At 42.9% G+C, this 240,407-nt stretch overlaps 13 protein-coding genes and 1 long non-coding RNA gene across 33 annotated transcripts; 7 read left to right on the top strand and 7 right to left on the bottom strand.

The window, feature by feature from the left end:
• Window positions 1-4,475: 4,475 nt before the first annotated feature.
• Window positions 4,476-11,882, bottom strand: mau2 (MAU2 sister chromatid cohesion factor). 2 transcript variants are annotated; one of them, XM_047590698.1, is made up of 19 exons: window positions 11,543-11,882; window positions 11,382-11,399; window positions 11,180-11,245; window positions 10,870-10,965; window positions 10,677-10,771; window positions 10,548-10,575; window positions 10,288-10,443; window positions 9,891-10,037; window positions 9,306-9,396; window positions 9,125-9,228; window positions 8,909-8,986; window positions 8,688-8,753; window positions 8,182-8,265; window positions 8,033-8,082; window positions 7,859-7,936; window positions 7,666-7,777; window positions 7,462-7,552; window positions 6,251-6,378; window positions 4,476-6,154 (listed from the first exon to the last, which is right to left on the bottom strand). In XM_047590698.1, the coding sequence occupies exons 1-19, from the start codon at window positions 11,774-11,776 to the stop codon at window positions 6,080-6,082; spliced, it is 1,797 nt and encodes a 598-aa protein (XP_047446654.1). In that variant the 5' UTR covers window positions 11,777-11,882; the 3' UTR covers window positions 4,476-6,079. The 2 variants fall into 2 exon arrangements, 1 of the variants encoding a protein (XP_047446654.1); XR_007113186.1 differs by having other exon boundaries at window positions 6,128-6,154; window positions 6,251-6,644.
• Window positions 11,883-12,364: 482 nt separating this feature from the next.
• On the top strand, window positions 12,365-15,695 carry armc6 (armadillo repeat containing 6). Its single transcript, XM_047589460.1, has 8 exons — window positions 12,365-12,471; window positions 12,729-12,873; window positions 13,458-13,543; window positions 13,636-14,206; window positions 14,317-14,462; window positions 14,564-14,695; window positions 14,849-14,986; window positions 15,085-15,695. Exons 2-8 carry the CDS (start codon window positions 12,753-12,755, stop codon window positions 15,295-15,297), a joined length of 1,407 nt encoding a protein of 468 aa, XP_047445416.1. The 5' UTR covers window positions 12,365-12,471; window positions 12,729-12,752; the 3' UTR covers window positions 15,298-15,695.
• Window positions 15,696-16,474: 779 nt separating this feature from the next.
• Window positions 16,475-26,867, top strand: LOC125010866 (mitochondrial coenzyme A transporter SLC25A42). Of its 2 annotated transcripts, none has more exons than XM_047589745.1 (8): window positions 16,475-16,846; window positions 19,362-19,527; window positions 21,113-21,224; window positions 21,354-21,379; window positions 21,472-21,638; window positions 21,733-21,849; window positions 22,523-22,674; window positions 22,775-26,867. In XM_047589745.1, the coding sequence occupies exons 2-8, from the start codon at window positions 19,435-19,437 to the stop codon at window positions 23,098-23,100; spliced, it is 993 nt and encodes a 330-aa protein (XP_047445701.1). In that variant the 5' UTR covers window positions 16,475-16,846; window positions 19,362-19,434; the 3' UTR covers window positions 23,101-26,867. The 2 variants fall into 2 exon arrangements, with proteins under 2 accessions (XP_047445701.1, XP_047445702.1); XM_047589746.1 differs by having other exon boundaries at window positions 16,477-16,846; window positions 19,362-19,515.
• Window positions 26,868-37,403: 10,536 nt separating this feature from the next.
• Window positions 37,404-55,275, bottom strand: LOC125011254. Of its 2 annotated transcripts, XR_007113150.1 has the most exons (4): window positions 55,085-55,275; window positions 51,528-51,682; window positions 45,282-45,370; window positions 37,404-38,219 (listed from the first exon to the last, which is right to left on the bottom strand). It is a non-coding gene; the product is annotated as an uncharacterized LOC125011254 (long non-coding RNA). The 2 variants fall into 2 exon arrangements; XR_007113151.1 differs by lacking the exons at window positions 51,528-51,682; window positions 55,085-55,275 and adding an exon at window positions 48,191-48,409.
• A 19,092-nt stretch (window positions 55,276-74,367) lies between these two features.
• On the top strand, window positions 74,368-117,659 carry LOC125010832 (neurocan core protein-like). The gene is made up of 20 exons (XM_047589686.1): window positions 74,368-74,726; window positions 86,533-86,612; window positions 89,749-89,952; window positions 90,935-91,117; window positions 91,352-91,526; window positions 93,023-93,150; window positions 93,768-94,052; window positions 94,528-94,662; window positions 94,797-94,886; window positions 94,968-95,125; window positions 95,205-95,367; window positions 99,017-100,225; window positions 104,396-104,512; window positions 108,069-108,182; window positions 111,373-111,424; window positions 111,647-111,753; window positions 112,710-112,792; window positions 113,224-113,368; window positions 114,472-114,654; window positions 116,401-117,659. Exons 2-20 carry the CDS (start codon window positions 86,540-86,542, stop codon window positions 116,517-116,519), a joined length of 3,723 nt encoding a protein of 1,240 aa, XP_047445642.1. The 5' UTR covers window positions 74,368-74,726; window positions 86,533-86,539; the 3' UTR covers window positions 116,520-117,659.
• Window positions 117,660-118,841: 1,182 nt separating this feature from the next.
• tm6sf2a (transmembrane 6 superfamily member 2a) lies at window positions 118,842-122,985 on the bottom strand. Its single transcript, XM_047590516.1, has 10 exons — window positions 122,536-122,985; window positions 121,664-121,767; window positions 121,480-121,577; window positions 121,298-121,401; window positions 121,132-121,214; window positions 120,918-121,042; window positions 120,157-120,258; window positions 119,989-120,081; window positions 119,786-119,905; window positions 118,842-119,707 (listed from the first exon to the last, which is right to left on the bottom strand). Exons 1-10 carry the CDS (start codon window positions 122,625-122,627, stop codon window positions 119,498-119,500), a joined length of 1,131 nt encoding a protein of 376 aa, XP_047446472.1. The 5' UTR covers window positions 122,628-122,985; the 3' UTR covers window positions 118,842-119,497.
• Window positions 122,986-123,628: 643 nt separating this feature from the next.
• On the top strand, window positions 123,629-128,080 carry LOC125011349 (small integral membrane protein 44-like). Of its 8 annotated transcripts, none has more exons than XR_007113169.1 (4): window positions 123,629-124,219; window positions 124,917-125,002; window positions 126,462-126,501; window positions 127,347-127,493. XR_007113169.1 is itself a non-coding variant. In XM_047590517.1 (4 exons), the coding sequence occupies exons 3-4, from the start codon at window positions 125,995-125,997 to the stop codon at window positions 127,643-127,645; spliced, it is 570 nt and encodes a 189-aa protein (XP_047446473.1). In that variant the 5' UTR covers window positions 123,649-124,219; window positions 124,917-125,002; window positions 125,859-125,994; the 3' UTR covers window positions 127,646-128,080. The 8 variants fall into 8 exon arrangements, 3 of the variants coding, with proteins under 3 accessions (XP_047446473.1, XP_047446475.1, XP_047446474.1); XM_047590517.1 differs by lacking the exon at window positions 126,462-126,501 and adding an exon at window positions 125,859-126,265 and having other exon boundaries at window positions 123,649-124,219; window positions 127,347-128,080; XR_007113170.1 differs by lacking the exon at window positions 123,629-124,219 and adding an exon at window positions 124,322-124,810.
• Window positions 128,081-135,163: 7,083 nt separating this feature from the next.
• Window positions 135,164-175,222, top strand: LOC125010557 (myomegalin-like). 10 transcript variants are annotated; one of them, XM_047589286.1, is made up of 49 exons: window positions 135,164-135,322; window positions 136,785-136,831; window positions 136,926-136,993; window positions 140,623-140,733; window positions 145,545-145,621; window positions 148,199-148,322; window positions 148,407-148,564; window positions 148,648-148,804; window positions 149,336-149,389; window positions 155,698-155,835; window positions 155,936-156,055; window positions 156,164-156,256; window positions 156,360-156,584; window positions 156,683-156,841; window positions 156,938-157,039; window positions 157,481-157,618; window positions 157,785-157,964; window positions 158,122-158,316; window positions 158,420-158,602; window positions 158,688-158,798; window positions 158,896-158,976; window positions 159,072-159,175; window positions 159,270-159,412; window positions 161,774-161,922; window positions 162,005-162,168; window positions 162,271-162,580; window positions 162,981-163,188; window positions 163,270-163,386; window positions 163,487-163,752; window positions 163,862-164,076; window positions 164,293-164,410; window positions 164,549-164,666; window positions 164,758-164,812; window positions 166,479-166,726; window positions 166,801-166,911; window positions 167,007-167,171; window positions 167,287-167,529; window positions 167,676-167,807; window positions 167,884-168,000; window positions 168,085-168,274; window positions 168,396-168,517; window positions 168,795-169,031; window positions 169,145-169,246; window positions 169,427-169,662; window positions 169,749-169,892; window positions 169,976-170,114; window positions 170,297-170,343; window positions 170,592-170,646; window positions 172,434-175,222. In XM_047589286.1, exons 1-49 carry the CDS (start codon window positions 135,273-135,275, stop codon window positions 172,559-172,561), a joined length of 6,954 nt encoding a protein of 2,317 aa, XP_047445242.1. In that variant the 5' UTR covers window positions 135,164-135,272; the 3' UTR covers window positions 172,562-175,222. The 10 variants fall into 10 exon arrangements, with proteins under 10 accessions (XP_047445242.1, XP_047445233.1, XP_047445234.1 ...); XM_047589277.1 differs by lacking the exons at window positions 135,164-135,322; window positions 136,785-136,831; window positions 136,926-136,993; ... (4 more) ...; window positions 148,648-148,804; window positions 149,336-149,389 and adding an exon at window positions 152,349-154,326 and having other exon boundaries at window positions 163,273-163,386; XM_047589278.1 differs by lacking the exons at window positions 135,164-135,322; window positions 136,785-136,831; window positions 136,926-136,993; ... (4 more) ...; window positions 148,648-148,804; window positions 149,336-149,389 and adding an exon at window positions 152,350-154,326 and having other exon boundaries at window positions 169,442-169,662.
• A 1,540-nt stretch (window positions 175,223-176,762) lies between these two features.
• prkab2 (protein kinase, AMP-activated, beta 2 non-catalytic subunit) lies at window positions 176,763-183,454 on the bottom strand. Its single transcript, XM_047589287.1, has 8 exons — window positions 183,304-183,454; window positions 181,621-181,803; window positions 181,385-181,542; window positions 181,116-181,209; window positions 180,213-180,327; window positions 179,892-180,025; window positions 179,718-179,786; window positions 176,763-178,431 (listed from the first exon to the last, which is right to left on the bottom strand). The coding sequence occupies exons 2-8, from the start codon at window positions 181,777-181,779 to the stop codon at window positions 178,354-178,356; spliced, it is 807 nt and encodes a 268-aa protein (XP_047445243.1). The 5' UTR covers window positions 181,780-181,803; window positions 183,304-183,454; the 3' UTR covers window positions 176,763-178,353.
• A 567-nt stretch (window positions 183,455-184,021) lies between these two features.
• On the bottom strand, window positions 184,022-189,264 carry LOC125011134 (calcium-binding mitochondrial carrier protein SCaMC-1-like). Its single transcript, XM_047590175.1, has 10 exons — window positions 188,482-189,264; window positions 188,209-188,335; window positions 188,012-188,099; window positions 187,784-187,895; window positions 186,675-186,833; window positions 186,435-186,587; window positions 186,254-186,361; window positions 185,970-186,137; window positions 185,655-185,802; window positions 184,022-185,500 (listed from the first exon to the last, which is right to left on the bottom strand). Exons 1-10 carry the CDS (start codon window positions 188,659-188,661, stop codon window positions 185,322-185,324), a joined length of 1,422 nt encoding a protein of 473 aa, XP_047446131.1. The 5' UTR covers window positions 188,662-189,264; the 3' UTR covers window positions 184,022-185,321.
• Window positions 189,265-190,097: 833 nt separating this feature from the next.
• Window positions 190,098-198,875, top strand: LOC125011135 (protein FAM102B-like). The gene is made up of 13 exons (XM_047590176.1): window positions 190,098-190,491; window positions 191,836-191,956; window positions 192,238-192,267; window positions 192,745-192,861; window positions 193,137-193,183; window positions 194,595-194,698; window positions 194,798-194,893; window positions 194,998-195,217; window positions 195,463-195,599; window positions 196,168-196,231; window positions 196,520-197,475; window positions 197,744-197,747; window positions 197,872-198,875. Exons 1-11 carry the CDS (start codon window positions 190,196-190,198, stop codon window positions 196,560-196,562), a joined length of 1,275 nt encoding a protein of 424 aa, XP_047446132.1. The 5' UTR covers window positions 190,098-190,195; the 3' UTR covers window positions 196,563-197,475; window positions 197,744-197,747; window positions 197,872-198,875.
• A 390-nt stretch (window positions 198,876-199,265) lies between these two features.
• Window positions 199,266-204,795, top strand: prpf38b (pre-mRNA processing factor 38B). Its single transcript, XM_047589321.1, has 6 exons — window positions 199,266-199,701; window positions 200,238-200,306; window positions 200,557-200,708; window positions 200,947-201,007; window positions 202,263-202,498; window positions 203,406-204,795. The coding sequence occupies exons 1-6, from the start codon at window positions 199,492-199,494 to the stop codon at window positions 204,097-204,099; spliced, it is 1,422 nt and encodes a 473-aa protein (XP_047445277.1). The 5' UTR covers window positions 199,266-199,491; the 3' UTR covers window positions 204,100-204,795.
• A 65-nt stretch (window positions 204,796-204,860) lies between these two features.
• On the bottom strand, window positions 204,861-224,177 carry LOC125010571 (mucin-4-like). Its single transcript, XM_047589320.1, has 46 exons — window positions 224,059-224,177; window positions 223,934-223,955; window positions 223,461-223,721; window positions 223,100-223,366; window positions 222,708-222,977; window positions 221,963-222,223; window positions 221,139-221,399; window positions 220,712-220,972; window positions 220,344-220,604; window positions 219,984-220,244; window positions 219,546-219,806; window positions 219,198-219,458; window positions 218,848-219,105; window positions 218,120-218,386; window positions 217,763-218,020; window positions 217,414-217,677; window positions 217,044-217,304; window positions 216,699-216,956; window positions 216,294-216,554; window positions 215,956-216,213; window positions 215,603-215,866; window positions 215,226-215,483; window positions 214,265-214,525; window positions 213,919-214,179; window positions 213,530-213,790; window positions 213,187-213,441; window positions 212,834-213,100; window positions 212,414-212,674; window positions 212,069-212,326; window positions 211,714-211,980; window positions 211,302-211,565; window positions 210,884-211,147; window positions 210,112-210,369; window positions 209,756-210,016; window positions 209,365-209,622; window positions 209,017-209,277; window positions 208,572-208,829; window positions 208,205-208,468; window positions 207,855-208,118; window positions 207,503-207,772; window positions 207,095-207,358; window positions 206,742-207,002; window positions 206,372-206,662; window positions 205,944-206,180; window positions 205,802-205,855; window positions 204,861-205,593 (listed from the first exon to the last, which is right to left on the bottom strand). Exons 1-46 carry the CDS (start codon window positions 224,101-224,103, stop codon window positions 205,307-205,309), a joined length of 11,406 nt encoding a protein of 3,801 aa, XP_047445276.1. The 5' UTR covers window positions 224,104-224,177; the 3' UTR covers window positions 204,861-205,306.
• Window positions 224,178-227,860: 3,683 nt separating this feature from the next.
• On the bottom strand, window positions 227,861-236,801 carry fndc7a (fibronectin type III domain containing 7a). The gene is made up of 14 exons (XM_047589038.1): window positions 236,639-236,801; window positions 236,135-236,153; window positions 235,722-235,979; window positions 234,680-234,946; window positions 233,940-234,197; window positions 233,601-233,852; window positions 233,255-233,509; window positions 231,777-232,034; window positions 231,014-231,271; window positions 230,307-230,561; window positions 229,818-230,081; window positions 229,685-229,714; window positions 229,113-229,149; window positions 227,861-228,550 (listed from the first exon to the last, which is right to left on the bottom strand). The coding sequence occupies exons 1-13, from the start codon at window positions 236,693-236,695 to the stop codon at window positions 229,118-229,120; spliced, it is 2,463 nt and encodes an 820-aa protein (XP_047444994.1). The 5' UTR covers window positions 236,696-236,801; the 3' UTR covers window positions 227,861-228,550; window positions 229,113-229,117.
• Between the last annotated feature and the right edge of the window lie 3,606 nt (window positions 236,802-240,407).

Raw genomic sequence — 240,407 nt, 5'->3', positions numbered from 1 at the left:
CTAAATCTAGTTTTCAGACCTTAAACCGTGCTGGTGCATATAGCACATGAGAGCTTTATATGTTTAATCAAAGCAGTGGTTCATATCGTGCTCACACACACACACACAGTAAACATGGAGGCAATGTGTGTAATTGTACTATAATGGAAACTTTGAAGGGACGGATGCAGTGGGAGTTGGAGGTGCAGAGGTTAATAGGGGTCAAATTTATGCCCCCTGAAAGGTTAATGCTTAAAGCTATGACAGGAAGTACCAGTGGAAAACAACTCCTGTATTCATATGCTATTGTCCTTTGTGTAGCAAAATTTACAGTTATCACCGTTCACATATAGTGTGGCAAGTTGAGCTTCATATATTCACACTGAACTCAGACTGTGATCTTATAAGTGCATCACTATCACATGCTCAGGATCCTGTTATTATCTCCTGTCTGTTAAATCCCAGAATGACCCCAAATTAAAACATAAACAATGTCACACCATAGTTACTGTATAAAGAACGAAAAGAAAGGTGATATTCTGGCTGACATCTCCAATTTTCTCCTAATTCAGAATCGCGGTTGTTATTTATACACTTTATTTATGTCTCCATCTACAGTGGGAATCAGTTGCTCTGATGAGTCAGGCTTTCATTTACAGTCAGATCCAAATGTTTCCGGTCCAGAACACTCCGGGTTAATACGTCAGCGGCAGAGTCGCCCCTGTAAAGGCTCCAGCTGGCTTCCTCTTTCATGACAAGACCTGCATCCCTTCAAAGCATCCCTGTGAACTGAACTAATCCTCACCCATCTCACAGATGCACACGCAAACCGGCACATGTGTTCGAAATACTGTGAGCTCAGGAAAAGACGCCGTTGTCCGTGAAGTCTGGAGTGTGCAGGAGTGTCTATTCTCCAACAGGTGGGGGGATGGAGTGCTCTGTCACCCACGCCCTGCTGTTTTTAAATGACAAAAAAGGCTCTCTCTAGATGTTGCTGTGTCATCAGGTCTAATTGTTTCTGTCCTCTCGTCCTACCACTCCAACTCCTGAGGCGACAGATTGTCTCGTAGCCTGAAAGCAATCAAATCTGCAGCAAGGGGCCATCCTCACATAATCACAAGTTGGAATTTAGCGGTGATGACTGTGAGAATCTTTCTGTAAATATTGTTTCTGGTTATATGTGCCACAACAGGCTAATAGATGTAGAAAACAATCAGGGCCTCATCTACTCTGGGGACTAAGGTCATGTCCTTCTAAATTGGATTCTCGTAGTTTTAAACAACCCGGGGGAGTTTTCATTCTTCTACACATTAAATGAAAATATGAAATCACATAGGATTACGACCATTAATGACCACAGCAACACAGGTTGAGGTGTTGTTGCCAACCTTGTGGTGGCACTAGGGGAAAGGTCAGGGTCTCACCACAGACATCAGAGTACACAAACGGAGGATATAGACAAAACATGTTGTATAAGAGACTTAACTGCTGCTGTGAGTCGTCCTCAGGGGACCACGAATGACTGACCAAGATGTGGACTGACGAGCAGGGACAGACTGAGGTACACAGCAAAGAATCAGAAAAACCAAAATAATAAATAAAACTTAATAATAGTTAATTGATATATTTTAATATAAATTCAATGTCATGTTCATTTTAAAATTCAATCAATTAAACAGTCACTAAGGATTATTACATCTTATCACATTCCTTCATGAGACTGAACGTGTGTGTGGTGGGACATTCAGTTCTGACTGCAAATAGAAGGATGATTCTCATATTAATAGATATTCAGACGTAAACACCGGCACAGGAAGCACTTTCATACAATACAACTAGCCTGCAGTGATTTCTCTCTATAGCGTGTGGAGCCTGTTATGAACGTCTCAGGGTGGGGTCTTTATCTTCATCGCAATCATTTGTGATGCCACGCTTTGTGATTGTGATGATTTTGAATTTCAGTTTCTTTGTTCATGGCATCTGTTTAGTTTTGCCTTATAATGGTTCATATTTATACAACACATATATTTTTGATGTCTTATAGCTATATTAGTGTTATCATTTTTCATCTCAGATGTGCTGGCACAATGAAGAGGGAATTCAGGTTATATGTTATTACAGGTTTAAAAATACACGTGTAAACACTTTGACAGGACAGAACCAGTCAGCAGGGCCAGTCCAGGTGAAGGGATCCGCTCCTCAAATCAAACTGAGGCAAGGTCGGCCTCCAGCCCCCTCTCTGCTCCCTGCCTCCTCCTCCGTCTGGAGAAGGCCTAATGGCCGCCCGGTACAACATGACAGCTTCAACTTAATCCTCATTAAGCACTGTAACAATGCAGGAAGTAGCTGCTGCAGTCACGATTAGGCGGGCGCACTATTTGGCAGGAAATGGCTCCTTTTTAGCAGCTACGTCCAAGACACCTAGAGCGTCCCAAAAAGTTTTCACTTCTCACTAAAGCCTCGTCCTCTCGCGACAGATTTATGACGGAGCGACTATATGAGGGCGGAGAGACGAAATGCGTTAATTTGACAGAATGTTTTTATTCATGTAGTCATTAAAAAAAAAAAAAAAAAATGTTTGTATTCATTGAGGGAAAAGATGAGCCCTCGGAGGGGTCTGCAATAAATACCGATGGATGTGACAAGCTGCATCACACTTGAAAAACAAAAACGATAATGTCTGGAAAGAAAAACAACGCTAAATACCTGTTCATCTGTAAGTTGTTTTTATAGAGGATCAGTTATTTTATATTTTTTAAAAAGTCGCGTCTATTACGGTAGATATTTTATAAGACGGTGTTGAAATATAACACATTGATTTGTTTTAGTTTGGATAATTTCGCGTCTTATCCTCATTTCTCCAGCTGGATGACATATTAAAAAAATAGAATGAATGTCGCCCTGCGACTTTTAGCACGGCTTATTATTGGCAGCATTTCCAGAAAACCTGTCCAAGGCGAATGTAAATAACCGACCTGACCCTCAGGTCCAGATTATATCAGTTCCTTATTGTGCGATGAGTTCCACCAGTGCAACAAACCTCTTTAGATCTCTGACATTTAAACCGTAAAAACGCCCCCAGACCTCTTGTAAAGCGTGTGCTATGATGCAGCAGCTACCATTTTATAATGAGATTATGCAGCCGCAGTAATCAGCGTAATAAAAAAAATGTAATGGAGTCACCATCACGTGTGTCCCTCTGTCTCCCTCTGTGGCAGGACTCTGTATGCTGACTGCTCTGTGGAGACTCAAAACCTTGTTACCCTGTGCCCCTGGTGTGCCTCCATTTACCTCACATGCCTTTCTCTGGAGAAGAGGGCTCTTCAAAGTAACTTCTCCACTAACACAGTGTCACAGGCGGGTAAATTTATCATCCTGAATGAGCTGTTGTTGTTCTGCGTTCCAGCAGCAAACATCTGGTTTTCCATGAAGGGTACTGAGGTTTCAATGTGTTGTAACATACACCAAATTCCTTTTTCACCCAACATCGTCTGCAACTCATTCAACATTAGCGGTTTTGACTTGCGTTTACAAACACGGAGTAACTCAGAAAAATTGATTTCACCACTTACTACTTGAAACAGGAGGAGGGGCCGTTGATGGCTTTTGTGTATAGAAGCTGAGGATCACCTCTCCCCTGTGGTCCTGATACCTCAGCATTAGACAGGTTCAGTCATGCCCTTCACACTTTTCATTTGTATTTAGAGCATCACTATCGGACCAATCACCTCGCCGAGCGTGTCGAGCAGCAGCAGACCCATGACGCGTGCGTTCTTTAGTCAACAATATATTGTTGGGCCGTCATTTGTCTTGAGGAAACAACCTTTGCTCAAGCATAAATGGCACAGACACTGCCGTTCAGATACATTACCCAACAACAACATCCAGGAGTTTCATAACACTTCAAACAGAAAACTTTTAAGGAGAATGCAGGCTGTAATTAAAACCTCGGCTCTTGTGGTTGACAGTGGCGCTCGACCTAAACTTGTATATGTGGCAACTTCTAGCTCTTTGACTTCACAGTGTGGATTCTTCATCGCTTTGTGGTAACGCAGCACACTGTATGTGCCTGTCGTCCTAAAACAGGAAAGTCTTCTTCTCAATTCACAGCGACAACTCAGGAGCCCCAGAGTGGATTTAACAACATACAGAAGTTAATGGAAACCAAGGGATACATGGACAATGTGCGAAATAATATGTCCTAATCAAAAGAGCAGTGTGGTTTGCAAAAAGGTCATTTTCCAAATCATAAACTATGCTAAAGCAGCACTTTTATTTTAGTCAGGACAGTGCCGACACAATAAAACACTGTCACCATTATCCACTCCAGCAATTTTACTTCCTCCACTGTCTGTAATTTGTTCTGATTTATTTTATATGCAGTGCAGACGACAAAGCATCCACATTTCTCCGTATTTACTGCCAACCTCCTGTTTTCACGCTGCATGTGCAGTAGATCAGACTTCACATGCATAATCAGTGAATAATCAAATCACTCAATCTTTTCAGTTTTATTTATAAAAAAAAAAAAAGTCACACAAGTGTTAAAGCAGTTAAAGTGACAGTGGGAGGAAACACACATCAAACGCTGTGTTTTATAACACGCTGTAAAACGCCAGTAAATTAAATGGCATCCTTACCGTCTTTTATTGCAGTAATCGCCATCTCAAATGACCAAACTCAGCAGTTTATTTTGAAAGCCACTATCAGTACATAAAGCTGTGTAACTGTGTCTACTTGTGTCTAAAACTGTAACGTTCCTCCTCAGGTGTCGTCAAATTCACATTCCTACCAGTTATTTGATAACATATCAAATCACCAATGAACAGTACCGGCAGGGAACAAAACATACCAGGTAAAACGGACAGCAACGGTAAATAAATAAGTCATTTAAATACAAAATTTATGCCGCCATCGTCTGGAAGAAATTAGTAGAGCAGGAAGTGAGAGGAACCGGAGTGAAAAAATATTACATGGAAAAGGTAAAAATGTGAGTTTCATCATGAAACAACGTATGTACAAAGAGGTCAGAGTCACCCTTATTTTGTAGAAATACTACTGTTATTACCAGCTTCCTCTTGACCTCAGGCAAAATGTGCACGGCATATAAACATACACCACAGTGAGAGTGAACAGTCTTAAAGGAAGCACGGTCGGGCAGAACGTGGTCTCAGCTGTAGTGTCCCAATACTTCACAGGACACGCTTTAAATGCTGTTTTAATATTGGCCCATGTAATTTATGAAAACACCAGTTTGGTCGCAGCTCAACATGAACTGTCAGTTGTGAATAAATTACACATTAAACGGCCAACTACAATACAGAGATATACTGTATATATACACACTGTATACCCAAGTGAATCCTAACGAATGCTGCATCAGAACGGGCAAAACAGTGATTTGAACAGATATTGGGTTCATGTGACTGCGCCTGTTCAGCCAGTGGACGGTTCTAATTGGGCGGTAATTCAATCTTAAAAGACAAAAGCTTCATTTTACTTCATCCAAAATGATGATAATAAAAAAAAATACCCTGTGGCCTTCTAAAAGAGAGGGAGCTAAATGCGAAGGGCAAATCAGTTCAGTTTGAAGGGAAAGCTCAACATCCGAGAACGCGACAAACATATTTTTGTGTAGCGTATTAATAGGTGGGCTTCACAGGTGCTGCTAGATGGATTTAGGTGCATTTGAAAAGAGCCAAACTAGCGTTTTTTTAGATTTTCTGCAAAGCTGAGTAAGCCAACTCCCGGGTATAACTCAGAGGTATCTTACAGATATAAAGTGGTAGCAGTCTTAAAACTCAGCAATAATATTTTCCTTCATTAATTTTGTGGTGGTGAAACACCTTATGCTTTCCAAAAAAAAAAAAAAAAGTCCTAATATTTAGTCCTAAAACCCCAGTGCTCCAAATAGGTGAAGGAATGCACCAAATGGACGTCTGCCAAATGACACAGTGCCTTCTTTTTCTAACTTCATTACTCTCCCTTCACTCTTACCCTTTTATCAATCGCTTCTCTTTTTTCTTTTGTAGTCAGTTTTTTTAATGTCATTTTCCCTGCAGCATCTTATTTTCCCCCGCGAGCGTCGCAATCTTGGGTCTCAGAGCAGGCCGGCCAGGCTGGTCGTCGGTCCGTTCTGAGGCTGAAACTGCACAGGAGGGAGGCCGTCTGTCCACTGCACCGCAACACATCACACAAGCGTTTCTTTGAAAATCCAGGCAGGCTTGAATGACTCACTGTTTATGGTATGACTGATTGATGTTGTGCTTACACTGATGAGGTTGTGTTCGGGGAGGCTGCAGGCCGCGATGTGGTCCTGCAGGAGCTGCTGAGAAAAGTTCTGGTGCATCTGCGTCGCTTCGTGTGCGTCCATGGTGTTTCCGCACGCCTTGCTCAGATCTGTGGGAGAAGAATCGCAGCGAGTGCCGGTGATTGTCTAACGATTTTTTCGGATCCAAACATCAGATCCGGCCCTGATTGTGCTCAGATGTATCAAGTTATTGCGGCATGATGAAGTGTTTCTTCTCCCACTCGTTGTTTTTCCTGAGCCTCGTCCACCTCTAACTGAGTTGTGGCTTCATTACTCCGTGATGCATTGACGCTATGACTGGATGAAAATAAAGTACGAGTGTCTCCTCTGCAAGGGATCTCTCCCTGCATGAATACTGGTAAAAAAAAAAAATGTTTAGTTAGAAAAACTGCCTCTGTTATCGTAAGGTACCGACAGCAAATTATTCTGCGTAACTAGAAATACATCCAGAGGATGTCGTGGTGTGTTCATGTGGACAGTGATCAGTGGGACGGAAAATAGAATAATACAGTTTAACACATGCCTCCAAAGAAACCAAATTAAATCACCAACAACTTATTTTTTCTGGTGGAGTCTAAATATCACCACGTTTAACTACATCCACCCTACGTGCAGCTATGAACATTAATAATTCAGTGACTGAACATCACATAAAAACAGAGTCACTGTGACGTCTGAATTGGCCCCAATTAGAAGACGACGACCTTTTTGTCCAAATGAGTGTCAATTTATTAGGTGTACAAAAGCTTTGTGCTAGATAACACTGCATAACGTGTTCATAAATGGGATTAAAACCTGTGAAAGGTAATTTTAGCAAAAACTGAACAATATAAAGATCATGGTGGTGACATTTTATTCATTGACTGGATCGTCCCACATTAGAATTAGTTAAGGCACCTGATAAACTGGAAAACTGTATTTTAAATTGAAGCCATTCCATTTCGGGACACTCCATGTGCTCGGGTCTAGCGCCCCCTTCAGGACAAAATATAAAACTATCTTCTAATAAAAATGGTTCATTTGCTCTTTGAGGATAAAATAAATGTCACCTTATTTTTAACGGGATGTGATTTCAATTAGCATTTTAGCTTCCCATAAGCAAAGAAAAAGATTTTAGACATTCTTACATATTTTCTATTTCACAGTAACTTGAGGCTGAGTGACATCTCTACCTTTGAGAAGAGCTGAGGACCAGAGCTGCACAGACATGTCTGGGATCTTGCTGGCCAACTGCATGGCAGGAACCACCATATTGTTACTTTCCTGGAGAATACGCAGAGGCAGACGCAGGGTCAAGATCACATCTGCAGTGCAAAGATAAGTGCACCGCTGCGCCTGTGTTCTAATGGATACGACGTGTTACGTTGTCGTCTCACCCTATGGTTTCCCAGAACAAAGAAGATGTGGCCGAGCAGGACTAGTGAGCAGGCGGTCAGCCTGTTTAAATCCTCTGCGTTAGACATCTTCAGAGTCTCCCTTAGAAATCGTCTGTTGATACAAACTTACATGTCAAAGAAAGAAAAATATTTTTACAGCGCTCACGTTAATACGATCAGCGGCTGCTCTTACTTGGCCTCGTTGTAACGTCCCTGGAAGAAAGACAGGAGGCCTCTGATGTAAAATGCCGCAGCTCGTAGACAGTGAGAGCTGCAGGAGTCAAAGTGATTTTAAAATAGCGCAAAATATGTCAAAGCCAATGAACACAGTGTGTTCTTGTTACAACAGTAAAGCGACGACACGTACCTGACAGGAAAGTTGTGGTCAGGGTTTATCCTCCCTAAAAGGCTGTACAGCTGTCGATTTAAAAGGGAAGTTACATCCAAAGAAGAGAAAAGCCAATACACGTTCGCTTCTAAAGGATGAAATGCTTTAGGAAGCTACAGCTTTCTGACCTCTTGATGTCTGTTCCCTTCACGGATGTAAACGCTGGCCAGGTTTGTCACGATGAATGTCCACAGCTCCTGGTGCGTTGTCATCTAACAGGAGAAAGAGACAGATACTTGGTATATCTGTCACAGTCAAAGAGGCTTCTAGGTCACCTCCTATGGAGGCAAAGCAAGGCTGCTTCAGAAAACACACAGTGGAACAGTTTGCAAGCAGGTGTACGCACTGAAAAGTCCCACACATGTATGTGTGGATAGGAAAGAGGGTGGTTTGAGGACACAGGTGTGCTTGTAAATTCTGTGATCAAAGGACTTCCTGGAAATACATTCTGGAAATGCAGCCATTAAAGATCCTTCCAAACCTTTGTTATGATATGTTACATTCATTGTGTCCTCCACAATGTTAGCGTTTCAGGAACCAACACAAACATGTAACACAGCATTTATATTCTGCTGATTATCAGGATGACTGGATGAAGAGTTCAGAGAGAGTTCAGCAACAACAGGAAACTTACCTGCAGAGCAGCAGTGAACTGTGCCTCAGCGTTATCCATGCAGTTCACCGAGATACAGTACAGACCCTGAAACAGAGGAGGGAGAAACAGATGTGAATGAATCACATTATGTGAGCCACATGAAACTATACCGGGCAGCTCTGCAGCTATTTCAGTCTGTCAACATAACAGAAAAAAAAAAAACATCCAATTGGCCGTGTTTTCTTTGCTTGGAGACTTACCAATAGTGTGTGAAGCTGGGCAGCGTGATTTGTAAACAGCCTGGGCGACTGTTGGCAGAGCTGACAAACCTGAGAAATCTGAACACAAACCATCACGACAATCAACGAAGTTCAGTGACATTCTCCAGAGGAGGACGGAGATCGTAACAATCCGTGCTTTCATTAAAACCTCCAGGACCATCCAGGGCGGATGAACCTCCAGGGACGATGACTCACCTCTTGTAAAGCTGTGGCCTTGTGTCCTGTGACCAGCCGGCACATGATGATGTGCTCCAGCAGGATGACTTGGAAGGTGGACAGGATGGGACTGCTGTCCAGCACTTAGAGCACATTACAGATGGATCAGAGTTGACACCGCTGCCGTCAAGCAGGGGGAAATGATCAGGGACAAACTTACTCTTCAGCTTCTCCAACTGCATGAGAGCTTTGTCCGTGTACTTCTGTGCCTTCTCCAAGTAGCCGGCCTGCATGGAGTGCATCACCGTCACCTTCGGCGCACACACAAAAAAAGTGTAACTGCCTCGTAAGTTGACACTCATGCAAAAGACATTATAAAACGGTCGTACATTAATCAGAGACCATTTAACAGAGGAGTGCACATTAAAAGACTGATGAATCGGAATATCAAAATATCCAGTGAGGTCATGGTGGACTACCAGAGGAACAGTAGGCCTCCTGTCCTGGTCACATTTGCGTGGCATTTTGGTAATGATTAGCATATGAATTCTTGACTTATGGCCAAACACATGTTCTGTGCAGACGCACCGACACGTGACCACCACATTCATCTGACTTCAAGTGACCATTTGTGCCAAACATGAAGGAATTCCCTCTTGGCGCAGATATCGCGTTACCAAGTAGAAGACGCACAATCCGAACGCATAATGCCTCTTTATGCACACGCGTGATAATGAAATAAAATAACAGGGCACGTTTTGTGTCGCAGTTTGACATATTTAGGTCTTTCAGAAGCTGATCTCACCAAGTACACAAGCACACACATGTGCTCCTTGGGCAGCCAGTGGAAGAGGGCTGCCGGGTTAGTAGGGAGGATCTCGTCATCGTGGAGGGTGGAGATGGTCTGGATGCACTGCTGAAGCTGCTTCAGACACGGCTTCACACTCTTCACCTGAACCAAACAAATATAAAGACTCTTTGAGAATGAGACCTTATTAACGATGATAGTCTTACATACGATAAACTAACTACAAACCAAGAACATGAAGAATTAATGCAGCCTATTATATATTCTTCTCTTCCAACACTGAATATTACAGATACTACAAATACAAAAAAAAATGCAGTTATAGAAATAGTGCACCTGAGTCTTTTTGTATGATATTTAGGGGAAATATTTAAACACTGGTCGACAGTAGCACCTGGCCAGCATCCAGGTAGTGTGTGACTTGCAGCACCAGGAAGAAAACTCTCAGAGACTCCTTCTGGATGGGGTTCCCCTGCCAGTTTTCCACAATGGTCCCACACAGCGTCAGCAGTGGGTGCACCTCGCTCAGCTTCCTCTCCATCAGCAGCAACTGCAGACCCACAGACGCAGACAGAGTTTACAGAGCTGCACAGTAACATACGTGGATAACATGCGCGGTGGCTTTAACTGGCAGAGAAAAGTTTTTAAGCTTACCATTCCTTTGCTTAACAAGAACAGAGCTCTGCAGGAAAATAAAAACAAAAAAAAATTTCATGTGAGATGATACACAGTCACAGGTCAATATGCAACCAACCGCTGAGTGCGTAAATCCCATTTGTTCACCTTGTGTATTCTGATCCCATGACTCTTGCGTACTCCGCGCCGACTCCTAGGAGGTCGCACGCCGATACCAAATCTTTCTCCAGTGCGTGCAGTTGCTGAGGGAGAAAGGAACCTCGCACATATTATAATTAAACACGCTTCAAATCAATTTAGCAAACAAAAAAACCTCTGTGTGATGCATGACACTGCTTACTGCCAGCTGAAACAGAAGTCTACAGTGCCAGTAGGGAGTTTGCTGAGAAATCTGAATGGCCTTCCGCAGCACTGGCTTTGCAGAGTCCACCAAGTTCTTAAATAAAGAATCCAATAAGTGAGTTACTAAGACCAAGCAACACAACCGAGCAACATCTGCAACAGAAAGTGCATCATTTTACTCTTGCATTTAGGTTATAACTGTATGTGCATTTTAATGAATTTGAACACTTTTACTAAACTTACACAAATACATAATTATTGCATTATTATTATTACTATTATAACAGGAAGGCATGTGGTGCACCTACCTGTTGACAGTAGAACTCAGAGAGAATACTTGCAGCTTCAAACTTAACATCTTCAAACTGAGATATCTGACACACACTGTTAAAGATATACAACACACAACTTTGATTTCTTCACAGAAACGTGTATATGTTGTGGTTTTACTTGGATGGAGTGATTCCAAAGTTTGAATGCCTTTTTAAATTGCACATAAAAAAGGGATACTTGTTGTGATATGAACCACTGAGAAGGGAAAGACAGCAAAAATATTAGCATCAGCATCACAGTGAAGAACACAGGTAACACATGCAGGTAACGTAAGAGCATCACACACTGGTGTCTAGTATCTATGTCCAGTCCGGGTATCAAACACGGCTTCTGCTCACCGCTTTCTCCAGGTGAGTCTGGGCCAGCTCGCTGTTCTTTGTGTGGCGGTACAGCACCGAGCCCAGCTGGAGGTGAGTCCGGGCCTCGACCCTCGGAGGCGGCTTGAACTGAAACACCGCCTGCAGACAGTGGACGCAGAGCCGGATCTTCGGGGGACCAGACGTGCGAAAGTGTTCGGCAAAGCCCAGCAGGGCCAGGTACCAGGGCTCCGGAGCCTCTGTGGTCGCTGCCATCACAAGTCGACGAAACGAAAACTAAATGAATCAGTTCACCGCTGGGACCACGTCCTCTGATTCAGCCCCTGTCTGCTGTGTTTTCAACATTTGCATGAACCCGCGCGCCAAGCTAGCCAGAGGAAAAACACCTTCCGGTTCTTCTTCTTTTTCTAAAAAATAAGACGAGCCGAGTGAGACAAATGTGACCGGTGAGCATATGCATTTTAGGTTGTAGCACTGGCTCAAAACAATAAAATATTCACTTCGAAAATAGAATTTCGTGTGATATGATCCATTACACACGTCATCTCATACATATAAGTTACAAAAACAGGTTATTTTATTTTGAAGAAAACTAAATCTTAAAGTTAAAGGGGCCCTGCTACTTTCTATTGTACGTTTCATGTTTGTTTGTTCATAATGGAGAATCCCTTCTCTTGCTTTGTTAACATACTGTCTTTTAAATGTATAATTTGACAAAACAATTGACCACCGGGGGTATTAAAAACGGTCTGTACTAGGAACTGATGTTTTCCGCCCATGTTGCAACGGAGCAAATGTGTGTGCGGGACATTTGGCGTAACTTGCTATTCACTGACATCACTGCGCAGTCGCCGCTGTCGTTGTTGTCCAAGACACACAGGCGACTACGAAAATAGCGTAACTGATGTCAGTTCATTCATAACAGAGGAGCAGACTGTCACTGGGCGGAGGTAGGGGATACGAGGTTTCCCTGAATATTTTATAAGTGACATTTATTAAGTTAAAAATAATTATGTATACGTTTATTTCATTACGCGCGTTATTTAACGGTAGTTTGGAAACTTTAACCGCCATGGCAACAAGAGCAGACACATCCTATCCATTAGCTAACAATAGCTGCCTTTATCACTAGCTGTCTTTGCTAATATTTAATCAGCACAACGCAATTGATGTTTTCAGACACGACCTTTGTCTTATTTGATTTCAGAGTGCAGAACAACTGCGAGGTAAAATGTCGAAAAAGAGGATCACACAGGAAACCTTTGATGCTGCTGTCAAGGAAAACATGGAGGAATTTGAGATGGATCCCGACGAGGCTTTGAGGGAGGCTGTGGAGCAGTTTGAATCTCAAGGTAGATGCCGCAGAAATAAGAGACTGTACACATTGGTGGTTGACTGTTATCAATCAATCAATACACTCTACAACAGCGACGCCAAATTTGTTAGGATGTATATCAGCTTTCAGTGAGAATCAGAATGACACAGGTAAAACATGCACATAGCCAATACCATATCTGTTTTACTTCCATTGTCTAAATAAATAAATAATTTATGACCAAAGTGCAGATGCATTGGTCAGTGAAACCTGCTAAATTATTTATCGCTGATAATCTTACATCGTCATCCAGTCGGATGATTAATATCCATGCTGGAGAACCGTTGGTAACTTCTGTGTAGACAGATATATCTGTGTCTTTTATGAGAGATTATAACGTGGCCTCTGTTTCAAACAATGCACCTGTAACCCACGCACTGATTTGAAGGAAAAGATTAACATTGGATAGGAAATATTCTAACAATTCTGTCAGCTCCCTAGAAGTGTCCAGATATGGAGAAGATGATCCTCTAGTACGGGCCTGCTGCTTATTACATTCCCTTTATATTGTAAGTTTACGAACACAATTATGCAGACCTTAACTCTGATCTTTGAACGCAGGTGTGGACCTTAGTTGTATAGTAAAAGCTGTTCCCAATGGACCGTCTGGTGACAGTCAAGAGGACAAAATACATGAAGTCTTACAGGTCAGTCTTGAGCAGTTTGTTGAAAAGGCCCTGCAAAATGATCTGTTTCCAAAATCTCACTCTGTTCATCTCTCTTTTTCTTTCACGTGCAGGTTTTGGGTGCCCTCCAAATCAAAAAAGACTCAGCCAGCGTGATGGAGGTGAAAGCAGACATTAATTGCTTCACTGAGCAGTGCTTGCTTGGATTTGCCCAGAGATACCTAGCTGCCCAGAAAGAGGCCTACCCCGTCATCCTCTCCTACTGCAAAAAGAGTGTGGAGGAGCAGGAAGCGGTGTTGTCTGTACTGTCTGCTCTGGCTGCACTGACAGATGGACAGCCGGACCTGTTGGATGCAGATGGCCAGCAGTTCCTTTTAGAAGTCCTTAAGAAGTACCAGGCAGACTCCTCCGTGACATGCGTTGCCATCTGCGCCGTACGTCACTGCTGTGTAAAGCATGAACAGAACAGGCAAGATCTGGTTAAAGGTGGCGTCCTGCCTCTGCTCACTGGTGCCATTTCACAGCACAGTGGATGTGCTGAGCTGGTCAAGGAGGCAGCGTTGACTCTCAGGGTCATGACCTTTGATGACGATGTCCGCGTTACTTTTGGGCATGCTCATGAACATGCCAAGATTATTGTTCTTGAGCACAATGGACTCAAGGTTTTAATTCAGGCTGCAAAAGGTGAGACCAGCTGATGTACATGTGTTTTTTTTGCCACAATACATACTGGCTATACAGGTATAGCAATTCATTAATGTAATACTTTCTTTTCTTGTGGACCTTCCTTACAGCTCACCTGGCCAATACATCTGTTCTCAGCGAGCTCTGTGCCACTTTGTCCAGGCTGGCTGTGAGGAACGAGTTCTGTCAAGACATCTGTGATCTGGGCGGATTAAAACTCATGATGACATTGCTTGCAGACAGCTATGAGTCAGCGGTAGTGCTCAAAAAACAATGACCAAAACTTGTTTTCAGATAGATAAAAGATTCAGCTCACATGTTTGGCCTTCTCACGAAGCTGTTATTTTTGTCTTGCAGGACTTGGTACGGCAGGTTCTCAGCGCATTGCGAGCCGTAGCAGGAAACGATGATGTGAAAGACGCAGTTGTTACTGCTGGCGGAGTTCAGCTCATTGTCATTGCCATGAACAAACACATGGGCAACTCTTCTGTAAGTTATACCTACACACAGAATGACTTGGAATGAGCTTTTCTAGTATTAACTACAAATGTCATTTATTTAATGCTATTTTAGATATAACGCCGTAAGATAAATAAACGAGCAATGCAACATTTATTCTCAAATGTTCATTTCCTGCTGCAGGTGTGTGAGCAGGGCTGTGCATGTCTCTCCGTCCTTGCTTTACGTAAACCCAACAACTGCAAAGTCATCATGGAGAATGGAGGAGCCTTGGCTGCTGTTCAGGCTATGAAGTCTCATACTGATACTGTTAACGTACAGGTAAAATTAAGTAATTAATATGTAACATGAACACTTGGAGGGAAAAGCCTGCGTCTCAGCTCTTCATGTTTCTTGTTTTCTTCTCCCTTTATTAACAGAAACAAGCATGCATGCTGTTGAGAAACCTGGTTTCACGTACGCGTAACTTCAGCCAAGCCATCCTGGACATGGGAGCGGAGGCCCTGATAATCGAGGCAATACGCACCCATCGAGACTGTGCCGATACGGGTAAAGCAGCCCTCAGAGACCTGGGCTGTCAGGTGGAGCTTAAAGAGCTGTGGACTGGCAAACATGGAAGCCTTACCAACTGAACGATGAGGAGAGCATCACTGAAGATCGTACACCCTTTCCGTTACAAAATGAAATGCAGTGATGCTGGTATATCCTGTTTATTGCCAATAACTGAAGCAGATGCACCTAGCTAGCTACACATTTGTATATTGTAGTTTTGTAGCCTTGCAGACATTGTGAACATATAAACAGTCACATATGATACCTTCATAAGACCAAATACACGTCCTGTAAAAACTACCTTAATAATTCTGTTGTATGTGTTTTTTTTTACTGTTGGATGTTTTGCCACTGAATATTAAATTGTGGTGTAATGCGCAGATTTCTTTTCCAGAGTCAGATTTTAACATGTTTTGAATGCCTTACAGTTTACTATGTGTTGTGCATGATTATCATAAAACTCACTTGTGTTGCTCCACATTTATCTTGATGTGCGTTTGTGTGTGTGTCTGTATATATACCTCATCTCATCTTCTACTACCGCTTAACCTCACTAGGGTTGCTAGAGCCTATCCCAGGTGAGAGGCAGGGTACACCCCGGACTGATCTCCAGTCTATGTCAGGGCCAACATAGACACAAACAACCATTAACCCTCACTCCTAATGTCAGTTTAGAGTCACCAATCAACCTATCGAGCATGTCTTTGGAGGTGGGAGGAAATGAGAGTACCTGGAGAAAACCCACGCAGACACAAGAAGGACATGCAAACCCCACCCAGAAAGGCCCTCTAACACAGTGCCACCCTGTGTGTGTGTGTGTGTGTGTGTGTGTGTGTATATATAATAAAATATTATTATATCCAACAAAGATCATTTAACTTGGGAAACTACACTTCCTTCATTAGACACTCAAGTGGGAAAGATGTATACAGTCCTGCACTAAATCTTATCTTCATGAAGGTTATGGTGTTCAGCATTTGCTTACAATAACAGCGAACTGTTGATTCTCTTGTTTTTTTCCATTTTGGACCTTGTGGTGTGAAGTACTGTTGAATTGTGTTATGTGTTGAACCGATACATGTTTCTATTATTCTAACAGCCTGATTTTATTTTATTTTTTATTTTTTATTTTTTTTAGAGAGAGCGTCTAGAAAGACCCCTCCTTGCCAAGTGTGTCTTCAGCTCACGCCCCTCTAACCGACCTATCCACGCGCGCCCCACCTCTTTCAGACTCCATTTCCCACGGTGCCCCGGTGCTCGTCCTTGTCAAACCCTCACTGTGGTCAAGCTGTCGCGCCTCTGACAGGAGCAGTGACGGCAGAAGCACAGCAGCACGGAGGATGCCTGTCACTTAAAGTACCCGCAGGGCTGATGAATTTCAAAACAGCATTGAAGACAGTCCCTCCAGTGCCACCTCGACATATTTTAAGTCAAGTCTCAAGTTTTTCTTTTTTGTATTTGCGTCTACGTTGTTTACACTGACGTTGGTGTAGCATCAAGCTAACAGCTAGCTGCCGTCACTTCACCTGCTATTTGGTTAACTTCTAACAAACCCTCAAACGAGTCGAAATAAAGTGAGCGTGGGATCTGAATCTACACAAATCTCCGCCTCGGTGTCCGATTTATCAGGTAAGAAATGTAATGGTTGTAGTCAGTGACAGCTAGCTGCTGGCAGCAGTGGGTGGCTGTATTTTGTTGGTGGACAAGTTTCGACTAGCAGACAGTGGGGAAGGCACAGGTCTTATTTCATGAATGAATGTCTAGTTATGCTGAAACAGTGCTGAATTATGTTTGTGGCTATGCTGTGTCTGTTGTGTATTAACACAAATACTGGCAATAATATTATACGCCAAACAAAACGGTGGCATGTGGGGATACAGGGCTGTTATCAAGCTAATGTTATGAAACAGTATAAAATTGGTGTAAAATTAGGGGTAAAATATCACCTCATAATTCATGTGTAATTATTAATAACAGAGCAATAACCCATTTGTGTAGCATGTTCAATTTACAGCTGAGCATGAAATGAAAATATACTTAGATTAATCGGATAATCCACTCGATTAATAGCCAGTGATCTTTATTGTCGATTAATCACCTGATTTTGTGATTGTTGATCGTTTGCACGCATTTTGTGCTGAATGATTCAGACACAACACTGGGCAGATATTTGTTCAAGACAAGGCTAAACAGTCTAGTTTGTGAAAGGCACTGTTGTTTATTTAGCTCTGTTATTCCACATGGCAGCTCTGTCTCTTAACCACCCTGTAAAACATAACATAGCTATGATGTAGTGGCTTATAGGCGAAGCCTAAAGCACGGAAAGCAAAACACTCAGCTAGCAGTCAGGAACAAGTGAAGAACAAGGGACTGTAAACTGATATGCATGGGTAAGGAGGCTGTAGGGAGGGGTGAGGGAAGGCTTCACCGTAAGGACAGGGGGGTGAGGTGAAATGGGCCTCACCATGGCTCTAAGTGAGCCTTTGAGGGTCTGGATTCAATCCCCGCTGTACCGGTGCCAATATTAGTTGCCCATGACTACCCAGCTTTTCAGCAGACCCTCTGTTTGCACTCTTGTCTCATGGCTTTCTCTCTCTCCGTGTTTCTTAGCCCGGTTGTCCTCACTGTTGCTGCTCTCTGCTTAACAGAGCCTTTCAGCGAGTTTCAGCCCCTTTTGTTTAGTCATCCGACCCAGGACATATTGTTTTGCTTCCCTTTCACCAACATATTAGTGTCTTTTTTAGGCAGCAGGAGGAAGGTGTTTTTGGAGAAGTGGCTCTAAATGGGACCTGTAACAGCGCAGCACCAAGCAGCAGGCAGACGCAGACCAGTTCAGAAGTTAGCCATGAAAGATATTTGCCCCAGAAATGTGCGGCGGCCAAGAACAACTCAATTCTCATATGTTATGAACTGAATTTTATCCCTTCTTTTTTTATCTACTGCAAGTAATGTAATAAATGAATCATATGATTGATGTATTAAACATGTCAAATATTGTGTTTAGACTAGGAACGCCCCTGTTTACAGAAAACAGAAAAATTCCCATACACACTCAATGATATATGCTGGTGATAAATCTGAACCATAAATAACGTAAATAATGTTTACAGAAAAATAGTTATAGGCGCACTCTGTGTTAAAAGACGAGAGACTTGTCCAGACTGGGCCCCTTGCTCCTTAATTTCATTCACTGTGTTCTTCACTGGTTTACAAACTGTTCATGTGTAAACTGAATGTAGGTGGGAAAATGATTCGCTAGTAAGGTTTACTTAGTTCCTTTGCTGTGATTTAGTGTCAGTATAAGAGCACTTTATTAATCCTTAAAGGAAATTGAAGGACGAAGGTCTTATTTTTGAGGAACAGTTGGTTTAAGCAACACCTGTGAAACCGGTGCAGTAGTAACCAATTAAACAGTGAGCCTGCTGGGGTTAAAGGTTCCATGAGTGAGTGATATCTACCTGGTGGAATGATTAGCTCATAGAGGAACATGTACACAGCTTTGTTTAGTTGATCCTCCAAATTCCTTCTCATCTTTATAACTAGATGGACGAGATAGTCCAGTCGGCGCAAACAGTGAGGCATTGCTGCCATCTGGTATGCCAGCACAGGAGGAGCTTCAGTAGTGCTTGTTCATACTGACACCTTTCACCCACTAACCCTCACCCCTATCCTTCAATCCTTCAAGGGATTTGTTGTTTGTGTTTCAGTTAAGGCATTTTTTTTTTTTTTTCTGTACAGCCGTCATAGGCGTGCCGGTCATTTAAAAGCAGCTGAATGGGAACTATTCACTACAAGTCTGTATAGTTTGTTGTTTTAAAATAAACACTGCTTATCACAGGTTGACAGGACACTGCTAAACTAAAACGCCTTTATTGAAGGCTACAGTAGTCATTTACCACATGATGACACCACTGACTGTAAAATCTGTCATTATGCGTCGCACTGAGCTCGCATTGTTTATAGAGACACGGTCACACTTGTCACTGGATTCAGAATAACGGGAGCAGAAGATCAGCCACGCAAATAACTCACTAACGCTATCTGTTTTATATTTAGACAAACTTAAAACTGGCCTCCCTTTCTGTGTGTGTGTTTTTTTTTTTTTTTTAATTTTTCCTCCCTGACCTCTCTCTATCCATTGTAGCTGTCATCTGCTGTTGCTGACCACCTCGCTGGTGGTTGAATTCATGATCGTGCTCAGTGCATAGTCCTCTGGGATGGGGAGTGGAGTCCAGGAACAACGGGCATCACTCACGCAGGGAGAAGTGCTGCCACTGGCTTCCACCAGTCAGTCAGAAGTGAGTTATGAGGTACAATCTTTTGCCATCTCTGGCGGTACATCATCCAGAATGGCTCCTGTGTGTTTTCTTTTCAGGGGATGGCTCAGTGTAAAAAATAAAAACAAAAACATCTGTTGTGTGATACGTTGAGTACTCCCATAGAATTCAAAGCAAGTTGAGAAACTGTCAAATGACTGAGGAAAAACTGAGTCGGTTGTGTAGAGAGGTGACACAGGATGTGGTGTGAGGCCTTGTTCACACTTAGCATTAGAATTTCTTGGGTGATCTGATCACTAAAAGACAGCTCCAAGTACAGATGTGAACGCATCTAAGATGCACCGAGGACACATTTCAGATCGGATCATTCAGACTCTGCTCAGACGTTAACATGCGTTCTGTGTAACCCGATCAGAAGCTGAGGAACCTGTGGTCACACCTGATGTTAAAATGTATCCATACGTCTTGAGGCAGCACTAAGATCTGATCTCAGCTTCACACTCCGTATGCAAATAAACCCCAAACAATCATTTTGGGTAGAATATGTAACAGCTGCCTTCTCTGCTGGTTCTCTACCTGTAAAGTCTCTCTCACAAACTAAAAGCATGGACGTGTGTTAGGTAAAGATTTATTCATTTATCTTCTCCCTGGTGTTGGTTATTTCAGAGACCCACGTAAAGCTCAGATTATAGCTGAAACAGCGGAAGTCTCCTCACACCGCTGTGTGCAGGAGCGAACATTAAATCTCCAGCAATAAAGTCAAATAAATCCATGACGTTGATTTTAACTGAAGATATTGCTGAGAAGATACGCAACTTAATTCCACAGGGCTCCTTTGCCTACATCAACGTGATCGCTAATTAACCACGTGCTCATGCATTTTATGTCACAGAATCATATTCAGTGTTCATTTGATAATTCTTATTTAGATGTATTAATTAGTTAGTTAACAGCTGCAAGGACAAAATATTTAAAGGCTGAATGATTCAAAGTCACGTACGGGAGGTTTTTTCCTTTTCAGACAAACCTTTGTAACAACAAGAGCCTGTGTGTGTGTTTTCTTTCTTTTTTTTTTTTCCAGAGTGAATGAGCCAAACTGTGCTTATGTAAGAGCTCCCCTGTAGAGTAGCCTTTCCATCAGTGTGACCCAGGACATATTGTGTGTCCACACTTCAGAGAGAAAGCCCAGACCAGCTCCAAATGTGGTCTGAGAGATGCGATCCCAAATGTGCCTCATTCACCTGTTACACTAGAGACATGCTTTGTTTTTTCCCCGTCACATTTTTTTCAACTTCATTGGCAGAGTGTAAATGTACACATACAAGGAGTTTGTTCTCTGAATTTAACCCATCCAAGCCATGCAGGGTGCGTGGCAAACTGCTCGGAGAGTTTAGCTGAACGGGACCCTTTAGTTGTACTTTATGTGGAGCTTAGCAGCTTCACAGCCACTTAGGTTCATTAAGCGACATCTGCTACCGTGCGTGAGGCTAATGGCGGCTTAATGATCGACAGCATCTCAAACACAACTTTGCTCATGTCTCTGAGGCCGTTGGAAATTTCCAGGATTCAGTCTGTTGCCGCTGGTGACGCTAAATGTGATTCCTCTGCTGCTGTGCAGGGCCTGAAGCACACGCGGACTGTCCTCAACTCACTGTTCTCGGGGGCTTTAGCCGGAGCTGTGGCCAAGACAGCTGTCGCCCCACTGGACAGAACTAAAATCATCTTCCAAGGCAAGTCTGACCTTAAAGTGATTTCAGATGTGACCTAAATGAAGGATATAGAATCGTCTAGGTGTTAAAAAGAGAATAACGTGATAGAAACACTGTTCCGTTATTTATGTGATGTGGTTTGTTTTTCAGTGTCTTCAGCGAGATTTTCCGCCAAGGTATGTTTGAGCATTGGAAAGAAGCAGAGAGGCGAAAAACACTTCACCGTTCTTCTTCTACTGTGCGTGTTCACGTCTGTGTGTGATTACAGGAAGCTTACCGGTTGATCTACCGCACCTACCTGAAGGATGGCTTCCTCAGTTTGTGGAGGGGGAACTCTGCCACCATGGTGCGGGTCATCCCCTACGCTGCCATCCAGTTCTGTGCACATGAGCAATACAAGGCGCTGCTGGGAGGCTACTACGGCTTTCAGGGGAAGTAAGTTTTTAGCTCTTTCACTTTGTTTTTAACTTCTGTCTAAAGCAACAGATATAATAAGATGCTGACACACGCTTGTCTCACTCTGCTGCAGAGCTCTACCTCCAGTCCCCAGGTTACTGGCCGGGTCTATGGCTGGCACCACGGCGGCCATATTGACCTATCCTCTGGACATGGTGCGAGCCAGGATGGCCGTAACGCCAAAGGAAATGTGAGGCCCTGAATAGTCACCAGTGTGCGACTGCAAATTTAATTGTGACCATTGTGTTATAGTTTATTTATAGTTTTTCTTACTACACACAGACTTTCTACTGTCAAATTGTGTGCAGGGGTTAAATTGTGGAGGTAAAAGTTCAGGAAAATACAATAAAATAACAAAAATAACAATATTCTGACTCACCCTGACTGTCACACTCCTGCTTGTCACCTGCACTCTCCCTGCTAATCTGTTGCTGACTGTCGCAAAACACAAGACAAATGTTACTGAAATAGTGGAGAGATTACGTTTATCCTGTTGTGGGGCTAACTAAAATAAAACACACCTGCAGTGTTGTTTAACAGTTTTCCAAATCTGGCCCAAATGGATCAGAAGATGGCAAAAAAAAGTCTGTGACTGTTGAAGTTACCCGTAAGATAATGTCTATGGTTCATTCTTAAGATGAAATATGAGACGCTGGTCACATATTTATCTGTTATTGATTCAGCTCAGGTCTCAGATCAGCTCCTAGTGATGCTCTGAATGCACTGATTATTAGACAATATCCAAAAGTAAAGATGCAGCCAGAATACTGTAAATCTCACCGTGTGACTCGGTGGATTTTCTGTCTGAACGAGACAAACCAGAAGCCAAAATCTATTTGATTTGTTTCATTTCTCTGTTTCAGGTACAGCAACATTCTGCACGTGTTTGTGCGGATCTCTCGAGAAGAGGGCCTGAAAACGCTCTATCGAGGCTTCACCCCCACCATACTGGGGGTCGTCCCGTACGCCGGACTCAGCTTCTTTACTTATGAGACACTGAAGAAGCTACATGCAGGTACTGTGCTGCGACACACTTATGTATGTCTCTCCTTTTACACTCTTACATGTAGTGTGTACGTATACACATCTAAAATAAGTCGTCCTCTTCCGTGCAGAGCAGAGCGGCCGCCCGCAGCCCTACTCGTACGAGCGTCTGGCCTTCGGAGCCTGCGCCGGCCTCATCGGCCAGTCGGCGTCGTACCCTCTGGACGTGGTGCGGCGGCGCATGCAGACCGCGGGGGTCACGGGTCACACGTACGGCACCATCCTGGGCACCATGAAGGAGATCGTGGCTGAGGAGGGCGTCGTCCGAGGACTCTACAAAGGGCTCAGCATGAACTGGGTCAAAGGACCCATCGCGGTGGGGATCAGCTTCACCACCTTCGACCTCACTCAGATTCTCCTGAGGAAGCTGCATCAGATGGGCTACACGGGTCGATAATGAGGATTCGGAAAGAGGAAACCAGGGATAGAGGGATGACGTGCTCCACCCTCTGAAGTGACACAAAGAGGAGACGTGTGAGAGAGTGAAATATTTTGTACCGCTGGAGAAACGCACAGTGGCTCAGGATGTGTGTGTGTGCAACAGAGGTTTGTGTGATGGGACAGAGAAACCCCCCTGTTGTCATCGACATCTAAGTGCAATATGATCAATGATTTAATGAGTGTTCACATACGTTGTAAAGCTCCTACCCTCATGAACCAGTCTGTGAATTTGGAGGTTCACGTATTGAGGTCCTCCAGCTGCCATTCGTGTCTGCTTTTAACAGACGCTTCCAATGCAACACACGTCTCCACTCGTTTGCTCTCGAATTTTAAGATGATTTAATGAAAAAAAAAACACGGCCCCCTGAGATTTTCGTTTTGTCGTGAGTGAAGTTGTTTTAAGGAATCATACCAAAGGTTGTGATCTGAGCTGACGGACTGACGGATTATATGATATTAGATGTGTTAACGCGTTGAAGGGTGACGTTTCCCAGCTCAGAGGCTCGTAGCAGCGTTGAGACTTTATCAAATAGTTTGTTTGTTTTTTTGTTTGAGTAGAAGTTATTAAAATTTACAAGACTTGATTTGTAGGTTAGATGCAGCAGTGACAGCAGACCTGTTTCTTTTTATGCCAGTGCCAATGGATATGAAGGAGTGCCCCACACGTTGTTCACGCCCGTCAGCCACAACAATAAAACCACCTGTGCAGGTCTTTTCTGACCGTTGGTGAGGAGCCTGTGGGGAGACCGGCAGAGGAAACTTTGAGTCTCGTGAGTTATGAGATGTGGTGGATCCAGTTCCACGGATGCTCACTGGTCACATGTCAGAGCAAACACCTTAAACACTCACCCTACTGTTTTAGGTGCAGCGCAACGCTTTGTCCTGAGAAGCTTGACCGGACTTCACGAAGTGTCCGTGCCAGTGTTTAGGTGGGCGGCGCCAGTCAGACTAATGCCCCCAGGACAACGGCAGGGTACAAGGGATCCCAGCAGAAGGTTGCACGCATTGTGACAGGATTAGGTTTTAATGTTGTGGCCGACGTGCGTGCATCACGGTAGACTGATTGTGAACACGCTCCCGTGGCGACTGTGCACGATGCAGTGACAAATCGTTAGAGGCGTGTAGCTGAGATCGAGGTGAAGGCAGAGTTTGAAGAGGGGTGTGGTTCACTGAGTCCTCAACCACTGGAATGTCAACACATTGACAGAGATAGTGTCTGGGTTGGTCCCGCTTCAACACGATGTCCAGTTTTATTCTCATTCTATTTCCACTGTAATATTATCATGGGCTTTTTTTTGACAGAGTTTATTGGATTAAATTTGATTGCAGTCCAGATTTGACCCCTCCCGTTGACGTGCACTCCAGACGTTCAATGCATATCGAGCAGTTTCACCTGTAACCCTCCGAACGTGAGGCCTTACAGTTCCGTTCAACACCTTTGTAAAGTTTACAACGTCCCTCTGCTGCTGACACTGTGCGAGAGCTGCTTTAAATAGATACTAATATCAGTTTTGTTTGTGTGTTTTTTGATTTTTTTTTTTTTTTAATATATATTCACTCACTCGTTTGCGTTGGACACACGGTGCTCGCACAGAACACAAACGTCGTCTTCCATTTGGCGTCGGCGTCACAGCTGCGTGGTCTGTCACTTTACTGCCACTCACGCCTGCTTTTGTTTAAAAGACCCGGCAAAACACTAGTTCAGACCGACAGGTCGCTGAAATGAAACTCCTGGTTAGGGAGGACTCACTGTGCAGAGCAGCAGCAGCAGCAGCAGCAGCAGCGCCGAACGACTAACTTGACTGGAAATATGCAAACACGTAGTGAAGAGATCTCCGTTACAGTCGCGAGTTAGCATCCTCTTGTGTTTTTACTTTACCTCAGTGCGTAATCAAATGTTAGCCTTTGTTGTTCTCTGTGTCAGTGGCGTAAAAGTGAGTCATGTGGCCGCATGTGACGTCGGACAGTATTGATGCAGGCTCGCACGGGGCTGAGGAGTGTCGATTGTGTCTATAGTTAGAGCGCACATACCGAGGCACGAGGGCTGAGATGAGGGAGCAGCTGAGTGCGGAGCTAAGTGGAGCAGAGGCCACGGTGTCGTCTGCCCCCAGAATAAGTAGGAGAGGCTATTGAACGTTTTGACTAATCACCACTAACAGACCCCAGAGAAATCTCTTAAACTCCTACAGGGTTTGAGTGATATGATGTGGTAAATATGTGATGCAGTAGAATCAGTAGAAAGATTTCTGTTTTCACTGTGTAAAAAGTGCATTTTATAAGAAGAGTAGAATGAAGTTTGGCCTTTTTAATCAAGGATTAAGGCTGGTCATGTTTCTAGTGCTGTTAGAGTGGGGTTTTTTTAGGGAAGGGGGGGCTATAAGTTAAATTTCAGAAATGAACTCAAAATCTTTAATCGAAGAGTTATTGGAAAAGAAGACAAATCTTCTTGATGATTTTCTGTTGGGCACAGATTCTGGTCTTTACCAAAAACTACGATACGCAGCCTTAATCCTGTGATTTCCTTTCCATTTGATAAACTTCCCCCCTAACCTGTCTCCGTCTGCCGTGTCCTTCTCATAAATGCTTGTGTTTTCAGTGCAGATCAGAGAGGCTGGCAGGCGGAGCCGTTAGGTGAGGGTGATTTTTTTTTTTCTTTTTTTTTCTTTCCAGTCCACACATCTGCGTTATCAGCTGCGAGCAGATGCACGTTTAGCCTTGTACTGATATCAGTTAGCTCTCTTTAACCCCGGCCTTAGGCAGCAGGTGGGGAGTTAAGATCAATGGCGGCTCGGTCTGTAACCAACACAAGTTCTGAGCTAAAGGGCTGAAAGTAACTGAAAGCTGAACGAAGGTTACCGACTCTCAAGTGCCTAGCGATGAATAGTAAAGTCTGTACTATGTCTGAGCTACTTTCTGCTAACCTTTCTGAAGGTTGCTTCCGTTCTCCAGCCTTGCTTCAGTCTTGGTGTTCGTGGATTGTCAGACCTCAGTGACTGAATGTATTTCTTCAGGTCCAGTTTTTGTATGTGAATTTTGTAAAACTCAAACTGCCTTGCCAAATTTCTGTCTCTGGTGACATAAGTGATTATTGACCCCCACCCCCCCAGTTCATTCCAACAAGTTTGGACAAATGTAAAGGAATGTATGAACAAATGGAAAGCACATTTAAAGTTTGTATCCCAGTGTCAATCGGAAAAGTAGCTCTCCTATAGCTCGGATGAAGCTATGGCTCAAAAGTAAATTAACCAAGTTTAACGTGACTATGAGTGTAGTGTGATAGTACGACTTGGGAAAACTCCAAGACAATCATTAAATGCCAAAAAGAAAAAGTTGCTTCGTTTTTGTTCCAAACCTCCAATGAAAACGCGACGGTGACTTAACGAGATGAAACGCTGAAGCAGCTTCTACATCTAACTCTGGTATGATTTGTGGTTTTTGTTTGTAAACTCAAGTGTTTTAAGACTCTTTGTGGGTTTCATCTGCGCCGACGTGCAGACTCTTCAGATTCTACTGTATTTGTGCGTTGCAGCCTGCCATCTTGTGTGTTTTTGTTTCAGTGCGACGGTGGTTGTAAAGCTGTTTTGTAAATCCTAGTTATTTGTGCCAACTGAATGTAAACACACCCACTAATAACTTCACCCTGTGTCCAGTCTAGTGACGATGGTGTATCTGTAGGAGAAATACTGAAATATCAGACTCTAATAAAACTGGATGTTGACAACAGCTTGTGTTTGTTTCCCTGAATTAAATGTTTGGGTTTGGATTTAAACGTTTATTCTAATTACGCGCTGATGTCAGAATGATGGGAATTTAATATTTAGGATGGAGTTGAGGGTGTAGGACATATCTTGTACAAATTTTACTAGGCATTTTACCTTGTTTCTTTCAAATAAAAAATAATTTTCACAACTGTATCACATCACAACACAGAAATGTTTCACAGAAGTGTGGAAAAATATTGAACTGAAGCGTAGAACTATGAAATAAATGCTCAAAATAATAAAGATGGTAGAAATAAATGTTGAAAAAGGCTAAATAATGAACAGACTTTATGAAAAAACTTAGAAGAAAAAATGATAATAATACAGTTGAATCATACAGTTTTTGGTATTTATTGACGTACCTAAGCTTTTCTTGTAGTTTGTTACTTTTTTTTATCAGTTTTTTTGGTTCTCCATGCAAACTTCATGTTCACGTTGGTGTGTAACGAGAACAAATCAACACTGGAGGGCGCTCCATCCCCATGAACAGTTAAAACTCTTCCGGCTGCAGTTCCGGACGCTGGCCGGTAGGTGTCGCTGTCGCCCGGCTCCCGGGGCTGGAGGTGGGAGGTGAGCTGGGTCAGATGGAGCTGCTGCTCCGCCCGAGGCCTTGATGGCGCTTTGAACTTGACCGTGAACACAGCGCGGCAACAAATGAGCCCAACGAAGAAAGAGAGGCAGCTGAAAACAGGCCTGACTAATTATTATTATTAATAATGATAATATTAAAAAATAAAATAAATAAAAAATACGGAGAATGTCCGAAATTAAATGCATTTACAGTTTGTAGAAATAAAATTAATCCCTGTTTTAAATTTTAAGGCGTAAGACCCTCGGTTCATTGAGCTGCTTCCTTAAGGAGATGACATATTTGGTTTAGTCCGGTTTTTTTCCTCTGGAAGCGGTCAAGCTCTTTATGCGGAGATTTTAGGGAAGGAGGGGAAAAAAGGCACCAGAAGAAAGGAGCTATAGGGAAGATAGAGGACTAATTAGAGAGCGAAGAAGGGAGGGAGGGATGCAGGCCGTCAGAGGATGTGGTTGCTATAGATACTTGGCATGATGCCGGATGGAGGCAGAGCCAATTTGCATTCATTCAGATTATGGCTGCTCCCACTGCCTCTCTCTGTCTCTCCCTCTTTCTCTCTCTCTCTGTCTGTCTCTTTAAAAAGCAGCTAGAGAAGCCTTTCTCTCATTTTTATTTAAGCCTTCTTAGTAAGCAATTTCAAGGTTATTTCTGGCTTAAACCACGTAAAAAAAGGATAAAATAATAGTAATAATACTAACCTGTTTATGATTAATGCTGAATGTGTATGCAGTTCTGGTGAATATTATTGGCACAATTCTGTTAATATTTCATGGCATCAGAAATCTAAACTTTGTTCGTGTTTATTGTTTTGGTCACAAATGATTTAATTCAGTTTTCTAAAAATGTTGTGGTTAAAATAAAATTCTCTTTTATTGAAACACATAATATAATCTTGTTAAACTACTGCACACCAGGCCTGTGGACAGTTTTGTGAAGGCCTGCATCCCTAAACTTAAGCTTCAGGTATAAAATTCTTCTGTCCTCTGTGTTTTAAAATAAATAAATACATTTATAAAATAAAGTTGTCTCTTTTATTGTAGTTTTTCCTTAATGGGTGCTTCAGTATTAAGTCTTGGATTAGTCTCAACAAACAACATATTAATTAATTCTTAAAGGAGTCTTACACCTACACCGTAGCTTAGCTAGCTGGCCTTTACAATAATAGATCATTAATTTTATGGTATTTGGTAATACCCCTAATTTATTTAAAATGATTATTTCTCTACACTGAAACTGAAGAAATAAGACAAACGATAAAAACTAGAAGTTTTCACTGAAATTGGCAACAGACGACTGAATTTTTCCAACTGGGAAAACTAATAAAATCCTTAACTATTATGATGAAAAGTACCGATGTTGAGTTTCAAGTTAATTTAATTTAATGGGGTTGAAAACGTGTCCTCAATTATATGTCAGAACACGTTTTTTTTTTTTTTTTTTTCATCTGCCGTAAATGCACAAAACGAAAAGCTTATCAGATATCCCACAGAAACATGCATTCAGTAGGAATACTGAAAATAAATAACTGGAGAAAAATGTCAGAATTATCATTCACTTTATTGACAATATATTTATCTTTACAAATCAGTAAGACACAATTCATTTCACTGCAAATTCAAATTAACGACGTTCTTAGTGCAAAAACATCTCGCTGTTGTTTTCAGCTTGACTTCCAGATTCTAGATCGACACATCTCTGTGTGTCTTTAACAACCAGCATCAAAAATACACATATCATATATTTATTTAGAAAATAAAACACAACACTCACTTATATAATTATATAATTGATTTGAACAGTCAAACACATCTCAAGGCGCGGGCGGTAAAATAAAATAAAATAAATCTTTTTCTCTGTCAGTGTCTTTGAATGTTGAACGGTTACAAAATCTTCATGTCAGGGTTTCAATTGTGCAACAGAAATGGTTAAATTGGTCCAATCTTCTAGTCAGGCGCAGCCAGTCGGAGCTCTCCCAGCCTGCCATCAATCTGCAGGAGGACGGGAAGACATGAGAAATTAGTGACAGCACCGAGACACTAAACGAAAAGCCAGACTGAAATTGTCATATTTTTTGTACAGTCAGGATGACCAGTGAGATTTCCTAAGAAGTGACCGTCACAGGACTGACACAGCAGATCTGCGCTACATTTAAAACAGAGGGGAGGGGCATGGGAGGAGGAAATATGGAGGGGACTCCCTCCTCATGACTACAAATATCCGTCTGTGTTTCAGTCTACGCTCCTCCACCTCTGACCCCTGAAGTCTGGAGCATCTAGAGGCCACGCAGTCAGCGGGGAACACCGCAATCATGCCAAAGGGAAACCACACACACACACACACACAGACACACACACACACACACACACACACACACACTTGGTTCTGCTGTCTGGTTTTGCCTCGTCATGGATGAACAAGATAACAAACTGACCGGCTGTGAAAGAGGAGGTAATCCTAATTTGCCCACATTTAATCAGTGACCACAAATGAAAAGCAGTGATGAGTGGAAGACAAATCCGCCACTTTTATACATTTGAATCATTCAGCGAAACCTCCTGTAAAACCTTCTTTCACTTCAGGCTGATGGATTTGAGATGCCATTGTCTTGTTCCTGTTAGTGCTGCAACTGTGCCGACCGACAGGCAGGACAAATCAAGGTGTGTGTGGGCTGTGAGGAGGAGGAGGAAGAGGGTAGTTATGATTGAAGAGATCAGAGCCAGACCACAGTCCCCGGGTAGATACAAGGTTTCAGACATAGGGCAATTATGAGGGGCCTTCCCGAGCCTGTAGGGCTCTCCAGGGCTCTTGTCCTGCCCACGCTGTCCCAACAACCAGTTAATGTATGCAGAGGAGAGCCTACAGTCCTGTTTCTGTCCTGTGTAATACTGATAAAATATAGCTTGATTCCAATGAAGGGAATAAAAACTGGAGCCTGACTGAGATTATTGTGAACCTTAAAAGGATATAATATTAAGACAGGAGCTCAAATATGAATATGAGTGAACTAGTTAGTGGACCACGTCCAACCTTGATATATTTTAAAGTTTCTCTGTCTCTGTCACCTTTTCATAACCCGAACTCATCTCTAGCAGTTCACGTCTTTGTGAGATATTTGTGTGAGTATCTCTGGTGACATTAGGACATATAAACTGAGCCATAAACTGAACAAAGGATTTGTGCTGCTAATTTAATTATTTCAATCAGCGACTTGAGACTTCGATTAGACTGTTGGGTGACTTGATTCGTCAAAATAAAAGCATCATGTCTTAAAGTTCCAACCAATGAAACGTTAGGAACAGAGGAAAACATACAGCTTATCAGACACAAATCCTCTGCAGGTTAAATGCTAAATGTGAATTTTGAAACTCTGCTTCAAGGTCTAACTATTACTATCGACACTGATATTTCCAATGTTGAACGCACACTACAATCTTCTTCTCTTAGGACGGCTGCAGTCTAGAGGCTGTGATCTGGCTATGGGGGGCGTGTGTGTGAAAAGAGTCTTAAACAGACAGAAAAATCCTGAATTTGTACCCATGAGGAGAGTGTTTGTGTGGAGGCGTCCACTGAACTTTCTCCCTCCAGTCTCCTTCTTTCTGTATTTAACCCCACCTCCCCCAACACACACACACACACACACACACCCTCACACCCTTATGCTGACATTGTGTCCGTCCAACAAAGACGTCCCCGCAGCCCCCTCATTATAAATACATGTCATTGGATCACAGCTCGTCTGAATCCCCGAGTCTGCTGCGCTCTAAGTGGCCGTGACTGAGCCCTGAATGGGTGGCCGAGCGACAGCTATACCAATAGAGCCAACAGTGTGTGAGGGTGTGTGTGCTTGTGTGTGTGTGTGTGTGTGTGTGTGTGTGTGTGTGTAGCCCCGTCCCGGCCTATGGGAATGAAAGCTTCGCAGCAGCACGAGGTCAGAGGTCAAGTCTGTAAGTCCGCGAGTACACACATATGCACACATTCATTTCTAAGAAGTGGTGGAGAAGAAGGAAAAAAAAAAGGTTGAAATTGTGATTAAAATAGTGAAATTTGTGTGTTAACAGTGAGGTGCTGCATGTGTGAAGGAGGTTTGCTTTAAATCTGGGGCAATAAGTTTCCTGCTGCCTCAACAACAAAGCTGCATGAATCTCGTCCTGGTTCACTGAGAAGGAAGGAACAAGGTGTGTGTGCACGCGCGTTTGTGTGTGTGTGTGTGCGCGCGTGAATATATATTTGTATGTGCATTAAAAGAGCTCATCCTATCTCGTTTTGCAGGGGAAATGCGAACGTGTCTCTATCCCCCTGGAACCACAAACCAGGCCACAGCGTTGTACTCTCATTCCTCCTTCTCTGTCAGCTCCTCTCTCTTCTATTTCTGAGGCGAAGTTTGCATTTCTCTCCTCTTGCAACTAAGTTTTCTCGTGAATCCCGTGCCCTCAAGTCAACCGCTAATCGAAAATTAAAAATGAGCTGATGACCAGAGAGTTTGATAATCCTCAGTTCTCTTACACTTCCTCTTACAGCCAGAGTTTACTCAAATACTCTGTCAAACAAATACGTTTGTTCCTTAATTTCAAGGAACTGATGAATGTCGTTCTCTTTGGTGATCTGAATAGAAGGGTGTATCCTCTGAGTGTGTTTTATTCTACTCTATTTGTTGGATATATCTGTGTGTGTGTGTGTGTGTGTGTGTGTGTGTGTGTGTGTGTGTGTCACAGATGCTCTGAGGCACACTGGCCTCATTAATGCAGCATTGCAGATATGATGAGACGAGGCGATGGCGGCTGCCCATGCTAATCATTTCTTCTGTCCCACCAGCAGCACGTTTGCCTATATACGCGTCTCCTCCCTCTCGCTAGACGAGGACCCCAAATAGCTGCCCGCGTACGCTGCCTGATGAGAATCAGACGTGCCGTCGTCATAACTGCACCATAGCGTTTCTAGACTTTTATTCAACTGATGATTCGCCCGGCTAGTCTTTTTCTTGAGACAATTTAACCAATAAATTAGAATAGCAGTTGGTTTCTATAGTTTTTTTTTTTTTTTTTAAATCGTCTTCTTGGCGTTTTGCTCTAGTAACGAAAGCAGGAATGAGAGTAAAGGTTCAGAGTCAAACCATGAACCAAGCTGCTGAGGGTGTTTTAGCCTGTGCGGTATGCGCACCCTAATCAGTCGGGCATCAGTTTGCCCCCAGAGATATCAGTTTTAGTGAGTCCTTTGGTACAACGTGCAGGCTTATAGAAAAATAAAATCTCTGTGGGAATCTGACCATTGTAAATAACAGTACTGAATCTTTCTCCTCAGTTATCAGCACAACTACATGAGCTTTGCATTTTGTGAGCTCTGCTCGTCGTGCATAAAGATGAAGATCAAACGCTGGACTGAGTTCATAGGTGCAGGTTCTGTGGGAAGTAATCTGTAAAGCCTTTTATTCTGTCCATATGGATTACGAGAGGAACTAGTTTCACTAATATGCAAATGTTACAGTTAACTAGCTCAAGCCTGAGACTTCTACAAATAAACTCCTGTGCAGCATGATGTCAGCTCCTGAGTGTCCAGTTTTGTCAAAGATCTGAGGCAGAGAGGAGTAAAGCGACTTCAAGAAGAAAAATTGCAAAATGAAGAATAATGGAAAGCATTTGAGAGAAAACAAGAGAACGAGGGACAAAGAGAGTACGAGAGAGATGCGAGTCCTAAAAAAAAAAAAGTGTCAATGCCAGGCTTCCTTTAGGCATGAGTGAGAAACTATGAGGCCTGGTGGTGTATCAATGGTTCAGGGACACACATGCAAACACATGCCGAAGGCACAGACACACACACACACTCTCACACACTCTCACACACCCTCCCCACTGAGCCGGAGCCTGTGCCAGAGACAGGTCTATGGGTCTATTGAGGGGATTGGGAGGAGGCTGTCCCTTTCTGTAGAGCTAATGAAGCCTGGACCCACCAGTATAAAGGAGTGGAGAGAGTTAGCCCTGCACTCCTTCACCCATTCACTCACTTCCTTCCTTTGCACAGCTCCTGATGAGGTAATGCTGTCTCCCTTAAAGGGATACCATACGTAATGCGCCTTTAAGCATGCATCGCTGTAAAACTGGAAGTAACGAAAGTCTTTGTGCACATCAGGAACGTGCACCCTGAGCCTGGAACCTTTGACGGGGAAGGATATATTTATTTATTTTTATATAAAATTTAGATGATTAGAAATAAATTTAGAAAATTACTTCACAGCCTTCTCGAGATGTAAATCTTCAAAATAATTCATGTATATTTTTTGTGCTCTGTGGTGCAGATCTTATGGGTTTTGCATATACAGAAAACACTTGGATCAGTTTAGGCAAAAATCTCAGATAGTGTGAGAAAATAAAACACTGTCATAAATCAAATGAATAAGTCGGCAATGACCCTGAATGCTGTGAAGAGATTCCACATGCTTTTAAGTATTTCTTACAGGAAAATTTAGGAATGGAAGAAGTATAGTGTTAATCTGAGGTCCACTTTTTAAATTCATTTTTCAAACTTAAATAAAAAAAAATGTGTCAGCACTTCTTTTCAGGTCAAAAACGTCCAGTATAACCTGAACAGGAATAACAAGAGCTTTCTGTGTTATATTGACTTTATGTTGACATTAATATAAAGTATCACAAGCCTCGTTCTCTATGATGAAAGACTAGTAACAAAGCGGTCAAAATGTGAACGCTTGGTTTAAACTGGTGCGCTCACGACGATTTCCTGCATCATGGAAATGTGGATTCTTTGTACAAAGCTGCCGTCAGTCAGCGAGAAACAAAGACAGGCGCCACACTGGAGAGCCTGAGACCAGCGTGTCACTCAGAGAAGAAATGTCACAGAAAGCAGAGATGTGGGGAGAAAAGGCTTCAAGACAACACAATCACACTTTCAGCAGGGGAGGTTTGACTTTAGGCTGCCTGTCTATCTGCCTGTCTGCTATTCTGCTGCGACTGCAAGATGATGAAGGAGCTCTTGTCCAAGTCTACACCCAGTCTAGTCTTCTCTGAGGAACCAGACTGAGCTAATAATAGACAGCAGTGCTTATCAAACACCGTGGCAACTTCATTTGCATCCTACAAGACCCAGACGACATCCAAAGAGGCCCTACACACACACACAAACCAGACAACCCCTTCACTGGCCTTGACCTATGAACTCTAGGGTCCTCTTTCACCTGCTACAACAGCATTCATGCTAGCAGCGCTGTCTCGCCAGCACCCAGCTCCTCTGCATATGTTCTCTGAAGATTCCCACGCTCCAGCACTGCAGACGGTGACACTTTCAACGCGGCAGTATTCATACGACACATTATGGAGATCTGCATTGTATGTGTGTCTGGATGTCTGACTTTTTAGGCCCCCACAAAGACCATGACACCGTCCTTACATTCAGTAGCAGGGGAGATTTCCCCCCCCCCCTTTTTTTTGCCATAAAATTGATTCGTAAACCATCTATAATCCCACGTCTGACTGAAACACAAAGAACACTGATAGTGCTCGTTTGTTTTTTCATAATGTGTGCCGTCCAACTGGGCTGCGTTAGCAAAGCCGTCGTGTCCACCGCCTCTCATTTTCCTCTCTTTGATTCCGTTTCGCTGAAGCTGTTTTGTTGATTCTCTTTTCTCCGGCACACCAAGGGTAAACGTATGACTCCCCTCGCCTTTCCTTCCTCTTCCTGATTTTCCACCATTTGTCATTGGCTGAGAGCATCTCCGCGGATCCTCATTGGCTGGTGTAACGGACAGAAACAGTGATGCGACACACATGAGGCTTTTGTATAGTAGGAGTGTTTAAGTGTTATTGTGAGAAGGGATCCTGCTCTCCTACAGATAATGTGACTGTCAGACATGGAAGGGCGCCGCACTCTGCAGGTTTTTCAGGGGAGACTTCCAGAGGCGTGCAAAACCCTGTGACTGAATTTGTGTTAGCGCGCAGCATATGGACGTCCCGGTTCGCGCTATGCAAATGGCCCGAGATGCAGACACATGTTCATAAATGCAGACAAACTACCCCCCCCCCCCCCCCCCCCCCCCAAACCCTACAGCCCCTCATTAATGGTTCTTCCTAAAACCAGACGCCCCCTCCTCAAATAATAACCTCTTCACACCCCCCACTCTATCTTCCCCTCCTGAGCGACCCCCCTCGCCCCCTCCCCACCCCCCCCCCCCCCCCCCCACCCCCAGTCTAGACCCCGCAACCCTCTCTCTTTCAAACCAGACACCCCAAAATCCAACCGCACCCCCTCCCCTCCTCTCTCCTCTCCTCTCTCAGCTCCCACGACCAGCAGACAGACCCCATGATTCGCGTGACCGCCATTTTGCTGCCCACAGTAGCCCTAACTGTACAGAACAGCAGCTGCCTTCATGGGCAAATGCAAATACGATCGCTGCATTGTTCCTCTCATCGCATGAATTAGCGCCCCCCCCCCCCAACAAAAAAAAAACAAAAAAAACAAGACCTGCTCAATCAAATGCGGCTCCAAAACGACGCACTGCTGTAATTCAGAAACGTGACGTATTAATTTATACAACTCTTCAATCCTTTGACACGAAAACAATTTCAACGGCGCCGTTCCAAAGCCTCAATAGAATAGATGTAAAGCGTTTGAGTCGTCTCTCATTTCCCTGGAACTGGAGTGTTCTCTGGGAAACGGCGTTGATATGATACTTCAAAGCAACAATCCAGCGGTATTAAGGCAGCAATTTTTTGTGCTGTCGGCTATTTATATGTTTCATGTGCGGCTCTTTTCTGGCAAAATCATTCACTCCATGATTTGTTCACTGCCATGGTAACCAGACACCCATGTGCATGAAAATTAGTCTATTATGGTCTGTCTGTCTGGAGTTTTTTGGGCCTATGTATCCCTTCTTAATTAGAGAATGTGTGCGTGTCTGAGCGTCTCTGTTTGCTTAATGCTTTCATCTGTGCATGTGTCATGTGTCTTGGAGTAAAAAACAAAAAAAAATAAAAAACAGTGAGTGTGCATGCGTGACAGAGCGCTATCTGATTAAACAAAGCCTCGGCTTAATCTTTTGTACAGTGTCGCATTTGCATGCGAGGGAATCACGCGCAAACATGAGCACCATATGGCACAGTGCGTCTAGACACTTGATCTCCCATGCACTGAACACCTATCAAACACATTTCAGGGTGCGAATACTTGCACCCCGAGAGAAAAAACAAACAGCGCAGAATTACGCCTTAAAACGTCGCTTCCCTCCGTCCTCGCTCGCTCCCGCCACGTCGCCTTCGTCGGCTCAATTATCAGCGCATGGCAAAGACGCGACGTTTGGAGGTTATGCAAATGCAATTAGCCTCGATTTGCATTCGACAACAGCTAACGGATGCACAGATGGCAGACAGCAGAGATGCACTCGCCATCTTTGGCAAAGGAAAAGACTGGCGGCCATTTTGTCTGAAGCTGTGCCCATCTGGATGGAAACAACCACTCTGCATTACTGTGACGACGACAGCAGTTTGGGAGCTGTGGGTGCACGCTGCTGCTGCTCGCGCTCAGACACTTTCAAGGCCAGGCATATGCAGCCCATTCATACACAAACGGAGCTCTCTGGTGTAGATAATAAGACGAAGATACACGGAGTAGCGGCAGCGTGATTCAAAATCTGACAGCTCCGATTTGAAAATAACTTGTTAACTTCCAAACATTTCTTAGAGTTCAGAGACATCTTTTACGTCTGTAATCATCATCCACACACACACACACACACACACACACACACACACTCCGGCTGTTTTAAGTGTGTGAGTAAATGAGAGCACATTCAGAGTTGGTAGAGCGGTAATGTGAAGTGCGAAAAAGAGATACTTGCCATTTTACCATCTCCACTACAAGGTCACTTTACTTGTGATCTTCAGCCCTCTTTGACGCTCAGTCGGTTTTTTAAACAGTCTGAAACTGAATAACATCATGGAGAAAAAAAAAAAAAGATGTTCACACTCTTCACATGCCAGTATTTGTGGTTTGGACAGACACGTGTCTGGCTCACCATAGTAACGGTAAGCCGAGATTGGAGGAGAAAATAAAGATCGCACTGTCTCTTTGTCAAATGTAAAAACTAGTTGGGGAATAAAACAACAGGCGAATTGAAGATGGAGGAGTGAGTAAAAAGCAGAACTCCCAAACTGGTTTTTAAACAGCCAGAGGCAGAAGGTGGGGGGATATGTCAATCTTATGATGGAAAAAAAAAATAAATCAAGAGAAAGGAATATCCCTCTTGGCTGTCTTCAACATTCTGGGTATTGGGTATTATTTGGGGAGAAATCCCCTTCAGCCGAACCACACGCAGCCAGTGGAAAGTCGGGACTGGGGTCCGGTCTACGCAGCCAGGGCTGCAGCTGAGAGAGCCACGCAGGGCCTGTCCTTCGGAGGTCTGCGGGCCCCTAGGCCACACACTTAAAACACAGGAAACCCCACTCAGAGCTGTGAAGGTTCTGTGTTTTGTATTGATTTCTCCTGCTTTCCGGTAGCTCCAGAGGTGGTTCTAGCCTTTAGGGACCTTCGCCATCCTTCCCAGCCCACTCACTCGCTCCCCGCCTGGGCTTCACTGGCTCTGCTGGACCCCTGGATGGAGGTATGAGCCAAGGGAGGACAGGAAGAAGACGAGAGCCCATGGCAATGATGATGAGCTGCGCCGGGTCTCTGAGTTCAGTCATCTACCAGCCTTTATCCAGCCTTCCAACCACCCACCCTTGTTTCCATCTGAAAAAGGGAAAATAGAGAGTGTTTTTCAAAATCTCACCTTTGGCATTCAGCATCCCCTTGCTCAATGCAAATGCAAATGTAAACGCTAACACTTTGATTAAAAATATGTGGGAAGAAAACGCCAACTTGCTCTTTTCTAACCTGCCCCCAAGGCTCTCACTAAAATACAGAAACAAATAAAAATGCTCAACATAGCATATGAAACACGGACAAATCCATTTCTGTTCACATTTTAAATGTAAATCTTTCCACTTAAAACCATTACACCTCCATTGTCGAAGCATTTCACCAACATTAATAATCTTACGTAAACAAATTCCTTTACTGGCGTGCATCTCAAAGCATCCTGTTATCATGCTAATCTAGTTCTTTATGTGTTTCTTTGTTCTTTTCTATATAAAAAAAAAATGAATTGCAGGGGCCTCCTTCAGTAACCATAAACCCAGTGGCCTCAATTTCTGTCAAACCCAGCTACAGATGTGTGGAGCTCAGTGTGCTCTTCTGGAAAATTAATAAGACACAGAAAGTAGCGGGTTAAAACGGCCAAGGTCAGTTATGGGATGGTTGGTTGGTGAATTTGAGTTTGTGCATGTGCGTGTTTTCATCATATAATGGGGGAGCAGCCAGAGTAGCCCCTCGCTCGCCCTGTGCTGTGTGTGTGTGTGTGGGGGGGGTGACGTGGGGTGAGATTGGGTGAGCTGGAGGAAGGTTCAGACACAATGCCCCCATTGAGAGGGTTCAGACATGGGTGTTAACTCGCCATTCCTTCACACACAATAGGGCCCCCCACTAGAGCCGGCGTAGGGGACAATGTTGGTTCAGGGCAGCCCTCCACCCAGTGAGAAAGAAAAGAGCTGGGGAAGGAGAGGGAAGGCTGGAGGGGTGGGGGGGTGGATAGAAGGATATGTTTGTGTATGAGGAGGGAAGGAGTTGGGGAGAGAGGAGCCCTGTGACCCATGGCTTTGGACTTGAGGAACAAAACAGGGAGAGGTCACCAACGCGAGAGCAGCATCAGCAAATTAAACATCTACAGCTTTCAAACCAAAAGCATTCACGAAAATGTGTCGATTTCTAGGAATAATCACCTCATCAATTGATTTCGACTGTTATATTCTTATTATCAAATGGCAAATGTTGATTATTGAGCACAAATAAAATCAAATAAATTTAAATAAAACATAAAACATAACCATCATTAGAGCTAACGCAACAGCAGAGAAATCATTATTTTGGAGTGCTCCATGTGCTACGGACAAGTGGCTCTGTCGCTTTATGCTAGAATAACTAATGAGGGCAAATAACGGCTGAATTCAGCTGCTGCTTCTGATTGGTTAATATTTAGAGCAAGATGAAGGAGCCTGGAGATTAGTTTATGACCGCACTCAGGACGCTCATGAGCTTTGTATTCTATTCTTTGCCATAAAGTAAATTTATAAAGGAGAAAGTAATTCAGTAAACACTAAGTTTTATTGAAGTTCCTGGCAGAAATCTAAAGTGGGCATTTTCAAGAAGGAGATGGAGCCCTAACATGCCCAATAAAAGATATTAAATCATGTCAAACTATACTCAGTAAGAAACTTGGAAATGCCAAGTACAATTTAAAATGCTCATTCCACATATTATGGCATTGTTCCTTATTTTATTTTGAGCCGTGACCTTCTTTTTTTTTAAGCATGCTATTCTATTTCCTTGTTTTATGGTCGTGTCACTTGAAATAATAAATGCATAGATAGAAAAGGTGACACATTAGCCACAGTTAATAAAAGCAGCCTCATTTTCCTGTTGTAGTTGCCCTATAATGACACAAGAATTTTCCCCTTAAGGATAAAGGACTAGAGGAGTAATACCAAATTGTACATCTACTTTTGTTTGTATTATTTTACACACAATGTGTGCATGAAATGAAGGATATGGGAGTTTATCTGCAGAGTTTAATGTTCATGCATCATGTTTGCAGCAGAGAGCAGGAATCAGAACCGCCAGTGTCTCCAGCATTTTTAAAACATCTTTAGCGTTTCCCCCCAAAGACAATATAACAAGCATTTGCTCGTTCGCAGCCGCTTGTTATGTGCGCCGCAGTTCTAAAGGAACAATGTTTTGGGAGTCAGTTTGGGAGTGAAGCTGACAGCGTTAACAAGCCGTCGGTAATGTAAGTGTAAAAGCTCTTATTCTCGCTTCTTTTTTTTTTTTCCCCGACAGGTAAAATCTCCTCCAGAAAAACGAAGGTGAGGTTTTAAAATGTATAAAGGAAGCTATCAGTTTGGCTGCGTGTGTTTGAGGACACAAGGTGGTATAGGTGGTGAGAGGAGGGGAGGTAGAAAATGTTTATGGAGATCTCGTGTCTCTCTGGGAGTCTAATAGAATCCCGTGGCTGGAGTGAGCGCTCATTGTGCCAGTGTAAAGGATTACACTGGTAAACTGGTAAAACAGGGGAAAGAGCCCAAACACTCTCTACCTCCTATGGAGAGGCAACGAACCATCGAACAATGAGAGGGGAGAGTATGCTGCAAGCGGACTCATTCTATCAACAGAAAGGGGAAAGTGTTGGAGGGACTGTGACTGGAGGAAGATAGAGAAAATAGATTAGGGAGTTCATACACATGCATGTGCACGGGCAGAAGAAAAAAAAAATGAAAGAGGAGTGAGGGATAAAAAAAGAAGGGGAGCGGACGGGGGGGCTGCATGGAGGACAGTTTCAGCATTAGAGGGTAATATGGGCAAATGATGTCTGTTTTGCTTGTCTGTCTGCATCCTGAGTGACAGTTTACAATCTCTGAGGCAGCAGGCAGGCCCAGCAGGTCGGCTCTTCGGCTCCATACAATCCCTCATTTCCCAACCTATTTTTCTCTCTCTCGGTCTATCCTCCACCTTCGGCTCTCATCTGTTTCCAGCCATCTCCAATCTCCCTCGTTCCTCCACCGCGACAGCAGCACCTTCTCTCTGCATTTGCATTATTATTTATATCATTTATTTCCTCATTGTTCACAGGTAATTTAATCATCAACACCGTCCTTACGCTGAACGTCTGAGTCTAAAAGTTTGACTGTATAAAAATGCTTTTCTGACACAATTCCTCTTCTTTACTGATTATCTGGCTTTTTTTTTTTTTACCCCTTTACGCAAACGATTAACTGATTCAGTCTCTTTCTTGCACCTGGCGCCCCATTTATCAACAACAACAACAAAAAAAAAGCAGAGTTTCTTGGAGCTGTGATCACCGTCCACCAATCCACGGAGGGGATACTGGAGTCGCCACACATTTCAGGGATTTGGAAAATCCCCCAAATGCCTCGTGAGCGCGATAAATATTTCCCACAGTTTTTACGGACAACACGCAAGTGAGGCCTTATTCTCCTCTCATTTGCTGTTCAAATGGAAACCACGCTGGGCATAATGCATCATCTGCATTCTGCAACCTGCCACGCTGAAAGACTCCTCTCTCCTCCTTCGCTCTCTTCATCTCTGTTCCTTCAAAGGCAGCCGAGGGTGTATTCAAACAGCAGGATACACACTCAGCTAACAAACCTCATTAAGGGCCCATACACACTGTCTCAATGCTAACACTAGCTGTCACACATCGTCTCTCAATGCACACACTGGTGGCCACACTGACCGCAACAAAGCATCTTTACAGAGCTAATTAGAAGGGTCCCCCTCTCTATTTGAAACTCATCTGAATAGGAGGGAGCATGATAATGAGGACAGTGGAACGAGATGGAGAAAGAGGGAAGAAGGGAGAAGGAGTTGGTGGCAGAGAGCGCGAGAGGAGAGGAGACGCTCGCTAATGTATTCACAGAGATAGCAGGCGTGTTTCTCGTAGTGTGGAATTAAAGCGAGGAGCTCGAGCGGGCAGGGGGAACTGAATCAGTGTGACACCGCTCTGTGTCGCTGTGATGCGGTGATGGAGGCGAGCGGGGAGGGAAGAGAGTGCTGCACCATTTTGATTGGTGTGCCAGTATCTAGAGGGAGATAGAGGGAAGGGATGGGTGGGACCCCGGCCTCATGTGGTAGGCGGCAAAAGAGCAGCTGCTGACATGGACGGCATTTCAGGAGCTTCACACGGATTCAACATGAACACGCGATTAAACCAACCGTAATGACACAGATCAAAATATGGAGCCGTGAGACGCAGCTGATCTCAGTTTAAAAGTGCCCTGTTTTTCTGGTTAAATAACAGATGGTGTATCATTTCAAACGTTATTCTCTTCTACTTTTTTTTTTTTACTTTTACTAATTTTGTATTTATGAAATGACAGAAGGTCAGACTGAGAGTTCAGCTCATAGTTATTCCTCTATAGCTGCCATATCTTTAACCAACCTCACTCTATTTCATCTTTACAAATTTTCTTTTGTGTCTCCCTGAAGCACGCTGTGTGAGTGTGTGAGAATGTGTGTGTGTGTGTGTGTGTGTGTGTGTGTGTGTGTGTGTGTGTGCAGACAATGCCAGGTTGACAGTTGGGGTCTCGGATCAAGCACAAGGCCAAGTTTGTCTCTGCAGACCGAGTGAGTGGACACACCAAAAACCATCGATTCTAGGTTTTGCACTATTTCTCTGATTTCTTGAAATTTAATTTAAATAATATAATCAGCAAGGTTGGAAATTTTAAATTATTTTTATAATGACCATTTTTAAATATAACACACCGAGAACCAAGTATTTCAAAATGTGTGGAAAGCTGGAAAGAAAAAAAAAAATCCCAATCCAAGCTCTTTTCAATCCTCAACAGAATTTTAAGTTCAAGTTGAAGTTATGACCTAATTGTTGTCTCATCAAGCTCAATGGCCCCTGATGGGAGTGCAAAGCATTCTGGGAGAATAGCAGGTGTCCCCATGTCACAGAGCTTCCCAGACAGCTTGTTAATTTGCACAACTTTTACACACGATCCCTGCGTCTATGTGTGCGTGCATGCGTGTGTACGTACGTGTGTATATATTAGCGATGGGACTTGACCCTAGCGAGCTGCGGCAGTGTTTCGCGTCTTGCTGGGCGTGGGAAAAAGACGGGACCCCTTTTCACAGCTGCCTGGCCGAGGCCTGGACTGCTGGGGGCCCCTGTACCCCTCCACACACACCCCCGTTCCCCCTTGTACAGCCCCCCTCTCTCTCCTTCTATCCCATTCAGACTCCAGCCTACTGGCTTTCAAAAGCGGGACCCCCTTCCCAGCCCTTCATAAATACATCTCATTATTCAAGCCCTAGTTTGCATAGGGATTCCAAAGAGATCTCTCCTCTGCTCGTGAGGCCTGAAGCCCCTTAGCCTTTTGGACCGCACAAGTGCAAATTTCGACTTAGTAATCTCCCTGTGTTAATATTTGTTTTAAAACGATGTGTGCACACTTTCAAAACTGTTTCACAAATATGGCAACTGTCCACGCTTTTATATTTTTATGCATGTACCTCTTCATTTTTTATTTTTTTCCCCCCTGAAATAAGGCAGAAAAATTGGAGAAACTAAAGCCAGCGAGAGGAGACTTTAGCATGACTATTAGCAAGTGCCTTGCTAGTCTGTATTCCATCTGCCACAGGCTATTGTACAGTACCTCACACACACACACACACACACACACACACACACACACACACACACACACACACACACACTTCAAACCCTCTACAACACCCCCACCCCATCCACCATTCGCTGCAAAGCATTACTGCAGAGATTTATCTCCTATCAGCCTGTATAATACTGAGGTTATAATTTACATCCACTTTAGAAAACAGCAGCACAGGACGGTCCTTGCATATGCTAATATAAAGCTTGGGAAAATCTGGGTGACTCAAAGAACTCCATACTAAATTTGAATAACTGAGCTTTCTATTGAGCTTCAAGGTTGTGGAACCACGAAGATTTGACCTTGCTAAACAATATGTACTTACTGTTTAAATTCGTAATTCTCCACTATTTAAGGGGGAAATGGAGGGACCATTCTGACAGCCTTAAAGCCAGGAATGTTTCTGTTCCCGTCTTGGAGAAATAACTGAAATAATATCGTCGTATTGTGTTTTTATTTCTGGGCTGTTGTGAATTCATAATTTTCATTGTAGTTTAAAGACAAAACCACACTAATAATCCAACAAAAGACTTACATTTATTTTATGTTCAACCAACGTAACGACGCCGTTGCAGAATTATGCATGTGCTATACATTTATGTAAATCGAGGGGAGGCCGGTTTTATCAACCACGGTATTAGGGACAGAAAGGACAGAGCCACCCAAACACTCTTTCCACATGAGCAGGTCCAAACCTTGGGTGAGCCTTACGCCTCCGCTGTCCTAACGGGATAAAGAACCGCAGCAAAGATTACACGGCAACCTCCCCTGCACCTACCACACACTCTACCTGACAAATAGGATCATAGTGTTTAAAGGGATAAAACGCTGAATGTATGAGAATGAAAAAGAGGGCTGCGTGTGTCTGAGTGCGAGGAGGATGGGGGGGGCGATGTTCAAAAAAATGTTAATACGTCAAAGGAGAAAGGGATGATGGAATTCAACATGGAGGCTATTTCACTCACTAAAATCAGACTGTTTACTCTCTCTGTGTTGCTACAGGCTAAAATCTATTGCTTTTAGACGCTGTATGTATATTCTGAGATATACATGAATGGTCTAAAACTGACATTTTTACCGTGTGCAAATAAAAATGCTAGTAAATGTCTCTGTTAATATCCTTTCCCGTTTGAATAACATTGTAAGGTTTATAGCAGAGCTATGCGCTTAAACAATCGCTCCCAACGCAAAATAAAAACTAACAATATTTCAAATTTCAGTGTGTCTCTCTTTCTCCTTTTGACACCCACATACAACCAACTGGCCACACAGCTCACGGACAACAATCAACAACCAGCAAAGCTTCATTTCTGGCTGTTGATACAAAACTATCTGAAAGCCTCCATCCTTTTCAAACTTGACTCCTTAAATCAATCTCCTATTTTTATACACAAAATATATCGGGCATAAGATGCACATCGCTTCAGTCACTTGACAGCATGTGTTGTTGTTCACATGGAAACAACCTGCTCATCATACACGTCTTATTGTATTGAATATTTACCTGCGGGCTGGATGTTGCTCCTCATCCTGCCTTGTGGCAATTTGTCTTCGTTGTGAGTAAATCTTATGGCTGTTGTTGGCGACATTTTCCTTTAAAGACAAAAGAAAGGAGAGGATCAATGTATGTGCATACCACAACTGTAGCTGTCGTTTTTAGCAATGAATTAGTGGCTTTTAGGGCAGCAGAGGAAAACATGAGACAGGGGAGGGAAATGAATGCATTTGTGTTGACCTTGCAGCTAATAGCCGTCTCCTAAACTTGTTTTACTTTCTTCACAAGTGCTGTTTTCTTCACGCACTTCTCATTATTTTGCCTCGTCGCAAGGTTAAATATATTTTGTGGTGCGCATACAGTAAATAATGCTTGGTTTATGGAAAGTTCAAAATGTAAGGTGTCATGAAATAGGTAGTGGGAAAGAAAAAAAATGTAGAACAAAGCAATGGCATACATAATGCTTTATCTGGAAAGCATCACAGTTACTGAGCAACTAAAATGTAGGGTAAGGCATAAGAGATGCTGCATACAACAGAAAACCAGAGTGTAAATTATATATATATTTATATATATACAAAAAGCATCACTGTGATCTGTGAAATTGAAAAGATGACATGATCCCGCTATATTTTAAACCTGGCTTTCTACCCATTCAATATATAGGATGCGCAGGTCAAAACGCATGTAGTGACTGTACACAGATATCAGCAAGACACACACACACACACACTAACACACACACACTCACCATCTGAGCTCTCTTTTTTAACTGCGCACATCAAATGTTGTCAGTCATGGTCTAAATAGAGCATTCTGGGACTTCAGGGATATTCACTCATCTCTAAGGCTTGCTGATTCTGCTCCAAGAATAGATCAAACTCTGAGCCCATGTCCTATTTTGTTCTTATCCAGCAGGCGAACACAAAAATAATCCACCGGGCGAAGCACATATTTGAACATATCTGCCATGTCACTCGGATTCAGCTTGAAAGCCTGCTCAAAATGGGCTCAAGATGGCCAGGTACAGCCCGGCCTCTTTTACTCCGAGTGGCTGATGCAGTATAATGTGGATGTGTTGCGAAGAACCAAACAACCCACAATATGTGACATCTGGATGATGGAAAAACACTGATAGCAGGTATGCTGGCACACTGCAAGGCTTTCCATCCAGCTCCTCTGAGTTTTCATCTTGCACCAAGTGATGTATATCCAATTATACATCACGCTCCTAATGTCAAGTTAATTACAGCCAGGGGACATCACTTAGACTACAGCACTCATGAAGGAAATACACTTAGAGTATTAGAGTAGTTAGTGAGTCTGCACATGCAGCGAACGACACTGCGTGATTCATTCACGCTGTGTTTCAACGAAGGCTGTACCAACTTCTAGGCCTCCAAAAAATAACCAACATGTGAGACGTTAGAGAGCGATCTGATGCTGCTGCCACTGCCAACGTCATCACGTGAGCTCCGGATTGACCAATCGCACGAATCCCTTAACTATTTCTGTCTCAACCCTCAAGATATTACTGTTAAAACACCCACACAGTTATGGCAAACAGCAGCCACGTGCGATGTGGGATTTTAACACGGGTTTTCTACAGATACCCCTCCCTTGTGCCCCTGAAGAGGAACAAAACGCTGATTTATTGGTCATCAACAGGCCCCAACATGCCCGCGATGCCAAAATCACGCACCCTTAAAAGCACACACACACACACGCGCGCGCGCGAGTGGCTCTTCATAACGTGCTAACATCTTTCCAAGAGAGGTGGACGGGAACCGCAAAAAATCGGTGCCCTTCCAGCCTCAGCGGACCAACCCCCCCTGTCCACCACTCCTCCTGAACGGCGGCAGCGGCGGCGCTCAGCCTCCTTCAGCATCCGTCCCTCCCGCTTCTTCCTCCAGCTGCTGCTGCTGCTGCCCGCCCCGGCATCATCTCCTCCTCTTCCTCCTCCATGCCGAGCGAGAGGACCCCCGGCTCGACTCCGAAGTGCTCGGCGTCAGTTCGTACTTTCGGTTCTCTAGCTTTATGAAATTAAAACTCATACAGCTAGATAACCAAAGACACAAACTAACCCGTTGTCTCTTAAAGGGGCCGTCTCTCCAGTATACACAGAGGGAAAACACACACACACACACACACACACATATAGAGACCCTGCCTGTGGTCACATTGCACTGAGATCCCCTCACACAGACACATACACACACACACACATTTGCAGATACACACACACATGCAGAGTCAGAGAGAGATAGAGCGAGTGTACATTCATATTTATCTGTTTATCACGGGCTATAAAGGTCTTTCAACGACACAAATCTACACTCACACACACTTTTGCTTGACACTTGGCCCAATGGCTCCTTGAATAGGCACAGTCTGCCACTATCCAGTTCAACTTTGCTCCACTGGCCATCATTCGCTATAAATAAACACACTATTGCCAAAGCAGTAAAATAAAAAATAAAAAAAAAATCCCGCTTTACAAGTACAAGCTCCACGACATAAAGCAGCATTTTGTTTCGCACGGCATCACATGTGCACGTAGCTGTAGGCTGGGTACCAAAGGCCATTTGCAGTCCAGCCAAAAACAGTAATATATTTAAAGCCGCTTGTTGTCAACATTGTGGTTTGCACTGCCAGATCTGAACTTGTATTTTTTTCCAGCATCAAACCAACACACAAGCAAAACTGCAATTACAAAGGCCTTCAGCTGTACGTCTGTGGCTTTGGGAGCATATCTGGGGTGGAAAGAAAAAAAACAATGCTCTAAAACTCCTGCCATAATCCATAAGGTGAGGTCACAGAATGAGATTTTAAATACACAACAGCACATTGGTAGAACTGAGGATATATTTAGGCTATGGAGTTATACAGAAGTCACATACAGCCTGCATCCCACTTACTTGCACATGAGCCTAACTCCACTCCACCACAGTCAGTATGCTCCAGTAAATTCAATCCCTCGTTCTGATGAGTCTGATTTGAGCGCATCCGATGAGATGAAATCTCATGTATGTAAAAGAGTTGTGTGGCTACAAAGTAGTGCCCCTCTCTCTCTATGTGTGTGTGGACTAAAAGCTACACCGCGGCGTCCTCTCCCTCACACGAAGGCTGCGACTGACAAGTGCGGAGAGTCCACACGGTGAGGAGAGGGATAAACTCCGCCTCAGAGAGAGAGAGAGGGAGAGAGAGAGAGAGAGACGGAGAGAGAGAGAGAGAGAGAGAGAGAGAGAGGCGGGAATATGAAGATGAAATTATCAAAGCCAATTTGAAAATGAATGCAGGTGTGTGTCAATCAGGAGCTGATTCCTCCAATTATCCTCATTAGTCGAGCCGTAAAATGGAGAGATGAGTGCGTAAATTAATTCTAAAAGCAAATTAGGACTGATGCAGATGGAGCTGGGTTAAACCTCCCGTTATGAGAAAAATAGCTGTATTTCCGAGGAAGGAATTACACATTTATAAAAACTCACCCTAATTATTATTTTTAGACGGCTCCTTTAGTGTCGACTACGGGCTTTCTCTCTTTAAAATAAGCTTTGTAATCCTGTTCAGAGGGCGTAATGGGAGCACAAACTTCACAAATTCCTGTTAATCCCCGATAATATTCTACAAGGTTTTAAAGATACACTAAAGGAACAAGTAATCTCCAAACCTCGTTTTTGGACTAGCTTTTCCTCAAGTCAAAGAGAAGAATAAAAAGCAAAGCAACCCTTTCTTCATCATTATCAAAGAGTTAAAGCTATTACGACGCTAGCTTTCTTCTGGTGTGTAGCTATGTCGTGAAATGCTCCATATATTTAATGGGAACAACTGAGAAAAAGGTCAAATAGCTGGCCTACATTCTCATTGCTATATCAAGTGACCCGATTATGGATCCTACGTGCACTTTTTTACATCGCTGCTACATTGTTGTGACCAAAGTCACGGTGCTCATTCTTTGAAGAAGTTAAAGATGTCTTTTTCAATATCCACACATTTCTCGGGGAAAGGAAATGCTGCAACAACATCTGGTTTTAAATTAAATACTATAAAAGATCGTCGTTCGGAAACGCAGCAGAGAAATTCAGGGTTTCTGTCCTTGGTGCATAAAAGGCCCACGCCTATTCACGTCCTGATAGCATTCGGGCTGTATGCAGCCTTATCGAGAACGATATTATGATGTGAATGATACCTGGGCTGAGGAGATGAGATAGTGAGCACGATAACAATCATGCCCTTTGATAGAAGAAGCCAATGGCAGAGACAAAACCCAGAGAGCAACTTGCAATATCGCCCAAAGTTTGAAAGGATATTTAGAAAGATGCTGGAATCAGTGTGTGTGTGTGTGTGTGTGTGTGTGTGTGTGTGTGTGTGTGTGCGCGCGTGTGTGTGTGTGCGTGCGTGTGTATGCGTGCGTAAACCAATAAAAAAGCAGGGAGCTACAGTCCTGGTTTTCAAACGAAGCTTGCATCAGATAGCAGTTACATATCTGATTATTGCGCATGGGCAATCTGTTAGTACCACGGAGGTGCATCTCTCTTGTCAGGCTGCAGCACAGGTCGGACTTTGCAGTATGAATCCTGTTCTACTCTGCATCATTTATAAATAGATTTAATCAGCCGGGGCCTCTGCTGCTCTCATCCTGTAATTGAACTCAAACCACACAGTGCTGGCACGGCTTCAGGACAAAAAAAAAAAAAAAAAAACGAGAAGAAGGTCTGCACGTTTAGCATCAGAGAGGTGTTTCATAGCACGGTCATGATTGCCCCCGAGCATGCGCAATCAAGCTCTGGGAGCACACGTGTATATATTGCACCTGTTTGCAAACTACTGGTTTCTATTGATAGGTAATATGAAAAAAGTAAATGTTAGTAAGTAAATAGCCCTTTAAAACCTTTGGTTAAAATACAACATAGAACCTGATGCTTGTTATCTCCTGTAACTGATGCATTGAGGGTTTTATCAATATATTTAACGCTTTGCACAAGGGGAAGCTCTACTACAAAAGTTGCTAAAAATTAAAACTATATCAGACATTATTTACGGACTAGGTTCAAATTTACCACACAGAATATTGCTTAGTTCCTGGAGATAAATTGCTTTTGTATGCAGTGTTTTGTACTGAAGGTTTAAACAATATGCTGAAAGGTGTGTGTGTGTGTCCTCAGATGGATTTTCCCACAAACAAGTGACAAGAGAGAATTTACCCCCCTCTCCCTCAACTGCCCCCTCAACTACCCCCTCCTCAAAAAAAAAAAAAAAAAAAAAAAAAAAAAAAGAAGTCAACATCAAGTTCAACAACGTGCCGGAGAGAAATTTACATGACAATCAGGTCTGGGATTCTCGACCCCCCCGCCTCCACCCCGGACAACAGAGTCTGGCGTCAGCCCCGCTACACTTTCCCAGGCTCACAACAATATCTCCCTGCTGAACTCTGCACTGCAGCGCTGCCTGGGGCCTCCTCCTCCTCCTCCTCCTCCTCCTCTACTACTACATGAATACTTCTTACATGAGCACATGGCAGCAAAGACTCTCATCTAATATTCCATAGTTTGCATTAACTTTAAAGGAGGCTAATTGGCATTCTCCACGCATCATGAGAAAAAAATGGCTGAAGACTGAAGACTGTGTGACGATCAAAGGCTACATTGCATATAATTTATATTGTTTTTATAATATTCACGTATATTTTACAGCTACAGTTTTCCTACAGATGTTTTTTTAAAAAAATTATAAATCAGCAAAAGTAAATTGAACCAGAATTGATGTTTTTGAAGAATGATATTTACATTTGTCACTTTAGTGAAATTGTTATTTTGTCTATTTAAGTAACACGCTAAATATATACCCCTCTCTTATTGCGTGCATGCTGTTAAATTAAAGCATGTTTAAAGGCCAAAATTAACATACATCATGTTTCACTACTGTAAAAATATTATTATATTATATTATGAGACTACTTATAAATTACTCCAGCACAGTCCAAAATTGATACAGGCATACTCACGGATCACCTGAATTTTAAAAATGCATAAAATGCATCATTTACTGAATTATAATTTGCCCCAGAAATGCCCCAGGTTCATTCAGCACTTGATCCGAATACTCCATATTTACACAGTGAGATCTACAGTATCTGTCCTACGTGTCAAAACTGCACCGAAACCGCCCTTATTTTCAGACCAATCCTTAATCTCTTTTACACGCATTAAGAGAAAATTGTCTAAAATATTATGCAGAAAGAAAATCGTCTCTTACCGGAATAAAGCGGGTCAGACCGGAGTGTGGGAGCTGCGGCTGCAGACAGCGAGGGAGGCGACAGGGAGGGAGGGTGATGATGATGATGATGATGAGAAGGAGGAGGAGGAGGTAATACAGCCGACCCGGGGCCTATCACATTTGTCAAACAGGGCCTATAATATTTGGGGGGGAATAAAAAGGGAATATATAACAGCCCGATAGAAGGTTGCTGCTAACGCTGTATTTTGAAAACCTACGCGTGGAAATGATTAGATCCAAAAAAATATATGTTGATGTGGTGGTGAGTGTAAAACCTTCAGATCGGTATTACACAAATTACCACCAGTTTAAAGGCTGATTGTATTTTCTACATGAAACATCTGCAGCACACGTGTTACTTCATACGAATCAACTGCCTGATTAACGTAATGTCCTGTACGACCCTTTAGCTAATATTTAAGGAGCATAAACGCCCGAAAAAGAGATCCATACTCTTAACGAGGGGCTGCATAAAGCCTGTATATTTCTGAATCAGTTGCTTTATTCACTCTTTCATATTCCTGGTTCGCATATCCATATATTCGAAGTGTGTCACATGATGCAAAACAGCTGGAAAAGCAGTTTTGTCTCGTTTTATTATATTTTCAGGTGTTTACAGCCCGTTTAATCGACCTGTAGACACATAAGAATGTCATTTACAGTAGAATAATTAATTATTATCGGCTGCTTCTTGCCTGCCCATTTACAGACTGTGGCAGGATAAATTATTTTTAAATTTTAGATCTTAAATCCTAACGATTTGCACACAGTTCATTTACTGAATGTGTAAGGCTGGAGAAATCCTGCATACAGTAAAGATGCATGTGGTACAGGACGAAACAGCGACACACTTTGGTGAGAAGTAGGCGGATCGCTTTGCAATTACTGTTTACAGTAGCTACAGTGTTTCTTCTTTGTTTTATACCAGTACGTATTAACAGTGCTAGCCTTGTTTTTGTTTTGTCATTGATTAAGAAAAGGAAAACAAAAGAAAGTGATAAACCTAAAACGTATTCTGCTGAAGTCTCTGTATTATTATATTTGTATATAAATACTGTAAATGACTCAGGTGTAGAATTTAATTTAGAATTTATAAAATAAAATCTAAAGGCCTTAATTGTTAAATGTTACCTACTGGAAGATCCAGGAAAACTGTGGTGTCATGAGATAGTCTTTATGAGACAAGTAGGAACTAGTTATCCTTTATTTGTACAATTCTGAGAAGGGTGTTAGTTAAATAAGTGACATTAAAGCCATGCAACGTTCACTCCATGTTTAACTACATAATTTAACATGTTGAAAAAAAAAAACCCTGAATCATTTGTTTCTAATGTTAACAAGTTGAATAAAATAAAGATTAAAGTACTTTCAACTTCTTCATCATCATCTTCTTTTTATTATTATGTTCATTTTCATTATGTTATGTTGTTATTCATAGCAGCCCCACCTGTTTAAGTCATACGTCCACACATGTAAAAATGTGCAGGTTATTATTCATTCTTTGTTTTTAGACCATTGTCATTATTATGAAAAGTCTTATTATATGACATGACATATAATGCAAACCAAGGTTCTTTCCAAACCTTGAGGCTTTTATACTGTTATATTTGCAACCTTTTATTTGTAACCTTCATGACATTTATCATTATTTTAAAATGGAATTAGAGAATACTGTAAATCTCTGTATCTTTGCAATTTTAACAGTATTTTGACATTAGACAATTAAATACATGCTACAGTAACTGAAAATCCCACATGTGGAAAATTCCAATGCAACTATATTGGCCAAATACCTGAAGAATAAATTAAACACACACACAAAAAAAGGCTGCATGTGGACAAACATTTTAAATATTGGATGAAAATAAACGTTTTGACGTGAACTTGGTTGCATAATGTTTTCTAACGCCTGCCTTGAAATGAACTGATTTATTTTGCTTTTATACACTCTAATTGTGACAAAGGAATCCGAAACAGACTGTGTTATAAAAGATTATTTCATTTAGTGCACATTACCGGAGAAATGGACAAAAGAGTAATTAACAATGTGTGTGTGAGTGTGTGTGTGTGTTTTACAGTACAGTACTGTAAAAAAAAAAAAAAATAGCATATGGGTTTAGAATAATTTCTGAACTCAATGAAAAATAATTTTGAATATTTGTTTCAGGATTGTGTAGAGCTGAGCAGTAAGAGAAATGTCCTCTTTTAGATATTGTAACTTTGTCTTTTAAACGGAAATGAGGCAGAGAGAAAACAGTTTTGCTAACTGTCCAACTTTTAATGACTATATTTGTTTTAAACAGTGTTGTTGATAGTGTGAGCTTAAATTAGACAGTTTAATTAAACTAATATTGAGTACATTTTTAATGTTCCCTAATTTTCTGTGGTTTCTTCCCATTTGTTTACAAAGTTTGAATCAAATGTCAGAAGTCAAAAGTCTGGTCAGTGGTACAAACATATAACCCTGTGTTTCACATCTTTATATCTGTGTGAACTTTGTACAGCACTTGTGTTAATGTTGTATGTTAAAGCTCACAGGCCTCACATTAAAAAGAATAAACTTCCCATCAACACTTCACTCAGTGCACAACATCAGGCTCAACTTTGGCCTGTTTGAGAATAATTTTGATGTGGCACAAAAAGAAGTATTATGAATACACTGGAAATTATTTGGAGCTACTTTTATTCATTTTGACAATAAGTTATTTCCATGATCTTATTTTTTTATATATAGTTTCTTTCTTTCTGCTTTATTGAAAGTGCAACTTTAGTTTACAAATGACACAAAACATGTGTAATTTTAAACCAATATGTGCATTCAAAGATAGTAGATCGCGAAATGCTGATTAAAACACACAAAAAATAGTAATTTGTACAATAGACACTATTGTCACTATTGATAGTAAAATGCATTTATAAACGTTTACACGTACAGTTTTGTGCTATGAAATTACTGAAAAATACAATATACATAAAAATATCTGAAATATATATATATATAAAATAAAAAATAAAAGACTTAAAAGATAAAGTCAGTATTGTCAAAGTTTGCACTACTTTCCAAAGAGGCTAAAAAAATGAAAGATTTCTCAATTCTCAATAAGATTGTAGATTTAAAACGGCTACGTTATGGACTTAACAGTAAACACAGTAATCGGTGTTTTTAGTCTCATAAACTAAAATGAACTAGAGTTTTTTTTTAACGTTCAGTTTGTTCTCATTTACAGTGTCGCTTTAGGCTAGTTATTTACAAACAAATTATGTATTTTTTTTTACACACGTCTCTGCATACTTTATGTCATTATAATTATATTAAGGGTTGTCATGGTTACAAAAACGGTACCGCATAATAGCAAATAGCAGACGTGCTGGATTTACAGTAATTTAGCGAAAAAACTATAAAAGAAAATAACGTTTTCAGTGTTAAGGAAGACTATGAAAATAAGCAGTTTTCGCAATGAAACGCTGAAGTTGCTGTAGAGGCTTAGACCGAAGTTGTGCCTGTGTTTGTATAAATTGAGCAATAAAGTTCTTACCACAGCAGGCTCGCGCGGAGACCTGTTCATTCCTCCCCTGCCTGGTGTGAAAGAAAGACCGCCAGCCCGAGCCCTCGTGCCTTAATTTGAAGCCGGCTGGGTTTTATGATAATCAGAGCTGACACCGACCTGTGCGCCGTCAATAGAGGAGGGCACCCTCGAGCCTGCGTTCCCACGAGCCGCATTCCTGCGCTCAAGTTCAAGCTCAAAGCGCGAGCCACCATTACTATGCGAGGCGTGCCGCGTGGCTAATTCCAAAAAGGCGCGCACTCTCCGCCGTGGGAGAGTTCGTCACCTTGCCTTCAAATGAGGCAGCAACAACAGACACCGAGATAGATGCACAGATAGACGGATAAATAGATATTTAGATAGATATAGATGGGCCCTCTGAGAGGCTGTCAGCAGCACCCTGAAACAAACTGCAGAGGCTTCTGTGCTGCCTTCACTCTCACTTCAAGACCACATAAATAAACAGTTTAAATGCAATGCTCTTTAAATAACTACAAGAGCCAAAGTATCTTTAACACTCTAAATTTAAAGATTTTACTCATAGTAAATAATGTAACGTTTTCCTATGAGATTTTATTCTCTTCTCTGACCACAGTGGGTCCAAAAAATGGACAAAAACTGTAAGATTCAACCCACGCAGAGGCCTATATCAGAAAACCTAATTGTTGTGACTCAACTTCCACTTGATGTGTTTTTTTAACCTCAGACAGTGCAAAACAATTAGCATCTGCAGGTGCATTTATTTAAATTCATAGGTTTCAAAAATCACAGAGACATTTAAATGGAAAAAGGATTTGATTAATTTTGTACACTAGGCTCAGTTCGACTGATCGACATTGTGTTTGTTTGTTTCCTCGAGGAATCCAACTCTTCTTTAAAGACTGCAGTTGAGAGAGCACTTCGAGCTTTCTGGGAGGACTGAAGATACTAATAATATCAAGCAAAATAATTTGTGTTCTGTAGAAAATATATGTGTAATGGTGCTTTATCATAATTTTGATTTTTTTTTAAAAGTGCGTTTTGTAGTTAAAATGTGTATTTTATATGAATAGGCTTTAGATTATGTTATATGTGTGTTGGTCATGTGGATGTTTTAGCATACATTATATTTTACATTCTTTTTATTATTATGTTATTGTCAGTCAGTGACAGTGTATCACCAATAAGATAACGTGAAACTAAAATAGATTTATTTGCTACTGTAAAAGACAGAAACAATAAGTGAAGACATCTGTAATAAAATTGTTTGTCACTATCTGAAACTTGAGGTCAAACGTTTTATGTTCACAGTGGTTGTGATACAGATGTTTTTCTTAACTGGACAATGTCATTGATTTTCTAAAATATTGTGGCTGACGTTGCATCGTTTCTACAATCTTCTGCTTGACTGAATGAGTCTCGTAACAGAGTAAATAATAATAATAAAAAAACTTGACACGTCACAGTTTCCTGCTCCTTCGTCAAATTGTACCAAAGAAAGACATTTACCACTTACCATTTAAAATCCTACTCTCATATAAACACAGTATAAAGGCTTGTCAGTTCACATTTCTCAGAATTTGCTAAATAGTCATTTACAGGAGTTATATTACTCACAATTATTATTATTTTTGAGTCCTTTTAATCTGATGTCTAAGGACACGAGCAGGGCCTCACTATGAGTTTGGTTTCAGATGCAGAAGATTCCCACACTTATGGCATGTAAGTGTGATGTGTCTAGCCAGAGTATAATTGGCTGGCTCAGTATCAGACAGGCCTGTCCCACCTCCCCATGTTCCTGCATTTGAGGTCCCATAAAACAGTGTCTGGCTCCCTGATCCCACGACCCCTGAGGGAATAAATCCCTGACTCATAATTTTTGGATTCTCTGGCTCTGTCTGTGATCCTGAAGCAAAGAGTTTCACAAATTGAGAAGTTATTTCTCCATATTGTTTTTATCATATAATCTGTTTTCAATGCAATATCCTTTGTGTTATACATTTTCTGGTCTTCTGTTGTGATTTCATATATAAAAGCAGCGGTCAAAACAGCATAGAAAAAAAAAACTAAAAGAAACAAATCAATGAACCATTGAAGCTGTGCTATTGTTCTGTGTTTACAAGCCCATATATACTTTTACTAGCCGTGCTGTTACACAACTCTTCAGCTGGAGCTTAAAAGCTCAACATCCTCATAAAGGCATTTTACATCCAACTCTCTGTGGTCCCCTGAAAAGAAACAAATTGGTCAGCGGGGAGGGAAACATCTTGTTATGTAATGACAACAAAGAGGGCTGGCCAGGTCAGAGGTGAGATGAACCTCTGACCCCCCGCCCCCTGAGCCGCGGAGTGTGCCGGTGACCACAGGGCCATTGATGAACTCGTGGACCCGCGGACAGTGCATTTGGTGACCTTTGGTGTCACTTGCCGGACAGCGGTCGGATGTGTCTTTAACTCAATCAGCTCTGATCAGTTGACCTGTGGTGGCAGGAAGTCACAGTGATGATGCTGTCATCAGGGACCGTTGCACCTGAAAGATTAAAAGCGGCTCATGAGGAAGAAAATGTAGACAGTGCATTTTCTTTTCTATTATCACAGTGGGAAAATAAGCAAACTACAGGATGGCAACAACCTCATTATGAACCACTTAATGAATAGTATACCGAAAGAAAATAGAATTCATAACTAATAAACATTTAATAAGCCATTGAAAACACGGGTAGCTTGTATAATGACACATGGTTACAAACTGAACCTTTAAAGTACAATACAAATAATAAAAAAAAATGCATAAACTATCCCTGACACTGTGACTAAGTGTTGATATAAAACAGCTGTGCTCCAGTTGACAATTCAATAAGAATTACAGATACTTCACAGGTGAAGTTATTGTTGTTGACAAGTACATTCACACAAAAATCCTTATATCCACTTACAAATATATTGTAGGGTGTTAGAATCTTTTTAATAGTTGTTGGCGTACTGTTAAATAATGCCGTTTTCTCTGAAACAAAATGAATACAGGCCTTTTTGAACATTAGCCCCTCTGAGTCACACGATTAATGTGCAAAGGTCTGCTGTGCATTTTCCAAGGTCTGCCTGCTCCAGTACTTATGGAGGTTTCTGATCTGGTCCTTGTGTGTATTTTGGTTGGAGACAGTGAAACACAACATCATTCTCAGTCGGCCACGTACAGCCGCTGCACCTGCAGCGCGTCACAGACAAAATTAGCTTACTTACAAAAGTACATAATATCATATATTTTTCCGAGGCGCGATGGTCAGTCTTGAGTAGAAATGGGCAGGCACTGGCGGGCAGACGATTCCCAGCCTCAGCCCACCACACACACACACACACACATGCACAGACACACATACAGACCGCAGGGCAGTCATTTTTCACTCAGCACTGTGGGCCTCTGACAGGTCTGGGAGAGGGTCTGCCTCCATGTAAGGCAGACTGGCAGGACTGACACCTCCGTATAGCAACGTTAATTATGGGCATCTGTTTGGACGCCCCAGTCTGGGGGCTTCCAGGGCCCTTGGCTGTTGCCATAGGGACGGTGGAGAACCGTTGGTGGTTTGGGGGGTAGACAGAGACCCCGTTATTCTCCTGAGGGGTGGCCAGACATGACCCCCCACGACTCACCCCTTTTGATTTGGGTGGGAAACGGCGAGCAGCAGCCAGGAGAGGGACAGATCATTTCAGGTTCATTTTATGGACTGTGGGTGCAGATCTTGTGAGAGTGACAAAAATGAGACAGAGACGGACAGAGGGAGGGCGAAAACAGTTTGAGCGTCAGTGCAGGAATACTCATCGCTGCATTAGAGGGATGGTCCTTGTTTCTCAAAATGTTTCGCAAATTTAAAATTCAGCTTTGTACATTTTGATAGATGAATATTATTACACAAATGCAGAGGAGCAAGTAATAAGGCAAACAATGTGAAAATACGAAACACACACACACACACACTCACACACACACACTGCATGGACGTCCTTTATTCCCACTTTGCATATATTAGCCAGTGTCTGTGTTCAGAAATGCATTGTTGTGTTTTCCCACACCTCCCTATTTGATGTCTCTTTTGTCACTGTGAATAAAAGCAGACTGATGAATGGGACGTGGACTGCAGCTCCATCAGAGGGGGAGAGACCCACACTGAGAGGTGGCTGAAGAGGCAGCGCCTGACCCCTCCTGGACAAGGTGTGAACAGCAGAGGAACTCAGATCCTCATGACAAACTCCAATCTAAGGCTAATTTTGTATTTAAGATATGAACACGGGCTTTTCTCAAAAGTTAAGAATATCAGTTTCATTATCACATTGAATTATATGAAACAACAACCTCTAGTTGTGCTCTAATGTAAGAAATGTCATTGAAAAAAGAAGAGTGTCATTATACAAAGAAATACCGTATTATTGATGTAATAAATTGTGTTACCTTATTGACACACCAACAAAGCTATATTCTTGTTGTAGATCATCCTGCTGAAAAGTTAAACCTGCTACTTTATATAACTGTGATTAGCAGCTGAGGATAAAAGTTCTTCACTTTGGTAAAAATAGGAATGCCACAGTTTAAAAATATTGTACATGCATATAATTCTCTTAAAGTATCAATAAATAAGCACAAGCACAAATAATACAGGAAACATATTTGCCATGTTACTATTTTGGCATCAGTGCTGATAATTTTATTATTTTTGCTGTGGCATTAATGTATAAAAAGAATAGTACTGGTGTAGTTAAAGGTGGATGTGAATCTGACTTTTATACTGTCAGTTTATCATGTACTGTAACCATAAACCATCATGTTTAGGTTTTTATTATGGTGTGAAAGTTCTATTGCGAAATACAGTGTAAAGTGTTTACATGATGCATTAGAGTAAAGCTCCTCCTAACTGAACTTATGCAAACTGAACTGAAATGATTGTCATCATTAATAAATAAATATTGCCATTAAATATCTAATCAATATTTTTAGCTTGTTGCTGATTTAATACTCCTGTAGGTATAGGGTGTGTTGTTTTCTTCTGTTTTTAAATTTAAATTATTTTTTTTTTGTCATTTTATTTATCTCTTATTTTTCTGTTATGTTCATTTTTTTTCTTCATTCTGTCCAACGTTTCTGTTTTGACGAGTGCCTCATAAGATGCATTTACTTCTCGTGTGACACATACGCTCGTCACTAGATGGCGCTAAAGCACAACAATGAAAACACTTTCTCGGTTCTTATGTGGAGTCATGTTGAGCCTTATGTAAAGGATGAGTCAGATTAAAACAATTTTTCTCTGTCAGTGTTTTCAAACCACAGTCTTCTCTTTAATCTTTATCCAACCTAATTAATTAAACTTTGATGAGAGAGTCAAACTGAACACAACGTGTGATTTACTAGAGCAACAACAAGGTGTCCTTCAACAAAGTTCCTCCAGATGTTTATTAGTAGAGAAGTGGCAGCAGGGAGCAAGAAAGACACGCCGTCTACGCTGCCACTGATGAGACCATTAGCAGCACAGCGCTGTGAAAAGGAGGAGACAGAGGGCAAAAGGAGGCGACCTGGTATCAGGGCGCGGAGAATGTCACAGTTCAGCTCTCCTGTGGCTGCTGAGGTTTCAATTAGTCTGCCCTTTTTTTACCCAAGAGGCTAAAGACCATAACGCTGCAGTGACCAATGGCATTGTTAGTCTGCTGGCCAGATGTGTGTCTACGACTGTGTGTGTGTTTCAGTGTAGAAACCTTAAACCTAAAAAATGGGAAACAATAAACGTTTACGGTTGTTTTAAGGAGGCACATTCTGTCGAGGACGATACAGCGCTGATGCGATTTGCAGCAGTGTGAAGCATGAATGTTTCTGCTGCTGAAGGATTTACAGGACTGTTTGCATAATCCTCACACACAACACGACCCACTCACCGCAGCACAGACAGGCTGAGGAGAAAGATGTTCGGAGTCTAGTGGCCGAATGAAGGGCAAACAGGTTGTTTAATGTAACAATTAGCTGCAAATTAAAAAGTATTGACCTTCAGAGTACACTTTACAGAATGGTTGGTTGCTCTTATTCGTGTTCTCGTCAAGAAAATTCCCTGTAAATGTGGAAATTTTAACTAGAGTACCTGCTAGCTAGCCAATCTCTGATTCATCATTTCTTTCACTCGTCTTTGAATTATGAAGTGTTCTCCTGCGGCTTATCTTCCCATTTGAAATACAATTCAGAATCCACCAGAAATGGAAAGCTATGTGATCGTCAGAGTTAGTTAGTCACAATTACTTTATGGTTGAGAACAAATACAGCTCAAATAATTAGAGCAGTAATGAGCAGTAATTTCATTTCATTCATGTCCATGTTACTCACAACAGTACACTTTCCTCTGAAGCAAACTATTTGTATATTCATGTATCAGATAAGGACACCTAGACCCACTCCTGGATGTGTCTCTTCTTTAAGTTATGTGGAGAAGCCTGTGAATATCTCTAAGGCTGATGGGAAATGGTGTCTTTGAGGCCACTACAACACAACCGTAAATGCAGTTTACCAGCTTCCCCTGGTAGATGAAGTCCCAGTCTCACTCTAGATGTCTATAAACTACAACTGATGACTAACTTATTACCTCACAACTGAATGAAATGTTAAATGTGTTTCCTTTTTGCCGTTGTTTCAGCAGATGCGCTTTAAAAGAGCCTGTATCCAACGTGCTCAACACCAAGCTGCAGGCAGACAGACACTGTTAACGGTTAACTGGTGAATATAACGGAGTATATATCAGTTTTAGATGCAAGTAATTCCCTCTGAAATGGGTGGAGAGCGATACAGAGCGAAAAGACAGTGATAATTATATTGGCATTCATCAGGTGTCTCGAGACAAAACATTAAATGAGCGCCTGCGTTGCTCTGGATCAGTCTGATGCATAAAAGAACAGCTGTTAACTGACAAGTTCTCCACATCAACCATGAGTAGGTGATGACATGTCATTGTTCACAACATGTTTTCACAACTTCCTCTGCCAACTGAAACTGGACCAAAGCACCAACATGTGGCAGGTTTAATAATATTAAACGTCCCATTAGAGTCTGTATGAAACTGCACTATAGTGTTAATTGGCTTTCTTTTAATTCTCAGACACCATCAGCACACGCAATATTTCCACAGGAGTTATGGGCTTTAAAGAAATATGTTGGATTCACGCTGTGCTAATGTTATGATGAGCCAAATGTGTTGTAATTAGGAAAAACAAACAGATGGCCATTTTCAATAGAGGCGTTAAATGTGGGCGCGTGAGAGAGAGAGAGAGAGAGAAAGAGGGCGGGCTAATGTAAGTTTTGGTTAATTTGCAGGTTAGGTGATAAAAAAAATCAAGGTAACAAAGGAGTTACATCAATTACTTTTGGAATTTAATGGATTTTTATGAAAGCTGTCCAGAAATGTTGTCTCTAAAGGCAATCTCTTGTTTAATGCAAATTTCAATGTTATCTGGGCATCTGCTTTATCTGCTCTAGTGTTTCTTTTATTTCACTTACTCCGATTGTTCTTTCAGTAGTCACATATTGTATGCTTGTGAGAAAGACAAGTTTCCCCTCCCTGGAACACTTGAACTGAGGTCCTTTGTTTTGTTAATCAGCCTGAGGCTATGAGATACAAAAAGGACATGTGTTTGTGGTTGTAGTGCATTTTGGGGAAACTGACTAGTTTCAGTAATTTCACCCTGAAAAAGTGATAAATCAATAAATGCTTTGATCATCGTTGCTTTTTTGTCTGTGCAGATCCCGATCATCCTCTATTGTTTCCGTGCAGACAGCAGGGACTTCCATGCATATGCTAATATTGAGATAAATCTTCCCTGAGAATTTAATTTCAGAATTTCCTCACAGTGGTTTGTTTGTGTGCTAAGCAAAAAAAAAAAAAAAGAAAAAAGAAAGAAAGAAAGAAGAAAGAAAGAAAGAAAGAAAGAAAACGACTATGGGCCGTGCTTTCCATTTCAATAGGCAGCAGTAGAAAGAGAGCTGAAAAGACAGTGACATGACATTATGAAAGGCTTCACATGAGGTGTTTACTCCGTTATGAAATATCGTCCTTGAACATGGTGAGGCATGATTGGTGGGGGCGCGCGGAGAAACTGGAGCATGTTTTTAAACAGAAACAGAATGAGGCTGAACAAAAGCAGATAGAAGACCTGGGTGATGAAACAGGGTTAAAACTGGAGCAAAGTAGGTTAAGGAGTGAGTCTGTAGATCTAGTTGATCATTCAGTCAGATTTCCCCCAGCCATGAAGGCAGTCTGAGGCAATGAGATTGAAACATGGGCTGTTGACAGACCAACTCAGGTAAGACTCAGATGAGTCTTACCTGCAGCGATGAGGAAATAAAGACAGACTCATAGGGAAGATAAGGGAGCAGCAAAGAAGTGTTAATCATATATATATATATACACACACAGTATATAAAAAAAAATGGGACAGATGGACAATCACACTCCTGACTGCCCATAAACATAACGTCTAAAATGCTGCCAATGCGGAGGCATAAAAATACTGCCAGCATGGGAAAAGGACTGTGTGGTCAAGGTTTTTCTAGATCAGCCAGGATTTTAATTGTAGGAGAAGGGGGAGGACATCAGCCGTAAGCTGTGATGTAAGTAAGATTTTCTCTGAATTTAGGCTCATTTTGGATAACTGTACACTTTTCCCATAAAAAACATATTTGACTAATTTGAGTGCTAACAGCCCGTGTGATCATCCAAGCACTAAACCTATTTTTGGTGTTGATGTAGGATCTCATTAGACACATGGTTAAACAATGTTATTGTAACTGGTGAAAATGAGGAGGCTCTGGATATGAAACCCCAAGCTGTTATATCCCATTGTTTCTTTCTTTTAGGCAGTGCAGTAGATTATAGTATGCAAGTAGTAGGGAGAAGAACTGCATAGAGAGAAGGGGAGAGCAGAGATAATTGGGCCTGAAACAAAGTCAGAAGATTGTTCTCAGAGTAGGACAGAGAAAAGTTGTTGGAGTTTGCTCTGCCAATTTAGTTATATTTTATGTATTTATATTCTAAATGTTCATTCACGTTCTTTCACGACCTGTATATGTGTTACTGTCCCTTTAATTGAGGTGTCAATTATTGGCGCTGTTTTCGGAGGGCACAAGCTGAAAGGAGTGGGCATCTTACTCTGATCTTACCTTGGTACCAGTCTCTGCAGGAGTTCACCTCGGCCTATGCATGGTTTGTCTAGAGCTGATAAGTTTAACGCAAATGCAGAAGAGACGAGCTGCGACTCCGAGTATCGGTCACTATGTTACATTAGCATGCTCACTCGCTAGCAAAGTGCTAGCAACATGAGCATTGTACTCTCACTTAAACCAGTCGGGACTAACTCGAAGCAGGTTGGAGTAATTCATTCATGCCTGAAGCGTCTGTTTGTGTTTGTGTGCTTTAAGGATCTTGGAAACTAATGTGGTGTTGAACTGGTGTTTTGCAGAAAATTCACGTAGCTAAGCTTCATCTGAGTGTGTTGAGTTCTTGGAGTGGGGTTTTACACTGTGTTGAACAGTGAAGTGAATGTGAATAGGTTGCATTTAGAGCTGTATGCTAAGACACCTAGGTTGATTTTAAAATGTTTCATGTTCTGTGTACTGTGAGTTACAATGGCTGTTAAGAATTAATGGATCCAAATGGATCTTTATTAGTAATTATCTTGCGTGGCTGTGTTGGGTGTTTTTTTTTTTTTTTAGGGTTCTTCGATTGCTCCTTAATCCTGTGTTCCTGTACCATCTTCTACTGTCATCCATCCGCATCTTCATCCTGATTGCCATGACCCTTCGAAAACTGAGTCATCCACGTCCACATCTCCATCTTGCTGATGGTATAGGTACTTTTATAGGTATAGGTATTTTTATGTAGTATTCTCTTTAATTTACTTACCTTTTTGAGATAATATACAGTGAATGATCTTTATTGGGTCTATATATCTCCTTTAAATTGTCGCTCTGTTGTTGTGTGGGTTATTTTGGGTAGATACTGCAGGTCAAATTCACCAATTAGACAGGTAAATATCAGCAGTCTCCTCGTCGATTCTAGGATCAAAGTCCATCCTCATTTCCTATTAGATATTTGATACTGTCTGGAACTGACCAGTGCAGGTAGTGGTCCACAGGAAACAGTCTTGCTCCTGTGGACCACACAACAACGTCAGGGTGAAGAGATGTGATGGTAATCTCAGTGGTGTACCGAAGCTGACTGTTGTGGTGTGGTTGTGTGTGGCTGTGTGTGCTCCTGGTCAGTGGGAAAAAAAGGCCATGATGTCTCTCTTGGCCTGGTATATCTTTGACCTCCCCCCTTCCATTTCAAAGTTGTGGTGTGATTCACTGGTGATTGTGGTTGTTTGCCGCCTTAGTCGACACCCTTTGTGACCACCTGGTCATGGCAGCATCTATAGGCTTCCTGAGATAGTGCAGTCTTACAGCCTTACGTTGGGAGCATTGCAGAGTGAGCAAAACTCCTCATTCCTGAACTATTTGTAGAGGTTACAAGGGCAAGGAAGTGTGTCATAGGTCGAGTGAATGAGGAAGCAAAATCTTGCCTGTGGGGTCTTCCACACGTCTGACTGATGTTCCATTTGACAACTCCCTCTCAGGTCGTCCAGTTTCCTTACCAGCCCTGCTACATGACCTTGTTCTTAGACCTTGTAGCGCACTTCCTTCATTTTCGTCACCTCCACCCTCCACCTTCCTTTATTATTTCTGGCCAATTTGCAGTACATAAAAAATTGCATGGCGCTTCTCTCCATCCTAGTCCTGCTCTTAGTCCTGCCTGGACTCTGCCAACGATTTATTGGTTTTGCAGTCTACTGACGGCTTGACCCCAGTTTGAGGGTTCCACTTTCGATCAGAGGGAACCTTGGCGTTAGCCTTCCTTACTGACTGGTCGGTGGACTCTCTTAGCTCGAGAACCGATCTGGACTTCCCTTGCATGTTACCCACACGGTATACTGCAGTGGCAGTTGCAGTGTATCCTTCCCAAAGAGGTCTATTTCAGAGAGGTCTGTTTCAGAGAGGCACCGTGGCAGCCCCAACCACTTTCTGATGAATTAGTAAAGAGGAGAAGAGTGGAGCTGTTATAGCTGAGAACGGCAAAGTTCTAGTAGATTATATATGATCATATTTTTATAATATAATCTATTTTGGATTAATGTACCTCAAACATGTGCCACGTGTTTCTCTCAGTTTTGTGTGTGTTAAGGGTGGTGTAATAGCCAAAAGCTTTGACAGCCGAGCTTCCTGTTTTCAAAGCTGCGTGTGTTTTTTCATCTGCTGCTGTAAAGACAGCGACTGCCACAGAAACGGGATGAAAGCAGGAGAAGGACGATGGCTGAGTGCGACACAGACCACAGATGCTGCGCAGGAGAGCTCATTAGAGACACACACGCTCGCACACACATGTTTCAGACATACCTACACACCCCGACCATGCATGAGACCGTACAGAGTTACACAAGCATTAACACACTCACACACCCACAGCTGCGTCTCCACACATGACCTGAATTTTAACTGCCAAGGTAGATCAGTGCTTAATTGACCGTGTAAAAGGGTTCTCTCTCTCTTAGTTTTTTATTTTTTTTTATTTTTGAATGCTTGTGCGTGTGTCTGTGTGCGGGCCCGTGCGACGCTGGGGGTGTTGAAGCTGTCGGCCTTTTTCACTTAAAAGCCCTGCCACATCAGCTAAACTGTTAGGCAGGCACCAATGCACGCACAAACATGCACACTTAAAAGATCAAAAAATATCCAAAGGAAGCCAAAAATACTCGCGCTCTGTCTCAGAAGCGCAGCGCTCAAACATTTGTATTATGAGTGAAAAACTACTTTTGATTTGGGAATTTGTTGCTCCTTTTGTTCTCTCCTCCTCCAAGGTCTCTGTTCTCTTGTTTGCTTACAGTCCCTCCTCTGCTGTTTATGATTTTTCCTCGCGTTGCCAGGCTGCCGAGACCTCATTTCTCTTTGATTTCTGACTAATATTTCTCTTCTTGAACTTAATATTAAAATACATGTAGACTTGGAGGCTTGTGCTCTAATGCATCTTAGACAATATGACCAGAAAATCGGATCTTGTCTGCTTTCAGTCACAGTTTAGGTTATTGATTATTAGATGGAGGTCCATGCATCTCCAGAGATGGTAGTGGATTGTAACCCATTTTTGATCAAAGCCAGTTCCTGGCATTAGATGTGAATCTTTCAGAATCTTTCCCAAGCTGGCCCCCCCAACTCAGGACAGTATTTAGATCGTGTGATGATAGATCTCCATGACAAGTGAGCAAACCACATCTACTGAAGGAGATTGCGAGAGACCCTGACGAAATCTGAAAAATGGCATCTAGAGCATGTGCAAGAAGATAAAAGCCAAAGAGATACATGAGGATTTGACCCATTATATGTAATTTCAGACCAGTAACCATGAGACATAGCTACATAGTACGTCCCTGGTGGCAATGAAAGAGTGAAGATCAGACATAACGCTGAAGCTCTGTGTTGGTACGATGACGTGAGCTCACTGGACAGCTGAAAACTCCTGACACTGGAGGTGGAAAAAGGTGGAGGTTGACTGTGTCCATCGGAAATGACAGCTGAGAGCAGCAGATGAAAAGCAGATCAAGGAACACATTTTGGAAGCTGACAACAAGGCTCAAAGAGGTTTTACTGAGTTCTGTGAAAGGTGTGAAGATGAAGGCCGAGCAGGGACACGAGTCTGAAACCACACTGACTGCTTTATCAGGCTGAAGATGGACATTTCTCTATGCTCACTACAGTGATCCCACCATCCTGATGTGAAGAAGGGGTAATAGTTTCAATGTTTAATGAATTAGTTGCAGGTAAGTCGCACTAAACACTATGTGTTCCAAAATGTATCTCACTGTAATGTTTCCAAATGAAGAAAGAAGAAGTTTAACTTTACATTGTAAATATTATCTGATGATACACTGAAAAGTTACCCAAGAAGCCAGACCACCTTTTGTAGCTGATAGTTGTTCTAGAAAAAGATTCTACTCTGGCAAAGATTGCCTGCAGTTGCAGGTAGAGTTTTTTTTTTCTCTGTATTGGGTGAAACATACCCATGAGGAAATCCAAATTGCGACAACAGACTCAAACAGTAAGCAATCTGGCAAACTACTGAAAAGTCAGAGAATCATCAAACCATCTTGAAGCCATGCATATACATCGATCAGACATAACATCATGACCACCTTACTAATACTGTGTAGGTCTCTCTTGTGCCTCCTGGGTCTTCTGAGGGAGTCCTGTGGTGTCTGGAAACACAATGTTGTTAGCGGGGGTCTTTTTGGTCCTATTGATTGAGGAGAGGGTTCCTCTGTGGATCATCCTACAGATATTTGATCAGTTTGGGCTCTAGTGAATTTGGAGGCTGGGTCAACAACTTGTGCTGTTCTTCATGTTCTTTAACTGTTGTGTGTGTGTGTGTGTGTGTGTGTGTGTGTGTGTGTGTGTGTGTGTGTGTGTCTTGGTCAGGCTGCATCCTGCTGCCATCAAAGAGTGTCGTTGCTATGAGGTGGGGGTGTCTGGTCTGGTCTAGGTGGGTGGTACATGTCTAAGTAGCCACATGAATGCCAGGTCTAAAAGTTTCCCACCAGAACATTGAATTATTACAATATGGTCAGTGTTATTTAATTCTCCTAATAATAGTCATAATGTTGTGGCTGTATCGTCTGTAATAATCCATTCAGTAGCTGTCGTGATATTTCCATTAGAACCAAAGTCATCAACCAGCCGGCAGAAAGACTAACATTACTAGCACGGTCAAAAAGACGAACAAAAGGATGAATGTAGTTTCCCTGATTGAACTTTCATCATTGAGTGGATGTTCAAGTAAGATTTACCTTTTGAATTCCAAGGTCAAGAATGAACTTTCAGGTTGCAAAGCATGTGTCACATAACAGTGAAATCCAGAGCAGGAGTGTTCCATTATTCAGTGTTGAAGGCCTGAGCATCATATTGTAACAGGAGAAGTTCTCCTCCTGTGAAACCGCCTCAAACTATGATAATAATGTAAACAGATGCCAGTGGTGACATCTACTGTACGTGGTGTCTTGCATCAAAAGACCTCAGGAATTACAGACATGGAGAAGTGGAAATTAGGCTAAAGCAAACATCAACCAGCGGGCCTGTGGTTAGACAGTATGGAAGTTTTAAATGTGGTTCACATCAGTGCCAACCACGTCTCCTTGACTTCCTCTGCGACCGCCCTGCTGCCTCTCAGATGGGGCCGTTTGGCTGGGAAACATTTAAACCCAGCGTGGTCTGCAGTCTGAACAACCGCCCCATCAGCGCAAAGGCTGGGGTTTAGTTCAGACTTCTCTCCACTGGGAGATATCCTGTTTCCCCTCTATTTATGAGCCTTAGTTACGGGCTTGTTTGATCTCTTCGCGCACAGCAAATAATAAACTAACACAGGAATCTAAACACACCGTGTGAACCAGCGTGGAGAAATCATGACGCTGCTGAAAGCCTCATTATGCTCTCACTTTTCTACTGAGGGCTGCGTGCGTTTTCTTGGAAGTGCTATTTTGCTTTCGTTAAGACGTTATAATAGCTTTCAAGAAGTCTTTTTGTGTGTGTGTGTGTGTGTGTGTGTGCCTTCGTCTTCATCCTTCCTCCCTTGAGTGTTGTGAGTTCTCCATTGCTGCTGGAGAGTGACTGACATTGTTTGTCTGTTTGGCGATGCGCCTGACATTTCTAAAAGTCACAGCTCACATTAAGGCCGAGCCAAACCTCTTTTCACGACTGTGTGTGTGTGTGTGTGTGTGTGTGTGTGTGTGTGTCCGTCCCTGGTCGTGAATTAGTGCCTATGTGCGCTACATTACGGGTGTGCTCTAAATCTGCGTAATCCAGAATTTAAATCTGATAAAAACAAACTTGTCCGTTTTAACTTGCTGCAGTGTGCGTTGAGTAAATATAATTTAGGGTGTTTTGTCTTCACATTATCTCCTCCGCCGCAGCGGTTCAGCTACCGAGCAAATAAAATCGGCTTAGAACAAACATTTTCACCCTGCAGCGTTAGTTCGCGTGTGCTGATGATCCCAGGAGCACTTCCTCCAGGCCTTTGTGGTAAAACTCTCAGAGCGAGTGTTTTCTGCATCTCTTTCCGCTCCTCCTCCTGTCGTGTTGTGAGGGAATGCGGGATGAAGTAGGAGCCTGATGAATCCCCCACTGCTCGGTTTGTCTCTGTTTTTTCGCGGTCGCCCTCGCAGCCGCTGATGAGGGCCCCATCAACAAACACGTCTGCAAACGTGTTACTTGGAAAATAAACCAACTACTGGTTCACGGGAATCAGAGAAAGAAGTGCTGCTTGTATTTTGTGTGCGGGTGTGCGCGTGTGTGTCTGTTACTGCAATTTGCATATATTTTCTCCTTCTGTCTCATGTATATAAGTATTACAAAACGCACTATTGTGGTTGGATGCCAACTGAATCGAGCTAAGACCTGACGTGTGCAACAGGATTAGAGGAGAACACAAATGATTCAAGTCATCAAACTGCTTTAGATTTTGCATTTGAAAGGGAGCTTCTCAAACAACATTTTCTTCTTTTTTTCAAAAAACAAAGAAAAATATAAACACAAACAGACCATGATGAGGTATTTAGATGGTTATGAACTAACCTCAGTTTATTCTGTTGTGTGACTACCCGCTGAGAACAAACAGGAAAAGCTTTTATGTTGATCAGATGTGCATTTATTCCACATTTGCTTTGGCTTTGGATACTAGGTTACAACAAAAAAAGCATTTTTAATTCCCTTTACATCAGAATGCCACAAACTGTAAGACTACACTGTTCAGTCGGACTAATCGGTAGTTGTTATCTGAAACTCCCATGCCTCACTGGATTGGAAACAGATCAGTGGCACTGCCGACAGAAGATCCATCCAGTTTCTAGCAGATCAATTTACGCTTGAATTACAACAAGTTTTTCCCCCGTGCATTCGACCCCCAGTCCTGCAAAAGTGAAATGCAAAAGGGAACAGTACGAAGATTGTCACATTCATGCAGGTGTCATCACTTTCCCTGACGTGTCAGCATTTCCCAACGGTGAATTCACAACAGAAGCTCGTATACGTCAAGCAGCCGCGCTGTGTTTCGACTTTCAGCTGTCTGAAAACACCACAGGCTTCACGAATCATTGCCTCCAACACGTTCTATGAATGATACATCCTGTGACCTCCAGTTCAACCCCAGATTTGGTTTCCCCCAAAGCTACTTTAATTAAACATTTATATCAAAAACAGACAAAAACTGTAACGTGAAGTCAACTCACCCCTTGTATCAAACGCAAATAAAAGTGAAAATATGGCATGATTTTAGGACTTTGTATAGCTAGGTTTCTCCATTTAGTTTTTTCCTTCAGTTTTCCACATCACTTATTCCATAATAACTCTGTCCTATCCAGATGTTGAATTATCTACCACATACGATGGTGTTATTGTAACTTATGGTTCAAGAACAGGACCAGATCTGATGTCATTCTATTTCTTACACTTACCTTAAAGTGTTTCTAACTGCTCTCTGTTGTTGACCCTCTGTCTCCGCATCCTTTTCTCTTCTTTGCTTCCTCTTTAATTATAGAAACCAAGAAACATCTTCCATCTCCACATTCAACCTCACTCATACTGACATTCGACCCATTTCATCTCCCCCGTATCCCTTCCATTTCCCAGCATCAAAGCCATGTCTTTGCTAGTAAATTAGCTTTTGTGTCAAGGTCGCAGATGAGTTTTTCTCTGACGACTCTTCCTGTTTTTATTTGGTAGGGTGCACCATTACTAATGTCAGCTATATGTCAGCTATTCCTTCCTGCTGCTTCTTTGGAGTGTTTTTTTGTTGTTGTTTTGTTTAGTTTTTTATGCACAGCAGATGTGTAATTTTATCTCAAAATATTCTTCCAGATCTTCCATTGTCCCTTTTACCCCATATTACTTTACCCAATTTGGGTAATACAAATTACCCAATATGACACACACACACATATATATATATATATATGTATGTATATATATATATATGTATGTATATATATGTATGTATATGTGTATGTGTATGTATATGTATGTATATATATGTATGTATATGTGTATGTGTATGTATATGTGTATGTATATGTATGTATATGTGTATGTGTATGTATATGTATATGTATATGTATGTATATGTGTATGTGTATGTATATATATATATATATATGTATGTATATGTGTATGTGTATGTATATATATATATGTATGTATATGTGTATGTATATATATATATATATGTATATATATATATATGTATGTATATGTGTATGTATATATATACATATATATACATACATATATATACATATATATATATATATATATATATATGTATAATTTTGGAGGAGACCATGGATGTTTACTTTTATCACAAGTGCATAAAGTGTGGAATTTCTAGTCTAAGACTTGCATTACAGCCTTAACATTTGCATCTACAACAATTAGTGCCAAATCGTTCTAATGTTTCTGACTTTGTTCAAATAAAAATTTGGAAGAAGGCTCAAGAAACATTCAGTTTGCACGATTATTTTTTATTCTTACCATATGCCTACAACTTTAAAATACAACCTTACTGTTGTGTCTCCCTGCTGGACAAAAAAAAATCAGTTGGTGCAACTTTACATGACAAGGCAGCTGGATTGTCAGTGTTTCAGACCTTACTCTTAAGTGACTAGAGTGACTACTCTGTGCAAATCTTCTTTATGAAGACTGCGAGAATCACCCATCCACACACTATCTACAAACAGAGCTATGACTCCTCGCTAGCTGTCAGAGATTGTCAGAACGCAAGTTGTTTTGTTTAGCGATAGAGAGTGACGAACAGATGGTTCTTCAAATCACCAATTCTTTAACAGGACTGCTCTTTTCTCAACTGTTTGCAAACATAGCTGTTCAGGTGGATCTGTATAACGAACAAACTGACACGTCATCTTAAATTTAATTAACTTTAAAGGATAAATTCTCTTCTCTCACAGTGCTTTAAAGTACATACAACATATACACTATACCCTGTGCTAGCCTTGTGTACCGATGCTGCATATTAGTGAAATATTTCAGTCTAAGACTTGATTGTTAATGCTTTTTAAAGTTTCCAGAAATGTCAGTTTGGTCTCTTAGGAAACTTTGACATCTCCACTGGAATTTTAATAAAGTCAGAAAGTCTGGAATAAAAATGTCTTGAATGTCTAATGACTGATGCACAGGTGAGGTCAGTCAGCTGGGATACAACACTACACTGACTGATCTGAGGTTCTAGAGAACGCCCTACTACCTCACCCCAACTCATTAAAAAGCCTCAGCTCTAAAACACTCAGTGTTTGAATGAGTGAAATTAGCTGATAGGGTAAATAAAGATTTTAGATTAGAGTCACTGTGATTATCATGATTAGTGGCTCTAATAAGATTCCAGAACCAACTCCTGTCTCCATTACACCAGCGAAGATGCATAATTCAAATCCATCTTGAGCACAGAGCGTCAGACAGCAGACCTACAGAATGATGAATAACAAAGAGGAGTCTGCTGCTCTCCTTGTCACTTTATCAGCGGCACAAATCAGTGTCTGAGCCCAACCTCTGATCAGACAGCCAGGATACATAGCCGCTATCAGCAACACTTTTTTTTTTTTTTTTTTTTTTTTTTAATAAAGCAATGGAGACTGATGCAGTTTGGGTTGTTGACCCCTCTGCATCTGTTCTGTGCTGCCAGGTTTGAAGATGCCCCTGAGGCAACTTTCACTGAGTGGTCGCTTCCATTAATTCTGCCCGGCATTAATGAAATGTTACACCTGCACGCGTCAATTGGATAGATACCAAATGATCTTTAAGTTGGTCTCGCAGAAGAGCAGAAGGCCTGAGGGCTGTGTGCGATTGCACGAGTTGTAACATTTCTAGGATGCGTGCGTGTGTGTGTATGTGTGGAAATCGAGGATGTGGGGTCGTGACACGGGGGGAGTCTGACTGATGATCAGACTGTAAGAATGTAAGCTCATGTGCAAATTTAATGCGCAGACACCGGATCAACCTTTGAGGTTTATGCGGGGATCGGATTATGGCAACATAAAGTACTCCCTCCCTCTCTCCTCTTTCACCCCCACTCTCCCCTCCCGTCCACCCTCGTACCCCCCCCTCTTTGAATGGGGGGCGCTGGAGCCGTCTGCCTGTCACCGCTTTGCTGCCCCTTTGTTCAAACCGATTTTGCTTCTCTCCTTCATCGTTGCTGCTGGTGAGGAGGGGGAGCATCTCTCTCTCTCTCTCTTCTCTCTCTCTTCTCTCCCTCTCTGTGTGCGCATCTATTCCGATCTGCCAGATATCAGTGTCTGACCGGCGCATTGGCTGCTACTCAGTGGGGAGAGGATGGTGTTGAGGAAGGAGTGAAAAGTCCAAGACCCGGAGCGCTGGCGCAGACCTTCACCCCGGTCTCCTCAGCCTCTGCAAAGTGCTGTTTCACCCTTGTTCCGTCGTTTGCCGTGTCTGCGCCCCGTGTTGGGAGCTTTGGAGAGCACCTGCACTGAGGCGCAAAGCTTTCGCTCACATTCCTCAGGATTGCACCACCGAGACGCGTCTTGGTTTGTCAGATACGGTAAGAGGAAAAAAGCGAGAACGCATCAGCATTCTTCGCACGCATGCTTCATGAAATCAGTCATTTGGTCAGTGTGTCATTTCTCAAGTCACCGGAGGCGCCTGAGACCGCTCAGCTGCCGAAAAAGCGATTTCACGTGTTTTCGTTCTTTGGTTACTATAAAACGCACTTTCAGGGCAATCGGAACAACGCATGCGGTAGCCAGTTTTAACAATGCTACTGTGGTTCGTATGAAATAAGTGTAAGTAATAAGTGTTTCCCCCCTGGATCATTCAGCCCCTTTCTTCGCACCGTCACAGCGTCATCTTACGAGACGCGCATAAATCGCACCCGTTCGGGATATCTTAAATTATTTACAGGTCAAGGCTTTTAATATCCGTCTATATTTACGGCCCGTGTAGGTTCATGCATAAATCATCAACTCACCAAGTAGCCCCTGTTAGTGCGTCATTTACATGGTTTCATCTCAGGAGACCTTGTCTTCAAATCACCAGAACTCGGGCTCTGGTTCGCCTCCTCCAAGCCTTCCTCCGCAGATGACAACATTAAAAGAAATCAAAGGTGAGGGCGCCTTCTGTTGGGGGTGATGCAATCCTGGAAGCGGATCTGAACACTTGAACAGGTGTTTGTGAGATCCATTATGTAAATCAGAACCTTTTGGTGGACAAACAACATGTGTTGAGCAGCTGCCAAAATCAGCTCTGATATTGGTGCATTTCCAGAAGCCGGGGTCACCTGGCCACGACATTAAAGATGCTCTATAGAAACCGGGCTTCTAATGATCTATGGACGCTTTGCTGTGTTTTATCTCCTTTCTTCCTTATAAACCAACTTTGGTTTGCTGCAACTATCAAATGAAAAGATGTGAGGAAATGGAGGTAAAAAAGACTGATTTCCTGCTGCCAAGCAGGCGACCAGATTTTTGGAGAGCCCCACATTGATGAGTGTCTGCTCTGTAAACAAACACTAGCATATACAAATCACAGTGAAGGGAGAGAACAGTTTGGGTCACCTTGACAAATGAGCTGTATTGTCTGAGAATATGAGAGCTCCTGCAGCCCAATAAAGCCCATTCAGTTTCTATTCAGCGCTCGAGTCTGGAGGAGTCCAAGTCTTTTCTTCTCTGGCCTTGTTAGTGCGCCCACCACCAGCTGCGTGTCAGTGCCATAAAGCAGGACGAGGTTAACTAGGCAACGCCACATTAGAGGGGAGCTCGAGCTCAGGAGATGCCTGTTTGTGAGAGGTAACACAAAAGCAGCGGCGGATGTGGGATGAGAAGAGAGGAGAGCAGTGAGGAACAAGGCGAAGAGACACCGCTGAAAGTTTACAGCATGCATTTTTCATTCTGTCCGACTCGGTGTGTGTGTGTGTGTGTGTGTGTGTGTGTGTGTGTGTTTGAAAGGGTGTGTGGCCATCCATGAGGCCCGGCTCGCATACAGCACAGCAGCTGCTCTCGTGGTCATGTATGCGTGTAGATGAGTGCACTCGTACGAGCGGAGGGATCAGAGAGCGGTGTTGTGGGGAAGAAAAGGGTTTGATTCTAAAATAGAGTAGGAGCTCGGTTCAGCTGCCTCGCAGTCTGTTGCTGCACACTTTGCACTCATTCAGCCTCAGTATTGTTTATCATGTCTGGCTCTGAGCCGTCTGCAAGTGGAGGAGTCACTCTGTATCAGTGGAAGATGAAAAAAGAGGTCATGAGAGATGCTCTTAGATAGAGCCAACACTGTGGAGACAGTAGATGAGAATGAATCATTCCACTCACGAATAGTAACTATTTTTGATCATTATTTAACCATAAATGCCCCAAAAAAATAGGTCTAGCTTCTTAGGTGTGATTTTTTTTCTGCCTTTTTATTTGTCTTTTATGAACATAAAAGGAATATAGAGCATTGTTTTCATCATGCTGTCTTAATTATTGGAGAAAACATCAACTGAAATAGCTAAATGTATTAGCTGACTGGAAAATCTGTCTCTTTTTTCGAATACCTTTGAGTTTGAAGGTACATTGTGGGCTTAACCAAACATCCATGGCCATTTTTCATTATTTTTGGATGAAAATAATCATTAGAAAATTAATTAACATTTTTTTCCCCCCACCAACTTTTAAGAATACATTTTAAGAGTCTTTGTGGTGGCACATTTTCAGTGGAAGCCAATGGGAATATTCTCTGTCAGAGTTTACCATTATCCTCCGTGGTAAGAAAGTGCCCACTCTGATATGTCACTTAGGTGATTATGGGTTTCATTCCTCCTTAATATAGTGTTAATAGCCTACAGAATGGGGCTATATAAATGCAAATGAGTACCAGCGCTCGTTTATAGCGGTCCAGGTATGATCAAAATTAGCTTCACCTCTGAGGGAGCCACAGGCTTGTTGTTTTACGATTATGCCCTTAAACGGTTCAGGTTGTATCAGATGCTTCTTTTTTTTTTTCTTTTCGGCTGTATGGGCAGAAGATGCGAACTTGACTATGAACTGAGGTGTGAATTTTCTGATTTCTTTGAGCTTTGTGGTTCGTTTACGGAGAGGGAGGGAATAGGTTTCGGACTAATAATGACTTCACAGTGACTGGAGTGAAAACTGAAAACATGTTTTCAGCACTGGACAGCTCCCAAATCCCTGAGTCCAGTGAGCCAACTGTAAACACGTGTCAAATAGAAGAAAAAAGAAAAAGAAAATCGGTGCCTAGTTTCCATTTAGAGCTTTTGGATGGGGACTCAACGTCAAAGTCTGCGTACCTCTTGCAAAGGATATCGAAACCCTTTTGCAGAGGGAGTCCCCTGCTGCCGAAACCCAGAGGAGATTGGACAAACCAATCCATCAATCAACTTCAGTCTTTAGCCTGGGAGGGACTAAAGCGGCCCACCGGGCCAATCATTACAAGCGTAGATGAGACCACAGCTGAACAGCTCACCCACACAAAGAGAAGGGTCCCTCTCTTTGTGCTTGGCCAGGGGGCTCTCCTCGAAGGTCTGGCAGAAGACAAACATTAGTCTTTACAGCTGGATAAGAACACGCTCTTCAAGGCAGCATCAAAGTTTCATCAGCTTCTGCCGCAGATTATAATAATTTGTCACATTCTACATATTCGCAAGTTGTTTGGTGGTTTCTAACGTGTGATGTCACCCTGTTTGAAATATCTATATTCAGCAATTCTTTCCTGTTTTTTTTTTTTTTTTATGAAGTGCTGATGTGAGAATAGGCTGTAAGCTCCTGCCTCTCTGGGCGTTTGGTGCTGCTGATAAACAGTTGAAGGACACAGCTCTTTTTTGCTTCTTTCCTCACCTAGTTGGTATTCCACAGAGTCAGCACATCATTAAAAATGGGGAATTCTTGGATAAAGTCCCGCCAGCGTATCCGCATTTGTGTCCGTTTCATTTCTCAGCCAAACTTCTCTGACCGCCTTACGCCGGGGATGAAAACGTCGTCTTGCTGTGGACGTGCTGCAACTGTGTCTGAGATTGAATCTGCTCAACGTGATATCTGTGTCTCGTGCACCTGATCCGTTATTGGCTTTGTTCCCAAGAGCTAACGCCAGAACCTTCACCTTTGACCTCTGCAGTCTTTCGGCCACAGCTGGTGTAGTGGCCACTCAGACATCACGCTATTGGCCGCTAGCTGCTTAAATTTGACCTCTGACCCTTAAACCATTACTTAAACATTTAACCCAGAAAGACTTTCACCTCATAGTTCCTCATAATGATGTAATGTAATTAGGATAACACTGGGCCAGATTTCTGTAGAAAGAGCTTTTGAGCCCTTTTCAGTTCATTGTTTTAGTTTTGTGACTGCAGTTTTAGTGCTTTGGTTCACTCACGTTGCACTTATCGGGTCATTTTCCCAAACGCTGAGCTCATACCAGAGGAGTTTCACGTGCCACTATCCACCGATTCCCCCCCTCCAGTCAGTCATTGAACCTTACTCGCCACCACGGTTTGGCCAAATTAATCTGGTGATGTGAGGGGTTTATAGATCCAGCCTTAAACCTCCTGAACTCCTAACCTATCCATCTGGGCCACCCTGATTAATGTCATGATCGTGATATTTGGATTTTTGGGATAATGTCTGGGTGGTCACAAGCACTTTCACAGCGACCACAGAGAGACGCGGGTCTACTGTAGAAGCAACTGACCGGTATCGTTCTTATGCTGCACACGACTGCTGACGGATAGTAAGGCTGACAGTTAAAATCTCACTTCTTGTTCTCCCTGAAGAACAGATACCACATGTTGGCCCTAGTTTCACCTTCAGCCTTCATTGCAAAGTTGTGTCAAGTTGTTGCACTGCAGTGTTTATTTCATATGCATCTCTTATATGAGATCACGCGGGGTGGTGCATTAAGTGCTCCCTGATCGGTTTTAATAATCAAAGAAATATCCTATAGGGTGGGTTGAGTTGTTGATTTCAAGATTAAAGAGAAGAATATGCATGAAGCTTCTGCTTGAGTGTGTGACGCAACCTGACTTCACAGTCCTGTCGTGTGAGTCCAGATCAAAACATCCAGCAACAGACGGCAATGTTAGCGAGTAGTTTGACAACGTAATTAAGAATTCAGTAAAAGAGAGAGAAAAAATTAGTGACTTGCGGAGGTTTATTGATGAGGCGATCGGACACACACAACTCAATGGCAATTTTAAAAGAGTAACGAAAAGTAAAGTAACGAGGGCCGCATTCTGTGTTTTTGTAAAGCACAGCATTCACTAAAGCATATTTAGTAACTTTACTAACTCATAAAATAACTGTGAGTGGAAGAAAAGATAATTTAAAAATGAAATGAACTGTCAATGTCATTTTAAAACTAAAGTGCATTTAAATGCTGACAAAAGAGCCGCACAACAGGGTCGACCAAAGCATACAGAAAAGTTTTAATTAGTCAAAAACGTTTTTCCTCTTAGTCTTTGTAAAAAACCTTCTTGCATTTTTATGCTGATATAAAAACAAAGCGAACAAAAAACACTTCTAGCATTGTAACAACTGGAAAATCTCTTTGGTAAATTGAGAACTTTTGTCCAATTCCAGTAAAAGGTTCTACTTCTTAGAAATCAATTGATGCCGCAGTAATTTGATTCTTTTTGATGCAAAATAAGAAATGATTGATTCCACTGAGGTCACTGTATGGAGCTCCCTGGTGTCTATTTCTTTCGGAAAGCTGTGTTAGAAAAACTCGCCTCTCGCACATTTGCGGGGCGAAACTAAATAATACATCTCCCTCCCTCGTATGTTAATCAAATGTATTTAAATTGATTTGTTTATTTTTATCCACTCACACCATCTCCAGGTTTACAATTTACACCTTCGGGGCGTGCACACACAGCAGAAACACACGTGCGTCGGTGCCAGAAAGAGGCTGAGAATGAAGAGGTGGGGGGGGGGGAGAAAATGAGCATATCTGAGATCATCTGCTGCTGGTGTGTTGAGTGTAGCTCCACAGCAGCTTAACAGCGCTACAGGAAGTTAGGAAACAGATGGATGTTAGAAGAGCTGCCAGTCTCCCAGGTACGCACAAATCACTGGCAATGCAGAGGTGCAATTAAACATCACACCGGTACCTTTCGTTATTAGCAGCCACTTTGTGTTTTCTTACTGAATAATTAACACAAAGAAGAGGTTTTATTGCTTCCAACCTACTTAATATGGGTGCGACATAGCCATAAAATGTATAGCAGGAGGCCGTGCGGTTCACAACAAGTTGAAAAGAAGAAAAGGTCAACCCGAGTTTTTCCCAACCCAAGGCGTTAATTGGCAAGCCATGCACAAGACCAGTAAAATTAGCATGGTGATATTTCTGACTGTTAAAAGGAAGAAGTGGTCACATCTGCTACTAACTGGAATTTTGGTTGTTAAATCTGAGCCTGTTAAGCTACTTTTCTTTTTTTCTTGCAGAATATAAAAAGAGTCAGCAAAGATTATCTGATATTTAGCAGACACGCCAGCTACGGCTTACTGGCTAATTAAAGATTTTACTACTTACAACCTACTTACAGTTCCCACAAACCAAAGTCGCGAGCCAGATCTTTTACTCTCTGCACCTTTCTGACTGGTTTTTCTTCAGACCCATAAACTAAATTGTCTCCTCTCCAGCTTAGCTCCAAATCTCTTGCCTTGTCTTGCCAAATTTTAACTTGGCCCCTCTTAAGCGTGTTATCGAGCCAGTTTAAATAACCCCTGTCCCCATGCCCGCTGAGATCAATGGCCTCAGTGTGAGAGGATGGAGTGTGTAATCTCGAATTGGAGGGACCAGCAGCTTTCCAGAGCCCTCTTGCCGTCTGAATCCCCAGCCAGAACCGCATGAGTCATTAGCTGCTTTGAGTGTGATTAGTCACCACACAGGCACGCCGAACACAAAGGGTATTTGTATGTTTTCTGTGCAGGAAGTGAGTACCTGTTTCACTTCGGCTCTCTTTCCTTTTCCTGGTCTCAGTTTGGTGAAGAACTAATTTTCACAAGCTCTGCTTTAATGTCTCTTTAATGGCCCTAAATCGCTACTGTAACCTACTGTCAGAGAACGTTTGCCCCGCGTTTACAATTAATTAACGGATAAATGGATGTTTCTTCGGTCCAAGCACAGAGAAGGTCACGTGTCGGCCTTGCTTCCGTTGAAGACAGGCAGCCTATTTCTAGGGGAGGCAGCGTTTCTGAAGAGCTCTCACATTGTTGATGAAATGACTTTCCTTTCCTTCATCTTTCTTCATCCTCTTCCACTCACCACTTTGTCTGCTGCTTATCAGGAGCTGTTTTCCTGCTGTCCCTGCTATGGCTCTCTGGAGTTAATAGTTTTGTGACATATGATTAAAGAAGAAGGACAGGGGAAGAATCAAATTTTCCTGTCAGATCCCAGTGGAGGAAACAAGACAGAGTGTTCGACTCTTTACTGCGAAACTAGTTCTTTCTATAAATATTAAGCTACGTTATAGAGTTAGGGCTGAAAGTTCCTTTAAAAACATCGTATAATTCTTGAAATGCATTTCTGCAAGTGTCATATAATGTTTTATTTCCCGTGTTAAGGAAACTCGGGAAATATTACCATCGCCCTTAGACAAAATTACAAAGAAACTGTAAGAGTTTATTCACCAAAAAATGGATTTCAGTGGTTTTCAATGGTTTGGAAAAAGACAACGGAGATGCTCTTTCAGGAAGTGCCCACTTTTGAGGCGTTTATTGTTCGATTTGAAAATGAGTGGTCAGGACTGACACTTCTACTGTGCTGAAATCAAGATGTTGGCAGAGTTGAATCTAACATCAGCAGCTGTTATTCTGCTCTATTTTAAATTACCAACACTAAAGCTAAAAATGGAATCAATTAGTCTGTGTTTCAATGTAAAGACAAACATTCAGATGGGGTTATTTTATATGAAAAAAAGGCAATACAGAGGTACATATAACCTAGTTTTTTATGCTAAATGAAGGTTTTAACCACATTATTTGTGTAATGCAACAATTTGAAGCTTATTCGGTACAGAGTCATCTGGGGAAAGAGCTTCACCCAACTCCTAGTTAACTGTTAGCACAACATTACCATGTGGTTAATTCTGCCAGATAAATAGCTGCCTGTCTTCATATCTGTACTTCTGTCTGAAATGCAAGACCCACTGCTTAACAAAGTGGAATTCTGAAAGTCAAATCTGAAGCTATGAAACTACTGTGGTGTGGTTTTTGCATGGCCGACAGAGCACCAGTCACTTAAACATAAACAGTATCATTTTGTCTTGCAGAATCTAAAACAGTCAGCAGATTCGCTCTGATATTTGACGGGTGTGTCAGCTTCAGCCTGGTGTGTCGAGCCTGAATTTGTGAACTTCACTTTTGCATTTGTTTGCACAAAAGTGGTAAGGAGTGAGTCCATGGTTTAGCGTACCTTGCGTAATGGCCGGGGGCTCGATGCGGCGCTCTGCAGCAGCTGTAGAGGTTTAAAATGTTACGTTGAGATAACATTTTCAGCCCATGGCTTCGTGTTTTTCCTCAAGCACTTTTCTCACTGACTGCGGACCTGAAGGAGATTTGGGTCGAGGGGCCCCGACTTGCCTGCGTCGCGATGATTGCGAAGCCGGTCGGTCTCCCTTCAGCAGGCTGACAGCTTAGCGCTGAGCCGTAGTGTGGGTCTGCCAGCCTTGTCTGTTAGCTCTCTTTGCATCTCTGCCACTCTCGCGTTGGCTCTCACAAAGGGCTAAGAATGTGTCCTATTCAAACAACATCGTGAAAATGTGTCAGATGGACATCCACATTGAAGTCCACTGAAGCATTTCAGAGACTTCTGGCTCTTTTCTCCCTCATGACACAACTGTGCCTGGGCTAGTGAAGAGGGCCGATCTAGAGGGAGGCGTTCACAACATCTGATGTCTCATCCTTAACAAAAGGTGGCACTGGTTAGTATGCAGTTGGTGCGACTGGATGACCAGTGTACTGTATGTCGTAAATCCCCTCTGGTAAAAGTTTGAATGGCCTCTGTCTATAGGCGCACAGAGTTGTTTGTTGTATAGCATCCATAGAGACGTCCATACGTTGATCTCTGTTTTCTGCTTGTGAGGATATAATACCGGTTGGACCGCTGTCAGTCCCAGGCCCTCAGATGCAGCGCTCTTTAAGGGTCTCTGTTCGCAAGACTGGGCAAACTCCTCGGTGTCACGACCCTCTCCAAGGCTTTAGAAATATCCTGTCACCCACCAAGCTAGCCCAGCCAATGGTTCAAGGCTTCAACACGCAAACAGTCCAATGGCCCGACCCCAATCTGTCACAGACTATCAAAAGATCCGAGCCCACCTTAAGAGATGAGATGCCTCAAAGTGGGTGGCACAGTCTCACCCACGCCAGAATCCCCCCTTCAAAGTCGCCCACTATCAGAAATTGTGCGACAAATTGTTGTTTTATCACTGAGCATTTTACTATGCGAGTGATTGTTTTTCCGTGACTCACACACTCGGTTTTGTACGGTTGAAGGTTTTACTGAGCTTTCACATGGCCAGGGAAAGAGAGTGACTATTATTCCTGTAATTTATAAAGGGTCCAACCGGTGTTACATAATTTTCTTTCTAAGCTTCAGGGATGCTGTTGGCATGAGTTACCGCTACCTTGGTGAATGCAAATCGAGCGTTTTGTTCTTCCTTAGATAAATTATTTACTTTTTGTAACTAAAATTTTGACTCCTGCTCAAATTAATTTCAAAGTCTACGAGCAAGCCTCCGTTGGTGTCGCCCGGGAAGTCGAGACGGTATGAAGAACCAGTTTACCCACACGCACATTAATAATTTATAGATACTTGTCTTGCTTAACTCCTCCTAAAATAAGCATTAGAAAGCACAGCTGTGTTATCTTGAAACACACTCTCTTCCTCATCTCTCTTTCATACCGGGTATGAAGCATTAAAAGTTGGTCTCAGGCATCTCTCCATTGAGCCGAGAAGCTTCGGGCCCCCGGCCAAATCCTCTGGCAAAGTCAGAGGCTCATTTCTCATGTGTGGTAGGATTTCCTCAGCGTTGTGCAGTAAGAATGTACCAGAGTCGTCTCAGCGCTGCAGCACCGCAGACGTTAACCCAATCTCACAGGTACTCTAGTTTGTTCTTTCTGTTTATCTTTCAACTGGAATTAGATAAGATCAAACTGTCCAGGGGCCGACTTGTATCAGGTAACACCCGGAGGACACAAGTATGTTTACTGGTAATTCAGACACTGTAGCTCAGGTGGCAGTGTGAGCCCTGAGTGGAAATATGAATTGCTGTGGACAAAATGAATGTAATTTATCTAATACGGCACCCACCCATTTCCAGGAATGGATGGGGTCAAAGGTCACATAGTTTTATTGATTGCCAATGGCCGGTAGATCCCTGTCTGCCCAGTGCTCAAAGATAGAATTTTTATATTGTGGTTGCTAATGTCGGTGGTGAGCTGGCGTTAATTGGGAGGGTGCAACAATAAGCTGACAGATTTATTTATTTATTTAATTTAGTGAAGGTCAGCAGTAGTTTTGATGTTGTTCCTGTAGCAACTTCACAGATGCTCCCTGCGAGAACTTGTGAAAGCCGCGTTCACAAACAGCTCATCAGGAAGCGTGCCATGTGTGAATGGGACATTTGGAGTCAGAAAAGGGCAGAAATAACAATACGTTCTCCTTTTTATGGCGTGAAAACCTCACGGCAGCCGTTTTGAGCTTTGCTTTTGTCACAGTCACCTTTGATTTGAGGTGGCCTAATTGGCTTCGAAAAGGTTTGATAAACCAGACGGCTATGGGGATGTTGTAACAGGCGCGCAGAGGAACTAGCACCCCTTCATCAGTTCAGACATGAAAATCACCCAACACTTTCACCTGACAGAAAAAAAAATGGATTGTATTGATACAAGGCTTTTATCCGAGGCTCTTTGTAATTCCCCTCGCATTTACCCCTTTATGCATACACTCACAACGCTAGTATTTCATGTACACAATTATACAGCAATGGCAGTGAGCAATCTTGCAAGGGCACCTCACCATTAGAAGTAATTTAGGCTTGAGTGCGACTGTAAATTTAAATCCTAGGAATTTCTGATTAGTGGACATCATTAGGGCCTTTGTGGGTGGAGTTTACATGTTCTCCCCGTGTCTGTGTGGGTGCTCCTCCCGCCGTCCAAAGACATGTTCGTTAGGTTAATTGGTGATTCTGAATTGGTAGATTTGAGCGTTGGAACTGAGACTGGAGACCTGTCAGGGGTGTAGGGATTAGCTCCAGACCCCTTAGAGGACGGGCGGTTATAGAAGATGAGAATAAGATTGAGAGACATCAGTACCTACTATGTTGTACCCGTGGTATGAAGCTTGACTGCAGGTTTTACAATTAGTGGTACAAGCAACCGCGGTTAGAACCTTATTGTTTTTGTTCAGGTTTTTTTGGGAATAGTAATTTTTTTAGTACATTTACAGTTTAACAAATACTTTATATAACAATAAAGGTGTTGAATAGTTATAAATTCTTCTTCAGTTTTGTCCACGAGCTAAATGTTTGTCTTCGAGGGACGGACGTGGCCATGATACACCCGGCTGATGTGTGGTCGCTTCCATGCGTCTGAGCCATGGGTGAGAGTCTGTGGTCCAAGTTCAGTTGGAGTTTTCTGCGTCGTTGCCGCCTGTCGGATCCCATTCGACACCTTTTCAGCTGAGTTATCACGTTGAATCGGCAGCAGAGCCAGTGGATCAGAGAGATCTCTCATAGTGGCTGTTCATCTTAAGTAATCAGTGCACGGACGGAAGGAGGTACAAACAGGACACGCTAATCTTCATCTAATCTAAACATTGAAATATTTTCTCAACCACGTGAAGGGTAAACTGTAGACCAACCGAAAAGCATGATCAAGGGGAGGCCGTCTCGTAGCTCTTCCCAACTCCCAAGCCTCTCAGTTAAAAGTAGCTCTGCTTGTTTCACCCTTTGAATGACAAAAGCTAATTTCTGCCACCTGCCAGTATGAAGAGTTATTTTCTTTCCCTGAACGTATGTGCCAGCTGGCTGTTGGCCATTGTCTTTGCGGTGTGCTCAAGTGCGACTTTTTTGTCCAGACGCAGGCAATGTCACAGTCGGCCTTTGTCGTCGGTGGTTCTTTGATGACGTTCAGTGCGCCTGTTAGTTAAATATCTGTAACTAAATGTGTACATTCATTTACAGCACACAAAATGACATTTTTTGTCCGTATATTTGTTGATTCTGAGCATGAAACCAGCTTATAACTTTAATTTTATACAAGTAAATAAAACTTTTCCAGTCTTTTGTCTCCATGCTCGCCTCAGATTCAATCTTCATTTTAAACCCTGCCTCACCGCTCTCTTTTGTTATCTTCTCCCTGCAGGTCCAGGATGGGGACAGCTCTGTGTGCAGGTGGTCGGCGCATCCCCATTACTCTGATGCTGCTCCTCTCTTTAGGCTGGGGTGAGTTCTTTGTCTCCTGAAAGTGCCGCCGCTTTTTCTTTTCTTTTTTTTTTTTTACTTTGCCTCCAGGTACTGCAGAAATTGCTCAGCAGTTTTAGATGTAAAGAAACAATAGGTAATAGTAAGAGGTGATGCCGGTCCACAAGTGACAGTCAAACAAGAGGATGGACAAATATGTGCACGGTAGATGGTGCGACTCGAGCAACGGGACCACGACACAAAGCAACAAGTTCACTCATTCGCTTCTCCACAGGCATGAATACGCAAGACAGGTTTGAACTAATGTGAGTGTTGTAAGTGAGAGCTGACATGCTGAGGATGTTTGCAGACATGCTCGGTGGGACTAAACTGGAACACCTCCAAACCAATTTATGCAAGTTTAGACGACCATCTGTTCCATTAGCAGCTATGCAAAACATTCACATTTACAAAACAAAAGATAAAATGTCTCAGAGCTGCAGGTCTCCATATGGATAGTATAGCAGGTTTGAGCTTCTCCATGCGGCCTGCTGACTGCCTGCAGATAAGTACCTGTCCTTAATTACTTTAACTGCAGTTGGCATGCCTTCTTTTTTTTATTAAAATAAGAAACTGCGTTTCCCTTTTACAAAATTAAACATTCCTTTACTACTCTTTATGCTCTGACAGCATAAAATATTACCCTGCATTCAAGCATGTTTTTGTTGCTCAAGCCAGGATGCCAAAGTAAATCAAGGAATCTCTCCAGCGCCAGAATTAAAAAGACCGAAGCCCCTGATTTCTCCCAGAATGAGACGAACGAGATGTTATCTTCTTATTCTGTTAATTGAAAGTGCATCGCTACATGCACACAGCAAAGCGCCACAAGATACATGTGTGGCATGTGTGTACGTGTTGGGTTGACAGACAGGTGGCAAAACATTGATCAGTTTAACAGGGAGCACTGCGCATCCACAAAAACCTGTCTGTGACGTCCCGTGTCTTATAGCAGGTTCAGTCTTCTAATAGCTGTAAGTGCAGCTCAAAGTCGAGGGTCTGAAAAATGTGACTTTGCGGCTGACGTACATGGTCTGCTGATTTCTCCTGACTTTTTGACAAGATAAAAATCAGAACATACTGACTCACAATGGATTATCGGAAACACAATCACAAAGTAGTCGTAGCGGTTGCGTTGTTTGCTGAAAGGGGATTGTCTTATGAACACGTGTTTGTTTTTGAAGTAATTGTTCCACGTGGTGGGAAACGTTCTCCTCCCAGAGGCAAACCCCCAGACGTGGGTTAGCTTAGCTTTGCTTTGCTTAGCCTGAAGCCTAGAAACAGGACACCTCCCAGTGGAAGAGCTTAGGAAATGCTGATAGACTTTGTTACCCAAAGAAATTGTTGTTTCCTCCTGTTTCTATTTTTAAATTATTTTTTTATTGTTATTTTTTGCTATGCTCAGCTACGTGACTGCAGATATTTGGACGTGGTGCCAATCTTTTTACATGAATCCATCTTTCAGTCCAACTTATACTCAACTAAAATATACAATTCATTATAATTTATGGCAATTAAATATTTATGTAATATATATATGGGTATATAAATATAATATAGTCAACCTGAACCAACCTGAACAGGAAAAGTAGTAGATGTAGAAGTAACTGCAATATATGTAAATGTACGTAAATATGCTTTAATAAGTGACGTCACGTTGATTATTTTACCACTAGAAAGAAATATTGCTTAGTTTGTCTAGATTTTAAATGAACTACATTTTCCAAGGTCTGGTTGCATTCAGTCCTTTATTTGTGGCATGAAAACATCAGATGCAATCAACCAGCACAATTTTAGTTTAAGACAGACAGTGACATTGGCCTTGAAAGCCTCCTTGCAGTTTATCTATAATCCGCTCAGCACCGTGGACTCTGGAGGAGGACTGACAAGAATAAGCGATGGGTCTGTTAGTGACAGAGAGCATCCTTTCATGTCACTTCCAGCTCTCCGTTTGTCTTTAGTTGCTTTTCCTTTGTTCCATCTGTCTCCAGCACACTATAGCGTACACTTGTCATCCAAACTCTCTCAATTTCCACCATCCAGTTTCTTAGATTGACTAATTTCCCGCATCCCTCACTCCTTCCCCACCCTCGGCCTTTTTTCTGCCTCTCGTGCCTTTCCCTCGTATTTGTGATTCCGTGATTACATCTGATTTGGGGGAAGGCAGCGGGGGCGTCTTCAGCGCGCACACTTGCTCTCAGGGGGTTCAGCTTGTGAAAGCCGTCCAATCTAAATGCAGATGGAAATATCTTTCTGGGATTCAATTCCACAGTGCGCAAAATTTCAAATTAGGCTTTGTTGATTTTTGTCTAACATTGTTCAATTTGAATAGAAAGGCAGCAGATTTCAGCTGCATCTTCAGTACTAGATGGAACATTTATTATATGACAGGATCCATAATCATTACACTTATGTAAATAAGTTATATTTTAATTACAGGAGACTGGTATGTTACTATACCGTGCGCAGATGATGGTGCTACAAAGATGAAGGAACTTGTTGGTTAGAGGGTACTCTCTGCACAGGTGATGGTTGTCATGGTTACACTGAACCTGTATGTCATGGCAACTAGACTAGAAATGAATTGCTGATACAAATCTGCAGGATTTTGTACAGTGACAGTACCGGTGATACTTGTGTGGCATGTAAATTCCTTTTAAACGAACGAGCCTGAGTGACGGATGGAGCCATTTGTGGGAACAGAAAGAAAACAGAGATAAGAACCCAGAGGAATAAATAGAAACCTAAATAATTAAGTTGGTGACTGGGAGCCACCTTGGTTTGTTGGAGCATTGTTTCAACTCCAATGTATATGTCAGCGCAAGTGTGAAACCGCTAATGAGTCCCAGAGGTCTCGTTGGTGAGAAGCTGCAGTTTAGCCTACACTTTTTGTGTACTATATCGTTTTTTTCCCACTGCTTAATGCAGATTACCGAGCTACAATACAACCCTATTCATGTCTTTCCATTTCTTGTCCAAGGTGTACATTTGCAATACATTTGCTGAATCATCATTACGGCAAACTGCTTTACATTTATTTCCTTTCTATTGTTTTCTTCTCTTTCAGGCTCATTGCCCACAAACCGCTTAATTGCATCTAATTATTGTCTCTTTTCTCCAGGTTCTGCCTCATCCATTGTGAACATGCGTAGAGTCACCCATCCTACGGTTCAACAAACGCTGGCAGACAAAGCAGTCCTCCCCTGTGTCTTCACCCTCCACACCACCTCCTCCAGCCAATCTCCCCACATCCTGTGGACTCACTCACGGCCACCAGCAGGAGGGCACGGTTCTCCTCTGGAGCACGTTGTGCTTTCTGCTAAAGGTAGAACGTCTTTATCACGGCTGCAGATTTATATTTATGTTAGTCAGACTTTTCCAGTCTTTCGAGCGTGGACCTAAATCTGCACCAATCAATAAATTTATATTAATATCTCGCAAAATGTGTATGTGAAAGGGCTCAGTTAGAGACAGTTTATCGCCCAATTATGCAATTAATTTAAAAAATGACTCTGAAGAAAAACTATTAAAACGTTTTAATAAGCTGCCACTGGGAGCTCTTAGAATTAAAATCAGAAAAGTCCTTCTTAGCTGAGTTTTTACACTGTACTTATAAATGTCCAATTCTGAATGAAAGAAGGGATTTCAGCCAAGTCGAGACACAGTGCTCATTACATTCATCCACAGGGCACCTTTAAAGTTTTAGTGTCTTTCAGTTGGTTTTAAAGCCTGCAGCTTTACAGTTCTGGTTCAGTCTCACAGCTCTCAGGAGCATCATTACCAGGCACAGCTGTTTCTCAGTGAGACGGCTCTCAAACCTCACTGTAGTAAATGGCAAACTTGAGGTTAGTGGCTAGCTGGAGATCTCAGAGCACTAAGCAGCTGAAGGGACATATTTCGCTCAGAAATCAGTGTGGATCGGAAATGGGGCTAAAAAGAAAAATTAATATTGGACTTCTGTTAGTCACATGGAAAGTATCGAGACATACGAGTGTTGCTCTTTGCTGCTTGACGTCTAGGTGGGTGACAACGGATATGGATAAGTGGGCTTTCCTGTGGTTCCTGACCCAAAAGAGTTTTTAAAACAATTTCTTAACATGTCAGACTAACTGAAATCATACATTTTAAAGCTTCTAATAAAATATTTTTTATTGGGAATTTAATTAAAGAGTTTCAGAGGTGAGAGAAGTCAGAAAAAACACAAATGCCAGTATAATCAAAATTATAAAGCGACAAACTAATTCTAAAATCTTCGAGATGCCAGTAGACCAATAACAATGAAGCAACTTCTCTTTCTGTGCCAAAAGGTGATGTAATCAAGGTGAATAAGGCTTTCAGTGGCCGCGTCATGCTGCCAGGATACGCTGCCAATCCCCTGAATGCTACCATGGAGATCTCCAGCCTCCGTACCAACGACTCGGGCACTTACCACTGTGAGGTTGTCATGGGTAACGACTATGAGAGAGACACTGTGCCCCTGGTGGTCTCCGGTAAGTGCAACAGCCTCTTTGTGAGGAAAGTTTGGTGCCACATTTCCCCAAAGGAAACATTTAAACTAAGCAGAAAAATGCTCTTGACAGATTGTTTTGAAATAATTCCAACAAACATCAACAATTATTATCATACTGGTTGACTTAATTAAAGAAGTTTTGAGTTGTCTGTGCTTGCATTGTTTGTATTATCTAGTTTTCTCCTAGTTTTTAGTGATGGGTCTCTCTGTGTAGGTGTGGTGTTTCACTACCAGGCTGCCAGCGCCCGTTACGCCCTCTCTTTTTCCGATGCCCAGCGAGCCTGCCAGGAAAACTCAGCTCAGATCGCCACCCCGGCCCAGCTGTGGGCCACGTTCCATGATGGCTTTGCAAGCTGTGCAGCCGGCTGGTTGGATGATCAGACGGTCCGGTGAGGAGACCACCAATAACCTCCTCTCTTTTGCAACACTCTTGTCGAGTGGCTTGCTAATTCCAAATAATTGTTTATTAGTGATTATTTTACAAATATTTTTTTATATTAATGCAGATTTCCACAGGGCACCTATAAAGTTTTTGTGTCTTTCAGTTGGATTCAATGAATTAGAGTCCAGGATATTTAAATAAACACTAACTGAAGTTGTATCACATACCAGCCACTGCCAGTCGTAGACAACTTTGGTTTGGCTTTGGCGATTAAAAGAAGGATTGGAGTGAGAGAGTCAACAACGGGTCAGATTAATATGTAATGCATCATCAGTTTCGGACTGAAAAATGTTATGGGTTAGAATAAATTGTGGCTGATAGTATGTTAAGTTAATCGTTATTTGGGGGATTCTTTTTACACATTAATGCTAATGCTAACCGCTAGTTAACGCAACATTAGTTATGTGTTTCAGGGGTGTCCAAGCTTAAGTTGCTTTGCTACATTACCCTCCACCGTGGTTCCACTTACTTCTTGTAATATCTTTGTTGGAGACGCTTCACTTGATAAAGACAGACCAGACTTCATCCCCTCTGTGTCCTCCTCTGGTCAAACTGTCCATCCAGTGAGTGAGAGTGTAGTGGTCGGTGAACGTAGTCCCATCAATCAGAGTCAGCTTTTTAAAATAACACTCACGGTCTCAGAGAGTGAGTGTATTAGTATATTCTCTAACTTATGTGTTTTCCTCATCCATTCTTGCCAAAACAGTCCGTTGAAATATGCTAACCGGCTTTTACAAGCTTTAGTGTTTCAGATGTTTTGCCTCCAGTTAAGCCCCGCCCCTCGAAATACATCACACTGTTTACAAACTGTGAAGGGGTCTACAGGAAGTTTACCTTTTGGAAAGAATAGAAACATGAACATAAAACATAAACATGATAGAATAGAAAGAAGTCTGAATGTTCTCATCAAGCTCTTGGCAAGGAAGAAAAGTGCATATCCCAAACACTGAATTCATTCTAAAAAAAAAAAATTATTAATAAATTATGCACGTAAATTCAATTTCTTTTTAAAAATATGAGTTAATCACTGTCAGCTTATTCTCCATCATCAGGATATTTTTTTCCGTTCAGATACAATTTTCCTCCCTTAACAGTTATTCCCACTCTTCTCGGATCATCTGCTATCTCAATTAATATTCGTCTGTAATGCCACTCCATCGTCTTCAGAATCATGTTTGTCTTTTCAGCGTTGTTGTTTCTTGGCTGTTAATTGTATTTTAATTTATTCAAATGCCCTTTACAAGCGAATGCAAACAAGACCTTATTCTTTACTGACATTTAAAGTCTTAATGAAAGGAAACATGTCAATATGCGAGCTGGGGTATTCTCACAGTAAAATGTCCACAACGCACATTTGCGCTCCCCATCTCGTGTTATTGGTTTTTGTTTTTTTCTTACAGAGGTTAATTCCCATCGATGACTCTCACATGGTTGTCTCCACAGTTATTCTGTCCAGTTGCCAGAGCTTGGTTGCTATGGACACAAGGAGTACTCTGCCGGAGTGAGGAATTATGGGAAGAGAGACCCGAAAGAGCTGTTTGATGTGTACTGCTTTGCAAAAGAACTGGATGGTACACACGTACACACACACATCTCGCACACATCAAAATCTGTCAAAGCTTTTGGCTTTCACACTGATGTTTGCATCATATTCTGCTGCAATATCAAAGGATAATTCTTAAGAGGGATACTGCTTGATTCGATCCTCTTTAAAATGTGCTGTCTGTGTAGCCAAAAGATTGATGGCCTCCTGTCTCTTGGAGCAAAGCCTTGTAGAGCAAAATCTCAAAAAACAAACATACATCAGTGAGTCAGAGTGTTGCACTAGTCTCCGTGGTATTCTTAGAAATGGACACGTACTTGTATCTGTATCGAGACTCATGTTAAAGAAGTCAACATAAACTCTGTGTGCACCTGTTTGAGTAATGTTGGCTCAAACTAAATGTCTCAGTCGTTAGTGGAAACTATTTAGCATGTCTGAAAGACAAAACTATTCATACATATATTACTATATTAATATATTACATATATTAGCTGAATGAATGGGCTTGGTGCTGACCTTTCGTTCTTACCATTAAATAATATTATGTGCAGTTTCATACCCATCTAATCAAGGTGTCTGACTTCTAGAAATCCACATCGTCTGCTTGATGACGAGCCTCGGTCTGGTCTGTGCTTCCTCCTCCAGGTGAAGTGTTTCATTCCTCAGTCCCAGGCAGACTATCACTGTCTTCGGCCTCAGACCGCTGTGTGTCTCTTGGGGGTCAGCTGGCCACAGTGGGACAGGTTTATCTGGCCTGGAAGGCCGGCCTGGACAGCTGCGCCCCGGGCTGGTTGTCTGATGGCAGCGTCCGCTACCCAGTGACCTGGCCTCGCCCAGACTGTGGGGGAAGCCAGCCCGGGGTCCGCTCTGTCACGCCCAACAGCACTGCTGACAACACCACAGAACTATATGACGCTTACTGCTACAGAGGTTTGTGCTATATGGAGGAGAACCACTGACAGATTGCTGTGTCTGTTTTCATCATGTATATCATTTCACTGTAAATGTAGCACTGAGCCATGTTGATGGTTAGGACAGAAATGAAAATGTTTCACATATAAGTTTGTGCTGTAGATGAAACATGACTATCTTTGTAGCACTCCAGATCTAAGCCTTGACTGATATTATTGCAGTAACAATGACAATAAATGACATTGCCAGTGTTGTAGCTATGGCAACAGTGATTTGTGATCCACATTAAACATCTTACTGTCATAAGTCTTAGAAACCATTAGATTGACAGAAGCCGCGGGGGTGTGAGGAAAGAGGACAAAATATGTTGAAGTTAAATATCTGTCAGTTGCTGATATTGCCGTTTTTGTGAAAATCTAAGTGTGATAATGCTTTTCGACACCAATCCTCCGGTGCCATTTGAACAGCAGATCTCTCTCAACTTGTTTGGTAGGTAATGTGAAGACTACGGGCTCCATCTCCCAGATCTACAGCTCCCTGTGGAAGCCCTGGAGCTATCTTACAGGCTCCACTGAAGCAGGGACAGACAGTCCCAACCCGACTACACAGCAAGCCACCACAATCAGAGGTTTTACATTTTTCTACAATAGACACATGTGTTGCAGCACAAGCCCGCTGATTAATAAGGAAATCACCCAATCAGTCGACATAGACAGTGTAAGAATACAGATAATTGAGTGACTGTCTTGCATATTGTTGCAGGCCTTTCAGATGCCAGCGATGTTTCGCCGTCCAACTGGACAGGATTGGTTGACCTGGAAGAGGAAACCTCCCTTCACAGTGGCGATGCCTGTAAGTCCAATGACATGCTATAAGATGGTTGTTTGTGCCGATACCCACAGATGAAGTAATCATTTGCCCGTATTTCTTAAGCCTCAGACGCCTGGTCCTCAGATTCCTCAGGGTCCTTTGTGACTATCCAGTTAATCCCAGGACAGAGTTCCTTTGACTGGGGGGAGCCACTGGATCCTGGTCCTGACTCTGAGGAATTCCTCCAACCTCCTGTCCACCCAACTCCTGTTGAGAAGAAGGTTAGTTTTAATATTATTATTAGTTTTATTGCATTTTTAACTTAGCATCACTAACTTATTGTCTGTTCACGTATGTTAGGCAATCTCAAAGATTGTCAAGTCCATCTGGAAGCCTTGGAACTACCTGGTAGGAGCTGGAGACAAGGAGGGGACTCAAGAACCAAGTGTACACACAGCGGAAGAGGAGGTCGACACAAAAAAAGCTGACGAGGGGTCTAATCCAACCAGTACAGCTACTCCAGGTGAATGGATTTGTACAGGCCAATTAAGTGGGATTTACTGCATGACAATGCAGATGTTCATTGAGGTCTTCTTTATTTTGTAACATTTTCAGCGTTTCCATACATAGTACTATACAGTTAATGTAACCTCTACAGAAATATATCTGCATGTACCACCTGTGGGCAAGGAACAAGATTCTGGTGCCAGAAGTTTCTGGTTTGTCAATTTTAAGCCAGAGTAGTTTCAACCAGTCAGATTTGAACAGGCATAAAAACATTACATTCCCTGAGCTGTGTTACCCGCCAGCACACAAGCTAAAACATCACAAAACTATTAGCAAGGACACAGCTTGAGCAAAACCTGTTAAGACACTGTCTTTCAGCTCCAGCTCCTGTCCAGTGGACTGTAGCTGCCTTCAAATTGAACTCCAGAGCTTGTGGATAGAACATGGGGAGCAGTGTATAACTGTTTGGTGTTCAAGTTGTAACACCAGAGAACGCGGCTGTCCGCTAGCCATTGGTGTCCAGAAGCTAAGTGGCTAACAGCTTAGCATGAGATGCAAAGGCTGTTGAGAATATCAACTTTTTCCTCGGCGAGATTATAAAATTACAAAGAAACCTTTACACAATAAAATAACATCATCAAACATGTCACCGCAAATAGTAAACTCAGACTTATTAACATTTTACATTTACAAGGCTGTGTATACCGCAGGAGGAGGACGTTTATATAGACACAGGTTTCTGAAAATATTGTGTCTGTTGTCTGGACATCTGCTGGTGCATTGGAAGTCCCAAAATACTTGCCATTGCCCTCAGAGAGAAAGCCATCAAACAATAGCTAACGGCTGATGAGTGTGGTGTGAAGTAGCACACAGCCACAGCAATTGAGCCTTGACAGCAGTCTATGTTTATTGGTTTGGCTTTTGAAAAGCTTTACTGCCGGTTCACTAATTTACACAATGGAGGACAATATAATACAGTAGCTCATTTACTATACCGCAATCAAGCTCTTAGAAAAAAATTCTCATACATCAGTGATGGAACAAGTGGTGGATCAGAGGATTTTTGGGGGAGAGCAGAGGAGATGTGTTCAGCAAAAAAAAGTGGAGTCACGCTGACCTTTTTCTGTAGTCGAGGCTGCCTCTCCTGCAGGGCTGCTAACAAGATGTTATTGATAGCAGGTGTGGCAGCTGTCGAGCTCTTGCTGTAAGCAGCTGCTTTCCTCTCGCTGAGAGATAATCTCAAGGATTAAAGATGTGTTCCTTTAACGTTCACCTCAGCTTGTCCTCAAAAGAAACTGTTGCGGTGTCAAGAAATACGGCTCTACAGGTGTACTAATGAAAACCAAAAAGAAAAGAGAGCTAATTTTCTTCTGATTTCACTGATGAAACAACATTACAGGATTTAATCAACACAGCTGACACAATCAACACATTTTTTTCAGAAAAATTCAGGCGAATCCAACAATTTCTTCTTTTTAAACTGTGTGCCAACTTTGATTACTCAAGAACAATATCACTTAGAGTTTTGTGATAGAAAGTTCTTGGCTTTCAAAAGACACAGAGAACATGCATGAGCTCCAAAATATTCGGCTATGTCGTAAATACCGTGTTTCCTCTAATAGTGGCTGGTATTCAATTAATGATCGGGTCACTTGTAATGGCAGGGGGCGTGGTTTACACGAACCCGGATGCGATAATCGTCAGTCAATTACAGATGTAGTAACACACAGGTACCACGGATGGCAGTACATGTGCAGTGCGGCATGAACCCAGGTTTTCAACGAAACGTTATCAAAACAACTTTGAGCTTTAGCATCATGGGGCAACCTGCTAAAGTGAAAAAAAAAAAAAGGAAATGGTAAGAAAACTTTAAACAAATACACCGGTATGAAACGAAGGGAATTAGAAATAAAGGCCTGCCTCCGATAATGACGGGTGTTCTGGCCGGCTGAGTAAATAAAGGCCTCGGCCACTATTAGAGGAAATACGGTAGGCGTGTTTTTGCAAAAAGGCAGGAATAATAATAGGCTGGAGTAATGTCTTGTTAGAGTATCACTTCTTCAAGACTTAAGACACTGACAAAGACACACTTTAGACACTAAAAAGTCGCAAAACAAGTGATGTGTTCTGTTGATAAAGTTTTCCCATCGTACACCTTGTGAAGAGGCAAAACAAACTTCAAACTACAGCAGCGTTGGTGTGTTAAGATTTCAATGAGAACTCTAATAAATCGTCTGCATAACTTTTAACTTTGACAACGGTGCCAAACTGAAAAGACGTTTATCTCTGAAGGAGGCAGAACATGAAGGAGGTAGAGTACTAAGTGAAGAAAATAATGAGAATGAATAATAACACTAAATAGCCAACTGAATACTAGCCTACCCTTAGCTATGGTAAAGCCACATTTGAATAAAGTAACTAATACTACAGTCACTTTATTTCACTTCATTATTAATCTTAGGTAACTTAACTGACCAATGTGCCCAGTCCTGTTGTCTGTGACTAAGTCTAGTGTGTGCGGCGCCAGCGGGAGTCAAGGTGAGAAGAGAGAGTTTAATAAGCTAGAAAGGCCCCAGGAGATGCTAGGATCACCAGCAGGCAGTAGAATTTGAGTTCAAATGAACACAGACAGATGATGGAAAGAGAGAGAAATCCTGCTCCTCTACCCATTTTGCCTACTCCCCGTATGTCAGGTGTCCAGCACATTTACAGGGTTTTATGTGTTAGCACTGGATGAATCAGGTTTCCAAAAGGCAAGCATGTCCTGTCAGTTTTGAAACTGTGTTACAGGCGCGTTGATTTAATTCTGAGGCAGCTTGTGAGGCTGTGGCGGCTTTTAGTTTCATTCGGTTTGACCTGACTCGGTGTGTGCCCTCGTATTTGTGTCTAATATCTGTCACCGAGCTTCAGGTTGCAGCTTCGAAAATGTCTTTTAGCCACATTAGAGAGTTAGTTTTCAACTCGAGTTCTGTCTACTTGGAATACGATTGGTCGCCTGATGCTGCATTCAGGCTGCATTGTAGTGTTGCTAGAGCTGTAAAGGAATTACAAGCATTCATGTCACGTATGAGGAATGTATGATAACGCAGTACTCGTGTGAGAATTAAACATGCAATGCATTAATAATATGGCGCCATACTAATTATTTTGGGTTGATTATTGACAGATGTTTTTCAGACACATCTGTATTGTTAAACGTTACATCAGAGTTAATAGGAAAAGGTTAGTAGCTAGTAACTCTGACCTATCTATCCTCCTGTAATATGTTTTTATTATTAAACATGTTCTCTGGCCATATTAATTGTACTAATTAATATTAGTTTATATTATTAGTTATTGTAGAGTGAATTGTTTGGCAGTATAGAGACTTTTTAATTGAATGTTTTTCTTCGCCGTGACCACAGAGCTTTCCTAGCTGGTGTTGATAACGTTGAATAGTAGACACTGCTGCTAGAGCAATAAAGAAAAAAAGAACGCTGGCATAAATCTCAGACTGTTTAGAAGTGTTTGTTTTGCTGCCTCTGGCAAAGCAGTGAGAATCCATAAGATGATTTTCACTTTGTCTCTCGCTCGTAGCTTTGTTTTTCGGACCTTTCATCCCTGTCCACAGTAATTGCGCTGCTGACTCCCCTCTTTTCTTTTTGTTTGTATTGCGGCCCGTGCAGGTTTGTTCTCCTGGGGAACTTCGTGGTTCAGCAGACCCTCGGTGGAGAACACCACTCCAGCCAATGAAGAATCAACCACTCTTCTGGCGTCTACTTCAGCTGCCTCCAGTAACCCCACGACTGTCGAGAGCACCAAGAGTGAAGAGACGTCAGAGTCTCACATGTCCACAGCCTCCAGCCCTGAGCCTGAAACCACCTCCTCCAGCGTGGAAGCCTGGGTCCGCGTTGAAGCGGAGACCACCACCCACGCGGGGGACAAGAGGGAGGAGACGGTGACCTCCAGAGCCAGTGGTAGAGGAGGACGAGGAAGGGGGAAGAAGAACAGAGGGGAGGACAGGAACAGAGGAGAAGAGAGGGGGAGAGGAGAGGAGAAGGGTAAAGCAGAGGAGGAAGGAAGTGGAGAAATCACGGGTGCAGAAGCGAAAGGGGAGATCCAAGTCTCACGGCGACTGGTCGGAACAAGTAAACCGAGAGAGAGATCCAGAGAAAGATCTAGAGAGAGGGGTCACAGGAGAGGACAGTCCACCACCACCACCACGACTACTACCACCATGACAACCACTATGACTACCGATCCTCTGGAGCCCACAGTGATGACTGTCACAGGGACTGACAGCGACTTTACACCATCTAAAACCCTCCCCTCTGTAACAGCAACAGAAAACTCATCCCTTTCAATCTCACAAGACCCGTATCCAACAATATCCTCATCTTCATCCTCATCACCATCAACCACGCAATCTGTATCTTTTTCCCCATCATCCCAATCAGAATCTTTTTCTGAATCTGATTCCTACTCTTCCTCCTCTCCGTCTCTTCCTTCTTCCTCTGCCTCTTCCTCATCTCCAACCACTTACTCATCTCCATCCGATCCCCAAACTCCGCCCCTCTCACCCTCGCCGTCATCACCCACTTCTCACTCTCCCTCAGAGCCTCAAACTGTTGGACTGGTAGACCCGTCTCCATCTCCTCTCTCAGACAACCAGGACACCTTCACTGACTCTTTAAAGTCACTTCAGTTGGTCCCGGTGGAGAAGGTGGTTGTGAACAGCTCTCTGGATTACTCTCCGTCGGTGCTGGTGCCCGTAGACGAGGAGGAACCTGCTTGGTCCCACACTGTGGGCTCAGGGGCCCTCTTATCTGGCAACGTGGAGGAGGAGACCAACAGAGGAGAGCTCAACATCTCTGCCACAACTGTCAGCCCAACACGTAAGCTGCTTTCAGATATTTTTCCACATATTTACCTTTACTTCATGCATCCCTATTATCAGTATCGTCAATTCATTATTATTTATTAAAGCATTCAAAAATGTGTCATTTGGGCAGTAAAATACAACATTTGAAACAAACCTCTTTGTTCTTAAAATCTCATTCAAAACAAAGGAAAACTGTACAAGAACCTTCTGCATTTTTATTCCATTGTGTTTGACATATTGAACTCACCATAGCTGTTCATGCAGACAATTGAGCTCAGTCAGATTTTACTATGGACATATTGTAATTTTACGCTTTAGTTTTGACCCTGAGTGAAGGAGTTGAAATATTCTGGCTAAAATATGCTCTTGTCGGTCTCTTTAGTGTTTTGTGGGAGTTATTTTCCGACTTTTCTCTGTCTCGGTGCATTCAGTGGTCAGACTTGTCTCTTATCTGCTGATTTGATGCATGATTGTAGAGCAAAACTGGAGAAATGTTGCCCCAGATGTGTCTTCACTTTTATTGTCCTCCGTCCTGGCTTGCTAGCCATGTTGAGAAATAACCTTCTTAGAAGACACGACTGTCAGAGTAGAGCTTGATGACTGGACTTTAAAGTTATTCCAGTCTCTAATAACTGATTTGATATTCTAATAACAGCTTGAGAGCAGCAGAACTCAGGTGGGACCACATTAGCATATCGACACCTGTAATTACCCTCTAATCTGATGGAAATCTGTTGCCTATTTACACATCAGCAAGTACACAGAGCAACATTAGCATTCATTTGGAGAGGTGACAGGTATTCATTTGTTTTTAATAATGCTTTTGACCTCCACCACTCTGTGACGATAATACCCTTTAAGCTGCCACAACATTCGTCATGTTCACCAGTTAGTTGCTAGCTAAACAAAAAAGTAGATATCGTGAGAATTACGCTTTGGCAGTTGAAAGAGTAAGCTAGCAGGCAGCTAAACAATGAGCTGAAAGTCACTGTGCAGTAAGTAAAGCGTGAGTGTACATTGGACACAGTCATCATAGTCATCAGAAATGCCAAGAAGACGAAGCTGCTTGTAAAAAAAAAAATGAAACATGGTTTAAGACTGCCTTTTCCTTTTCCTCTGACCTTGCCACTGGCTTATTTATTCAAAAGACTCAGCGTGTTTTCCACAGCTATGTACCTTTTATTCCCACCAGAAGCCGAGACCCCATCCCCGCCGCCCTGTGCAATCTGATGATTAAGTCGGCAGCACAGTGCATATCAGTGAAGCTCCTGGCTGGCCACCTGGTTTACTACTTATTTTTGTGCTCGATAATGAGAGCATATACAGGAAACATCCTATCACGGAGCGTTTGAAGGCCCTCTGGGCATCGTGCTCTCACACATTTCTATGGTGATTTATTTTTGCTTCCTTTGAAAGCAGCTCATGTCTGTGGCAGACTTGGTGAGCTGCCTGCTCGGGCTGCGAGGAGTCTGCCGATGGAGAACAGCTGTAAACTGTATCGACAAGGAGCCGAGGGCAACCATCTGGTTCTGGTGGTGCGCGGTATGGGGGCTGATTGATTGATTGAGAGACCCTGGAGTCATGCGGTCAGAGGGCCATAAACACACAAACACACGCTTGATATCTTTGCTACACAAATAGACGAGGCGGATGGATGCGCTCGCAGGGGATTGGACCAGACTAATGGCTTTCAGCTCATGTGCTATGTACACTCCTCGGCTCCCGTTCAGTCCCTCGTGGTTGGGGTTTCGTGGCAGTGATCGGTATTTGCTTTCCTGACTGGATCACAGAGCACTTCTTCAGTCCGGTTAATCAATGAGAGGGAACGGGGAACAGAAGCCTCAGGTTGGATTCAAGGACAAGGAAACGCACGTTGTTCTCGGAAACACTGCAAAAAAAGGGGGGGGGGTCTAAAAACAAGATAAAAATACTAAATCTGAGGGTAAAGGTACCAAAAACAAGTGCAATTATCTTGCTGCATGGACACATAATTTCACTTGACAAGATTTCTGAAATTAAGATTGTTAAATCTAGAATTAAGCAAGTTAAACACTTGAAATAAGAAATTAAATCTTAAAACAAGACAAATTAAGTTCTTTTGTCTTGGTAAGAACCAAATAATTTGCAGGGAATGAACACACATGTGAATTTACACACAGCACCATCAAAACCCTCTCCATCAGACCGATTTAAATAATACTACATAACAACGGCTTCTTCAGAACTGCTTGAAAATGCTTTTCCATAAATCTTATTTTCAGGACTACCTACATTGTGACTGTTCATGATTACTGAGTGATGTGTATTACTACTTCTAAGTACCCCAGCATTGCTGCAGCAATGTGTTATCCCCTAGCCGCTCCGTCTCTTTAAACTTATTAACTGAATTTTGCTGTAGCCAGCTTATTTCTGTTGTTGCTGTTTGTACCGGTGGTGTTGGCCCCTTGCGCAGAGCGAAGGACAGTCCACTCTGTCAGCTCCTTCCACAGACTATTGATTTTCCTGCACCACTCGCTTTAATGAACGGCCAATCGCATGAGCTTTATCTTTCACACACACGCGCGCGGACACATACACACACTAAATCTGCTTGTCATAACAGTTGATATTTGTCAAGACGTTGCCCTGACCTTGACTGATGCAGAGGGTGCGAGCGCGCGCTGGCCCAGTCCGCTGTACATTAAATGAAACGCATGGCCGGTTTTAGCACCTGACATCAGCAGAATTCAAAGCATGGGCAGAGGGGAGCAGCTCACAAAATCTACCACAGACCCAGAGCTGTTGAGAAACCGTGCTCTGTGCTGTTGTGCCGTAGGAGTCTTTGTGTAGGAGTCCTTGTGATTGAAAACCTTCAATCTGGTTTTACTTTTTCTCGGTCCCTGAAACCTTTATTTTTCCCCCGTGCAGCAGCATGATGAGATGTCTGCATCTGGTTAGTTACTGGACAGGCTCGGGGCTAATCATAGCCGAGGTATTGATTTTCACTCATCGTCCCATGTAAACACAAACACACAAATCCAAACACACACGCTGTCAACCTCGCACGGCAAACCCCCCTCCTAAGCAGCCCTCGGTGTCAGAGTGAGAGCCGCCCGAACAAAGACTCGCACGGCCGAGCTTCTGCGGCCGGCGTGAACGACGAGTGGTGGTGTTCAAAAGACCTTAAGTTGTTATAATGAGCGGCACAGGGGAGAAACACGTGGTAGTGCGTCGATTGATATGGAAATTCGTAATTGTGGATGGGGACCACACACACGCACGCATTTAGGGGGTGAATGGCGGGGCCGAGGCCCTCACCGGGAGGTCTGCTCGTTTCTGTTGAGGGTAGCTAATGTCTGAAGTTCTCACGCTGCCCACTACGCTCGGTGGAGTGAGCTGGAGCTCGCCTGCCATATGGTAACCATGACGACCGCGGCTGTGAGTGGATGGCGAGGTTGAGGCTCTCTGGCTTCTGATCCTTTTGAAAAGACACCGAGTGTGAAATGGATATGCATGTGTTGTTCTGGCTGAGCTGCACTAATGGGTAATTAGGGTGGTGTGTGTGTGTGTGTGTGTGTGTGTGTTTTTCTGATTTAATTTTTATTCAAAATCTAAGCAAATTGGTGAAGAAATTTGTCGCTCAGTTGTGAATATTTTCATTTTTTTCAGCATGTGGGAAAAGACACATATGCTTTCTTCTTGCCAAAACAAATTACATTTATAATTGTAATACAATAATAAAATTAAAAATGTTGTTATTTTCTGGGGGTGGTAAAAAATAATGACGTGGCAATATATCCCGATATTTTTTCGTTCGATTCAATGTCGATTTTACTTCATATTGATTTTAAAAGAAACAGAAAAAGTCATGTTTTCCACCACCACTACTGTAGAAGTGCAATAAATTAGAAATGGATTAATATTGTTTGTCCAATGAACTATCACTGTCATCTGATGTATATATACAATATTTATTTTAAGCTGTATGTAAAATTTTTCAGTGAACTATGTAGAATATCACAATATATCGCAATATCATAATATTGCAATAATGTATCGTATGGCGACTCAAGTATCGTGAATCGTATCATATCGTGAAGTTCTTGCCAATTTCCCCCCTGACTATTTACAACTCTTTGTTTTCCCAAATGCACCTTCCACCCCCATTCATTCATCCATTCATTCATTCATTCATCTCTTTTAGTTGAGGTGGAGCCTTGCGTGACGGACCCTTGTCTGCATGGAGGAAAGTGCCTTCCTCAGGGAACGGGCTACAGCTGCTACTGCCCACAAGGATACACAGGAGAGAACTGCGAGATAGGTGGGTGACGCTCACACATCCCACATGAACAAACACCACATAATGAAGTCAGCTCTGCGTCAGTGTGCGCATGCTGACGTACGGCTCTTTAACGGCCCGCTGGCAGGTCAAAGGCCGAGCTGTCCGTCACAGCGTGAAAGGAGTTTGAATGGAGGCTGAGGTCAAAGGTTATGTTCAGAATGTCAGAGACAGGCGACGGTTGTGATCCCTCAAGGTCAAACCGTGGCAGCTTTCACTTGCAATCTATTTTTCATTTTTATTTTTTGCGCACACACACACACATATAAAAATCCTGCCTAAAGCAGTGTCGTGTAGCAAAGAAAAAGATCTATTTCTGCTCCGGGATGCATGACCTAAGTGGTAGTCGAATACAAATCTCTGCCAGTGCTCAGTGATTCTCTAACTTACTGTTTCACCCAAAGCCATCCTTACAGTCTCTTGAATTTTTAAACTTATTTGATTTTGTGTTATTTATAAAAAAAGATAAACAAAGGTTCTGGAGTCGAGTCACGGCCTTTCTTTGTTTTACCCAGATTTGAATCATCACCAAAAATAAATCAGTTGTTCCATACCTGAGGGTTTTCTGGGCCGCGCAGTTGAAATGCATTCACGGGATTGATTTGATGTGCTGCCGACAGACACAATCAAAAAGTGGAGACTGCACAGTCTTTTCTACAGAGACACTATATGAGTATAATTGAAAGGTACTTAACTCTTTTTTTTTTTTTTTTTTTTTTGTAACTGCAATCAGATTTTTGATGGACTTTAGATCCGTGACCAACAGGGTGCCATGTTGCACAAATCCAACCGATAGCGACCTGAATAAACTGTAAGACAAAGCAGAGCTGACACTATCTGCATTGAAAATGTTCCCGACCCATCTTCCCTCTACGGGTAATTTCCTCTGTCACTCCGAACCTCTTATTGTTTCGAGGTCAGACCTGAACAGTGCTATCAGGAAGTTGGATTCTGTTCCTTTAATAACACATAAAATGTCCCAAATGGCTATTATACACTAACTCCACTTGTGTTTCCAGTATTAGTGTGTCCACGCTGGAAAAGTTTAAACAGTTGTTTTTTGAGGGTGCAGTTGATTGAAGTTGTTGTTCCACAGTGCAACGCACAAAGCAATTAGCAATTAGCGTGGAGGTGAAACAGTTAATTGGCTGTAACGTCTAAGTTGCAGTTTGTTTTGCTTTTAGTTTTACGCTGTATAAAAGGCAAAACTGTAATGTTGTCAGTGCACTAATAGACTCCAGTCGCAGCAGGAAAATCACACATGTAAAGTGTGACATTAAGCCGCTGCAGTGAGCAAACACGCACAATGACTGAGCCACAAATAACGTCACTTACTACAACTGTGCTTGTCGTACCAGCATTCGTCTAATGAAGCTAAACTGGATCCCTCATGTAGTTACATTTTCGTTTAGTTCCACCGTGTCCCTCTACATCTTCAAGCAGGCACCTTTGCACAGGTGCTGTGACACTTCAATGCTGTAAATCCGCCTTAAGAGTCTGAATGTCTTCCTCAACACGTGTTCAGTCCGTTCAGCTGACTTTCCCCCAAGACAGCGAGCGAACCCAGCGCTAAGACCCTTTGCGTGTTCGGAGTCAAAGAAAGACGGACAGACAAAGTATCAAACTGACAGCCAGCAGCTGATGCGTGGGTACGCTGGAGGGCTTTGTCATGGTTTTGCAGAATTTGCAGTATTATCTCTCTGAGGAGCAGCTTCCCTTCTGCATAATGGATGAGAAGGACAATGGAGGCAGACTTTTTTACACCGAACAACAAAGAGCTGAACTGATTTTAATGGGGGGTGAGAGCTTGTGGGTTTGTTAAACTGTGTGTTTAACTGTCAAGTCTCACATCCTAAAGTCATTCAAGGTCACGCCACTCACATTCAGGCCAGGAGTGTTTGCTATTTGTGTTTTTTTTTTTTAATGTTGTATGTTACATTTCTGTATTGTTTTAAACATTTAACATTTATTTTTTAAGAAGAGACTTAGATCTGAGTCAGTGCTTGTTTCTGGAAAGTTTTCAGTTCTCACAGGTACTCGTGACATTTGAATTGTTTTTGGCACAAGCTTAATTTCATCTCTATTAAACGACAATCTGAGTTTGGCACAAACAGGTTTAAGAGAGCTATTTCCTAATCCCACGTGTACCGTCATAGCTTTACGTGATTTAAACCTACAAACCACGTTTCAATAGGACACGTGAAAACAACTCAAAAAAAAAAAAGCAGCTGATGCTCTGGTACTGATATTTCTTCTCGCCGAAAAACAACAGTGTGTGATAGATCTAAACGTTTAGCTGGACGGAGGAATGAAGAAACACATCTCTGGCTTCTGTCTTTGTATCTGTTCCGCGCAGACATTTCCGCCCCATTTTCCTCCTTTTATCTTAGAAGAGCTGCCATTTTCATGAACAGATAAAAGCACATTAGGTATTTTTATCTGCTGCCAGGTTAAAGTTGGAACCAACTTTTTGAAGTAACAGAACAAAACTGAAGTTGGAAAACCAGGTTTGAACAAAAATCCAACCCCGAGTTAGTCTTCTGCTACTGCACTGCAACAAATTTATTAAAAATGAACTCCTTTTTCAGCCTGTAGTCGGTTTGTCTGGCTGTGACGGTGTCAATGTGAAAGTCTTAGACAAGACTAAAGGTCGTTTTTGATCCGTCTGACACGTTTAGCTCCGGTGACCTTTTTCACTCTTCACCTTTTTCGCTTGAAGCATCGAGAAGTGAGGAAATACCCTGAAGTTGGTCTGAACTTGTAAGTAGCTTTCTTAGTTCGCTCTCGCTGTGAGTTTTAATAGATTTCTGCCGTCCTGGGGTGTATCTGTTATTCTGGGTACCAAACAGCCCCACAGTGCTGAAAGAAGATTACATGCCCTCCATTTACAATGATAAAGCGATGCTTTATTGATCCCTGTTGAAAAATAGTCCTTTACCCTGCACGTTGTTGTTGTTGTTTTTTTTTCACCGAGGGGTTAGAGAGCAGAGATAGCCGCAGAGCAGAAGAAGTTTCTCTCTTTGGGAGAACTCTGCCAAAATAGGGGATTGAACCCTGCTCCGTGGGTCAGGTTCAGTCTCTCTGCTGGCTCCAGATTTCTGTCTGGTCTCCAGCCGCATCCAAGGAAAACCATTACAATGTTGAGGCTGGTATTTCTTCCACGTGAAGTTGTTGAAATTGAGACAATGGACGGAAACAAAAGGAGATTTTAGACATAAAGTCGACCGTGAGCTCTGCAAATGCATAAAAATGAATGTAATAACGCTGAAAGGCTTTTAGAGTGTCTTCTCCTGTGAGAGATGTAAATGGGATTAAGGCGTCTGTATTCTCCTTGCGCCCTGTTTGACTCACGATAATGTTCTCACCAACATGGGCACGCTTCAATGTTTAAAGCAGGACCTTAAAGCATGCCCGAACTGCCTTTTCCTTTTCCTTTTTCTTTTTTTTTTTTTTATGGACAACATCACTTCTGCAGAACATGTCCTTTTAATTTGAACCCTAATGAGATTTGCAACCCTTCTGTTCTCGCTGTTCACAGACGTTGATGACTGCCAGTCCGAGCCGTGTGAAAATGGAGGCACTTGCATCGACAAGATTGATTCATTCCTCTGCCTTTGCCTGCCCAGCTACGGGGGAGACACGTGTGAGAAAGGTGAGCGGCGCGCACGTGCACACGCACAGATAACAGAGAGCCGCGCGAGTGGAGTCGCCGTTGTTTGTATGAAATGTTTCCTGGACTGTGCAGCACAAACAAAATCACTGCGCTATTGTTTTGCGCAGCCACATTGGTGAACGTATTAAGATTTACAGACGTCTGTTAAAGGTCCGTGTGATGGAAATAGTGCTGATCAGCATGTAGCATCTGTGACTGCTCCATGTCATAACACATTATCACAGAGCTACATCTCTCAGCCGCTATCATATTATGTGTGTGTGTGTGTGTGTGTCACAGGGCTGCAGGGTGACTGACTGAATCTTCTGCACGCAGCAAAAACATACGTGTCGTTTTCTAAGCAGCAGTTACTATTGCACATTTATAGTCAGCATCCAACAGGCATGCACTCCCATGGGTCTGTGTAGGTGAAGATATGAATCACAAGCATTATTGTGTTTGGTGTGATAGTAATACTGTTTACTATTGGAGATCATTGCTGCAAATGTATTTTTTATGTGTTCGGTCTAAAGGCGAAACACACCAATATGACATCAGTGAATACAGACGGCGAAGGCTGCTGTGGAATCGCCTCGCGTCGTCAGTTTGGACCGAAATTTGAATACGAGCGCGTCACGCGTCAAGTTCACAACCAAGTAGTCAAGTAGCATGTTTAGTCCGTGTCTGTGCGAGAGGAACCGACTCGTACCAGTAGCTTGTGTTTCTCATTCCAAAGAGTTAAAACACACGAAGCCAGGACCTGCATCGGAAGCAGAGCCCGTGACAGAAATCACTCTGATTGACGTGGAGTGATGACATGGCTGTCTGACAAAAAGAAAAATGAGGATCAACCGCTCACTGTGACTCAGGAAAGGCCAGCTCTGCACCACGGTTTATACATTCACAGACCTAGTGTTTCTGGTCCCTCTTTTTGAATAATTAATACAGACTACCTGGTGGTATGGAGAGCTATTTTGTCTCATGGAGGTGCAGAAGATACAGTGGGTACAGTCTTTTTTGTCCAAGACATGGGTGAATAGCTCAGAGTTAGTCTGGTGGGCCTGGTGGTGTAAGATGCTTGTTACCTTTCAAGAGGCACAAAGTATAGTTTTTATGTGTATTTTACCGAAATCCATTATTTTTTCATTCATCAGTGGAGCACCTGAAAACAAGAAGCAGCATTATATATTGCATCTTATATGGTTTCATGCATAAAAAATGGGCAAAAGAAAGAGTTGTTGTTATCAAAAACCAATACGGGTCTAAATTAAGCATGCAAGACAAGTTTATTTATAAAGCAGCTTTCAAAACAAAGTACAAAAGGCTTCACAAGGAGAAGAAAATGGGAGGAGAATATAAAAGAGACTGAAGACAATATGCTGCGTCCAGCAGGCACAATATTTAGGAAATAAATTGGTAGCTCTGTCCTGAGCTTCTTCCTGTTTCTAGCCTTTGTGCTAAGCAGCAGCAGTCGCGGCTGGTGGTGAAATTTGGTGGGTGGGCTAACAAACAAGTAATGCCAATTAAATATTTAACACAGCAGCAAAAGGAACATCACCTACAATAAACACAGTTACATCAATTACAGCTACACTACTACTACTTTTCACTGCTCTGCATCAGTGGTTCTCAACTGGTCTGGCTTCAGGACCCCTTATTCACTCCTTAATGAGAAGCTGCGAAACACATAAAAAATAAAAATAAAAATCGACTTCTCAAATTTATTATTATTATTGAAAGGTTCAAATTGTGCAGTTTGAGTCTGAGACAGTAGAATATAATATCACCATATTAAAACACAAAATGTAATGATAAACCAAAACAACCAGCAAGTGGCGATGCTAGAGAGAGAACTATTCCCTTTTATCCTCAGTTAGCTGCCAAGTGCCTATTGTGTCTCTAAGTGTCACTTCTTCAAGCTTTAATCACAAGGCTGACATGACAATCACAATAAAAAAGTGCAACTTCTGGGAAATATGAACAAAAAATAAAATAATTTGTTATTTATTATGTAGTGCTAGCTGAGAATCTTCACTTTTACGGAAAACAGAAACGTGAATTCTTGGCTACACTTTCCGTTATTGAAGAAAATGGATTAGAACTCAAGTAATCCACCTGGTTCATGCTGACTCCACCATAGCTGAACTTCTTCTCCCTCCTCCCACTCAGAATTAAATTAATGGTAAAAAAAACACCCCATTTAGGTGGTCTATGTTTTTCTTTTGACTATTTGGTGGCGTTGCTGCCCTTGGTTTCACCAAAATTTAAAACAATCTGTTGTAAGTTATTTAAAATATAATTTTCTCAACTTATTTGTGTGTTAGCTTGGGAGGGCTTAGCCCTGTTAGCCCGTTTATACCAGCCGTCCCTGCGGAGCAGTAAAGAAAGTTAGTGGGATGCAGCGAAACAAACCACAGATATACACAGCTGTGAAGCTTTGTTTCCAAATATAAAGTTCACTCTGGCCAAACTGTGAGAAAAAGAGTTTAGAGATAGAAATTAAAAATCTGGGATCCATGTGAGGTGATCGAAGAGGCCGTCGGGCGGCAAATTAACACACAAATGTGAGATTAGAAGTCCATAATTTAGCAAAAAAGAAGGTGATGGAGTTTTCTATGCATATGCTGTGTGAATAATAAACACAAACCTGAGGCAAGAACCGCTTGAATGTCTGTGTGGTACATGGCACCAGTGACCCACTCATGCAACTCACTGAAACCCACGATCACACACTCGCTCACATAAGAGCTGATTCATCACCACACTAGTTTGTGCCACCTCCACCTCCAGCTCCAGCTCCAGCTCCAGGTCTCTCCTTCTGTTCGTGTGCGAGCGGGTTTGTGTGTGTGTGTGTCGTGCACTAGTAGTAATGAGGATTAATGAATATCTAACCTTTGCAGTTATAAATGCTTCCACGGGCTGTGGTGTTATTAATGAATACCAATAGTGCAGAGAGAGGGCCACGTGTGCTGTGAATTGAAAACGAGCCTGTATAATTACCATTCACATTTTTAGCTTCTCAAGATGCCAGAGTCATATATTTAAGTCGTTAAATGCTAAATGAGATAGAACTCTTCTGCTTCCCCTCATCTTCTCCATCAAACTATTTTACCTAACTCTGGCCTCCTTAATTTAACTATTATATTAGGAAGAAATAAGTTTAACCTCTCGTTTCGCCTCCTCTCCACAGATGTCGAAGGTTGTGAGCACGGCTGGAGGAAGTTCCACGGCCACTGCTACAGGTAGGCGTGATTAAAAGCCGCGGCCGCGCTCTCGAATATAAGTGAAGTCACAACATACGAGGCCTCAACCACAGGGGCCTCATCTGTCTGCATTACCCTCTTACACCCTCGAGGTGCCCAGTATGTGGTTGCCGCGCTGCTCTCTATCATTTGAACCTGTCAAGCTGCACAGTACATGAAATATGTATTTTCATAATCCACTTTCACCGCGTTGTCCCACAGGTACTTCACCCACAGGCACACCTGGGAGGATGCAGAGAAAGACTGCAGAGAGCACAGCGCCCACCTCAGCAGTGTCATTTCTGCCACTGAGCAGGAGTTCATCAATGGTATGTGTGTGTTTGCCTGGCTTTGGTTTTGGTTTAACTGTCATGTCAAACACAGGAAAAGAAAGAATATTTCCATAAATGTCCTGATTTATTCATAGTAAAAGGGTAGGGATAAAAAAAAGACATAAAACCAAGGACCCCAAACTGATGTAGAGATTAAATAGGGACCCCCTACCTACTATATATGTTCTATATTAAACTCAGCCTAGTGCTATTTATAAATACACATTATTATTATCATTTTGCATTTAATATTAAGCTATTCGAACAATACAGGTTCGAATTTCAAACGTGAAACAGTAGGGTGTCCATAAACATACATAGCTTTACCTTTAGCTAAATGTAGCAGGGTCAGTGAATCACCAAAACATTTCGGCCTCAGTTGGCTGATATGAGCTAGCTCCACTGTTAGCTTCTCTTTAGCAGCATGCGTCTAGATTTCACCTGGGGACTGAATAGGCTCTCGGCCAATTGTGGGAACCTGACAGTCAGTGTGTAATATGCGGCCTCGTGATTGGCTCAGCCGCAACAGGGGCGGGGCCAACTGTGTACAGGAGGCTTAGATTGACAGGTCTAGTGTGACGCTCTGTTTACTCTTGATTTATCCCTTCACTAAAATATGTTGGATTCATGTTAATGTGAATTTAAACTAATTTAGATTTGAATATATATGAAAAATTACTTGTCACCCAAAGATTTTGCGACCCCCCTGCAGTAGTCCCGCGGTCTCTCTAGGGGTCACGGTCCCCCTGTTGTGCACCTACAGTATCATACTGTAGGTCTTCAACAGGGGGACCGTTCGTCCTCCTCTTCTTCTATATTATAGAAGAAGAGGAGGACGAATGGATAAACACAAGTCTAACACATTTTTGTCAGTTGGTGCCAAATAATTAGAGATTTAAAAAATAAATAAATTAATAAATAAAGGGAATTTTTCATGGTGTTGTTTATTCCAGGTCTTGGTCATGACAATGCCTGGATTGGACTTAATGATCGCACAGTGGAGGAGGACTTTCAGTGGACTGACTCAAACGATCTGGTTAGTGATCACTTTATCATCGGTGTGTAGTCGTGAAAAAAAGTGAAAATGTGTGTCATCATTCAACCAAAGCCAAACAACATGTATCACCAGCACCGTGTGGCAGTAACTCCAGCGATCAATAGAGAGTTTTCCATAAATGTTGCCGGTGCATTGAAGTAGCGTGTCAGTAACAAGAAGAGCACAAATACCGAAATCCCTCGTGGAATACTTTGGCAGACAAGCCTTTCATTTTAAATTTAAATCGTGTCCTCGTTTATGCGCCGAGTCTCATGTGTAATCTTCCAAATAGCATTAATGCGAAAATACCACAGTTAATCTTTCCCTTTGATTAAAAAATGGATAAAGAGGGAAAGAAGAAGAAAAGAGTGTCCGGTCCCACGGTGCTGTCAAATGAAACCAGGTGAATTCCTTCTTTCGCTTCTGTGCAGGTGTATGAGAACTGGAGGGAGAGCCAGCCGGATAACTTCTTTGCAGGCGGCGAGGACTGTGTGGTGACCATTGCCCATGAGGACGGCAAGTGGAACGACGTGCCCTGCAACTACAACCTGCCCTACATCTGCAAGAAAGGCACAGGTACTGTACCACCGCTGAGCTGAATGTGAGCGTTTACTGCACCAGCAAAGAGAAAACCTTCACTGTTTGTGTTCTTTATAGTTTAGAATAGCTTGTTGTCGTTCCCTGTTTGACAAGCTCAAGTCTAGCGAGGTGTTTACTCTGTCATCAGTTAATGTGGTGATTTTTCCTTGGATGCTTGTGTGTTGTGTGACCAGCTGGCCCCTTGTTAGTCATCAGTGTTCATCATCATCATTTCTGACTTCTTTCTCCTCACAAACTCCAGACTTCAGTAGCTGTTGCGTAGCTCTTTTTCTCCGTTAAAGGTCAAAGCAGCAGCAGATGCTCCAACAGCTGATGACAAACACGAGTGAACATCGTGATTCGGTCTAAAGCCCGTTATCGATTTTCCTAGAGCGGGATCAATCACATTCTTCCTCTTATTGGCGTCTCCTTCTCCCCTGGCGTTGCTTGCACATGTGCGGACCGCAGAACTGAAGTTGTCATTTGTTGCCTTGTCTGCAAATATCGGCCGAAATTCCCCGGAGCCGCTTGCCAGGTTTTCGTTGATGCTCACCCACACCTTTTTTCACTGGGATCCAGCCAATCTGAATGCAGTGAGATGTTGTAGGACGCTGGGAGAGAGCACACTGGAGACACGGAGGATGGTCAGGAGGCGTTGGAAAATGGAGGGAGAAAGATAAAAGAGGACAGAGAGAGGGAGATTAAGTAGTTTAAGAGTGTTTGTTTGTCTGGCTGTGGTCTCATGGCTCTGTGGTTTGGCTGCAGGCCCTGTCTTCTGCAGAGACGTATTACCTCCCTCTGGCCTCGCCACAGCTCTTTGTCATCAGATGCAACAACTAGGCTGCCATCTAGAGGCAGCTTACATCCGCAATAATGTGCTTTGGTAATAGATTTTTTTTTATGGCAAGCAATGCCTCTAAAGGTCTCTTTCACTGTACATTAGCACTGTACGGGGAGACGGGTATAATGGATATTTCATCACTGTGTCTCCTAAGGTGTCTCCAGATTTATTTGATATAAATACAGTACATCTCCAGAGCGAAACGAAACAGCCTTTACCAGAATCAGTCATGCGGTTTACTGGGACTTTCTTTTGGCAGTGTTGTGCGGGACCCCACCTGCAGTGGAGAACGCCCATTTGATAGGTCGGCGGAGATCCCACTACGACATCCACTCAGTGGTGCGCTACCAGTGCTCTGAAGGCTTCTACCAGCGCCACATCCCCACAGCTCGCTGCCGGGCCGACGGGAGCTGGGAGCGACCAAGGATCATCTGCACGAAGTGTGAGTGTTTGGTTTAAACCCACAGCAGCACGTGTCATGCATCATTTATGAGAGCAAAAAGAAGGAAAGTGTTTTTTATACCTCGCGACTAGAGGATGAGGAATGAAGTTTTTTCTGTACTTTCCAATTGAATTATTTATTATTATTATGATTAATGAATGTGATTATTTGGACTGATATTATAGGCATTTACTCCTTAAGTAGAATTATATATTGTTTTTTATAACCTGACACTTGTGTACTACACTTTTTACACAGATTTTACCAGGTTAGTTGCATATAATTTATTGTTCAGATGAACTGACAGCAAAGTTAGTTTATTGGAATTTGTTATTCATTTATAATCACTGACATGAGTGCAGTCTGGAGAGTTTGGACTTAGAGCTTTATCAACTAACAGCTGCCAACCAGCAGGCTTTGGTAAATGCAATTTGACTAAATATTATATAAAATATAATATTATATAGTTTAATTAGTCTCACCTAATTTCCTTTCATCTTTCTAAGTGTTCAAATGAGCAGAGACAACCCTAACCCAAAACATCAGCTCATATTTGATTATTGAAGACAGGTTGTTTATGGTATAAACGATGAGAAATAGCAAAAATAATAAATGAATTTAGAAAAACGTGTTGGCAATACATGGTCATTACTAAAAGACTTTAATTATCTTAAACCTGGGCCTCAAGATGACTGTTTGGTATAAAAATATCTGCAAGATATCTGCAAGTCTGAAGTCACACCAGTCACTGTGGCCACTGGTGCAGTGGGCCGTGTTTTATCCACCTAAGCTTTATTCAGAATGCCTCTTAATACGATCGTTATGAAGCCGCTATAGAAACTACCTACATCATACGGATACACAATAAAACAGGACGTTGCGTCATAGCCAGGTGTCTCATACAGTGAGATGAATGTCATCACTAATGCAAGAAACTCAGAACAAAACACAGACATCAAGTCTCCTCTGCCTGGCTGCAGCCACAGCTGCACTGACGCTTCGCACCAGAGTCACATACGTCAAATCCAGCAGAGGCATCAGTGTCGACCCAATAAAATGGCATGAAGATACATAAAAGATGTAAATATAGAGTCGGTATAGAGTCGGAGTGTTCCTCGGAGCCTGTGAGCCAGTGCCGCTCCTAGTCAGTGGACTGAAAGTGGCTGACAAATCCTTAAATCATGGCTGAAATGTGATTGGATAAGAGCTTTTATATGAAGGTACGCATTTAAAAACCGTGCAGCCAGGGAGCTATGAAAGGACGCGAACAGAACATTTGGAATTATTTAATAGGTATTCATGGAAAATATAATTAAGTCTGTCATTCAGATATTTTTTCAGGCCAGCAGAGAAGGCCTTGCAGGCGTTTACCGCCCACCACTGCTCTATAAACAATGGCCTATTGGACTGTTGTCCTCCATTCATAGTGACCTGTCCTTGTCCCCCTAAGGCAGACTGTCATAGGTTTGCAGAGTGTTGTTATGTATCAGTCATCTATGATTTAAAATCATAGGAAGACAAGGTTCAGGCACAAAGATCCTAAAGTTATGCTTCTTCTATCTACTATTGCAAACTTAAGGTGTGTTAAAATATAAAAAAATATAAAGTCATGTGCACTGAAAGAATCGTGGTAAGAAAAAATATATTTTTTTTAAGAAAAGGTAACAACTGGAAGTTCAGACTGTAATCTTCGACGGTGAGATTTGTGGTGTGATGAACATATTTGTCCCGTCCCTTCGCTTCCAGCTCGGCGATCGCACCGTTACCGACGCCACCACCACAACCAGCACCACGAACGCCGCAGCCGCAGGAGACACGGCGGAGAGGGACACAAGGCCAGGGAGGACGCACACGGCTACTACTGAACCAAATAATACCACATCTGCAATGCCTAGGTGCTAACCATGGCCCATAAGAAAGACAGTAGATCGCCTCGCCTCTGTTTCCCCTCCTGCTTCTAACCACGCTCTCTGCTTAGCTTTATGATGTAAGGTTTTCCTCCTCTGACATGACCCCGTCCCCGAGTTTGGGTGTCTGAAGCTTCCTTATCTTTCCACTCTGCTTTCTTTAACCGAGGTCCATGCGAACACTAACTTTAACATCTCTTAACACCCCCCTCCCTCTCCGCTGTAACCACTTCACCTGTCCGCAAACTATAACCCTCTCCTCTGTCTCCATCTGTCCGTCCGACAGCAGTGTGTGAGTGTATGTGAGCGTATGCATGAAACTAAGACAGAAACTTAGAAAAGTGCTAAATCACTTTTTTTGTTTGTTTTTTTTTTAGTAAAGATTTGCTCGTTCTACATGGAAAAGAACTCATCTTAGTATTCTGTTTACAAAGCACAGACGTAATTGATGCAAGATAGCGTTCAGTCCCTGGTAACCCCGAGCTTTTTGTATGTGTACCGTAGCTGTTCCTTTTTCTCCATAGAGCACCAGAGTAGCTGGTCCGTCTTATTCTGCTGACATGCTTTTTTCTAATACTTGCTATGTTTGTGTGATCTTACTATTTATTATGAATCATTTGCTAGTGAACATGCTTTCATTTTTTACTTAACACTCCAGAGAGCCAATGTAATTTCATTTTTCTATGATCCAACAATCAATCAGTAACAAAAATTAATCATTTGATTGCCTCTAATATCTTGTTTTGTAAATATTGTGTTTGTTATTGGCTGATCCCTGATCAATACCTGGACCTTGTCCAAACAAATAAACTTTCCATACTTACTCTCAGCTAATGGCTATGTCCCATCCGCTTGGACGGTGCGGATGGGATTATAAAATACATTCCTGAGATAACCACTTGATTGTATCTGAATTGCTAAATACTTTTAATCTTTGCACGGCTGTATTTACACGATGGGTAGAATGTCACTATTTTTTTTTTTTTCTTTTTGTCTTTGGTCCCTTTGATATTTGATCGGTCATCCACTTTTTTGGTGTTCTTATGACTTTTTGTCCTGCTGTTGTATTCCATTCTTAATAAAGTGAACAAAAATGAATAATCAAACTGCTTTTCATTCAAGCCAACAAACAGTTTTTCATGTCTGCTATGTGAGCGGTAAAGCTTTAAGGCAATAGATAATAGCTAGAGGCCAGCTCTGTTCAGATGGACTGTTGTTTTCATGACCCCCACAGGATGAAGTGTATATATGATGCAATAAAAGAACTTTCCCCAGGGACCATGAACCTTTAGAGGAACTCAGTGCAGTATCTAAATTAGGGGGGGTCAAACTCATTTTAGTTCAGGGGCCATTTTCACTTTCAATTTGATCTCAAGTCGACCGGACCAGTAGCATAACAGCATAATAATCTACAAATAACGACAACCCCAGATTTTTCCCGTCATTTTAGTGCCACCTCTCGTGGAAAATGTTCAAATAAATGCCAGTTTTCTTAAAAAAAAAATTGCTCTTAATGTCTTCTACTTTTCACACTTTGCAGATTCACCCCTGATAGAAATTAATGGAACATTATTCACTTCACAACCCGCACAGTTTGCTTAATATTGCAGCCATTTCATATGCAATTTTTGCATATTATTCTGAATTACTGCCACCTACTGGACTGGAGCTGTGAAACCTTTGTGACTCCTTTGACTACAGAGGAAACTTTCATATAAAAAAGGTCTCAATGAAGGAAGGTCTCATGTTAAAAAAAAGTTCCAGGTACTCTTAGTGTAAAGGTAGCATTTCATACACACAGTGACTAATGTGTCAGCCATGGTAGCTAGGGTGCTGTACACAATTCATGTGAGGAAAGGAAATGAAATACACTCCAGCAGCCAAGACAATAGCGTGCGCAAACCAGGGTGTCACGTGACCATTTGTGCGCCTGTTGAATGTGACAGCTCACCTAAATCCAGGGTTCACCTCTTATCAGCCTGACAGTTGCAGCAGAGCTAACTGGGCCACCAGTACACTGCACTGCACATAGGGCACAATGACATCACCAGCTGGCAAATGTATTGACATCCTAGTAGACGACAGCGTAACCAGTAAAACACTTGGGGTCGTGGTTCAATGCGTATTTGTTTACGTCACATGTGTTTACATGAAAAAGACTATTTTGGTAATTGAAAATAAAAATAAAAACTGCTGTCATCCATTCTATTCTGCGTCCTATCCTGTCCCTGTCTTTTATAGAACAAAATTAAGCAAAAATGCAAAAAAACTCCACTTTAGGCTTTATAGGATGCACATCTTTATTTTGTGACATTAGAAAACCTAGTGACATGAAGACTCACCAAATATGTTACACAGTATCCGTCTTCAAGGTGACAAATCGTCAGCTTGAGTAAATCGCACCCCTCTTCAACAACTCTAAAGCTACTACGTGGATCCCCTTAATACACTCACAGTTTCTAAAGACTGAAGGCAGCGATGTTGTTGTCTGAGCCGGTCAATTTTAGATCATTACAAACACAGAGCTGTGTAGCTTTGGTTTGGGTTTCTATATAAAAATGAGCGTAATGATGATTCTCCATTGGTGCATTGCTGGCCTGTGTGATTCAGGTCTTAGTGTCTAATTTTGGGAAGACACCAACTGTTTATCTGCATGAGTCACCTGAAAGCTGTGTGATCTGATCACAGTCCTCACCTCTAGTAACTGGCTTCTTATCAGGGTCCAACAGTCCATGCGGGGCGTGCTGTGTGAAGGTGACTATTTTAAACAGTTGAGTCTGACAGCAATGTTTTTTAAGGCTTCTTTAAGACTTCCTCCGGGCTTTAAAGTCGTAAAAAATTGTGTTTTTAATGCAGTTTGCGTCCCAAAGAAAGCCCCCAGAAAACATTTGTCACAGCCAGGAGTATTCCTTGGCAGTCCGTGCCTGGTGTGGGGTTTACTTTTGCTTCTTCTCTTTGTCGGCCTGTCCCTCAGGAACGGGTTTCATAAAATAAGCGGGGTTTGTGTGGCAGCGCAGGGCCAGCAGAGCCGGTGCAGCGGCCAGCAACACGTTGAGGGTGATAACAGGCCACCGTTTGTCTGCTGGTACTCGGTACGTGAATGGAGTGCGGGAGTGCATAGATGCCCCAATATGACACCACTGGGTCTGGAGAAAAGAAGAGGTTTCACGTTCTGCTTTTTCAAGGAATATTAATTCAAGCAGAAGCACAATAACCACGGTTACCTGAGCCATGGCCCCAGCAAAGAAGATGGTCCAGTCCAACATCCAGCTGCATCCGGGTCTTGTCAGACCATAGATGAAGAGAGTCAGGAGGGGCAGAGCGTAGAACAAATACACCAGCATCTGGATGAATTGTGCACAGAAAATCCAGTTTTAAAGACAAACACACAGTTTATCTGGTTTAACTCATTCTTCTATGGACTGACCATGACCCTGGGAAATCCGGACGGGTCTTTAAGATACGGCTCGTACTGATAGATGTAAGTGAAGCAGGTGTCCAGAGGACAGTCCAGCACCACCTTGGAGCACAACGGGAGAGAAGTTAACGAACGTCACATGGCTGAAACCAATCGGTCTCATGCTGTATCACTTACAAAGCCTCTGAAAACAGAGAAGGCCATGGCTCCCAGCAACAGAAGCGACAGAAGCAGATCAACAGGTCGAAACAGCAGGCTCTTCTTCTGCTCCGCGGCAATCTGCTCAACACAGAAACACTCTCAACTAACTGATTAAAGCAAGATCCTTTCATTTAGAAGTCTTCTCACTAATATACTGGTACCGGAAAACATTCAAGATATAAAGCGGTGTGGGCCCTGATGACTCTGAGACTCAGAGGGGATCAGAGAGTGTCCTGGGTGACACGGATCTTTGTGGCTCGTCAGATTTTATTTTATTTTATTTTATTTATTTAACTGATTATTCAGTGTGTTCTGGTATCTTATGTTTCCTAGTCTCCTTGAAAACAAACTTTATTATTCGACGTGTTTATTTACAAAATCTGCCAACATATATTGGGTTAACACATTATAACTATTCTCAAATATTGTCCTTTACTGATGTCATATTAAAAAAAACTGCATCATAGGACATTTGTATAAATTATTTGAGCAGTGGTTTCCTACCTGGCCGTTTGAATCTACATAAGGGGTCATGACTTTAGGCAAGTTTCACCAGTCTTCTTCTTCTTTAGCTTAGCTGTACTTTGTCTCTAGAAATATTTAACTTCATTTACAGAATTAACATCTTTTTGATTTAGTATAGGAGTATAGGAGTTTAGGAGTTTAGGAGTGCATACTGACGGCAGGGTTGATACTCAGTGGATATACACGCACAAGTCTGAAACACTGAAATTTACCTTGTCTGCCGTGATGACGGGCATCACTCTGGGTCTGCTGAAGAGCAGGGACGCTGCCCAGAAAGGCACCACAAAAAAAGGGATGTTCCTCCAAAAGGCCGGTCGAATGTTAGAGCCATACTTACCTAAACAAAACGAGAACATCTTCAGTAAACGTAGGCATAAATAGCACTGCTGATCTGACCACATAGATGTTCCTGTGGGCACCTCTCACCAATGAACACTCCTGGGATAAGAACAATCTGATGGGCGATGGAGGAGCCTGTCCACAGCAGACACATGCTGCGATAGGACTTCCTACGCGGGCAGAGAATCAACAGGATTCATCCAGTGTCTCACTGAACGCAGAGCTGACAGGTTGTGTTGTTACCACAGCTTACCCAGTGAACATGGAGCGGATGATAGCGAGGAAGAGGATGTAATGAACCACACCCTCCCAGTAAGACATCATCACTGCATAGGCAGTGCTTAGATGAGGCTCTCCCTGAAGAGACAAAGCATCAACATAACTTCTACTTTTGACACGTAAACTTCTAATAAAACAAAATAATGTTTTTCATACCATCTTTACGTAGAAGTCCATGAAGCCAGAGATGAACCCATCCTGCTCTAAAGCATTGGTCAAGCCCACCATGCAAGTGAAGGAAAACTCTGCGAAGACTGGACAGTGGACACACAGATGCACATTGAACGCCCCACCTTCATTTTTTTTACTCATTTACACTGAGGTGTTTGTCTGGTGGTACCGTAGAATAAAGGGTCCACTTTTGTCTTGTGTCGCACAGTGAGGGGGAGGAGGAGGAGGACAGATCCCAGGATGACGACTCCCATTCCCAGGATAGGAAGAGGCCTGAGGAGGCACAGTGATGGTCAGTTTTTCTGTGTAACCCGACAAGTCTCTTCATTTTGAAATGAGGCGAAACAAATCAATACGTTTATTGGAATCCGTTCTAACAGTTGACCAATTTTGGTTTTGACTTGAGAAATGGTGGATATCAGTTGCTCAACTCTGATGATTGGAACTAAGGTTCAGAAAAAACAAGATACTTATTTTAAGATTCATAAAATAAAATGCCAAACTAAAATAATAATTCAGAAAATAATTAACTAAAATTACTTAAACTGAAAATAATTCTTCTATTCATATTTTATCGATTTCCTCACCTTTATACTTCTGAAACTGATTAGAATGATTTAAAATTGCAGTTTTATTATTATTTTTGTCATTATTATTATTACTGATTCCAAACTGCTCATGTCTCCTTCTAGGCCTCCCCTCTCTCATTAAGACATCAGGTGGTTGGTTTTCCACACAGGAAGACTGTCCCAGAGCCCAAACATTCAGTAAAGATGGACCCTTCCCATCAGTGATACCCATCGTGACACTATACAAGCCAGTGAATTTACCTTTCCAGGGTTTATAAAATTTACCTTCAATTCCCCTTTCAGCTGAGTTCAGGTTATCTCAGGATAAACAAGCCCCCATTAAACCCCCTTCTTTTTTCCCTCCAGGCTGCGGGCCGCTTCATAAGCCTATTAATATCAGGGACTTTGCCGCGTCATGCCTCCCTCCCGCAGGCCACAATGAGATTGAATTAATTAAAGTGCAGACACTTACTCGTGAAGCGCGGGGATGTTATTCATTGTGTACAAAACTCCGGGAGCCACGAGCGAGAGGAGAAACACGCTCACTTCCGCAGGCGGCCTCATTCTTGCAGACGTGTTGTTTTGACCCTGTTTTTTAAAAAACCCGTCCAGATATGAATGTCCCCAGCTAAACACGTTTACTGGCCACGAAGCGAGGCATGTCAAAGGCCGGTGCCCTCTCCGCCGCAAACGAAGGAAGGAGATGATTTAAAGGAGTGCCACCCGTTGCCTTTTGATCAGTGATGAAGCAACGTCGCTGCTCCAGCGCAGCTGCTGTCGAGTAGGTCTCAAAGTTCAACTCAGGAGACGTGTCCAATGAGCGAAATTTTTAACGGGAGGGTATTTCATAATTCATATTACACACCGCTGAATCGTGCGTCATGCGCGAATTACGCACATTTTAGCTGCATTTTAGTGTACACATCAATTCTCTTATATGACTTCCACTTTTTTTTTTTTTTTATTCCAGCTATAGGCTGTATACCTACTGTCAATCAGAGTCAAAGCTATGTTTGTGCAGGCTGCCACCTGGTGGAGGCATCTTTACCGTGGCAGTAACCTCTTTGCCGAAAGGCTTTTGCAAGACTGAGCTTCCTGTATTTTTGCTCTGTAATATCATTCAATTTGAGGATTTCTGCTGCACAAGATGAGTCTGTGATGACAGAAGGTAATCAAAATCTCGGTCATACCGCACATGTTGTCTAGGCGAGTGCTGTCTAGGTTCTGGTGGCCCCCGGGGTTCATTTAAGGAGCCATCTGTGCTGTTTGGTGCAAGATTAAGAACTCCTCCATAAGATGCCCTCCAGTCTTGATTACAACTTGGATTATATCTAAGAGAGAACATTAAGTTCAGAACAATGATTATGTTTGTTTGTTTGTTTGTTTCAGTCAGGGTGTTGTTTGAAACCTTTCATCACTGTTATATTTCTTGCACAGTTTCTGCAAAATAGTGACTCGTATTCTCTTCTTTCCACTTGTTGTGGAAAACGTACATTACGCAAGAACATCTTGAGGATGATCAACATTTGTAAAGCAGGCCTGCATTTAATGCAACCTTATCTCCTGTAACAAAGCTGCTGAAGCGGATTATGCTGCTGTTGCCACAGAAACTTAGCGACCAGTGGAAAGAGAGAGTGCAGAGGGGTGGGAAGTCCACGCAGAGAAAAGCCCAGGAGCTGATGCTATAGAGGTGCAGACAACCCTTTGCCCCCACAGCCGACACAGGATTCTTTAGGTGACTTCGATTTTTTTTTTAGAGTCCGTCCAGTCTGCCAACATGCTGCATCCTTTAATTATCGGCATTATGACCGTAAACACATCTCTAACCGTTGTCTATTGGACCTTCATCCTGGGCGATGCCTACCTCAAGTGGTTGTCGGAGCCAGAAGACAAACCCAAAAAGGTGGTCACACCAGCCTGAGGGAGCTGTAAATAACATGGATCTACCTGACGAAGTGACTGGGTGTTGTTGTTATTTTGCTTAGAAGTAGTCTGCAAGTGCAGCTTGTAGTGCTTTTTGTGGAATCAAGTTGGCAATTGTCTGCTTCCCTTATTTTTGTTTGCCCTGAGAAGACTTGGAAACCTTTTGTAAACTTCAGAACTATACTGGACCGAATGAATCCTGCAAGTAAATGAGAAAGACATCATTATTCCAGGTAAAATGATCTAAAATGTACTCTGAATGATGATGTTTTTTATGAAATGTATTCTAGTTGTCCTTGTTGCTGACACTGTGAATCCGCGGCTCAAACTGCACCACCCCTCAGAGGGAAACTGCTGTTCAGGTGATGCTAAATGATCTCCGTCTCCTGTCTGGGTATCTGCTGACGCTGTAGAAAAGGTGTGTTGGTGACAGTGGTGTGTGCCAACCAAATCCTGTCGAGGATTACCGAAGAACACCTTAACACTGACAGACGCATCCGGAGACACATTCAGAGACCTCACGCTGTCTCTCATTAGTCTCCTTCACCTGAAGGCTTGATTTCCATCCATCCCCATTATGACTTTCTACTGCGGCCTCCACCCAGTCTCTTGGTTCATTCTCTTTATGAATATCGGCATCACTATTATGGAGTGGCAGTTTCTCATGACTCAGTTTTTCAAGGTTACTGATCCACCGAAAGAGGATGAGCCCAAACCATAGCAGGAGTCGTCTCTATGTCCGAAGATGCGCCAAGAAGAATTCAAAGGGTTAAAAAGAAATTTTTGGATCCTCACTTGCCCAGTTGTAGAGAAAAACAATAATGGTTGGGATTTTCATTTGCTGTTTTACTGGAAGAGCCCATACGGTAACAGTTTTGTTTACTTTATTTTAACCTTCTTCTGTGTCTTTGTGTTTTTTTTTTTCCCCAGAGCTGTGTCTATAGAATTCATACCAGTTTGGAAGTAATTTCATTCACAAGGCAAAGAAAAGAGCTGAGGATCAGTCTCAATAACAGGTAAGATATTTTATCCCTAATACCACACTCCAGTATCTAGAAAAAAAATCAGATTTGTTACTTTTCACCTTTCACGTTTTCTCATCTGTTTTGAGTCCTTCCTAACAAGCATTTGATCATGCACCTTTTTTCTCTACCAATGAGAATATTTACTGTTTTTTAATATATATATATATATATATATATATATATATCACCATCTGCTCTGTTATGAAGCAACAAATGAGCCGTGAAAATATTGTGTCATATCGCATTGATTTCAGATTCAGACCTGCTCTGCCTAAGATGATTTTAAAGTCCAGAGTATTGAAGCGGTGCTGTTTAAATCCGAGGAAAAGTGGGTTCTCTGTAATTTATGCATCATATGCAGCGTGGTCACCGATGACCATAAGCCTCTTTGGCATATTGCCACCCACCTCTTCTCATATCTCTAATCCCTACAGATACAAAGCTGATATTGCTTTGTGACAGACTCAATCCTATTAACTCCGTCTGTCCTATATTCACTTCTCCGTCTTACACTACACCTCCTGGAAATTTGACCGAGGACCCCTTTGACAAGACTGGAAGGTGGAATGCTGGGATTTAGGTCTAGACAATAGATTAGGAGAACTGGCACACCTAGTATACAGCGCCATCACTTGTCTGGTGAGCTACATTTTTGTCACCGAGAGCTGTCTCTGCCGACGGAAAATGCTGTCATTTCTAAACCATCTCCACTCTTCCATCCGTCACTCAATCCTGCCACCCTCCCATGATTCAGAGGTTGTTCAAGATCTAATGCTCAGTCCCTCTCCCCCCCCCCCCTCCTCCTCCTCTCTGGTGCACCTATTTCACCTATTTTCCAAATATTCAGAGCGCAGTGGGGGAGCTCGGATCGGCACCAAGACAGTAAATCTGTCACCACCTAAAGACACAGCCCCAGGGCTTCACCACATCCACAGAATCACATAAAGAGCTTCATAAACCAACTCCACCAAAGCTGCCAAACTATGAACCGACAACCAACCGCGTCCCTGAATGCCCCAGCGGGAGCTCTGCTTTTGAATGCCACACAGCTGGCGTTTGAGCACCGACAGCTCCTGCAGTTGTCGAGGCGGAAGGAGGAGGAGGCCTATTTTGTGGACTACATACCCCCAGCAAGAGATGCTATAACTCTGCCGCGCAATGTAGTCTACATCCTAGTAGGGGTGGTGCTGGTTATAGTGGCCACTTACGCCATAGTGGGACACCTCATTAAAGACCTGATGCATGACCTGGCAGGTAACCCCAGGCAGGAACGTCCCTAAAGTGACGTCCTCTCTTTAACCTGCCACTGTGTCCGTTCCACTGTCCGTGTCTGTGGTGCCTTCTGTCCCAAAGCCTATCTAATACCCAACGTGTTTTGTCCCTTTTTCCCCTCTCGACCGACTGCGTTGCTCAACGGCGGCTTCCTTTATTTTTTGTGGTTTACGTACAGAAGATAACCTTCCCAGTGGTGTCTTTGTTATCAAATTAAGGTGAATGAGGAATCTTGAGCAAATGATTGGTGCTTAAATAACAACTTAAAGGGGCACTCTGGCAATTTAGCACTGCGCTAGCGCCGCACCTAGCTTGAAAGAGACGCATGAATTAATAATGATACAGCAGCCCTTCCAAAGTCCTGTCCTGGTCCCAGTTATTAAAAAAGTAAGCTTATTGAAATTCTGCTTTCAGGCTTAATAAAATCTCAAAAAAGTAGTCTTTGTTCAAAAGAAACTTCAATGGAGTCATCATAAACATAATCAGAGATGGAGAAATTTCCCCTGCTTTACATGTTTGCACTTACTTATTATGCTATTTAAAAAAAAAATGAAAAAGAAAATAGAATTGACATCTTAAAAAGAAGAGAAAGTAAAAAGATTTACAGCAAAGTAATCCCTTGCTGGATATTCTGTGTTGTTCTGTTCACTCCTAATACCCTAAATTATGATGTGTAGTAACATTTGGAGCACTAGTAATCCGGATTTGGTAATCTTGTAAAGTTTGTATCTGGACCAGGGTGATTCAGTCCAGTGATGCTTCGGAAAATTGGCACAAAGGACGAATAAATTACGATCCAGATTAAACTTTATGAGCAACTGGGCCCTGATATTTAGCCACTGGTACTGGTCGACCTCTCAAACCACTGGACGTTGTTCGAGTTCAACTTCTTTCAATTTCTATGCCACAGTTGAAACAGCATTTGCTTTGCTGAAAATCTGCAGCATTGTTCATCCCATAACAACCTGAGCAAATTTAAAAATTGGCAGATTGCCCCTTTAAAACACACTGAGAGGTCACATTGAATGATTTCATTTACCCACATTATCATTTTCCCTCACAGACTGGATTCTTGGGCCCAAACCAACAGAGGATGATTCAGAAGCAGGGGAAGCAGAAATAGAGGAAGAACGGCGGCTGAGCTCTGCCAGTAAGCTGAGGGAGGAAGACACCTTGAGGATGCAGGAAGAAAAGGACGGACTGCTGCCCGGTTTCCACCAGGGAGATGGAGGCTGTCGCTGTCCATCTACCCCTCCACCGATGAGAAGCTCCATTACTTCATCATTCCCCAGAGAAAAAAGAATATCTGTGCATAGCGTGACCTTTGCTTGCCCCATCGCCCCTTATGTCACTTCCCTCTGAGCTGTCATCACTTTGTCAAAGCAGATCTCTTTTTTTTTGTCGCAAATAGTCATGCATCAGCTAAGCTATGTTTGTTTTATGTAAAAAATAAACAAATGTTATAGCTATAGTTTGTATTTATTTGAGAAGAAAATGCTTTGTTTTTATTACTTATTAACAGGGATCCATATTATCAGTCCTTCAACTATTCCGCACTATATAAATGTTTTTCCAGTTTCTCATGCAATAAAATGTAAGTGAATTATGGAAAAAGATGCAAATGTGCTCATATTCTTGTACGTTTCTGAGCAGTGAGGCCGTCTTAGTCATCGCCCCCCCTCTCCCCCCACCATGTTGCTGTAATGCGTTTCTGAGGATAAGATACATACGTCACTTTTCCTGTTCTGGTGTTGGACTTAACTTCTCTCCAGTAAACAACTCGATAATATAAGTGTGCTGTTGTGTCCTGTCTGCTTTCATTAATCCATCTTACCTTCCTCTAATACCTGGTTGTGTCATGATGACCTTATTTGTAAATGCGAGGGATTATGGTACATCGGCCATCTTAAATACTGTTCAGTAATGATGCAGGCACAAGGTAGATAGATAGATAGATAGATAGATAGATAGATAGATAGATAGATAGATAGATAGGCAGGCAGACAGATAGATAGGCAGGCAGACAGATAGATAGACAGGCAGACAGACAGACGGATAGATAGATAGATAGATAGATAGATAGATAGATAGATAGATAGATAGATAGATAGATAGATAGATAGATAGATAGATAGATAGATAGACAGACAGACAGACAGACAGGTAGACACGTAGATAGACAGACAGACAGGTGAACACTTCATTAAGAACCTGTACCTGAGTCATTCTTCTGACCTTGAGTAGGCCACCTCAAGCCGCTGCAGCTAATCTAGTTTCCATCTGCGTAGCACCACAGACAGACATACAGACAGACAGCAAGATGAGGAGTGTGCACAGGGAAACAAAATGAAACACTCTTCAAGGTGAGATGCAGACATACTTCTATTTTAAACCTTTGTTGCGTGTTATAGCATTTATCTAGAAGAGTGTAAACCAAGGCGAATTGCTTGTTTGCTTGATGTAAAAGTTTGTATCCGTGCACAGTACGTTCTAGATGCAGCTGTTTGGCACCTGATTGATTTCAAAGATGGGGAATGCAGTATTTTCTTTTTTATATTTTTGTATTTTGCGTAGAGCCCTGAGCGAGATTTAATCATCGTGCTGGCTACTTAACAAAGAGATGACACTGAGATATTAAGCAGACTCGCTGGCCGACACCAGAGACTGCATGGCTACGACGGAGGTACCACTGGACAACTTTAACATCCGTCACAGGGAAGAAGATGGCACGGTGTTCTTTGAGACCTACATCCCCCCTTCTAGGGATGCTATCTACATGCCTACATATGTCCTCTACCTGCTCATAGCGGCCTTCATCGTGCTGTCTGTTCTTTATGCCATCATCGGTCACCTCATCAAAGACCTCGTCCATGACTTTTCAGGTTTGTACTTGCATCTTCTTAAAACTAGAATAATTGTACCAGAGGATGTTAAATACTGCTCCTGGCAACACTTTTTCACTTTTTCTCCTCTTTTCTCTCCCCAGACTGGCTGCTTGGAAAGCAGCCCGAGGAGGTGGTGGTGAACTATTGTGAGGCCAAGGATAAGTTCATGGCAGACTGGTCCCCAGAAACCTCCCCTGAACTGGAGGCAATGGCCCGTGCAGAGGAGAACAAGCTAGTTGACAGGGACTTCATGAAAGCTCCTGCCATCTGGATCATCTCTACAGAACCACGAGGGGCCAAGTCTGGACCTAGGGTGGTGTTCGGGAAGAGGACTTAGTTGATTGGAGAGTGAGGAAAATAAATGTAGAAGATGGAATAATATTAGATTTGCTGTTGCTTCAGGCCTCCTTTATGTGATGTGATTGTCTGAATACTGAGTGAGATGTGAAGAGAGTGACTGTAATGAAACATTAGTGTGTATAACTGAAATGTTTTATTGTGAGCAGTGGCAGAGCTCTAGCTACCAAGGCTAAATGCTTGAGTGGGTTTATGAGGACATCTAGTGTCTGTTGCAGCCATTGCAGCTGTGTATTAACAGAAAAGGCAAATGTCAGATAAAATTAAAAGTGTAAGAAAACTACACAAAACCAACACAGTATGAACACTCCTTAAGTAATTGGTTTACAGGTTTAAATGGTTTTACTTTTCCTGCTAAGAAGCAATGTAACATTATTTATGATGCGCATGTTAAGATGAAGACACAATTTTTCCTACACTGAGCTCCAAAGCACTAAGAAATAAGGTGTGAATTTTTCAAAGTCACCTTTTTAAATGGTAAATGGTAAATCTAAATATTAAATTTAGACTTAACATTTACACTTAGATTTAACATTTAGTAAAGTGATAAAACAGTGACTTTGAAAAATTCACACCTTATTTGTTTAGTGTTTTGGTGCTAAATGGCCCATATCAAAATGCCACAAAGGTGAGATGATTTCAATTTTAAACTCATTTATTGCACTTGATTATTTTGAAAAAAAATAAAATAAAAATAATAAAGACTATCATAAATCACTTTATATGGATATTCTTTGCAATATACAGTAGCCTATGTACCATTTGTAAATCCTGAGGTCACTCTGTGGCAGTGTTGACCTCATGTCTACAGATTTGATTTTCTATTTCTATCAGCAGACTAAATAATTCTCCCAAATTAGTTTCAAATTAAATAATGTGCATGTCATTTTAATGAATATCGTGTGCAAACACAGATAGACATCGACATCATCTGTAATCATTTTATACCCAAATGCCCTGTACTTCAAATGTTATTAAAATAGTCTAAAGCAGGTTTAATTAATTATTTATTTATTTTTTGTTAATAACTAAAAATGGTGGCACCAGCATAAAGATTGACCCGGAACAGAGACAATATACGGTAGAGTGGTCGTCCAATAACCAAAAGGTTGGCGGTTCAATTCCACCCTATCCCTAGTCTGTCCGTTGTGCTCCCTGGTGTATGATTGCGTGTGAGTGATGTTGGTGTTGGTCGGAGAGGCTGTAGGTGCACATTGGCAGCCACGTTTCCGTCAGCCTGCCCCAGGGCAGCTGTGACTACTGAGGTAGTTCACCACCACCAGGATGACCTTTGGTAACCCTCCGGCAGACATGGTGATACTGATCTAATATCAGAGGGCGTGTTTCTCCGATACACACATAAGGTAGGCAGAGGGGGCATGACTGACTGACAGGGTATTGATCCAATCATGACCCCGCCATTCTCAGCCTGCGCTCATACTGGGTAATGTTTAATATTAATTTTATATTTATATTAAAACTGAAAACACGAAATCAACCACAGTCGAGTCATTCAAGTCATCACGTCTCAAGTCAAGTCAAGTCCCGAGTCTTTAACTTCCAAGTTCAAGTCAAGTCTCAAGTGTTTCATATTTTGTCAATTCAAGTCTAAAGTCATCAAAACAGCAGCTCGAGTCGACTCGAGTCCAAGTCACAATGACTCGAGTCCCCATCTCTGGTATTTTCAGTCCATTGATATCCCAAACCGGTAAAGAAACATCGCTAGACCTTTTCCATAAATAGCGACCTCATTTTAAAATGCAGAGAAATACATCATTTCAGCCAATAAAGTTAAGGCTGTGCTAGTCCGAACTCAATCCCAACCAGTGGATGAGCGATGCCAGTCGGAAGAGGACAAGTCACGCCTTATGCAACAGACCTATGCCAATTGGGACATGGAAAGACAACAGTGGCACCAAGAAAAGTCTCTTGAGAAGAAAGGACAATACTTTTTTTTACGAACACGGGCAGAGGACTTGAAAAGACTGCTCATTCGTGAAAGGGACCAGGCAAAACAGGAGGTGAAAGTTGAAACATGAAAACATGAAAATGACAGCTGAGCTGGTTCAAGTACACCACCAGCTAGATCATGAAAGACACCAATGGGAAGGAGACAGGTCCCTTCTCCTGGCAGAGCACTTAGAGGCATCATCCAAATTGAAGGCCTCTCTAAAGCAGGCCCAGGAGGAACTGATTCAGGAAAGAGACAATTGGCAATGGGAAAAGGCCGACCTCCTGAAATCAATAGACAACTCGGAGAACTCCCTACAGAAACAAGCTGAAGAGGGACAAAGATACACTAATGAGCTGATGAACAGAATTCTCAATTTAGAACAGCTGTTAGATGAGGCACAAAGGAAACCCAAAAAGAAGTCGGTCAAGAAAAGATACCTTCAATTATTTAGAAAAACTGGAGGGACCCAACCCGATCCGTCCTTTAGTCAACCAGTGGATTCATTAACCTCTATTCCTGACACTACCTAGACCCCTTAACACCAACCTGTTGACGGTCTCACCACCTAGCCGGCCTCAAGCAGATGCCCCCCCAAATAGAGCTTGGTTCTGCTCAAGGTTTCTTCCCATGCAAAGGAAGTTGTTCATTGCCACCATCTCCTTAGCGCTTGCTCTGGGGATTTCAGATGCTGGGTTATGTACAACATCTTAACATCTATGCTAGTCTGAACTCAATCCCAACTAATGGATGAGCTATGCCAGTGGGAAGAGGACACGTCATGCCTTATGCAACAGATCTATGCCAATTGGGACATGGAAAGACAATGGTGGCACCAGGAAAGGTCTCAAATCCTGCAGTCTCTTGAGAACCTAGAGGATGTCATGATGCAGCAAGCGAAGGAGAAAGGACAATAAGGCAGAGAACATGAACAGACTAATCATTTGTGAAAGGGACCAGGCAAAACAGGAGGTGAATATTCTTTCTGCAGAACATCAGGAAAAGGAGAAACTGCATACGAGTTCATCCATAAGAATTACCCAACTGGAAGCAGACCTCGTAGACAAACAAAGCAAGATTAAGGAGGCCAAGACTTGTCTGGCATTTCAGATAGAGGACAACATGAAAATGAAGGCTGAGCTGGTTCAAATACACAGCCAGCTAGATCATGAAAGACACCAATGGGAAGAAAACGGGTCCCTATTTCTGGCAGAGCACTTAGAGGCAACATCCAAGTTGAAGGCTTCCCTAAAGTGAAATCAATAGACGACTTAGAGAACTCCCCACAGAAATAAACTGAAGAGGGACAAAGATACACTAATGAGTTGATGAACAGAAATCTCAATTTAGAACAGCTGTTAGATGAGGCACAAAGGAAACCCAAAAAGAAGTCGGTCAAGAAAAGATTCCTTCAATTTATTTAAAAAAACTGGAGGGACCAAACCACATTGTAACATTGAAATAATGATCAATGCCTGCCCCCATCTGGCTAAACGGTGTAATAGTAAATATGTTCAGGTTTGTCTTGAATCCTTTATGGTGTAAAAGTCTTATATTTTAGACTCTTTATTCACCAGAATGTGTTTTTGACCACAAAGGCCAAAGAAGATTAATTTACTGCTGTATTTTTGTGAATGTGGCACAAATACAGTTTCTCCGTAATAGTTTTTATCTTCAGTGTTGCAGTATGGCAAAGTGTTTGTACTCCCAGTGAAGTTGGAAAGCTGTTAAATTCAAAAATAATATGACTCTGGATTGCAAATGTCTCTCTGTGCATCATTTTCCAAACAAGATAGATGTGTCAAAATATGGGGAGCAGTTTGTAAATTGTAATTTTTTCCTACATTTAACTCCAAAACACTAAAAAATAAGGTGTGGATTTTTCAAACTCACTTAAAAAAAATAAATAAATAAAATAAAATAACATTTACTAAATTTTAAATGTAAATGTTAAATCTAAATGTAAATGTTAAATGTAAATGGTATATCTAAAAGTAAAATTAAATGTTAAATCTAAATGTTAAAGGTAAAATTTATTTAAGATGGAAAAGATGTAGTGAATATTTTTTGTCCAGGTGTACAAGTCACTCATAGTAGGCTACATATATATGAGGATAATGTATAATATGTAGAGAAGTATGACACGGAGATATGAACAGAATTTTAATTTACTATTAACACAGAAACAACATGTAAAATATAGACACACGTTCACTAGAGGACAGCTTGTAATTCTCACTGTTTGTTAAGCAATTCATGCAAATTGAGTCAAACAACACAACTCACAACTCGTCATCTATATAAGAGATGCATACACAGTTATGAACTTATTAGAATAAATGGGTCTGTGGCTTTCCTGGAAAAGTCCCACATTCGACACATTTGCAGTTGCAGTAGCAGGAGATGGTTTAGTTGTTGGATTTGGATGTACACCTTGCTTTCAGTTTACATTACCTGAGAAGAATTTCTAAATTAGACATTTTTATTCTGAAGTGAGAACTATTTAAACCACATAAAATAGATTTGCACATAACTGCCCTCATCTTTTCAGGTCTAAACCTAAATCTGACCTTAAATTGTTCATCCATGTAAAATAAAATGTCTCACCATTCATATGCTGTGTAACTGCACATATCTAGATACAGGCATAGAAAGAGAGTCATACAGATGCAACACAACACATACAAACATGGCTAATCTAAGTGTGTCCTACCATCTTAAATCACTACTCTTAACTTTGTACTATACACATGACAAACGCGGACCCAGGGGAGGGCGCTGTGGTAAATAAATAAATAAAAATGTACCTGTACACTGTATGCTGACATGTTAATACTCTAACAGAAGCACAGATGTGAATGCAGTAATCCTCAAAGTAGCATCAAATGAGATCTTTTTACACTTAACTCAAATGAACCTGACATTTGTGCTACTTTGTTGCGTACACACACATTATTAGCCTTCATTATAAATGATCATTTGTCCAACAGAGCTGACGGAGAACTAACTCAGCTCCTCCCAGGCTGTTTCTGTTATTAGACCTTCACTTTGGTTGCTTCTAACAAGATTACCAAAGCTTCATCCGTCTTCTTCCTGCTGCTTCTGACTGCTAAAACAAACAGTGACCTAATCTTATTAACTCTGTCCCCCCCTTTCTCTGTCAGTCTTTTCACACAACCCCCCAATACACTTATCTTTAACAAAGAGACAGAGAGATAGATGATAGATATTATTTGCATCCGGTAAGAGGAGTGAGATGTAAATAAGTGCAGTATTTAATTAATTGTTATGGTCCTTGCATTTGCGTTTTGATTTGACTTGACACTGTTTATGTGAAATCCTGCTACAAATAATTCAATTAAATAAATTATATCAATCAATAAAAAAAAGAAAAAAATCCAGTCAGATTTCCAGTTCACTATTAGCCTGTGTATTCAACATCTAATGATGTGAAGAGGAAGGTTGCAGCAGATCACCGTGCTTTGTTTTAAAATAACTATTTCTATTGAAATCAAGTATCTAAAGATGATTGTTACGTGTGAAGCCTGGTCTTGCTGCTTGGTCAGCAGGGGCTCTGCTTTCTCTATGGGATGGGGGCTCGGTCACATCCTTTTCATTTTCAGGGCGCTCATCCTCACACGCCCCCTCCAAACCTGAGCGGTGCGCGATGCCTCGACCGCCGCAGATAACATGTTCCGGTGCGGTTGCAGTCGGATGTCTCTCAAACAGCGAGTAATGGAGGGGTGCTTTGGAGGTTTTCCGGCATGGATGCCCGTTGACTGAAGCGATAGCCTTTATGGATTGGAGCTCATCACCGCCGGAGCAAATCTGGGGAGATCCAGAAAGGTGAGGCGGCATTCGTAGTAGATTGTGTGCGGGGAGGGGGGGAGCGCAGCGCTCAATGGACATTTTAACGCAGCGCAACACATAAAATCCTTTCTTTAGGCAAAATAGATCACTCATTTATGTCAGAAGTGGAGGATATCCGTAATACGTGTCTTCGCCCGTACGGGGGTCGTACATCCTCCCGTGGAAGAAAGGCCATTTCCCCCCCACACACAATACAAGGCTGTGCATCACATAGCTACAGTAGCCATCTGCATGCTTTATGGATCGGTGGATAAAGCTACTGAGGCCACATTTTAACTGTGACTGTCGTTTGTCTCCACATTTTCCACAGTAGGCCCACTTTGGTAAATGGTGCTCTGATGAATATAGGCTTTGTGCAGAATGTGAGGGGTTTATTTTGACCTACTTTTCTGAAACGAACAGAGTGATGCAGTGCTGTTCAAAAGGCCCACAATTATTAAATTCGGTAATAGGGCTGTGACATTATGGTCTAGAAGTGATAATTATAATTAAATTCATCCAAGGGCATAATAAAACCCTTATCTCAGAGCACTAAAACGTTTTTTTCTTTTTTTTCTTTTTTGTTTTTTGACAACCGCTCTTTGCTATTTACAGTCACTTCAACTGATTCAGAGTTGCAGCGGCCTCACACAAAATGATACAAATTCTCCACGCAGTGTGTGTCATCGTACGTGGATGCCTGCATCTCAAAGGCCTCCCACATACAGGGACAGATCATCACACTGGTGTTAGGAAAAGAGTGGTGAAATGTGATTGTGTGGCCCTGCCCACCACAATAATCCACACTATTTACCCACCTGGTCAACTTTTAAAACCTCTGGCATGCAGCAGCTGTCTTTACATTTTCTGACACAGCAGCTGTCAGAGGAATTTAACATGCAGGCATTGACTGGAGTGGGCAGTATAGTCACCACAGATGCAGTGATGGGCAAATGGTGCTACTGTGTGTATACAGTATTTGTGTGTGGCAGCCTCATTTTATTCTAATGTTATTCTGCTTATTGTATTTGCCAATTCCTTTGCGTGAATCATTCAGCTCATGTTTGCCTGGGCGCTAATCTGGTGGTTGCCACCCCCATTTTTAGGAAGCATAAAGCCAGGAAGAGAGGTTCAGCTGAACTTTGACCCTCAGTAGCTCCTCCCAACACCTCATATCTCTCCAGCTGAGACTCCCCCAAAAACCCCCATTCCCACTCCTACAGAGGTGCAAATTAGATTTGCGGTGAAAAGGGCTTTCGTGGCTTTTTATTGCATAGGGGGGCCTGTTGTTTTTCTGACAAAGGAAGGTTGTCAGATGTTTACTTTGTGTGTGATGTTCAGGCCACCATAAATGCTGGAATGAGTATACTGCTGTAGGTTTATTTTGACTGCATGGATTTATTTACACCCCATTTCACATTGTCTGTGTGTTGCTGAATGTGCTTTATTTTGCTCATAGTACTGTAGAGGAGGACTCTTCATCCAAGAACACAGGTCACATGACAGGTATGTAGTTTTAGCCTTATTAGTCCTGTTGAAAACCTCATACAATTCCAGTTTGCAGTGATTTTCTTCTAACGTACCCTTTCTTCCTGTTAAGATTTGTGCAGTGATGAAACAGACAACTCTCTTCCTCTTCAGCTTCACACACTCAAGCAATTTGAACAGGTGAGATTCTGTTATTTTTAGCCGTCACACAGCTTGTTGTGACCCCCTTTTTTTTCAAGGTGATGGACAATGGTGTGTTTGAATCAAGTGCTATACAGTGCCATCTTGTGGCTCCGTGTTTCACTACATAAAAATGTGATCGAATCACAGTGCTGATGAAATCAGGAAGCTAACAAACCATCTGGAGTTCCTTACATACTGAACAGAAAAAGGAGAACACCTGCTGCTGAGAAAACACCCAGAACCCTCCTGGTATTTTAAATACGCCTCTGGCTTCTGCGTGGCCTAGTTTAGGTGTTCACTGCTGCCCTATTCATAGGTACAGTATAAGTCACAATTCTGTAAAAAAAAAAAAAAAAAAAAAAAAAAAGAAGAAAAAAAAGTATTAAATATTCAGTTTAATGTTTAGAAGTAGGGTGTTGTTGTGAGCGGGCATAATATCCCTGATGGAAGTTTTAATCCCATGGAGCTTTTATGCTAAAGCGCGCTGAAACATGACTCTGATTACCTGGTTCTCATGAATCTCTCAAATAAAAATTGAAAAATTCTCATTTAATGAAATGAGAAAAGAAATGAAAAATATGAAATTTGGTTGGGTTTGGCTCTAAATTATGAAGACATGCATGCAGTACATACATGTATATTCCATCATTCAGTACAGGTTTCTGGTTAAATGTTGATTAATTGAGTTGAATGACTGAAAGCAGGTTTTAGTTAGTTTAGTTATTATTGCTAATTGTGTGGACAACAGTGCAAAAACTAGATGCCTTGACGGGCACAGGAAGAGATTAAATTTCTCAATTGTCTCTGTGGACAGTTGAGGGGATCAAGTATCTGTGGATCATCCCACAGATACTTGATCAGTTTGGGATCTAGTGAATTTGTGCTGTTTTTCATGTTTTTTTGTTTTTTTTTTAGTTGTTCTTAAAATATTTTTGTGTGTGTGTGCCTGTGCCATTAGAGGGTGGGTTGTCTGGTCCAGCCTAGGTGGGTGGTACTTGCATAAGTAACATCCACAAGAATGTCAGGTCCAGCAGAACATTGAATTATCACAAGATAGTCGATGTTATTCACTTCTCCTGTCAGTGGTTTTAATGTTGTGGCTGATCGGTGTATATAACCAGTATGCAGTGTGTTTGATTGGGCTTAGTGGCACTGATAGACGTAACACTTGTCCTGTCACATGAGTGTTATTGATGCTCTTATTGAACTCAGGGTAAGAAAGCAGCAAATGAGTGTATTTCCAAATAAATGATTGTTGTCACAGTGCATGATATCAAGCACGATGATGTGGTCCTGTCAGTCAGCAGGTCAGCAGCTGTCACATGCATTCCTCACTTTGTTATCTCTAGTGACTTCTGGCCTTAGAGAGAAAAAAAAAATATGAAAATATGTTCACTGTATATTGTTTATTTGCAGTGTGTCCGATATCACTGGGAATTTACGATCTTTTTAATCCTGTTGACTAAACCATGGATGATTATCCTCCGAAATAGAAACACACCTGAACACAGTGAAACAGCTGGAGGAGCTGCTGAGCCACGTTAAAACAGGACACGTGACCAACCAGTCACGAAAGCAGAAGTTAGCTCCAGAAAGAGAGCGCCCCGAGTCACTTGCACGCCTCCCACATTTTGGATGTGTCGTTTTGACGGCCTGACGTAAACACATCAGAACACGCACATATTTGCTTTGAACAGGAGCCGACCGTGTGTGTAAAAACGCACACGCCATGATGTCATCCCTCATGTTAAGTAGAGACTCAGCTTGGCGCCTGGCCTATCTTTACTCTGAATTATTTAGCAACAGCACGTAATGTGACACTATAATGGGCGCGCTCACTGAATGCACCAAGAACTAAGAATGTCATAACTGTTGTGTCCGAGTGTCTTTATTGTGCAGGCTCTGCTCTGCTCGTGATTTTGTGTTAGACGGGATGGTTAGGATTTGCAAAGCCCCTGTTCTTTTTTTTTCTCACTGGCCAATTCACTTCTTTCAGTTCTCTGAGGGACGTTCAGGGATTCTCCACTCCGTGAGATTCAGGACACTTCCCTATTAATAGCCATGCTGCTCCTTGGTCTCCTGTTTCTTCTTTCACTTCACTTGTGTGTTCTGCTTCCATCCACCTATTTAGCCCACTTTCTCCGTGCTGGTTGGCCTTTATCAGGGCCAATTTAACCATTTAGCTTTGGTAAATTAATGGATGTGAGTGGGCATGCATTAGCATTCCCATTATTATCATTTTAAGAAAAACTGTAGTGCAAAAAAGAAAAGAATCAGTCACTCACTAGCTAGCTTCAGCTTGTTGTTAAGTCTGCTTGTTGCTCCTGGTTACGTGAGGTGTTTTTGTTGTTGCTGTTTTCTTTCTCCAAACTAAATCTACTTAGACTGAACCTTGATGGTAGCAGTCATCCCCAGCAGGATGCAGCCTGACACAGGCACACAAAAAACACAAAAACAGTTTAGGAACAGCTCGAAAAACACGAGGAACAGCACAAGTTGTTGATCTGCCCTAGATAGCAAAAACTGAGCTGTGGGATGCACTGGAACAAGCCTGATCCTCTGCTCCTCCTCTGAACCCATAGGACCCAAAGACCCTCACTAATAACATTCTGTTGCCAGACAACACAGGACGTCCATGTCCATTCTCTGAGGAGTCACAATTGTTTTGGAGGCTCAAGGGAGATCTACACAATATTAGGAAGGTGGTCATAATGTTACGCCTCATCGCTGTATGTATCACAAAAGAAATTAGTTCATTGGCTCAGCTGGAAAAATACCCAAATAAGTACCGCTGAGATTGTCCCTAATCAGCAGAACAGTAATGATTATATAACATGGAGGCCGGTGAGAACAGAGCTGCAGCTGTTCTGTTAACAAGGATCAACATCCACACTCCAAAATCTCAAAATAACTGTTGATTAACTGGATTTGCGTTCAGTTGCGTTTGAAGGGAAGCACGCAAAATGAAAAGAACAGAAAGCAACCCCCTCATTTAAGCCTCCACGCTCTTGTCAGGTCCTTATTTTTTGCTTTCGGCTCTCCCCTTTAGCAGAGGGGTGAGATTTACCTCCATATCACAAGTGCCCGTGAGCCTTTTACCTCCCCCCCTTTTCTCTGTCCCTCCTCCCCTCTTCTCCCGTTCCACCCTTCTCCCCTGGCAGTCTGGGATTCCAGGGATGTCTCCTCCTGTAAAATAAGCTCCTGTCCCGTCCCCAGGCAGACCACAACGCACCATGGAGCTGACAGGGCTGCATCTCTGACCGCCGGGCTGCAGAGTAGCCCTCTGCACCGCCAACACCCCTGTAGACACTAGAGCGTGTGTGTGTTAGTTTTAGTGTCTGTGTGTGTGGTTTTGTAGATAGTGTCCTCATGGCCTTTTAGCAGCGAGGATGCCACTTTGTAAATAGTTTTTTTTTTTCCTTGATTTTTCACATTATGTTCTTTTGGAAAAGGACATATCTGTGACCCGAGGACATGCCTTTAATGTCCTTTAAAACGGACTCCGTATTCCCCTGTGTTGCGGAGATGTCGAAGATGACTGTTCATTTCTGATCTATAACGGACATGTCAAGCCGTGTCGGTGCTTTTTGACGGTCATGTCTAACGGTTACCGTACTTTATCGCAGCACCTGAATGACCTGAAGAAGGAGAACTTCAGCCTCAAGCTCCGCATCTACTTCCTGGAGGAGAGGATACAGCAGAAGTACGAGGAGAGCAGCGAAGATGTCTACCGTACGGTGAGTAGGGCAGCCCTCCTCTTACCTGTCTGACACAAGATGAATAATACGATGAGCTGTTTCTCCTTTAGAGGAAAAAAAAAGGATCAGAGTCAGTTGATGTTTTTCCTTTGTTGAAAGGTCACCTGTGTCTTTCCCATTGATATTTGTGAATTGCGTTTACTGAGCCTCCTCCTGTTTGTTGACCCAGCTGTTGCGCTGATCAGATTGAGCTGACACAACCTATCATGAGTCTGTTTAACTAAGTTCTTGTTTTAAAGTGTATATAGAGTCCTCTTTGTGCAGGAACTTTAATTTGATGCAGTTTGTTTTTTTGTTGAGTAGCTGTCTTTTGATGTCCCATGTTGAGATGTGTTAGGATTTTTTGCCATTGGTTTAATTGAATTAATTAATCTAATCCAACCAAACAACCCAGAGATACTTGAACACAAATTAGAGTTCAGTTTCAGCTTTGATTAAATGAACAAATAAAAGCACAAGTCTGGGAGTGTTTTTTTTTCTTTTTAGTACCGACCGAAATGAGTCATCTGCACCAAATAAATAAATAAAGTAAATTGTAACCTTTAATTGTCCCACAATGGGGAAATTATGTTCCTGCTGTTTGACCCATTCATTTGTTCACACACTAGTGTGTACAGTCGGAGTGGTGGGCTGCAGCCTCAGGTGGGTTGCGCCCGGGGAGTAAATTGGGGGTTAGGCGCTTGCTCAGTGCCCCACATCCATGGAGAGGGTGGGAGGCAAACCTCGGACTGCACTTCTAACCACCACACAGCTCCCACAAGTACCAGACAGATCTGAAAGTGGGCATCCAATTTTTGGTCAGATGAGTTTTCTTACTCCTGGATGCACCAGAACAGTATGTCTCACGTTGTCCTGCAGTGAGGTGCACACATTAGTCTTTGGAGCAATGACAGTTTAGTTATTGAAGTGGCATTTGGCAAAAGACCCTTAAGGCTCATTTAGGACTCTGCGGGACATAGACACTGTAACCAAAGCACGTAGCCTACCTCTGCGTGAGCCATTTATATTTGTGCTTTGTCAGTGTGGCTCGCTCAGTAAAAACAGCCCATTTTCTACTTCCTGCATAACTTTCAACAATGGCAACTGAAGCTTTCACAAAAATTTGCATCTCTTGAGAGGTTCACGTCAGCTGCAGCGTTACGGTCTGCGTAGGCTTTGTACTGACACCAGAGCTACGAATCCTAAACTGCCTATTAGTGAGACACTGGAATCGTCAGTGGGACAGATTAGGACCTGTTTTATGAAAAGAGTTGTTACTTTAAAATTTAGTTTCTCTTAAGAAAGCTTCTGTGTTCTTGTTTGTGTTTAGACAACATTTAATCTGCTACAACTGTTTTCATTAAGCATTTTCAGTAGCCACACTGATGACTGCAGCACTTCAGTCATTACTGTGCTTGTGAAATATTCACATGGGTAAGATTATACAATATTACTACAAACTGTTCAGATCAGTTATTGGTCTGTGCTGCTTTAGGCCCTATCTGAAAGTAAATTAAACACTGGTTTCAACCCAAGCAAACATCTTATCATACTGAGAGTACAGTAGACACAAGAACAACTATGTTTCGTAATTGTTGGGACAATTGGGTAACACATCAAAAAGTATAGTTACGACTTCAATATCACAGGTCAGACACATACATTTTGAGTTAGAGAGACTCTTGTACTACTTGTTGTTTGTCTTAGGCCTGTAGTTAAATGAATGCTTATGTTGGCAATCAACAAAACGTATTTATTGAGTCAGTTTTTATTTATAATGTTGAACATCCCTGGTGATTTGCACCCTGTCGAAAAAAATCAAGAAATCCCCTTTGACCTTTCATTTTCTGACATTTTTTTCCAGCGATTACATGAAAACACAATTGATTGGCAGGCGGTTTCACTGTCCATCTCAGTCTTTTGTAGCGTGCCGTGCACACAAATGTGTCGTGTTTGTTTCTAAATGCGTCGTGTCCGTCTGCTGTCGCTCGTGTAAAGCGTGCACCTACTATAAGGTGACCCAGTCAGCTGTCGTCTGTTTGCTCACGCCAGCCAGCATTTAAAAGTCAACTCTGTCTTCACTCCTTTATCCTAAGTCCCTTCTGATCACCGGCAACTATTTGATACGAGAAAACTAAATGGCTGCTTGACGCGGCCAAACAAGGCCTGAGCATTCCTCCACTTATCCTCCACTATTACCGCATGCCGCCACTGATTGAGTAAACTGATCTTGTGTTGTCCAGACGTGCAGCGGGAGTTTAATCCCGGTGCCTCTCGGTTTCCTGCTCTGGATGTGAGCGAAGGTTAATCAGATGAATCGCTTTTTATTGGATCTTTGTTCAGGAGACGTTATCAGATTCTAAATGCTTGTGTTGAGTGTCAGTGTCCCCGTCCTCTCTCTGTAACATTTCAGTGTAATACAGTACAGACTAGGTGTGTTGGTCCTCAGCACATAGTGATCTCTGTGAGAGCTGGACAAGCTCTATTTATAGAAACAGGCTTCGGTGTGCTGATTTATTTATCACACGTATTCATACGAGCAACTCCGTATTCCACGTGTTTGCACGTTTCTCTTCTGTTTTAGTCAAAGCAGATCACTGATAACATTATAATTTAATAAAGTATTTAAGACGCCTCATTGAGATGTTGCTTGAGCTGCAGATAAAAGTCAAATAGTCGCAGACCCAAATGAGTCTAATTTGCAAACATAGAAGCAATTTTCTTTTTTGAGAAACTTGAGCTTGTGTGAATATTTCTCATTTATACTAAAAATCACAGTTCTAAAATTCAGGCGTTGATTAATTTTAAACCTAGTTGTGAAACTCTTTACTAGGAATTAAAACAGAAATAGCAGGATCATCATCATTCATCATAATTTAAACGATAATGTCTCACTAGTGTGTGTTCAGTTACAATGGTGCTTGTATGTTTGGTTTGTGCGTGCTGGTGCTGCCGGGGTTTTAACTGCGGCGTCCTCCTGGTTAAAAGTGGATCTGTTGCTGAGGGGCCGCCCGGCCAGGAGAGACCGAAGTAGCAGGTGCACAGCAATGGGTGACTATATATAGAGCTGTTTTCAAGATGGGAAGACGTCTTTCTTACTGTAAACCACACTGTTGACACACAACCAGGAATGCATGTTCCGCTTACGTGTGGGGTACGTTATTTATTATCGGAGAGTTTAGGCAAGTCATCTACCACCATTAGCTGCACAGCACGGGTCCCATCAGATAATATTTTAAGGCGTAGTTGCTGCTCCCTTTTAGGTCACTCAGTAAGGTTTGGAGAAACATTAATGATCAATAGAAGACATTAAATTCATTACTTTCTAAACATGCGATACAGATTTCTTTACTCTTGAACTGACATGTAAATGTTTAGTCTTAAATTATCATCTTATACCTTTTAATAAACATTTTTCTCACTTTTAGCCTCACACAACTTTAAGAATATTTTCATTAAATGGATTTTGGGCTGCGTGTTGCTGTTATTTTCTTAATCAGTGGTTGTGCTAATAGGTTTCTTGACTGATCATTTGCTATAAGACTGTGACATATGTCCATCACAGTCTCCCCACAGTCTTCAGGTCATACTGATGTCACAAAAGCAGGCGGCCTTTATTACTGACTTGTTCTGAAATTGAATTTCACAAGCAAAATATTGTCCAGATTTTGGTATTTTATTATTGGTAAGTTATTTCATTTCTGAAAATTAAGAAAATCATGATGTAATACGTATCATATTATGTCTATATGATATGTCATATCCCACTCTGGGCTGATACCCACAACAATACCTTAATCACGTGTCCAGAAGGATGTTGGGTGTGTGTTGAGCATTCATGCTCCCTTTCAGTGAGATCTTTTCAGTGGATTTCATGCTGCATGTGTAAGGACAGGGACTGTTAAGACACTGCATGGAGGCCCATTAAAACACTGCAAACGAGTAAAGAAAGAACAAGAGAAATTGTCCAAGCTTGACTGAGACGAGTAACATCAGCATCTGATCTGAGTCCAGCGGACAGAAGCCGACAGATAAACCGTCCTGAGATCAGAATGGAAAAAATGAGCCCCCCCCTCATTCCCCCTGTTTAAAAGCTGTGCCCCTCAGCCAGGTTTAAGAGCACTGATTGGCCTCCTGATATGTCCCCCCCGCCACGGACCCCTGGAAGTAAACAAACTGTGGAGTTCAGCCTTTGGCCCAATGGATGAATATCTGAGCTGCCTGGAATTCTCCTGCTCTAAATATACCGGGCATGACAGCACGGTCAGATGTTCTGTACCGAGGACACACAACACCCGCCAGCCGTGATTCACACAGCAGAGTCACGGTGACTACAGTGTGATGGAGAGATGCGCTTGTAAGGAGGAGACATATTGAGTGCTAAAGGTGTGAGGGACAGAAGGTGGAACACTGACATTCACACAGACCCAGTAAACATTCGCTGTCGTGAAATTCAGAGCTGTACATGTTAACAGCACTTTATAATACAAAAAATATATTTCTCTTCGTTTAAATACAACACAGTTCAGTCGTTCATTACATTATTGACAAGATGTGCTTATAATGCCATGTTTAAATGTTTCTTGACCATCACAATGAAACATTACTCAAATGTTTTACTTCCACCACAAAACAGGACAACATTTTATTCCTCTAAGGAGTGGAATAAAAACTTTGACGATTATCCACTGTTGTTTATTCTCCTGTCTCTTGTGTGTTGTCATTGAGATGTTGCTGCTGAAATTCGTTCTGCTCTTTGCTGAACACGTCTTCCATTAACTGATTCCCTCTTCGCACTTTGTCTGTTGCAGAACATCGAGCTGAAGGTGGAAGTAGAGAGCTTGAAGCAGGAGCTCCAAGAGAAACAGGACCTTCTGGACAAAGCCCTGTAAGTCCACCAGTATTTTTTCCTTTTTTTAGAATTTGCAGATACTGTGAAATTCAAGCATAATGTTGATTTTTTTTTGTTTGTTTTTTTAGATTGTAAATGTTAATGGTTTTGTTTCTGTTACTATACAGATGCACCAAAGATCACTTAACTGAAAAGGTGCATTTATCTTTGGAAGTGTCACAGTGTAATACGCCCTTTCTTCTACTTAACATCGCTCATCAGTCACAGACAAGACAGACAGGCATCAGCTGCCTCTCTCCACTGACACACCCTTCAGGATCAGCTTGTGCAATATATCAAACTCTCTTCTCTCTTGTGGGCTTTGATAAACAGAGTAAAGTGTGTACCCGCGAATACACAAGCTGCTCCCTGTATCTGCTCCCCCTCTATTTTCTGGTGGGCTTTGACAGCACAGACGAATTTCTTTCGTGACTCATGAAAGACATGTGCGCCTGTGTTCCCGTGTGCTTGCACGACTCTGCGGAGCAGTGTTCCCACTAGAGATTATCTGTGATTCTGCACACAGTCCTGTCTTAACTCATACTCAACGCCTCATATCTCTGCTCATGAGCCATGCAGCTGGTGGTAGAGATAACGTACACACGTACTGTGTGCGCAAAACAGTCGGCAGGTAGTCAGTCACTGCAGCCTGCCATGTAACCCTACCCACAACCTTGGACGTTTCACTGTATGTTGGCGTTTTAATAGTCACGGAGCTAAATAATTGTGTTCAAATGGTTGCTGAGGTGACTGGCTAGACGTCAACCCTTTCCACCCTGGTGGCCTCTGAACCTGGTCCAAGCTGCACCTGTTATTAAAACTCAGCTGAGTTCTGAGTGTGACGCATTCAGCGAAGAGGCCAAATAAATCTTCTGCTGCTAAAGTGGATGTAGTGTGGTTTTGATTTATTTTACCAAATGAATGCAATCGTTTTCATTGGCTCAGTGTTATTAGGATGTAAATCACAGTTTTAACATAATGGTTATGATTCTCTTAGAGCTGAATTTAGGGCCAATTGAAATCATTTAGAGATTCATTTAGTTTTTTACCATGTTGATTCCTTTTAAGAAGAATTCTGCTGCTGTGTGCTCAGCTTTTTTGCTCCATGCTTTAACAGATGTTGTCAGTGTGTGTGGCTTATGCTTCATACTAGTTTGACCTTCTATTAGTTTGATTTAACAAATTGGCGAGGGCTAGGCTGCTTAAAGGTCATAGCTGCTGACCTTTGAATCAGTAATGTTCATCACTGGATCTTATTACTGGTTTCTATTTTAGTCACTATTGTCATTTCCTCTCTGCACATCCTGTAGCACTGAGACGTAAAAAGGAGGTGAACCACTCTTCTGTGTGAGAACATTTTAAGTTATTACCATCTGATTTGTATTCTGCTTCCCTCAGGTGTGCTGTTTAATGTTTATTTTCCCTGATGTCGTGTTGTAAAGACAACATCAGTTACAGCAGCTCAGAGTCTTAACAGAGCTCAATTACTAAATAGTCTTCCTTCTGAGTTCTTGCAGAAAGCGTGGTATGTGGATTGAGACACTTGACCACGGCACAGACACTGACTTTACTCAGACGGGTTCAAAATATCCCAGTTATCCGAGCTGCTGCATGTGGTGGATAAAGTTAAAAACGTATGTAGAGACGGTCCAGAACAGAACTCATGGCGACAGAGCGGCGTGTGCCATTCTGGGAGCAGGAATTCTGGGATACGGCCGCTGACTGACTAAGTGATATAGACAGATGCTCGCACAGTTGGAGTCTGAAGGAGAGAGGGTGTCGTGACCTTGTGAGAGAACACAAAGGCAGATTTCACACTTCAGACTGAAGTTTAAAATGCCATGCTTGTATGTGCTGTCGCTTTAACCGGTTTATTACATACATCACACATCACATAAGCCTCTATATAAACCCAGTTATTGCCTTAAGATGCTTTGAGTAGGAATAAGAATGTTGTTTATGAACACTGCCTCGCACACATCACGTCTGTGACAGTGTATGACAAAAGCGCCTCCGCCATGAGTGTGATGCTTACTCAATCTCTGCTATAAGTAGAAGAGCGTAGGGGAATCCCATGGGCACCGCAGCAGACACAAAAAGGATGACATCATATTATTTCTTGGCTCTTGCTACTGCCTCCATCACGTCCTAAAACAGACTCTGCTGCTTATATGTGCGCACTTTCAAATCCTTTATGGAACTTTATTTAACTCATTATAACAGGTAAAAGGTTCACTCGAGATCTATGATGTACTTTAACGCCGGTTAAACTCGTCTCTAATTAACGTTTGTAGTTAAAAAACTAAATATGAGCAGCAGATATATTGATTGATATTTACAACTGGCAAGGAAGGACAGCAAGAGAGCATGCAAAGAAGCAGGGTAAAGATATAGCCACGTAACTTAAACATTAATTACCTGCAGCTAATGTAATCTACTATTACTGACAACCCTTTTACCTGCAACAACAACAGTAACATATGACAGTCATAAGTAAGAAGCTATTGTTATATATCAGTATGAACTGATCTGGTTGATGTGTTGATGAGCTCTGACTTTTTTTTCTCTCTCCAGCACAACAGCAGAGAGCTTGACCAATCACAATGAGGCGGAGTTACAGAGACGGTGTCAAGAGAGGCAGCAGGAAATCGACCACATGCAGCAGGTGCTCGAGACAAAGATCCAGCTCCTGCAGGAGGTTTGTTTACTCACATCTGCAGCCGATGACAGTAGTACACGCGCCCCCACACTTTGCAAAATCGTAACTTTTTTTTTTGTGCAGGAGGCCCAGCTAGCACGCAGCGAGGCTGAGAGGATGGCCTCACTGGCTGGATCACACTCCCACGCTTCCCTCCTCTCTTTAGACACCGCCATGGAGGAGATCCCAGAGGATGAGAGGCCTCCCACCATCCTGTCCCCGTCCAACACCAACAAAGACAGGTGCAGAACACTAAACGCTGTGAACATCAATCTAATTAAATAGTTCCTTCGTGGTTACTGACCGTGCCTCTGTCCGTGTTCAGGTTAATAGAAGAACTGATTAAAGAGCTTCGTTCCAAAGAGACGCTCATCACAGAGCTCTGTGGTGAGAAGACGACCCTCACACTCAGGGTGGGAGAGCTCGAGGGACAAGTTCAGGAGCTATCCTCATCTCTGCTACAGAAGGACAAGGATGTTGAGGTAGATATGGTTTTCATTTCTGCTTCAGTTCATACCTTACATATAAAATCATCCTTATTTTAGCTGAGTTTTGGCCAGTGGTTTCTTTTCACTAACCAGAGAACATGTAGGAACACTACATTAAATGTCTATTAATACAAACCTTGAGTACTTTTTATTAGCCTTCTAATTTTACTACATTCCTATGGACCACCATGACTGCTGTGGTCAGACCTCTGTTCCAGAAAGGGGCTCCCGAAGCAGCATATGTGGGATTCCTCTGCCTTATTTTAACAGCTATTCGTGTGGGTCACAAGATCTGTCTGCATGCACTAAATACTACTTGAACAAACATGTGCGGACAAAGAAATTACTGACACACTAAAAAGCATCTGGCCATCTGCTGAAACCAAACATTTGTCATTTCTGTGCTCACGTTTCAGTGTGTGTGCTGTTCCTGCATACATTATAAGACTGAATATAGTTACTGGTCTTTTAGCGCAGACGTTGGTTCGTGCATCAGCTTAATCACATGTCTCTTCTATCACACAGTTCTATCAGGAGGAACTGGGTCAAGAGAGGCTACGCATCGAACAGGAGATGCAGGTATGTGTGGCCAAGATCTGAGAATTTCACGGTCGCATTTACAACAACGTTGGGTCATTATACCTCACTTGTCATTTTAGAGTTCTCCACTAAGTGTCAGAACAGCACCACAGTTGTCATAGTTGAAGTGGCAGAGGACTTTGCCAGACAGACTCTGCCTCCTTATGGAGAAGTACGACATCGCATGTTCGCACAAGAGCCAACAACCTGTTTTTGAATTATATTAGTGTGTAAGGTGATGCATATTTATTAATTGGAAGAATAAGAGCTCCTAGTACAAAAGCAACAAACTGTAAGATTCTTATTTTACACAAATTATATCTAATCCAGTGAAACATAAAGTTTTCTTGTATTTGTTCAGTCTAACTCCCAAATCAAACCAGACTGACAGTTGACACATTTATGCATACATGAACAAGTACATTTGTAATCTAAAGTTAGCAAACATAAAGAAGAGGAACGGTATGCTGTGGATGTTGCAGCGTATAAAGCTTTCGGTGAAAGTACAGGTCATCTTACAAACGGTTTATTACATCTCACGACGTGCCAGAATCACATTACATTCACAGGCCAAAGCTGCAGGGACGTCCCCAAGGACACATTTCTCTCTTGACACATAATGAAACTACGAATGGATAGAGACCATTAACTTGACAGCAGTTCACTCTAACACAGACAGAATCTTTACCTCGTTAGCATGAATTAATAACCGTCAAAACAATTGTGCCATTAGTGTGTCGGCTGTAGCCTAAGTGAATCTGCTGCAAACACATTTGTTGTTGCTCCTGCATTTCTCACAAGCAGTGTGTTGTTGTCAAAGGGGGGAGGGGGGGCAGGCTTTTTAACTTGTAAATCAGCTTTGAATGAGAGATGCAAATATACTCGATAAGCAGGCTTGATGCTCAGATTTCACACCGGATGCATGTGCACATAAAGATGTGTGTTAGCGTGGAATAAACAGAATGAAGAATAAACAAAGCAGGATGTACAATCAATGATGAGATCGATGTCTGTCCTCTGTGTTCCCAGGGGAACAGTGAAATAGTGTGTTTGGATGTGATTCAGCCCAACACATGATGTTCGCTGACTTTTCACCGTGGCATTGTTGGTTCTGGTTTGTTGTGCCCTTGGTTGCATTTGCATCTCCACACAGGGATCAAAAGAGGTCTTGTAGGAGCTGGAGTCTTGTGTGTGTGTGTGTGTGTGTGTGTGTGTGTGTGTGTGTTCATGTGAGTGTTAGTTTCAACCATGTGCTCTGTTTCAAATGTGCGTGCGTGCATGCAGGCATCTCGGCTGCTAGCAGCTCAGAGCCTCTGGTTTCAGCCAGGTTGTCAATAGGTCAGGTTGACCTTTGAGTGCTCATCGACCCCAACACTGATATCAAGTTGTCTTCTCTCAGAGAGACACCCGCCATTAGTTCCTAATTAGTTCCCCAGACACCACAGACATTTAGCCAATATGTCTGCCGAGAGGAGGACACAATAGGAGGATACAATATCAAAGACATATCTTTTCTCTTATCTATTATTTTCAACTTGTTATTGGTAAAGTAAGCAGTACCATTTCTGAATATTCCTTTTCTCAGTAAAATTGAACTAGTCTCATATGTGGCTGTCTGCAGCATAAAATATTTATAGAAAACTGCTCAAGCTCATAAATTGACGATCGGATAATTAGCAATTTTGAGACATAAGGTCTCACAGCTCAGACTCACACGTTCACGAGGCTGTAGAGGATCACACCCTGTTCTGGCGCAATGGAACCGAGTGTGAAAGTATCAAAATGTTCCCCGAGGGATTTTGCTCGAAATATCTGTCTAGAGCTCACAGCGTGACAGCGTGACCATCTGCTTATTCACCCCCGGGAAAAACAAAAATGATGGTCTGTGCAGGGATGAAACTGCACAGTCAAAAGCAGGATAGAGGTCCCCTTGTTTGGCCATCACAGCGTGATCCTTGTTTGAATATAGCACCAAGGCAGCAGGAAATAATAATTAACTTGAGGCAATAGCATATTCACTCAGTTTTCTGAAGAGGGCGCTATAATGGCTAAAACTTGATTGTTGTGCTACAGTAATGTTGAATGAATGCAGGAATATGCCAGCAAGTTGGCAAGTCAAGTAAACCTGCAACATTTCTAACTGATGTGTCATTTTGTTTTTGTCAAAAGGTATATGGTAACAAATGGTCACGTGACCCACAACAATAATGTGCTTAATGGGTCTGCTGTTGCTGCTGCTGTCTTTTTAGTGAACACACTTCAAGTTATAAAAGTGTAATCAAAACTGTAAAACCTTAATGATAAGCAATATTTACTGATAGCTGCCATGTTTAACATTTATCTGGGTCAATACGAGTTCAGATAGATAGATAGATAGATAGATAGATAGATAGATAGATAGATAGATAGATAGATAGATAGATAGATAGATAGATAGTATCGCATCTCATTACACATGTTTTTGTATAAAACGATTTTGTACATTTCCTTAAGTATATGAAGTTGTGCCGTATACCTGTAAGTACTGTGGGAATACGCTAAATCTGTCTGTGACTGTTCCCATGTGAGTAAAGCTCATTTGAACTTGAAAATAAACAAATAGTGCGTCTCCCTGTTAGAGGCATTTAATTTGAACGAGCGTCATGCTTCCGAGCATTTCACCTGTTCAGTCAGGCGACCACAGCTTAGTAAACCTAGCACGAGCAAGTAACAAATTCCCAGGGGGAAACACTTTGTCTGTGTACCAATAAAACCACAAACAGAGCTGGGATTTTCTGCGGATGCGTTTATATTTGTGTTTGACAGTGAGAATGTGCTGTTTTGAATCGGCAACACGGTGAATATTCAGCTCTGAGCATCCATATGCGACTGGTGTGGATTCCTCCACCCCCGTTTTTTCCCCTGAATGGTGCGCTCCGCCGCTGCAGGTCTGGCTCAGGAAACCACATCGTTATCCGCCCGGAGGAGCTCCGACTACGCGGAGGATGGGTCCCGGTGTGTGTGTGTGTAGCTGTGGGTAACAGCTCTGAAATGAACGGACGGTCTCCTCTTCGGACACAGATACCGGTGGAGGAGTTCGAGGATTGTCCCGGGACGTCTGTGTGCGTTACTGTGCGCCCGCGCAAAGGCCGGCGGATGATCACAGCTCCCCGGTCACGATGAACCTGGCAGCGCGTTGTGCGGCTCGTGTGTCCGTGACACCGGAATGATGGTGCAGAGGCGCGTGCGGCTCTGCCGGGAAATGCGAAACATGAGTTTAATGACAGCGAGAGATGTTACGGAGAGAAACGACGCATCGGCTCGAAGACATACATAACATGACCGGTGTGCGCCATTACCCAGATGCACCTGCACCTACAATAAATGAACGGTGGTCGTGAGCTGATGGATACCTTTCAGTGACAAGGACATTATCTGTTGATCTGTCCCGCCAAGAGCCACACGTGTAACGATTCTCTAAGACTTGTCTACCTCTTCTCATTTTTAACTTATTGTCATTTACTGTATTTCTTTTTCTGTGATCATTTTTCCCCTCTGATGAGCATTATGCCATTTTGATGTTCACAAGGGATCAAAGTCGTTATATTATGTCTTCATGATGCAGTAGCTGTAATATTCTACCAACATAAACCTTTGGAACTGTTGATCACAAGATGAAGGAGGCGTGTCGGATCTGTGGACGGGATCTCTGCGGTAACCAGCGGCGATGGATCTTCCACCCTACTGCCAAACTCAACCTTCAGGTGCTGCTGTCTCATGCTCTGGGTCGAGAGCTGACGCGGGATGGCAGAGGAGAGTTTGCCTGCTCCAAATGCATCTTCATGCTGGACCGCATGTACCGCTTTGACACAGTCATCGCCCGCGTGGAGGCCCTGTCCATTGAGAGGTTGCAACGACTGCTGCAGGAGAAACACAGGCTGAGGCAGTGTATCAGTGGGCTTTACAGAAAGACAAATTCAGAGGAAGGCGCTCTAACAATAACTGGGACAAATGAAAGACCGGGAGACGGGATGGTGGACATTTCAGGTCTCACCCATGCAAAGTACTGTGCTCTTCTCCAGGAGGATCTGGTCTACTCTTTGTATGAGTCCTGGGCAGATGACAGTCTGGACTTCGACCATCATCACCACCCTCAGTGTCCCGTTGCTCTGGGGTCAGAGGTTACAGTCGGAGGCTCACATCGCTATGTACCCACCACTCCGAGGAAGTGTCGGGGATGTTCCTACTTGCGGGTGGCGGACTCTGACTATGAAGCTGTCTGTAAGGTGCCCAGGAAGTTGGCACGGAGTATTTCCTGTGGGCCATCAACCAGGTATTCAGCCAGCGTTGCTGGAGGGAGCGTGATTGGAGGAGGTAGGGAAAGCGAGATAAAACAAGTGGAAGAATCGGACGAACCTCTGTCCTCTCTAACTCTGGTCCCTGAATCTCAGGACCCTTCCAGGACATCAGACAGTGAGCACACTCTGGCGGGACGGGCTAGCTCCAGCCCCTCTGTAGCATCCCTTGAGATGGCTGGAGCCACAACAGATGGACCGCTGAGTTCCCCCAGGGAAGCAATTGAAGACCAGTTATCTGACTCCCTCTCTGAGGAGCACATGGGACCCCCACATGGCCAAGCCTCTCATGGACCCAGCTTCTCTCTGGCCCTGTGTTTACTGCAAAGCGTTGCCGTCTACCGCCCAGTCCGACGCACCAAGGGGAGCAAGCTGCCAGTCTTGTGCCGACAGAGCTCCCGTAATGGAGGCTCAAGGCTGGGCTTCCCATATGACGTCCCGAGAATGTCTTATGGAACCCCAGACAACAGTGTGGTAACACCCGACCTGGAGACCCCTCTAATCAGACTGGATGTCGGGTCAGATCAGGATTTCTACTTGACTGGCATAGAGGATTTATTGGAAGATTTGTACAAAGAATATCCTCCCCCACGTCCCCACCAGGTATAAAACCTTAACAAGAATGGGGGTGGTGCTGAAAAGTGCTTCACCATTGCAGGGATGACACGCTGACTGTGTGGAGCAGTGAACGCGCTCTGCAGCTGCCTGAGTGAACTAGCCTAACAGGCTTTGATGTTTGACAGTGCAGCCTGCCCACAAAACGATTATTCACACAATCCATCCGCATGTCATTTAAATTCTACCCGCAGCCTCTCCATCCAGCTTTTACCTGGGAGGATGTGAGCTACAATGGTTTTTGTATTGAAATGCCTCACATTACAAGAGCAGTCAGGTACCACTGAGCAGTGAGACACATCACGCCCTAATTACCTAACGTGTGTGCATGAGTGTGCACACATTAAGAGCTCACAAATCAATAAAGCAAACGGCAAAGAGTGGAAACCAGTTCTCCTCTTCAGCGACTGTAAATATCCTATCATTTTAAACCAAAATGTAACATTTAACGTCTTATCTAATCCACTGGTATCGGAACAAGATTTTCAAGGAGCTGTAGATTTACAGCGACCATCACAGCTGCTAAATACTTTGAAGCAGCCCTTGGACAGATGAATATTTCTAGTGTTGCAGAGCAGGATTTTCTGCTCCAGTATGCAAGGACGAGTGTGTGTGTGCAACACGAAAAACATTCTGCTTATTCAAATTACCAAGCCTTCTGTCGCACTTATTGCGATGCGGGCGTATTTGTCTTGAGTTAGATCTGTGTGATGGTCTTTGCGCAGGGTTGGCTGACTAAAGTAGGTTATATGTGGGGAGACATTAAGACAGAGTGACTCCACCACTGGCCTATTTTCAGTCAGAGCCCTTGAGGCAAAGGGAGCCACGCAATGTCAGACCACCCTGGCATCTCAGCGTTGGTTGGCCACTACTGCAACGCTATTTAATGATATCTTCATTTAAAAAAATTATGAGTGAACTTAAGTGTAAATCAGCACATAGGAAAATGCTTGAAAACATTCTTCTTGTAGTTGGAAAAAAGCTGGAAGCATTTATACGCTGGTTATGTGAAGATAAGAGGAGCACTGCACACGCTCACTCGTGTCAGCTCATGCATGCAGATGCTCACAAATCACTTCGGTAGCTCTTTCCTCATCATTTCAGAAATGCGTTAATCCCACATCTTGTGACAATAATAGCTTTTTACACAGTACACATGAATGGTCAAAGTTTATATACTTTGTACACACGCGGTTACGCAATTCACTATGCTTCTTACGCAGCCTGCAACTTCTGTATTTTTCATGAGCTTGAATAATTCACCTGCTGGATTTTCTCAAGAAGATAAATATATGTGTGTTGTTTATAGGTCGAAAGTCACATCAATTTTATTTATTTATTTTGTTTTATTTTTTACAGAACCTTGTTGAAGAGCAGCAGAGTCAACTCAACCAGTACGAGTGTGCGGCCGGCCAGTGTGTCAGCGAGCTGCAGAAGGCCCAGCTCCAGGTCCAGTCCCTGCAGGCCAAGATCCACGAGAGCGAGGCCAACAACATGGTATGGCAAACACAAACGTGTCGTTGCACTTCGATGTGTTTTTTTTACGGCACATCCTGAAGCCTGACGACAACCTGAACGCGCCTGTCTCCATCTGTAGAAGCTGCAGGAGAAGCTGGATGAGATGGAGTGTGAGCTGCGTTCACTTCGCCAGGCTGCTCAGAGCCAGGAAAGAACCATCCAAGGCCTCACTGAGTCCATCACCACCAAGGACAGTGAGGTGCGTGTTTTGGCTGTACACAAAGTGGAAGATGAGCAAAGGTTAATGTGAGATGTTATCGGAACCTGTTGAGAATGTGCTGATATCTGTGATTCATTCTGCCCCAAGGCCCAAGAACTGTACCAGCTGATTGAAGGGCAAAACAACACACTGTGTAAGCTGCAGGAAATGGCCCATCACAACGAGTTGGCTCAGTCCAAGGTGAGACCTGATCCAGAATGATTCCTTAGCAATAGTGAGAAATCTTGTGTTGAATGACAGGACATACCGTTTGTCTTACCAATCTTCGTTATTCCTCCTTCAGGCTCCAGTTGGGGTGAGTGAGTCTTTGACATTCACCCAGCTACAAGATGAGCTGGTGGGGGTGCAGAGCTCCCTGTTCTCCCTTGGTCTGGAGCTGGAGGCCAGCCAGAGGAATCTGAGGCAGAGCCAGAGACAAGGAGACGACCTGTTGAGGTTCAAGGACAGACTCGACTCTGATCTACAAGAGGCTCTGCAGCACAGGGAGGTTACTGAAAAACACAACCAGGTCAGTTTGGGTGCTAATTTTAGAGTAATCCCGAGAATCTGAAAGCAGTCTTAAAGTACAGACGGGGCGGCTTTTTTAACTTCTCGCCTCGGCTGCAGGACCTGCGCTGTACACTTCAGAAAATTCGCTCCGAGCTTCAGGCTAAAGAAGCAGCTCTGAAGGAGAGCGAGGCGGAGAAAGACGTCGTGCTGCAGGATAAAGACAGGAGCGTCGCACAGCTCAAACGCTCTCTGCAGGACAAGGAGCAGCAGTTACAGGTAATATGCACACTTTGCAGACATATACGTGTACATACCCAGATATATATGCATGCGCACATTTCCTATCCTGTCTAAAAATCTTCATACTTTTAGGAGTACGCAGAGATGCTGGAGTCAACAGGAAGCTCCAAACCGAGAGATGCCCTTCTGGAGAAATTAAGGGAGCGTATTAAAGATAGAGACCAAGCTCTGGAGGTAAAACACAAGCTCATATATTCATTGAATCTCGGTAGAACTTGGCTGAAATAACAGGAACATAGAGAATGCTGTTAAAAACTACTATTCTTAAGAACAGTTCCATTTGTACCATAATGTGTGAGTCATGGGACAGTATAAGCTTCCTCAGTGTGATGATAGTGGAAAGCCTTTGCAGCAGAAAAGAACTAAGTATGCGTCTTGCAGCAGTCAGCGGTACTGCAGCATACAGTAAAATTTAATCACCAATACACAGCAAGTGGTAAAACGCATGAGAGGCGTTGGGAACAAACATGAAGTGCTTATTTTGCACATCTCCCCATTTTTTGCTGTTAGCCGGAGTTACAGCTGCAGCAGCTGAAGTCTGCAGTGAAGAATGTGATAACTTAAACATGTCTGCGGTAGCAGATTTGTGACTGTCGTCCACTCTGCTGCCCGCAGCGCTCCATCGACGACAAGTTCCACTGTCTGGAGGAGCGCGAGGGTCAGGTGAGGAGGCTGCAGCTGGCCCTCCGCGAGAAGGAGCGAGACCTGGAGAGACTCCGCTGCATCCTGTCCAACAACGAGGAGACCATCACGGTGAGATCATCGCACACAAACCCTGTTTTTTTTTTTTTTTAAAGTGATCACCCGTCACACTGGTTCAAGTTTCCAAGCAAGCCAGAGCAACGCCACGGTGAGAATCTTGTTGGTGTTTTACGTAAGCTGTAACATTTTCGGTTGCACCTGTGTTCCTGACCTTCAGAGTCTGGACGCCTTGGTGCGTGGTAAAGAGCTGGAGCTGGAGCAGGCAGCTGAGGCCTACAGGAACCTCCAGTGGCTGAAGCAGCAGAGTGAGGAGAAGGAAAGAAACACTCTGAGAGACAAAGACGCCATCATTAACCAGCTACAGGCGGCTCTGCGGGCACGCAGCCAGGAGAGTCAGGTGAAACGCACACAGGCACATCACTTTTGGCCGTTTGCGGGGTTATTTCCAAAGCTCGGAAGACTTGCACATGTCGACAAACCTGTGCTACTCGTTTTACTTTCACATATGTGTCACAAATGTGCTGACGCCGTTCTTTCCGTGTGTGCGCGTGCAGGATCTGACAGCCGCCCTGGTTGCCAGAGTGGAGGCCGGCCCCACCGAGGTGGTGGAGGAGATGAAGGCCCGGCTGGCTCTGAAAGAGAAGCTCTTCCAGGAGCTGTTGTCGGACCGCAGCCGCCAGGCAAACGAACACCAAGCACAGATCCAGGATCTGCTCAACACTCTCAGCTCCAAAGACCAGTATCTACAGGTAGGCCTCGCTGATCGTGAAACAATCGACATGCTATTCACCTATAGATTTGTGCGCAACGAAAAGGAGATTAGAGAAGATTTACTCACTCTTTCTCTCTTAGGATTATTCCTACAGGCTTTCCTTAGTGATTAGTGAGAGGACGGGCCAGCTGCAGGAGCTCCGCAGACAGCTGTCACTAAGAGAGCAGGAACTGTGTGAGCTGAGACGTGACAAGGAGAGAGACATGGGAGGAGAGACAGAACATCTGAGGAGTCTCCTCAAAGAGAAGGAAGCTTTCATCAAGGTATCTGGTTAATCTTGTTTCATCCCTTGTTGTCTCTGATCTGTTACCGGATATTAGCTCTTAGTATATTTTACCTCTGTATCAGGAGCTCATGCAGGCCCAGGAAGAAACCATGCAGCCAAAGGAGGCCGAGGCAGAGATGAAGGCTCTGCAGGAGGAGATGCAGCTGGTGCTGAAGAAGGAGATGGAGGCTCAGGTATTTGTGTGGACCTTGCGATAATGACCTTGTCTTGTTTTTTTTTGTTTTGTTTTTCTGACCTCACGAGTCATGCCGTTGTGTCGCCTCCCTGCAGAAGGAGATCTCTGCTCTGCGTCTGTCTTTGGCTCGACAGCGGTCGGAAGGAGCCGAGACAAAAGACCGCGCCGATCACCAAGTAGGGTTTCACTTCTACTGAGTCCAACAGACTTTTTCTTTGTGTGCACTCCTTAAACTGTCCTTCTCACAACTCCACCTGCCACTTTGATCTAGTGCGTGCTGGAGCAGCTTGTGTCGGAGTACAACAAGCTGAACGATGCCCTGAGGGCAGAAAAGAGATTATACCAAAATCTCACGCACATTCACAAGGGCGACAGGTAAGGAAGCTACACCCAGGTCATGGCAAAATCTAGACTCCCACGAAACAGTAGGTTTTCATGTGCTTTTCTTCTCGTGCTTTTAACTTTTCAGCAACTCAGAGAAGATCCGGGCCCTGCACACTGAGCTAGACTCGGTTCAGGCACTTCGCGGGCAGCTAGAGGAGGTCCTTGCTAGGACCCGTAACATGGCCTTGATGCTGGAGCGGGCGGCTAAAACGCAGCCTGACTTTGGAGGTGGGAATGAGGAGGGTCCAGCCTCCAGGGCTGCAGGCAGCACTGTCACTAACTCTCGCTGATGCTCTGTCTGACCACAGCACGTCTGAGTGACACGCGTGTGAGATGGAGCCGTCTGCAACATACTGACGGTCAGGTTTATGAAAACAACACGAGAGCATAAACTAAAATTCGACCCTCAGTCTGCAGACGGCTTCGTCCCTATGACACAAGCACTACTCACAGCAGCAGAACCCTGTTCAGATTAACCTTAAAGGTGTGAAGTGGAAATGTCCGACCCAGAGTTTTATTTATTAATATATAATTTGTGAGTGTGGTGTGAAGATTTCTTTTTTTATATATATATATATTGTTGTTTGAAAACTGCCTGCGTATTGCTTTGTAGTTCAATTGTTCTGTATTGCCATTTGTGTGTACTGTCTCTCGCCGGTGTCGCTCTTCCAGCCTTACTGTCACAGTGAAGTCCCGTCTTGTGGAGAAGTTCGAGCTCATGCCTTACGGTGAAGCGTCTCACCATCATTCGCTCATTCGTTTCACTTCATCTGTTTGTCAGCGGGACGTGCGCACTTACCAAAGGCCCAAGATACAAATCCAAAAAAAAAAGACGGCCTGGCACTCGCCTTCAGTTCAGTGTTAACCTCGAGCTTTTACGACTTAGCTCCTTCTCTGCTACGTTTTAGTCTTAACAGATATGCATGAAACAGAAGGGCAGCCTCATTAGTTCTGACTTCTTGTGCATACATTTTAGGATATTTAGGAAAATATAATGTCGAGAGATTTTAAAATCTACGCAGTGCTTTCTATAAATAGCTGCAGATGTGAATGCCAGAAATAATACTTGCCCATCGTATATTTATATTTTCTAGAGACGTGTGCCCCAAACTTTCATCCTGCCTCAGAGATGGAATCATTGTCAAGACTTCTTTTTTTTTTTTTGTATTTTAAATGCATCAAGAAATAAACATGTGCTGGCTTTTTGTCAAAAGCACTTGTGGTATGAATTTCTCTTTATTGTGTTTAATTGGGAATTTGTTTTTGTTTTTTTTTGTTTTTTTAGAATATCCCAAACCTGAAATCCCCCTCTCGGCCCTCGATATACCTCCCTTCTTTCCCCAGAGATCACAGAGATCAGACCTCTATTTATCTCAACCTTTACTCAGAGTAGAAGGTCTTCTTCCTACTCTCCACACTTTGTCTTGTCTGTCCCAGTGTCGATTTGACAACCATAAAAACACATGCTATAAATGTGTTGCAGCATTCTTTGTCTTTTCTGTAGACAGCCCAGTTGTGAATTTTTTACATCAACAGTTTAAATTAGTTTTTGTGTCCTTCCTCCCTCATGCATGATATTGTGGCATGGTTTTCATGTTTGCATGGCTGTTCTGCTGTAACGCCCAGTTAAAAACTCACAGAATTCAACAAATAAGAACAAGCTCACGTGTTCTTTCACACAACATCCCTTATATCGTGTTTATACATAAATATATAAATATGAAAAGGCTCCCACAAAATCCGTGCGCGTTTATATAACGCCAAGACTGTTTCTCTACGTTCCAAGTAAGTGGCGACACTATGCAGCGCCGCAGTGAGTAAACAAGGCCCCTCATTCAAACAGTTCAGCTTACAGAGCACATTGTTCAATTGATAATGGCCCTGTGGTTACGCTCCACAAATCCTCCCACAAAGACATTTAGTCCGATTCATGCTTGTTTAAGGGTGGAGACATTTTAGTAATTAATGCTTTTGAACTTTTTCTAATTATGAAGTAAATCCCTGCAGTTCAGCCGGCAACCGACACACACCCAAACACCTATGATTCATGCATACCTCTCGTGTGCGTGTGCGTGTGTATGTCTCTTGTGTACAATACGTACGTAAAACTATTTCCCTTTGAAAATTCCCGTCCCTCACTTTCCACAAAACATCCTGCAGTCCACTGTTTTTTTTTTTCATGTGTTCGCTCTTTTGTATGCTGTACTTTAGTACCACAGGGCAGAGAATACAATATCAACACAATCACCATAAAGTCCTTGAATGTGTGTGAATATAACTAGCCCAGTTTTCACTGTATATTATGTCAGTTTAAACTTAGAGGCTCACACACACACACACACGTACTGGGTCGAGTGTGTTTTTGGCTGGCTGGCAGGGCATGACATAACATTTCCCTTTAGTCCCATGACTTCCAAAGTGGTGATTCAGTGTAGAGACGGAGCTGTGGAAAGAATGGGATGAAGGGAGAGGAGCTGTGGCGCAGGGAGAGACTTTAAAACTGCACAGAATACGAGGAATAGCAGCAAGTTATGAAGACGAGAACCAAAGAAAGTGGATATTGTCCTTAAATGGATATTGTACTTCCAGAGCTCAGCACGGAGGAAGAGGAGGAAGAGGAGGAGGAGGAGGAGGAGGAAGAGGAGGGAGATGACGAAGATGGCAGCAGCGACGAGTTCACGGACAGCATAGAGGAGGATGACAATAATGTGACAGCCAGGAGTTTGACCTCCGTTCAGGTAAAATACTTCCACCAGCATTTCCTTACGTTTAGTCAGTTAGAGGCCATTAATAAATCTTTTCTTTCTTTCCTCTGTGAAGGCTCGTGTACCTGATTGTGTGAGTGGAGGTCTGGAGAGGGGCGTCCTGCCCCACAGTGTTGACGTTAAGCGGCTGGAGGAAGCGAAGACGACGCTTGAAGCTGAACTTAAAGAAATAAGGTCGCAGCTGGAAAGGGATGGATACACCTCGGTGGCTCAGATGAGGTGCGTAACCTGATGGCGTCACCTGTTGAGGTGTTTGAGGCGTCATGGCTGCATCGTTCACTTGCCTGTTCTGTGTTTGTGTGTGTGTGTCTGGTGCTGCAGGGCCGCCATGCAGAGGCTGCAGCGGGAGAACCAGGCTTTGAAAGAAAGCCGGGACCGAGCCGGAGCTGTGGGGCCGAGGACGAGTGCAGGGACGAGTCACAGGAGTCTGAACCGAGAAGAGGAGGAGGAGGAGGAGGAGGAGGAAGAAGAGGAGGAGGAAGAAGAAGAAACATCTCCGGTGCTGGTGGGGAAGCGAGGACCTCCGTGTGTTAGTCTGAGAGACGAGTCGGGGAAGAGGCACTGCATGAGGCCGTGCTCTCTGGACCTGGGCCCCCTGACGTCCCACCGTCGCTCACAGCAGCCTGAGATGGTACCACATTTATTTAATAGTCACCGTTAGAGATGCTGTGTTCATGGTGGTGGAGGAGGAAGGAATCAGAACAGGAGCACTAATGATTACTGATAATACTTAGTAATAAGTCAGTTTGGTCTTTTAAGTCTCTTTTGTAGCATTATTATTGAAACTGTAATGAAAATATATAAAATAATCCTCACTTATCATTGCTGTGCTCATCGTTTACAGTCTCCATGTACGGCTGTTTAGTGGTTTTAGTCCCATGTCGGGTTATTACGTAAATAACAGAGCCTGTGCCTGAGCCTCACGCTCTGTGTGACGACAAGGTCTTAAATTAGAACGCGAGCTCCCGTTGTTTGAAATAATTCGATTGCGTACGTATTAAAGTGCTGCTTGAAATCTTTTTCTGCTGAAGGAGGCGGTGCCTGTCGCTGACAGCGCGGAGGACGGTTCAGTGCTCTGGCCGGGCTCGGAGGAGGGTCTGCGCGAGCAGGCAGCTCGCCTGCGCTCCGACCTGGCTCTGCGACACCAGGAGAACAGAGAGCTGCAGGAGAGGCTGATGGTGTCTGAGGCCACGGTCCACGCTCAGGCGGAACAGCTGAAGGACTACAGAGATCTGCTCAGTGAGTCACCCCTCGAGAATTCTTATGAAAAATGTCGCCATTCAGACACTGCGTAGACTGAGGCCGTTTCTGTCTATGCAGCAGAGACGTCCGTCCAGCAGGCCAGCAAGCAGGTGCAGGTGGATCTGCAGGATCTCGGTTACGAGACTTGTGGCCGCAGTGAGAACGAAGCTGAGAGGGAGGACACCAGCAGCCCAGGTGATAAACACATGAATGATGAAATATCTCTTTAAACATTCCTATCTCTTTTTTAAAACACACACACAACAATATGTCTCCTTTTCTCTCCCTATTCCAGAGTTTGACGACTTGGAGATGTGCACGTCGCTGTCCCATCATCAGGACTGCGAGGGTGCGGGTGGCGGGTGGTACGCAGGAAGCGGCAGTGGTAACAGAGGCGCTTATGAAATGGAAGAGGAGTCAGCCTCTCTGCAGCATCTGGTCCAGGATCTCCGCTCGCAGCTGACCCGCTGCCACAAAGTGATCCGGGGGCTGCAGCTGCGCGTCCGCTCCTTGTCTGCCACCAGCGACTACGCCTCTAGTCTGGAGCGCACGCCCCGCAAGGTACCATTAGGCCGCTCTGCTCTAATCTGCTGTCTTTTAATCCTATTTTGGGGCTCAGAACGGTGCCAGTTTTAGAGTTTTGTTAATGTGTATGGTCTTCGCGTTTTAGGTGAACTGGGCTTTTGAGACGTCACCAGCCCCCAGCGGCGTGGAGGATGATGAAGGCTGGATGTCTGACACCCAAGGGATTCGCTCCGGGTCCAAGCCCAGCAGGGAGCTGCAGGAGCTGATGGAGCGAGTTGCGTCACTGGAGGCTCAATTAAAGAGCACCAGGCTGGAGGGCAAAGGGCAAGAAGAGGAGGGAAAATGCGCCACCTGGCCTGGGTGAGACGGCAGATTTAGATGAAAGAAAGGGAGGGGGGCTGGGAGGAGTCCTCCTCCGTTATTTCCCCTGGTGCCTCTATAATTCCCACATTTATTTTATCTAGAATCAGTCAACAGATGCACATGAGACTGGTTTGTCAGATGACTCAAAGCCTTTGGTTCTCAGCGAATATCCTCTGTTAATGCTCCCTCTGGCTGTTCTCTCTCCCTGTACAGAAAGTACAACTCTTTGATCCAGGCACAAGCTCGTGAGCTGTCCCACCTCAGGCAGAGAATGAGAGAGGGACAAGGAATCTGCCACATCCTGACCCAGAACCTCGGAGATACCACCAAGGTGCTTCGAACGTTTATACATTAATTCAGTTCTTAATTCAGTTGCATTCTACCAATATTCTGTGGATTCCCAAATGTGTTGAAGCAATAAGAGAAAGGAGGCGTTTCCTTATTTATGTTCTCATACTCTCTCTTCCAGGCCTTTGAGGAGCTCCTGCGGGCCAATGACATCGATTACTACATGGGTCAGAGCTTTAGAGAGCAGCTGGCTCAGAACTCGGCCCTGGCACAAAGAGTGGTCACCAAGATTAGCGGACGTAAGGGACATTATCCTCCATCACGAGCACAGAGAAAACAACAACACTTGTTTGTCATGCCCTATTATCATTCCTTTCCACCCTTTCACAGGTGAGCGTGCAGAGAGCCATGATGACAAGACAGGCCATGAGTTGCTCGCCTTACGGTGAGTCAGCTTGATCACATTCATGTATAGTTAAGTGTGAAGCAGTGCTTGTTTTCAACTAGTCTGACTAGACTAAAACAGACTCACAACTAAATTATAGTCTTTCTCATTATTTACCCTCAGTTAAAGTGTGTACCGTGTCAGATTTAGTGCCACCTAGTGGCAAGGTTGCGCACTGCAACGCACTGAATTAACCCTGCAGCAACAGGCCCCTCTGTCATGTGACACGCTGCTGCATGTGAGGAGCCGTCCACATGACTGCTTATGGTGGAGATGAGACAGAAGGTTGCTGTTAATCCACACGCAGGCCACCACATGGATCATTTAAGTCTAAGAGACTTTTCACAGGTGTCCCACTAGGAGGGCTTAAGATGCTTACTGTCAGCGTGTCTTTCCCCGGTGGTGCCTCATTCAGTGGTACCCTGCCGAAAGACTGGCAGTCTCCTTGGATTTATACAAACTTACTTACTTATGTATGGATTTCTGTTATTCTGTACGGCTAAATTTTTATTTTAAGTATTTTTTTTTAATATCTTGTATTTAATACATCAGCAGAAAACACTGACAAAGTGAAGGAAGATCGGAAGAAATCAGAGCGTTTTTTTGTTGTTGTTGGATTTTCTCCCACTAGACAAAGCTCACCCAGCTGGGCTGAATTTTCGATGGCTCCTCTGTGGAAATCTATGTTTTCTAAGAGCAGCTCCATATACAGGGACTCTCTGTGGTCTTTTTCTGCTGGTCGAGGCCAAGCAAGAGATACAGCCTTATTTAAGTTCGTGTTGGAGAGAGATAGGGAGCACATGAATCAGCAGCTGAAACAGTAAGGGTACATGCATATAGTTACACGGGCATATCAACCCCTTAATGTCTAGTTTGTCTAACTTGTTTTCTCCTCCTTGTAAAATGATCTTAGTCCACTCTCATTGTATTCTGTCAAATAGTTATTTTCACAGTATATCACTGTTGTTCAGTTTTTTCTAAATGTTAGCCTTGCAGATTTGTTACCTCCACAATAATTTTGACTTTATTTTTAGGGTGTTTGAAGAGCCTGTTGGAACTGGTTCCATACTGGTCCATGTGCAGTTGAAGTTTAGCCTAAAATTGCATTAAGTAAAAATAAATAAATAAAAAATAATTAATGAAAAGTCTTTTTATCAAAAGTTACTGGATGACTTTAAGGGATTATTTTAAGATAAGATAAGATAAGATAAGATAAGATAAGATAAGATAAGATAAGATAAGATAAGATAAGAACAGCAGCACTAGTCAGAAAAAAAACAGTGACCAGAAAGAAATTAAATAGGACACAGAAAGCAGGCAGCCAGCAACATTAACTAGGACGAAAGGCAACAAAAAGTACAGTTCACAAAGTGACAGCAGTTGTGGATAAAGTGACATCTGGCCTGGGTTAACAGTTGTTTCCATTATTGATCCATCTTAATCTTGACAATATGCCAGTAAATTGTGAAATATGTCCTCTTTAGTTGTTTCTCAACACCCAAGACAAAATGATCAGACTTATGACTTATTTTTTCTGACCAATAGACGAGTTTAGGTATAAAATGAGCTCCGATGTGAGAAACTGGGGCCTATTATGGAAAGTCTTATTTTTTCACCCATCAACTCAAAACGTAATGTTGCGTCTCGTCTCCGTGTGCACACGCAGGCTGAGTAAGGAGTTGCAGCAGAAAGATAAAATCATCGAGTCCCTCCACACCAAACTCCATCAGCGTCCTGAGACGCCTTCGAGCTGCCACGCCCTCTCTGAGACCACCGACCACTCAGACAGGACCTCCCTGGTGTCTGACGAGTACCAAACTAACGAGGACTTGGAGCTTTGCTCTGACCTAGACTCCAGAGAATATCAAGAGGAGAATCACCTGCGTCAGCCGGGACACCGATCAGAACAAGATGGTATTTTTGAAGCTTGATCTTTCTTCTTTGAATTGCGCCTTTCTATCCTTTCACCTTCCATTCCCCTCTTCTAGTCCGTCCATCTATCCCTCCTCCCCATGGCCTCCTCAAGTCTTCCAGCAGCTGTCCCAACATGCTTTATTCATCCACTGTGCAGTCCTCCAGAGGTATGGGACTCACAGATGGTAAAGACTTGCAAAATACCCCCCAGAAATCTAGATCTAGATCTACTTTTTCTGTTCTTGTTTTATACGTGTCACTTCCTGTCATCCCCTTCCAGCCCTTTTCAGCGAGCCTGTCTTCTCCTCCTCCTTCTCTATCCCCTCTGGCCCTGACGTCTGGGGTTATGAAGTCACTTCTGACCCCCGGCCCAGGGCCCTGTCTGTGATCGCTGTTCGCCCAGAGCTGGACACGCTGTACAAACAGATGAATGAACAGAACAGGGGTGAGGGGCGAGGGAGCGTGTGCCATGTGTGGAGAAGCCTGACACTACTTTATGGCAAATCATTTTACCAAGCTTTGTAGTGATTCTTACCCCTCTTTGTGTATGTGTGCTGCAGGATACCCCCACGAAAAGCCTCTGTTCACTGTCTCACCCGGTGCCCACAACCAACATGACCTCTCCAGCTACAGCCAGCTATCCCATCATGCCTTTCAACAATACCAGCTGGGTGGAATCCCTGAAGGCCATCCAATGAATTCTGACTCAGGTCTACTGACAGGAGGACCCCTGTGGGATGTGGTGCAGCCGGGCGGGAGCTATTCTGGGTCACCTGGACACCAACCAGGAAGCAGCCAAGCAGGTGTGGCCCCGCTTTAGTGATATCAATTATTGTCCATCACAGGCTAATGACTTTCACATATTTTAAAGATGTTTATTTTAAACTACAGCTCTAACAAGCACACAGATTATTTTTTACAATATTATTGTTATACCGTTTGTCCACAGGCATAAATTTGATAGAGGAGCACCTGCGGGAGGTGAGGTGTCTCCGTCAGCGTCTGGAGGAGTCCATTAGGACCAATGAGAGGCTCCGGCTACAGCTGGAGGAGAAACTGGCCTCGACTGGTCGTGATGGAGGTAAGCCTCACACACCTCCAAACAGTGTCACATTTTACTCTCTCAGAAATGATATAGTACATTTTCTTTTACCCAGGAGCCCCAACAAACATCTATATTCAGGGACTGGACACGGTCACTCAATTGTCCAATGAGATCAGAGTCCTGAAGGAAGAGAACTTGGGTCTCCAGTCACGTCTGCAGGCCAGCACAGGTACTTCATTATAAAGCCAACAGAGACTTTACAGACATTTACTGAGGTAATTTTGTTACACAAACCCATTTCATCTTCCCTCAGACACATGTGAAGAGGTGGTGCAACTGCGGGAGGCTGTGTTCACAGCACGAGCCCGCCTGAAGCAATCAGAGCTGGAGGCCGAGCAGTGGAAGGACGAGCTAAGGCGGCTGCAGGCTCACAGCCAGGAGCAGGGGCAGCAGATTCACACGTTTAGGCAGGAGCGACAGGCCGGTCAGGAGAGAACCAACAGGTGGCATATACTGTATACCGACAGACAGTCACTGATGTGCAGATGGAGATTGTGTCTTTGTATGAGTTTGCATATTTGTTCTCTGATTGTTATTTATGATAACGCATGTGTACGTTGTCAGGCTCCAGCACGAGGTGTCCCTCCTGCAGCAGCAGCTGTGTGAGAGCAGGGAACTCATCCACTCCCTGCAGAGCGAACTGCACGTTTATGATCGAGTGTGTTCCAGCACCAAGACCAACAAAGGTCAGTCTGTTCACGTGAAACTAGCTGAGTACCCAACTCATAAACAAACTATAATGAAAAGTCATTATGTATATATTCTCCGTGGAAATCATTGCTTTGGCGCCATCTGGTGGCAGATAAATGTACAGATAAAAATACACAAAATTATCCACAAAGATTTCTTTGAAAGAGCCCATTATGAAAATAATCTTAACTCTTGAAACATATGTATTGCTGCCTTAGAATTAATCCAAACTCCACAGAGCACCCAAACAGTGATGGTGTATTTTGTATTCAGGGTACCTGTGTGAGGTCCCAGGTCTACCGGTGGAGCTGGGGGAGCTGCTTGGGGAGGTGAGGAGTCTGCGGGCCCAGCTGCAGAACAGCGTCCAGGAAAACAGCGCCCTCAAGCAACTGGAGCTCCACAAGCAGCTGGAACAGAAGCTGGGAGTCGGGTCTCCTCGGACCCCGTCTCTCTCTGCCCTCACTGCCAGCCCTCAGCGAGAAAACTTCTACAGGCGACAGCTGCTTCATGGTGAGACAGGAGCGTCGACGTAGCACAACGCAAAATATTTGTGAGTCTCAGTGTGCTGTGCTTGTGGTATGCTGTGTTCCCAAGCCTGGTTTGTGTATGTGTGTGCTCCACAGACCCAGCTCCGTCTCCACCAGTCAGGGACATTGGTCTGTTTAACTGTGGATCTCCTGGTCCTCCCTACTCAGACCTGGATGACAGCCATAGCACTGCCAATGGTGCGACTTAACTGATTAACTGCAGCTTCATATGACTTAAATATGTTTATTGTAAAGAAAGTGAATTAATACGTTTTTAACATGTTAGTCATTTAGATGTAATCCCAATCGACATAAAAGTGTATTTTGCATTAATATATACAATAAGGTCATTTAAAGTCCCTCCAAAATACATTCCAGCTCTGTTGCCCCCAGCAGACCCTCTTGACCCGCACTCTGAGCTGGAGGGGGAGGCACCTGATGGATCCTTCGCCAACCGCAATGGTCGCCACGCCATCGGTCACGTGGACGACTTCAGTGCTCTGCAGCAGCAAGTCCTAGAGGGGCGGAGCCTCGTCCAGCGCATGGAGGCGACCCTGCAGGCCTGCCTCAGCCCCTCACTGCTGGAGGGCAGCCAGAAACACAGCGGCGAGCTGGTCTGTTTTCCATAGAATCCTAACCCATGCAAACAACCCAAGCCATGATAATACAGCACACGCATCTGACTGAGCTCTGCTTTCAGGTTCTGGACTACGGATGCGTGAAGAGCCTTCTGTCCAACACCAAGACCCTGAGGCAGATCCTGGAGGAGGCCATGTCTCTGCTGAAGATGTTCTGGAGAGCGGCTCTTCCCAGCACCGATCCCTCCGTCCAAAACCTCAAGAAGGTCTGAAAAGCAGCTTGTGATATTTCATGACCACAGCAAAAAAGGCTTTGCATCGAACTGAATGCCAACATGTGTGTTTGCAGGAGCAGTGCATGCAGGAGGAGATCTTGTCCCTGAAACTGCGTATTTCCGAGCAGGAAGAGGTTCTCAAGGGGACGATACAAAGACTGAGGAGCACCAGCCGCACCAAGGAGAGCATGGAGCACTTCATAGTCAGCCAGTGTAAGTGCGACAGAAAAACAAATGTAGGAGGGTTGAGTGTAAAACAAAAGGCATAGTAAGGTGTGAGTACACACAGATTTAATACACAGGTCTCTGAGGATTTTAAAGACACATATGATTGCCTCTTGTATGTCACGTTCAAAAATAAATTGTATTGCATTTTTTTTTTTTTTTTTTTGCAGTATCAAGGACTCGTGACGTGCTGAAAAAAGCCAGGACAAATTTAGAGGTGAGCTGAAATCACTGCTCCCTCTGCACTCACATCACAAATTGTTATGTTGTCTATCTCCCACGTATCCACAGTATTGTGTTTGTCAAGATGTTCCTGTATGTTGTGATGTTCCTGGCGTCTTCAATGCCTCTTGTAAATTCATCATGGCTTTTTTGTCTCACATGTTCCTCCGCCTTGGATCTTCTTTCTTCTCCTGTCTCCTCCTCTCGCCTTTAATTTCCTCTCCTCTCTTTCAAACCCCCCAGAAGAATGAGCTGAGGCTTTCCTCTCTAAGCTCCTCCTCTTCCTCCCCCTACGCTGGTAATTGTCTGACACTGTGTGCTCTTGCTAATAGGTAGACGTTGTCCCAGGCACTTGACTGCATAGTTGATCCCTCCTAAACTGAATCTAATAGTAAATGCGACGCAGAGTCTGTGATCTGGGGCAGCTTTTACCTCCGTGTGGAAATTTTTCCTGTCTCTACGCCGTCTTGACATCACTGCTTTACCATCCCGTCTAACAGCGACATCCATCCTGCCTTTTGTTTTAAAGACGTTCGAATTTTGTTTGTGTGCGTTTGGGAAGAAAGTAAAACATGGGAGATAATGGATGAGGCCGTGAAACAAGCTAACCTCACACACAGAGCTCCACCGAGTGACTTTATGATATCACATCTGATCTTTGTCACTGTAGATAACGTGTGGTTGAAATGTTGATATAAAACCACCTTGTTCTCTACATTGCCAAATCCGTGAGGTGTGTATTCCCCCCACCCTGCTGTATAATGTAATAACCGTATCTTCATAGTGATGCAGGTTGACTAGAGGTTTTAACAAGTGGACCCGTGAGCACCCAACTGCACACACAGCCATGTGCAATAAACCTGTTGTTTACTTCAACATGTCTCCTCTTTTAAGGCCAAGTCTATTTGCGGCCTCAGATCCCCGACAGTGAGCTCCAAAATAGCCGCACATGGCATAGTTTCCACTGTGTGTGTATGTTGTCACAGTAGGATGTGGTGTCATAAACACCTGGATTCATTCACACCGCGGGGCAAGCAACAGGAGCTACAAGGCAGGACAACAACACTGAAAGTGTGCGTGTGTGCGTGACAGAGGATTTCAGTTTCAGTTGCAGCTCTGCTTATTCTCTAACCATTCATTCTCAGCTTTCCATGCAAGATCTAGGGAATTACTTATTACTATTATTCTTTCAACTAACTTTGCTCTACAAACTGCTGTGTGTATTTAAAGGAATAGTGTGACATTTTGAGAAAAACACGTGTTCACTTTGAGAGTTGGCTGAAAAGAGCCACACTATCCGTACTGAATGAGCCGAGGTGAGATTAGCCTAGTTTAGCATAAAGACTGGGAACTCCTTCTTCTAGATTAGCTGTTTACATATTTACACATTTAACTGCGTCGTAGCATCATGGAGTGGCTGCCAAAGCATAATGCATAAATGAAATGATAATGATCTGCAGAAACACCAGGAAGTCACAGAAATTGAATGTCTTTTTTTGTACATTTAAATCAAGTTCGATACAAAATGTGTGTGTTTATTAGTGCTGGAACCATTATGTTACCTTGAAACAGAGGCAGGATAACCCTTTAAAACTGAACGGACCACCGGCGATCCTTTAAAGGACACTTCTTTTGAATTACCATAACTCACAGTGGTTTGCTCTATTGACAATATTCAAAGTGTGGCTGAACACTGGGAAGTTGTGCTTCTGTGTGGAGGACCTTCGTGACATCTCACGGGTATAACTAACCTTGTTTTTACCAACAAATTCCTCCAAACAACTCTCTCTTCCTGGAGCTCCCCAGAAAGCGCAACTTCCCAGTGTTCAGCCACACTTTGAGTTTTGTCTTTTTTTTTTTCACCCACAGGCGGAGGTTTAAGTGTTAAAGGGTTAAGTGTTTCCTGCCTTGTGCTTTGTATTGGGACACAGACACCTCGATCCTTTCATCCAACTCTTGTTAAGAAAATGAGCACGGTCGCCAAAATGTTAAACTATTCCTTTATATTTCCCCTCCCCGCAATGAGCTTGTGTAAAGATTTTTTGCATACGACCCTTAAATCTCGTCTTTCCCCCCCAAATCCAGCTGAGGACCCAGGAGGTGCTCCCAGAGTGCGGCCTGCTGATCGCAGTTTCCTGAAGACGGGAGTGGCCGGCGTCGCTGCCCATCAGCGTCCGGCGGCGAGGAAGCGCAGCAGCGAATGCCTGCTTTAGACTTTCACTGAACCAGCCTCAACTCTACCACCTCTGACCTCTTTGCTGAGATAGCCAAGTCCCATCAACCCCCACCCTCTTTCCCATCCCCCCCTGCACCAGCTTACCCCTCTCCCGCCGGCCCAGCCATAAAAGTACCTCCATCCTTCCCTCCCCCAGGCAATATGTGCACCGTATAATCTGCACCTTGAGCCTTACCCTCTCCTCCATCACGCGTATTGTTGTCTTTGAGTGATACAGTCAGCAGTTGCCTTGTTGTTGTTGTTGTGTGCGACAGAAGAAGGAGTTTGAAATGTGCCTCCGAAGGTTTCAGTGACATGTGTCCTACTGATGGAACCGGTTGAAGATGCTCTTAGATGCCGACCTTACCTTACACATGGCACATTTTTCCATCAGTATTTAAGAAATGTTTAATTACCAATGTGCTTTTATACATTTAGACGAAGAATGTACACCAAACACTTAAATCACATTTAAAAAAAAAACAAAAAAAAATCAACTTTGGGTTTGACGGAACTTCACTTGTGACTTACAATCCAGTTTTTGTATAACGCACGCCCTGCATCTAAGAGCATCTTCTCCCGATAGCCAGGCAGCTTGTGGACGGTAAGGTTTGTAAAGTTGTTTAAAATGGCTTGCGAGAGGATTTCTGCGCACACGGACGCACGCGTGTATCTGAACGCGTGCGGTCGAGCACGGCTCACTCAAAGACAAGGCGGCCTCGACTCCCGACTGCCACCGAAATGCAAGTTTACTTTTCGTGGCACTTTTATTAACGTTCTTTTCTTTTTTGCAGATGCAATGCAAAAAAATTAAAAATGACACCTACAATGTATTACTACACACAGTGGGGGAATGTATAGTAGGTAGAGCACTGCTATGTAGTTGTGTATATTTGTGGAGGATGCTTCTGAATGACGTGCCGGCCTTTAGCCAGTGGGTTATTAATAGCAGAACTAAAGCCAGAGAAAGGTTCCATTTAAGCCACGAGCCTCCTAGTTAAGGTCCCAGTGGGGACCTGTTTGCAAATTCAAATGTACTAAATAAGTCAAAAATTGGAAGAGCTGAGCCTGTCAGTCTGATTGATTGTGGTTTCAAGAGTTGGATACGTAAAGAGGTTCAAGTACTCAAATGGAACCAGGCTAAACACGCGTACTCACTCCTCTGTAGGAGTTCTCATACGAGCATGTGCAATAATGATGTTTTTTCTTGAATGAATATGCTGCACCGGGTTATTATTTCTTCGCCTGACACTGGATTATTATTCACACTCATAGTAATGTTAGAACACTACCAGATTGTACCTTTTTCTCCTCGAGTGTTGATGCATGACCGGGATTGTGAATGATAAAAAAAAAAAAATCTAATCTATGGAACAAGCCAATACTTGCCAAAGTTTGAACTTCTTCTTTACTTCACTCTGACTTGCCTTATCCATGCGAATGACAAAACCCGTGCCGGATAATGCCGCCGGGTTACCGAAGTGTCTTTTTTTTTTTTTTTAAGAAAAAAGGGCCTCTAGAACCACAGAGACGGTAACCGTTAGACAGATGGTTCGTTTTATTTTGACAGAAATGAGCTCCTTTCTGGACCAAAACTCTACAAAGTGGATTTTTTCCCTCACAAGGCCATATGCTATTGTCTTTATGTTATGTCGTTCTCTTGGTTCGGGCCATTTTTAGCATTCCCATGGCAATGGCAATATGGATTATTAAGTTCTTAGAGATGATACAAACTTTGGCAGGCTGCTGATGGCGTCATTGTTCCGTTATTCGCTAACTTAGAACTGTTCAGTTTCACATTTAGTTTGTTTTTTGTGTGTGTGTGTTGCTGTACATTTGCCATTTTGTGCTGTAAATAAGCTGTACGATTTTTACTTTGTGAGTGTGCGTGAAAACATCCAACATTTGCTTTTTGCAAAGTTGATTATCTGGGTAGCTGTGCAATAGCTTGATTTTATTTTGATGTTAAACATCATTGTTTTATGAGTATGTTTGCTACTTCCACTTCTTGCAATGCATAATTTATATGCGGTGTGTGTTTGTGTCACTTTGAAGCAATTGGTCACATGATAAGTAATCACAAACTATGCCTTCATGATATTTAAGACACTGATCACAGTTTCATCCACCTATAACTAAGCTCTAATTAATATCGCTTCGCTTGCCTTTAAATTTAGCTTAGGCTAGCTCCGTCTGCTCTCGTCGGTAGAAATTGCCTCTACCTGAGTTTTGCCAAATTAGGTTTTGTTTGTGCTCAAGTCTCACAAAAGTTGCCAAGTATTTCAATAGGGTTAAACAGTTAAGGGGAGAAATGTTGAAGGATTGTGTAGTATAATTAAAAAGCCAATGACTGGAAAGATTGTGAAACGTTGGTTCACAGAGCACCTTGTCGAAGCGCAAACAAAGCCTTTTTGCTTTTTGCTAATAAAGAAGGGAATCAAACAGCAGCAGTTTGAAACGTTGTATCGTGGAGTTGCATATGTATATAGTGCTAGCTGATTGGTGCAGCTTTTTTCCTGAGTTTGTGTATAATGAAGTAGAAAGCCGATACAGGACTCATAAGGATCCTGTCTCTGATGAGAGTTCACAGTGTGTTGTGTTGGGAAACGTATTACCTATGAAGGATTTTAAGACGGAATGAATAAAACACTTAAAAATATTCTGTTGTCTGGTTTATATTTAGATCTCCACGAGTTTCTGCGTTGTAGCAAATATGTGAGTCACAGTTCATTATGAGGAGTGTTACTTAACGCCAGGGTGTGACAACTCCGATCACAATCGACAGATGTCACAACGTGATGATGAAACACACGGGGGTGCACTGCGACATCACACCAACAATGTGAGAAGCTGATGCAAGAACAAGCAAATCTGATAAAAATGTTTTAGTTAGTTATGTTTTAGTTATTTTCAGTTTAGGCAAAACTGATGCACACGTAAGAGACCGTCAGACCGTCTCCAAAAACTACCTTAAAACAAAGTAAGAATATAGTTTACAGCTGCACATGGAACAAAAACTTTACATTTAGGAGAAATGTCCTTTAGTCTGATCAAAATGTCTTACAGATAGATTATGAGATTATGAAGCACGGCAGTGGCAGCATCATGTTATGGAGGCGCTTTGCTGCAGGAAGGACTGGATGGATGGATGGATGGATGGATGGATGGATGGATGGATGGATGGATGGATGGATGGATGGATGGATGGAAAATTAGGTTGTCATAGCAGTCCGGTATTTGAATACAATAAAATAGAATAGAATAAAATACTGAGGTAAAAAAATAAAAGCAAAATTAAAAGCACAGAATAGGACAAGGACACTTAAAAAAACACATGCAGTTGAGAAAATAGATGGCATCATGAGGAAGGAAGAATATGTGGATATATTATAGAGACGACTTGAGACATCAGCCAGGAAGATGAAAAATGGCTGTTAATGGGTCTTTGAGATAGATTTCTAAAGCTGTGGTCAATAAAGTCAAGGTATTCAATAACCTATTTGGTTTAAAATTCCTTCAACTTATTGTAAGAAGGTTGTGGAAGCCTGAAACACCCGTGCTGCAGAAACAGCATTACTAGAAAGAAGCGAAACATTTTTATATTCAATCAAATCATCTTGTATTAAGAAAAAAGTATCTACCAATGGGTTATGCTTGACAAAACTTTTTAAAATAAGCACAAAGTTCTTGTCTTTGAACAAAATATGAAATGTATTTCTTTAATACAAGGATTTTTTGCTTTCTGGGAATTCCTTTATTTGCAGTGTGAGCCATGTTAAAGCACGTAAAAGCAATGCTACCAAATGCTAAATGTAAACATCTGACCCACTGAGACTGTGACTAAAGTGATCAAAGCCAAAATAAATATTTCTCTGTACATGGTTGTGACATTTCACATTTAATTTAAATAATAATCCTAAAAGACCAAAGGAATTAAAAAAGTTTAAGTGTATCTAGATGAGGTGTATGTAAACGTGATTTCAACTTTACCTCTTTTTTTTTCAGTACCCAAGAGAACAAAAGGATAACTTTGAGATTTCCACTACAAGATGATCTTTAAATTTCAGAACCAAATTATTTAAAGTGACATGAATAAAATCAGACATTAAGAACTTACAGGAGCGTGTTTAATTTGCACCACAAAGGGTCGGGTTAAAGAGGATGTGTGATTCTGAAGCTAAATAAAGAAGGCAACAAGAAGCAATTGGGACCAGAACGTCCTCCCTTTATTTGCAAACAAGTAAAACCTTGCACAGGATCATCTCACTGCTTCTGCAAAGCATCGTAAAACATTCATGAGAAACAGCTGCAAAATTCAAGTTTTGGTTTTAGCCTCAACTCTCCACGTCCACGGCGCTTGTCCCTCATCACACGAACTCGTCACGGCTCAACTCAACATTCACCAAAATACTTTAAGAGCGCCTCGCTCAACACCAACATTCATGGCAGCCACTTTCATCTGCAGATCAACTGTGGGCATATTCTGTGCTGTAGGTGCAAACCATTACACAGCACAGCAAGGGACACAAACAACTTTTAAAGCCAGCATACCAAAAAATACACATTAGCTTAAATGCTTCTTCTTCACACAAACAAACTTTGTACAACATTTAAATTCATGGCAACTGTTAATTCAATCAATAGCCCTGTTAATACGTCTGGCAGTGTGCCCGTGATTTATTTATTTATGTATTTATTTGAGGTGAGGTGTGTGTGTCCGTATCTTCATTAAGCTGCAGACATTCAGTGAAAAGCAGCGAGTTGAAACGGTTGTGGGTGTGCGGGGGCTCGCAGACGACTGCGCGTGTAACAGATACATACAGTACATTTCCATTTTATAAATAGCACTCGGTACAGATACACAGATAAATTTACTGAAAATAAATAAAAAATAGTAAATTAGATTCTGCAGTCCAGAGAAGCTACAGTACGAGAGTCGTCGGCTGCATAGTTAAAAGCTCACATCAACGTCAGCGAAGTGCTTGAAAAGCTCACATCAAGAAAAAGGCAACAGCGAAACTAAACACGAGCCCCGGCCTCCGTTCTCCATCTGAAAAACTTTGAAATAAAACTTTGAAATCGATGACTACTCCATCTACAATGACCACTGCGTTGAAAAACTGAAATGATAGGCTTATTTATATGAGTCAGGCTCAACTGAAGTGTGAGAAACTCAGCGGCTTCCTCAACAAGAGCATCACATTGTTGTTCTGGATTTACCGAGGATTTAATTCAGTACTTTTTTAAAAACATTTTATTGCACTTAACACCTTGTGTTGTGCTCCCTTCAGCACCTCGACCCTGACTACAGGCCACTTCAAGTTATCCTGTCATTGTGCATGCAATCAGGTCAAACACGTAACTCAACCAGATATATAACGACTTGCTGATGTCAAACTGAAAAGCTAAAAATCCCTCTCACAGGTCCTCAATCTGAGAAAGTCAAACATGACAAATGTGCCACACAAAAAAAAAAAGAATTACAATGTGCAGCAAAAACTCCAACACACAGTGATTTAGTCAGTCTCTCCTGTGGGTGTCACAGGTAAAAAGCCACAGTATGGCTGTTATCTCTCACGGACACGCGCGCACTTCTCTACCTGTATTCAGAGCCCTATGTAGACAGAAGTGCAGCCTCCTTAAAAAAAAAACAAAAACCCAGTCACAGTCTTCAGCTCAACCATAAACCTGTTTGTGTGCACGACTGCGGCTAAATGTGATGACACGCACACACAAAAAACAGCAGAATACAAACATGCTGCTCCCTAAAAGCACTGTGCAGCTGAAGGTTTAGATCGGCTTGTAAAGCAGAGAGGTGACGTATTTCTTCTTGTATCTGTGAGTCGCACTCAGCACCATTACTCCGTCCTACACAGAGAGAAAAACACAACACACATTCAAGATGATGTGGATCATAGGTCTGCGGAGGTACTGCAAAATGTGTGGTTGATTGGACATTTTATATAGTTTTTATTTACCTCCAAAAATTTTCCTTAAATACACATTAACATGAATCTAACATATTTCAGTAAAGGGATAAGGGACAGTTTAATACTGAATGCAAAATGATAATAATAATGTATATTTATAAATAGCACTAGGCCGAGTTTAATATAGAACATATGTAACAGGTAGGGCTCCCTATTTAATCTTTCCATCAGTTTGGCCTGAAAAACACTGAAGACCCCCGCTGTAGATGATATTCACACAGAGAGTAAAAAAAGGCTTATATTTGAGAACTGGTGCAAAATAATGTGAAATTAAAATAATTGGTTAAGAGTTTCTAAAGGAGTCTTTTAAAAACATTCATGGAAAGCCTGAGCTTATAATCGTAATAGTAAGCAAATAGTATTGTAGTTCTAACCTGTGTGACTTCTCTGGCATGTGAACAAGTATAGATAGTAAGTAATGTGTAACACTTAACCTTTCCAGGTCAAAGTTACACACACACACAAGGGGGATCTTTTCAGGACAGTAGTTAACCTTTAAATGTAAATAATATCTTATAAGAAATACAAACCCGAACTTTAAATGTAAACCATCAACACAGCACTGCAGAGAAAGTCATGAATGGAAAGCGTCTCACATTTTATTAACAAAAATAATGTTTCATCCTGTATGAATTCACGATAACGTAAAAGTTCCACTGTAATGAAAAAAAACACTAATTTGACCAATTCTGACCCCTTTGAAATGTCATCTTCAGTTCCTTAACCCACCGCGGACCCAACGCATTAATCACAGGTATCCAAAGGAAGAGTTCAATAGATTCACACCACAAAAACAAAAATATATTGGGAAGGAAACCCGCCGGGACATTCCTTAGTAACTAGTGAAGTTGTCTGCCCACCACTGTATTGTTGAAGGTTTTATTACTTATTATACCGGCTTAATCGTTCCTCACTATGTCAAAGATCCACCTCTTCACTTGTCCTTTCTCCGCCCCTCCCCCACGACACACCCTCCTCATATTAGCTCGTTTTTCTGGTTATTATATCACCAATAAATCAGCATATCAGGATGATTCATTTTAACCCGAAAAAGACAACCTGCCGTTTTCCTTCACTGACTTTCACTATCTTTGATCCTTGATCACATCTCAACCCAAGCACTAGCAGTCACATCCCGATAATATGAAAGGATTGTGGCCTTACCTTTATTGAAAGCGCGTAAAGGTGATTTAGCATGACGTGGTTGGGTTCAGGCAGCAGGGCGGGGTCACACTACGACGGAGAGCAAGAGGAAGAACAGTAAGCAACAAGACAGGTGGCGTACAAAACTCAGTAGTAAATCAGAGATGAAAATGTGGGGAAGGTGGACACACTGACAGATATATTGGTGTCTTTGTTGAGAATGACTTGAAGCAGGTGAGGCGGAAGGATCGGTGGGGCTTTGAAGTGCTCCTCAGGTCTGAAGATGTACTGCTCCTGCCCGTATGGACCTGGAGGGGAGCTGGACAAGTCTGCGAAAATACAGTCGCAATTAAATTTGCTGTATTTACTGTATGACAGCTGCAGAGCGATCTAAAGTTTTATTAACCAGCCTTTGACACTCAGGTCAATGTCTGAGACCTGTGTTAGAGCTTGATAAACTGCTGGGTCTGTCGGTAAAGTCCAACTGTGGACGGCAGAATTAGAGAGCAGCCTGACCTGACGTGTCTGAGCACTCCAGAGAGTCCACCTGCAGGGCGTCAAACACCTCAAAGTCAGACTTCTTCACGTGGATCAGGTTGTTGATGGTGCCGAGCTGGCTGGTTACCACGGGCTGCAGAAAAGAGCAGTAATCCCAGAGGTAATGATCAGGAATTTGTATAATTACTGTTTGCAAGGGACATTTCCCTGGGAATAAGAGAGGTTTGGATGACAAACACGACTGTATAAAAACATGCAGGACTGAGAATCCAAGGAACTACACATACTGTGGTGACATGTCAGTTATGAAGTAACCAGAGCTTAAGCTCATATGATGCTTAATGGTCAATTTGACTCAAAATGAGAAGAACATTTGAAACTAGTGACTGAGACTATAACTTTTTTTTCTCTGTAGAGCAATAACTCGGAACACAGTTTCACTTCACTTATACTTGTGTTTATATATATATTTCCTATATTTATTACATTCTCTTACTTATTCTGATTGCTCTTTGTTTTTAACACTGGTCCACTTTGGGTTGGAGCTGCTGTAACGAAACTTTTCATACTGGGGAACTACACCCACTTCTTTTATCCAGGCTATGTATAGCCTAGCTGAGCACAAAGACTAGAAACTAGAGCCAACAGCTAGTCTCTGCCTCATACAAACATTTGCAAAAATTATGTTTCTTGTAGAACAATATTTGTCGTGCAGCTGGTTAAAGACACAAAGTAAATGTTGAATGGTTCTTCTGAGGTTTTGCTGCCAAGCTCCAGGTTTTGAACAGATGAAATTTAAGTGTTTCATCACTTCAGGTTTACATCAATATACGCTGGGACCATAACTAATTCATGTCAAGGGAAGAATTTCCCAATATGTGTACACGATAATGATAATAAGAAATAATGACACTGCTGTACCTCTGAAGGATCATGGACCCACTGTCCATCTACAAAAAACTTGTACTGGTGCTCTCCTTCAGGTAGGTCCAGAATTGCTACAAAGTCATTATGGCTTTGGAAAGAGGAAAAGAGAGAATATTAGAGTAATACCAAGATCCCAGTCTGTAGAAACTCTACAACTGTCCTGGGTTGTAGCTACAGTGTGATAGGTGATAGGTGTGATAATAAATCAACACCTATCGGATCTGAAAAAGTACTGACATCTGCTGCATATGAAACCCGTTTACCTCTTGTTTAGTGGTATCTTTGTGTTCCAGTTATTGAAGGAACCAGCTATGTAGACCTCCTTCCCTCCTCCAGCCCAGCGGATCACAGTGGGTCGAGCCTGTGGACCCGTTTTAACCAGGTCATCCAGATCTGGAGTGAATTCTTTCTCTCCTGACGCCTGAAAGTAATAAATAAGCAATCGCGCGTTATAAAAATGGAAAGGTTTTCCTGTACAATCACTTTTTCATATGCTTACCTTGGACTCAGGTCCATGGGTGTTGAAGATGTTAGGATCATCTGTGCTGTCAACCATCTTGCTACTGTGCTCTTGGTCTTTGTGACTCCCGCTGCTGTCTGAGCGGTGGGCCTTTCCTCCATGGCGTTCTCCAGCCACCCGGTCGCTTGTGTTTCCCATGATGTACCACTATTTATAGTGCCACTGGAAAGAAAGGGCAGCCCATTATGTGGCTGAAAGCAAACTATGAACTAAAGACACTGATTTGAGCCAGAATCTGCAATGAAATGTTAGTTTTACAAGTTGATAAGACGCATGCTCTGCTATTATGTAACGCACTGATCAGCGACAACAGTAAAACCACCAACCTGTGAAATGAATAACACTGATAATCTCATTATGATGTAATGTTACTCTGGGAAACCTGAGTCCTGGATCTTATGTGGACCTTATTTTGACATGTACCAGCTGAACATTGTTGCAGACCAGGCTGTAACCCCATGGCAACAGGTTCCTCACACGCTATTGCTATACCTTCCCCAGATAAGATACAGTGAGCAGCCATCCATGTGATGCAAAAGAAAACACGATACATCAGACCGGGCCTCCTTTTTCTGTGGCTCCAGTTCTGATGCTCCTATGCTCATTGCAGTGAATTTTCATCAGTGAATGGGGGGGCTGCATGGGCATCCTCACTGGTCTGTATCCCCATACAAAACAAACAGCGATGCACTGCGAGTCCAGACACCTTTCTATCAGAAGCCACATTAACATTTTCAGCAAATTGGGCTACAGTAACTTGTCTGTTGGATCAAACCAGCCTTTGTTCTCCACATTCATTAATAGGCCTTGGCCTCCAAGACTCTGCTACTGGTTCACGTTTCCTACTTTGAATCTCTTTTGATAGGCACTGATCTCTGTGGACCTGTAACACTCCACGAGAGCTGCAGATTTGGAGATGATCTGAGCAAATTGTCTCGCTGTCAAAAATGGGCCCTTTGCAAAGTTTCTCAGATCTCTTCACTTGTCTAACATCATGAGGACAAGATGACTTGACTGGTGCCATGGTAACGAGAAAATCTGTGTTATTCACTTCACGTCATAATGTTATGGCTGATAGGTGCATGCTGCTTCCATGAATAACTAACTAGGCACACCAGTGTCAACTAGTATGTCAAATTTAACATAAAAAAACAGCATCTTAGCGCAATGAGCAGCAGTCTGCTTCAGGCAAAAGGCTAAAAGCTTTCCAGAAGGGCTAAAAGGCTTAACACTGGGCTAGACAGATAAAGAAGATGACCGTCTCCCGACTGTCAACTTCCCAAAACAGATCAGACGTCAACAACAGGTAAATACAATCACCTGTCAAACATAGTTAACGCCCACTAGCTTAGCTACAACAAAATCAACGAGTTCCGACATCCAAAGCTAGACAGCAGGTTAAAGGTTTACATTTTCACAGCCTGCTACAGAAGCTGCTCTATAAATCACAATAGTGTTGCTGTTGGCAGCTCAGCTGTGTCCACGTCAGGTCACTTCCACAGGAGAATATTTTTAGCTGCTGCTTACACTAACAGTTAGCTACTAGCTGCTAGGTGTCAATAAACTATCGAGCTGCTGGACCTGTTTAAGAGGAGGTTTAAGTGGAAACTAGCAACGCGACGAAAACTGTAGTTACTAAGCATGTAGAGTAAAGAAACTTACCGACGCCAGCTGGAGTGGTTCAGACAGAGACAGTAGTTTGTGCTTTCTTCGTGGACGGCTCACCTCTTCTTCACCGCCACAGCTGCAGCAGGGCGCCACGGTGCCGCCTCCGAGGACGGCGAGCGGCCAGGACAAAATTCAATCGACGCGTTCGCGACGTACGTTCACTGGTGATGGGAAGTTACAAGTCGGGCAATTTTCTTTTGCCACGGCTCCCGAAGAAGAGTCGACTCTTTTGACTCATAAGCGGCTCTTTATTTTTGTAACGTTTGTAGCCTAATATTTTAGCCCAACACAGCAAATACATATCGCTTTGTGTGTTGATATGCCCTTTTGCACTAATTTCGGCTAAAGTTTCAGACACAAAAAAGACACAGCACTGAGTAGCGTTTGGGTGGTGTTGTTACAAAGCGAGCCAGACTGGCAAGGTACTCGATGGGAATCGGCTGTTCTGATTCACTACCAACCATCGGCTCTTAGAGACAGCTCTTTTGTGCATGGCACATCACTAACATTCACTGGTTTCCTGTGAGAAGTGAGAAGTACTGAGAGGGAAAGACCAGAGAGTAGAAATGTTGAGCTATTTGGCATAAATACGTGTTGGAATGGTATGTTGATGAGTTTTAAACGGGCATTGTAAGAAGCTGGGGTGCTGTGTAATATAAATAGTAATATAAATAAAAAAGTAGAACCTGATAATAGCACACAAACAAGATACACATTCTTGAAACTGATAAATTTTATTGTTGATTTTGAAAAATCTAACCATTTTGAATTTGAACACAGAACGGGTTTGTTTTGCCACTATTAGCTCATCTTTTAACAACACACTGAAGGAGACTGCTTGAGTTTTGAAAACAAACTGTTTTGTTGTTAAAACTGCTTAATGCGTAAACCATTTTTTCCACAACTAATAAATCAAGACCTGTATCAATCTCCACATTAATGTAACTGAAACTAAACTCAGTGGGCAGCCTGTTAGCTTGCATGCTACATGAAAACGTCTCACCATTTGCCTCTGCGAAACAACAAGTAAAAGGTTAACTGTAACATGATCCGGTGGGTGTGTGTTTAATGATCTTCATGTGTTGAAAAGAGAAGTGACACATGACAAAAATATGCTCCTTGCCAGAACTTTAGTTAATTACTGTTTTCATCAATGGACCTCATAGTTACGCAAGAAGGCATAACTGGAAACAGTTATATATACAGTACAGTGATACAGTATATATACTGTATATGGCTAAAAACCTCTGGTGTTGGAGGGTTTACACCAACAGGTTATAAGGCACATTTAGATGCAGATACAGATTGTGGAAATAGCTGTTTTCACATTGCACAAGACGTGTATCTTCATACACACACTATTCCATCCAGTGTTAACAAGTATTGATTTTTGAGGGCTGGTTATTTTTAGGTGACAGCCGTTGATCGGAGCACAGTTTGTCTGGAGCTGATGTCACTCTGGGTCAGATGTTCACAACTTAAAAAAGAAAAGTGTTACATTACATTTGTTACATTACACTTACCGTGTGCAGACATGGGAACATAGTATTTTCTGTGTCTGTGTTACAAAAAGACCACAAACACAGAACGGGATATGTGCCACACTTCTCTAGAGAAAAATGTTTTTCCTTGTTAACAAAAAAGACATTATGTCCCATTTGTTTCATCACAGTTTAAAGGAGTATCAGTGGCATAAATAAGACAACCCGTTATCTGCTACGTTTTATGCACTGTGTGTAGAACAGTCTTTCAGTCAAGTATTTTTTGGGCAGTGTATAAACGTGTGGGGTATGTCATACTAACAGTAGGACAGGAATAAAGCATGCACACCACAAAAAATAATGCTTTAGCTACTAACAGGCAAAACTAACATGCATTCTTCCATCCAGTGAACTTCTCCATCAGCGGATGGAAGTCATGCTCTGTATGTTCCATGTCTGTTTTCTCGGAGTTATTTCAGGTATTTCAAGTCTGACAGTTTTTTTCTTTTGTTTTTCATTCCCCTCGCAGTATCATGAGATTCCTAAGCCGGTCTTCATGTACTCGTAAACTACGTAGCTAATGCTGACAGCAGGAATGACTTTCATGAAGTTTGGCAAGATGCCCCGGTATAGTCCAAAAAAGCCATCTTTGGCAACAATCTTCCTTAACAGGGAACTCATGGTCGGCTGGTCTGATGCATCCAGAGACGCTGCAAAGAAATATTACATTAGGGAGGCAACGCATGTCTTGCATCTTGTGTTATTAGAGTTAAGAAATACTGACATTATTTCAAATGACAAATGCTGGTTCTGGCACAGTCTGTCTACTTCACATGAATGGTGTTTCCCAGTGTCAGACTGTACCTTGTGCCTGCATCCGTGTGCGGACAAGTGCGAGTGGATAGCTGGCCAGCTGGCCACAGGTGCTAGAGATGGTTCCGCAGCCGAGCAGCACCAGAATACCAGGGTTAGCTGAATCTTTGTGATACGACAACCAGGTGTTCTTCAGACTCTGAGACACAGTAGAGAGGATAAAAAAAACATACACCAGACCTCTAATTAAATTTAACACAGCCTCGTAATACCAGAGGAATTGGTTCATTGTGCATGAGATAAACAATGTGGATTCCACTGTGAAATGTCACGGAAGGAGCAACATCTATCACTGGGCCTGCATACCTCATAGACAGCGAGGTCTATCCCAGCGTAGGGAATGATACCAAATAAGTTTGGAATGTAGCCCTTGTAGAAAGCTTTGACACCCTCCTTCCTCAGGATCTTCTTGGCACAATCGAACATTCCTGCATACTGGCCTGTTTTTCTCAGGGTCAGTCGAGTTTTTAAAACCTTAAAAAAAAAAAAAAAGACAATAAAAAATCAGGAAAGCATGAGGTAATGATTGTTTTTAGGTTTGAATGAAACTTTCATTTGACTTAAGAGCAGTAGGGCACAAGTCGTCTTGCCTCCATTGGGTAGATAGCTGTTTGTGCTGTGGCCCCAGCCAGTGAGCCAGCCATAAACCTTTGGTGTGTCTCAATCTTATTTCCCTCTGAAGATAACAACTTCTTGTACTGTAACAGAAAACACAATCTGTAACCTAATATAACATAATACAAGTGAACTAAAGTGGTAAGAGTTCCTTACTTGTTCATATGACATGAATTTGATGGCTGTCTCAGGAGCAATCTTTAAAACATTAATGCCATTTCCCCTCCACAATGAAGACAAACCTCCCTCCGCAATCATCTGCTTGAAGCCCCCCACCAGACTTATCCGGTTGGTCTTAGAAGAATGAACCTGGAGTGCAAATATATATGTGTATATATGGGCTTACAAGGACAGTTTCAACTACCTCTACTTGTCCATTGCTTTCACATTATTCACCTGCATGAAGACTTTCATTCTGTCCAGTGGAGCAGTACCAGTGCGAGAGACAGCCCCCGCCATGGCGCCTGCGACGAGCTGCTTCCACCAACAGCCAGAGCTCTTCTCCTCTTCCGTGAATTCATCTGGGATAGCAAGACTGTCACCAAGATCCAACACCTAGTGATTACATAAGCACAGTTACTCAAATAAATGCAATAATGTGACAGCGTAGTGCTCTTACATCAGAATTACTTTGCCTTTAAGAATGCATCTCCGTCAGAGACAGAATTTCACACTTTTTGTATTTGTGTGCTGTGGTTGTAGACGTGACACAGACTTCTCCTTTTGAGGCGAGTTCAGGGTCTGACCAAACAGTTTTTTTTTTCAGTGTTGTTTTACACAGAAGAGAGAGGGCAACATTTACAATACCTTGAACAGTCAGTCAGAAGACTAATTCGCCCAGAAAACAACACTTTTTGGGGGCACAATTATTAAAAAAGGCCACACCAAGAAGGAAGGGTAAAATAATCTGTTGTCTAACTATTTTAACAAGTAACCAATTGAACTGAGCTGCTGAGCTTATCATTTTGCTAGAACTGCTTGTGAGACCATAATCACTCAGTCGACTGATCCCTCGCCCTGTACACTGTGGCTGTTTCAGATAAACATAAGCAGTGTTTTTCCAAAAGCATGAAGGCATCTGCGCAAAACATGGCAATTTAATGCACTGCTGCTATAGGCGAGTTATGCGTCCTGCAGTCCCTGCCATTCTAACACATTCATGGTATGAGAACGCAGCTCTGTGTGGAAAAGATTTCTAAACACTCAGGCACAGAGTCTGTGACAAGACGCAGTGTTTTTCTGTTGACGGAGAACTAAATCTTGTTCTGACAAACCAGTCAATGACATCTTTGTTTGCACTAAGAAGTGGAGGAGTCAGCTGAGGTAAACAGTGTGTGGAGCTGTGACCTAATTCTGTTTAGACTTTTAAAGTGGCAACCGAAATGTGAACTGCAGAGAAAATCCATATTATCTAACAGGGGATGACATGGGATTTAGTCTGTGGCAGATGCTTCGGTGTGTGTCTGCAGAACGCATTTTACAGTGTGTTTCTATAGGGGTCCTACCGAGGAGTGCTTCCAATAGCGTATGATCTCGTCCAGGTTGTGTGCAGGGTGCAACAGGAAGTGTTCTCTCCACTCGTTCCAGTCAACCATCATGGTGCCATCAATGTCCATACTACGGAAACACACTGAGCTTAGTGTGGTGGCTTATTGTGTTGCAACACATTGTAAAACGCACATTTGTGAGCACACACAAGCTATTAGCTATATATAAGTGCATATAGAACAAACCTCTGTAAGATTTTCAGGGCATCCTCTTTGCTGACGTCCATGCCCAGCTCTCCAAGACACTGTTGGATCTCTGAGGCATCAATGCGCCCTGACACAAAAAAGCTCAATTGAAACAAGCTGCAGTGTAAACACATATGAGGCTTTGTAAACATTCAGTGGCATGTGTCCGCGCCCATGTAGTTTCACTTATCTCCTACCATCGTTGTTCCTGTCCAGACTCTTGAACGTCAGCCGCAGCTTCTTCTCGTGCTCCTTCAGATACTTGGAGAACTCGTTGAAGTCCAGACTCCCATCTTTGTTTTGGTCACCGGATGACACAATTTTCTGCAGAGAGGAGATACAATTTCATGGTTAATTTCAGTAATATCAAAGCAAGTCACACAGTCGATGATTGAAACAGTCGAACTTCTAAGGAATTCCATGCAAAACGAGCAGGCCAGGACATGATCTATGCACTTGGGAGTTTGTACCTGTGCGGCACCTTGGCGGAATATGCCCATTGCCTTGAGGCCCGCTCGTAATTCAGCGACGTCCACCTTCCCATCTTTGTTGGTATCGAGCCTCTCAAACAGGTCCTGGTATGGCTTCTGTCTGTCGGCATCCCAGCACTGGGCATTTGATAGTACAAATGTCCTTAAGGTCTGATACATGATAGAGCTACAGCGAGATCAGCGTTCGCAACAGCTGTGGTGCAGTCAGGATCCGATTATTAATCCATATTGAAAATCATAATCCCGTGTAAAGTCCACATGTGAGATCTGCGCAGGAGGTTTACTCGTTTTTTATACAGGCTGTCCTGTGCAAAGGTGTACTCCGTAGCGTTTGAGGGGAACTGCAGTAATCGTGCTGGGCGGAGCTTCGGAGCTGCTCGATGTTTAGTGCGGAAAAGAGGGAAAGATGGTAAAAGAGAAAGGGGGTGATATAAATAACCACCGGATTAACCACATGCATACTCCATTTTATGATCGCAGGAGTACACTTGAACGTCTCGTCTTTGCTGTTTTCCAGGGGGATGGTGCATTACGGAGGAAATGTCTAATCTCTTCATCTCTAAAGGGACGTGTCAGTAGAGAGAGGAACATAAAGTGTAGTATTTCATACAGCGTAGCGCCCTCAGACCACTAGAGGGCGACGTTTCCCAGCATAACAGGACAGGAACTGTTTTCATTTTTAATTTGTGTCACTTTCGCTTTTCACCACAAACTTGAATGACAAATCCGTGGATGGCGGCTTTCGCTTCTGTTTAGCATTACCATTGTCCTCTCACTAGACGGAATTCATTTATCTGACGACTTTGTAAAAAAAATTCATTCACTATTTGGTTATTTTAAGATGTACTACCCACCGGTCTATAAAGCAGATAGCTACGAGATTTAACACTGCTTAGATGCCAATGCTTCAGAATACTTGAAGGTTTGAGCAACCAGTTGAACACAATAATTTTATATTATATTTTGCAATATGTTGTTTTAAATTGTGCCTGGCATAGACTAATTTAGAAAATGTGTCAGTTTTTATAACCTTCAGGGAACTTTTGGGGGTTGTTCCCTGAAGTACCCACGGGAAAGTCCATATAACATTTCCTATGGATACTTCAGGGAACAACCCCTAATGTTAAATTGAATGAACTCTGATGAATCATCCAAGAACTGTTCTCTAGAAGTTCTCAAAGAAACCTTTTCAGGCAATGTGTTATAGCTGTACCATAAAGGTTGCGCTTTTTGTAATCTTTTGTGGTTCTCCAAATGACGAATATAAAATGTACAAATCCAGGAAAAGTAAAAGTTACAATACCTTCAGTTAACAAAGTTTGTTTGTATACATTCACAAACAGACTTTATTGGTTATTAGCTGGGCTATTGAGACTGAGTTGCTAACTTATTATTATTATTATTATTACCTTTTTTTTCAGTTCATGTGAGTCATGATCATGGGCAGAATTCTTCTCTTCTCCTTCTTCCCATTTCTCCTTTTTACATTGCATTTTTGTGGTCACGGGGTTTTTGCCAGAGAATTTTATTAGTTTTTCACTGAACGTGTCGTTGGTGATACTGAAAATGACATTTCTCCTTTTAGCAGACCATTGTCAGACTAGGTCTACAAACACCCAGCCACGATAATCGTGACTTTAGTATTTCCTTTTGTTTCATCCGTCCAATCAAACCGCGGAATGGCATTAACGTCATGAATTATATTTTTGAGTGGGTGGGAGGAAGAGATTTGAACTTTTCGTGTGTGCAGCAGCAGCCAGCATGCAGACAGCAGCAACAGCTGACAGAGAGACACGGCACGGAGCGGAGAAAGTGTCCAGATCCAGTCAGCACAGATCACACCATGTCTTTCATTCTCATGAAGAAAAAGAAATTTAAGTTCAAAGTAGACTTCGATCTGGAGGAATTGTCCTCGGTTCCCTTTGTAAACGGAGTTTTATTTTGTAAAGTGAGGCTCTTAGATGGAGGCTTTACTGAAGAGTCGTCTCGGTGAGTTTTTTTTCTTCTATTTATAGTTCACGGGTTGTTCAAGCCAGCTCGAGTTGGTAAAACTTTTGACCGGTTTTAAGTCCATATTCGGTTCACTTTGGACACCTGTGTACCATTTGTTGTCTCGGTTTAGTTTCACTGACAACAGTGAACAAGTGTAGTTACCGTTTAGCTCATGATCTCCGACTGACCACTGTAGTTGACTTACCTGTTAAAAACTTGTGAGCAGGAAGGGGGTAAAATCCAGAGTGCAGTGATTTAAAACTGATTTTAAAAAGATGTAAATCAGTCGCGCCAACCTTTCCAATAAAATACGGGAGTATTTTTTTAAAATAGCTTTTCCGTTTGTACGGTCGGGAAAAGCAGTTGCTAAGCAACAAATAGTGATACGTTTTACTGGAACCTCTATTTCCGTCCACAGTTATTAGTAAACAACAAATATAACGGCCAGGCTAACATCTAATAATAATAATAATAATAATAATAATAATAATAATAATAGTAATTTGAAGACGCTGCTGCTGAGTTGAATAGAGACTCTACGCAGTTAGTTTCCTGTTAATTTTCTTCTGTTTGTATATTATTTATTTGTCACTGCATGATAGTGACGTCCGAAAACATCTTTCTTCCATTGTGAAGGAGCGTATGAAGCCAGTCTCTCTCTCTTGGACCTATTATTGTGACTCCTATAGTGCCTTAATGAGTCACTGTGGAAAAACGGACAGAGTATGTCCACCACTAGCTCTCATTATTTCGCCATGGCAACTCTCAGTCCCTAAAAACTATGGTGTAAACACTGTATTCTACTTTTACCCAGCTTCAACCACAACTGGTCTCCTCTTTTCCCTCAAACACAAGTATACTCCACACTTTAGTCATTTTATTGGGTTAGGAAACTATAAATGTAGTTCATGTATGTATAATTCGTACAAACTCAGGAAAATCCCTTTAGCTAAACGTACTGCAAACGCCTTTACTTCCTTGGACAGTCTGCATGTTCCCTGTCAAGTCAATTTTACAATGCAAGATCACAAATTACAGACTGATTCCAAACTTTTTTTTCAAAAGTTTCATCCTCATCTTGGGATTTTCCTAACGTCAGAGATCACGTTGAATTGTCACACACCTTTAGGACACAATCACATATTTGCAAAGGGCGAGTAAATTCATCATCTACAGAACACTGAAGGAGTTGCATAAATATACCGTATATTTGCTCATTTATCATTCTTAATGGTCTTCCTATAGATGATGGCAGATTTGTGATTACTAGCTTTCAGTGTACCTGTGTGATTTGGTTTCTATTTGAAATAGAGTATTTCTAATAATGTCTGTGTCACACAGAGAATCCGTCCAAGCCAACTGTGTCCGCTGGAAGAAGAAATTCTCTTTCATGTGTAAGATGAGCGCCAGTGCTGGGACAGGTGTGCTGGACCCCTGTGTGTGCCGAGTCTCTGTACGAAAGGTATCAAGCTCAGCTTTGTTGACACCACACAAAAAAAGTGCACAATAGCAGGGTTTCCATAGCAGAGTCCAGGCAGTTTGTGGAGGCCTGAATGAGCTTGGAAAATATTTGTGTGCATAAGTTTAAAAGAGGTGTTAATGTGTTACTCAACACTGTGAGAAAGAGTTTTGCGTCAACTTTGGCAGTAGTGTAAGGAATTACAAAGTTATGTAATAATGTAATAATAACTGTAATAAAGAGGGTAAATGTAATATCACTTGTGTTTGTTTTTGTCATTTTAGGAACTAAAGGGTGGAAAATCATTCGCAAAGGTAACATTACTCTTCTTAAATCTGCAGACTTTTGTCAATATAAATGCATTATTACAGGCGGTGGCTTGAAACAGTCTTATCAAAACAATTATATGATAACAGTAGGCCTTCAAATGCCCTTTGAGGACCTTTTAGTTGGGCGAGTCCGTCACAAAGGTGTTTTGTTTCTAGTTTCCTGGTCTGGAAAACAAAACCTATGCCATATTACCCAGTACCTTCACCAGTGACATTAAGAATTAACTTTATTTCTGAATATTGAAAGTCCTATTCACATATTGTTTCCCACCACCTGGGATAGGCTGTATTTCTTCATTTGTAGCTTGACAATAGTTCCATGACATGATCTTTGGTGCACAATAAATCCTTAGTAATGGTTTAACAGGAAGAAAAACAACACAAACAGCTGTTTAGGACAAACTATGATGAATCTATTAACTAACTTGGGTAACTAATTGATTAAATATTAACCATATGCAGCTGGGCTTTGCTGACTTGAACCTGTCAGAGTTTGCTGGGTCTGGCAGCACCATAAGACGATGTCTACTGGAAGGATATGACACAAAGAACACCAGACAGGACAACTCAATTCTCAAGGTACGGTGGTCTAGTAAGTCACAGCTCCACAACCAAAGGTACCGGTTCTTGACTAAACATTCTTCTTTTTGACAAAGCTGAATGTATGTTGACTCAGCTAGCAAAGCTGAATGCTCTGACATGGGTGACAAGACATGTCTGAGCCTGTGACATATAAACTGCCTGCACCATGGGAATGCATTTGAAAGCCTGGGGCATGCAATCTATCTACAACATAAAAATGTTGCCTTCTCAACCAAATTCTACTCTCTTCGTCTTCCTTATGTCTGATGTAGGTTGTCATCACCACACAGCTTATGTCTGGAGACCCCTGTTTTAAAACGTGAGTGTTCCTCTTCAACTTATTCATCCGCTTGATGATAACATGTCTGTCACCTTCAGTTGTGTTTGACTGCTACACTTTGTAGCTGTAGTTGCAAAGAAAGTCTGTACAAATGTCTGCACCTAACCTCAATGGGAAAGTGTCTGCATCACATCCTGTCTGTCACCAAACTGAAAACACACTTTCAGCTGCTATTACAGACCCCCACAGAGTCTATAGCTGTGAAGTACTATTTTGAAGCTGAGGACTTATCAGAGGGCTGATACCACCTCGCCCAGAAATTAATCTGCCCGGCCTCATTAGTGAAGAACAGCTAAGATGTCATCAGGTCGGCCCAGATCTAATATGTTCAGAAAAAGATTTTATGAATTCTCATAAAAGAAGTGATGTAACGTCACAGTCCTGGCAAATCCTGTTCCAACTGCAAACAGTAACCTTTATTCATCCAACACTAGTCTTTCCCCGTATTGTTTCCTGTTACAACTCTGCTGTAGTAATACACAGGGTGCTGCCTTGGAGATGTCTAAAGCTTAGTCATTCACCCCACTCAGCGTTACTCATTGAGTGTGGAGGGTTTACAGCAGTACACATTTCAAGGTTAACGCTGTTGTTTATTGCTTCTTTTTCCTTTTGTTTGCGTCTCAGCCCTTATTTGTATTTAACGTCACAGTAGCAGTGGGTGGATTTCCTGTGTTAATTTCTGGTGAAGCAGGTGCTACTAAAACCAAGTTACTTTTTAAATAGATGAATTACTTCTCTTATGACTCATGTATATGGACCAGGAAGCTCTGTCTTTTGTGTGCTGGTGGTTTCAGATATGTTGGTCTAGCTACCTATAATGCTAGATAGTCGTTTGTCACAACAGATTCTGACTGAACAGGAAAACCGAAGTTAACCAATAGTTAACAACGGCTCCGTTACCTCAGGTGTTCCAGAGAGACAGGACACATTATCCCAGGGCCCAAGAACTAGCTCACCTAGGTGGAATGTGGTTGTTAATTATCAATTGCGCTTGTGTCATTCCTGCTATGACATGCTAAAATGTCTTTTGTGGAAAGGATCAAGTGCTGTAATAGGGGAAATTTTCATACATACATTTAATAATTCATTAATAAGTGAAATGTAAGCAAAAAAGCAGTATTTTGTGTTATTTATATATGTTGTTTATACTGTTTAGCATTTGGGTGACTAAATTAAATTAATAGTCAATATCATATTTTCTTCAAAGTGATGCTGGCACCCTGTGACATTTGAAAAAGTTAGGAGTGTTATATTAAAGACCCTGTGTATATACTACATATGTGATTATAGCAACTTTGCAATTATGTGGTTGTCTTACATTTTTGATTGTAAGTGTCCCAGCATATTATACCCACTCTTTTAATATATTGGGTTCTTGTGTTTCCTTTAGTCCTCCATCTACAGCCATGACTCTGGGAATCCAACAAGTTGAAGCAGAGTGTCTCCTTGAGGACAGAAAAGGAGGGGACATGCACACATCCCACTTAGTTACTAGTATGTATATGCATGCACATTCCGTAGTTGTGTGGGCTGCCTAGCACTGAGTAGCACACAGCACTGAGTGTGTTGCTTTTTTTTTTTCTTTTTTTTTAGAGACTCCAGGAAAGTCGGTGTCTGTCCCTGAAAACCTGATCGCGTATGGTCACTCCAGAACACCTAGCCATGCAAGTCAGCAGTCCAAAATTTCCGGTACAAACACACATGTACATTTTTTTCTTTGGGGCGTAAAATCTTGGATCCTTGAAAACAGATCCTTACACATTGTGCTTTTTCTTTTTCCTCCCGTCCTGTAGGTTACAGTTCAAACCACTCCAGTCTAACGGATCTGAGCCATCGGCGGAGTGGGTCAGGAGGTTCTGCCTCTACAGGCATCGGCAGCATCATGGAAACCACTGATCAGCAGGGGGACCGAACAGAGAAGGAGGGCAGGACCTCTCCCCCAATCTCTGCAAACAATCATCACTCTTCCCATCACGCATCTGAAAACTTCTCCACCCCTTCCAAAGTTATAAGGTAATGCACGCAGTTACTCTGGGTCTGAAACTGATACCCTAAAATGTATGCCTGAGAAGTAAACATTTTTGATCCACCCAGCTTTAAAATTACCACAGTACACCCTAACTCAGAAAAACACACAACAGGCAGTTACCGAGTTCTTCTCTCAAAGTGTTCCCCGGTTCATTATTTGCACTGTCTCTTGTCTTTTCTTATGAAGAAAATGTTTGACGTCTTAATCTCTGTGTCTCGTCCTCCATTAGACACCCAGTAAAGCAGAACTCAGTGGAAAATCAGTTGAAGAGAGTAGACGCCACCAGGGTGGATGCTGATGACATAATAGAGAAAATCCTGCAGAGCCAGGACTTCAGCCATGGCTTCTTGGACTCCAGTGCTGAGGGTGTGTACGCCTAATCCTGGCGTGGAAACAGGATCAAATTACTTCAAGGTGTTGCAATGCAACACTGCAACAACACAACAGCTCATGAGAACTCGATGCAATATCCTGAAACCGCAATTTAGTCACAGATTAACTAATCCTGTGAATCTTTGTTTAGGATAATAAACGTATTGTACTAATGTTTTAACGTAAATCTTGGCTATATTTCATTAAGAATGCATAGATTTGCTTTTTTGGCACTTATATGAATACAACACGGACAACATAACTTCACTGATAATTCGATGCACTATCACAAACTTCTGTCACTGAAATGGTGACTCCTGTAGGCTCATTCGTTGAGACAATGGGTCACACTGAAGTACATCATCTGATGACCTTCCTCCGCTTTTAACAACCTTCTGTAGGAGGATCAGCTGTCTCACCATCTTCCCTATTATATCCCCTTATCAATTGTCAAGTATATTTAGAAATCCTGCAAACTATGTGTCAGCTTGGCATTTTCAAACCCTGCGTGTATGAAATGAGTGTCAGTTTTCTTATAGCTAATGTGTGTGTCTTGCTGCAGAGGAGGGGCTCAGCTTGTTTGTTGGTCCTGGAGGGAGTACAGCCTTGGGGAGCCAGCATACAAGGTGGGTTTGATTATGTAATGATGAACTGTAGGTGCCACACGACAGGCATTTACTACAAATATATGGCATTGCAACCACACTAAATAAAGATTCTGTGGAAACTCTGTATCAATTATCTAAATGGTCGACATGTTTTATGTCTGGCAGCAACATTATCGTGATGAAATCACTTAAATTCCACACTGTAATGTTAGTTCTGCACATATTACTCGGTCGCTCACTCAGCCGTGATCAGATAACCGCCCTCATTTCCCGTCATGTAATACACATTGTGGCATTCTCTTTCAGGGTCGCAACTGGAGCCTACGAGCAGGTGGTGATCAAGCGCTAGGCCACGGAGAGCGTGTGTCTATCCCAAAGGGCGCTGTACTACTCTGATGCTACACGACTGAGCAGTGGCTGTGCTGTCAGAACTTGCTTCTGGAGATTTAATTTCTCTAAGGCAGTCCCTCCCAAGCTGCCCCGCAGCATTCGTCGGCTGGGACAGCCCTCTAGTGTTCAACAAGTGGATCTGAAGGTCACATTATTGAAACATTTTGTTGACTGGTGTACTGACATTTCTGATGGTTTTATTTGTGCCTTGTGAAAATAGTAAGATGTGGAATTCATACTGCTAGTCTTCCGTTCAACCCTCCGGGTGACATTTTAGCTGCCAGGGTTCCCCCTGCCATTACTGCAGAAAGGGCTCGCTATATATAACTCATTGCACTATAAGCAGCAAGCTAATATGTCTGTACAGTATGGAGCTTATTTACTGTAACAGTTTGTTTTAGCATTTTACTTGACAAATGTGAGTTGAGATAGTTTTTTTTTTTTTTTTGCTACAATGTTTTTAAATGTATTTTTCTTAAAGCATACAGTGTAAGAGGTGACTCCACAGTGTTCAGAGGGTGTTGTCCTGTATACATATATATACAAAAAAAGAATGAATTCTGTGAGCAGGACTTCTAGAGAATCCTAGATTATCACACCTGTGGCTGTAGAGGAAGAGGCATGTCTGATATATTTAAAGAAAAAACAAACAAACTGACAGCAGGAAATGTATGTGGTTACAGTGCCAGTACATTTAAATAGCTAAAACCTCACATATAAGCACCTCTGCTCACCTGGTCGTGAAGGAGGCTGAGTGAAATATAAGTTTATACATGTACTTGTTTCAGTATGATGCCTGCTGTTTGTATGGGTGCGGGTGCATGTGGGGGTGTAAAGTAATGAATTGATTTTTACTGCAGATTTTGTAAAATGTCAAATGTATAACTGTTGTATCATGTATATTTGCTGCCACTTAAGAGTCTATAGCATGTACACTACGTTCCATGTGTGGAAATTGAACTGTGTTCTTGGACACATCTTTAAATAAAACACATTCATGCTGGATAACTCCCAATTCAAGGATTCAAGCTTCTTTCCACTTTCATTTATATGGGTGCAGTGGATAATTTCACCCATGATTTAACTAAAATCCAATATTGGACGTTTAAGGACAGTAGCTGGTTTACAGAAGAGACATAGTGAAGTCAAAATAGTGTATATGGTTACAAGTTCTACACCACCATGTCCAGTTAAGAGGGGAAAACAACATTTAAAAATTATTATCAACATTACCTTATAATGAAACGACGAAAATAAAATAGTTTGAGTGTTTGAGAAGTTTTAGAATATTAAAAAATGTTTAATAGTTGCACCATATCTGCGCAGGTTCGTTACAACTGTTTGTTTTTGCAGTTAAACATTTGAATGTGCCCATAAACATTTATTTGGGAAGACAAACATTCCCCGTGCGGCCGCGCACCACAGCTTGGATGTGCGTATCGATCCAGAAATATCGATATTTCCGATCTAGACCTGTGTTTTTTAAAATCGTTCTTCGCGTGAAAATATCGATACCAGGTCCGCTTTCACAGGGAATATTAATACTTTTATGAAATCAAATCTGTAACCAGTTCCAAAAAAGTAAATGCTTGAGAGAGAGGGGGCGCAGGGAAATGCCCCCCACACAAAACTGACCTCTATGATGGAAGCCCTTAAACTCAGAGAGGCCGGCAACATCCAGATGTATAGAGAAAACAGATGACCATGACTAACATGACACAAGTAGAGATCACGCCATCATGATGCTGTTTTCCTTGTCGGCCATTTTGCCTGAGATTGTGTAATCTTAAATGGGAAAAATGATAGAGAATATCCTGTTCTTAAAGCCTAGTGACGCCCCTATTGATGTATGAGAAACTGTCATTAGTTTAATTTTTGTTTGAGAGAGATGTTTTTTTTAAATATATGATTTGCTCACATTTTCATTTGACTTAATGATTTGCACAGATTGTCTTCATTTTTTCTGATTAAAGAGAAGTTTGATATGTGGTAGCTTTTTTTTTCTATAGTCGTACTGACGGGGAACGTGGAGTCTTCGGCAGCGGGATCGATGGATTGTGTGCGATGGATGGGACCCAGAGGGAGTGTGTCGTGAGAAGTGCTTTGGAGACCCAGTTCATGGGACCACAGTACGTCTGTGCCCGACTCCACAGGCAGACACACTCCGTTTGAATTTACATCCGTCCCTCAGCCGATAAGGAAACGAGAAACGCCATGACGACACGATTCACAACACTGTTGCTATGCAACTGGCCAAACATCCACATCACCTTAGACACTGTTTTGCCAACTACTTTTGTATATTTTCATAATGCTAATTCTGCCCATTTTTTGATTACACTGTTAACTTTTATTTTACTTTAATTTAATCTCATTTTATTTATCTTTCTTGTGGTTTTATGAGTGTTTGGTTTTATAGTATTTTTTATAGTAAGTAATTTCACTCGTGGATCATTAAAGTCTGTCTAAGTCTAAGTTTACATAGAGGTGTAAAATACATTTTTATAATTACATTCACAAATGTTCATTGTAAAAGTCATAACTTTCATATACGCAAGTAGACGTCTAAAAGTATCGATATCGGTATCGGGATATAAGGCTTGGTATTACTTGGTATCGGACAGAAAGGAAAAATAGCGGTATCGTACATCCCTAGTCTCAGCCTTTCACACTGCACCACCAACATTACGTTTCCGCTTCCACCTCGAAACAGCACTTTGGCTAAACCGTCGGCGGGAAGTTATTTTCACAGATTTAACCACAAATCAGCAAGAGCTACACGGACTAAACTCTAAACTATCGAGAGTTCACTGCCTATCATTGATGGATCTGTAGTCGGGAACACGCAAACAGGAAGTTAAGCTTTTAGCGGCGTGGGATCAGCTAACATGGCTAACGTCGGGAACCAACTACCAACACAGGCCGTTAGCAAGCCTGCACCGGGGAAACATGGAAATGTACTGCCCCTGTGGGGCAACGAAAAGACAATGAACCTCAACCCAATGATTCTCACCAATGTGCTGTCTTCGCCGTATTTCAAAGTTCAGCTTTACGAACTAAAGACCTACCACGAAGTTGTGGACGAAATCTATTTCAAGGTAACGTTAGCACATGCTAACCCGCATGCTAGTTAGATAACCGTGTCCAGTCAAGCTAGCGTGATTGTGATATCTGATTCAGAAAACTTTATTTGTCCCAAGGGGGCTATTAAGGCCAGATAGAGTGGGCATCAAAGACATAAGACTGAGTGGAAAAGCTCAATTATAAAATGAGTAATGTAAAATAAACAGCAGCCGCCAAATAGCGAGCGATTAGACGGAGGTGGATTCATCTAAGTCCAGTTTAGGAGCCTAGAAGATGTCCACTTAAGTCGTGTTATTGTGATTTAATATTTAATTCATTAGCAACACGCAAGTAGTGCTAAATAAAATAGTTAGCAACCAAGCTAGGACACAAACAAGCCGCCAGTTGAAAATATTGAATATTTCAACTTTATATTCATTTACCCAAACTAAGTTGCTATTGTTTTTCTCCCGCCAGGGAGATGATGGGCTCGATCTTTCTGTTTTTAAGTTTGCGTGAGGGACAGGTGTATAGGTGAAGTGCCTTCATGTGACTCCCGCTGTGCTTACAGGTGACCCATGTTGAACCCTGGGAAAAGGGAAGCAGAAAGACTGCAGGCCAGACTGGAATGTGCGGAGGGGTAAGTGAGAAGTACGTGCTTTTTATATTCCCAATCTTGCCCCCCTCCTCTTCATTGACTTCCCAGTGTGGGAGATATTTCAAAGTGACCCGGACTTGGTATGAATTACAAGCAAGGCCACTGTACACAATTGAATTATTTTTGATCATTGTACATCGGTGTTTGAGCGGATCGGTTGTCGGTTGTTGTCAAAGCTGTGAATCGTGTGCATTGATGTGCTTTATAAACCCGTCTCCTTCATCCCTGGTAGGTGCGTGGAGTTGGGACTGGTGGGATTGTATCTACTGCTTTCTGTCTTCTATACAAACTGTTTACCCTCAAACTGACACGCAAACAGCTGATGGGTCTGATCACTCACACAGACTCCCCATACATCAGAGCACTTGGCTTCATGTACATAAGGTATGAACTTTTGTTTGAGCTACAGTCAGATTTAATTGTCGTATATAGGCAACATCTCTCAGTAAAAATATTGTTTAGAAACCTTGCAAATGTTTTAACACATGGTTATCAATGCCAATCTCAAATTTTGAAATCCATGCATGAAATATTTCAAACTAATGGCTCAAAATAAATACTTTGTGACATCTCCACACGTAGAAAATGCTCAATCTGTGCTCTCTGCTTGGTTGCGCCCCAGATACACTCAGCCTCCAGCAGATTTGATAGACTGGTACGACGGCTTCCTGGATGATGAGGAGGTATGTCACTCCGGGTAATAATTTAATGTTTCTTTCTCTCCATGAAATGCACAAACCATATGTTAAAAGCTGTCCATTTACTCCCCCTTGTGATGCTCATAGCTGATTTTTCACCTTTGCCTTCATTTGGCTTAATTGTCCCCAGTTCTTGTCCTCTAAGCTTGAGTAGCTAGGTTACTTGCTCACTGCTCTGCTGCTGGTTTTAATCAGGGTAAGTACCACATACGATGCTGAGTAAATCTTTTTGTACTGTCATGTTAAGGCATGCCCTCTGTTTATTGACATGCTTTTATCAGGACTTGTTGCACAAAACTAAATTTGGGATGTATGGCAATTGCAACATTAACATGTGGACGCATTAAAAAAACAAAAACAAATTATACAACAAACACATTGAATAAAAATTTAAGTCTGTTTTGTTTTTTTTAATTGTTTTTTTTTGTTTTTTTTTTTTAACATTTAAGTCAAGTAGAATTTGACCCAGGCTGTGCAACCAGGCCTCCTTTCATGTTCTGTTGCAATATATTTGAATTGATCAACCTGAAATTCTGCCCAACTGGTTAATTCCCCTTGTTTTTTTCTTTAGATGCCCATTGTGCAGCAGGTGAATTGGATATTGTATCTCAGCACTGTTGGTTTGCGTGAGTGCAAAGTGGCTGTTCTCTACCATTTAAAGTTGATGACATTCAACTGGTGTGCACTTACCTGCTCCAGTCTGTGCTTACAATGTTGGCAATTTTTTTTCATCCCGCTTAATAGTGGGAGCTCATGAATGCATTTGGGGGAACGAAGAAGGAAGCCAAGGCTTCTCTGTCTTTGTCCCTTCAATGTCCCTTCACGATCAGAAAGTGCTCAGCGCTCCTCTCTCCCTTCCTTCATTTCTGCTCTGTCGAGAGTAAACGCAGCTCTGCTTTGAAGATGCTGTTTTAAACAGACCATGTGAAGGAAGGGGATTGTAGTGGTTGTCAAAGCTCACGCTGTAAATACAGACTCCAGGAACCGCCAGACAGTTTAGATCAGACAAACTGGTTGAGATATTTCTAGTTTTGTTTCATCTATTATTAAGTAGCAAAAGTAAAAACCAGGCACATTTGACTGATATGAAAGATTAAGCTAGATGAACAGAGGTGAAGGTTCAGTACTTGGTCATCACAAATTGTCTTTTGGTTTGAGTCAAGATTGAAGAAGCGGTCGCGTTAACATGTGTCCTAACTGAGTTTTTCTACGGCCCTTTTCTCCACCGTTTTCTTTCTAGGAGCTTGACGTGAAGGCAGGAGGCGGGTGTGTGATGACCATTGGAGAGATGCTGCGCTCCTTCCTGACCAAACTGGAGTGGTTCTCCACCCTGTTCCCCCGCATCCCCGTGCCTGTGCAAAAGAATATCGACACGCAGATGAAGGCGAGACCGCGGAAGGTGGCTCAGAAGGAGACGCAGGAGGAAGAGGCTTCGTTCACAGAGCCGGGGAAGCAAGGTGAACGACGGCATTCCAGGTAACAATATGTTTTGTCATCTGATTTTTCTTTCCTTTTTTGATAAGTTTTTGGCAAGAAGTCGTTCTGACCTCTTTTTTTCTCCTCATACTACACTTCAACAGTACATGTGCTGTACACATCAGTACACACACAAGACTAGTTTGTTATAAATCATGTTTTATATTTAGAGACATAGCTGTCTAAACTCTGTAACATCAATTCCTAAACTATAAAACCATGTAGGAAGTGAGATATATTGGAGTTAAGTTTGGTCCAGTATCTCTATATAAATACTGTCACCAACTTGAAGGAAAATAATAAAAAAAATACATGAAACTTAAAATAAAGTTACATAAATGACCAAAGCATGTAAAGGTGTTTTGTGTAGTTCAGTGAAGAGCTGGGTGAATTGTTTCTTCTTGATTGTCGTACACTCTCATGAAGAATAACGCTCATTTGAGATAAATGATGCACACAAGCCTACGCACGTGGGTCCTTCAATACTCGCACATGTGTGTTGATCCAAGGTGATTTATTACATGACAAGTGAATACAGTGTGTTATATATATGAAGCCATAACAATACCTACAGTGGATATACATTGCAGATAACAGTCATCTGATTCATTCCAGACAGAATGACTTTGAAGAGCATTTCTGTTTTGTCACAGAATAATTCCTTCCTGATAGTCAGTTCTCGTATGTGAAGCTTTAATTTTGACATGTCCACCGGCGCATTTCTGAAAGAATATTCATCAGAAAATTTAAAATGCCAACATTTACAACAATTAAAAGACAGCCATATATTCAATTTATGTGTTCAGAATTGATTGATATTGACTCCAGCTTGTCATATGCGTCAGTAGTTGTGTTTGTTTCAGTTTTGGGTGGAATTCCTCTAAGCTGCTGGTGCTTTTCTCTCCAGGTCGCCCAGACGGACACCGAGCCCCCGAAGGTCCCCCAAGAGGTCCAGGAGCAGGAGCCACCATCGGGAGAGAGACCGCCACGGCCCCAGCTTCGACCGGGAGCTGGAGAGAGAGCGTGACCGCCAGAGGAAGGAGAAGGACGGCAGGGACGGCAGAGATGGCAGAGACCGAGACAGGGACAGGGGGGAGCGAGGGGACAGGGAGAGGCGGCGGTCCCGTAGCGCAGACAGAAACCAAGAGCGCCGGGAACGCAGAAGGAGTCGCAGCGGCAGCCGGGAGAGAAGGAGCGAACGCAGGGAGAAACAAAGAGACGGAGGGGAGGACAAGAGCAGGAGGAAGGACAGGGACCACCATAAAGATCGAGGTACAGAGAGGGAGAGGTCCAGGGACAAGAAGAGCAGGGGGGAGGCGGATGAGCGGAGGCACAAAGACGATAGAGAAAGGCACAGGGACGAGAGGAAGGCCAAAAGGTCGAGCCGGAGTCGAAGCAGGGAGAGGAGGCACAAAAGTGGGGGAGAGGAGAAGAGCAGGAAGAGAGAGCGCAGCCACAGCAGAGAGAGGGACAGGGACAGAGACGGGGAGCAGCGGTCTCACAAACGCAGCCGCAGTAAAGAGAGGAGCCACCATCAGCGAGAGTCCAGCAACGATCATAGCAAACACAACGAACGCCGAAGGAGTCAGAGCACTGAGTAACTGTCGCCTCGCAGCAATATTACTCCTCCTCCTGTGTTTTTCCTTCCTTCTTTCTACCCAGCTGTCTGGTCGGTCACTCGTGCTAAAGAGAAAGAACGTTGGTTTATTGGACATCTGGAGTTGTCGTCTTTTGGCCGATGTAATGTTGCTTTATGTTTTTCTGCTATTTCAATCCTCGTTAGACCATTGTTAGTCCTCACTTTGGAAAAAAGTGAGAAAAAATGGCATTTTAATTTTCTATGGTTCATGTTTTGGCCCAGGAAGACATGGGTTTGTACATAATGTTTGGAGGCTGCCTGCACGCGACGAATGGCCCGAGCTGCCTTTCCTCCTGGGTTGGGTGCAGTCCAGACCGAAGGCTCAGCTCCACACTGTCATCATATACTTTATGTAATTTATAAAGAATAACCGTTATGTTTTTTTTTTCTCAAGCTGTACAAAAGTCAATTCATGCTTATTTTTAAAGTTTGACTAATATTGCAGTGTATTTGTGAACGGTTAGCTGGAAGATGGCTAAGCCGCTGTAAAACAGTTCAGGCCACGATCGCGTGCAGACAGCCTGAGAATGTTTTAATCCTCTAAAGGGCACTCTGCAAAGGGTAATTTTTACCACACACACTTGAGCCCTGCTTGTGTTGTGTTTGGGTTATTGCTCTGTTGCATTTTGTTTTCTAATAAAACACTTTTACAAACGTTGCTTGTTCTTGGTTTGAAAGTGGACGGCATGCAAGTATCACACAAGCTCAATCACCAACAAGCAATACCTGGAATAGTTTAATTAGAATATAGTCTGCAAATAAGTTGCATATTAAATTACACAATAGAAATGGCAAAAAGAAAATACAATGCACGTGTTAAAACACTTTGATTTATATATATTACCTTTAAGAGGGCTACTATATCATTTACAAAAAGTGAATATAAAAAGCAGAGGAACAAATCCCTGTATATAAAACACGGAACCACCAAACAGACAAAACCTACTTCTATAAAAGGGTTTATACAAAAAAATAGTCATATTTTGAAGACATCTATACACTGTCATCTAATGTAGCAGCTCAAGCTTTAATTAGAAATTGCGCAATTTATTGTAAACCCGTAGAAATGCAAATCTCGTGGGAAACCCACACTAATCCCAGGATTTAAGGTTGAACGAACGAGGAAAAGATTACTCCTTGTCTCCTGGTTTGGATCAGGAGAATTACTTTTACTGTGAAAACCCTTGTCCTGTTTGGACGCACACAGGCTCCGACTCTGCTCCGCTGTCGGCCTGAGCGTAAATGGCCGTCACGGTGAAACAGTAGTTGGAGTCGGGGCTCAGATCGGTGAGGATGATGCTTTCCCCGTACACCGTCAGCTCCTGGCGCTCACCGGTGCTGCCTTGCTTCTTGACCAACAGGCTGTAATGGGAAGCGGCCTCCGCTTGAGACCACTCGATGAAGATAACCGTCGACATTGCTTGTGTGACGTCCAGCACCGGAGCCGAGAGGCCACCTGATGGAAAGACACGCCATGAGTTATTGATGACTGGAGTCTTTTTTTTTAACTGTTACATGAAGAATTTAGATTTTATGAAGGCTGAGTATATTTATACATGAACCATTTTTATAGCTTAAAGGCTGCATTTCCCCCTTTAAATACAATAATGTACAAAAACTAGACTAAAATAATCACATATTTGTTCGTTTATGTTTATACTCACTCTTCACCGTCATTTGTTCGCTCAGATCTCTCCTCCTGCGTCCTTGTGTCGTCACTAAAGAGGAACAACTTCAATCAGTACCACATAACGGGTCTGTCAAACCTTACACAGCGTCTCCACGCACACTCGTATCATTTCCTACCAACTGTGACGCTTGTTGCTTCACTTTCTCCAGCGGCGTTACTGGCTGTGATCACCAGGTTTGTGGAAGCGATGTTGGACAGAGAGCAGGACAGCCCCGTGGTGTTGCACAGCTGGGCTCTCGGCGTTACACCGTTGTCGTACACGGTGTACTCGGTGGCGTACGCCGAGGCGTCCCACGAAATCGTTGCAAAGGAGCTGTTGCCGCTGTACGTCACTCCTGATGGCTGACATGGACCTGGAACGGGAGAAACGGGATTTAAAACACAATAAAATTACCTTTTATCGCACATTAAAACACCACTGTGTCCATATGACGCATGACAAGTGTCGTACTAATATTGTTAGTCACGCCTACAAGGAGTGAAAATGATACTTAAACTAAAACCCTGTGCCTGAACAGCGGCTCATCCTGCGCATGCCTCCTACCTGTGGTTCCATTGAGAGGCGCGGAGCTGTCACCCGTTCCCGCCGCGTTCCTGCTCTGCACTGTGGCGGCGTAGGATGAGCCGCAGGGGAGAGGAACCTCAAAGTACGTGACGCTCGTCCAGTAGGAGGAGATCTTGAACATTGTCTCGCTGTCTCCCAGTAGACTTCCCGTCAAGGTCAGCAGGTACTCTGTGTCCGCACAGGCGATCTGTGTCCAGCTGAAGTGCAACACCTGGACTTCCATCGCCATCGGCAGAAGCTGCACCTCGACAGCATCTGGGGGACAGGGAACTGGAAGGAGAGACGAGTTTATACACTGACATATTTACATATTAAAAAGTGTTCGATCACTGCGGCGCTGCTCCTGTACCTGCTCCACCCTGAACAGGGTCACTGAAGGAGCTGTTGCATGCCCCATCCGAGGCCTGGACGGAGAAATTGTAGACGGTTCCACAGTTAAGGCTGTCAATAGAACAGGAGGGTGTTGTGCTGTGACAGTAGAGCATGGTCCCATTTCCATCCTGGGCACAGCCATAGTAGTCTCCAGCATTATCGCTGGGCGCCCATGTCAGCATCGCAGACTGATTGTTGCAGTCAAAAGTAACCGAGAGTCCGCTCGGTTGGCACGGACCTGCACGCAAGGAGACGTGAGATGATATAACTCTTGATAAAAGTTACATTTCCGACATAGCGTTGGGCTCGGACGATCCGCAAATCAAATACCTGTGTACAGTGTTGCATTTTGACTGGCTTTGCTGGAGCAGTTCTCGTGGCTGGCGGTCACGAGCACCGTGTACCGCTGGTCGCAGTGGAGCTCGGACATGCTGCAGTTAGTGGAGGCAGTGGCGTTGCATGTGTGCACGTGTCCGTCTGCAGCCGTGGCGACAACGTGGTAGGTTTCGGCAACCGGAGAGGGAGCCCAGGATATCAAGGCACTGCTGTCCTCGCAGGAGGGTTTCACCATCACATCTCTGGGTGGACAGGGCTCTGTAAGAAAGTGAAGACGTAGGTTTTTGCAACTGGTCAAACCGCAGCAGCGTAGAGGCGTATTTCCTGAACCATTTGCTTCACGTGGTCACAAGTCAGAGAAGTCAACGCTGTTATGAGAGAATGGAGGAGACGTTAATGTACCCATGCTAACTCTGTAGGGTGGACTTCTCATGCTGCTGCACCGGTCTGATGAAGCAGCTACTATGATGGTGTAATGGAGGTCGCACTGAGCTCCGTGGAGGTAGCAGCTGGTGCCGGTGTCATTGCAGGACAGATAGGTGTGATCGCTGGCTTCTGCCGTAGCGGTGTACAGAGTGGTTCCATCGCCGCCCTCCATGAGCCCCCATGTCACGAGGATGGAGGAATTGTGACACCGGGGGAAGGCTGTGATAGCAGAGAGGGAGCAGGGCGCTGGGGGAGGAGACAGATTTTTTTTAAAAAAGGAGTATTTTCAAATGACAAAAAAATTTTTAAAACTACCTAACTAGCACACCTGTCTGCAGCTTGATGGCGGCACTGGGCTGACTCTCACACTTGGCATTTTTAGCAGTGACGCTGAAGTTGTACAGCACCCCACAGGCCAGGTCTTCCACCTCACATGTAGAGTTGGTGGACGTAGTGCAGTTGGCTGCGTGGTCCTCTCCTCCCAAAGCTGACACCAGGTAGCTGTCCGCCCCAGATGCAGCTTCCCATGATATCCACGCAGAATTAGTGACACAGTCCAGCCTGCCTCTGATTCCCTGAGGCTGGCAGGGAGCTAAAGACAACAAAATCTGAAAGTTAAGTTGTGGTCTGGAAGGAGGTATTTGTGCAAAAGATGGACGGTTTTTGGAGATTTCATACCTGTCTGGATGCTGTGGGCGTGACCGTGCTGGCTGCGGCAGCCGCCTCTGACAGAGGTGACCTGAAATGAGTATGTATTTCCACACGTGGCATTGCTGACGGAACATGCAGTGTTTGTGGTGTTACACGAGCCGGCGGTTCCTCCGTTCTCCGCAGTTAACAAGACCAAAAAGTGGTCAGCATCTCTGACGGCGTCCCAGGAAACGGTCACGCTGTCTGACGAACAGCTCACCTGGGCACTCACGTTCTGAGGTGGGCAGGGGCCTGAGAGGCACAGAGACAGTTTGATTACACATTCACAAATCCAAAACTGAAAATATCTGATGTGCAACTACTGGACATTAGCACTACAGAGTGTCTCTCTAACCTGAGCTGAACATCAGCGCCTGACTCTGAATACTAGAGCAACGGTCATCCATGGCAACCACCCGGACAGTGTAGCTGCTGCCACATGTGAGGTTGCCGAGGCTACAGCGGAGGTCAGAGGTCTGGCAGCTGTCGTTGCCGTGGCTACTGTGGGCTGTCACTAAGTACTGACGAGCCCCCCGACTCGCAGGCCAGGACACGACGGCGGTGTTGTTGGCACAGTCCATCGCCACCGAGACGTTAGCGGGAGCACATGGCACTGCAGATAAAGAGAGGTTAGTCATTACACACTGGCAGGAGGGCGACAACTTCACCATGTTGGATTCAAAGTTCAGCAGCAATAACTGACACCCTGAAATGATCACCATAAAATCTCAACTAGTAAAGTTAATAAGTTTCACTAATGCACAGTACGGCGCAATACAACACACCCGTTTTACACCCACCTGACTGCAGACTTGTGGTCTGACTAGAGGTGACGTTACACTGTTGGTTGGAGGCTGTGACCGACACAGAGAAGTTGTGCCCACACATCAAGCCAGGGACGCTGCATGTGTTGCTGTCTGACATGCACATCTTAGAGATGCCCGTGTCGGTCTGCATGGTGGCTGTGTAGTAGTCTGACCCGTTACCAGGCTGCCAGGTTACCATGACGATGCTAGAGAGACAGTCCTGCCTGGTGGAGACTCCCATGGGTGGGCACGGCCCTGGAGTAAAGACACACAGATCTCTTTTTAGCTCACCGCTCAGTCATTTATTTTGGCCTCTAACAGTCACGTTTAAACTGCACGTACGCGTCCGCACGGAGGTGGCTGCGCTGGAGTTGCCAGGGCAGTGCTGGTTGAGAGGTGTGACCGTGAGGCTGTAGTTCTGTCCGCAGGTTAACGAGGGGAAGTCTGCCGTGGTGATGTTAGTGCTGAGGTCAACTGATTTGCCCCCTGCCTCTGCTGACACCGTGTACATGTTTGACCCACTGCTGGCCTCCCACCTCAGAGAAACGACGTCCATGCCACAGTCGACGGAGACGGACAGATTCTGGGGCACACAAGGCTCTGGAAAGAAACAAAGGTGATGCATAAGTTAAAACAAAGGCCTTTGAATACATCACAAGATTTTTTATTTGATAAGACGTCATTTTATATGTCTGTAGCTTTTACAATTACAATTCCAATTTCCATAACGTACCCATGTGGATGACTGAGCTGTTGCTGGGCAGGCTGCTACAGTTCCCAGACTTCGCCCTCACTACGACGGTGTACTCCTCCCCACAGTGCAGGTCGCTCCAGGTGCAGGAGGTGTTGTCGGTGACACAACTGTGACTGTGTCCATCGAGGCCTGTTGCCACGGCGATGTACGTTTCCGCCCCATCACTTGGCGCCCAGCTCATAGAGCCTGTGTCAAACTCACACTCCACGTACGTCGCCACATCCCTGGGCGTACACGGGGCTGTGGAAAGACGATGGATGCAGAGCATGGTCAAAATACGCACATAAAAATCAAAAATGACAAAGTGCATGTGACGTCATGTTCAGTGATCTTACTGGTTTTGAAGAAGGCGGGGCTGCTGGGGACGCTGTCACATTCGCTGCTCCGTCCTTGCACTGTGACATTATAGTGCTGTCCGCACGGTAAACTGGCAGACAGGAGGCCCTGGGTCGTGTTGTGGGTCAGCGTGTATCCGAGGCTCCCTTTGGCTGTAACTAAGTAATTATCTACGCCACTCGCTTGGTGCCAGGAGATCTGGACGTGCTCGCTCTGACAGAGCGCCTGAACAGAGGCAATCACAGGCTGGCAGGGCTCTGAGAGGAGGGAGAAGAGGAGGGAGAATTAGAGAAACCAGTTAGGATGATTACCAATCTACCAGCTGGTAGCTGTGGCAGGCTACCAGAGCACACAATTAATTTGCTACTGCTTCATGATAAAATTATAGTTTAGCTTGACAACTATGAGGATTTTTTTTTCTACATCATAGTCAATGTATGTATTTAAACTGTACTTAGCAAAAGTAGTGGTTGTAATTAGACAGAATGGACCTTATCAACGTATATTATATTTTACAGATGCCTTCATCCGCAAGTGACATTTAAACATTCCAGCTGGAGGAAGTTACATTCAAGTCTACTTTACATACTGCCAGAAAAATTAATTTATACTGGTGTCACGTTTTATAAGTTGCCCAATGTGCACATCGGAACATGTGACAAAGTTAAACTAAATAAGAATCTCAGAACTCAAATAAAGTACAATGCCAAACAGGTGTATTTAATTACTTTAAGTATATATGCAAAAAAACATTGTTAGGTTCTGAAGTACCTGTTTGGATGAACACAGTGCTACTGGCCTGGCTAAAGCAGCCTTGAATGTGCGCTTTGACAGTAAAGTTATACATTTCTCCACAGTCCAGACCAGGGAACTGACAGGTAGATCCTGTAGTGTTACACTTCATCACTTCGTCTCCTGACGCCTTTGTGGCGCTTGCCATGTACAGTTCAACATCAGATCTCTCATCCCAGGAAAGGACCGCAGTACGGGAGCCACATCGCAAGGTGACAGCTGCACCCTGAGGAGTGCAAGGACCTAAACGAGGCGTTGAGAGACTGGGCGTTAAGTTGTGAACACATATGATACTTTCAATAGCCATATGTGGCTATTGAAGTTGTTAAGTTGTGAACACATATGATACTTTCAATAGCCATATGTGGAGATTCACTGTAAAAAAAAAAAAACTCACGTGTGGTGAGGTTAGTGTGTGTTGGGGCTGTGAGGCTGCATTGCTCGTTGGTGGCGGTGAGGCTGAGATTGTAGGTCTCCCCGCAACTTAACCCTGTCACGTTACAGCTGTTGCGCTGAGTTGTGCACAGAGTTTGAAGGCTTCCCCCGATAACAGCCATCAGAGAAATGTTTGATGTGCCATAAGTGGAATCCCAGGACACCACAGCTGCACCATCTGTGTAACAATTGACTTCTACCTCTATCGCTCTGGGCAGGCATGGAGCTGAAGAAACGGCATGACAAAAACAAGAGTGAGAAGAAAACCACACAGAAAGACAGGTGTGGATGTTGTGATTTTCCACCACCTCTTCACTTGTGTTTATGAAGTGACAATAAAGACTTTTGACTCGATATGATCAGTATTTCTTTACCTGACGTAAGAGACACCACTGCACTATTAGAGCTGTTGTACTGCTGCCCTACTGCCTTGACCCAGACGCTGTACACTATGCCGCACATCAGCCCAGAGACGGCACACTGGGTGTCTGTGTCTGAGCCAACACAGGAAGTGCGGTGTCCGTTTTGGTTGTCGAAGTAGGCAACGTAACCCACAGCGAGGTCACTCAGCTGCCAGGACACTGTCGCGGTGAGTTGCTCACACAGTATGCTGGCTTGAACGTTAGCTGGTGGGCAGGGCTCTAAGTGGAGAAAAAACATTTAAACACATGAACGATGAGCCTGCACATAAGGAAGTCATCATTACACCGTTACTGGCGATAAACAAACCCGTCATGACGCGGTAGGGTGCAGAGACCACAGTGTTGTTACAGGCCTGGTTTCGGGCCGTCACGGTGACGTTGTAGATCTGGCTGCACTGCAGACTGGTCAGGGAACAGTGAGTGTTGTTGGTGTCACATGTGGCGGTCGGGCCTTGGTCCGTCACAGCTTGAACGGAGTACAAACTGGCACCTCTTGCTGCTCCCCACATCACTTTGGCATTGCTCACATTGTAGTGGACCGAGAGGTTCATAGGAACGCAGGGCCCTGGAGGGACGAGGAGTTAAATTGTAACATGTGTCCACATATACAAAGACTGACATGGTGCAGACAGGCAAACACCCTGTATCCTACCTGTTGTGAGGTATCCTGACATTTGAGCAGAGCTTTTACAGGTCTCTCCTTGAGCTATTACGGTCACACTGTATTTCTCTCCACACTGCAGGGAGCTCGGCTGACAGTGTGTGTGGTTGGTGGTGCAGCTGGCATTGTGACCAGAAGAAGCAGTAAGCATGGTAACATAGGACACAGCTCCGACACTGGGCGACCAGGATATGGTGGTAGAGAAGGCCTCACAGTCCATGACGGCTAAGATGCTGCTTGGCTGGCAAGGGCCTGAGGAGTTAAAGAGAATAGGACCTTTAGCTGAATACTAAAGTGGCAATAGTGTTGCTTGATGATATATAAGTGGATCTTGAAGAATGAGGATCTGTGTGCAAAAGATAAAGGGTCTACTGTATGTCTGCAGTGACGATACACAGAGAATTTCTTTACCTGACACAAGAGAGACCATTGTGCTGTCGGAGCTGTTGTACTGCTGCCCCAGGGCCTTGACCCAGACACTGTACACTGCGCCACACATCAGCCCTGAGATGACACAACTCGTGTCTGTGTATGTGCCAACGCAGGAAGCATTGTGTCCATCTTGGTTGGCAAAGTAGGCAACGTAGCCCACAGCGAGGTCACTCAGCTGCCATGACACAGTCGCATTAAGCTGCTCACAGTCCACAATAGCCTGAACGTTTGTGGGTGGGCATGGCTCTGTTAAAGGAGAAAATGCACACATGTAAGTATAAAAAGGCATTACTGTAACGGTACGCATGCCTCTTCTTGACGCGGTGACTGACCTGTCATGACGCGGTAGGTTTCGGACATCATACTGTCACAGACCTGGTTTCGTGCTGTTACAGTGACGTTGTAGATCTGACTACACTGCAGACCAGTCAAGACGCAGGAAGTGTTACTGCCCCTACAAGTGAACATGGAGCCCTGGTCTGTCAGAGCCTTGGCAAAGTAAGAGGTGGCACCGCCAGCTGGGCTCCACACCACCAGGGCAGAGCTTATCATGTAGCTGACGGAGACATTCGTAGGAACACAGGGCTCTGGATTGAGACAACGCTAATTAGTTTTGTTTGTAAAGTAACTCATTCAGGTTTGAGTCAGGTGTCCAAAGATCTGAGCTGTACTCACCTGTAGTGAGTGTGGCAGGGGCACTGGCAGGACCAGGACAGCCCGTATGCATTCCCTCCACGACAACAGTGTATTCCTGCCCACACACCAGGTTGTCAAGGGTACAGGACGTGTCCATTGCACTGCATGACGAGTTGTCTCCGTCGGTGGAGGTTGCCTGGACGCTGTATCCTGTGGCTTCAGCGCTACTACTCCAGCTGACCAGAGCGTTGTGTGTGGAACAGTTCAGGTCAGCTGACACACTGGTTGGAGAACATGGGGCTGGAAAAGAGAGGGTTTAGGAACATTTGCTTTCTTGAAAAGAGTTAAATAAAATGACGGACACTCGTGCTTTCCAGTGATTATGCTAAGCTAACATGCTGCAGTGCCAGTCACTTAAAATCTCTTACCAGTGAGCTTCTCCACAGGGGTGCTGATCTCACTCATGCATACATTAGTGTGTCCCATCACACTGAAAGTGTAGCGCTGACCACAGCTCAGGTCCAGGAAGGAGCAGCTGCTCTCAGTGGAGACACAGGTGGAGTTAACACCGGAGGCAGAAGTGGCCATGACGGTGTAGTTCTGTGTTGCGCCACCCTGGTTCCACTTCACTGTCATGACGTTGGAGCTGCAGTTCTGGTCAACGGAGGTGTTCTCAGGTTTGCAAGGAGCTAAAAGTGGTTAAAATATGTGTATTTATTAGTGCTTAAGCGTACATCATTTCACATGTAATAGAAACATGAAGCGTGAACCCACCAGACTGAACCTTGTAGTCGGAGCCAGCAATGATCTGGCAGTGAATGGAGGAGGAGGTGACAGCCACCTCGTAGATCTTGCCACAGTGCAGCCCATGAATGCAGCAGTGGTTGGATGTTGAGTTGCAGGATGCCCTGTGTCCGTCTGTGCTGATGGCCCAGGCGGTGTAGTCATCTGAGCCTTGGGTCTGAGTCCAACTCACATTCAACACGTTGGTGTTACACTCTAACTCGGCTAATACGTCGTCAGGGAGACAGGGAGCTGGGGGGAAAAGTTTGATGAGAGCATGGTTTATTTTAAAACTTGCACCCTGATATGTTTTCATGTTCCTCTGCCTAAAGAAACACACTATCCAGCTCGTAAACATATGCACCCCAAGAAAAACGCTGGGTCATATTAAGGTCTTGCAAAGGCTGACTTAGACATAACTATTTAAGATATTATGTTTGGGAAGCTATTAGAGTTTCTATTAGCCTGTCAATCAAAAAATACTGAAAAGCTGCAACCATAGACAGGTTGTTTAATCTGTTTGATCTACAAAATCATGTTTGATTTCCCACAGTGTCTTATTTCCATTGTGAAGACACGACGTGTGGAATAAACAAAATATATCTGCCTCTTTGTTTTTTGTCTTGTGTTCTCCAGTCACATGTGGTAGTGAATTCTAAACATGTGTCCAGATCCTAACAATTAAAACTGCTTGCACTGTTTTAAAGTTAGAACAAATGCAGTAGCTGTGTGATAAATATCGTACAGAAAATGAACCTTCAGTTTGATTCTTGGATTTTTATGATTGACAACCACAGACAGACTTGTGCGTGAGTACAGATCAGTATTATATTGTTCAAGTCTCTGGTATTCTACTGTATATGTATACTTTAACTTAAAATGTTTAAACCACCCCTTATACTTTGGCATCTATAGCAGTGAGTCTCCAGATACGCCTGTATTTGTCTCTTACCAGAGTCAAACTGAATGTCAGTGTGTTTGCTGCTGTTGCAGCTTTCTGTGGAGGCCACCAGTGTAGCGGAGTACGAGCGGCCACAGTCAAGTTTCACGGCACAGGAGGTGTCATTGGAGGAACAAGACGCGACGTGGCCATGTTCTCCTGTCACCTCAACAGTGTAGAAGCCGGCTCCACTGCTTTCAGCCCAGGAGAAATTCCCATTATTCGTCCCACAGTCCACGCGGGCGGTTAAATTTGAGGGCTGACAAGGAGCTGGAGGAAAGCAGGACATTATGTATTGTGAATTAATTTTACATTATAATGACTTATTGTTCTATACCCACTGCAGCAGGTAAACCTCTTGGAGTGGTTGCCGTAGAAACCCATCCTACCTGTGCTTATTTCTATTGGTGGACTGTAGTTGCTGCGGCAGTTTCCATCCTGGGCTGCAATGCGGAAGGCATACCTCTGTCCACATGGCAGGTTGGACAAAGTGTGTGAGGTGTTTGATGTCGTGAGCACTGAGGGAGTGTGTGTGCCGTCTATCCTCTCAGTTTCTAATAGGAAGGTGTCCCCGCTCACCGGACTCCATGAGAGGGTCAGCATGTTTGAGTCACAGGTGACATGCCCCGTGAAGTTAGCGGAGGGACACAGAGCTAGAATGGTACAAAGGAAGTAAGCGAGTTGAAAGGTGTTCTTTTTATTGAATCTCCTGAAGCTCCAAAGACTGACGGTTTCCTCTCACCTGTTCTCAGCTCCACTGCCGAGCTTGGCTCGCTCTGACAGCCCCTGTCCACAGTTACAACAGCTACAGAATAAGTTTCCCCACAGTGGAGGTCAGTGAAATTGCATGTGTTGGAATAGTTGGAGCTGCAGGTATGAGTGTGCCCATCTGGTGCAGTTGCCGTCGCTATGTACATATCAGCCCCGGTTACATGAGACCAAGAGACGGTGCTGTCCTCACAAGCCTGGGACACACTGGTGTTACTGGGAGCGCAAAGGCCTGCAGAGAAGGAGAGAAAAAGGCCTTGAGTCCTGAGCTCAAATGTAGGTGAAATATAACTTCAACAGAACTTTCTGCACCTGCTCTAAAGCTGTAAGCTGCACTTGGGTTTCCTGTGCACATCTCAGAATACGGTGCAACTGTGACGCTGTAGGTTTCACCACAGTGGATGTTGGGGACTTGACAGCTGGTAGTGTTGGTGTGGCAGTGGTGTGTGTGTCCATCCTGGCCCGTCACTGTCACATTATATCCTAGAGCACTGGGGCTTCCCACCCATGTCACCAGGGCGGAGTGATTGGCGCATATCAGAGCGGCGCTCACGTTCCTCGGGGCACACGGAACTGGGAAGTGAAAAAATGTGACATTTTGGTGCCGTCAGGGGTTAGGGTCAGGTTTAGGTTCAGTCCATCGTTTGGAGGAAAACAGCTGATTATGTTTCTCCCTGATGCACAGATTAGCTTTTTCTTTCTTTTTTTATTATTTACCTGTTTTAAGGGATTTGCTGGCACTTGTGCTGCTGTTGCACTCTGCCCCCTGAGCTTGGACAGTTACACTGAAATCCAGGCCACAAGGAAGATCCTGGAACTCACAGCTGGTATTAGTAGTGTGGCAGCCATCTTGAAACCCTTGTCCTGCTACCTGAGCATGGAAGCCGAGGCTCCCCACAGGTTCAGTCCACCTAAGCACCGCTGTGTTGGTGCTACAGGTATATCGCTTAGATATGATATCTGGAGAACAGGGAACTGAAAAGAAAATAGAAGACAGATTATGTGAGTTTAGCAGATATAGGAAGCAAGTGCCATGTACTGTACTGTACAAACACAAATCACCTGTGGTAATGTTGGCAATGGTTCCAGGTGCACTGTCACAGTGGTCCCCTCGAGCAGTGACTCTGGCCATGTAGGTCTCACTACACAGGAGATCTGTCAGGGTGCACGAAGCAGTGGCCGAGTTGCACGAAGCGCTGTGGCCATTTGCAGCTGTTGCATTGACTATGTAACCGGTGGCATCAACCATTGGCATCCATGACAGAAGAGAGGAGTTGGTGCCACAGATCAGAGAGCTACTCAGGATAGAGGGAGAGCAAGGAGCTGAGAGGGAGCAACAGAAAGGGACAGGGGTGAGAAGCTGTTTCTAAAACCACACAGAAATAATCTGTTTTCTCTCTCTCTATTTCTCTTCTCTTTTTCTGACTTCTACCTGTCATTATGACTGCTCTGCTTGCTCCAGTGCTGTTACAGTTGGCATCCTCAGCCATCACAGTCACGTTGTAAATTTTTCCACACTGCAATTGATTCAGCTGGCAGGATGTAGTACTAGTCCTACAGGTTGCATAACGTTGAGAGCTGGCCTCTTGTGCGTGGACAGTGTAAGCCACAGCCCCGGCAGCTGCAGCCCAGGACACTGTGGCCGCGTCTGAGCCACACTGGAGGACGCTGGTCACATTGACCGGGTCACATGGTCCTGGAGGAACAGTCACATGACATGTTAAAAGTGCAGAAAATAATGTAGAAAATGTGTAAAATGTGAAAAAATACGTAAACACTACCTGTCATCAAAGGTCTTTGACTGGGAGCGCTGGAGCAGAGGCTGTCCTGGGACGTTACCGTGAGCTTGTACTGGCTGGCACACTGCAGTCCAGCAAAAGAGCAGGTGAGATTGGATGAGGTGCAGGTTTCAGAGAAGCCACCGGGGCCCGTCAGTGTCGCTGTGTAGTAGGTAGCACCAACAGAGGCGTTCCAGGAGGCCCGAAGAAAGTTTGTACCACAGTCTGTGACTGCTGTTAAGCTCTGAGGGGAGCACGGTGCTGGAAGGAAGACATCAAAGCACATAAAATTAGTTCAAGACACAGATATAATATTGTGTGTGGACATTGCTACACTGTAACATTCAACATACTTATTACCTGTCCGAAGTGTCTGTGTGGGGCTGTATGAGCCACTGCAGCTGCCTGAGGATGCTTTGACAGAGACATTATAAGTCTGGCCACACTGAAGGCCACTAAGTACACAGCTGGCACTGTTAGTGCTGCAGGTGACAGCACTAGCGTTTCCACCCAGCGGCATGGCGGTGGCACTGTAGTTGAGGGGCACAGCGGATGCAGTCCAGCTCACTGTTACATCATTGGTGACGCATGACAAGTCTGTACTGACGTTCCCTGGAGCACATGGCACTGACAGAGACACAACATAGCAGGAATTAGTCAGAAAGGTGTTTCTCATCCAACACTCATACAGTTAGATGAGAACAACCTGCTGTCATGACTGAACGTGTAACTGCAGCTCAGGGCGGTAACAGCTCAGTTTGGGTCTTTTTTTCAATTTCTCTAAAAAGTTAATTCAAGTATGAAAGAGTGGATCAAGGATATGCATTTTCTGTGAGTTTTTGATGTGGGTTTTCTTGACAATCTTGGAGAGTTGGTTCTCCCTATTTCTATTTCATAACATCTAACTGTCATCCAGCTTCATATACATACATGTGGCAGGTGTTTCATATTTCAGGAAGTATTGGGATATGGTATTGGTATATTTCAAATACTTTTTTAAGGTCAAGTTGAACTTGCTGGATGAAACATAATAGACTATTTCATATAAATCCGTAGGTGTGTGGCATGTCTGACTTCTCTCTCAGTACCTTGGTCTTGCCTGAAGGGGGCACTATAGTTGCTGACACAGGAGCCGTCTGTGGCCTTCACCAGAATGTCATAGGTTTGGCCGCAGACCAGGTTGCTCAGCGTGCAGTTGGGACTAGAGCTGTTGCAGGTGAGGCTCTGTCCATTGGTGTTGGCTACCACAGTATAGCCCACTGCGTTTGTACTCGGGGCCCACCACACCTGGGCAGCAGTGGCGCTGCACATCAGCCGGCTGGACACATTAGAGGGAGGGCATGGCTCTGGAGAGGAAATCAAATAGAGCATCAGTCGCAACTAAAAAGGCCAGAAATCTCTGTGTCTCTGACCTATGTGTGGGGGTAATCAGCTTTACCTGTGTCCAGGGAGACGGTGCTGCTCAGTTGACCTGTACAGCTGTCATCAGCTCCTGAAACACCAATGGTGTAAACCTCTCCACAGTGTAGTCCTGGAAGGCTGCAGGAAGATCCACTGGTGGTGCACTCAGACCTATGGCCTCCACTGCTCACAGCGACAGCAGTGTAATACTTGGCACTGTCACTGGGGACCCATGACACAGGAACAGGATCAGGAGCACACGTGTGCGCGGCTGAGACACTGGTGGGAGGACAAGGCACTGAGGGGACAAAAAGACGAAGCAGAGGTTTCAGGGTGTATTCAGCAAAGTTCTTCCATCTCATCAGGAGCTATCTGAAGTTCTTACACGTTTGCACCGTGACATCTGGACTCGGCAGACTGAAGCACGACCCGGTGACAGAGAAGACAGTCACCGTGTAAGAGCTTCCACATATCAACCCTTTCATGATGCACTGGGTCTCTGTGGAGTTACAGTATTGGTCCTGGCCCATTCCTCTGGAGAAGACAGTGGTGTAGTTCTCTGAAGGAATGGAGATGTTCCAGCTGACTGTCACCTCGCCGGTGATGCAGGTCACACTGGCCCTCACATCCTCGGGACCACATGGCACTGAAACACAAAGATACAAGACGTCCTATTTCACTGAGGTAAACAGTTCTCTCTATCAGTCAAGAGAAAAATCCTCTATTTTTATTTGCTTGGTTTAATGCCTGATTCTGGATATTCTAGATGGATTCTGCCTTTGTTTCGGGTTTCAAACACCTAATTAATTTACAGCAGTGATACCTGAGTCCATGCTTATTGAGGTCGAGGTGGACGGACAGTTTCCATCATGGTAGGTGACGGTGACGTTGTATTTCTTTCCACAAGGCAGAGAGGGGATTTTACAGTTGTTCACTGTGCTGCTGGTGCAGTCGAGCTCAGCCCCGGTCCGATCCACTATCGTGGCTGTGTAGAGGCCTGTGGGCCGATGGTTCTGCCACACGATCAGAGCATGATTGGCGTCACAGTCTCTGAAGGCCTCAATGTTGGTTGGAGGACAAGGTGCTGGAAAAGATCCAAAGGACTCAAATGACATTGACTTAAATTTTTAAAAAACCCTAAGTTTTTTCACTATTTTCCTGTGTCACCAACTTTATGACTTACCCGTCATAAAGGTGACCTCCTGACTGACGGTGCTGTTGCACTTGAGATTAGTGCCAATAACACTAGCAGTATAATTCTGTCCACAGTTTAGGCCTTCGATCAGACAGTTGGTGCCCATTGAATTGCAGCTGTGAACATTTCCGTTTGTATCTTGAGCAACAGCAATGTAGAATATTGCACCGATGCTCGTCGTCCAGTTGACAACAGCAGAATCCAGGCTGCACTCCACTGATGCTGAGACGTTGGTGGGGGTGCAAGGAACTGCAAAGACAGGAAAGGTTTGAGGACAAGTCAGAGTAATAATTCCCACTGTCTGAGGAGTGACCAAAACCAGTCAATCATGTCGTACGATGTTCATCAGTACGTACTTGTCTGAGCAACTTCTCCCAACACCTTGTCAGTGGAGCAGTTGTCATTGGAGGCGACGATCCACACACTGAGATGTTCACCACAAGGCACGCCGGTCACTGCACAGCTGTTGGAGGAGGAGGTGCAATTGTAGGTTTGTTGCGTGTTCCCCTGAGCTTCTACAGTATAAGAGAGAGCTCCGGCCGCAGAGTCCCAGGTTGTGATCAGCATGTCAGAGTGACACTCAGCCGCTGTCCTCACGCTTGTTGGTAGACAAGGAGCTGGATGAAGACAATTCAGAATTATTACACCAAGAAGGATATGCTTGTTTTTTTTTTAATTTCATCTCGTACATTAAAAATGAAATAAAAACTGACTTTCTTGACACTGTTCATTTGTCAGCCATGCAAGTAAGTGATCATTGAATTAGAAACAAATCCTACTCACATGTCCGGACAAACTCGGACTGGCTGACTTCGCTGTTGCACTCGGAGCTGACGGCGTACACGTTGTACTTGTAGTACTGTCCACAGCCCGTGTTAGTGAAGATGCACCTGTTGTCTACTGTCCTACACTCAGTCTCTTCGCCGGTGTTGTCTATGGCCGTGGCCACGTAGTAGAAGGTGTTGTTGGTGGGCTCCCAGCTAAAGACGATTACATTGCTGGAGCATTCGTGGCTGGTCTCAGTATTAGCTGGTGCACAGGGGACTGGGGGAACGAGATGGAGAATGAGACATCAAAGAGCTATTAACACAGAGAAAGTAAGGGACAAGAGTGGAGAGCATTATTGTTTGAAAGTTCTCAATTGGATCAAGAGCTCTTTCTGGTAATTATGTCTGTTTACAGTCAGCAGTGTGTATGCTAGTCGGCCCAATCAATTCCCCAGTGAGTGTGTTTCCTTCATGTTTAATTTTCCAAACTGATACTATAGTTGACCTTTAAGATAACTCCCTGGCTTCAATAGACTGTAAAGAACTCTGGATTGGCTGGTGTTGGATGGCAGCTCTTGTTGGCTAATGTGAGGGTGTGCTTTGCCACTCAGAGAAAGAAAGGAGTATAGGATACCATGGGAAGAACCTAAGCGGCCCCCCACAGGGAAGACCTGTGGGTAAGGTTTGTGGTGATGTTGAGAAGTGTCTATGTGAGAGTGAGAGGTAAAATGAGAAGGAGTGTGAATGCCTGTAAAGACAGGTGATGAGCCCCAAACAATACAAGCATTTAAAAGGGAATGACGGAGCATCAGTCATCATGTGTGCAGGTGTTGCCCTCACCCGTCTCAAACAAGGAGGTAGCGTTGGAGGTGCTCTCGCAGTCATCAGAGATGGCCGTGACATGGACGCGATACTTCTCACCACATTTGAGCATGGTGATCTGGCAGCTGGTGGAAGCAGACGTACAGTTGAGGGAAGCTCCGGTGCCATCCACAGCTGTGGCCCTGTACAAATTTGCCCCAAACACCAAATCCCAAGTTACAGTCACCATGCCACCGGAGCAGCTATACTGCGCAGAGACTGTTGTCACCGGGTTGATAGCTGGAGAAAAAAGACAGAAACATGTAATGGGCAGATCATACAGATGTTCAGGACATTCTTTTAGCTTAAGCATAAGACATTGTTTACATATCAATATCTGTCTTGTGAGCGTAAATCATGGGTTTAATTTTGACGAGTAACAAATGTAGAAGCCTCTCTCTATTTTTTTATTGTATGCATATATTTTGTATATGTGTAGATGTGCATACTGTCTCTTTTTTGAATTGTATTTTTATGATCAGTGCATCACTCGCATACCATTCCTGCATGAGACATTTAGGAAGTCTCTTGGAGTTTTATAACAGTTAGTCCATGGAAAGTTGAGGGACTTTTACTTCTCAGTCACATGATTGACTTCAAACATCCCGGTAATGAACTGCACAAACCGACTTGTGGCAAACAAAAAGAACAAGACCTCTTGCGCATCACAGTGCTTTCCATATTTGATCCCTTTCATCAATTTTTTTCCAAGTAAAATACTCACTGGAGGTAGTGTGTGTGACATTTGCGGCTTCTCCAGGCTCCAAGAAAACGTTGACTGACGATACTCCCACTACGTAGGTGGAACAAGGTTCCAGATTACTTATATCCATGGATGTGCTTGAGGTGTTCCTGATGACCGGCGTGTTGCTGGGGTTGTCATTGTCACTCACAGTCACTTGGTAAAGCAGGACTTTATCCACAGAGTTCCACGTCACTCTGGCTGTGCTCTTCCCAGTGGCTACCAGAGCCACTCCAGTTGGCGGCTGCACCACTTCCAACAGAAAATAAATAAAGACGTTAATCTAACGAGTCCACAAATCACATTGCAGGGTTTAATATTATAAGTTGCTGTCTGTGCAAATTCAACAAAACTAGCAACCCACGGTCACTCACACGTCATTATTGTCCTTGTGTTACTTTTGGCACCATTGCCGGCACTGTTGGATGCGTAAATGTAGCAGTTGTAAGTTGTTGAGGGAGTCAAGCCGTCCACTTGGCCATGCAGGGTTGTGAAGGTGTGGTTGTATCTCTTCAGAGGAGAACTAAACAGCTCCTCCACAAACAGGATGTAGCTTTCTGCCCCTATCACGCTGGACCACTCAAACTTTATAGATGAACTCGAAATAGCTTTCGAAAACGTGATCTGGGATGTGGCAGGCACTGTGGGGAAGCGAGGGAAGGCATTCAGTGACATTCAGCAGACGAATTCCTATGGTTTATTCATCTGGTTGTTAAAAAGCAACTTTGTCTTTACCTGTTATGGTTACTTGAGTGTCTGTGCACACCACAGCAAAATAATTAAAGACCTTCAGTGTGACTTGATAGACATGGCCGGGCCTTAAGCCCTGGATCAGTCTCTGCGTACTCTCCGATCCCTGCATCACCACCACTGGAGCGATACTGGTGGAGTTCACAACTCTGAAGTCCAGTACATAGTTTGTAGCTCCACTGTAGCCGCTCCATACCACTTTCAGAGTTGAGGCTGAAGGAGATGTCACTGACACAATACTGCACCCTAGAAATGTTGAAGACGATGAAGATCAACGGGAAGTTTACAATACAGAGATTGGTACAGTAAAATCAGTGTAAATGTATTACAAACCCACTGACCCAATAAGGGAATAAAGCTATAACAGACTATAAATCTATCTTTACAATCTCTACAATACAAACATTCACAGCTGTGCAGCATCAACATATCCATTAGTCAAAATCTAAAACACTCACCTGTAGTCACAACATAATTAATCTGAAATTTTGAAAAAAAGAAAAGAAAAATACAATAAATTACTAAATGTTCACCACTTAACTTGAAAACAAGAACATGAACTGAATTTAAAATGCATAATCACCTGTAAAACGGACAATAGGGTGACTGACAAAATAAACGTCCACATTGTATCCGTTGTGAATGGCACGGCTCCTGAAAGTTACACTAAACCTGCGCTCAGCACCTCATCTGAAATCTTTACAGGCTGAGCGCTGTAGATCAACCTCATGAGAGCCAATCAGAAGGTCCCAAATGAGGCCGGTAAATGCCTGTGGGCTCCTTGTCATCATGAGAAGGAAACAAAGTATCAGGCATATTTGGAGGAGCTGGGGGGCAATTTCAACCCCCCAGCTGCATCACACTCAGACACTTCTGAGTTTTCATTTTTCACTGTGGGGGTCTCCAACAATACTGGACCAACTTTAAGGATGAAAGCATAAGCTGGTACATTGTTCTCCAAATCCACGTTTCTGTAATAACACTACATTACAGAAATAGGATTATCCTGCTAGAAAGTAATCTGATCCTCATAGTATGTCATCCTGCGTGACTGGAACGTGAAGTGACCTTAGACATCCTTCCTGGATTGATGTCATTTTTTCTCATAAATGTTCTATCCTGACACATTGTATAAAAGCTACTCTTTCATTCATGTTGTCACGTACTTTCGTGTTTTGGTTAATAGTGGTTTCATGTTGTATATTGTTCAGTTTTTAGGACGCAGATATAGAATATATATGTCACTAACAATGAAAATGACATTTTCTATAACTGAAAAAATCTTAAGGAAACTATCTGACTTATTAATTCAAATGTATATTAACCAATAACAATAATAATTATATATATATATACCATGGTCCGGGTGAATCCTCGATTGTGATTGGCTGCGGGATGTACATTAAGTAAGGGTGAAAACCCGACGAGGTGTCCATCGCTTCCGCGTCATCCATTAATTTCAGATAATGGACACCTCGAAGAGCATTAACCCACTTATATATTAACCATTAAAAAATGTTCTCTTTAAAAACAAAGGCTTTATGGGAAGCTGGAAATAGAGACATCATTAATACACCTTTGCTTTCCTTGTGTAATAAATCTACAATTGAGAGTTTCAGTGACACTTTTGTGGTGAAGGTAATGTATCCACCTAAAAAAAGGGTAAGTAATGCAATTAAGAAAGACGATCCAGGCTCACACAGAACAGTGATGGCTAAGGTGGATACAGACAGACTTTAATACAGATATACAGTCTCCCAATCACGTAGGCTATAAGGAGATGATTGCATGTATTCTAACATTTGTCCTTACAGTCAAACAGAGCGATAAAATAAATTGAAACAACCCTGTATATGGCAGAAAACAAATGAGTTAGCTCAATATTTGTAAGTATTTAACTCAACAGATAAATAAATGAAGATATCATCAGCATAAAATGAAAACAAAGTGTTCCATAACCTGTCAAACGTATAACAAACAGAACTGTAGAGTCACAAATGGAAATTGTCTTTTTTCTTTCATAAAACAGAAGTACAGCTATTTAGCACAGTATCTCTTTTATAAGTTGTGATGTCTTCTACGGGTGGAGCCAAACCCAAATACGGTATTCGGAAAGGCACAAATAACATGTTTTTTGTTTACAAACACTTATTTTGAACAAATACTTTTAAAATTATTCATATATGAGAACAAAAGCAAACATCACATCTACAAGCTGCCTTTCTTCATGTGACCGCAGTGAATATTTGTGTGTCTGCCCGAAAACTTGAGTGACGTTCAGGAGTCAAGGTAAAAAGTCTCGAGTTCGTAACAGAGCAGGGTCTGAGTGGACAAACACGACTTAACTACATCACTGTTTTTGCTTTATTTATTTTATTTTTATTTATTTTTTTACCTTAGCTGGACTGCGGGGCAGCAGTAGAAGTAGCGTTGTACTGGGAGATTATTACGTTACATTAGTCTCTCATTCATCTGTTAACTCTGTAATTCAGACTATTGTCTACTGGTAATGGTAAATAGTCTTGCTTTTATAGCACGTTTCTACCTTTTGGTAAGAGCTTTACAGTCACAGACACATCCACCCATTTACTCACAGGAGCACACACACATTCACAGTGTTCCATGCAGTGGAAGCATCTGGGGGTTGAGTGTCTTGCTCAAGGACACTTCAGCATGTGGCACATCCCGGGGATCGAACCACTAACCTCTCTACCTACTGACTCACAGTCACCCCAGTTGTCTCCCATGAGCACCAAATCATCCTCATAGTCATGTTCTGTCCCTTCAAGTCAGAATAAATCATTTATTAATGCAAATTAATGCAAAACATCAGTCAGTGTTGCATAAACATCCATAATTATTATAATGGATAATTACAGAATACTTATTTTTATACTTACATATCTTAAATTAGAAATAACTAAAAAAAAAAAGATTTTTACACCTTTTTTAAATTTTATTCGAATGCAAATACAAATACTTTTTTCCGTCAACACATACAAATACTGGATGCTTTACATGCCCCGAATGTCTTCTGTAGGGAGTGTTACATAATAGCTTGTTGCGTATTGCAGCGTCCGACAAAGAAATCTGTCAACGAAAGTCCACGCCTCTGCCTGAGCTCCACTCAGTTGCTCATGTTTGCCTTTGCCACCAAACCCATTGTGAGTATTCAAATCACCAGGCTGAATTAGAATCTGGTTGGGTGTCATGTAGCGTGTGTGTGCCATGAGCATGAAACCAAACATTTGTCACGTTTTGCAAATTCACTGTTTTGGAAAGTTTACCCATAGAATTTTTCACTGTCATATGGAATGACTGTATTTCTTACTGTGTCAGAGTCAGTACAGACACAACCGTGTATGTTCATATGTTTAGAAGGAGAGACGCTGTAGAGGAAATATATATATATCATATTTTCACTAACTCACATTATTGGAAATATGAGCATTAATACACCTTACTGTTATGTAATGTGTGTACCAACTAATGGCTCTTCACCTAAAGATGTACACTGAATCAAGCAGAGAATAAAGTATTTGTAATTCAAAATCTCTTGTAGTTTGTATCTCTGGCCGTGTTGTTGGTTGTGGACAGTGTTGGTGGTTGGGAAGGTAGTCAGACATAAGATAACATGTAAGTATAATGATCCCTTATGGAAGAAAGTAGAAGCATTAGAAGCATTAGAGCAAGGCCCTCATACATGGGACAAAATCAAGGAGAAGTTGGAGAAATACCAGAAGACACCTGCCACGCAACGTATACACGGATCTTCCCCCTGCATTAGACACGGCCCGATTTAGCTTAAGGTTGTCCACGGTTTTAGTTATTAGTTATTCTAATGACAGTATAGACGCACTACTGCCTTCTCTGCTGTTCTTACTACAACTCATATTCTTTTCTTAATCACATTATATAATACATATTTAATTAATTTCAAGATAACTTTTGAATAAATATTCTTACAATATTATTTTTATTTGACTGTTCTATATGTATCTATTTGTGTCTGTGTGTTTGGCTTTGTTTCTTTAGTTTAAGCCCCAGCAATCTTCCTTAAGAGGATGTAATTATCGGTTTTCGTGCTGTGATGCAAACTGCACTCTTGGCATTCTGTGTTAATATTTAGTGTCTTGTGTCATTGCAGTAAGTTTTTAGACTTAAATGTGTAACAGCGACTTTAAACTCAGACAGAGACTTCTTAACATGTGGGACATTTACCCAAGTTTTAAGGTGAGAGTGGGCTCACCAGAACCGGTTTGCTGCATAAGTCAAACTCGTTTTAGGGAATTTCTTTCATTGTTTTGCTTGAATATAGTTCATGTGTCTACATCACTGCTCCATATAGAAAACCCAGACAAAGTGATTGACAGGACGCTGCGTTGTAATGCAAAAACGTTGTGCTTTATTGTTCTCATCTGCCAAAAGGGAGCAAACAAATCCTATGACGGTGAACACTGAATCTATTTCCAGCAATATGAGCAGATGTATCATCCACAGGACTTGCCACGCATGACTCCAGGGGAACGAGATGGATACCCACCGACCCACTTTCAAACTCTTTCAGGTCAACTCTACCACCAGGAGACATATCAAACTGCAGTCGTATGGAGGTCTTCTATTTGGAGGAGTCCTAAGATATTGCTTTTAGAGATATTCTTCTGTAAAATGATTGACTGTCCTGATACTTTTATGTGGAGATCTCACTGTAATGTTTCAAGTTCTGCTTTAATTTGATTCTTTTTAGATGATGATTATATGTTCAGGTCACATCTTATTCAAAAGTCAGCTGATTAAAAATATGTAATCGCAGAGCAGGAAGTTTAAAAAAAAACAGCAATCCTTTCATAAAAAGTAGCAAAATTACTTTTTTTCAAATATTTTTTCCTTAATATTTGTATCGCTTTAGCTTATGTTTTCCATATTCATTATATTTTCTTAATAAAACTTAGATATTCATGAACAATAGAGATATTTCGTCTGGGTATACTGAATCTTCACAGTTGTGATTGGCGTAAACACAAGCCTCTGTCCTTCTTGTCGTGTTGTTACGGGACATGGTGGGCGGGTGATCCCTGCAGGCAAGAAAGATGAGAGAAATAATCAAGAGGGACTTTGTGGAACAATCTGTTCTTAACCAATATCTTTTGTAAGCGCCTGTAATGATTCATCATACTGACAAAGAGAAGTGTCTAATGAAACTTTATATGCTATAAAGCAGAATACAGTATACTAAGTCAGGGGACATAAAATCTCGTCTTACACCCGCTCATCCCAGACACAATGACATGTCTGTGTCACATTCCTGCAGAATATTTTCTTCTTCACGTACCTGAGTCATGTTCCCCTCATTGATTTTCCCATGTTTCACTTACATGTGCCGAAGAAGTCCCATAGGTAAAGACCTGCGCATGTGCTGATTGTCTAGAAGCTCCTATTATTCTACTCGTGTGTACTCAAGGTACAGTCGATTTACAGGTTTTTATGATACTGTCACAAGATATGCCCGAAACTGCAAAGTTGTTTTTCTCCAAAAAGATTTGTGGATGTAAAGGAAAGCGTGTTCTCAGTCAGAGCCTGTTAAATAACATGGTCTCCATGTGATCTGAGGGTGGAGGCGATTAACTAAAAACTTACCACATTTAATTCACACTTCGTCTTCCACGAGAGATCACTTAAAGATAGAGAGAGATGACTTTTTAGTGTAATGGTCCAACAGTTAATAAGATATTTTTAAGAAATATGCTCATCCACCATATTGCTGCTAATAATATTAAGAGCGAGAGATGGGAAGATTGATATTAGGCTCATGTTTATGAGCAGGAGCAGATAAAATCTCCAAACAGGGAAAAGAAGCTATATATGTGTGTTTCAAGGCGTTATGTGTCCAACCTGGAAACAAAGAAACTAGACCAAGAAATAAAGCTTGGTTTATATTTCTTATTGAACCTGGCACATAACTTGTCTCAAAACTGATTTTCATCCTTGTTTTTAAATAGATTACGCAAACTAAAAATGACACGTTAATAAGGAAGCCTCAAATATAGATAGAACCAAGTTTTCTGTTTCATTTATTTGCAGATTTCTAGCTGCTAACTTAACATCCCAGCTATGTCTCATTCAGCAAGAAGGTCAATAAGCATAGTCAGTTAAATTATTTTAATTCCTGCAGAACAAAACTATGAAACTTTAGTTTAAATGATACTCACCCATACCAGCATTACTTCCTGGGCAGGGTACTGAGGATATAATAATAGAATGTAGTTGGTACATCAGATGAATACAAATGTATATGTATTACACCAGTAATATATGAAGTCATTGCCTTTGTTTTTCACCCACCTGAGTAAGTTCGGGGCTGACAGAAATTGACTTTGACCCCGTACTGTCCCACAGGTGCTGCCACCACTGTGTAGACATCTCCACAAGTTTCTTCCTGGATGTCGCAGTACATGCTGCCTGGGGCTGCGGTGCACGTGTAATTGGCACCTGTCCCGTACAACTCCACTATGTGATTATAGATATGAGGACCCAGTGAACGCCAGTACACCCTGAGGGAGTTGTTGGTGCGTCGGTAGAGCTTCACACCTGTTGGACAGCAGGCACCTATAACAAAGAAAAGATTTGCATGTTGATAATGTCATTACATTGTTTATACCATCAATTTTGTCGTTATCTTATACCACATATTTTTTCTTTGTTTAGGATTGCATTCTGCTTTTTACCATGATATGCACCGCTTGGTTCAGCACTAGGTGTAGATTTTATAACACATATTTCTTCTATCCATTAGCGATACAAATATATACGTATTTATGTATTTGTCCTCACTGGATGAGAATCCATGATATTTGCACTCTGACTTGTGTCCTGTGCTGCTGATGGCTTCCAGGTGGACGCTGTAGTTGGTGCCACAGGTGATACATCCCATCAGGCAGTGGGTGTCCAGAGTGTGGCACTTGGCATGTCCTCGTGGGGACGTCAGGGAGGAAATGTATGAGCGAGCTCCGGTGCCAGGTGACCAGGTCACATTGGTCATAGCCTGGGTGACCTGGGTGACATTCACATACGAGGGGCAGCAAGGACCTTGGAAAAAGGGACACAGAACAATAATCAATACCGTACAATATTTTGATAAATGGGAATTTGCATTTGTGTGGCTTTCTCTTCCCTTCACGTATGAAATGCCTGATAAGAGGAAGCCAAGTAAAAACTTTTTGTATAAACAAATTACTATGTAAGGAAACTAGATTGGAAAGAAGATTTATAACAGCTTTCTGTTTAAAATTAAAGGACCTACATGTACGATTTAGTGGCATCTAGTGGTGAGGTTTCAGATTACAGTCAAGAGTATAAACCTCACTATCCACTCACTTTCCAATAGCTCAAGGCTAACCTACAAAAGGGCACACACTAGATCTGGTATTTGGTCTGTGTTGCTGTAGAAACTGTAGTGGTGCTATGTAGATATAAGTGTTTCATTTACTGACATAAAAGTCCACAATATTTCAAAGTATCAGTGATGAATGATATCGTACCTGTTTCCAAAGGTTTACTGAATCCAGGAAGACTTTTCCCTGCAGATGTGGTGGCCACTGCTGTGACCTCATATATTGACCCGCAAGGCAATAGCGTGAGCACGCAGGAGTTGTTTCTCGAGTGGCACATGTGTCTGTCGTAGCGTCCCGTGGCAGTGACGGTGTAGTCGGTTTCGGGGCTGTTAGGGGTGGTGATGAGGACTCTGTATGTGGAGCTGTTGGTCTGGGTCAAATTCAGAATCTCTGGAGCGCAGGGGGCTGCAGTGGGACACACAAACAAAAAGCAGAGGCTAATCATGTAAGAAATAATGCAAATCAAGAACTTTTTTTATAGTAATGCTGTAGTTTGACATTTTGAAAAATACACTGATTCACTTTCTCGAAGAGAACAGCAGAGAAAACCTCACTTGTAAGTAAAGCTTGCAGATTAGCTTAGCTTAACTTAACTTTGCACCAAGATGTACAAAAGGTAAACCAGATAACTGGCTCAGTTTTGTAGTTATATGATGCACACTGCTCTTTAATGTCTAGTGAATTAGTTTAAAATTAGTTTTTCAATGTAACGACAGGAGAGACTTCTCATCTAATAATCAGCAGGAAAGTGCAAGAGTGTGTTTTATCCAAAATGTCAGACTATCTGTGAACGGAGTTGTGTCTCACCTTGTTGGATGTTTTATCAGCCTACCTCAAACAGATGCGTGTGTGATTATGTCACTATTCATCAAACTCCAATTAACGTGTTTTATGCCATCCTCGTCAATACCTGTCTCGTGTGTGTGTGGTGTACAAGTGCGGTTGCATCCTCGTAACTCGCTGCAAGGTGTCACCGTCACAGAATAAGGCGTGTTGCACGTCAGATCGGAGAGTGCACACATTGGTGACGTGTCGTTACAGTGGATGACATCGTTGGTCTGTGCTGCTGTCGTTTCGTAGAGCTCGGCCCCTTTGACCGGGGACCACATGATCTCCAGGGTCTCTGTAGAGACGAGGTTTATGGAAACGTCCTGTGGACAACAAGGAACTGGGGGAGGTGGATGAGGCAGAAAGGGGGAGAGATAATTAATGTCGGGCAAAGATGTACTTGAGTAATTGAACCAGCAGGTACGATTGCATGTAGCCCTCACTATTTATAGGTAACATTTTAACCGATTACAAAAGGCAAAGATGTAACTTCACTGGATCTACTCCATGTATCCAACAAAGCTGTGGCAGTGAGTCAGTGCCATTGTTAAAGAAGGGGCACGCCTTAATTGAAAACAATATGAATTACACAGATACTTTTATAAAATATCTTTCAATGAAAGACTTTTCTTTTTTACAACAATGCCATGGTAGAGATTTCTAGGAAGTTCAAACGTCTAAGGTTTTTGCTGCCACAGGCCTTTGAGTCATCGACTATGGTATCAAAAACAAACCCAGTAAACAAAGTGCAACAAGCAGGTTATGAAATAATCATGTGGCTTCTATTCAGGGTTATCCCATTCAGCAGCCACAGGGGAAGTGTTGCATGTCGGTTGTTCATATGAACATCCACTCATGTTGTATTCACAACCTTGAAAATGAAAATTCTGTAAAAGTTCACAGGGGGTGATGAGTTTTTCAGAAAAGGGTTAGTTTGATTGAGTTTTATTTATAATTTATGACAATATGTTTGAGGAAACTATCAAAATGTCCTCCTTTTTCTATTGGACTGTGTTACTTACTCATTAGCGTTGGCCGCTAAAAGTTTGGGATATTTTTGCTGTCATTCTTAGAAACAGCAAAAAATGCTTAGTTAATTTAGGATGACTTATAAAACCTCAAATCATAACTTTATCAAAGAATACTGAGAAAATTGCATATTTCAAAGAGCCTCATTCTTTTATTATACTTTTGCATTTCCTAGCTCGTTAGCTAGTCGTTAGCTAGTCATTAGCTAGCTAAACTGCCTTGGTTTCAAGATACCAGCTGTTGCCTAGCAGCAGTGTTCTTGCAAATTATGGTCAGTGGTACAACTCTAGGGACAATAACTAATAATTTGCTAAAAACACAAGCTGACCAGTTCCATTTGAAGGCAACGTAAGTTTAGAGGCAGGAGAAACGTTATGATAAGTTTTGGAAAATGGCAGGTGGACTATGGAGAATATGTGTGTGAAATAAAAGAAGAGCAGAACATGTGATATAACCGTGTGACCTGAACCAAGCCTGTATACAGGTGGTGGTGAGGCTGTACATGTGGGTGCCTCTGTGTGATGGTCCTACTGGTGGTGTAGTTGCGGACGTGTGCGTAAAGGCTGGAGCCGGCCTGGTTGTAGGGTAACACGCTGGTGAGGTATGTGTAGCCACACATGCAGAAAAATGGACAGGTAGTTTCAGTGGTGTTGCAAGACTTTTCAGTGCCGTCATCCCGCTTGATGAAAGCCATGTAATGCTCCACCAGTGGTACCGCGTCCCACATCACCGAGCAGTTACCAGCTGTGGGTTCCTCCACCCAGATGTTCTCCGGAGGACACGGGTCTGTCGAAGATAGAGATCAAGCATGTTTCTCCACCATTCTCTTAAAAGTGAAGGATTTTGTGCGACTTTGTGTTGTGTGCGATATACCCACATGTTATGTAGTCAATTGATTCTGAGGGGCTGCTGGGACCAGCGTCATTATAAGCTATGACAGAGACGGTGTGATTCTGTCCACACTCTGCGGGCGTGATAAAGCAGTATATATTTGCTGTTGAGCAGTTTTGGCCAGTAGTGGTCCAAGCCATGTAGGTAGTAGCGCCCTGGACTTGCAACCAGTATATAGCGATGCCAAGAGAGCGACCCTGAGTCACTTGGACGTGGGTCACATCTGGGCTTGGAGGACCTGGAAAGAAAACAGTAATGAAACCAAATTATTTACTGGGCTTTTATGTCTTTTTTATATACGTCAGTTAGTGTTATTCTCGCTTACGTGTAATCTGGCAGGCAGTGAGGGTGTCCCCAGTGCGACCCTCAGAGTCCCAGGCCATGCCCTTGATGCAATACGTCGTTCCCGCTTCAAGGTTGTCGTACGTAACCATGGTGTCAGTGGTGTTCATTTTGAGACGGGTGCTGGAGCCCTCGCGGATGATGCACAGCGTGTAGAATTTGGCGTGCTCCACCGGTGTCCAGGAGACAAAGATGGTGTCGTTGGTCGGGGCGGACATGTTCAACTTGGGCGCCACCACAACTACGCGGAAGATCAGGTGGAGAGGAATGAGTTAAAAAGTTAAAAAATAATGACAGTAAAACAAAATATTGTGTGAGGTGTAAAATGGACACAATTTCCCTCTGATCACATTACACTTGGTTGTCCTTCAGGAGGGGAGACAACCCAGTTCTCATGGTTTCTGTTTTCGTATTAGTAAAATAGCATAGTGCAGAGGGATGGATACAGTTTCAAACTTCTTGCATTGGCTGCGAAGAGTAGACAGTCAGTGACAATGGGCAGTGAAATGACAAGCCGTTATGGCCGGCGGAGTGAGATAACAGTCTATTGTTGTTTAGGAACAACAGGGAGGCTGCATTTCACTCTTTTAATACTCTGGTGACCACCTTGAGTAAACTCCTACTAATGTGTAATGTCAGGATAAGTGAAAGTGGATGAAAGAGTTTGTTATATGTTCTTGATAGGCTTCAATACGTTTTGCTGTGAAGTGTGTTTTGTCGTACCCGTTCTGGCCTCAACAGGGTACGAAGGCTGACTTCTCCCCGGGAGGGAAGAGTTGAGGGAGAGGACGCTCATAACGTAGTCCGTGTAGGGCTGGAGATGCACCATGGTGCCGGGGGAGCTGGTCACATTGGTCTCGTAGAAGAAGTCACCCGTCTTTGACTCTGCCCTCAGGATGTAGCTGTCCGCCTCGGAGACCTCCGTGAACTCCACGGTGATGCTGTCGCTGTTTTTGGAGTAGGCCTGCTCAATTCTGGGTATTTCGGGAGCTAAAGAGCAGATGGCAGGCGTCTAAATGAGATATTGTACTTCTCACTGCACTACATTTACACTTTTCATTGTTTAGTTTATCAAAACAGGACAATGTGTTAATGATCACTTCCCAGAAGACATATCTTTTATTGTCTGAGCTACTGTACAAAACCCTCAGCTACTCACTTTAGTGCTTTTGAAGAAAGGTTTTAGTTCTATTGTATATTAAGTCATCATGATTTGCACCTCAATGAGTTATGTCATAAAACTGTATATGCATGAATATTCTAGATCATAGGTCTTCAACAGGGGGTCTGCGACCCCTTGGGGGTCCACAGAGGCACTGCAGGGGGGTTGCAAAATCTTTGGTTGATCAGACGTTTTTTTATATATGTATATATATATATATATTTTTTTTTTAATTTCCCCCACAAATTTTAATTTCTTTGAATACACATTAACATGAATCCAACATATTTTAGTCAAGGGATAAGGGATAGCTTAATATTCAATGCAAAATGATAATAATAATAATGTATATTTATAAACTGCACTAGGCCGAGTTTAATATAGGACACATATAGTAGGTAGGGGGTCCCTACTTAATCTCTCCATCAGTTTGGGAGTCCTTGGCCTGAAAAACGTCGAAGACCCCTGTTCTAGATTAACAGAGCGACTCCTGCCTTCTTCTATATAAATGTAAAATACTTAAAGTATGAAGTTCTACCTCTTTACATATTAGTAGGCAGCTGTATCTGAGTCAGTCTGACCGGCTTTGTTCTTGTTACTGACCAGTTTTGGCCTCTATCACTGCGCTGCTGAGGATGTTGTCAGCGTTGTCCCTGGCCTCCAGCTTCATGGTGTACTCTGTGTTTGGTGACAGGGAGATAACCGAGGCCATCACCGTGTTGCCGCTGAACTGAGCGAAGACCTGTCGTTCGGACGGATTCTCGGGGGTCGCCGTGATTTTGTAGGAGCTGGCGCCCGTGTGGCCGCTCCACTGCAGTGTGATACTCTTCGACGTCGCCGTAAACACAGATAACGTGATGTCTGAAGGAAGACGAGAAACAGATGGAATAAAACTAAAATGACCTGTTACAACCAATTTAATTAATTTTTTAAGATATTTTTCACATTTATGGAATGACATGCACATATTTCTAACTATCTTAAAGCAAATATAAAATAAGATGTTTCTTTTTTACCATTTTGAGCTGCACATACCTGAAAATGACAAATGTCAGATTAATTAGTGTAACAAGGAAATAACTTGATGACAAATGACAGGAAATACAGTGTTCCCAAGACAAGGACATCATTCCAAGCGTAGCAAGCTGTTGGTATTTCATGTTATATCCTGAGGCAAATTATGCCCTGTATCATATTCTCAGAGCATGAGAGGCAGCAGGCTGCACATTACCTTCACTCAACACAGATTTCAGGACTGGTCAGAGCAGGTATTTCTTTCAGGGCGGAATGAATTTGTCTATTGAGCTATGGTCGGGCATGCCACACGCACTTGTTGAAAGCAGTGAAAGAGCCTGTGTTCATATGTTTCAAAAGTCTGAACATTTTCTTTATCTGGTCTTTGTACACAAAATCAAAGCAAATATGGTAACTACTGTACACTGATAATGATAAAACGACTCTTTGTGGTGTATGTGTTAGTGGCAATTACTTTAATAAATTAGAGAATAATCATGGCTTACCCCTGTGAAGGTCAATAAAAATAAAAGTTTCTGAATCTTTAACTGCATTGTTCCCATCCCTTCTGTGTTTTTTCTGCCACTGCCTGGAGGCGACACGTAGGATGCTGTTTCTCAAAATGACTTCAAGGAAGAAGCTCAGCCTTTAAATTTGTCTTTTTTTCCCTCTCCCCTTCCTCTCTCTCTCTCTCGTGAAACGACAGGTGCTTTATTGTTTCAGCAAATACCAAAGAGCCCAAAGGCGGTAACTCCTCCCCTCAGGGTGCCTGGGTGGCCTATCAGAGCCAGAGATGGAAGCTCACCTTTCTTATATGAGGATGATGATATTATCAGGTTTATTGCAAATATTTAATGCATTTGCAGACATTTCATTAAAATACACTAATTGGTAGGAACTGTATCCTGGAGAATAACGTCGCAGATTTTGTATTTGACAAATTAATTAATTAATCTCCCTTCTGAGAAATGTCCACGTCTTACATGAGGAGATAATATGATACATGTGTCTACATGACCTCCTTCTGTTGTTGTCTGGATGAAAGCTCGGGTTTATTGGCTGTTTAAGGTTTCCTCCGAACAATAATTTCATTTCTCCTGGTTTATCTAGTGATAGATGACACCTGAATTTGTTAGGAAACATAAATCCATCAGGTCATCAAAATCACTTTAAAACGCATCTCCCCCAAAAATAAATATCACATCTTTTGTTGTCTTGTTTGCATGTTTGTTGCAACTGAAGACAATCGCTTTTATAACTATGCACGGAAATAGTTTAAGCCACAAAGACAAGACAAAGTTAGAATAAAAGCTTCTTCTTTTTTTTTTTTTTTAATTCCCCAGTGACTAAGTATCTGCGTCAAGCATGTATTGTGAAATGGACTGGGAGGATCCTTGAGGAGTGTGTGGACAAAGTCCTTTGTGCACCAAGGGCAGAAGGAGAAAACTGAATTCAGCTTCACCCATCACATCAGATAACTCTATTTACAAACGTAGGAGAACAACAGCGGAACAGTGTCAGATTTCCCGGATCAGCAGCAAAACAGTTTTGCTTGGTTCCGTGACCTCAGTGTGTTTTTAAACCTTTATTTGGATATACTTTACATGCACTTTCATTGTACATTCAAATTAAAGTCGAATAAAAAACAGTGGCAATTCAGTGTTCTGCTGGGAAACTTTTGGACCTGGAATTTGTGTGGATGTTACTGATGTTACTGACACAAACCACCCACTTAGACCAAATATTTGGGCATCAATGTGTTGTCACAACCTCAGATGTCAGGAAGTGAAAATGCAAAGGGAGGAGAACCTAAATATGTGTATATAATGACCAGCTCAGGAAGCCGCAAAAAGACGAACCAGGTGTTATGAGGTTTATTCAGAAACCAAATCAAGGAGAGAGAGCTGGGCAGAGTGAGAAGCCTCCTATATTGGCGCAGCCCACATCCTCTTGAAGCTGCCCTCAATCACTCGTTTTCGGCACATGCACCTAAAACAAAGACCGAACAAACAACAAAACAACCAACGAGACTGGATCAAACATATATCAGAAAGATATTGGTGGTATTAATGGATTCATCCTCATTTGTCATTAGCTCATAATTAAACAGGAACACGCAGGCGGACCAACCAGAGATGCTCTCAGGCCGAGTCAGTCACCAGACCAGTTCAAGCTAAACATACACTGGTCCTGCTGAAGACCAGACTCCCCAGGTTAACTCCCACAACAAATTAGAAAGAAACAGTTTTCCGTATTGATTTAAACATACTCATATTAAAACTAGGTCCTTTATTATAATATTGATTGTTTCGTTTCTAAATGTGTGGAAGCACAGAACATGGAGAACAAAAGCATGTGTGACTGTCCAGACAGCTACTGTATCTGGCTACAGATCAGGGTCAGACTTCCTACGAGACGTTTCCTGAATATGAGTTAAATTTTAGTTGGTAAATTTAGAATTCTTTCATCAGATACGTACGTTATCCTCATGTTCTCAGTGTTCTCGCTTTCAAAACTAAGCGTTAATCTTTTGGAAACTGCACATCCCAGTTCTCAAGGAACCAGACTGTGTCGTGTCCAGTGTGTAACTGTCTGAGTCATAGTCACTGAAAATTATAATACTGCTTTTTGAGTAAAGATCTGAAACACATCTAAAAGTTATCTATAGAAGTAGAGCATGTGAACTCAAATTCTGTTCAAAGTTCTTTCCTAGTGTGATGCACGTTGTTTCTCTGCTGCTGTGTGATTCAGCCAATGATGAATAACATTATGACCTAATATTGCGTAGGTCTCCCTTGTTCTTCCAAAACAGTTGTGACTCAGCTGAGGATGGACATGGGTCTTCTGAGGGTGTCCTGTGGTCTCTCGTAACAGGATGTTGTTTTGGGGGCCTTTGGATCCTATGAGTTGAGGGGAGGGTCCTAGGATCAACAACAACCTGGCCTCCAAACTTACTGTATATTTATGTCTATATATCTATTTCACAGAGATTTACTGCAGGAAATGCATACTGTGTCATTCGTCTCTCCTTACAGTCCTCTCGCACTTATAATGTATTTAACTGGAGCTCCATTATCACAACAACATCCTCAGAGACTTCTAACTCTACAGCACATAAAGTCATACTGTTTATGTAAGTGTGTTCCTCCGGCTCTGAAAATTCAGTCCTAAATGTTCAGACCTCAAGAAAAAAAGGATGTCATTGCGTTTCCCAGTAAAGATGTCCCGAAGAAAAGACGGAGCTACAGTGGCCCACTTTGAAAAACTCATGGACAAAGCGAACAACAGAGGCTGCCAATCAAACCCTTTAAAGACAGACATTTAATAAACCTCGGGGAGGATCACACTAAAAAAGGAACTGCCTTCGAGTTGTGATTGTGGTAGGTCATCTGTTCCCCCCTCCCTGACAGTAGGTCACAATTAGGTGGACTGTTTAAACTTGCTGCACATACAAATGATGACCACGTAATTGAAGTTGCACTGAGTCATTTTGAATAAATGTATGTGGACGATAAAGTTTCTTCAGTTTAATGGCTGAAATATACAGTATTTGTATGTTTATTCACCTTTAAAGATTTTTGAACCTATGTATTTTACTGCACAGTGTCTAACCCTTTAACCACAGTGAGATGTGAGGTTAATATTTCCTTGAGTAATGGCATTAATCCACATGTATGAAATTGAAACCTGGCTTATCATTCACTCACCAGGCTGGTAAATTGTTTTTTTTGTTGTCCTGTTTTTCTGTTTAAATGTGAGAGAAGAACTCATTAAGTAACCACGCTGACTCCACTGTGACTCGCCTCCCACTGACGGCCTACAGGTTAATGAGCATTAAGAACTTAATCTTCTCTCCAAACAACTGGAGGAGACAGTTAAGGAATGTTGTTTGGACATTTCTCATTTCCTGATACCCACTGAGAACAACAGAGGAACTCAACACCCCACAACAAAAAAAACTGAACACAGCCCAGCACCGGCAGGTTGTGGCGCTGACAGGAACGGGGCCACAAAGCCGTCCGACAGAAACTCAGTAAGAAGACACTGTATCTCCAGCAGCCACAGCCCAGCAGGGACGGGCATTACAGGCGTCAAATGAGCATATTAGCTAAAACGATAGAAGATGATACTTGTTCAAGATGAAGACTTGCAGGGTTTTTCCTGAAACGCTATATTACCAATCTGACCCAGATTTCGTCTTATTTAACTCTATCTCCCTTTGCCTTTGGCTGTTTGTGTGTCAGGTAGCTAATAGTCAGGAAGAAGAGGAGTTAG

Source organism: Mugil cephalus, chromosome 7 (genome assembly GCF_022458985.1).
Source record: "Mugil cephalus isolate CIBA_MC_2020 chromosome 7, CIBA_Mcephalus_1.1, whole genome shotgun sequence".
In the NCBI taxonomy this organism is placed as follows: Eukaryota; Metazoa; Chordata; class Actinopteri; order Mugiliformes; family Mugilidae; genus Mugil; species Mugil cephalus.
The sequence above is the reverse complement of the archived record's forward strand: the minus strand, read 5'-3'. Positions and strand labels throughout refer to the sequence as shown.

What these genes read in the sequence shown, in the direction of transcription:
- mau2 (XM_047590698.1), bottom strand. Translation starts at nt 11,776, where the DNA reads ATGGCAGCGACCACAGAGGCTCCGGAGCCCTGGTACCTGGCCCTGCTG. An exon ending in AGTTCACTGCTGCTCTGCAG is followed by an intron (nt 8,266 to 8,687) that starts GTAAGTTTCCTG and finishes TTCTCCTGTTAG; the next exon opens with ATGACAACGCACCAGGAGCT. An exon ending in GTCCTCAGCTCTTCTCAAAG is followed by an intron (nt 6,379 to 7,461) that starts GTAGAGATGTCA and finishes CTTCTCCCACAG; the next exon opens with ATCTGAGCAAGGCGTGCGGA.
- armc6 (XM_047589460.1), top strand. Translation starts at nt 12,753, where the DNA reads ATGTCGAAAAAGAGGATCACACAGGAAACCTTTGATGCTGCTGTCAAG. An exon ending in AAATACATGAAGTCTTACAG is followed by an intron (nt 13,544 to 13,635) that starts GTCAGTCTTGAG and finishes TTTCACGTGCAG; the next exon opens with GTTTTGGGTGCCCTCCAAAT. An exon ending in CAGACAGCTATGAGTCAGCG is followed by an intron (nt 14,463 to 14,563) that starts GTAGTGCTCAAA and finishes TTTGTCTTGCAG; the next exon opens with GACTTGGTACGGCAGGTTCT.
- LOC125010866 (XM_047589745.1), top strand. Translation starts at nt 19,435, where the DNA reads ATGGGGAGTGGAGTCCAGGAACAACGGGCATCACTCACGCAGGGAGAA. An exon ending in TACTACGGCTTTCAGGGGAA is followed by an intron (nt 21,639 to 21,732) that starts GTAAGTTTTTAG and finishes ACTCTGCTGCAG; the next exon opens with AGCTCTACCTCCAGTCCCCA. An exon ending in ACTGAAGAAGCTACATGCAG is followed by an intron (nt 22,675 to 22,774) that starts GTACTGTGCTGC and finishes TCTTCCGTGCAG; the next exon opens with AGCAGAGCGGCCGCCCGCAG.
- LOC125010832 (XM_047589686.1), top strand. Translation starts at nt 86,540, where the DNA reads ATGGGGACAGCTCTGTGTGCAGGTGGTCGGCGCATCCCCATTACTCTG. An exon ending in CGTTGTGCTTTCTGCTAAAG is followed by an intron (nt 89,953 to 90,934) that starts GTAGAACGTCTT and finishes CTGTGCCAAAAG; the next exon opens with GTGATGTAATCAAGGTGAAT. An exon ending in TTGGATGATCAGACGGTCCG is followed by an intron (nt 91,527 to 93,022) that starts GTGAGGAGACCA and finishes TTGTCTCCACAG; the next exon opens with TTATTCTGTCCAGTTGCCAG.
- tm6sf2a (XM_047590516.1), bottom strand. Translation starts at nt 122,627, where the DNA reads ATGAGGCCGCCTGCGGAAGTGAGCGTGTTTCTCCTCTCGCTCGTGGCT. An exon ending in TATCCCAGGAGTGTTCATTG is followed by an intron (nt 121,043 to 121,131) that starts GTGAGAGGTGCC and finishes CGTTTTGTTTAG; the next exon opens with GTAAGTATGGCTCTAACATT. An exon ending in CCGTCATCACGGCAGACAAG is followed by an intron (nt 120,259 to 120,917) that starts GTAAATTTCAGT and finishes TGTGTTGAGCAG; the next exon opens with ATTGCCGCGGAGCAGAAGAA.
- LOC125011349 (XM_047590517.1), top strand. Translation starts at nt 125,995, where the DNA reads ATGAACCGACAACCAACCGCGTCCCTGAATGCCCCAGCGGGAGCTCTG. An exon ending in CCTGATGCATGACCTGGCAG is followed by an intron (nt 126,266 to 127,346) that starts GTAACCCCAGGC and finishes TTTCCCTCACAG; the next exon opens with ACTGGATTCTTGGGCCCAAA.
- LOC125010557 (XM_047589276.1), top strand. Translation starts at nt 153,043, where the DNA reads ATGAAGGAGGCGTGTCGGATCTGTGGACGGGATCTCTGCGGTAACCAG. An exon ending in GGAGGACACCAGCAGCCCAG is followed by an intron (nt 163,387 to 163,486) that starts GTGATAAACACA and finishes TCCCTATTCCAG; the next exon opens with AGTTTGACGACTTGGAGATG. An exon ending in CAGGCGACAGCTGCTTCATG is followed by an intron (nt 169,032 to 169,144) that starts GTGAGACAGGAG and finishes TGTGCTCCACAG; the next exon opens with ACCCAGCTCCGTCTCCACCA.
- prkab2 (XM_047589287.1), bottom strand. Translation starts at nt 181,779, where the DNA reads ATGGGAAACACAAGCGACCGGGTGGCTGGAGAACGCCATGGAGGAAAG. An exon ending in CCCATGGACCTGAGTCCAAG is followed by an intron (nt 181,543 to 181,620) that starts GTAAGCATATGA and finishes TATTACTTTCAG; the next exon opens with GCGTCAGGAGAGAAAGAATT. An exon ending in GGGTCCATGATCCTTCAGAG is followed by an intron (nt 180,328 to 181,115) that starts GTACAGCAGTGT and finishes TCTTTTCTGCAG; the next exon opens with CCCGTGGTAACCAGCCAGCT.
- LOC125011134 (XM_047590175.1), bottom strand. Translation starts at nt 188,661, where the DNA reads ATGTATCAGACCTTAAGGACATTTGTACTATCAAATGCCCAGTGCTGG. An exon ending in GCCCTGAAAATCTTACAGAG is followed by an intron (nt 187,896 to 188,011) that starts GTTTGTTCTATA and finishes GTGTTTCCGTAG; the next exon opens with TATGGACATTGATGGCACCA. An exon ending in AATTCATGTCATATGAACAA is followed by an intron (nt 186,362 to 186,434) that starts GTAAGGAACTCT and finishes TTTCTGTTACAG; the next exon opens with TACAAGAAGTTGTTATCTTC.
- LOC125011135 (XM_047590176.1), top strand. Translation starts at nt 190,196, where the DNA reads ATGAATTATATTTTTGAGTGGGTGGGAGGAAGAGATTTGAACTTTTCG. An exon ending in ACCCCTTCCAAAGTTATAAG is followed by an intron (nt 195,218 to 195,462) that starts GTAATGCACGCA and finishes GTCCTCCATTAG; the next exon opens with ACACCCAGTAAAGCAGAACT. An exon ending in TTGGGGAGCCAGCATACAAG is followed by an intron (nt 196,232 to 196,519) that starts GTGGGTTTGATT and finishes ATTCTCTTTCAG; the next exon opens with GGTCGCAACTGGAGCCTACG.
- prpf38b (XM_047589321.1), top strand. Translation starts at nt 199,492, where the DNA reads ATGGCTAACGTCGGGAACCAACTACCAACACAGGCCGTTAGCAAGCCT. An exon ending in AGACTGGAATGTGCGGAGGG is followed by an intron (nt 200,307 to 200,556) that starts GTAAGTGAGAAG and finishes CATCCCTGGTAG; the next exon opens with GTGCGTGGAGTTGGGACTGG. An exon ending in CTTGGCTTCATGTACATAAG is followed by an intron (nt 200,709 to 200,946) that starts GTATGAACTTTT and finishes GTTGCGCCCCAG; the next exon opens with ATACACTCAGCCTCCAGCAG.
- LOC125010571 (XM_047589320.1), bottom strand. Translation starts at nt 224,103, where the DNA reads ATGTGGACGTTTATTTTGTCAGTCACCCTATTGTCCGTTTTACAG. An exon ending in CCCTATTGTCCGTTTTACAG is followed by an intron (nt 223,956 to 224,058) that starts GTGATTATGCAT and finishes TCAAAATTTCAG; the next exon opens with ATTAATTATGTTGTGACTAC. An exon ending in TGACATTCAGTTTGACTCTG is followed by an intron (nt 214,526 to 215,225) that starts GTAAGAGACAAA and finishes TTTTCCCCCCAG; the next exon opens with CTCCCTGTCTCCCTGACGAC.
- fndc7a (XM_047589038.1), bottom strand. Translation starts at nt 236,695, where the DNA reads ATGGGAACAATGCAGTTAAAGATTCAGAAACTTTTATTTTTATTGACC. An exon ending in CACTGCCTGCCAGATTACAC is followed by an intron (nt 233,853 to 233,939) that starts GTAAGCGAGAAT and finishes TTTTCTTTCCAG; the next exon opens with GTCCTCCAAGCCCAGATGTG. An exon ending in TCAGCCCCGAACTTACTCAG is followed by an intron (nt 229,715 to 229,817) that starts GTGGGTGAAAAA and finishes TTATATCCTCAG; the next exon opens with TACCCTGCCCAGGAAGTAAT.